This window comes from Cheilinus undulatus, linkage group 8 (genome assembly GCF_018320785.1).
Source record: "Cheilinus undulatus linkage group 8, ASM1832078v1, whole genome shotgun sequence".
NCBI lineage: Eukaryota > Metazoa > Chordata > Actinopteri > Labriformes > Labridae > Cheilinus > Cheilinus undulatus.
This window is the reverse complement of record NC_054872.1, coordinates 32,727,951-33,009,063: the sequence shown is the minus strand read 5'-3', so window position 1 is coordinate 33,009,063 and position 281,113 is coordinate 32,727,951. Positions and strand designations below refer to the sequence as shown.

Genomic DNA, 281,113 nt, shown 5'->3' with positions numbered 1-281,113 from the left:
CACTCTCCTCTAAAATGACAACACTCTCCCCCCAAAGAGCTGGGTTTATCAGAGACTACCTCCAGAATTTGGGAGTGGAGAGGATAGGATGCCCTGCCAGCAGTCCTGACCTCAACCAAACTGAACACTTGTGGGATCAGCTTGGGCGTGCCAGAGTGACCAACACACCTACATTGGCTGACTTGCGGCAAATGCCTGTTGAAGAATGGGATGCCATCCCACAGCAGTGTGTGACTAGGCTGGTGACCAGCATGAGAAGGAGGTGCCGGGCTGTTGTGGCTGTTTATGGTTCATCCACATGCTAATAAGGCTCCTGTTTGTTAAACTGCCAATATGTCCTGTTTCTTCAGACTTCAATAATCCAATCCACCAAACAAGAGTCAATGGCAGAATAAGCTGTTTGGCATTTGGCAAATTTTTCATGGGTGCAACCCACATACTCAGCTCTGCCGCTCATCCCACAAATGCATGTTCCTTACAAATGTGGCACCATTTAAAAGGGAAATAAACAGGCTTTCCAACTGCATAAAGTGTATTGTCAAGAAGCATTGTTACAACAAAGACAACAATCTACCAAACACAAATTTCCTAACTTTTTGAGCTAAGTTTAAATAAAACTCATTCTTGTATTTTAGCACACACAGTCAAGGCCACCCCCTGTGTAAGTCATTGCCACAGCTAGGGCACCACACAATAAACTCTAAGCTACTGCTAAATTAACAACCCAGGCTACTTATTGAAGTCTTATAGTAATTCTCTTTTTTTTTTTTTTTTAAGATTTATTTTTGGCCTTTTTTAGATAGGACAGTGGATAGAGTCGAAAACAGGGAGGAGAGCGGGGAGAGACATGCAGGAAATAGTGCCATGGGCCCGGGTCGCCTGCATATATGGCATGCGCCTTAACCACTCGACTACCGGCGCGCCATAGTAATTCTCTTTTGACCCTCGTGCTCTTGAAATCCCCTTATTGCACCAAATTTTCATCTAAAAGATGCATCTTCAGTTTCAACTGCTGATTTCATAACACTGAGAGAAGTTTCCCTCTCTTTTAAATAAATACAGACATCATTTTACATATTTTTCAGGGAGGTATCTGTATGGATTATTTATCCAGAATCAAACATAAAGGGTTTCTATCAAGTAAAGTGATATTTTATTTACAACCTGCACAATCTAAGATGAAGCACACACAAACACAAAATACTGAAACACCCCAAAAAATCATAGAAAAATTATCGAAACTTGCACAATGGATGCTGAAAAATGTGTATTCAGGATAGAACATTTTAATATGAAGCATAAAAGTAAAAATAAGTACAGACTGTTGCTGATCTCTCCTGCAGTTAAAAGGCTTATTTGCATTCAGCTCACTGGTTATATTTGGCGAAAAAGCTCAAAGTGCCCACATCATTACATCTGATTTTTATTTTCATCAAGAACATTCAAAAGCCCATTTAAATTCCTGCCATATTCACAGAGGTTCTCTTTCACTCACTCTCTATCTCCATCTATTCCCCTCTTCCTCTGCTTCTCACACTCTTTCTCCTCCTTTTTGTCTATCTCTCCTTTCTTCGATCTGCCTTTCATGTCACTCCATTAGCAGGGGTTGCCGAGGGAGGGCCACTGGCTTCTCTCTCCGGCGTCCTTGCTGCGGTTTTGCTGCAGCTGTCGGGCTGTGATAAAGAGAGGAAAGAGAAGAAGTTTTCACACTAATTACGACACAATAATGAAGGACTGGGTAAAAAGGCGCAGTGAAAGATGAAGGTCAAACAGTCATTAATATAATGTGAAAGAGTCTATTAGAAAGCATCTGTAAAGTGAGCGGAGATTACTGGAGAGCGGATGAAGTAATTTTTTGACTAGATAGAAGAAAGTTAAGAACATTTACCGGTTACACTGGCAGTACTGTCGGGGATTCAGTGGATGGTGGCCATTCTGGTTCCTCTGATATTTTCTCTGTAGAAGAAAGCAATTCACGTTATCATTTTATACTTTGATTCAGTAACCCATCCTCCTTCAACCAGTATAGTACTTTTTAAAACTTTTTCCATACCACGTGTGAAAAGAAAATACAATTGCTCTTATTTTCTTGATTTAAAGTACAAAAAAGGCAGACGTAAAAAAAAAAAACAGAGTTTTTAAAAGAGAAATAAATCCATCAAAAATGCAAGTAAACTCCTGCACACTGTCTAAACTACACAGTGCTGAAGTTTGCATGCAATTTAAGTCATTTAAAATGAGAAATGTCCTAATATTTGGTTCCTAAAGACTTTGGCAACTCTTATCTCTTCTTACCTTCCTTCTCCTGATCTTTTTGCACGTAACAATGATAATGATAATCAGGACAATCACAACCAGGCTGCCAACTCCAATTGCAACCCACACCCACCAGCTCAGCTCCAGCAGCACGGGGTTCTTAGGTGGAGGGTCAATAGTACCTGTTTAAGGAATGAAAATAAAGAAAATGTAGAAAATAAGGTTTAATCAATGGTGTGTGGAAATAAAGAATCATTTCAATAATTTTAATCAAAAAACGGTACACACAATTGGTGCAGCCTGGTTTGCCGACTTCCTTTTCTCCTTTTTCAGGAGGTGATGTTGCAGCTGTTTCAGGAGCTGAAAAAAAAGAACATTTCAAACTTCTACCAGTAGCCACATGAGTTACTTTAATATTCTAAAAGCATATGCAAAGACTTTAATAGAAATGTCCTACCTTTAACTCTGACTTCAAGCTTCTCTGTGTAGGTCACTGAGTTGTGTGTGAACAAACATTCCCAGGTCCCCGAATGCGAGTTGGTTACAGGTTTGAGCTGAACCGTCTCTAACGCCGTTGTACTTTTATCTGGTCCTTTCCACTGCACCGTGGAACCAGGGCCCAGACCTTTTACCTGACAGCAGAGGGTAGCCTCGCTGCCCAGCTTGAGATCACCAGAGGGGGTGGACGAGACTGACACAGAGAGGGGAACAGATTGGAGAGATAAATATAGTTTAAGGAAGGAGGTTATACACATATCATGTACTCTGATGGGCACAGGGCAATTCATAAACAGCAGCAGAAAATTAAATAACAAAACAACTTTAGTAAATCACAATGTTTCAACCCAGGTGACTTCTGAGCAAGAAATACTGGTATATAAAGAAATATAGAGGGATATTTTGGACACCTATGGGCTGACAAGCATCATGCATTATCAAGCATCCAAAATAAAAACAAAAAAACAAGACAATTCAACAGAATAAATAAGACAAGCAAAGACAAAGAAGCAACACCCAGCAATCTTACAATAAAAACCAGTATTGATAACACAACATATCATAGAGCAGTCCAAACTACAGCATTAAACTGGCAAAAACAACAGGTTAAAGCAAAAAGGAGAAACAAAATCAGAAGTCTAAGTTCAATTAAGATATTTAAAAAGTTTTGTTTTTATTATAATTTTTTTTTTTTTTTTTTTTTTTTTTTTAGTTCAAGCGGAGGGAGGAAGAACAGCAAAGTGACTCATTTATTACAAGACAGGAAGAGCTAAACGAAAGTGTGATACTACTTAACATTGCAGTTCTGCACTCTAAAAAATCTTATTTTAAAGGCTAGAAACCCAAAAATTAAATAATCGTTTTGCTGACTCCTCAAGTCGAGTTTAGTTGTACAGAAAGAGTATAACTCAGTTCCTGAATATTTTTTTCAAGTGAAGCCACAGAAGACACATGACTTGTTCTGATGAATTGTTACTTCTTTAAGTCCCTCGAGCTTGAAGTGAACTTGTTAAAACTGCTTTAAGTTCTCTTGCAAAGTTTAGGACTTTGATTTTCAGATACTGTGCTTCATGTTGTATCTGTTTCACCTGGTTCCCATAGCGACAGTGTGTTCAGTCTTTGATCGGTTCAAAGGGCTTTGTTTGGCTTTACTGTCATTTTAATGTGCCAGTTATCTCCTCAGTACAGGAAGTGAAGAGAAAAAGGATTAAAATGAAATGAAATGACTTTAGTCTGAGGATTCTAAATGAATATTATGTGAAGATTATTATACATTTATTTTTCATTTAAGAGGAAACCATGCACAATATTAAATATACAAATCTCAATTTTAACCATATCACATATTAAAGTTGGCATTTGATGTATTGTTCCAGAGCTAGTTTAAAGCTTGTTTTCATCAGCAGTTGCTAGGCACATATAACAAGAAGACACATAGGGCATTCAGAAAGTATTCAGGCCCTTTACACTTTTTTCATTTTTGTTAAATTGCAGCCTGATGCTAAAGTGAAAAAATATATATATTCTTATTATTCTACACTCAGTACCCCATCTTGACAAAGTGAAAACAGAATTTTAGAATTTTTTTGCATATTTATGAAAAACTGAAATATAACATTTACATAAGTATTCAGACCCTTTGCTAAAAACACTTGAAATTTGCATCGGGTGTCTCTCATTTCCCGGATCATTGCTCAGATGTTTCTACACCCTGACTGGAGTCCAAGTGTGGTAAATCAAAATAAAGTAATAAGTGTAATGTGAATAAATGCACTGTATCCATCAATAAAACATTAAGTAAACTGCACTAGAACCAAAAGTGGGTCAAAGAGCTGTTGTCAGCAGGTCATGAATTTGGTCCTAAAACAAAAAAGTGGCAAAAACTTTGAGAAGTCTTCAAAGGACATACATTCATATATTATCACAGTTTTTTTCCCATTTTGCTGTGATAAGTATTTTCTTACCTTTTCCTTTTTGTACAGTGCTTAACAAATTCATTAGACCACCACCCAAAGTAAGGTTTATGCCACAGCTGCCCTAAATTAACAGCATTGGTAATTACCAAAATCATTTTTTATGTTTCTGCAATGGTTAATACACCAATATGTAGAAGCTCTTTAACCCAAATGATATTTTTAATGCTAAAATATAATTATTATTGTTATCCATGAATTTTCAAATTTACTGATTTACAAAAAAACTGAATAAATAGTAAAGCACATTATCATTTCTTGATTAATATGTCAAATTACAGTTATTTACTTGCATTCTTGAACAGAAAAATGAGTTTTAGTGTTTGAATGTTGTGCTTAATTCATTTCTGACTTCTTAGAGAAGCCCAGTGAGCCGGCTCAAATTGGGGTGTAAAAAGGTGAATTCAGTTTGAAATCCCTCATTCCTGTTCAAAATGGTAAAACGTGGAGAGATCACCGAAAATGAAAGAGTCGGCATTAAAGCACTTCATGATGCTCAATGGTTTCTGAGACAAATGACAGGTGGTCTAATAAATTTGTTAAGCACTATACTTTCCTCCCTATCTAAAGATTTAGTTTTTCTTCTTTATCTTTCTTGTGTTAATTTCAAGTTTCATTGAAAACATCCAGTGTTTATGCACTATCACAACAGATAAAATATAATAAAATGTATGCATCCTTTCAGGTCATCTGTAATTATAAACCTTTAACACATATTTTTAGTCCTTTTGTTCAGTCATAGGTTTTGTCCCATCAAAGGTTCAAACTTAACATTTTCTGAAATTTGGGTCATGATTCCTTCTTAAGGTGTTGGTTGAGGGTCCTGAGGCTAGACCAAAAGACAACCACTGATCTAGATAACAATACAAGGACAAACATTTCACAGTGTAGCACAGAGCAGAACATCACAAACATGCTCTTTCACATCAACAACAAAAACAGAACAGAAATGTGCTTGGGGACAGCGCATTTTGAACAGAAGGCTTGTGATCCATCTGGGTCGGGGAGGTTATACTATATGAATGTGTACCTGAGAAATAGGAAATACAGAATTCAATATTTTTCATGTTAAGAACAAATATCAGGATGTTTAGACCTCTGCAGTTTTTCTTGCAATCCAAACTAGATCTATCCGTCTATTATCTATAATCCGAATTTGTTATCCTGAGCTTCCCAAAAGTATCAATTAACCCTGGAAGTAACCAGAGAGCAGCAGCAATACTGGAGCTTTTTGATTTCTTCAAGACTTTTTTATTCCTCTTTGCACCTTGAAAGTGGCTGAATCTGTGCCAGAAACCCTACTTTAAAATTATATCTAAATCCCTGGAATATCCTTTAAGACTTCCCATGCAAATGAAGAGTGCAAAGTCAGTGCAACACAATGAATATAGCTGAAGTAGCAAGAACTGCACATGTATTTCCTTTTTCTCTGAACCAAGATCCTACTGTAACGAGGTCAAAACACAAGAACAAAACTTTAAAAACATTGTTTACTTAATTAAAATAAAAGCAAGGCTTTAGTGCAATTGACAACTAGGTGGAACTGGTCTGTGTGTTCACAAAACTGACTGAAATAGATTACAATCACAGAGACCTTGCGCTTGTGCCCACATCTATGACTGTACTGTATACAAGGGGGTAGCTGCGGCTCAGTCGGTGAGACAGTCAGTTTTACGTTCAAATCCCAGCTCCTCCACATAAGTGTGTGCTTAGACAAGATGTTTAGCTCCAACTTGCTGCCACAGCTGTGTCAGATATGTGAATGTGTTTGAGATTAGTTTACTAATGGTCGCTTTACATGGCAGCCTCCACCATTAGAGCTTGAATGGGTGTAAATTGGCACCATGTGGATGCACTTTAAGTAGTCAGACAAGAATATATCTTACTATGCAGGTAATGATTTGTTGGTCAATGTTTTGTGAAAATGGGGCAGATATTATAAGACTATTCTTCATTCTGCTCCTTTTCATTCAAAGTGGAACATTTTTTTATGTTGAATATGAATTGTTTTTTTGTTTTATTGAATAAAATAAACAAATAAATAAATGAATAAAAGAAAAGCATTCAAGCCTCTAACCCATTGTTGACCATTGTTTTAACCTGCTTTGATACAGGCACACTGACCAACTCTATGGTTTGTCTGTTGTGGATTTTGATGGGTGTTTTTTTTCATATTTGAATACATTTTGCAACAAGTATTTAACATTCTGAGTTTTACCTGGACTGTATGTTTCTGGCCCTTTTGGTTTTAAGTGTCCAGTGCATCTAATAACTAAGGGGGTTCAAAAACTAAAACTAAACTATTCTAACAAACCAGCATTACCTTGTCAGTTTAAATCATTTTGTTTTTAATCCAGTAATAGAAATTATTTGAAAATGCTTTTTCTCTGGGTCATCAGCCTACCTGAGGTAAGAAGAAGCAGATATTCTCGGGACTTCCTGTCAACTATACATCTGAACCTCCCGGCATCTTCTTCCTTCAGTGAAGTGACCACCAGACTTGTTCCTCTCACTGTCGACCTTCCTGCAATGTCACTTACAACTAATGCAGAAAATACAAAGTATTGTCATCTGATAATGTGAACTTTTATAAAATATACATATATATATATATATAGTGCTTAACTTGCTTTTTTTAACCTTTGCGTTGACGGCCAGTCCTCCCATCCACACTAACAATCCGGTCATTTTCATGAAGCCATTCCAGTGTGTTGTATGTGTTGGCGTTACACTCCAGCGTGGTGACCTGCCCAAGTTTTGCGAGGATCACGTCCCCTGCAGCAGAGAGTGCACTCAGCACTGTAAGAGGAGAGATCACATTTATCAGGGTGGACAAGAATACAGCCAAGTGTTTAAGACAAGGACAAACTGATGAGATGGAATATATTTTCATTAGTTTGTATTTGAAACTTATGAAGTGAAAATGAAGTACAAGGGCAATCTATCAGCTTGAGTTTAGGAATTTTTAAACTTATCAATAAAGCTGAAGCTTTTTACTGTCAGGTAAATTGCACAAACATTAAATGACATGAATGGATGTAAGTCACCTGTTACTCATTTACTCCAAGGATAATTTACAAGACCATTCTTAAGTATATTTACTCACCCAAACCAAACCACGCCATGATCTTCATTTTGAACTTAGGATCTACGGGGGAGAGTAGGAAACACAAAAGTCCGTATCTATGAAATATAAAGCCATGATCCAAAAACAAATCAAAAGCAATGTTGAGAGTCTGGACATCTCTGGCATGAACATACCACGACCTTCTTCTGTTTGAGATGAGCTACATGTGATCTTTAACCACCAAACTAGTTCTCTACTTCCTTCCTCTCTGCCTCTCGTTAAACATTTAGAAGTTGCTTCGTAGACTTAAAAACTGTATCAACTGTCACTGGGAGAATGAAAGAATTTGATTTGGCCTTTATGTATTGTAGTTCCTCATACTGTTTTTAGATGCTCTCCTGCTTGTATTGTAATTTTTTTCTGACATGTCAGAAGAGCGAATTTGTCAAAAAAAATAAATAAATAAAAAATGCAACCACTTTGCTGCGGAAATAAAATTAATCTGCATTAAATCCCCAGAAACAAATCTGATTCAATCCATTCGCTTTCAGAAAAACATTTAATTATTTTAGAAGTCATGAGGGTTAAATTCAGCAAACTGAGATGCGTTTTTTTTTTTTTGCGCAACTAATTTCTATTTTAATTTTAAATTGCCAGAATAAGTCTGACTACAGCTCATTTTAAAATCAAAAGGGCTAATTTCACATATTTTTGATATTTACAGACTACTATACATTACTGTAACAAACTAAGATCACAGTAAATCATTAACTCACAGAAACACATCGAGTTTTACACATTCACAGCCTTAAGGCATATTCTCGCACATTTTCTTTTTCACATTTGAGTATTTCACACAGGCCTCCAAATTAAATTTACAGTTCTTAAAGTAATTTCTTGCAATCACAAATAAAGCATAGTGACCTATAAAATAATTAAATCGTGCAACACACTAGGTAACGTCTACGCAAGAGAACAAATGGTTTCAGAAAGGTAATAGAGAATCCAAACATTTTACATCACAACATAAAATCAGAATTAATCGACTTGATTTACCTTATTGTACTGCTTTTCTGAGTTTATTGCCGATATCAAAGTTTAAAGTAAGCCCTGGTCCTCTGTGCCTCGCCTTATTAAAAACAACAGCGCAAGGAGCCTAGAACTGCAGAAGGCGGAAGACTTCTAAAAAGAAACCTGCACTTTGGAAAATTCAGGGCCAATGCAAACCTAAATTCATTGTGGGTTTATACGTCACGCCTGCAGCCTTGTGCAAAGTAGGCCTGGGATTTTGAAAGCAGTGCAGGTTTCCCCAAAAGCTCAGGGCTGTTTTTCAAACTGTCTTAAGGTTACATGCTTTGACTGTAGCATAAAACCCCTCAATATGAATGACTGTGTTGGCTCATCAATTTTTATCAATCACATGGTTGAAATCACAAAATCAGAAAGAACCCAGACAAGAGAAAGTGAGCTGGAAACAATAAGTGAGAAAGAAATAAAGGCACAATGACAGAAAGACGATTCTTTATTTGTTACAGCAGAAGTAACAAAGGATTTGTTTGCAAAATAAAAACAAAATAAAGCAAAATATTACCCAGATATCAACCCACCAATCTTTTGAGAAAAAAAACAAGTTCATTTGGTGTTTTTAATTTTTTATTTCCTTTTTCTGTAACACACATTCGAGCTGTTTGTTTCTATTTATTTGTTTGATTTTTCTGACATGTTCTCTCATCGGGGTATTACAGTTTTACTTCCTCAGAAAAACGGGCAGAGGAAGGGGTGGTGTCAAGGTAAACGGCTGACACCAAAGTGCAACCATCCAATAAAAGAAGAGTTGGTAGGAAGCGACGTGTTGTTTGGGATAGGCAGTGACTACTGATGGCAGTGAAATCAATAGTCAGGGCATGGATAAACCGTATTAGTTAAGGAACTTTTTAATAAAGAGTGAGTGGGCTTAGAAGCCAGAGTCACTCAGATGTCTGAGGTCTGTTCTGAATATCTGGACACGTTTACTGATTGAAAGCTGAAACAAGACTTTTAACAGATCTCAGTTTAATTCAGCCTAGCTTTCAAGATCTTTGATTTGTAATTATTTGATCAAAAGAAAAACATCTCCCTGCCCGAACACCTTATCTGTACATCTGCACCCGTTTATCTAACTGTGAACACGGTGAATGCAGTCTGAGAGACTTATTTACATTTTGTCAGTTGTGAAGCGTGCCAGGGCATTTGTAAGAGCTTGGCGGGGTGAGACTATGAATGCTTTTGTGTGTTTGTGTGTTAGCGTCCACATTTCTGCTCCTTCACCCCAGTTGCGACCCTCCTCTGTCTCATTCTATCACTCTCCGGTAGAAGTAGAGGTATCCCAGGTCTTTGGGAGGTTTCTCAGAAGCACAGACCTTCTGATCGTTGAAGATAACCCACCTGTGAATCAAAGAGGTCATTTAGATTACAAAGAGCTGCTTCATAACAAACCTGATGTACAATTTGAAAAAAAATTACCATAAAATTGCTTTTTAAATGATAGATCTGATTTCAAAACGATTTATTATGCCCTATGTTCTTTAACAACCACAGAGGGCCTATATGGATTAACATCAATGCATTCTTCTTGTGATATTGAGTTTATGATATTGTTTTTATAACATCTGCACTTAAGTTAGCTCCTTATCTTGGTATGACAAAGCTGGTTATTTTGTTAGGGCATATACAAATGTAATGCTTTATGAGGCCTTTTTCCAAGACCCTCTCAGTGTTACATTTTTGACACTTACAAGCATGTTTTGTGCAGACTGCAAGAAAAAATGTGACAACATAGTCAAGAAAATGCAAATAGTATTTGTTATTGTAGTAAGCAAATAATACTTTTTTGAGATGTTGACATTGACAGTCTCTATGCTAAGCAAAATCTTCACTGAAAAGCTGCTTTTTATTTTCAAAATCCAGTAAATTCTTTTTTATTAACTTTTAAAAGCCTCAATTTTTGTCAAATTGTTTGATCAGCTTTTAATACTTTTTAGGACCCTGCATATACCCTGTTGTAATAGGTTTACTTTAGCTTTTTTCTCAAGATTTTTTAGAAAGCAACATGCCCTAGCTGGAAAATAAGCATCATAATGCTGAGATAAATATGATGAGACTCAAAATCTCAAAAAGGAAACAAAAAATTGACTTGCTATCCATGGAAAAACACAGTAACATAAACTGTATAGATATATACTGTAGATGCTAGGGGCTTCCAGAGACAAACACTTTTTAAGATATAGGAATATCAAATGTCCATCTTTAAATAATTCTAGCCTTTTTTTAAGACCATCCACTCGTACGAGTGGGATAACATATACAAATACAAATAAAACCTTGAGCAATTCAAAACCTGTTTCTATGACAGGTTTTCATTGCATTTACTTCAGCAGCTTGTATTGTTCAGCCCTGACCTGGAGTGTGGTGCCCCCTGCTGAGGCAACATACAACCAGCTCCATCCTAATATAAAAAAAAAAAGTATCTCATAAATAAATTAACTTCTTATCACAGAGCATAAATTATATAATTTGACAGACTCTTTCTCTCCTTTAGAACGTCAGCATTAAATTAACTCTTCAGGATATCAGGGTGGTAATGATGTATTTTAACAGTTTGTTCTGTTTCTGAAATATGGCACAACGAAACTTTAAACTGTGAAATTTCCATTAAAGTTAAAATGTGTCAAACATGGAAAAAAACACTTACTGCTGATCCTTCTTGATGTGGCAGACATAGTGGCCGCACATTGTGCTCGTCCCCATGTGACTGATGAATGCAAACAGCTCATACTCTGCATAAAGGAGAAAACATAAAAAATGAATGCATGTTAAAATGGAATCATATTAGAGTGAGTGAAGGAAGAGTTTACTACAAAAGGCAGTTATCAATTGCTGCTGTCTTCTACACCCGTCCCTGCCATGTATTTGTAGGGACAAGTTCAGCCTTAACAGCCATTCAGTATGCCTCCTCACGACTTACTGCCTGGTCCATCTCTGACACGTGGCCCAGGAGGAGGATCCCTGCCACCCTCACTCTCTGCAGCTGAGCGACCGCCTTCAGATACATCCATAGACTCCAGGTCGTCAAGGTGGGAGAAGATCCAGTCCACAGCACGATCTAGGATATTACTCTGTGAAAAGCACAAGTTCACACAAGAGTGATCATTACAGTGTATCAGGATGTGGATCTTTCAGTCAAATACAAGCCTATGGAGGGGATCTGTTTTGTTTCTAAATTGAAGTATAACATCTGAGTAAGTTATACAGCTAAAGACAGCTGGTGCCCTTATTTCAAAGGCTGCCCATCAAAATATGGGAACTACACAAAAGCTATAAATCATTAGCTAGATTTTATTTTGATATATGGTTTTGTTTATTTTTTTCATTAGACTGTTTATGAACCTCAATAAAGATTTATATTACTATTAAAATTAACCTCTATAAAGTGAACTTCAAATTGAACTGCCAGCAGCAGCAGGGTCTGTTTCTGCACATAAAAGAGAAAGAGCAGAGTCATGCTGCAGAGTATTTTACTCTACTTCAATGTGAGACTGGTGCTGGAGCTAATGACGGATCACCAGCAAAGAAGAAAAGCCTAGACTACCTTGATCATCTGATGTTCAGGTTTGAGGGTCATCCAGACTGTTACCTGTGAATCTTGATCTAGCTAGTTCACAAATCAAGTGACCCGCTGACAATTAACTTGCAAAAACAAGTCTTAATGTTAATCTCATGCCTAAATCAAGCTTCCACAAATCACTGCACTTTAAGATTTTCTAGTTGCAACTGAGTAAAAAAGTAATTAAAAGAATTTAGGCTACTTATCATTAGTGCTGTGATGGTCTCTTTACACAGCAGTGTGCTGTTCTTTGTCAAACGGTAACTGTTGTGTGAACAATGGCAACAGTTATTTAGAAACTACCGCAAGAATTTTTAAGTCACGCTGATTAAAATTGAAGACATTCCTTTTCAGAACTTCTAAGACAGCTTGGTCAAATAAAAAAATTTGCTTATTTTCTTTGAGACTCTAAGGCCTTGGTAAGACTCCAAGAATCTCAAAAAACTTGGCAACACCCGAGTCTGAAAAAAGGAGCAGCTGTGCCTATTTTGGCACAGTTCTACTTTGAGACAAGTGGCATGTGAAATTAGTCGTATCCTCATCTCGCACTGGACAGAGATTGATTCTAACCGTGGCTCGCAGTGCTTTGGTTGCCTGGTCTCGGCTGAAGCCCATAGAGACTATGGTTGCCAGGTGTTCCTCGGAGAGGCTCTCTGTGGGCGTGGTCCCGGCGCCGGAGCTGCAGCCTGGCAACACCAGAGGGGCTGAGAAGTCTGCAACCAATCAGAAAGAGAGGAGAACGTGAAGTGTGAGTGGAGCTGTCAGACTGATGGATGGTTTTGTTTTCTGGTAAATTCCCACAGCTCCTCACACCTGGGTCATCCATATGGCTCATGATCCAATTCATGGCAGCATCGATCCCAGTGTTCCCAGTGTAGTACACCGCTTTCCTGCAGGCCTCTAGAGGGAATCCCATCTCACATAACTGGGACACTGTGGAGTCATCGAGGACTGGAGCTGAGACAGAATGATGAAAAGTTTAATAACTTTGGGTGCTTTTTTAGAATTTGTATTTCCCTTTTCCTTCTGAAATTGTAACAAAAAGCGCATTCAGAAAGAATTCAGACCCCCTTCACTTTTTCAACTTTGTTAATGTTGCAGCCTGATGCAAAGGTAAAAATAACAACATTTATTCTCATTAATCTACACTAAGTATCAAATAATGAAAAGATAAAGACAGATTAGTTTTTTGCAAATTCATGAAAACAAGACTAGGTTAAAACCTAGTATAATGCTGACCGCAACTATCTGGGATGCCTGTTGAAATGACTGACAGAGTGATTTTGTCATTGTTATTTTTCGAGCCAAATTTATTATGGCTTCTTAAATGTACATAGCTACATGCTGTCCTCTCTCTGCCTCTCCTCTTAATAAAGCTCCTCTCTATGTACATATGAAACACTATAAAGACATGTGTCAGACTTCACTGATAGAGACAGTGTCACTGGAGATTAAATGTTTTTTTGTCAGATATAAGTCTTTAATTGTAGTGATTTTATACCAACAATAAAACACTAACTGTTAATGAACAGTTTATTCTAAAATTAGAAAAAAAAAAAGATTTTTATGATCATTTCTAACTCTTCTCTGACAGGTGTGTAAGAGTCTTTATATGTGTAAAACTAAGCTGAATTTCTAATTTAGTGTTCCAATTCTCTTTTATATCCGTTAATTATCTATAAACAGCACATTTATCATATTCCCTACCAATAAAGAATTGCTAAATGTTTAAGTATAGTTTTCTCTTAAAAATGCAAATGCGGAGATTTTAAAATGTATTTCTTCCCCATAAACATATAGTAATAAAGGAATATTAACCGAATATTTTTTTAACATAGCGCATACCCCTGGCTCACGCTAGCGACAAAGAAACACACAGCTGGAGCGCACACACACAGCGTTGGCACGTTGATCCTCTGTGGTCAGAGAGGAGCTTTAGGTGGAGAAAGTTCTAATGTTTATCATCCAGTATTCTGAAACTCTTACCCTCAACCGATATAAGTCTGAAGTCTACCCTACCAACATGTTGGCGTGCTTTCAGTGTAGGTGTGTGCGTGAGGGTCGCGTTTGTGTGTGTCACACAAGTCTAGTCCTTGAGACAAGTCTAGGTGTGCCTTGAAAATTCGTCTGACTTTACGTAAGTACTACAACCATGCAACAACTAAAAAGACTATAACCAATGTTCTTACTGCATGCAAGCGTTCCACGTTGCACTGCATCATATAGCATTGCATGCTCACTGTCCATCTGTTAAATATGCAAATGTAAATTTACATGTAAAAATATGACATCTCATGCTTTTACTTAGAAAATCAGAGGTATGGTGCCTCTAACAGCTGTGAGCCACATAGTTTTGTCTCCATGTTAGCACAAGTCAGACCATAAAAATTCATAAATGGGTAGGTAGAATATCCATGCAACATACTCCTCTTTGTAAAACAAACTAACAAGTTTCGGGAGTGACAAAAGCGGAACAAAGTTAAGAATATCCTCTGGTGGGACACTCCTGGTGTCTTGTCCTCCTTTGTGCAACCTCTTCCCTTGTTACTTGTCCATCTTAATAGGAGCGACAGAGAGAAAATAGGAACGGGATGACTGGGGATAAACCTGGGGAGCTGCAGTGCATCACTTGCAGAGTTTCAGGATGCTACAAAAGGAAACTCTGTAATCAAACTGATGTAGCTGGCACTTGCTCACATTGCATACAGTTGGGACTGGGACATGTTGCTACTTGCTACTTGCTAAAGGGGCTATTTTGCAAGGACATTAATATGGTGCGCCTTGAGACGTCAGCTTGCATTTTGGTGTGCCTTGGGCAAAAAAAGTTTGAAAACCATTGCTCTAGTTAACACAGTGGAGGCAGCCATTAGTGACAGCATTCAGTCCAAGCAAATGCAGTCAGTCAGTATACCGACAGAGCCATGTGAAGCCAAAAATCACATTGACATAAGTATTCTTCTTACATAAGTACTTGTTACAACATTTTAAATATCAATCAGGTTCTTCCCATTTTTCTTGATGCAGCCCACTTGGTTTTCATTTGTAGTCACCAAAGAAAATCTTAATCTTAATCAACTTAAATTACACCCACTGACCAATCAATTGGCCGTGCAGGTAAAAAATAAAAAAATTTAAAAAAAACCTAGTTAAACCTGACAGGCTCCTCATTGCACCCTCTGGTAGTCTAGATGACCTTAAAAATCAGCATAACAACTACTAAAGCTAGAAAAGCACTCGGAAAGTGCAGACCTGTGCCATTATCCCTATATCCCAATAGTAACGAATCCTTTAAAAAATTCCTGGAACCAGACGGTGATTCAGATTACTCCCAAAATCTAATCAGTTCTTCCTTATGCCATTTCTGACATTTCCTGAAAATTTAATCAAAATCTGTCCATAACTTTTTGAGTTATGTTGCTAACAAACAAACTAACAAACCCTGCCGATCACATAACACCCCTTGCGGAGGTAATAACAGCTGACTCAGAGACAATTAGTATGCACCTACTTTTAATCATATAAATTCTGGGGACATGGCATGATAACCTTTTGGCATCATAGCCTACAAAATATCCTCAGATAATTGTTTGTATTAACTTACAATGATAACTATTAATAGGACCACTCTTCCAGCCGGCGCCATGTCATTTATGAGCAGATATCAGACCACATGCAGTATTTATCTACTGAGGTGAAGAGAGAAAAGTCATCTGGTCAGGATTTAATGACAAAGAGACCTCATCTTTTCTCTCTGTCTGCCTGTAACAGACACCAACGCTGACAATAACATTTTTATCTGATGATAAACGGGCAATATTATACCCCGTATTTACTGACCGGTGAATTGAGCAGGTCATGGGAGTTGGGGCTCTGATGGAGGACAGAGCAGAGACACTCGGTGGTGCCACTTCAGTAGCCTACAAAAAAGCCTGCATCTTTGTGCCGAGTTAAAGGCCTGTTGTTTCAGAGTTATTTACAGCCTAACCACTGTGAAACAATCAGAATAGCTGCACGCTCCACTGTTTCATTCTCACTCGCACCCACGTGAACAACTAAGGACCAAGAATCTTTGTCGGATGAGAGCATACCGACCAATCATCCAACCAGTGGAATGAAAGGTGTCTATTCATTTGTAGTTTTTTTTTTCTTACAAACTTCAAGCATGCCTTCATGTATTTTGCACTGAGGAGAGGCTTTCATCTAGCCACTCTGTCCTAGGCACAGATCAGTGGAGGGCTGCAGTTAGGGTTGTCCTTCTTCCCATCTCGACACAGGATCTCAGTCAGAGTGACCGTCCTGGTTGTGCCAATCTTCTTCTTGTTTTACTAAAGAAATGTCCAGTTCTGACAAAAGTGCCACTGTGGCTAATTCTGAGCTAATCGAGCACTAGCAGCCATTGTACAACACCAGTCACACAACAACTAACCCTATCCCCGTAACTATCACTCAAGCTGAAGCAGGTCAGCAACACAGCGAAAACATCTCTTACATCATGAAAGCTTTTAGGGTCTTTTTTATTCTTTAGTTCATACAGAAACATTGTCCAGTTCTAATAAAACTGGCGCAATGCTGAAGTTTCACCCAAGACCTTCACCGCAGTGGAGGCAGCCATTACCTAGGGCTTTCAGCACAACTAAACCCCGCCCATAGTGCAACTCTGCATGTACGACTCTGAAAGTATCGTCACTCAACCACTCAGTCAGGCAGGCAGGCAGGCAGGCAGGCAGGCACATACAGACCCATGTGTAGGACTGACCTCAGCAGTCAGAAAAAAAGTGAAGGGAGTCTGAATACTTCCTAAATGGACTGTAAGATTTTTAAAAAAGAACATTAAAGGCAAAATAATAACAATAACACAAAAAGGGACCAATAAAACATGAAGGCCCCACCAAATCATACATCGCAAGTCACAAAAAGTTCAAATCACTTCACATGAATCAAGAATAAAAATAAAATAGCAACGGAAGGACGTAGGAAACAGAAAAGGCAGAAAAGCAGAAAAGAAGGAAAAATAAGGGAGAACAAATAAGAGCATCACAGGGGAGGAGGGAAAAGAGCAGAAACACAGACAGACTAACACAGCAGTGGGGAGTAGAGCGAGTCGTCCTCCTCGTTGCCATGGGAACCCAGGATACCTTTAACCTCCACATCTGGTGTCATGAGTGGGGGCGGGGCCACCTCTGGTAGAAGCTCCTCCCCTGGCTGCTGGCCAGTTGCACGCAGCGCGCTCAGGTCCAGAGTGTCGGGAACATCGATGCTCACATCTGCAAAGACAAATATCAGCATTCAGATGGGCATTTCACCATAGACCAAACATCATCCATTATAAACAGAAGCTTTTCAGCCACACCTTTATATGTCAACCTAAAACTAGGAAATGAAGTTATCAAGCTGTCTAGAGATCGAAAATTTATGAGCAAGGCTGGGGAAAGAAGAGTGCTGTTTGCTGTACCAAGGTCAATGATTTTAAATCGAGTGTAGATATTTTACAGTGTTCTATCAAGCTAAACATACACAAGCACCTCATGAACTGGAGATGTGACAGGGTGACTTTTATTATGAGTCGGATCTTGGGAAAAATGCTGGCACCTTCTATAATTGCTTAAAGCGCTAAAAGTCATCCAGCAGCAACTTGTGCAGAACTTCAAGTCTGATGTTATATAACTGTCCTCTGTCACTGGTTAATGTCTTGCCCTTAAACTTTTGTATTATGTGTTCTGTTGTTCCTCAGGCTGCACAGGCCTTAACCCCAAGATGTCTTCCTTCCTCTTGTTACTGACTGGTTGATCTAAGGACCTGCAGCCAATTACAGTCCATCTGGAGCTGTACTTCTTGGCCTCTGTGCTGCTTCTTGCTGTCTGAACGCACCAAGAGTGTATGTTTTTGAGAGCTACTTATGGCTTGTAAGGTTGTTTCTATGTTTACTTCATTCCACTCAAGACCAACCCGGTGTGTCACAAATACACAGGCAAAAATCCGTAAGCAATCACCTGGTTTGATTCCTTGGAAATTTCCCCTTTCCATCACACTATAAAAAAAACTCCACAAAAAAGAAATGAAGGAAAACCAATGGCTGGCACAAAAGAATTCCTAAATCTGAGAGTCAACTTAATGGCACCACTGAAAATAAAACCCTCTTTCTCTCCCTTTCCCCATGTATGCAAGAAAAACAGGAGGAAATTGCAGTTTGGTTGATGAATTATTGTGTCAGCATTTAACTGACACATTTTGGTATGTGTAGTATTTGGGAACACCCTTCCCACTCCCTAATCTTATATTCTGAAGTTAAAGTCACTCTGTGCCTTTAACTGTTAGAAGTCTACAGTAACCTTAAACCTCAGTATTGTTGCTGTTATCACTTATAATAACAATGACTGTTGTATAATGTCATGATGTAGAAACAACTTTTAAAAAAATGACAGCATGCCTCTACAACGTGCATTGCTATATGTAAACCAGGAGTTATTTCTCTGCTCACCCAGTTTCTTGGGTACCCAGTCAAGGCCAAAAGTAAACTTCTTAATCTGGATAACCAGGTGGTCAGGGAAGGAGGCAAAGCGGGTCGTTCTGGCAAGAAATACAAAAGTCAATTTTAATTAATGCATATTAATTTTTTTTTTTTTTTTTTAAGTAAAGAGCTATTGGTGTGTGTGGTTGTCTCTCTTCATACTTGGTAGCAGTAGTCTTAGCCTGCACAGCTGAGCTCCAGAAGTCTGTTAGGATCTCTGGTTCACTGAGGGCCGCCATGCAAGCTGTGAAGGGGATTTGTGCACGCACTGTTGGGGCTGATGAGTCCCCTTCCTCACGCCGGCGCTCTGCCTCCTGGAGCTCCTCTGTTGGAAAGATAAAAATATAATTAAGAAATGAAAACTTGTTCACCACATTACTGAAGACAAAATTAAAATGTAATTAAAATTGTAATGAAGAAGAAAGAAAGAAAGAAAATTCTAATGTATGGGTTGAGGGCACATTTTATGACTGAAAAATACTTAAAGAATCATGTCTGATGTATATAAAGCCATCGTCTAACATCTCCACTAGTTTTTTAAAAAAATGAAGATTGTTTTACTATGCAACCTCAAACATGCTGCACTTGTCTTTTGTGGCTCTGGGGATAGTTCCACAAAGCAACAAAAAAACATCTCCTACATTTAACTAAATAAAGGTACAATACTAATCCTTAAGATTAGTTTTTCAGAAATGAGGTCATGAAAAAGAAATTAAACACTTCCAATATTTACAAAAATGCTTAAACCAGATGATAAACAAAGGCAACTTAGACACTTAGTACCACTTGCCTTGCAGTGCTTTACCACAGTTCTGTGAAAGTCAAGTCTCTTTTGGGTTTGCATTATTTGAAATGGAATTTCAAACCTCACTGACTAGACAAAAATGTTGATGGTGGTTTTCTTACCTATCTTCCTAAAGACTTAACTTAAACCAGACACAAAACTCACTAGGTTTTGTCTCTGGCCTGAGCTGATTTTTAAGATTCCTGAGCACTCTACATTTTGCACAAAAACACTTTGGTGGTGTTTCCATCCACTCGTTTTTATAAGCATTTATCATTTCTGCATTAAAAAAAAACATGTGACTGGAAGCGTTGCAAATTTGAAATAACTTTGAAGTAAATCAAATAGTGAAGGGATGGAAAAGTTGGTGTAGTGATGAAAGGAAAGTGCAAGTTTTTGCAGAGAAAAGAAATAGTAAATAAACTATGATGTCTCTGGATAAATACACTTAAACTTATGCAGTGACTTTTTGTTTTCATGAGTAGTGCCACCTCTCCCTGGACCTGTTGACTCCCTAATGTTCACATAACTTAGTGGAAGGAAAATTGCATTTTCTTTAGTCAAATTTAAAATATAATAATTATAAACTGTACAATACATTTTGACTGAAACCTCACTAAAATTGCACATTATATAGTGTCAACATTTTACCTGTATTTGTAGCTTGGTCCATCGGCACAGGTAGCTGGACGATGTAATCCACTCGCTGTGTGTACTTGGCTTTTTGTGATTGCTGACACACGATCCTCTCCTCCACCAGGAACCTAAAGGCTTCCGATGGGTTTGTCCCAGAGCGACAGTTCCTCTGTGGATTAAAATAAATATTGAGGTAAAGACATAATCTGGGGGCCACAACAGAAGAAGGTTAGGCCACTTTACCTCCACCATGTTAATGAAGTGCAATAAAAACTCCTGTGCATCCTGTTGTCTATTGGTGGAGAACTCTGGGTGGCCCCGCCCAACAAGTGCTTTGAACATTCGTGGTGCAATGCCGACTTGGTCTCCCTGCAAACAAAGCATAATCATGGACTGTGTGATTTGTCAACAGTGAGGCAGTATGAGGTAAACCACACTGTTTATTATCACTGTGTGCCAATTCCACATGTGCCATGGATCTGTGCCTACACTAATGTTTGTAAATCCACTGCGGCAGATTTTTTTGTTCTTACCCTGGGTTCAGATGCACCGTTCTCATCTCCAGGGTCTGGGGCTGGTTTGGAATAGTCTCCTGACAACAGACCGTAGCCCAGTTTGGCTCTGCAAGAAACAAACAAAGCTGACATCAGTGCACATCCAACAATAACCAGAGTATCACACAGGAGGAGGATTTGGATGTTGGCCTGGATATATTTTTGGCTTTCAAATAGGGTGATGGAGAATACTGTCCAATCTCCTGTGGAATTAGTAAAAAAATGCACAACAACAAATGCAGACATCATTTAGATTTTCGGCCAAATACAAATTAAATGTGAAAAATTTGATTTGTGTTAATTTGTTACCATACTAAAAGAGTATCAGCAAAGACTTTGCACATCAATGATGTAGTCCTTTACCTTTCTTCTGATAAAATACAGAATAATATTTTTACCTGCTGTAGTGTTGATCCCAAATGAAAAGTACAATCAGTTATGGAGCATCAATTTATTGGTGAACGTTTGTCTGGCTACTATTCTAAGTTGTGATAGTTGTGTCACAATTGGACCTTCTTCTGTTTGACCTTGCAAACTGTTAGCAACCACCAAGCTGGTTGTGCAGGGCTGTACAGTGCGACATATATGTCGCAAATGCTACAAGAAAATGGGTCTGTGCTAAGAGGTTTTCATTCCTCATCACACAGGTGCTATGACAAAGTGAGAAAGGTGTGTGAATGCCAGATGCGCAGATAAGACTTTCGGTTTTACTTGTTGCTCCAAAAACTTCACACCACTTTCATTTGAGATTTGAAATTCACGCCCAGTCCATTTATTTCTTATTTCTGGTATATTTTAGATTCAAGTGGAATGTTATTTCCTCTGATAATAAGTAATCCTGCGCGTCTGGAGCGCGATCGGCCACGCTCCTTAATGGTGAGAGAGTGACCTCCTGCAGCTTCAGACGGGGCAGGCTCAGGGCAGACGCAGTACAGGTGTCATTATGTTGAAGAGAAGCGCTGCTATAAACCCATTTTTAAGACACGCAGACTAGACGATGTTAAAAACGTATCTGCTAGCTTACTTCTCCATTAGCCTCATCCTTTCCACTGACGGCCGCAGTGAATTGGCTGTCAGTGAGAGGACAGAGCTCTTAGTCTGCGCTGACTTCTCATTAGATTAATGTATAAAAAAAATGCATTTCTTTCTCCACTAGTATCGTAGCTGCTTCTGTTATGTTAACAAGCCAATAGGCGTCTGAATGAAGCATGTCTGATATGACACGGACAGACAGACAGCAGCGTGACGGAGAGAGATGAAGGAGAGAGACAGGAGCATGAAATAGTTTAACAATACAGCCCCACACTGCATAAACTTTGTGTTTATTGTTAGGGTAAAGATGCAGTTTGGAGACAGGTTTTTTTTTTTTTTATTTACCATTGAACTCCTATAGTACTCATGTTATCATTACACTAGAGAGAAAAGAGAGATCTGTTCATTTACCATTAGCTCTATAAACATCAGAACCCAGTGTGATAATTCAATATGGACCACACTCTAACAGTGTTTAATGAATGTCTAATAATGTGTGGAATATTTTCCTATTACTCTGACTATCAGTAAATATATAAGGGGTGTCCAAACTATGGCCCATGGGCTAACTGTGGCCCTTGGTCCTTTTGAATTGGCCTGCAAGAAATCCATTGAAAAGACTCACATAAGAACATAAAACTTTACTATATTTCTTAGTTTGACTAGGAATGCACAATATTGGGGTTTATACAATATGGGGATGCTTACAAATTAAATTTTGCAGATCAATACCAATATATAAATGTACAGACCTAGCACTTCAGTCCTTGAAACACAGTTTAAGGATGAACAAAGAAACATACTTAAGTCTCTAGAACACACTAAAGTTCAAGTCATAAGGATGAACACAGAAAAAGACTTCAGCTGTCAGTTGGTCCTGTCTAAAGTAGAAAAAAAATAATGAATACAAACAAAAGGATTCCACTGGCCAATAGTGGCACAAACTGAGCTCATTTGCTCCTCTGTCTGATCTCAAGGTCCGATTTCCAAAACATACTGCTCTACTCATCTTTATGCACCACACTTCTATAAAGTTAGTCAGCTTCCAGATTGGCTGTTTGCTTTGGTAGACATGAGAGCTGTATTTTAGGCTGTTTTGCGTTTTTCAAGTACCTTCACTTACTAAGCATATATTTTGGTAACATGTTGGTTTTATAGCTGTAACAAACATTTTATATATTGTGCTACAGGTTTTTGTTCTGTGCTACAAGATTGTCAACCTCTGTAGCACCAGCGCTATGGGCAAAAAAACTTAACGTACAGCCCTGTTGTGTGTCAAACAGTAAAAAGTAAAAAACAGTAAAAAAAAAAAAAAAAAAAAAAAAAAAAAAAATTAAAGCTCTATACATTCCGTACAGACTCTATGCTTTAATTACTGGTATAAATATGACACACACTGTCCTTCTATCTTGGGGTGATGTATACTTGGAAGAAAACACTACTTCTGATATGTTTAGTATTTATGCTGTTCTTCTTCCTGGTAAAAGCTTTTACACTGTGGAGAATGTGCAGAACACTCAATCCAGTTTGGGTCTGATTGAGGTGTACACATGCAAGAGTAAATCAGTCTCGGACTGAATTACCCAGGTATCATATTCTGACTTTGAGAAATTTTATTCTTTACTATTTTAGTCAGGCTAACATGATTACATGCATTTCAAAAGTCTAGTCTTGGTAATACTAAGACAACAATTAGACTTTTCCTAAATATGTGTAGACATGCTGACTGACTGTTACAGACTGGCCTATTAAGGGTCAGACCTGAATGTTAGACAGGTAGTATGAGATCAACTGAGCTGAGTAAGAAATAAGAGACAGCCGAAATCTAATGAACTCTAAGGTGTGCTGAAAGAAGCCTGGTATAATTCACTTGATGATTACAGATGTGTAAGAAAACTTTAAGAAGAATTAAAGATGTTCAAAGTGCTAATGGCAGTCACAACAAATACTGACTTTACCCTGTGGAAGTCATCTTGGTCTGAAAATTTGAAGCTTTCTTAATTTATAAGGTCATGTTTCCTTTACTTTCTAGCTGTCCCTTAATAAAGAAGAATAAGTAATATATATATAGACAGTCAATACAATTTTTCTTAAAAAACAAAAAAGGTGTTGAATTAATATTTTGGTCTAGCACTGTACACCGGCTTGTGATTTTTTTTCCGTCCTTCTAATAGTAATACCCTAACCATGCAAAGCAGACGGACACGCCCGTTTCTGTGTTTTTCACTGGCGAATCCATCTTGCAAAGCTCCCATATGAACCATTTGGGTCCGGTTACAAAGTGACGGGATCAATCAGTGACGAAGGGCGTACTTTCGGGCACGGTGGAGCCGTGACATAAGCAAGAGGCCGATGCAGATATAGCGGAAGACATTAGCATGGATGCTTCTAAAGCGCCAGATTTTCAGAACTTGACGACATTTCGTTGTTAAAAGAAGAACAAAGAACAGCATTGAGTTGTTTTCTTTTCAAAAATGACAAAAGTCGTGTACTGACATGTCTACAGTTGCCATGGTTCACGTTATGTAGTTCTGTACAGAGTTTACTCCTTGGCAGCAGCTACGTTGTGTGTTTTGTTGCTCAGAACTCTCATCCAATCACCCTCCGAGTTTTTGCAAAGCCTCTGCCCTTTCCCAAATGCTGTGTATGAGAGGTTTTCCAGACGGATGTGTGAAACAAATTCATCTGGCGTGCCAGGTTAGTGATACTCAAGCTTTTCAGAGAAAATAACCAGATTCATCTGGAGAGGATACTCACACTTGGGTTTTGAAGTCCTGGGTGGGGTCGCTGGGGGCTTCATCAATGATTTTGTCGATGTTTGACACATACCTGAAATGCACAAGTGGAGCTATATGAAACAAGTTCTTTACATTCACTGCTAATGGCCAATGGTTGAAAGTGTAAAACATGCAAGTTTAGGGGGGTTTCAGGGTACTGACTTGCTCTCGAAGTCCGGAATGGTGAAGAGCACTTGCATGACAGAGTTGAGGTAGCAGCTGTTGCCCAGGTTCTTCATGCCAGTCAAGCCAGGGCCAAACAAGGGCCGCAGGGTGGTCCCAGACTCCTGGATCACCTCCCACTCCCCCACACGTTGGTTTACAGCAATCTCCAGCTCTGTCATTGTCCGCTCCGTCTGAGAGCAGAGAAGTCAGACGTCAGAGGGGCATGAGAATAAAGGGTGAGGGGCAAAACAAACAAGATTCCATGTGGCAGCCTTTATATTCGAAACATGTTTTCAGAATGATGGGCAAACTTTAATTCTGAAGCACAAATGACAGCAGGCAGATGAGATAAAACGATGAAAACATATCATAACTCTAAGTGCTGCACTTAGTCTTCTGCTCAACAGGAGCACAATTCCTCTGACCCCTGTCTGCGCAACATCAATATGTGTGCTGCAGTACATTAGCAGTGCAAGAGAAACATGACAGTACGCAGTGAGAGGTACAGAAATCTTAAACTGGGACAACTGTGTAAGCTGCATTCTAGATTAGAGAAAACGCAGGTGGCAAAGAAATTAATGGCAGCAGGGAATCTGAGCATAAACAGGTGTGGAGTAATATCATTTACAACAAGTAAGTAGGCAGATACTTGTTCGCCAAGAAATTAGCAACTTACAAATAGTAAAGTCAAAAGCATGCAGGAAAAATAGAATTAAAAAAAAGGGAAGTAGACAGAAGGGTTTGCCAAATATAAAAATTCTGCAGTATCATCTTTTAAATACTGCAGGCTGTCTGACTCTGCTGCTGAATTTTAGACTCTGAAATACTGTGTAATCAATGCCTCTTCCATAACAGTCTGGATATCTGCCAACAGACAAAAAAAATCTAATATTTCACACTGAATTTGCCACAATTCGATATTAAGTAAAAGATGGAGCAATATATATGTCATGAAGGAAAACTAGCAGCAATTTATTTTTCACCAGAGATTGAAAGAGAAAAAAAAATACAAAGTATATTTACATTAAATACCAAATTTGAACAGAACTTGCCTTCTCCATGGTCATCATGTCGATGCCAAAGTGAGATAAATGCTCTGGTAACTTGGAATCCAGTACCATGTCATCCTCATCATAGGAATACACATCTGGGCATAAAAAGGGTGGAAATTAATGGCCACAAAGCACTGAGCCTTTGAAAAATGCACATAGTGTATGTAGTTCTACTGTATACTGTCACCAACCCTTTGTACTCAACATTTAATGCCCTTAAGTCCAATCCAAATCCCTTATAGCTGTCCCTTTTTAGTAAACTAAAACAATACCAAAACATTGTTTTCAGAAAGTTAGAAACAAGGCTGTTGGGGTTTTAACAGAAATCCTTTCATTTCAGCCAAATGCAGCAGAGTATTTGCATCCAATGTTTGCAGAGTGTTTGCGTCCATGTTTGACTGACAACAGACATCAGAAGAACAAGAGACAAAGTTAACACCATGACTTACACACAGGGACAAACTGTGACTGACGACTGAAGACTACACCAGCATCCAAGAGGACCAAGGTGATATTTGCAGATACTTTTACATTCTGTCTGATGTGATAGAGCTGACCAGCTTATTACATCTATTTTTACCGTTTTACTTGTCAATGCTTCTTTTAATTGCTTAAAATTTCTTAAAACTTTGGTCCTTAAAGTTGAAACTTATGAAGCTGGGCTCCTTTGCTGCCTGGGTCTGTGCCTTAGTTCTTGTGATATTTGGATTAAATATGTTATCATATACCATCTACATACCATCTGACCATAATAGAACAGGTGCAAAACCACTTTAAGAATCTGTAACAAAAATAAAATACATTTTTAAAAACCTATTTAACTGATTTTATGGAAACTAAAAGAGCTCTGTCCACAAAGACAATAAAAACTACAATTTAAAGAAAACCCTTCATGCCATCTGCTTACCTGCTCCATCAGGAGTGATGGTACCGAGTTTGACAGCTAATGGATATCCTGTCTCCTGATAGTGTTGAAGAGCATGGTTGTTGCCTCCTGAGCCATCAAAATACCTGCGACCACACAGGACTTTGCCATCTGTCAGATTCATCCAGATATTCTCTTGGAGGCCGCACACCTCACACCGCCAGCCACTAGGATGAAGAAGAAAAAAAAATCTCTGAACAAGATCTCTTCAAAATTTTTAGATGAATAGCTTTTTTATTGGGCTTTTTGTCCTCATTAGTAGAGGACAGGACAGTGGATGGTGTGGGGAAATCAGGAGGGGGGAGTGGGGAATCACATGTAGGAAAGAGGTCATAGGTCAGATTTCAACTCGCGTTGCCCCCTTGGAAGGCTAGCTTCCATAAATGAGGCTCTTCATAATCACCAGGCCATCTGTAGCACAAAACGTTTTAAATGACTTAAACAATAGAATGAATATGCAATAGTGGAAAAATGGGTGTAATGCGACAGTATTATTTTCAGTTTTGCACATCATTTCATTCATTTAGAGTAAATATGGTACAGGCTGTGTTTGTAAGGTCACAAATCTGTGAGGAACTAGATATGTTTATGTACGTGACACGTTCTCACCTGGGAGGAATCTTGACTCCGTTGTCAAGCTGTTTAAGGTCAGCAGCATGCCTAGACTCCTGTCTCACCTCTCCATCCCATTGTTGAACTTGTAAGGTATGAGACACTGAATCGGCTGTCATGATACCAGCCATTGACAGGGACACCTTGGTGAGCAGCAAATGAATCAATAAAAAAGCAAATTAGACCAGATTTACAGCTTTTGACAACATTTCTTAATTACTAGATCACTGAGGGTAACAACGCACCAGTGTGCACCTACAATGTTGTACATTGTTTATAATATTGTATAAGGAATAATTTGCAAATGATCTGTGAAAACTGACCATATCTTATCAGTTTTCATTCAACCCATCTAGAATAATACCTAAGTTTTTCATCAGAAAATGTTGCCCGACAGAAAAATAAAACACAAACTTCTTACCCGCTCTTTCACAACATCTGGCATGGTATCAAGGTCATCTGATGTCACTTCCAGTCTGTCAGGTAAAATCACCACCTTTACATCCTCCTCATACTGCTCCTGCTCCACATCAAAACCTCCTTCAATTCCTGAAGAGACCAAAACAAAAGGGGAGGTGCACACGTTAGTCTCTAAAGAGAACTACTGCATACTCAGTATTTTTGTTTGCATTTGATTATTACCTATAGCCAGTCTGGTGGGCTTTTTCTTAGGTGGGTGTCCAGATCCAGAGTTGTTGTCATCTTCCTTCTATGAAAATGAAATAGGTCAGCAATTGGTATTATCATTAGTTCACATGGGTGTAATGAGTTGGGGCATACTGGGTTACATATGATTGCTTATGTGTCCAAGATATATTGACCTCTGTCCACACAAAAATAATAACATGGAATGAACAAACACCTTAGCCTTTCGGGTCCTGGTGATGTGGAAGTAAGCCCTCTGGCCAGTCCGAGCATGGTGTCTGTCCACATATTGACTCCCAAAGCCCAGGAAACTGTTCATGCACACATACAGGCCTCCTTCACTTTCCTATACGGAAGACACGGACAGTATTAAATATTACAGCAAGTATTTACTGTTTAAGGTGGAGCAAGGAGGGTGTTTTAGCAATCACCTGTCATGTAGCAGCAAGCTAGCACTTTAATCAGCCGGCTAACGGTTGTATTTCAGCTCAATAATGTTTTAACGTACATAAGTATAAGACACGAAACTTAAATGTTATGATAGTTGCATTATGTTCCACATTATGTTGAACGAGGAAAAGTGGTGGCACAACACTAAACCTGTAAACACAACAAAGTTAGCTTCCTAGTTAGTTTGACAGCAACCCAGCTTCAGTAACATGGCTAGCTAACAAGCTAGTGAAGCTCAGTTTCCATTACAGTGCATTATTAGCCTAGCTTGAAGCTAGCTTCCTTGTTAGTTAAACATGCAGGAAGCTAGAGCATTAAAGTAAGACAGGAACGAGAGAAACGTTAAATTAGGCGCAATAATAACGAGATTGTAAGGTACCAAGACAAGAAAGAAAAATGTGCTTGTTTGACGTTTTATTTGTAAAAAAAGGAGTTTAGCTCACCGGCGAGGAAAATGACAAGGCGCATTCGTCTTTGTGGACACGGTCCCCGGGCTTCGGAACCCGAATTGTGGACAAAACCGACATCAAAACCTCACCAACATCTGCCATGACAAGCTAGCTAGTTCCGCCTTTCAGTGGGTCACTCGCTTTTCTTTTATTGGACCCCCAGCTTATTCTTTCCCCGGCTTCAAGTGTGCCCGTTGTTTGGCCGTCTACTGCTGTCTATGTTTTGCTGAATGAATCATGAGATGCTGCCTTGTGTTGAGGGAAGGCCGAACGAAATCAGTAGCCCGCACGCCGAGGGGCTGCGGCTCGTTACCGTAATCTCTTCTATATGTGCGCAGCAGGCACGATTTTCTATTACATTTATGTTCGAATCAGATTAATTTAAGCAAAGTATGATCTTGAATTGTTAATCAATGTGGTAAACTGAAATACTGAGATCTGGTATATAGTTACTGAGTCTAAAAAGACAATAGATCAATTATCCTTCAGCTACTTTAGTTGAATGTTTACGGTAACGAACGTTGAATCCAAAAACGGCTTCCTCTCGCGGTCCAACGGGTGTATTGCAGTTCATTTTACTGGAGAATATCCCTCTCACATAGTTCAACTTTAATACCCCCAAAAATGTAAATTGGTGATTAATATAATCATTGGTTTCTTGTTTTGAGTCAACGAAATAATCGGTCAATGACGGAGCAGTATTTAATACAAAAATAAGAGGACAGAACCATAGACTGTAGACTCAAACGGGAGGAAACTTTCCGGATGACAATCCTCCGTTCACTGAGTATTTCCCTAGTCCCTCCTCTTCTCCAAACTCCGTCTCCTCCACGGGGTTTGTTTCTCGGACCATGGCGCTGACTTCCAACCATCTCACTGTATACGTGGCGTTTAATGTTGTTTTTGTAGCTTTGCTTAATTTCGCTTTTGCAGCCCCGGGTAGCGGCAGCTCTAACGTGTTGTCACTCCTGCAGCCGTATGATTTTCTGTATTACAGTGGAGTACGTTCATATTTTAATGGGGAGTGGGCGAAAGCTGCAGAGCTGCTGGAGAAATCCCTCGTTACCAAAGAATCACTGTTCAGGGTCCGCAGACAGTGTCAAAAAGACTGTGAGTCAGCAGGGAAAGAGTCTCTCAGTAAACTAGGTAAGTTATGATTTATCAAATATTGGGTTTGTTTTGACTGGATGGTCCTGAATGAGGTCAGAGAAGATTGCTTGTTATGGTCTTGTTCTGTAATTCCCCAACTTTACATGAACAATGAAGGTAAAACTATCCTTTCTCAAAGAGAAACTGTTGCCTTTTATAACCTCACCATAGCCTGTACTTATGGTCCTAAATCTTTTTACAAGATCAATTTGAATATGGTAGAGTCAATGTCATAAAGTGTGCAGCAATTGTCACCACAGCCATTCATCAAAATTGTGTGTTTCCTTCTCTGACTGAGGTAGGAAGAACATTTTCCTCAGGAAATGTGCAACAAAAATTCTTCTTTTTTTTTTTTTGGTGCTTTTTAGTTATCAGGTTGTTTATCCTGTGATGTTTCAGCAGGCAGTAGATTTTTAAATACTTACATGTGAACTATACATTTATTCTAATAGTTGTGGATTCATAAAAGCAAGTTGCACATATTTGCTTTAGGTAATCAGGTTTAACAGTTTAACTTTACTAGTTATGGGGCTAGAGGTAAACCAGAATCCCAGCTTTGTATCGAAGATAATAACAGGTTGGGAAAAACAAAATTATGAAGGCACTTTTAGCACATGTGTTGGACTCACATATGAAAATATCCTCCACATCAGTAGTAGGAAAGCAGACGTGATAAATTACGCTTCTTTAAATCATTGCAAAGTATGTTTGCTTCAATGTTTAAAATATGTAAAAAGTTCAGACTTAAGTTCAAGGATGTATTTCACATCAGGATCTGCTTTATGTTTTCTTTGTTGCCAGACTCTGAAAGGGGAAGTCTGTGGGACCTGTGGGCCTTGGACTGGGTGCAGCAGAGAGCTGAATGTTTGAGGTTCTGTTTGGGACGTTCAGTGACACCAGCAGGACAACTTCCTGTTTCCACAGACATCGAGTATGAATTTGGCAGTCGCAACCCTTACAACTTCCTGCAGGTCACATATTACAAGGTAAGCTGTTACATTAGCAATCATCACAGTTTAAGAGAATATTTAATGATATGAATACTGCTGACAGACTTAAAAACATGGTTCATGTAGATTATTAGAAGGTCTTGAATCAAATTATTATTTTTTCAAAGAAGAGGCCGTAAAAGCAGTCTTTCAACTTGTAAGAGGTCTTACATTTTAGATGATACTTGAGCTGTATCTTAAAATTCTATCAAGTCTACACTGCGCAGTAAGCATTAGAAAACCTTTTTTTTTTCTTTTTGGGAATTCGCAACAACAGCATTTACAACATCTTTCACATGTGTTTTCACAAACTTCAAGGGTTTAGCATTGGTTCAGGTAGGCCACAGAACCAAGAGTTTCCACGTAATGAAATCAGCTGATCTCAAGCAAGCCCTCATCAGCTGACAGCCATCTGATTTTTTTCTTAGCATGCTTATTGGCTAATCGCACTCATGCTGCACTCATCACTTTAAAATGCTCTAGCTTGGCTCACTTTGCTGCTCCCTCTGTAGGCTACTTTTTGCAACCCTCCTCCACCCTAGCTCCTCCTACCCAGCCATATTGCCAAACACAGATAATGGCAATAATTGCTAATAAGTAAGTGCTAATAAAAAGAATATATATATTTATATCTGCAAATTGTGTTTTTCTCGACAAAGTGGTTCTGACTGAAATGAAGAAGCATATTAGTTACACCCTGATGTCATATGCCTCCTGTACCTGATGTAAATAAGCACCAAGAATTCCTGGTCTTTTATTTTATTTATTTTTTCCAGCCATCTCATCAGAGAGCACTATCAGCAACATCTAAGATAGGTCCACATGTGGTCAAACACTGAAGCCCATGTGAGTTATCTCTTGATAAGGTGAAGAGTGGTATAAAACTAATGTGCAAATTTTGGAAGCAACCATCCAAAAAACACGGGTCACAAGTAGGTCTATCTGTAATGCAGTGCCTGCATTATTGATGCAGTCAATCAAGACCAAGTGATCATTTCTGATCAAACAGGAAAAAAACATGAAACAACAAACTTATTTGGAGCAATGGTCCTAGTCCTATACAAAATCCACAAAACATCAACACAACATGGTGCAAAAATGTAAATTATTTTGTTGGTTTGGGTTTTTAAAAGGTCTAAATTTTTATTTAAAAAATATGCATCTACCTCATACATATCATATAATTTCAAAGCAGCAATTAGGGCCAAACAGCTCAAACTTGATCCTGTGATTCTTCAACTCCAACAATGATTCAAGTCACCAGTGTCTGCTCTTTACAAGCTTAATTTACACTCTTCTCTCTTTGCATTTCAGTTGGAAAAGTTGCAGAAGGCGGCATCGGCAGCTTATACCTACTTCATTGCCAACCCCAGTCATCTCGAGATGAGGAACAACATCGAGAAGTACAGGCGGATGGAAGGAGTGACTGAGGAGGCCTTTCAGGACAGAGAGATTGAGAATGAGAAACACTGGGTAAGCAGAGAGGAATGGTGGTACAGTGCAGTATAAACCCAAAAATCATGTGTAGTTTATTTTCTTCATAATTACTCTAGTCTTCCTGGTCATTTACATTTAATTCTAATGGGAAAACTAAAGAAAACATATGCGTGTGGGGAGTTCATTTCTGTTCTTTTAAAGATATGTTTTGGGGTTTTTTATGCCTCTATTCAGAGGCATAAAAAGATAGATTCGTAAACAGGGATTAGAGAGTGGGGGGGACATGCGGGATGGGAGCCGCAGGCCAGACTTGAACCCAGGCTTCCTGAGTACATGGGGTGGGACCTAACCATTTGCCCCAGTCGGTTTCCCACGTATAAACATACTAAAGCATTGCTGTCCCTTAGAAAAGGGTCTACTATTTGAATTTTATGTCTCAATTAATTAACATCTGAAGGCCCTGGGATTTTACAATCTATTTAGATAAACAGTGCATCAAATAGGGTTTTTATGTGACAGCTTAGGAGAAATAGAGTATTTCAGAGTAATTTGTTTGGAGAGACAGCCATGGCCAGAGGGACTGAATTCCTTCTCCTTACTTTCTCCCAACCAACATAATCACACCTCCTTTCCCTAACTACTTATTTTTGATGATTGAGAAACACTCCTTACAACATGATAAGGCTTGTTTAAACTAGTCTGGCATTGCCCATGAAATAACATGTTCTTATGCAGAAGTACTTATCTAAAATCTATATCAAAAGCCAGCTTGTTTTTCTTGAAAGCTTACTTTTTTCCTCTCTTTGCTTGTCTCAAAATCAGGTCCTGTATGATTCTGCACTTCAGTTTGAGGCTTCCTCTGACTGGGTGAAGGCTGCAGAGAAATGGAAAGGGTGTGTGAACGAAACGCTGCGGCAGACGGAGGAGTGCAGGGTGCAGTGTGAGGTGGCCTCTCAGCGGCTGCCAGAAGACCGGGGACTAGACAGTGTTTATGGCGTATTCGAGAAAGCTGCAGGTAAAAACTGAAAAAAATAATGCTCAAGCTCGACCTTGTCTGCATAAATAATTAGAAGTACCTGAAATTTCTATTTTATTACTCCAGCTCTTTCCCTCTCCCTGCTGTCGTGCCGGCAGTCGTGTGTGACTCAGATAGCCACAAGGCCTGGGAGAATTTCTGCACAGGAGGATTTTCTGCCCTCACAGCTGGAGCATCTACATATTGCACAGTTTAAAGGTCCAGATTTGACGTGAAACTGTACATTTTTCAGGAATTTTCATTGAAATTATACAATGTATTTGCATTTTAAGATTATTTTTCTTTAGCTCCATAATAACCAATTTTCATTTTCAATGCTTAAGTACCAGCTTTCCATTTTTGCACGCCCTTATCCCCACAGCTGGTGATATTAGTGGAGCAGTACAGACTCTTCGCTCCCTTCTTCTTTTCTACCCCTCTGACAAGGACTCATTAGACAACCTGCAGCTCTACACCGAAACACTAGGGGGTGACACAGAGTCACAGGGCACACAGCCTGCTCAGGTATTCTATGTTAGACTCAAATCACAAATAAGGTGGTCATAGTCTCAGATTCTCTTTTTGTTTTCACTATAATTCAGACAGAAAATGAGGAATTACTACTTTGTTATAGTTGGCTTTAAGTGTGTCTGTTTATTCAACAGGAGTTTGTCACATATGTCAAGAGCTCCTTGCAGGAGAAAAAGTTGCTGTATTTTGGTATGGAGAACCTTGACTTCACTTTCATTGACCCAGTAAGTACTAAGGCAAAAACAATTTCAATACACATGATTACATTCACAAATTGAATCTTTCCTCTCTGTTTAGGATCTTTGGACTCCAGAGGATATTGTACCTGAATCACTCAGAGATGCCTGGAGGTTAGAACGAGAAAAGGAAACTTTTTGTTGTGCCTTTCAAAGTTTATTTGAAGTGATGGTAGTATTTCTTTTCTCTTTCAGAATTGAAAAGGAGAAAATGAATGAGAAAATGAAAGAAGGAGAGCAGCAAGATGAAGTGGATGACAGTGGATTTTTTGCTGGTGAGATACAGTGCTTAACAAATTTATTAGACCACCCTAACCCTGATCAAAGTAAGGTTTATGCCACAGCTGCCCTGAATTAACAGCATTTGTTATTACCAAAATCATTTTTCATGTTTCTGCAATGGTTAATACACCAATATGTAGAAGCTCTTTAACCCAAATGATATTTTTAATGCTAAAATATAATTATTATTGTTATCCATGAATTTTCTAATTTAATGATTTACAAAAAAAAAAACTGGAAAAATAGTGAAGCACATTATTATTTATTGATTAATATGTCAAATTATAGTTATTTACTTGCATTCCTGAACAGATAAATTAGTTTCAGTGGTTGAATGTTATGCTTGATTCATTTCTGACTTCTCAGAGAAGCCCAGTGAGCCGGCTCAAATTTGGGTGAATTCAGTTTGAAATCCCTCATTCCTGTTCAAAATGTATAATGTGGAGAGCTCAGCGAAAATGAAAGAGTCCACATTAAAGCACTTCATGATGCTGGATGGTCTTTGAGACAAATATGACAGGTGGTCTAAAAAATTTGTTAAGCACTGTAAGTCAATCCTGTTGTTGCAGTTGAAAATGCACCTCCGGTTTTCTGTTAACCATTCTTCTTTGTTCTTCCTCCAGGTGGCCCAGTCCGTCAGGTGGGTGTGACTATCACCATGGATGACATGGTTCTAAATGGGACCAATCGTGTAGTCCTGGATGGAGTCATGACAGAGAAAGAGTGTGACAGGATATTGCAGTTAGCAACAGTAAGTTCAGATTTTTAAAGCCTGCCCTTCTGAGATCAATACCCATCTGATGGGTCATTTAATCTCTTCTCTGGCAGGTTGCAGGATCTCTAGGAGATGGTTACCAGGGACGACGGTCTCCACACACTCCTCATGAGACATTTGAGGGCTTGACTGTTCTCAGAGCAGTAAAGGTGAGTGAAAAGGGTTGAATATGCCATAATATGAGCATTTATCAGCTGCAATAAAAATATTAGTTCATAGATTAAGTTGTAACCCCTGATATACAGTGCATTCAGAAAGGATTCAGACCCCCTTACATTTTTACATGTGTTGCAGCCTGGTATTACAGTATAAAAAAAATGAATAATTAAAAAAAACCTGATTGTCACATTAAAATAGGTACTCAGACCCTTTGGAAAAACACTTTAAATTTAGCGCAGGTTATTCCCATCAAATGATTTAGAAAGGCACACACCTCTCCATAGAAGGCCTCACAGCTGACGATCCATATCAGAGCAAAAATCAAACCATGAGGTCACAGGATCCTGTCTATGAGCTCAGAACATAGCATAACATAGCTCAGCATTACATATCATAACCTAGCCTAGCGTTACATAGCATAGCATAACATAGTCTAGCGTTATATATCATAGCATAACATAGCCTAGCCTAGCATAGCATAACATTACATAGCATAGCATCGCATCCTGTCACATCACATCGCATAACGTAACATAACATAACATAACATAGCCTAGCCTAGCCTAGGATAGCATAACACAGCATAGTATACAGAGGTGTCAAAAGTATTAACATTCACTACTCAGGTAGAGGTATAGATATTAGGGTTTAAAAAGACTTCTGTAGAAGTTGAAGTATCAATTCAAGCTTTTTACTCAAGTAAAAGTGTAAAAGTACTGGTTTCAAACTACTTAAAGTATAAAAGTAAAAGTAATGTAGGGGGGAAAAAATGCCATACGGACAAAAACTTTGGCCGTGCCACAGGGACCTATAGTGCACTACTCCACCTCCCCAAAAAAAACATTTTTCTAAAGGCCATAATGACTATAATGTTATTTTAAAATGTTAATGTTGAAAAATTTGGGATGCACCTGTTTCAGCCACATTTATGCCCATTGAAAAGGAAAGCATTTTAGTACAATGCAAATACATTCAAGAACTATATATGTGTACTACCAACCTCCTCACTGGTGCTTGGTTGGGGCATTTTGCTCGAGTTCTCTTGAGTCTCTGCCACAGACATCTTTGTACTAGGCTACATACGTCTGCTATTTCCTTGCTGGAGTGTGACGTGATGTGTGTCGTGTGCAGGTGCTATGGATCGCTTACAAACCAATAGGGTGTCGGAATGGTATTATGTTTAAACTTCTCATCCAACCAAAATCAAATTCACTCTATCCGGATGGCGTGATTTATCTGGATAGGTTTTTGGGTTTTTAATTTGTGTTTTTTGAACAAAGACAAGCCGGAATGAAAACAAGCTGAAATGAAATAGGAGTAACAAGGCTATTTTTAAAATGTAAGTAGTAGAAAGTACAGATAATTGCTTGAAAATCTAAGGAGTAGAAGTAAAAAGTAGGCTGAAAAATAATTACTCCAGTAAAGTATAGATACCCAAAATTTCTACTTGAGTAAAGTAACGAAGTATTTGTACTTAGTTACTTGACACCTCTGATAGTATAGCATCGCATCACATAGCATAATATAATATAACATGACATGGCACAACATAACACAACATAACACAGTGATTCCATAGGTAGGAACCATTGCCCCATAGGGGAACCCAAGAGCTCTGATGGAGGGTTAAGGCAAGGAAAAATAATGTAAAACATTTTGCACTGCTAGCCAAACATGGTACTTTTTAAGAGGAATTTAAGGTAAATGTTGGACTAACAATGAATTAACAGCAAATACGAGAACTACTTAAAAGAAGACAAGGAAATATGACAATTCAGATCTCATCTTCACCCTCTCTTTTCTCCTCTTCTTTTCCCACATCTTACCTGTGTTTGAGTTTTCTGTCTATTCTGATTATATTTAAGGGGCAGAGGTAAAGGTAACCACTGACAGGACATGACACTTTAACGATCCTCAGTGGGGAGTCTAGACGATGAACAACACTAAGAAGAAAAATAGCAAGTTAGTAAATAGAAGTTAGAATAATGATGATATATATGAGATTCGTGAAACATAATATTTAAATGATAAGATTTAAATCGGGGGTTTATACAGCTGATACACAAGGAGGGAATTATTGAACTCTACAGGATGATTTATGATGTATCAATTTGCAGTCAAGTTTAAGTGACAGTTTAAAGATATAAAGTGACATGGTGTGATTAATAGCGAGTTATGGAAACAGCAGTGTTCAGTTTTGTCAAGGTATACATGTATGATTTGTTTTTTACATCATCTATGTATCGTCATTTGATCTATCTCATCTAATGTTTTTTTGCAGTTGGCTCAGGAAGGCTTGGTGAACCAATCAGATGCCAAGCTGTTATACGAGCTGGGCGAGAGAACAAGAACCCTGCTGCACTCCTACTTCAGGAGCCCCTCAGGACTCTTTGTGTCTTTCACACACCTGGTCTGCCGCAGTGCTGTTGCAGGTAATGCAGCCATTATTCAAATCTGTCTAGAGGGGGATCATGATTACTTTATGTAAGAAATGCAAAAGGGCTAACCACGAGGAGAAACAACCGCAGGTTTTCACAGACTTCTACACTGTGAACATGTCCTTCTGAGAAGTCAAGTTTGTTTTGTCTATGGCCTCAGGTGACCAGGAGGGCAGGCTGGACCTGTCTCACCCTGTCCATGTTGACAACTGTCTCCTAGAACCAGATACCAAGCAGTGCTGGAGGGAACCACCAGCATTCACACACAGAGACCTCAGGTACACAAAACAATCGGGAGAAGCAGAAAAACACAGAAGATAAACAGAGTTTATGGGCAGATTGAGCTTGCTCTATAAATCAGTTAGATCAAATACTTTCTGGTCAAATGTAAATTCTTATTTTGTTTGTTTGTGCAAAAGAAGCACTAAGATCTTTTCGTGATTTTTGTATTTGTTCTTTGTAGTGCCATTCTTTACCTGAATGACAACTTTGATGGTGGCGAGTTATTCTTTACAAACAGGGATGCAAAGACAGTAACAGTAAGTTTAAGCTCGGTTTTATCACTGGTCACTCATTTAAGGTCATATATGCAACCTTTTTGTAAGAATATTTGACCGTTCCCCTTCTGAACATGATTCTAGGCTCAAGTAAAACCCAGCTGTGGTCGACTGGTGGGCTTCTCCTCTGGTCCAGTAAACCCACATGGTGTGACTGCAGTGACGAAAGGCCGGCGGTGTGCTCTGGCACTCTGGTTCACAAAGGAGAAGCTCTACAGGGACATGGTAAGTATGATCATTAGGAAGAGTTCAACCTTCCCCTCAGGTCAGACCTGTCACCTGCAGTCATCTGTGCTGATGTCGTGACACCGGTGTTGAATAACAAGGCCAGCTGGAGTATGATGCAAATATGGTGGTAGTCGTCATGTTTTGGCTCACGGTGGCATTGAATTACATCAGTGTCCTGTGTGTACATTGAATGAATATGTGACCGAAGCCAGATAAAGTTCCTGCAAGTCGGCATTCAGGTGGTTGAGAAAAATGGATACAAAGTTGTTTTCTTCAAAATGATTATTTTTCGTTTTTTCTCATTTTATGCAAGTCCGACATTTAAACTACTCATTCGATGAAAAAAGTAACACAAATGTGATATTTAAAAGCGTTAATTTTGTGTTTAAAAATGCCCTCTTTTCGTTGTTTCTGGGGGGAGATTGAGGGGAGGGGAAGGCAAAACTGCTGGGTGATAATTGGCCACTCAGCCTGCCGTTGTCCCCAGTTTCGCCCATTGAGATGGGCAATAACAAACACCGCATGGCTCAAACTCCAACCCCCGTCGGCATGTAACTACAGCTGTTTCTAATTATCACCTTTATCAGCAAGCCTCAAGATGCACCCTGCAGCGAAGAAAAGTAGAAGAGACGATGAAGAAGCAGCAAGAATTATCAACAGACTTGGGATGACTTCAGGATCACTCGACAGTGAAAGTTTGATGAAGGCAGATTTCCTATGGGAATATTTTGATGAGCGTCACCAGTCCGATTCAGAAGCTTGGTTTGGGTGGACTTTATGTAAATGTGGCTCTTTTGTTCACGCCCATTACCTGGCCTGCCTGAAGGTAGGAAACGTCCTGAAACTTTGAACCTGGTTTTCTCAGAGCAAACTGGAATTAGAAGTTAACATTCAAATGAGCATATCTTTGTAAAATATGCTCAGATTAAGGTGTATGATACATCATTTGAAAGCTTGAAATCTACGCTTTCATAATGTGTAAAAAACTCAAAAATGACCTCGGACGACTTGCAGGAGTTTTTACCAGCTTTGGTCACATATCTGCATGGAATGGGGAGAATTATTCACTAGATATGTGCATTCATTTAAAACTGTATATAAGAATCATAATGTGGTATATTTCAGATATTGCAAATGTTTCATATGAATTACACTTTGAAGCAAAAAGTTTTGTGAAACATTTTGTAAGAAACATATAGTTAAATCCTCTAAACAAGTCGCAAAAAATATATTCTTGAAAAGTTTACAGCAACTTTCCCAGTTTAAAAACAGCCTGTCTAATTCAGTCTGCATCTTGCAAATGACCTTATGCATAAACAATGGAAGGGCAGCACAATTAATTAGAGTTTCGCCATAATTGCAATATCAGTATTGGCAGTATGCACATTGGAAAGTCTGAATTTACTGCATTCTTTAAGAAAGATTATTTTAAGTAACTAAGCAATAGTTGCTGTCTCTTACATGTATACACATACCCATTGGATGGTATAGTAGCCATGCTTTAACACTATTTTGATGAGGTCAGATTAAGCTCAAGTTTGCTATCAGATGCCCTGAAGTTATTGATGCCAATTTAGTTCTTAGAATAACACAGCATATGAGTATTAATTTCTCATTCAGGATGAATATTTTGCAGACAGCAGAAAGATATATGAACAGAAAGATATAGATGATAAACACTCAGAGTTTGGTTTATAAATGGCATTTTATATTGTTATTGAAATATCTTACAGTTATACTGCACATTTTGTATTTTTATTTTATATTCTGATTTTATATTCATTCATTCATTCATTCATTCAAATTTGAATGAATGAATGAATTGAAAAGTGAAGTGTAGTCTGTTTGAATGTGTTTTGTTCAAATTGTTTACTTTTTCTGGCCTTTTTCAGTTTCGCCCCTCACAATTATCTCCTATTGCTGACCATATAGCGTTAGTTAAGGCAGGCCATAGAGTTGATTGCCACAACATTTGAGAACAGCTGCAAGTCCTCATAAGCTAACGGCCAGATGATTTGCTAAAAGTACACCATTGGCTAATTGCACTCATACTTCCATATTTAAACTATGCTATATCTGACTTAATCAAGGTCATTCTGTTTTCAGTGACACTTGCACTGCTCTGGGTTTATTACTGCTTCTCTCACTGCCTCAGGCTTTCCTTGTAGGCACAGGAAAAGTAGGAACATGTGCTGTTCCTGCATGATGCTTTCCATATAGGCTTGTGGAAGGACAGGGGGATCTCAGAGCAGCCACACCTCTAAATATAAATAACAGCAATTAAAGCAAAAAAGAGAAAAAAATATTACCACAATCGTGTGTTTCTAGACAAAGTGGGCCTGACTGAAATGAAAACTCACACTAAAATTACAAAAGTGAAGCATTTTTGTAAAGTAAGAGACAAGCTATTAAACTAATTAAAACTAAAATGAAATTTAAGATCAAAGACTCTGATAACCTTGATTCTTTCTATTATCACCTACTACAAAAAAAAAAAGAATTAAATTAACCAGCTTCCATGGCAATGTCCAGGAAGTTCAAGGATAGAAATTAAATTGACTCTTAACAGGAAAAGATAAAATCAGCTGTCCCTTCCAAACGTGCTGTTCATGACATAAAGGTTAATGAAAATCACTGCTGTTTCTGTCATTACTGTGGTTTTATTTCTCCACCCTCAGGAGCGAGAGGAGGCGGAGGCCCTGTGGGCTGCAGCTGGACAGAGTGTGGTGAAAAAAGACGAGGAGAGGACAGAGGGCAGGAACGCTCGGAGCCAGGCAAAGAAAGAGAGAGGCAAAGGGGGGAGAGGAAGGGTGATTGGGGGCAAAGATGAACTGTGAGAGACAAACATGACCTGACTGACTGAAACATCCAAACTGTAAAACTTTCTTATCCGCGTCAACTCTCACAACAGGGCCATTACACCTTCATACCACAAACACTTCTCTGTTTTTATGACTTATTTTAATTAAGTGGTTCTCAACTGGCCTGGCCCCAGGACTCATCACCAACTCTTTAATCAGAAATTGCAGCCCAAATGTGTAATCATTTCAAATTCCTCAAATGTATTCATTGATAAGAAATGTTGTATTTTCCTTTGATATGGTAGAAAAATATGACCAAACAAACAGACAGGAGAAGAAAACAGGCATGTTTTAAAAGCACATCATAACAGAAGACCTGAGGGGACATACATGCATTCATTTTAGCTTATTTTGTTTCACTTCATAACATTTAAGTTTTCTTTTGTTTTTCTTGAGATCTGGAGAGATGAACACATCATTATGGGAAAACCAGCTATTATTTCAAAATAACAAAATAAACTCTGGTTGCAAGCAACACTGAAGGGCCCTTTCACCCTGATGCATGTAGGGGCGTGTCGCAACCGCGGACATTTAGTTGGGTGTTAGCAACCTGTGCAGTGGGCTGCAATCCAGTAGAGAGACCATGTAGACCTTCTAGGAGGGTCATTAAATTAAAATATGAGCATTTTGCACTTTGTATATGATGTAGTACTGGCTGTGAGCAGTAGGTGGCAGAATGGTAAAACAGGATACAAATGTGTACAAGTGATCATTACAGAACTGATATGTATTAAGTTAAATTCAAAGACCATAGAATGTTTTATGTTAGAGGTATTACCAGCTTCCTCTGCAATAGGTGGCACTATACAGCAAAACCATTCAATTGACATGTAAATATGTAGAGGGTCAGATTTTATCATCCATGTGAAACGTGAAGCCAATCAGATGTTGCATGAGAGTTATGGCCACTTCCTGTGAAATTTGGTGCTAAATGAACGCCATTCAGCACCATCAAAAAGCCTTATTTGAAATTAAAATGACGCTGGTGGAGTTCCTGTTGGGATTTGGGAAATAGTCCAAGAGGGTTTTTTTGTAGGTGTGTTCATGGTTCCATCTAACACGTATGGTGTGTAGGTGCTGAATGTTTAAAATATCTTATCAGGGGAAAAAGTCACAAAGAAATTTTCACTTGCCAAAAGGGGGCGCTGTTTCAGAGTGGTTTAATTTGTGCATGAACGGACAGAGGCTCAATGTTTGAGCATCTTTGTAAAGTTTGGTGATGATTGACAAAAGAAAAGTAATACAGAATTATTGGTCTCAATGGACAGTACAAAAAAAGGAGGAAAAAGTTGTCCAAATGTAGCCACTGGAAAGCCCTGGTATATGAAAAATCAAGCTTTTCACTTTTTAAAAAATCCATTTTAATAGGGTCCTTGCTCTGAGGTGGGTGCTTGGGCTCTAATAAGTCCAGATCTTTCAAAAACAAACAAAACTTATTTATCAGGAGAAAATGAAAAGCATGAACTATAATAGATAGATTTCTGTGCAGGGCTTGCATAAAGCACAGATTCTTTGCCACATATTTTTCCCAAGGCACACATTCACAGCTCACTTTTGGGTCACAAACCACCAGTTGAGAACCACTCCTTTTATTCATATTACTGCCTTTTGTATGTAAAGTTGGCTCCATACACTATTTATATTGTACAAGATGTAAGTAAAGATGAAAGTAAGTCAGGAAAACACTGTCCTTTCCTCTCTCTGAAGTCAAACTGTACTGATATTTTTGGCTTTACTGACAGAAGTCACTTTCTTTTTTTTTTTTTTTTAATGAAGAGATTAAAAGAGGAAATAAACATGGCTGTACATTTTGTATGAGTACTTTATACTATATACAGTACATGCACACATGTGGGATTAAGGGCACATTAGAGACAAAGAGAAGATAGACAAGGACTGAAAAGCAGACAATTAGCAGTAGGGGAAGTTGATGTAGTTATTGTAGTGCAGCACAGAAACTACAGTTTGAGGCAGAAGAGAGAGGAGGAAAGACAGAGGGAGAGAGAGAGAGAGAGAGATGTGCACAGGAGGGAAAAAGGATAGAAATAGAGAGATTACTGTTAATCCCTTATAAATGAGTGCATTTGTTTATGAAGCTTAAAAAATCTCCCATTTAGAATATGGAATTTTAATCCACCTAGGGATCATTTAATCATTCACATCTAGCTGAATGACACTCTTCTATCTTATCCGTCCCATTACAACCAGTTCTTCTTTTCAGTTGCCCTCCTCTGCAGTGCATTAGGACCAAGTCAAGTACTAGTTACAGCCCATATTAACACTCTCACTCCCCACTCTGTGTGATAATCCCCCCACCGCAGCAGAATTGGGTCGGGAGGCTTGTTTTAATGGAGCCTTGGCTTTAACCTTTTCCCTCCCTCACACGCTGAAACCATGCTGCACCCTAAAAGTCTGCATTAATCTGCACTTAAGTAGGTGTTACGTCTATATAATGCATCCAAGATATATTCGTGCTAAGCACCCAGGCAGCCTATCGTTCCAATTATGCTGGAAGTCGTGTAATTTATAGCTATGTGACGTCAACTCACCATATTTTATATCATTAGAACAAATTATGTAAGGCTTAATAGCGTGGTTATTTATAAAACTGAAATCAGTGCATCCTGTTGTCATTATAACAGAGTGCTGTGTGTGGAGAGTAGTTGACATGGTCACTCATCCTTGTTGTTACACTTCCACACATCAATTATCCTGTTATTTGTAGCCCAAACAGCTCATCCAGTGTCTGCTGATAACTCCTCTTTGATGCTTTACGTCAATTTTGGATGCAGTCATAACATGAGATCCAAAAGCTGATGACACTGTCATTATTGCTCTGCTCCTACACAGCATCAGGCTCTCTGTCGCCTACAGGGGGCTTTTGATATTGTACTGGACTCTTTGTGTGAGTTAAAATTGGTTCTGAATCCTGACAAAACCAAACTGATGATGTTCTCAAACTCAAAGAGAAAATCACCTGAACCTGCCTTCTGTTACCACGTCTCAGGGTGATGTGATTGAGATTTTGCCTTCTTAGAAATATCTTGGATTCTTGATTGATGATTCTTTGACTTTTAAGCTTCATATTGAGCAACTTGTGAAGAAGTTAAAGTTGCGTCTTGGATTTTATTTTAGAAATAAGTGTTGTTTTTCATTTACTGCTAAGAAAAGACTTGTTTCTGCCACTTTTATGCCTTTAATTGATTATGGTGATGTTTTATACATGCATGCATCCTCTCAATGCCTTAAATCTTTGGATGCTGTGTATCATGGAGCGCTGAGGTTTATAACAAACTTTAAGTCCTTAACTCATCATTATACCCTGTATGATCAAGTTGGCTGGCCTTCTTTATCAAAGTGTAGGCTAAACCATTGGCATGTCTTTATAAGGCTTTACTAAATCTGCTTCCATCATATTTGTGGGATCTTACTCATGTGAAAAGTTCTGGAAATTACAGTCTTCGCTCTGTGACTCAGTCACAACACTTATTTTTGCTCTCTGTTCCCAAAGTCCGTCTTGAATTGGGTAAAAGGAGTTTCAGGTATGCGGCTCCTGCAGCCTGGAATCTACTGCAAGAGACTTTATGTCTAGGGGAGATGGTCTCTAAATCTTTTTAAAAGTAGATTGAAGGCACTGGAGGATGATGCTTCAAGTTGTAGATGTTTTGACCAATGACTTTGTGCTCTGTGATTTGTGATTTGTTTGATCTGTGTTAATAACTGTTATATTTCATATCTGTAACTCTGTTCATTGTGCTGCTGTGTTTCTTATGTAAAATTAGCGATTGCATAATTATTTACCCCGTTTAAAGTGACTGTCCTAATTCAACAACCTAATTCAGAGGTCCAACCAATTGGTGCTTTTGGTGCCATCCTCACAAACTGAGCGACTGTGCAACAAGGAGGCTGGTGAGAGTGGCCACCAAAACATGTATGACTACTCTGAAGGAGTTACAAGCTTCAGCAGCTGTGAAAGGAGAGAATCTGTATACAACTGTTGCCTGGTTTCTTCACCAATCAGAGCTCTATGGGAGAGTAACAAAGCGAAAGCCACTGTTTAAGAAAACTCATATTAAATCTTGCCCAGAGTTCGCCAAAAGGCATGTGGGAGATGATTAAGTGGAAGAAAGGTCTTTGGTCTGATGAGACCAAAATGTTGCTTTTTTGGCCAGCAGACAAGATGCCATATTTGGCGGACACCAAACACTGCACATCACCACAAACACACCATCCCCACTGTGAAGCATGGTGTTAGCAGCATCATGCTGTGGGGATGCCTCTGAGCAGCCAGCCCTTGAAGGCTTGTAAGGAAGAGGGGAAAATGAATGTAGTAAAATATAGAAAAATCCTGGAGGACATTCTTATCCTAGTCTGCAAGAGAGCTACTTAAGGGAATACTTATTTTCCAGTAAGACAATGGCCTGAAACATACAGAGAAAGCTACACAGAAATGGTTACAGAATCAGAATTGGGTTTTATTGCAGAGTACATTTTCACATACAAGGAATTTGACTTGGTGTTTGGTGCAAAACAAGTGGCATAGAAAAATAAAAGTATTAAACTGTAAAAAAATAAGATAAAAATATGAAAATTAAGGGATTAGACGTATACAGATGTAAGGAGAATATATATACATATATATATACAGAGTGCTTAAAAAATTTATTAGACCACCTGTCATAAAAACCAGAAAACATAAATATTTTAGAAATCTTTCAAAAACTTTTTTAAAACTAAAAATGCTATTGTTATTTATTTGGCAAATAACAAACTGAAACAACTAAATAGTCCTTTTTCACATATAATAACCTAAAAACTTCAACAGTCTCTTTTGTTATTGAGTTACGAATGGTTTCTAGCTGTTCCCACAGACTTGTTTTAGATGTAACTTTTGTATGATCAATCTTTGAATCTACTAAATCCCAAATCCGGACTTTGATTTGGCCAGTCCATCAGTTCCAGTACTCCAGATTCCCTTTTCTTGGTCAAATAGTCTCTGCACAGCTTTGAAGTATGTTTGGGGTCACTGTCTTGTTGGTATATGAACCAACGACCAATCAGATTCAGTCCAGAAGGGATTCCATGATGCACTAAGATGTTGTGGTAGACATTCTTGTTCATGATACCATTGATTTTCACTAATTTGCCCAAGCTGTATCCACAAATGGAACCCCATACCATAATGGAATCTACACTGTGTTTCACTGTGGGTGCAATGCATCTGGCATTAAAAAGTTCTCCAGCTTTTCTGCGGACATAAACATGACCATGCTGACCAAAGAGTTATAACTTGGACTCATCCGCACTTGGTTCTCTCTCCTGGACTCCGCCGACAAATGGTTGAGATTACTGGCCCATTCACATTGTTAATATTGTCAAAGAAACACTCAGGCATGCACTGTTTTAGGGTGAGGGTTTATATTTTAGAGCAGGCTCAGCTTATTGAAGCAACAATGAATAAATGTGGGTTTTTGTTGTATTGTAAGGATGGTGAGAATTTAGGTTAAAACGTGGTTATCACAGCTTAGATTTACAATGGGCCGTGTTTTTGTTGACCTCTCCAGCCCCCTTCATGCTGCTAGGCCCCTCAAAGTACTCTCTTTTCTCTCCCATGTTGCCAGCCTTGCACATAAGTGTTCATTTTCATGGTCTCAAAAACTCAGAGTTTGTTCAAGTAAATGAATGACTTGATGATCTCAAAATTTCTGAGTCTCTTACCCATAATTTATGACTTTATAATCTAAAAGCTCTCAGTGCTATTTCACACGAATTTATGACTAAATCTGAAAACTCTGAGTCTGTTTCTCATATTTTTTCTTACTTAATGGTCTCAAACAGTCTGTTTTATTTCTTGTGAATTAGCCACTTTAAAGTCCCCCAAATTCTGTTTGTTTTTGGAAAATTTACAATTCTTCTTCTTGCTGTAATGACCCCAGTCTGCAGTTGTATTCTTACTAGTATAGATGGCATCATTAAAAAAAACCCTGAAAATTAATATATGTAAACCAAAACTAAACCTCGAATAAAGACACATCATTACACATTTGCAGACACAATAGTTATTATTGACAGGTTTCTATGCCATCTAACCAGGTCATCCTCACCCACTACACCCACTTTGCCCCTTTTACAAACTACAACAAGGCCAGGCTTAAATAACTAAAACAGCTAAGTCTCTGTCCGTGCCAGGAAAGGATAAGCAATTATCTTTAGAACTTAAACAACAAATAGAAAGATTCATAATTTTATAAATGCAAGGTAAATACATCCCTGTTTTCCACTACACATTTATAGCAGCACACCCTCTCTGTGTTTTTATCCTGCTCCTGCAAGCAAATCCTTTTCCTCTCGTTTAGGTTTTCCCCTGAGTTTTACGCTCCATCTCTCACAGCCTGCACAGCCTGCAGTGCCGCAACTCCATTTCTACAAATCCAGGGTCAGCTCAGCCGTCTCTGTCAGACTGTGTCTGTCGTCACTGTGCTTCACTGAGCAAAGGTCAATGCTGTTAAACTACACAACTGGGTTTATCCACACTGAGTCTAAAAATGAACACAGGCAGAAGTACACACTGCATATCCATCATAGTTTTTAATGCCAAGATACCTACAGACCTCAGGTTGAATACTGTGGAAGGGAAAATGAATCATCCAGGTTTCTGATCATTCTTTTTACAGAAAAAAAAAGTGTGAGATGGTGAGAAACCAGGACAAAACTGCACACAAATGATCTGAAACTGGGGTATTCTCATGATCACATAAACAGTTAAAATGAAAAACAAGATTATGAGGTTTTACATATCCTGAATTAGATTCATATTGAGAAAAGATTCAAAACTGGGATAAACAGTACACGATGATACACAAAGCTTTTTTGTTAAAAGTAACACCTTGATACATGAACAGAGCTTTACTCTGCCCCTCCCTTACATGGTAATAATAAGGTCAAACTGGTCAGGATCCTCTACAGAAGCATACCAGAGGCTATGGGAAATCCAGATCTTATTTTTTTTCTTTTAATGTTATTACATCTAGTATTCATAACATGTTTTCCACATTTGAAAATCAGAGAGTAGGAAACACTCCAGCAAAACAAATTATTATTTGTTGGGTATTATTATTATCACGACTGTTTTGCCAATTTCTCACAGAAATATGCAAAAATAATGCATCTAGTATATGTATGACTCTTATTTTGTAATGTTTTTATACTCCAACCTGCACCTGCAACAGGTGTGTCAAATCCTGCCTGCATCCTGCACAGATTCTGACAATCCATGTTAAATATTCAGAATGATAGGCAGTGTGTTTAATTAAAGGAAATCTTGATCTGTTCATCTAAGCATGACCCTGATTAAATTTCTTCTCTGAATTAAAGAAACCCTAAGAAAACAATCACACCCTTCATTAGTAACAGTGCCACACACAGATATAAAAACAGCTGGGAGTCTCAGACTGATTTAACTCCTGGCTATGGCTTAGTAATAGCTATGTAAAAGTAATATTTACACATCATTTATCATCATTTATTTTAAGTCATATGAAGGTGAAATTGTTTCCTGATCTCTGGAAAGTTTGTGTATCATAAAAACTGCAACATACTTCAATCAGCTTTTACAGACAGTAGTCTAATCTTTACTCTATTTATGCCCTGCTACCATCATCATCATTAGATGCTTAATGCAATAAGGTCAGTTTGCATTGAAAGGCCCCTTTTCACCCAAAATAACTGCATAATGGCTCAGCATCTCTGCACACCAGTGCGTATGTGCAGTGACATGCCATAATTAGGGGACTATTAAAGCTGTGCCTTTTGGCTTATTTACAAAGTTGTAGTGCAAGCACTTTTTGTGGAGCTTCAACAAAGCATCACACAGGCCCACCTGCCATGTGATGCTGGCTACGCAGAGACAGATTCATGTTCAAATATGTTTACGATGCACCAGGGACTGCAGCTGACAGAACAGCAATTAAACCGTGATTTCTCAGTGAATGATTCTAGCACATCTCCTGTGTTATCTTGTTTAATATGAGCATGGAGGAGTGCTTTAGAGAGAGCTTACTTTGATCGGGGGATAGTGGAGCAGCTATACCATTTTATCCAAATATGTTTCCTTGTGGGGGTGTTTCAACAGAGTCCAGCTGTTTTCTGGCTCTGTCACTTGTAGAAAATGGAACTCATTCAGCTCAGGTGTGGCGCCATTCCCAGCTCCACCATCGAGCTTCTGAGGTGAATGGTTTAAGGTTCAAGGTTCTCTCTCCAGGTTTATTAGTACCCAAAGGTAAATTTGGTGTGCAGACAGGAATTTAGCATCCAAGAGACAAAAATCACAATTAACAACAATACAGATTCACAATTCAAGACACAGTCTGGCAAAATACATTCAAAACAAACATTAAAATGTTCAAAACAAATACTAATGATTAAAACCAAGTCATGAGAGAAATCCTCGAATGATGACTGCGCGTTATTTGGGGATTTTATTGGAAATATGTACAAATTTACGATTTTGTTAATGGTTCCAGTTTCAAACCAGTACACCCAAGAAGTCTTCTGAGAGGTATCAGGATAACTGGAGCAATGGTGTGGTGTGCAAATCAACACAGACAGACAGCCAATTATAGCAGTAAAATTATTAGCGATAAAATCATTATAGCTTGTTTCACTTTAGCTAACTGTAGCAAGCATGATCATACATTTAAACTGTACCAGACACAGTACACATTGTATAGTGTGTTTGCTGTACATAGTTGCTGACTCATCCTCTTGACTATTAGACAATCTACATTCACTGGTTAGCCTGTTCAGTTGCTTGTTAATGCAAATATCAAATCGGCCAATCACATGGCAGCAACCAGTGCATTTAGGCATGTAGACGCTCTGCTGAAGTTCATCAGAATGGAGAAGAAAGGCGATTTAAGTAGTTTTGAACATGTCATGGTTGTTGGGGGGCTGGTCTGAGTATTTAACAAACTGCTGGCTCACCAGGAAAATCGCACAACAATCTCAGCAAAAAAAAAAAAAAATACAGTGCAAAATAGAGAAAATATCCAATGAGCGACAGTTCACTGGGCCAAAATGTCCTGTTGATGGCAAAGGTCAGAGGTGAATGTCTGGTTCAAGCTGATAGAAAGGCCCAATAAGCCACATAACTACTCAATACAACTGAGGAATGCAGCAGAGCATCTACATCTATGAATAAAATAAAGGGCAGAGACTTCAAGGGCTCAGCCCTATAGGCCCATAGAGGTTTACAAAACCCTGGTTGAAGCCTACAAGATATGACAACCATAATCAACTTTTAACTACAAACTCATTGTACATAGAGCAGCAAAAATGCAGATTTTAGTTATTGTTTCTTTGGTAGAAATCCAGCCTGTTTCAAAATGTGAAAACCATCTCCTTAAAATGGAACAAGTCTTTTTTTAATCTTACAGTAGGATGGCCACTAAAATTAAGGTGGCCTGTAAATTGGATTGTGCATTGCCATAGCAGGACCTTTAAAAAATTAAGATGCCAAAAGAGGAGGGTTTAGTAAAGGTCAAGCTGGTCCACAGATTTGACCACAACAATAATTTGTTGACAGGTTTCTTCCTCAGTCAGTGTCAAAATATAATCAGGGCCTGGTTAAACAATGGCACATTTTGACCAAAGAGGCTACCAGCAGAACTGCTGGCTGGTTCTCCTTGCATTGAAAATAATTCCCATCTTGCAAGGAAACCATTTAATGGACCTTTCTGGGGCCCAGCCACGCCTTTCGGCAGCCCTGCCAAAGCATAGCCTCATTCCCATTGCCTCACAATAATGATTGGAAAATCCTTGCCTTGTCTGGTGAGTCTTGAATGCTGCTGCATCATTTTGACTTGTAGGGTCAGCATTTGGTGTAAACAGACAATGAACAACTATGACCCGTTCAAAGTCACTTAAATCATTTTTCTTTCCCATCCTGACGCTCAATTTTAACTTCAGCAGATCGTCTTGACCATGTCTACATGCCTTACTGTTGTGCTGCCATGTGATTGGCTGATGACACATTTTTTTAATGAGCAGTTGACAGGTATACCTAATAAAAAGCCTGTGAGTGTATTCTAGCATGTTAAGAAGTATCTTCCTCATAGAAAGGACCAATAACCTGAGTGCTATCATGACAGTAATGGGAGCCATGCTGTTTCATAACTCAAACAGGTGATGCACTTTGTTAAATAATACACAGCAGGAGTGAGGTGTACTCTCTATGACAGAGAAGGGGGAAAAGTCAACCTTTTGTTTCTAGTTGTTATAAGTGTAGATCCACGCCTGTTGAAGTGTTTAGGATTGAACCACAAAGATCCTGTTTCTTTATTCTGCTATTATTCTCTGCATCACCACTGTACCCTGTCTGATTCTCTGCCCATAAACCGTCTAATATTAGCTTCACCTCAGGTTTACAAAACACAAACCTTCCTGCCAGCCTGGGATCTTTTTAAGACCACCTCAGCACCATAAAAAGCCATGTTCCCAGGTTCTCTATTTATCTTCCTTCCCCTCCCCTCCATGATTTCCATCTCTTAGGTTTTTGATTCGGATTCACCCTACTTACGTCTTGTGACCCCACATCCACGCTCTGCACCTTGTTTGGTTTCCCCAACTGTCTTCTCTCCCTATTTTGTCTCTTTTTACCCCCACCGCCTGCCACTTCTCCCCCCCTCAGCCCTCTTCTCTCTGTCCATCCCAGGGTTTATCCCCTCATCACTGATCTCCCTTCATCCCTCCAATCCTCATCTGTTCCTCATAGGAGCAGTGGAGAGAGTGAGTGACGGAGGAATAGCCCACTGTGTGTGTGTGATACCAAAAGTGAATGAGCGGGAGAAAGTGTTGTGACGGCCGGGCTGAACTTATGAGAACGAGCAGAGAGGGAACACTGGAGGAAGACTGACCTGAGATCTTAAGAACACACTTTGAGAGGAAAGACTGCTTTTTGGTGAGTGGACTGTTGTGTGTTGACATATGTTGTTGACAGATGATGGGAAGTTGTGTCATACTGCTCGGATCAAGATTTAAAGACAAAGTCACCAAAATGTTTTTAAATGATCCTTTTTTTGAATGAAAAATGCTGGCATCTTTAAACTCAGCCTTCTTGGATGTTACTTATTGGTGGTTTTATTTGATGTGTTCATACAAATAGTTAAATACTAAATAAGAAGACACCATTTAAACTTGAACTGACTCACATTTAGAGCACTTACATGCTTTTTTCTTTCGTTCATGGCACATGCAACAGAGGGATTTAAATGGGATCAGCATACAGTGCTGGTTTTGTCATGTGGATTGATAATCAGACAGAAATTATTCCTTTTGTTGTCTGAATCTAAACCCCATCAGACAATACCTGCATGCTAAAACTAAGCCAATGTGTTTTGGGGAGTAAAAATTTTATTCTGAAAGAGCTTGTTAGTTCAGACTTCGGACACGTGTTTAACATAGAAGAGCTTTAGGAGATTAAATTATGGTCAATAAACAAAGCCATTATGTCTTTCAGGAAGTCAAATACTTGAGCAAAATCACATTGCATATCACTATTTCCATTATTAGTTCTGATGTTTAATTTCCAACATTTAAATAGAGATACCAAAACTTTGCTATGGCAGTGCAGTCAAAGCAGCAAACTCAGCACAGTTTCATGCCTTTGTAGGTGCATTAAGCATCATACTTCCTACTCTTGGAAAGCAAAGCTTTGCAGTTCAGTGCAACCGACATGCTGGAAAGTGCAACAAAAGGCATTAATCTGCAGTCTTTTATTTAATTTAATAAACACAGTATTTCTGGACTGTCTCTTGCAACATGTGAGATCCACCACAAAATCTCAGACTCAACTTTACAGGCCGTGTCCTACCAAAAACCCCTCTATCTTTCCTCTGCCCATTCTCACAACTCTCTCTGCTTCATGTCATCCCACTACCTGCCCCCTCCAACCCCCAGTCCTCCCTCCCTCTCCCATCCCCTTTTCTCCATCTCTTATCCAGATGCAAAGAGCAGTCAATAATCGGATGAGAGCAGATTTGATTCAAAAGGCTTCCCTTAAAATCTCAGCCAGTAGGATTTAAAACTCACTCTCTCTGCCTCGCCTCTTACCCTCCACCCCCGCTACCCCGCCACTCTCTCCTCCCTTCTCTTCCCCTCCCTCCTCTCTCAGGCTGTGTTAATGCACTTCACCATGCAGCAAACCCCCCTCGTGGTCATTTAATCACATGGAACAATAGCAGGGTTGTAGGAACAGAATGGCTAAAGACTTGTTATTTCCCATCTGGGGCACAGGCCTAAAATCCTCCAACTTCAGGTGCACCACATACCTGCACTGTTGGACTACAAATCAACAATTCAATTTCATTTTTACACATTTTAAAGCCTTAAAATGGGCCAGTGGTAAACAATTAAAGCAAATCCTATTCTAGGTAATATGTCACTCCCTCTTCTTCACTCCCTTCCTCTCCTTTTCACTAAATACAAATTAGAGGCAAATCTACCTGGTCATGTGTTTTGACAGGGATGCTCATTCAAATAGTGAAAGAGAGAGAGTGAGAGATTGCTGCAGGGACATAAAGGATAATATCAACGCAGGTACTCCTGTTTTGAACGATTTTAAGGTAAGATAAAAAAAAACAGAAATAGAAGTTTGTTTTAAAATCAGCCAGTGTGCCGTTTAAAAAGAGGACCTTTTTTTTTGCTGCTTTGCTCTGAAGTTAGTCTGATTTGGGGTTCATGACTCTGCCTTGATTCTATTTGTCACACATGTATGAGTTTCCCCATTAGGTGATTGCTTCTGCTGCTAAACATTGCTCATTTAATCACCACATTACCAAATTCAATAGCCATCCACATTAGATGAGGGACCGCCCGTGGTGTTAAATGGCACAAACCCTTTCTGTCTGTCACTGTGGTGGATTTTGACGTGAGATATACACTGATGACATTATTACAGGACATACTGGTTTTTGTGTGTACATTCAGGGTGAGGATGTGTGTGCTGAACAAGTGTCACATCATCTGAAGAGCAAATACTTCCACTCTTAATACCTTGCTTGAATATTCATGCAGTCCTGAGTACGTTTGTGTGAGTGCATGCACACGGACATGGCTGCATGTGTAGGTGTGTTCTGTGGCTTTTCTATGTTTGCTCCTGCCTGTTTATGAAAGTTTGCAAAGTAGACGAGGGCCAGTTTGACTTGCAAAATAGCACTTACTTGGAGACTGGAGCGTAGGGAGGGTTGAAATCACCCAGGTAGGTGCAGGTAAAATTCCACCGGGAAATGATTTTACTGGAAAAAACCCATCATCCTGGTTGACTAATGCTGTTTTTGTTGTCTCCTTTCTTCTTTATTTAAAGATCTCTCTTCCATCTCTTCCTGTCTCCACTGGTGACAGTGCCTAACAACCATCGCCATGGGTGAAATGGAGCAATTGCGAAAGGAGGCGGATAGTCTGAAAGATCAGATCACTGTCAGTAGGCTAATAACTAAGAAAACTGTTTGGCTGTCAACAGTGTTTATCATCAACATCATTATGTGGCTTGTTTTCTCCTTCTTCAAATATCTTGATATATGATTCTTAACCACATCTTAGATCAACACCAGGTGTAATCTGACTATGTGGTTTGTGTTTGCTTTACAGGCGGCTCGTAAGGCAGTGCAGGACACAACCCTGCAAGAAGCAGCAGCCGGGGTCACCGTAATGGGCCGAGTCCAAATGAAGACCAGGAAAACTCTGAGGGGTCATCTTGCCAAGATCTACGCAATGCACTGGGGCACTGACTCCACGTAAATACACAGCATGTTATTGTAAACAAAATGATTTAACATCTGCTGTTTTATTCTGCTGTTAGCTGAGATATGACAAATTAATATCAAATAAAGCTCAAAATTAGAGTGAGGCTGGCCAAAAACTAGATCAGGTTAATATATTTGAGCAGGAAGCCTTACTTTTTACTGCATGGTTTATAATAAACATGGTGTTATTAGTTGTTTAGCTTATAATAACAGCTTTTATTTCTCTTTTCTTCATTGCCAGGCTGTGTGTCAGTGCTTCACAAGATGGAAAGCTCATAGTGTGGGACAGCATTACAACCAACAAGGTAGGAAATCAATAACAAGAGAGGCCAATGAGGGTAAAATATAAATCATATTTACATAAATTGGCTTTTCAAGGGTAAAATTCAGCAGGATGTTACTGTGTTCATTCATTGTCACATCACCCATACAAATGCAACATCCACGTTTCCAAATTGTAATATTAATGATAAATAATATGGACAAAATTCATAGAATACAAAGGAAATTGTGTGTTTATGTGTGACTGTATGACAACCAGCATGTGCTAATTTTATTCTACCATGGCATTTTAACCACATGCCTTTTTTATTTTTTTATCATGAATATGGGTTAACATATTTTCATTTTTTCTTCTCATAACATTTATCATCAAAATTTATGCCATCAATTCTTTAGAATGCTAAAGGTTAAATGTCAAAGACTGAACAAAAACATGTAATAGAGCAAATCCCCTGTGAAAACACTCGAACACAGCTAACGTAGCAACGGCTAAAGCTAACAAAGCTACAAGAGTTGGCTACATGGCTAATATAGCTTTGTAGCCAACATAGCTAAAACTTAAAGAGGGGGTATTATACTTTTCCAATTTTTAAAACATAAATATAAAGTCACAATGTTGGGTGTCCACACTCCACGTATGCAAATTTTCAAACCGCAAGATAAACGTATGTAGCCGTAATCTTGGAATTAGCGTGTAAACTGATGAAAACGGTTCGTTGAAAATCTCTCCAAGATTCTCCCGAGACGAGATTTCGATGGAGCAAACTGATGAGATCATCGCAATAGGATCTCCTGACTGGTTCGTGGATGGTCCGTGCTGCTGGCAAAGTGGAACAGACCGCCCCAACAAGGCCTTTTAGCCTTTTTGCCATTTTAACACAGTAATTAAACACTTACCAAACAGATACGTCCTTCTCTATTCTTCGCTGCTGCTGATTTTCTTCCCCCTCTCTCTCCAAACTATCAGGGTCAGACTCCGGGTCTAAGCCGTATGGACGTATATCAAAATTCACCATATTTTACTCAGTCAGACCGGTTCATTCAAAGTTTACAAGTACTAGCATAGCAATATAGCCACATTGGAGGGGGCAGGCACAAAACATTGAGTCTTGCCGCTGGCCAGCCTCCGGAAAATCGGCCAATTGGAGGAAAGCAGGTCCATGGGGGGGGGGGTTAAAGACACAGCAGCGAGAACAAAGCGTTTCAGACAGAGGTTAAAATAAGGGTTTTTCAGGATGCCAGTGTGAAAAACATGAGGATTTTTTTTAGCTGTAAACCATGTAATGCTACTACACGGGTAACAGAGAGAGATGGTGTAAAGCCTTGAAAAAAGGCATAATACCCCCACTTTAAGCTAAAGAAGCTACTTTAGATCATGCTACATTAGATAAAGTAAACATAGCTACATAGCTGTGTTAGCTGTAGCTATGTAAGCTACATATTTACATTACCTACATTAGCTTTAGCTACATTTAAGCAGCTATACTAGCTTATGTAATGATGTTAAGTAAGTAGCTAGCATAGCTATATTAGCTTTAGCTAAAGTTAACAAAGCTTAAGTGAGCCACCATTTGCGTTTCTACTTCTAAAACAGGTCAACACATAATTCAATCTCGGGTTACACCTCTGACCTTTTTTTCTGAAATGCTGCTTAGTTTATCTTGTTACCAGTGTGGTTATTTCATGACTGTAACTGCCAGACTTTGTTTGGGGATTAAGTTATATTTTGAAGAAAAACCTAAAACTGGAAATATGATATACTCAAAAATTACTACACTTCCATTCTGCAGAGGCAGCATCTCACAGTAGTGGTTTTCAAGTCTATGATCTGCAGCCAGCTACAAAAAAAAGCAGAGCCCTCCCCACAAGATCCACAGGAAAAAAGTGATTAATAGCAGCTGTTTTATAGCCAATACCTGAAGACAACAGGCCCCACATGTTTTACTAACAAAAGGTCTTTTCTGTAAATTATTTGATAAGTGTGTTATCATGATTTTAGTTGATGTGTTCAAATCTAGTTTTGACAACCTCACAGCAGGTGAAGCCTCGTGCCCCCCTAGGGGGGCGGGGTCCCAGACCCCAAATTGGGAACCAATGCATGACTGTAATAGTTATTGTTTGTATGCTTGTACTATGTTGATTGTTTGGTCACATTTCACTTGTTTTCCTTTTGTTATTGAGTCCTTATGTCATTAGTTCTCAACTGGTGGATCATGGCCCAAATGTGGGTCGCAGATTCATATTCAGTTGATTGTGAACAAATATCTAGGATAAAAGCTGAAAAGTCTATGAAGCACTTCTTAAATTTTTTTCTTATTTTTCTTTGTTTTGTCCTGAATAGAGGTCCAGATTTGTTTTTTCAATTAAATAAGCCTGACTGGTTAAATAAAATATCTGAAGTGTCTCTAGCAGGAGTTTGTGGAGGGCCCTGAGGCTAGACTAGATGTGAACAACCGCCCTATATTATTCTCTTTCCCATCATTTTTATCTCACAATTAAAGGCAAAAAAATACAAAATTAGTCCTAATCAAAGTTAAACAAACATTTAGAATTTATTTTCTACTTTAATTTGGTCAGTTTTCACACTCATAGAACAAAACACGTAGTATGGATGAACAAAAACAGTGGCAAAGAGAATAACTAGAGTGGACAACTTGAGTTGAAATTATGAAATTGCAACCAGGAAGAAGCCCATAAATGTTCAGTGTGGGTCAGTTTCTTCCTCTTCTAAGCATAGGCTATTGTCTTTAGTGTTAGTGAAAAAGTCAACATCACTATTCTGAATATGCTGGCAATTATTTCCATCCATTTCTTGAAATTTGAGGGCTCAGGTTTACACCATCTCCTTGTGGTTGATTTTTGCAAACCATGAGGCGTAAGTATCCAAAACAAATATCAGTCTTTGTGTACTGTACTCTCATATTGTTTGGTATTTCATAGCAGAAAATCTTTTCCTGAGCTATGCAAATATTTACCCAGAATGCCTGAATATTTGGACATGTCCAAGAGATATGAGAGTGATTAGCATCAATATGTCCACACCTATTCCAGCATTGTTGATGCGATTTAGATTGTTGGTTTTTAATGTGTGCTCTTATGAAAGAACAAACCAATTTCTACCAGCCATATTCTCTCCACTCTCTGAGCTTGTGGGTGAAACGTCTATGATTGTATTTGAATGATAGTTTTACACTGTTAAATTAAAGAAATGTTCTTTTGGGGACTGTGGAGGCTGATTAGATTTGATTGGCCACACAGCTCACAAACTGTTCTTATAACTTGAACTGGTTCAAGAAGTTGCAGGAGAGAAAACAAATAACATGAATCTCTTATGTTATACCAATGCTTTCCAACTTTTAAAACAAAAATAGCTTTGTCACTTGATTGTTTATGACCATTATTGATATCTGCTCTCTTTTCTTTGTCTTCAGGTGAATGCCATCCCTCTCAAGTCATCGTGGGTGATGACATGTGCTTATGCGCCCTCGGGAAACCTTGTGGCATGTGGTGGTTTGGACAACATGTGCTCCATCTACAACCTCAAGGGCAAGGATGGGAATGTCAAGGTCATGCGTGAGCTGGCGGCACACACAGGTAATGACTACTCGGCATCGACTCTTCTGGAGCTGATGGCACTCTCATTATTGTGATCTTTTTAGTTACACTGGACCTTGAGGTTCATGATGTTATTTCTTTGTTTGCCTAGGTTACCTGTCCTGCTGTCGTTTTCTAAGTGATAGTGAGATCATCACCAGCTCTGGAGACTGCACCTGGTGAGAATAAAGGAAATAATGTTATGTTTAACCCTGCTATAGTTCAAAGTGATATTATTAGTTCTGTCCATCTCCTTCCAGTGTACTATGGGACATTGAGACAGGAACCCAAAAAACTGTCTTCGCTGGACACCAGGGAGACTGCATGTCCCTTGCCGTGGCCCCAGACTTCAAGTTTTTCATCTCAGGGGCGTGTGACTTCACAGCCAAGCTGTGGGACATCAGGGAGGGGACATGTAGACAGACCTTTGGAGGCCATGAGAGCGACATAAATGCAATCGGGGTGAGGGCCGGGCAAACTTCTACATCACAAGCATGACAGGGATTTGATCTGTACGGCTCCTTTTTTGTAACCACTTCTCTTCCTTCCAGTTCTTCCCCAATGGTAACGCCGTGCTCACAGGGTCAGATGACGCCACCTGCAAGCTGTATGACCTGAGAGCCGACCAGGAGCTCATCACGTACCAGGACTCCAGTATCATGTGCGGAGTGACCTCTCTGGCCCCGTCTCTGTCTGGGCGCCTGCTTCTGGCTGGCTACGACGACTTCAACGTCAACATCTGGGACGCACTTAAAGCTGAGAGAGTTGGTAAGAAAATAGAGTCATTACTTACATGATGAAAGCATCTAAAACCTCATTAAGGCCCAGAAGCTGTTGAAGTTTGATCCTGTGAGTAATTTAAGAGGCACTTCTCTACACTCGTGATGTTGTTTTCCATTTCTCACGGTCCAGGTGTACTTGCTGGTCATGACAACAGAGTGAGCTGTATTGGAGTCTCTTCAGATGGTATGGCGTGCTGCACAGGATCCTGGGACAGCTTCCTCAAGATATGGAACTGAGGCTGTTTCCCACCAGCAAGAGCAGTAAACATCCACCTTTGAGAGAAAACGAAGAAGAAATTGGAGTTTTAGGGAGGGCTGAGAGGGGAGAGTTGCATAAAGGGTGTTTATAATTGTGCCAAGTCCATTTTAAAGTTGGAGAGGGGGTTGTAATGTGAAGATTTTCCCCTCTCTATCACACGGCTCTCTCACAATAAGGGGGGATTTGAGGGTAGGGGTTTTTGGAAACGATCATTCCTCATAATAGTTTAATATATTGCGGTTCAATATGCACATTTATCGCAGCAATTCAGAGATCACCCAATGAGAACAGTTGCCAAATGGATATGGTAGCACACTGGAAGAGATAGAATTGAACATGTGTCGAGTTACATCCTGTGTAGGTTCACAGTAGCGATGCTAACATGCTGTGTTTTATATCAAAGCATAAGTTATGTAATATGATACAATACGAGCATTTTTTTGTTTCAGACTGTTGTTTGTTGGTAGTTTTTGGTAGATTCCCTAGATGCTTACATTTACTTTATTTTGTATTCTTAATTAAAATGGAGTTCTAGTTTGCAGATGTCTACATTAGTGTTTGAGTTGTTTTGTATGTGATTGATGGACGATGTTTAACAGGATTTGGGGGTCTTATTGTTTTGCCCCCATCAGCCGGTGGCCAGACCTGAAACGCGCTTTGGTTAAACTGTTGAACAGACAGATGGGATGATAAGATGGTTTTAATGGTTCACTGAGCACTTACAAAAAAATGATGACCCATTTGTCTCAGGACAGGAGGAGCTTTGGTATGAGTGTTATACGGATGATAATGTCTTTTGTGTGCATATGAGCAATACATTTTAAACTGCTTAACTTTTCCTCTGCGTGGTACAAGAAACACTTGAAGGACTGTTAATGTACATACAAAAACATTTCTAATTCTGACTAGAATTTGGACTGCCTCTTTTCCGTCACTGGACACACACTGTGCGTAGTATAACAATACTACTTTTCTTAAAGACTGTCTAATAAACATGGGATTCTGCATAACAAGCCTCAAGTGTTCATTTCTGGCAGTCTGACCTCAGCTATAATTTTGTTTATAACATATCAGGATTTCATCAAAAAATAAGCTAAAGATGCAGTGTGTAGTATTTAACCTTTATCATTTAGCAAAGCAAACTTGGCAAAAATTGAACACATTTATAAGAGGCCTATCTAAATATATGTTAAATCAACAGAATATTTAAATTATTTTGTTTTTGATAACTTAGAATAAGCCTAACCTTCAAACATGGGGAGAGTCGCCTCTACAGGCTTCACCATCTTGGATTTTTACATCTACATCAAAGTGTGCAAAATATTAAAAAATTAATATATATAGGTGTTTAAACACTATTTAAAATGGCCCTACTTATAAATATTATGTTTCATTTTTGCCAAGTTTGTTCCACTTAATGCTACAAGGTGAAATACTACACGCTGTACCTTTAAGCAATATTGCCTTAGAGGAAATTATGTTGTAGTGACTGCCAGCTTTGCTGTGATTCTGGCATAGGCATAAGGCCAGAGCAGTGATGACATTCACTACGACATCACAAACCCAAGTGTGATATTGCTTTTATTCAAGCTATACAAAAAGCCAATAAACTTAGCACAAAAGTAAGGAAATTTGTTTGTTGGATTATTCTTTTGTTGTAACAATGCTTCTTGGCAATAAATCATCTACTGTTGGAAAGCCTGTTTATATTCTATTTGTAAGGAACATGCATTTATGAGATGAGCAGCAGAGGTGAGTATGTGGGTTGCACCCATGAAAAATGTGTCAGATGTTTTCTGCCAGTGTCAAACAGCTTATTGTGACATTTTCTCTTGTTTGGTGGCTTGGATGACTGAAGTCTGAAGAAAGAACATATACTGGTTGTGACCAGACTGGTGTCCAGCATGAGGAGGCGGTGCCAGGCTGTGTATGGTTCTTTCACACGCAACTGAGGCTCCTGCTTGTTAAATTAATGAATCTTAATTGTGAGCCCTGAAAGGTGGAGATCGATGGCACTTGACAGGAGCGTGATTTTTTCCCCATTTAAATCAAGTTTCAGGTTATAAAAATTTGTTGGACAGTATTAAAAGCAGGTTGTAACTGTGAGGGAGCTTGGTCCAGGCTGGGGGGTTGAGCAGAATATTAGTGTTGCCAGTATAAATGTGAAAATTAGCATGAGACACATTTTGATTGATTTAATTTCTACAAAGAATGAACAGGATTGGTCCCAGGATTGACTCCAGATGCACACCTTTGGTTACAGTGAGAGAGCTTAAAGTGCAGCCTAATGCCTGCACACACTGAGTTCTGTCAGTGAAGTAGTTCTTAAACTAACTGTTTGCTCAGATAGAGCAAACTGCTTGCATTGAACAGTCTGTTTCCGACGAGCACTGCATGTGTCAACTGTTTTAGAGGTTGATAAAGAGCTGAACAATAAATCTTGAAAAAAAAAAAAACAACAGAAACAGTGCACGCCCATTGAAAGCAACCAATTTACCTAGTCACAAATGTTCACTTGACTTGTCTTTAAACAACCACTCCACAGGGTTTACTAATCAGAATACCAGATTTCTTTGGATGAACATTGCACAGGAAAAGTTGTTATAAGGGTTGCCACCACTTCTGTTTGCATTGTCCCAGCATGCTATGAGCAGCAAATGTTGCCATATACAATGAAATGAAGCCAACACCAGACCCCATCTGATTCATGTCATGTCAATTAAGTGGACTCAGAACATCTAGTTGAGATGGAGGAGTGGTAGAAATGTGAAACATCCCAGGTTCTCACCATCAGCACTAATGGATGGCCTTTTGACCAACATAAATCTATCTGTCAGCACTGTTCTCTAATGAGGTGTAACTTAAGAAAGCATGTTGAGTTTTTCAGAGGTGGTGGCTTACTATCCCAGAATAACAGGGCAGAAATTTGTTTCCATAGATGAATTGCATAATTCCATGATAATGACACCACTAACTAAAAAGAAAACTCTCATGTGCATGCATTATGCTTCTGTATCAACAAATTATTTTGTTTGGCTCAAAGCTTCCAAATGCGGGCCATCTTTTAATGGATTAACATTGATAGTCACATGGTTTATTCACAGGCTCCCTCTAGTGTTCATTACTGAAGCTCACAAAACAGTTGGATGAGAGGGTATTTCAAAAACATTAGCAAATGTTAAGTGCTATGCTTTTTGTTTGTGCAGAAATAAAATCGAGCATTTACAAATTGTTGAAGAAATTTCAGTCATAGAAGGGAGACCTCTGAAGAAAAACTAAGAGGTTAGGAGAAACAACAGTACACTGGTTACAACCAATAGAAGACAATTTAAACTGGAGATTGATGGAAATAATTTTATTTTTATTTACAAGAGACAAACAGGATAGACAACTGTCCAAAGTGGAAGTTAAAGTAATATATACAGAGCACACCGTTTCAGATGCTGTACACATAAAAGCCTGTGTAATTAAAAGATAAAAAACAAAAGTGGCAGAATGCTGAACAGTGAATCATCGGTTCTCCTTATCCAAACACACCGCCAGCACTCTGTGGTCCACCTGTCCGAGCCTCTGCTTATCTGGGGTGGACACCTTCAGCTTCATCTAGAAAAAGGAGAACAAATTACCTCATCAGTTCATTAATATTCACCTTTTGGACAACCACATTAATCAGCACTGTGTACTAAAGAAGATCTGTACAGGTTCAAATGAGTAATTGAAGCTATGTATCACTGGCAGGGTATGAAAGGTTATCTGCATTACCTGTGGATGTTGATCCCTGGGTGAGTTGGTCTTTTTAAGGGTCTGAAGTGGGGAACGGCCTTCGATACCTTCAAAAATAAAAAAAGAAAAGGAATGTCAAACAACGACGTCTTACAGGTTATCAGGAGCAACAAATTTTCTACACACCGTTCTGCTTCAGTTTTCCAGACTGCCTCTTGTTTTCATTGGTTGCATTTTTCATGGCAACACGGACAGCAAGAGGTGAAGAGACACTTTTTCCACCCTGTGCTCCTCTAGATCTCAGCCCAGGGGCTCCGAAACCTTTTCCCAACCACTGCGGCTTGAACACAGCCTGACTTGGGCTCTTTGAGTCAAAGGTGGGGCAGCGGATGCCGGTACAGAGCTGTGGCTGTTCTGGGTTGGTAACAGTTGGTGGTTCTGACGAAGTTGATTCTTTAAGAATTTCTTTTGTCTCCACTGAAGATGGTGGTTGCTCTGCTTGTTGCTCTGACAGTACAGGGGCTGGGGAATCTTGTGCACCAGTGGGAAGGGAAGGCTCAACAGGAGAATCAACAGCAATAGTAGGGAGAGCATATGAATGATCCACGCCATCCCTGAATGGCTCAACTTCCTCACTTTGCACCGGAGGTGAGGCCCCATCGCGGTGCACCTCAGCAAAGATCTGGGATGAGGTTGCTCCCTCATGGCATGTTATCAGGCTCATGCTCAATCTCTTGTTAAGAGGAGACTCTCTTGCTTCTTCAGCCTCCTCCAGGCTAAAGTCTGCCTCAGTTTCAACCTCTACCTCCACCTGTGGATCATCAAGATGCACAAAGGGGCTGGACACATCAGTACTTTGGAGAGTGGGCCTTTCAGGGGTGGCGAGAAGATTAGCATGTTCAGCCAGGGAGCTGAAGATGAAAGAGGGCTTTAGGGTCAAGAGAGGCTCAGTGGAAGCAAGCTCTTCACTCTCAACCTCCTCCTCCTCCACAGAGTCACTGAAGCATTTCTGAGGGGCCTCAGGAGCTATACCTTCAGTCTCATTATGGAAAAGCATGCCCAGACGGCGAGCAAAGGATCCAACTGTCACTGTAGGGACACAAGAAACAATGTCATGTCACCAGTAGGTTCGAAAGGTGAGAAACGCAAAGCTGGAAATGGTTCTTTATCAGTAAGCGAGTAAAATGTGTTTCTATAGCACTTTTCACAGATAGCAGTCACAAAGTGCTTTGCACAGACATGAAACAATAAAGAAATCACCACTTGACCACAATAGTAATATCAACAATGGAACAGCAACATATTAAAGCATACATAATAAAAATTACATTTCACACAGCTTAAACGGTTTATTGTTCATGAAGAGAATGATGATTAACCCAAAGCAGGTGAGCCTTTGACTGACCTTTTAAGTCACTCACAGATTTTTGCAGAGTGCAAAGACAGAGGCAGCTCATTCCAGAGTTTCTGGGCTATGGGGAGATACTATAGTACAGGGGTTTTCAAAGTGTGGGCGAGTGAGCCTCCCCTAGGCGAAGATCATTTATTCCGCGGACCCCAACCCCGTAAAAAATAGGATTTAAAAATTTAAAACTATACTTTCAAACATTTGTCTCATCAGTTAACATTTTTATTTTTAACATTTTAATATTGTTGATACTTTGGTTTGCATATTTCTTTAAACGTCCATCTTATCCTGACAATCAGTTATTTGGTTTCAGTAATTAATTATTGCCAATTCCACCTGATTTGTATGCTCTGCACTCTAATTTAGTAGGAACCATGAGTTTACATAAGAGCAGATCATCACCTTCAGCCCTGCAGAGGCTGTTTTAGTGTTTAAGGTGCTAAATGTCTCACTTACCTTCAGTGACCAAAATTCCTTTTATTTCCTATCAAAAAATTCCCCTGACTTAGTGCTTTGACTCAGTATGACCCCAGGGTCTACACAGCCTTATGCTGTCTTTAGCACACACATCTTTGCAAGTTAAACAGCATCAATGTTGAGCATCATCAGGACCACTTCAAGAAATCCTAACTTTAATAGTTGACTCTAGTGTAGTCTCTGTAACTTTCAATTCGTCCATTCTGCCCCCCACACAACAAAGTTAGCAAAGCAATTACTTTTTGTTATGGTGTATGGGTTCGTGCCTCCCCTGAAGTCCTGTGGCGCCCCCCAAGGGAGGCCCACCTCACAGTTTAAAAACCACTGCTCTAGTGTGTTTCATTTAAAGGGGAGCGATGTCCACTAAATAAGTAAGTAAACTGTATTTATAGAGAATGTTAAAACAGCTTTCAGCTTACCAAAGTGCCTCCCACTTAAAGCATGATAAGAAACAAGCAAACATTACAGAATTCACAGAGAGGAAGACGTAGCTCAGAATGGAGAAGTTTTTAAGCAGTATCAAAAGCCAAAGAAAACAGGTGGATTTTGAGCTGGGTCTTGAATGAATGTAGAGTGTTTGCACCTCTAACTTGAGGAGGCAGATTGTTCCACAGACAAGGGGTGGTAGGGGTGACTGATTTTTGACAAGCAATCTGGAGCTTGACCATACAGAGATCTGTAAGGGACTGTGAGGATTTAAGTCTTGATTCTGAATGTACTGGGGAGCCAGTGAAGGGAAGTAAAGGGGTGAAGTGAGAAAATTAGTTTGACCTGTTTGACATGTTGAGGGAGGTGAAGAGTGAATAATTGATATGTGATGTTATGAAAGCATGCCAGAGCATTTCAAGTTCAACTGGGAAATGAAAGATCTAAGTTTATTAATATTTCCAAGCCACAAAAAACAAATGATTTTGTTAGCCATTTGATATGGTTGTCAAATGTAAAAGATTGATCAAAAATAACACCTAGGCTATGAAGACCTGGGCGAACAGTATTAAAGAGGCATCCCAAGTTCTGCCGGATTATGGGAACACACTTCCAACTAACTAAACTAAACTCCAACAAATAAAACTTCAGTTTTGTCAGCATTGAGTTGTAAATAGTTGTCAGCTATCCAGAGATTTATAACATTTACACACTAAAAGAGGATGGACAGCTTATAGGCTTCACTAGGCTTGAATGAGAATAGGAGCTGTATATCATCTGCATAAAGATATGTTTTAGCTCTGTATAGTTTTTCCAAGGGGCAGCAAACAAAGGTAGAAGCAAGGTACCCAGGACAGAGCTCTTTGGTACCCCATATGACAGTGGAGAGGGCTCAGAGACACAGTCACATGGAGTTACTGTAAATGTTCTGTCAGCCAGATAGGAAAAGAGCCGCTCTGATGCTTAGCCTGAAATGCCAAGCCAATCATAAGCCTTTTTAATGTTATACAATGATCAACAGTAGCAAAGGCGGGGCTAATGTCAAGGAGAACTAGCATTGATCAATCCCCTGCCTAGCAGTACTGCCCCTCATCACTGATTGGTCCTGTCACTTTCTAACCGGGCCCAAATGGTTCAGACAGGAGCTTTGCGAGATGGATTCACCAGTGAGAAACAAGGAAAAGGGCATATCCATCTGCTTTGCAAGGTTAGTTGTCCCCAGGACTTAAGATAAAAAAGGAAGTTTGGATATTGGCCAATAATTCATGGGTAGAGATGGCTCTAAACTGGGTTTCTTTAAAATGGATTAGATTGTGGCATTTTTGAAGTATGATGGGACAAGTCCTGTGAATAGTTAGGCATTTACAATGGCTATCACAGCAGGAGTGTTAACATGCAATACTTTTTAAAAACAGATAAGCTGGTATGAAATCTAAATAGTTACCTCTCATGACATCTCTCACAGGGGTCCGCGAAATGCCAACAGAAGGTGAACGGGGATCCGTGAATGAAAGCGGACATTCATTTTTAACTTCAGCAACAGCTTTAGGCACAGGGCCAAAAACCTGAGAAAGATACAAGGCATGGTTAGAATATATTTGCTGTTGGGGTTTGGCTTTTTAGTTTCAGTTTTCTTTTAATGTTACAAAAAAAATTATTATTTTAAGGTTTTCCTTTCACCCCACCATGTGTAGCTTTTTAAGGGAAGTGACCAACCTGAATGGGTGTACGATCAATTCCTGTTGAAGGGGAGCGTGGGTCCAGATGTAAAATCTTGTTTTTGAGGGGTGGTTCTGGTTTCACTGATGCAGATGCAGCAATCTTGCTCTCGCTGGATCCCATGATGCTTACTAAAGGTTAACTGCATCAAAGGAACAGAATAACACAATTAACTACGTTTTCAAACTAAAAACCTAATAATTAAAGCAGCAATATAAACAAACAGTATCTAAGTTTATAATCACAAAATTTGGGTTACAAGTATTTTTTCTTTTCTTTAAACATTACACAGCTAATAACTCATTTCACTGCAATAAAGTTGTTTCCACATGTCACCACTGAGCAATGTACAATTACATAGCTTTATAAAGCTGCAATAACCATTGCCTACCACTTTGGATTAAAATGTAAAGCATTGTAACACTTTAAAACAACTAAAGTAGCTCATATTTGCATGCCTTACTTTTACTTCTTGTACTTTAATTCTATTCTCTTTCAGTTTCGTAAAATATTCCTACATAAAATGACTTCAAACTTCTTTTTCGGTTTTATGTTTTCATTTAAATGTTTTAATTATTTGTTAACGTGCGTTTAAACTCCTTCAATCGTTTATGAGACTGCTAAAAAAAAAAAAAGTAGTACGTGGTTAGCAAGTTAACAACAGGCTAGCTCAACTAATGTCAGTTAGCATCTTTCATCTCTTCATTCATAAATAAAATCACATTTTACAGTTGTGATTCTAACCGTTGACCGTAAAGCGTATAAATGAGCGCAGACTACTTAAACTAACAACGACTATTCTGTCATTTATGAATATAGTCACTAGCTTACCTTACAAAAGACGAAGACACACGAACAGGCGTGCTGCTACTTCTCTTTTCACTTATTCCACAGTTGTGATAAACACGGGAAACACACGACTTTTAAAACATTTAAATGGCGCCGTCGCGTACGTGTTATTTTTGAATGAACCAATCAGCTTGCGCGTCCTTTCAGTTTCCGCTCGGCTGATTGGCTGAAGAGCGACGTTCTAAGACAAAGGGGTGTTGTCCTGCTGATAACACATTTGAAACGTAACATGAAATACGTGCCTTGTCATGTTAGGATTACGTTTGGGTTTAAATATAAGGAAAGGTTAACGTTATCTCCCTGAAACACGCCACTCCCAAAACTAACGGAGAGAAGTGAAAAATACTTCAAAGGGCAGCATCTTGAGGAAATGCGAACCAAGAATGCACGATTAGAGAAATATTGGGTTTAACCTAATGAGACTGAGTTTTTGTTTGGAATGCTTTTTCAGTTTCCTCCACTTATTTGGGATAATTGGGACCTGATACGTTTGAAAGATCAGCATTTCTTTGAACAGTTAGAACAAATCTCCTGAAGGTCCTGTCTCTGGAGAAAAATACTGCGCTGCACACAGGCGAGCAGCTGTGTTGGCTGTGTGTTGACCTGTGGGTCAGTTGTTTCAGGGTAGAAATGGTGTCAGTCACTGAGAGAGGTGTAGCGTGGACTCTTCTTATTTTTAAGATGGATCATAAGAACTTGATCAGGCCAAACATGAACAAAATTCCCATTTAAAGTTCTGAAATAATTGGAAATGTTCTTTTTTTTTTTTTTTTTTTTTTGGTGTGAAAACTCCTAAACATACTTTTAAACTTCCCCAAAGTTCATGCAAATGTTTCACTGAAATTTCATCGTAAAGCATAAACAATTCAACCTCAATGTCTGACAAATTCCTTGGATATTCCTCCAAATTAAAAAAAAAATCAAAGTATCCCCCAAACATGTTTAATCAAATTCCCAAAGAATGGCTAATACATTACCCAAAATTTCAATTACCCCCCAAAGCCCATACAAAATTTCTGAAATGTAAATGAAAATTCAAGAATTCTCGAAAATTTGAAGGCCACCCCTGCCCCATTCCTTATCAAATTCCTAAAAATTTACGAGACACTTTCTCAGATTTCCATAAAAATACCCAGAAATGTTAAATCCTATTCCCCTTGAAAATTTCAGTCTCCCAAACTTCCAAATAAATTTTCCTCATTCTCCTGAAAAATACTGAAATTTCAATTCAAACTGCCCCCCCAAAAAACGTCCAATGAAATCAACCAAAATTATATAAATTTCCATGAAAATACCTTAAATTCTGAAAGCAAATTCTCCAAAATATCAAAAAAAAATCACCAATAAAATTTCAATGACAATTCCTGGAAATTTTCCTGGCAAATTATCAATCATCTCAAAAATTCTAATAGCAGATGCCAGAATGTGTTACTGTGTTGTAGGAATACCAGCATGTAATGCCCTCATAGGTACAATCAGGGTCTTAGGAGGTTAATTTAGCGACAGTAGCTTGTCAATTATAAACAGCAATGCTTTGAATTTTCAATGTGACATGCTTTATAAGTAACTGAAAACTATTGTGAGTTAATGCATATTTTAGCCACATTAAGCTTTGTCTTTTAAACATATTAACTAAATCTAATTTGTTTAGGCAGGTATTTTATCTGTATTAGAAAGAGGCAAAGCTATTAATTATAGTCATTTTTATTTTTACTCCAAGTGCATCTTTTGAAACTTCATTTCACCTACTGCATTTGTGTTTCTTTTCAAATCCTTAAATTAAAATTGCTCAATATAAGTAATTTAAAAAAAGCACAAAACAGATGTTTGGAATCAAAGCTTTATTGCTGAATGTTATATTAAACATTGCAGTCAGGATTTAACTAGCCTGAAAACAATAATAGTGCAACAATTATGTTACAATACACAATATGGCATATAGCATTATTTTACAATTAAGCAATCGTTTTACAAGGGCAATATGAAAAGGAGCAGGAGAGGGGGGAGCCCAGAGAAACCATTCTCAATGATATTACAATTATGTGATTTTCCAATTAATATCACCCATCCAAACAAAAAAAAAAAAAGCACATTCACACATATAAAGACCGTACACTAATAACATAATAGTAACAGTCCCGCTGGTTGTCATTTCATTATTTTGTTGATAAATGATTGCTACAAAATTAAATAAAGTATATAAAAAAAGAAAAAACAAGCCGCTGTAGCAAGTATGATTAGCATTTGTACTCTGGACCTGAATGATCCTTCTCGGGGCACTTTTGATACAAAGCAGTACTCTTTTCATGTCAAAGCAATATTGTACCTTGTGTCTACACAACTGTAGTGAATTTACAGTACAGTTCAACATACAACCTGCTGCTGATCAGAGGTTGTGAGGGCATTGAATGACATAGTAATCATAACTATCCACTGAATAAAGAGTGGATTCAATCATGCTCCATCATTTACCTTCTTTATTAAGAATGCATATAAAATCAAAGTGACATTTCATAAACTCAGTTTTACAGATCAACAGAGCTGTAGGAAAGGCGAGGACGGTCAAACATGTGGAACACAGTAACATGACTGTATTACTGTCAGTTGCATCTCCCAGGTAGAAACTAATACTGCAATAGTGTACTGAAGTCTTTAGAGGGAAAATAACCACAAGATGACATCTCAAGGTTGGTTGATTATTCACAGTGTCTTCTTCCTCCATTTCTCTGCATAACTCTGATTTCTCTCCTCTTCATTCAGTTTCCCAAACATTTTCCTCCCCGGGAAATGCACTCACATATGATTAGCTCCCCCCTGGCTGGTTCTCATTCAGCCGCACCATCCACCTCTCTCTGGCAAAAGTGAGCCAACAACGTGTCCAAGTCCCGGCGGTCAGCAGCAGCATACAGAGAGCTCTCTCCCATCATGCTGAGAGCCATGCGCAGAGTGGACCAGATGTTGTCAGACATCATGGTGGCTGCTGCGCCTCCTGGCCCCCTTGCAACTCTCGCACCATCGCTGGCCGCCTGACGCTGTAGAGACAGAGCCTCAAGAAAGTGCTCCACCGCCTCTCTAGAAGATGAGGAAGAGACACGGACAAAAAAGGATGAACAATAGCTCACTTTAGCCACAGAGTCTGGATCTGAATAATTAATACAACTTGAACTAAATGCTTTGACCAGAGTAAAATGCAAACATGAATAATAATGTATATTAGCAAGATTCAAACAATAATATCAAATTTACGCTTCCTGACAGATCCTTTGGCATTTCAATGGGGTTGACAAAACAGAAGAAAAACAGTTTTTGTTTTAATGAGATACATGCAAAAAAGGCAAAAACAGAAGCCTCCAGCACTGACATAAAGTATAATAGTGTAATTATTATAACAGTGGTTCATGCTAGAGCAGGGTCTTATACATATAAACCAAAAAATGGCAACAAAGATCTTTAAAACACTGCTGTTGCCATCTAGTGGAGCTAAAAGCAACTGCGTTGCACCAGGCTGATCCTGATACTGCATACAAGTAAAAAGCACATGATAAATCCTTAAAGAACAAAAAGAAAGCAATAAACCTTCTTAGCATTTAAGACAGGGACTTACCATAGCTGTAGTTAGGCTGGATTTACTAACCCTCAAAGCATTGTTATATTTCCTTCATGTCAGTATAAACCTTAAGCAAAATAGTGTCATGCCTTTATTTGATACTTTTGTGGAGGTCAAAAAGGTTAGAAATGGTCCATGGAAACAGTCACTCATTTAACATTAAGAAGGTACTAGACTGTAATGGTAAATTTATCTGCACCCAAAATTATTCCTTTAAAAACAAAAAAATGACAGAATTAAAGTCATAAAATTATCCCAATTTTCAAAAGTTAATCCACAAGCCAAAGGAGTTGTCAGACAATGTGTTATCAGGGACTAACAATCTGTTTTTGGTGTTTGGATACCAAATGACTGCACTTTAGCATGTCGGTCCACACTATGCATTTACACTGTCTTTAGTGACGACCTGATATCAGGACATCTGCCTGACTCTTACTAAGAAAACAGCCCATACATTACATCTATAGCTCTCTTACTGCCACTTGATATCCCAGCATGTTGTGTGCTGTGAGGCCACATGCAATACAAATTAATTGGGGGCAAGAAGTTACGAGGTTAGTGTTGCATCTTTAACAGCTTCTCTCCCTAATTTTGTCATAAGCATGCCTTTAAAAGGCACACTGGTTTACTATTTAGCAAATAAATCCTGTGGGGCACTAGTTAGATTGAAATGAAAACTCAATTCAAGATGACGAGTAACAAGAAACTCATGTATTGTCATTCATGGATAAGCCTGTTTTGAGTGCTGGAAATTTTCATGATCTTAAAGAGCCAGCTCCTGTTCGAGAGACTGTTTCCTTTTTAACTATTTTTTCATTTTAAAGATGTATAAAAGGTAAAATGGTACCAGCCTTTGTGCAATGGTACCAATAACTACAATTCCAATCACACAGAGAAAGGCTTGATAGACATACGTAAAATAATGACTTTTGTTTACTGGAAAAATACAACAGATCATGCCAGTTAACTGGTTTTTAAAGTGTGCCAGTACTTAAATAAATCTTCTCCCTAGCCGTTGTTCTCTTGCAACCTGAAAAAGATTGTCCTTGAGATTTTCCTCTATTTTGCTGCATTCATTTTACCCTCTACCTTTACAAGCCTTCCAGGACCAGCTACTGAGATGCATCCCCACAGCATGATGTTGCGGCCGCTGTGCTTCATAGTGAGGATTGTGTGTTTATGGTTTATGTTTGGTGTCCACAAAACATAGCATCTAAGGGACAGAACTTTTTCCAGACCGCCTCTTTGTGTTATCAGATATAAAAACTGTTTTCAGTTCGTATTGAGGTACACACAAAGTATCAGGGATTACCACTTGGTATCTGAATGCTCAAACTGGATATGAATCTCTTTTAATACATTTTTTACTAAATGAAAGATTCCTCTCTTACCTGTGTGCTCCCAGGTTCACACAGCTAATTCCCAAATTGTAGCGGCTTCGGACAAAACCTGGCTGCAGTTCCAGCGCTCTCCTGTAGGCGGCCACAGCTTCTTCTGAGCGGCTGCCATTAGCAAGTGTGGCACCTAATTTATTCCAGAGCAGATAGTCCTAATACAGATAGGAGAGAGAAAAAAGGAGAAATTACAAAAAGAGCATGTAAACGGCAAAGTCTGATCGCTGGTTTCTTCTCTAACCTGTGGTGTGACAGAGAGCGCAGCACTGAAACAGTCCACTGCCTTGTCATACTCCCCACTGAGGTTAAAGAGAACCCCAAGACCACACTGCAGCTGGGGGTCCACCTGGGCAGGGTCCGAGTTGGCTGCTTGCAGGAACAGGGACTGAACATCAGTAAACAATGATCTGTGAGGAACAGAAAGACAAAAATAAATTAAACAAATTAGAGTTATCAAAAAGTTGAGAGACAAAGACCCACATTTCCAACTAGTGATCTGGTTTAGTTCGGCACATTTTAGTTCAGTAAACTCTGATGTTGCTTGCGTTTCCCCACCCGTACCCTTGCTTGGTCAGTGGAGGTGTAAGCCTGCAGTGAATCTCGCTCTGCCGTTTAGGGTCAAATAGGTAGGCTTGGTATCACAACAGAAGGAGCTAGAAAGTAGGATGGTACGGCTCAGTTGTTTTTATACTTTTGCCAACTTTTGACAGTGCACACATTACTACACTAAATTGAACTGCAAAACTGGACTACTTGGTGGAAATGCACCATAAGATCTGGGTTTACCATACCAAACTCTAACGAACCAAACCAGAGCTCCTGGTGGAAACACATCATAACAGATTAACAATACTGGATATGTGAATCTGATTCCAACAAGTATGTTAAACTCACTCTGGCAGCAGTGACCCGAACCTATCCCTCTCCTTGTCCTTCTCTGTGGCACCTTCCTTTTGGCGTTCCCGCTCATTCTGCTCCCAAACAGAGCGATATTTTGGGTTGTGCTTCAGCCAATCACGGAGAGTCTCACAGGCCTGCCTGTGCAGTGATTCGTTAGTGAAACTGACAGCCAACGCCATCAGAGCTGTCAGGTTGTCATTCTTCAGCTCTATACATCTGATGAGAGAAGACAGGCAAGGGGAAAAAAAAAAAAAGTCAGCAAGCTTGTCATTTAACAAGGACATGCTTACAGCTGAGAATACAAATAAGTGACTTCTTGATTAATACTTGATTTACAGATTTTACATTAACGATTAGATAGAAGATTTTAAACTGAGCCCTTCAGAAGAGGGGCAAATAAATAGTGTAGCAGGGGAATGCAAAAACATCTGAGCAGCAGTATTGTGTAAACTGAATAAAGACTGATTAAAAGTACCATGATTATCATAAAAACTATCAGAATACTCAGGGTTATAGAACACTGATATTTTTCCCCTACTTGTTTTGAACTCGAAGTCATATTTTATTAAGTATTTTGTTCTGATTTCTCACCTGCGGAGGGCGCTGATAGCAGCAAATTCTTGCTCGTTCTCTGCCTGACAGGTTCCAAGATATTGCCAAGCCTGCAGTTCAATGAGAAGATATTACAAACTTCACTGCTTACGGGAAATTTTTAAAAAATGCAGAGGAAACCACATGCGAGTCTCACCAGCTGGTTGTCTGGTTCTCTTTGTACAGCACTCTCAAAGAAGCGTACAGCGCCCGGGATGTCCCCTGCCTCCATCCTCTTCACCCCTTCAGACAGAGGGTCAGGGTGGGACATGTAAGGGTTGTCCTCTTCAAACTGATAACCCTGTGAGCACACGAAGGCAGAGGATTACTTACAGATGATCATGCAGAATCAGTAACAGAGGCCCAAACATATTGACTCTCATGCACTTTTAGACCACAAGTAAAGTTGCATGTGAAAAACTGCTGAAATCCTCATATATATAAACAGGTCAGGGTTCTCAGCATAAATCTATGCAGAGCAGGTAGACCGTTACCTTGTCATAAGAGCTATTGAGTAGCTGATCGAAGTCAGACAGCCAGGGGTGGCTTTCTGCATCCCTCTTTGCCATCTCCTCCCACTCCTGCTGCAGCTTCTCCCAGAAATCCACATCACTCTGACAAATGGTAGAAACACGTAATTAGGTGAGTCTGCTCACCAAATATCATACTTTGTTTCAGACATATTTTATAAATAAATTAAAGTGTGTTCATTGCGTTTTGTTTATACAATTAAAGATGCTCGATTAACTTCTATAAGACAAGTAGAACTACAACAGGCAAGATTATTAAACCAGAATTTTGGATTACATGTTTTTTGTTCATTTAGGCCTATAAATAAATTCATGGCTGATCTTTGTCAGTGAGTGCCTGACATTCCCAGGGTAAGATTCCACATTGCAGACAATCAAGCAACTCTGTACTAATTTGCATTATCCGGCTTCTACGTGACTCGTGTTCACAGCTCACTCTTGGGACTTTCCACTATGACAAACAAAGCTGTGCTGATTTACTTTCCCATCACCAGTTTGGCCACATTTCAGTGTAGCTACTCTGGCATCAGGCTTAACACATCCCTACAGTGCAGATAGGGGTTGAATTACTCCTGCATGTACTTATCAATACACCCCAAACTGGCCTTGCCTAGTCTGGTGTTTTGCGCATAATCCACAGTTCCTGCATCACTTTTCATTTAAACTTTCAGAGTGCCAGTGTGATTTAACCTCTATTATGCAGCTGGTCCAAACAAATATTTACTGCATAAGCTTTGGCTTTGGCTCACTGATTCTCCTCTCACCTCCACTGCAGCTTTAGCTTCTTGGAAATCCGGCCCCGCTGTGGCAAACTCATCTACCCAGGCTTCAGCCGATTCTTCAGACACCTGAATTACACAAAGAAGTGGTTTACTCGAGTCAACATGTGTTGGTTATTAAAAAAGTTTATATAAGCTGATGATGGTGACATTAAAAAAGGAAAAGTATAGAGGGAAAGCGAATGAAAAGGAGAAATAAATGAAACACAAAAACAACATCAAAAGGTTATTTTCTCCTACTCATTTCTTACATCTTCCCAAATAAATCCCACATTTTCAATCTGAAAAAAAGCACTCAACAGCAGCAAAATAATTACATTCTGAGTGTTATTTTGCTGCTTATGTGTTTGAGAAAGTTGAACACATGTGGCAAACTTAAATTCTACACCTTAAAGAAAACAGACACCTAAAGCTGCAGAGACCACAGAGGGCCTACCTGCCTGATGACCTTGGCCCACTGCTCTGCTTGTTTAGCTTTAACTTTTTCAATCTTCTCATCCCTCTCTGGGGGTTCCAAGGGAAGACTCCCTCCCCCCGTCTCCGTCAGGAACTATGGCAGGAGGCGAGGAGGAGGTGGCAGTGGGGAATGGGGCAATGTTTTGAGGAGGAGGGAGCGGTTGGCGAGGAGGGTTTTTTTTTTTTTTTTTTTTTTTTTGGGAGGGGTGGGCAGAGTAATTTTGAGTATTAGAAGAAGTAGATGGATGGTGGTTGTTAAAGGGGATGGGAAGCCGAGAGTTGAAAGGCGGGTCAAAAATGGGAAGTATACATGTCATAGTTAGAGGGCATAAAAGTACAATGGAGCCATGGTGAAAAGGTAGTCAATATAGACAGGATTTAAGGCTACACACTGATAGTACAGTAAGGAAGCCCATTTCCACCAAAACAATACAACAGAAATACGGGTGCATCTCAGAAAATTAGAATATCATGAAAAAGTTCAATATTTTTTGTCACTCTTTTCTGAAAGTGAAACCCATATATTATATAGACCTGTTACACATAGAGTGAAATATTTCAGGCTTTATTTCTTGAAATGTTGATGATTATGACTTACAGATAAGAAAACCCAAAATTCGGTGTCTCAAAAGAATTAGAATATTACATAGGATTAAAAAAAAGGATATTTTACACAGAAATGTCAGGCCTCTGAAAAGTACGTTGATTTCTATGCACTCAATACTCGGTCGGGCCTCCTTTTGCATGAATTACTGCATCAATGCGGTGTGGCATGGAGGCGATCAGCCTGTGGCACTGCTCAGGTGTAAAGGAACCCCAGGTTGCTTTGATAGCGGCCTTCAGGTCATCTTCCTTCTTCATCTCCACTCTTCCTCCAGACTCTGGGTCCTAGAAGAGCGGAAAGGCACAGAATCCACGTTGCACATCCACATCACAGTCAGTGATGATTTGGGCTGCCATGGCATCTGCTGGTGTTTGTCCGAGTGTTGTCTTCCGAAATCCACAGTCAACGCAGCCATCTACCAGGACATTTTAGAGCACTTCATGCTTCCTTCTGCTGACAAGCTTCATGGAGATGCTGATTTCATTTTCCAACAGGACTTGGCACCTGCTCACACTGCCAAAGGTACCAAAAGCTGGTTCAATGACCATGGTGTTACTGTGCTTGATTGGCCAGCAAACTGGCCTGACCTGAACCCCATAGAGAATCTATGGGGTATTGACAAGAGGAAGATGAGAGACACCAGACCCAACAATGCAGATGACCTGAAGGCCGCTATAAAAGCAACCTGGGATTCCATTACACCTGAGCAGTGCCACAGGCTGATCGCCTCCATGCCACACCGCACTGATGCAGTAATTCATGCAAAAGGAGGCCCAACCGAGTGAGTGCATAAAAATCAACATACTTTTCATAAGCCTGACATTTCTGTTTAAAATATCCTTTTTTTAAATTGATCTTATGTATTATTCTAATTCTTTTGAGACACTGAATTTTGGGTTTTCTTATCTGTAAGTCATAATCATCAACATTTCAAGAAATAAAGGCTTGAAATATTTCACTCTATGTGTAACAAGTTTATACAATATATCGGTTTCACTTTCAGAAAAGAGTGGCAAAAAATATTAAACTTTTTCATGATATTCTAAGATTTTTTGAGATGTACCTGTAAAGGCATGAGGAAATTAGAAAAAAAATATGTTATGTCAAGGTAAAATTTGAGATACTCAGTTGTTTTCTTTTTTAAGACTCAGGGGAGGATAAAGGAGTCTCAGACAGGATTTGACCAAAGGTGAGTGACAATACTTTTCAGAGTTGCACCAAGTTGCACTATGGGTAGAGTTTAGTTATACTGAAAGCTGATTGTAATGGCTGCCTCTGCCGCTGGGATTACCTCAGATGTAGCTTTAGCACTGTGTCAATTTTACTAGAACTCGACCACGTTTCTGTATGAAATAAAGAACAAAAACAACACTAAAAGCTTTTCATGATGTGAAAGAAGTTTTCACTCTTCTGCCAACCTGTTTTAACATTAGTGTGTAGAAGTTGCAGGGGAGAAAGCTAAAAAAAAAAAAAAAGCCAAACTGGTAATGAATAAAGACTTGTTTGGAAGTGGCTGAACTGCCTCCTAATGCTAGGGTGAGTCAAATTATCCAGATCTCTAAAAAGAGAAGGATTTTCAATTGGAGTGACCAAGTCTGAACAGATAAAGATCATGGTTTACTGTGCCAAACTGAACTGAACAACATGGGGTTGCTTAGTTGAAACACACCAAACACAAGCATTTGTCTGCTCAGCCTGTAGAAGGAGGTTTTGAATCCATGTCTGTCCCTGTTTCTCTGTGAGCTTTTGAAACTTCTTGCCTGTACATATAACTACTTTCAGGGATTAAAAAGTAGCTAAAACTGTTTTTTACCCCACAGTTTTTTCAGTTGGCAGAGCCATAAACCATCCAAACTCCGGCATTTTGATAGTGCTTCTCTATACAGAAACCCCTCCTGCCCCACAACTAGAGTACTTCACTGTGACATGACGTCATCTTCAAACAATCAATACAATAAAAATTATTAGGAAACAAAAAGGTGAGAGTAAAACTGAAGCTATAATTAAATATGAACGGATATATTAAAATATTATCAAATAAATTCAACTTTTTTTCCAATTTTTTCCAACTTTTTTCCAGTTTCCTCAACTGTTTGAATTTTTCCAAATGTTATTTTGATAAACCTTCGTGTTTTTGGTGAAAATAGGCCTCCAAAGAATTGACTTTTGGGATAAGTTAGTTAAATGTAAATTCTTGCATCAGCCCCTTTCTGCTTTCATTAAAGTTGAAGAAAGCATTTGGTGTATTACCCCAGTTAAATCATAAAGCACTGAAAAACTGAGTAAGGATGGGAATTACCACTGCTTGACAGTTAAGTACACATGTAAGATTAAATATAAAAGAAAGAAGCAGATACTTTAAAGAATCTTCTCTCTGCTGAATAAATCCCCTCAGTAAAGCTATGCAGCCTCAAGCTTCATATTACAGAGAGAGGGAGGCTGCTTTGGTTACGCTTTTGGAAAATATTACTCCTCATCAGATGCTGGGCTGATGAGACACACATTACTGTGAAAAACTTAAAACACTATGCCCCCCAGTGTAATCCTGGTTTTGAACCATGCCCCCCCCTCTTCAGTGGGCAGAGACTCGTACCTGGTTGAGGTTGGAGGCCCAGTTCTGAGCCTCCTGGGCCTGAGCTTTATCTGTGAGCTGTTTGTCTGTTCTGCTCTCCACTGTCACACTGCCCTCGCCAATCTGCCTAATGAATCGAAGGAACTACACAACAAAAAAAACAAATAACAGCATAAAAGCATTTACCATTATCACTGCCAGTTGGTCATACTTTTATATTTTTATTCTATGGTCATATTTTCATTTTAAGATTCTTTCCACACCCACAGCTTTCTTTAAACGCAAAGATGCACCTTTAAAAGCCAGAATAAAGCAAAGGACTACTTTACAAAAATGTTAAAGAAAAACAGAAACAGAAAGATATGATGATAGATATGTCAAAAGAAATGACACATGGTTTCAGCTGCCATCAGGTACACATGAAGTTGTTGCTCACCTCTGTGTTTTGTAACTTGGGGTCATCAACCTTTGAGACAAGTTCATTGGCTGTCTGCCTCAACTCCTCTCCTGGTTGATACTCCTTTGTCCTGTTGGATTAAAGACCAAGAATTAGTGACACAACATTTTAAGATTTATTGGTCATAATTATCATGTGTATGCTGGGCTTTCACTCTTTGTGTTTGAGGACTGTATGTTATGTTAGGGGACATCTGGTAGCCTATTATTCTATATAACCGGATTTTACTCTCTGGTCAGGTCCTTTTTACCATGTAACAGATATTTTCTTTGCTGACCTCATCATTGGACCAGGCTAGAAAAGACTGTTACAGGTAATAACATATCCTCTCAACAACAGTATAGTCAAGGTTCATGAATGCAATAAAAGCATTCTTCTTCTGTGCTCCTTTACCCTCCATGAGTGGCCCCCGTTGTACATTTATTGCCTTGTTACTTAAGTAACCACATTTATCGGCATATTTTCACTGCCTAAGTGATATGATTTTTCATAACTTCATTATAAAGACTGATTTGCTTGTAGAAAGTCAAACATCACAGGATTTCAAAAAATGTAAGGGCAGTTTATAAAATCTGCCCTACAAACACACATGGTTTTCTTCCCGATGAATCTATGCTAAAAAAACAAATAATAACTATGTTTCTATCTTTTATCTCTAGTTGTCATTTATGGCCACACTATTGCAGTCCTTCTCTTTGAGTCTGTTTCACAACTGTTTAGCCACAAACACAGTCTTGTCTCAAGGAACCCAGCCCATAGACTTGACCCCAAAGTCTAGTTCATTGGATCAGAATGAAGACAAGAATTCCTGACACAGGCCCCATGCCCAAGTCTGCTTGAAAAAGTGGTCTCGGGCGTGACTGACGTGCACTTCCATGGAAGATGTCAACACAGCCATGCACAAGTACAGGATACTAACAGTTGCAAAAGCAATTCTAAACATCTTAAGTCTTGAAGAGCCGTTGGATTGGTAAGATTGCGTGTCTATCATCAGGTGATCCCTCTTGCAAAGAGTCAAGCTGAAACACTTGAACAGACCAATCAATGTCAACGTTGAAGAGAACAAGGTATGGTTTAGTTGAACTGCAAGCTGGTGACCAATTTGCAAGTGGTGAAGAGATTAACATTTCTATCTTAAAAAGAACAACTCTGAAAGCTTTTCTTGTTGAAAGTATGTTTATGTTCTCCTCCTGACTGGCTTCAGCATGAGTTTGATTCACCAACTGGCTCCACTGATGGTGAAAAACGATAACAGTCGCCCGTCAAACTTGTGTTATGTACTCTATTCCTGGGTCATTCCCATACATCTCCAGTTGTTCCCATACACTGTATGCTTTATTGATTGGCCTGTAATGAATGTGAGGTTCAGTCCTCACCAAACACCATGCGCCCATGTGAAATATGTCCCATTATTACATGTGGCCTGGGTTACTGCATGTCTCCTATCTTCCCTTGCTCTCTAGCGTCCCTCCTCCCTCTGCCTGTAAGCACCACCATCTAATGAAGTTTTTATAAAAAGGGCTCAGAAAAAGTAAAATTCAAAAACGGACCAGAGGAAAAAACTTAACTGGGTTTTGAAAAACTTTCAAACAGATTCAGAACCTCAACGTCCCCCGTCTCCTGTTCCTACCATTCATTCTCCTTGTCTCCCAAATCTCCCAGCCACAGCTTCTCCTCTGACTGCTCCAGATACTCCTCTGCCCAGCGTCCAGGATCTGCAGCAGAGAAAAACAAGGGCACAGCTGGTGGGCGCATAGCGCAAAGTCTTTCATCAAAGAGAATTTTCTTGGGTGTAAAAAAAAAAAAAAAAAAAAAAAAAATGATGATACACAGCTGATGACTCCAGACAGATTAAGTACATACTCACTGAAGTCTGAATTACAGGAGTCAAACAACAAGAAAGAGAAAATATGAAGACTTTACACTTACCTGCAGCCTCAGCGATAAATTCTCTTGTCCAATCAGCATCTGCCGCATCACCGAGGGCAGTGAGACCCGGAGCAGAGGCAGAGTCTGAACCTGAGAGGAACTCAGCTGCCCAGTCACCGGAGAGAGCCAATGCTGCCACATCTGGGGCTGTGACATGGAAACATGTGGGGCTTTAAATGTTGTAAATATACCCTAGAGACCATGCAGATAAAACCTAGACCCACTGAATAAAATACAAGACAAAAAGAGTAACACTGATGTACCTCTCTGAGGAGCTTGTCTGTAGGTCTGCTGGTCGATCTGCTGCATTTCCTCCAGCAGCTGACCCATGTCAAAGGTGTGTGGGGGTCGTGGGGGGGCCTGAAGGAACTCATTTACAAGCTGAAGCAAAAATAAAACATCTTACTGCAGCTATCAAGGTCTGTCTACTTTTAAGAGACAATTTGAGAAGGTGTAGCACAGTTTGGGGGACTTATGCTACTTATTGTCAAACAAAAAGGCAAAAATTTTGCTCAAGCAAAAGGACTTACCTCTTCTTCAGTTGCAATTTCTATCGCAGCAGGGGGAATCTGAGGGGAAAGAGGGTATGTATAAGGTACGAGCAGTTTCACTTGAAAGTCTAAAATACTGTTTGTACTCTGTGGGAAACTGTTCGGCTATTTCAGCCACTAATGGATATCCACAAGGTGCTCACTGTAGGTGTTGAGCGGTGCCGCCATGCCCCCCCTTCCTTTGTCATGTGACCGGTCAGCTTCATGAGGGGATTGGCTCCACCACATTCTGCTTCCACCAGCTCCCGCATCGCCATGGCAACACAATGATGAGGCAAACCCAATCAGAACACCTGTGAACTGAGGAGCAAATGGAGAGATATATCACTGCACTTTTACTTTAGACAGATGCACAAAAATCTGTCTTCAAGAAACAAATCAGATTAGTCAAAGTTAAAAATTAAAATGATGAATTGCACAAGTTTAACTTGCAAACAAAGGTGACAGCTGATCAGGGTGACTTCTAAAATTATGTAAAACAAAACAAAGCATTTCTCCCCAAGGCCACCTATAAGGGGAAAGGGGAGAGCTTTCTGGGGCCCAGCAAAACATGGGTCCCATGGAGTAAGCAACACTCTTGTCCATTGTAAAGTTAAGCTGTAAAATCCGTACTAAATTTTTTACATGAAAAATAACCATTTCTATCAAAGCAACAAATATCTTTTTTATTTATTTCTTAAAAATGTAAACCCCTAAAAAACTGAATTAAACTGGGTTATAATGGCTAAAATGGGTTAAAATAGCAACAACTGCCAGGATAGGTGGTGAAATGGGATTTTAATAGTAGCAGAAATTGATTAAAAGAGGCAAAAGTTATATAAATGAGGCAAAAAAATAGGCAGCAAGTGGCAAAGCCAGGCAGAAATGGGTAGAAAAGGTGATGAAATTGGAGCAAAAAGTGGCAGAAATGGGTTTAAAGAGGCAAACATGGGCTAACAGAGAGAAAAAAAGGCAGAAAGTGGCAAAAATTGGTTTGAGTGGCAAAATTGGGCATTACAGTTGTAACAGGAGTCAACCAAGCCAATAATTGCTTGTCAGAAATGGTTTGAAATTAGCAAGAATTGGCACAACCAAAAGTAAAATTCAGTCAAACTTGGCAAAAACGGGCATAAAAAGTGGTGTAAAGTGTTTAATAGTGGCAATAATGGATCAACAGAGGCAACAACACGCAGAAGATAACAGAATTGGTTTAGAAGTGGCAACAACAGGCAGAAAAAAATGTTAGAATGGGTTTAAGAGTGACAAAAATGGCTTTTAAGTGTAAGAAATGAACAGAAATGTGTTTAAGTGGTAAAACTGTGTTATACAAGGTAAAATTTGGTGGGAGAAAAGTGTTGAAAATGGGTTAATTATGACAAAATTAGTGTGAAGTGGCAAAAATAGGCACAAATTGTGCAAAGCTGGGCATTAAAAGTGGTAAAAAAAAAAAGTGGTACAAATAAATCATTCCAAATCAGAACCAAATAATAGTTTGACACACTTCTCAGCTCAATAATCAGGTAGCCGTCAGTCAGGCTCTAGCACCAATGCTACTGATAAAAAACACATGTACTGCTAGTATCAATTAATCAGAATTAGGGAGGGCCCATTCTCTGGGTTTTTCAGGGGCCCTGTCAATTCTGTGGGCAGACCTGTTCCTCACAGAGAAGTTCAATTATCCCAAGAACACCCAACAACGTTTTTTTTTCTTCATAAAAAAATATAACACCAAATATGAAATACTGGGCTAAATTGACAGTTTGAAAAAGCACAAAATAGTATTAAAATCAGTCAGTGTATATCATCCAGCAGTAATGTTTCAACACCTCTTATCTAGACCATTTCCTACTGTCTCTGGTCTCTTTTGGGCTGACAAGCCAAACAAGGTAAAATCTTACGGGTGCCCAAAAACTGCACGGATAGTCTCATGTCACGTAACCCAAATCAAGCTCCATCTGCTGTTTTCTATGTCATTTCCTGGCTTAGGGTAAACTGTTAATAATGCGAATGTGACAGCCCGTTGGGCAGAGAGAAGCACAGCAATGTTTCACTCAGTCAGAAGATTTCAGCTTTAAACGGCACTGAAACCTTCACAGCGGAAAAAAGACAATTAAACATTTAATGCTGGGTGTCCAGTGATAAAATCCTTTTGGTTAGAGTTTCATAAAGCATTATAAATATTCTTAAAATAGACTTACCTCTACAATTTTAAACAGTATTTTATGGAGTAAAGATTTTCACACAAGAAGCAGTAATAAATACATGTTTAACCTCTGCCTAAAAAAGTCATCATTAGATGCTGGTTATTTCCTGAACCCTCAGAATATAGGGTGGATTGATATTGTGAAGATATTTGTTATGGAAAGAATGACTTTTTGTTAAACTCTGAACCAAGTGGGTTTGGCTAAATACGTAAGACCTCTGCAGACAGATTTTTAAATCTAAAAATACAGTATTATATGTTTTTATTGTGCTTTTCCTCCTCTCAAGTCTGTTTTTGACTGATCTTGTATGCACACTTCACTTCCCCCTCATGGTGTACATAGTTCTAAATATTCAAGAATAAAAACGTAGTAAATTCAGCTATTTTCCCATGTATACACTGTGTATGATGCCTGCTGTTCAGACTTTAATAGAAAGAATTTCAAAAAAATAAACATCTGTATCATTTACAAAAATCATCAAATATAATTACTATCATTGAGAAGTGGGAGAGCCGCCCTGTCTCAGTATCCTCAAACCCTCAAAAACATGCAGCACTGAGTCTTGTATTTGTGTCTTCTGATTTGACTGTACCTTTAGCATGTAATTTCCTAAATAAAAAAAAAACTTTTTTCTGTCTTGAAGGGATTTTTGTGCAGTTTGTCAACACACACTTTTGCATTCAAGGAAATAACATGGTGGTTTCAGGCTAAAATAGGGACAAAAACCAATATAATCCCCAGACTTGGTAGCACGTCACCAGCATTACATGTCGTGTTACATCCAATTTGACCCTTTTCACTCTGGTGATGACAGACCTCATCCTACAAAACAGAGCAATAACAAAATAACTTTTCTTTCAATGGTTTAGACTGCAAATAGAAATAGCGACAGTGATTTTAAGTCGTCTGTGGGGGCACCCTGCTGCTCCGCTCACTGACCTACATCCATGCTTAGGGATGAACAGATGACAAACCACTGTACATGCTGGCCTTCTTAACATCTCTAACCCCCCTACAGGGATACGCACTATTAAAATTTCCATTATGAACTGACAGGAATAGAAATTCAATTCCTTGATTAATTCACTCTATTTCAGCATTGGTAACATTCAAACACAGCACAAAATATTATACATTGAGGTGTTTATTATTCTTGAATGTAATCTTTTATATCATTTTAGAAAAAATGAATCAAAATTAATATCTGCTTTAGTACCATGGCAAAAAGTTCTAGGCAACCAAGATTGGCTAATTTTTAGAGAAATTATAAATAAAAGATATCGGCATGATATTGGTATTGGCAGATATGGGCAATTCTACTGATATTTAAAACCATTATTTTGTCAATAAAAACAGCCCTATATCAGCTGTACTTTGTGGCTATATGAACAAATAAGCTTGTGGAGTTTGCCTGAACTACCAGACCTTTTTCTTTTTTCCTCATCATTCCTTAGACTTTCAAGTGTGTTGAATGAACTTTAAAATTATGTGTTTTAAAAAATGCAAGCAAAATCCTGCACAATGGCTAAATTGCACACAAGCCAATGTTGCTTGTTCAGGAGTTTTCCTGCAGTTTTTGATAAACTCATTTCTCTCATAACACACCCGTCTAATGAGATGGAGTGATTTGGTTTCTCTGTACTTGTTGACACTTTCATTAATACTGAGACGTTTAAAAAACACGCTGTATGTAGAAGTGTAGCAGTATATGACATTTTGACGACCTTATTATTACACATAGAAGTCTCCAAGCCACAGGTGGACCTCCCATCACTGTTTTGGCAATGCCTGGGCTGCAGATTCAACATTTTATTCAACTTATTCAAGCAGCTTCTGTGCGATGATGAGGCTTAATGTAAGAGGATTACACAGAGATATTCATACAAACACTATTACAGGTAGGGCACTGTGTCACCTCGCTCACTTCACATACCATAATCCTAAATAGAAACATTACCTGAGGAGAAAGGTTGTTTTTCTGCACATTTTCATAAACTCAGTTTTATTTGTTTAACATATATTAATTATAAAATGTCATAAACATTATACCTACCACACCTGAATGCAGCCCAGTGCTTTAAATGCTAGCAGGCAGGTCTAACTCCTGTCATGTGTCAAATCAGTAACTGATAGCTCTGTTTTGTACATTAGCCAGCTATGGCTTTATGCACAAACAGCTGCATTAGCTCGGTAAACATTTCTCAAAATATTTCTTCTCAGGAGGCCAACGCGCTCATTTAAAGGCGAGTCAAACCCAGCATGTATACTGAGTAAACGACCCCTCTGGCTTGCAACAATAGCGGGTGTAGCTAGCGTTAGCTCACTATGCTAACATGCTAGCTCCAGTAGGGCCAGTGCAGAGATCATTCCTGTAGTATGAGGGGAGACATGGCATGAATAGACGGGGAGCGTGATGTTCATCTTACCGCCGACAGCAGCTGCTGTTAGCCGAAACCGACAGTCGATCCTCTCCGGTGGCTCCTCTGAGATAACAGCCGTATGAGGAAAAAAAAAGAAACCGCCTCGGTGTCAAACCTCCCCGGTAGCTTTCCGAAACCAGCAGCTGCGTGTTTTAGTGCCTGGTTATTTTATTTACCTTCCTCCTCCATGACCCACAAAACGCCTCACCGATCGCTTGGAGTCTCGTAACGTCACGATGGTTTCGTATGCTAGAAGGGATTTACGTCAATAACATGGCAGAGCCGAGGAAGCAAATATAAGAAAGCCTACGGAGAGCGTATCCAGCCTACGTAAAAAGTAAACCTTAACGTACAAAGATAGAGCACAGGAGGCCGAAGTCCAGCAAATAAGTGAAGTTCTTGGTTGTAAAAAACTGCAATCGAAGAAAATGCAGAAGGACTTAAACGTATACTGTGTTCATGTTTGTCGCACATGAGAACGATTAGGATATATATGGCCTACCGAAGATTTGAACTAAAACAATAAAATAAAATAAAATAAAGTCCTTGTCCGGGATGCTTATCACCCTTTTGCAACCTTTATTTTTGATATAAAGGTTACTTTAATCTGGCTATCAAGCATCCGAAGATCTTGTACAAACGCGCATTTTTCAGAATTCAAGAACTGCAAATTTGTGATTTTATTTCATTGAAGAGGTTTTTTGTGCTTCATTATATTTCTATTTTATTTGACTTATTTCAATGCTATAACAAGCATGCATGCTTTCCCTCACAGCAAACAGCAACACCAAAATTAAGTGCTTTTTAATAGAATAGAATAGAATAAAATAGCAGTTGTTGACCCAGCAAACCTCATATATACCATTCTAAAGATTGTAGCCTTTTGCCTTTAATACATTGTAGGGAAGCCCTAAATGGCCATGCTTTCATAGATTTTATTTTAACCAGGGATAACAAATAAATATTTTAATTATCTTGGGATAACAATACTGATTTTCCTATGATATATCAATTCCAGCCATTCTTTTTGGGTATTTAGAAATAAAGTCATTATCATGGAAAAACAGAGTAAAATAAAACTATTAGATGGCTGTCTACTTGGGACTTATATATATTTTATGGACAAAAGTATTTGGCCAAATGACTATTACACCAACAGGGATTTTCATGACATTGTAAATAATACACATATTTTGATATGGCGTTGGCCCACGTTTTGCAGCTATAGCAGCTTCTACTGTACTTGGAAAGCTTTCCACAAGATTTTGAAGTGTTTCTGTGTGAATTTGTACCTGCTCATTCTGTAGAGCATTTATGAAGTCAGACACTGATATTGGATGAAAAGCCCTAGCTCTCATCTCTGTTCTAGTTCATCCCAAAGGTGTCCAGTTAGGGCAGTCAAGTTCTTTTACACTATGCTCATCAAATTATGTCTTTATAGTCCTTGCTTTTTGCACAGAGGCACAGTCAAGTTGGAATAGAAAAGGCCCTTCCCCAAACTGTTGCCACAAAGTTGGAAACAGTATTGTCCAAAATGTCTTGGTATTCTGAAGCATTAAGATTGCCCATCCCTGCCCCTCTGACTGCTAAACAGAGAGAAGCATGATGTGTCACTCCACTGAACACTGCTCCACAGTCCAGTGTCGGTGTCAGCAATGTTGGTGACTTTAACACGCCATGTACCTTAGTTTTGTTGACCTCGCTCTGGATTTTATGTGGTCTTCTGCTTTGTGGCAGAGTTGCTGTTGTTCCTAAATGCTTCAACTTTTTAATATCACTTTCAGTTGACTGTGGAATACCCAGCAAGGAAACTGTCTTATTATAAAGGTGGCATACTATTACAGTGCCATGCTTGAAATCTCTTCAGAATAACCTATTTTGTTTCAGAAATGTTTGCAAATGGAGACTGCATGACCAGGTGCTTGATTTTTGTCTTTACATATGGTACTTTCTCATAAGATATAGTCTATTATAGTCTTTGCTGGTATAGGCTATGACTGTGTTTTTATAGGTCTAATCACAGGAAAATATCAACATCATGTACACTTCAACATAAAAGTGACTATTACAATAATAAATGAATACTCAAGTGAGGACTGTAAAAAGAAATCTGTCATAGACGTCATATAGTGTTTTTATTATGAATTTTGTAATGTTTTCTGACAGTTCTCAATAACAATTAGTCAGCATAATCCATGTCATCATCGTATCAATAATTACAGGTAATATTCCGATAGTAACATAGTAATAATATAAGTTATTAATCAATGCAATGTTTTATTCCTTCTTAACATCACAGTCAAAAACGACAGGCTTTATTTACTGACAGGTTTAGCACTGCACATTGATAGGCTACACAGACAGACAGCAAGAGACACAGAGGGAGAGGTGGAGGGAAAGGCGGGGGGTGGAGTGGGTGGGTTAGGTGAGGAGAAGCACACAGTTGTACATTCATTGAACCAAACAAACTGTATGAAGTGAAAAAAGACAAAAAAAAATGTGATTTCGGAAAAGTGAAAAACCGAGAAATGTGAAATGAGTGAGACATGTCTTAAGTATAACAACAATGGGCCCTCCATTTTTCTGTGAGTCAGATATTGACAAGTTCTTAAATTACAACAATATTACACACAAATTAAGAGACACTCATCAAGCCAGGGATTATCATCCTTATCACTACTACTATTATTATCTTTAATTATATGTATACTGTTTTCTGATGCTGTAAAGGTGATGGAGCGGGGGGAAAGTAAATCATAATCTGCTCCCTCTCAAAGTGTGGCTGCAATAATAATAGTAATAACAATAATATCATAATATTCATCACTGTATGTACAGAAAAATTCATTACAATCAATACAATCAAAACTGCCCAAGCTGAGCGGACATTCTGGAAACAGCAGGGGTAGTAGCATCATGAAGTAAGTGTGTTGTGTGTCTGTGTTTTTTTTGCATGTGACGTCTTGCAGTTATTGTAAGAGCGAGGAGTGCAGTGAGTGAGAGAGTGCAGTGAGAGTCATTTGGAGACATTCCTGTGGTCACTGTGAGGGGTGGGTTGAAGGTGAGGTTGCACCGGGTTTATCAATGGTTTTTTTGTTGTTGTTGTTGTTGTTTAGCGGCACAAGCTGAAACTTTTCAGAGATTCCAACCCGAACCCCTAAAAGCATGGACTCAGTACTTACAGGCCTTTTGTTTTGTATTGATGCAGTATTGCAGAGTGTGTGCGAAGGATGAGGTGTGTGGTTGATAGTCCTTGAATTTTGTCAGCTTATCACCAGCCCTGCATAAAACATAGTCAGGAGCTGAAGCACTAAATAAGTCACAATAAATTAAAAATACCTGCAAGCATAGTGTTTTTTAAAAGGTTTTTATGAGATATTTTCTGACCTTGCTGTTTTTGCTCTGCGGTTTTAGAGGAATGTGTAGAGAGGGGATGCTAGGAGCTTGTGCACAGACTTCTCGAGTCTTATAGAGGAGTGCAGAGTAACGTCAGAATCAAGGCTTTGTATCTTGTTTGCATGTTTTCCAGCTTTCTTTTTGTATAGATTTCATTCTGTGTTCCATAACAAAAGATAAAATACAATCTTTTTTTCTTTTTTAAACAAAAGCAGTCTCATTCAACCAGTAATACACTATACAGACACATTACCATCTCGTGATTCAGAACTGGTGCACCACATATAAATTTGGTGGGGTTTGCTCAGGCAGTTAAATTACATTAACTGTTTACATTGTGCCATAGAACATTTAGGTGGAGAACGACTGGCCCTTTGTTGGCTATAGGTCACATATGGCGCTGAGTGTTGAGAGTATTACAGTGACTGTGTTGTGCGTAGTGTTTGTAAGCATACATTCCTTATACTAGTGGTGTCAGCAGTCGTAGATAATAAACGTGTTGGGAGTGTGTGACTGGTGAGCCCGTTAGTGGTTTCCATGAGAACTGGTGGCTCAATAGCGGCGGGCATTTCCGTCCCTCCCCTCCTTCTTGATGATGATTCGCTGGTCGTCACTGGCATCATCGGGTGACTCTGCTACCTCCTCGTCCTCCTCCCCTTCCCCCTCTGTGTCGGCAGAGATGCCCATGCGAGATTCATAAGACTGTAAGTGGGAGGAAACAGGAGATTAAGAGGCAAGGTCATGTTAAGTCTTCATCATCTGACAAAAACAACCTGACTTTTTTTCTCTTTACCTCCATGGGGTTGACAATGATAGTGAGGGCAGAGTCGTCCCACTGGTTGCTACCCTCCTTAGCCCCTCCCCTGGAACCTTCTCCACGGCGGTGGATGGAACGGATTCGAAACACTCCGAGGATTACCATGACAACCAGGAAACCCACACACACCATTATGATGACTGTGGCTGCTCCGGGGACCACTGTGAGGAAAATAAAACACTGATTACAGCATGTTGGAAAATGATACAGATGCCAAGGAAGAAAACCTGATAGTAATCTTCCTTATTTTTTTTATTGATTCCCATCTCTGTAACACCAAGAACAAGAATGAACTGATACTAGTAATAAGGCTTATTTATCAGTGCCATAAAGCTCCATTTGTGTCCTACAGCTGCATAATCCAGCTGCACTAACATGTTCTTTCATCACAAATACCACGGTCTATAAAAAGTATTCACCCTCTTGGATATTCACCCTTTTTACTGATTTTATAAATTGGTTAAGGTCAATATATTTTGGCTTTTTATTACAAAAAAACTCTTTAATGTCAAAGGGAAACAGATTTCTACAAATTAGTGTCAATTAAATAAACTTATGCAAGGTAAAATAAGTGACTGCATAAATATTCACCCCCTTTAAAATGACTGACTTAATTTAACAGAAGTCCAGCCAAGTGGTGCTAGTAGTAGTGAAATGGGGATTACCTGGGTGCAGCGAATGTGTCTCAAGTGACTGTAGTATAAATACACCTGTGTTTGGAATGTCCTATCACTGCTTTAATCAGTATCCCTGGCTACCATTACACCATGAAGACAAAAGAACACTCCAAATAACTCAGAGAAAAGATTATGGAAAAGTAGAAGTTAGGAGATGGATACAAAAAAAAATCCAAGGCACTGAACATCCCTTCACTTTAGTTTAATCCATCAACAAGAAGTTGAAGGAATACAGGACGTGTAAATCTGCCTAGATTAGGCCATCCTCACAAACTGAGTTGCCGTGCAAGAAGCAGACTAGGGAGAGAAGCCACCAAGACACCTATGACTACTCTGAAGGAGGTACATGCTTCAGCACCTGAGATTGGAGAGACTCTGTATACAACATCTGTTGCCTGGGTTCTTAAAAGAGTCACTGTTGGAGAAAACTCAAAGTAAATCTTGACTAAATATGGGAGACTCCATGATCAAGTGGAAGAAAGTTCTTTGGTCTGATGAGACCAAAATGACGATTTTTGGCCATCAGACAAGATGCTATGTCTGGCAGACACCAAATACTGCATATCACCACAAACACACCATCCCCACTGTAAAGCACAGAGGTAGCAGCATCATGCTTTGGCGATGCTTGTGCATCCCCAGTTGACTTGAGGCAAACTGTTGCCAGGTAACCAGAGCAGTTGGCAGCAAGAAAGATGCACTCTTGAGTTATATCCTGGACCTGTAGTGTTTTTCACAATTAAGTTGACAACATATGTTGAAACTTATGGAAGCAAAGAAGATGGATGGTCCAGGACATCTTTGAGACTACCAGTAACTACCATGGAACACTGCCTGATAAACAGGAGACTACCTGTCTGAATGCTACCTATTGAGATATCATGGGGCGGCGCGTACAAACACAGCAGCCCGGCGCTCCATCACTAGCAGCAAAACAAAGCCCTACACTTACACCAGAACTGACAGCATGCCCACGGAGTTTACATCTTTCCCGACGAAGACTTGGAGACTGAAAGGAGAAGGACGCGGAGCAGCACACACTTACAGCCAGTGGGCAGGGGCAAACAAGCCGGGTTGCAGGCTAGGCTAAGAGCGGCCCCACACAAACCTGTCATACCGAGCTTCTTTCTTGCAGGTGCCTGCTCCCTCGCCAGCAGGATGGACGACATGAGGCTGCGGATTTCTAACCACCATTTGGATGACTGTGTTTGCTGCTACAGAGGAGACTGCCAAATGTAATTTCATTGTGTTTTTACAATGCAATGACAATAAACTACTCTCTATCTAGCTATCTATCTATGCTTCTTGGCAGCCAGTGCTGGAAGGCTTGAAAAGGTTAAGGGGGAAATGAATGCAGCAAAATGTAGGAAAATCCTGGAGGACAATCTTATCCAGTCTGCAAGAGAAATGCAGTTTGGGAGAAGATTTATTTTCCAGCAACAAAATGACCTCCTGGCAGCAGAATTTACTTAATATATATTTTAACATCGAGTTCATTTAAAATAATTAACTTTCTACAATGAAGTTCTCCGCTGTTTCATAAAGAAAACTCAAAGAGTCTCTTTTTTTTCTATATGTGAAGTTTAAACATATGCTGACCCAAATACCGAATGCCTATGAGTTGAGGAACATCTGCTCATAAATCTGTTCCACTCTGGGAATCCAAGTCTAAAAAAAATTGCACACTTTACCAAGAAAACCATGTGCTTAAAGAAAAATGTCTCATAGAGCATATGTAATATTTGACTGTATGGGCAACACAGTTCATACTTTATATTTCATGTCCCACAAACGAACAGCAGACCATTTCATTAATATTGTTTACATTCTCTGCCACGTACATTGTTGCCTACACTGTTTTTGTGTTAATTTTGGAGCTCTGTGTGTTCAGACACCTTCCTGCATTTAAGTTTTGCTGCTCTCTAGTTAACGTTGGCTGTTGGGATGTTAGAAACTTCTCTCTATCTGGCCTCAAATGACTCTCCAAAATCTTCCTGAATATACATTTTTACATCTTTTCATGAAATTTAAATGTGTTTTTGCATATTAGCAATCAAGGCAAAAATATGGAGTGTGTTCCTTCGTCTAGGCTGCCACTATTGCCTCATACATTAGGGTGTTAAAAGGGTGACACTACCAACTCAGACTCTGTTACATCAGCCATGTGAACACACTAATCTTCTCTCACTCACTCAAAAGAAGATCTCATGGAAAATCAGCACCATCAAGGCCTCACACTGATGTCAACATTTCATAAACAGCTGTAGACATATTGTCGTACTTGATTGCTTTCTTTATTTATTGTTTGATCCAAATCCCCTTTTTACTTTAAATTTGTGTTGACATTGCCCTTGTTTAGAGAGAGACAGCAAACAAAAGGAAAAGACAATGTGATCATACGCTGTAGTTGAGACCAGTAGGTTACACGGACTCCTCTCCCCTGATACTCCCCTGATACTGCATTTTGTTTGCTTTGTCTTTCAACAAGAGGTATCTGGAGACATTTGTTCTGGAAAGGTGATGATTAATCATACAGTTTGAACTTAACATAGCAGGAAATTAAGCAGACAGGAAAAGCTCTCAAAAGGGATATGCTGTTACCTGAGTTGCGGTGTGGGTTGGGTAGTGTATGTCCACTCAGCTCTCCAGCGTGGTGGGACGGATGGAGGAACTGCTGCTGGGAGGCCAGCAGGTGGGAGGGGTGGTACAGGCTGTCCAGAGAGTGGAGGAAGTTCACCTGAAGGAATGATAGAAGAGCAAAAATGTAGGAAGGATACAAATTTATAACAATCTAAGGCAGTGGTTCTCAACTGGTGGGTTGGTCTCGAACTTTGCATGGGTGAGGTCATGGTGGCAAAGGACTAAGCAGGTCCTCCCTCACACTTCATTTTCCAGCTCCTCCTGGGGGATTCCCAGGCCAGATGACACATATAATCCCTCCAGCATTCCTAGGTCTGCCCCGGGGTCTGCTTACAGTCTGACACGCCCGGAGGACCTTCACAGGGTGGCGACCAGCAAGTATCCTGATCAGATGCTCAAATCACTTCAACTGGCTCCTTTTGAGACAAAGGAGCCGTTGCTCTACCTTGAGCTCCCACCAGATGTCGAGCTCATCTATCTCTAAGACTGAGCCCAGATACCCTCCTGAGGAATCTCACTTCAGCTGCTTGAACCAGCAATATCATTCTCTCGGTCATTACCCAGAGCTCATGACCACAGGTGAGGGCTGGAACGAACAGGACTGTGAGCTTTTCAGGTACAACGTCTGCAGTACTGCACCAATCCACCTGTGGATCTTGCAGCCCATTCTACCCTTTCTCATGAACAAGATCCCAAGATACTTGAACTCGTTCATTTGAGGCAAAGACACCCCTCTAACCTGGAGGGAGCAATCCACCGTTTTCTCGCAGGAACTATGGCCTTAGATGCCTAGGAGGTGTTGACCCTCATCCTGACTGTTTTGCATTAAGCTACAAACCAACTCAGCGAAATCTGGAGCTCCCTGGCTGAGGAAGCCAACAGAACCACATCTTCTGAGAAAAGCAGCAGATACAGAATCGGAGATAAGGGGCAGCCCCTTCAGAGGCCAACACACATCAGAAATGTGTCTGACTTTTTGCCTTGGATGCAACCACAGCTCTCACTTTGATTATACAGGGATCTGATAGCTTGACACGGTGGCCTCAGGACCCTTTGTTCCTGCAGTACCCTCCACATTAACCCTCATGGGACATGGTCATAAGCCTTCTCCAAGTCCACAAAACAAATGCAGACTGGATGAGCAAACTACATGCTCCCTCAAGAAGTCCTGCAACAGAAAAGAGCTGGTCCACTGTCCCATGACCAGGACAGAATCTGTGTTGTTACCTCCGCCAAGGAGGTCATGTGATCGGGAGGGTTTGTTTGTTAGTTTGTTAGCAATATAACTCAAAACATTATCGATGGATTTTGATGATATTTTCAGGAAATGTCAGGAATGGCATAAGGAAGAACTGATTAGATTTTGGGAGTGATCCGGATCACCGTCTGGATCCAGGAATTTTTTTAAAGGATTCTTTACAATTGGGAGATAGGGCTAATGGCGGAGGTCTGCGCTCTCCGAGTCACAATCTTCCAAGATCTTGACTTATTTGTAAGCATTTTTGGGAAAAATAAAACTGTTTTTTTCCTATTATAATAGGGTAACTTCCCAAGATCTCTCCGAATAGCCAAACAGAGTAAAATAAAATGTATGCATGCATGTCCTAGTGTGCTATTCGAACATAACTCTTCTGTCCTTTCACTTTGACATACTGTACTGTATATTCCATCCAAAGCAGGCTACACACCATAAGATAAATGGGTGGATTTTCAGCCCAATTCCCCTCCCAACCAAAGTCTTTAAAGGTCTGATTATATGATGGCTCTACAGATTATCTGGCCGGATTTTCCTGTGGTGTGAAGTGTGTTAAGAGGGATTTTCCTGGGTGCTGTTTTAGCTCAGCTGGGAGAGCAAGGGCCCATGTACTGAGGCTATAGTTCTCAACACGCTGGTCATAAGTTTGATCAATTCCCGGTCTTGCTGCATGTTTGTTACATGACTTTCCTCATTCTCTCTCCCCACGTTTCCTGTCTCACTTTGGCTATCCTATCAAATAAAGACAAAATGCCCCAAAAGACTTTAAAATATATTAGTTTGTGCCAGGCTTAAGGTCCAAACTTCAGCATTTTATTTTTAAACGAATTTAAGTGGTTGAAACTTTTCAGAAATCTAGGTTGTGATTTCTCATTCAGGTGATGGTGCAGTGTACGGAGGATAGACCAGTTATGAACCACTAATCCAAGGGATATTACCATCTTTATGTCAGTTTGAAAGGTCTTCTGTGAATTATGTTCATGCTCACCTCCAGAGTCAGCTCATTGCTGGTGTATCTGCCATTCATCTCAGAGCAAGACAGACGGAAACGCCTTTCAAAGCGGGCTGAGCCTTTGGCCAATCGGTACCGGACAGAGCGAAGGACATCTTCGTACACAGAGATGGACTCAGCTCCTGGAAAACGAGAGGAAAGAAAAAACAATAAAAGGGAGTCAATTACAGAGAGAAAAACTGTGAAGAGGAAATGGAGGAGAGAAAAAGTCTGCAGCCTCGTACTGACAGCTGGGCATGGCTGTAAGGGATTAATGACATTATTTTTTAACAAGATTTTAAGCCACAGCAAACGTTTCTTTTGCAGTAGGAAACAGAGACTAACATGGCTACAACACCTTCTAGACTTTGAAAAAGCTTGTTTTTTCCAATATTGATAGAATTTTCCTGCTGATATAAGAATATGTCAGGTGCTTTCATTTTTCCTATAATCTGAATGAGCCCTGGTAAATCCCAACATTCCTGATGCAACCCTAAAAATACTCCTTTCCAAAATGTAAGTCCCATTCCTTTTCATTAAGTCACACAAATTTAACCATGTAGAAAGATACAATAGGTCTTAAAAACAGATACAATAATGAAACAGATTATAAATAAAAGGGTAAAACATCCAAGGGGGTGAATACTTTTAAGTAGTCTGTAATTGCATCCTGTATGCCAATTCATAGTGGGAATGTCAGAATGATTACAAATAAAAGGAAAAAAGTGTACGATCAATCTTGAATTATGTTGGGCCGTGGAGGTTTGACTGGTTGGCTGGATGAAGTATGAAGGCAGCATTTGGAGCATTGAAAATGGTGTCGTCTTCCACAATCTGCTGTGGCATAATCAACATTCAAATTCACACTCCATCAACCACAGCCTCTTATATGGGGCATATAGTTTTTTTTGTGGCAGCTTTAAGTCTAAACAGAGTGTCTTAATGCACATTACCTGTGATGGCAATGTAAGCAGTAGTATTGATGATTTCCAGTCCCCTCTCGCGTACAACATCCATGTCCACCAGTAGCTCCTCTCTCTCTGGATTTAGCTCCTCTCCCAGCGGCTGGACCTCACAGCCATCCAAAGTGTGAGCCACAGCATCAGACATCAGAGCTAACAGCAAGGAAATATGTCAACCATTATATCAACTTTAACTCTCTTTAATTTCAATACAGATACAGAAAGGGAAAAAATAAATCTCAAAGATCAAACTGAATGACTGCACAGAAATGAGGTGCTGGCGTTCCTTTTTGTGTGACCCACCTCCTCCCTCCATCCCCTGTGCAGCTGTGTTGACAGCATGTGACAGAGAGCAGACGATCCTGAGCTCAGGGAAAAGAGGGACACCACGGGGACCTTCAAACTCGGGAGCAGGACGAGCCAGATGAGGACCGACGCCAGACAGTGAGATCTGAGGGGCATCAGGCTGGAGAACCACCAGGTACCCCTCCAGCTGCTTCAGGGAAAGGCAGCTCTCCTCGTTAAAACATCTGGTAGAGGGGAAAGATGTGTGTTACGAAAGAGATTTTTTTTTTTTTTTTTGCAACACTAGTTATGTGACTTTCCTCTAGGGTAGGCAATGTCAGTCTGTAGGTAAACCCATACTAAAACATCTCAATAACTAATAGACATATTACAATGATGATACAGGAAATAGAAGATACCATTTTTCTTGTGAAATCTTTCTTGTGAGCACTTTATGAATTTACTTTTAAACACCTATGACTTTACTGGATGGTTGAATAATAGAAAAAGAAATTTGTCATCCATTGAAATGTATGGCTGTGGCTGTATTCTTCTAATACCAGAAACACCAGACATGATTGGTATATGTTTAATTTATGAAAACATTGTGTGAGCTTTTAAAGTGGAAAACTGAGCTGAAATAACTAGTTTTAGATCAGTTACTTGTTGTTTCCTCTGATGAAGCCTCGAAGAGTACGTATCCAGTAGCCAAAGTTTATATGGCAAAATAGTCCCAAACACTGAGGATTTTTAGGTGACAAATAAAATGCTTACAAAATTTTCAGTACACAATTTAGCCAGTATTGTTTTTGGCCCATTTTGACATTAAACCCATCTCTACCCATCTGCTATGCTGTATAACCTAGCTTCTCCAAGTGCATCCTGTTTGAAAGGGCAGTGCTTACTAAAATCTCTGGAGGCTAATGGCACTTCTACCACCAATAACCTAATACAAACCAGCTTCAAAGATACCAAAATATCCCTTAATTCAGTAGTTCTAAACTGGTCTAGCCTCGGGACCCACCAGTTTCTTCATTGACAAATCGGGACCCAAAATCAAAAACAATCAAACAAAAAAAACCACTTGATTATTTAATTAATAATTGAGCAGTTTGAATATTGAATAGAACAAAATATAGGACTGCAAAAAGAGACATAAAAGCATGTTTTACAACCCATTTCTCTATGAATTCATGTTTTTGCTTAATTTAAAAAGAATTGAAAAATTGTCTCATTATCATCGGAGAAGCAAAGTTGTTTTTTGCAAGAACAGGAGACAAATTACTTATAATATTGAGAAAACATTCACATTTACCCATTATCATGATGAAATACAGTAAAATAGCATGTATGGATGCATATCCACTAAGGACTGCAGTACTTCTCAGATACTTCGTCACCATTTCTTTTCTCTGACACTGGTCGCGACCCACTGGAAACAGCTTTGTGACCCACTTTTGGGTCCTGACCCACCATTTGAGAACCACTGCCTTAAATGATCACATACAGGAGTTGGACCCTCTTGTCTTAAAGCTGGGCAATGGTGTACTTGAATTGTTCCCTACATTTTTAAACTATTCCTTTTTAGACTATTTGTTTTACTATATGTTAAATGCTGATAGTTTTAAATGATAGTCTGCTCCGCGTTATGTGTAAGCAATTTAAAAAGAACATATGCCGAACATCATCATTATTGGTAGCATGTTAGCTTCATGTTGACAACTTCAACTAAAATCCCCATCAGCATGTTTGTAGACTCTAAAAATCCCATTTTGATAGAGTATTGGTGAGAGTCTGCAAGATCATAATGAACGGAAAAGTCAAAAACAACATTTACAACATGTTCACTGTTGAGTTCCCCAAATTTTCCATGATTGGGTTAGCATTAGACGTTGTGTCACTGTAAAATGCAAATGTCATACAAACAGACGCTGCTGAAACAGGTTTCATTTTACTGCCAGAAAATCAGATTTTTGACAGGCTGCTTACATGTATTTAATCCTCTGCACTATAATTTAGCATCATATTTGAGGGGGGATTAAGCAGAGAGAGAGTGTGTGTTACTTTTTCAACTATCAGAGTGAGCAGCTGCTTGTATCGGCCTCTCCAGAAGGGCCTGCTGTTCAGCCATCTGGGAAACTCCTGGCCTCAAATCAGTCTAATCTTCACACACGCAATAAAATACGCCTGAGGAAGGAAAAAACTCTGGTACACTTGAGCAGAAACCAAGTAAGAGAAAAATCTCTCAATGACCTTGAATCATCGCAGTCTTAGAAACGGCAAAAAAAAAAAAAAAAAACTCCAGCACTGATTTTTTTTATGGCCTAGAAATCAGTTTAATCTCATAAACATGGAGGGGAAAAAACAACAGTCCCAAAAGACAGTAATAAGAAGATTTGCACAGCCTGACAGTTTGATGAGATCTGATTTGTCGGCAGGCGGCTAGTTTTAGAATAAATACACATTATAGCACATGGTGTATGTGCTGAACTGCAAGGTGAATTAATAATTGATCAGCTTAAAGTGACTGCTAAAACTAGAGCCAGCTCGCACTTGTTAAGTATGGCTGAGCACTGACCCGCAAACAGAGCTGGTGTGCTTTTTATTTTCACAGCCAGGTGGTTCAGCAGGATGCATTCAGGATTTACGGATCATTTAGAAGCAAAACATGTTAAAAGGCTGCAAAATCAAACATCTTTGTCACATGAATATTTTGGGAAGTAGAAACAAGAGCACATTAACAGATAGGAGAGGGTTTCACTAAATAAAAGAGGAAAATGCAACAAACAGAAGATATTCTTACAAAACATCAGGAGTAGACAGAATTCAGCTCCTGCAGTTCACACCATCAAAGCAAGTTACTTTCAGGTGAGGTGAACAAAGAGATAAGATATTCCTTCTTATCTCTCTGTGACATACTCTATATTATCGTTCCTTTCATGCTTGCTAGTTCTTATCAGAGCAAAGGCAAGGTCCATGTTTGATGAGTTCAATGTCAAAGCAGCTGCAGAGTCCACAGATCGACACTTCCTTTTATTCTTAAAATCTCAGATACTCACTAAGCTGTTAGAGACTGTAGCGTTCAGAGGTGTCCTGTGAGTTTATTTTCTCACTTTACTTAAACTTTCCTCATCTTTCACTGCTTTTCTGCATCTTTCTGATTTCATGATTTGGGTTGTACTTGCTTTAAATTCTGTCAGTGGCATAAAGTAACAAACTACCTTTGCTCTAGAACAATAGACAAATACATCCCAGATATGGGTAACACGATCATTTGTTTTCTTTCAATATTTCACTTTTACTCCACTGTCTCTCTAATGACAATTTTTTTATTATTAAATTTACACTGGAAGGACCAAAGTATGCTTAAAAATCCTTTACAGTTGACTGTGGAATATCCAGCAAGGATAAAGCTTCACAAACTGTCTCAATGCAAAAGTTTAATCCATTACAGTACCACGCTTGAACCCGCTTGTTTATTAGATATAAAGTTTGAACAATGTGTTTGTTCAAGGCTTCACTTCACTCTACATAACAAACATCACCAATCTTCAGTCAGCAGGTGAGCTACACAACCAGAGGGGAGACATACAGAGGAGGCATAGAGCTCTTCACCCCTCTCCCTTCCGGTAAAGTTGGACCATAGCCTGATTCCTTATGCTCTGCTAGATTTCTAATAGCAACACTTTCTTTAAGACCAACTATCATAACCAAATTTTTCCTGAGATTAATAAAGTATTTTTAATTCTGATAATTGTGATTTTTTTAAGTAAGCAGTGATCAAACAAGGGAATAATGTCTAGATTTTTCCATAAGAAAAATATTTTTTAATTCATTTTTTGCCTCTTTATACTTTGGATACAGCGGCCCCTAACCTTATTTGCGCAACGGACAGGTTTCATGAGACAAAATTTTCATGGATCAACTGTCAGTGTGTTGGGATAAATACGAATAGATATAAAATGTTATGAACAGTATCTAAACAAAGTGCAGAAAAAATACAACTCACAATAATGCTTAATCAGTGAGTGCGTGAGAATTTCCTGTCACAATAAACCTGCATCTTAAGGAGGTCTCCTGGTACTGTCTTTTAAATGCAGCTCTCTTTTTTCCTGGCAGTCATAGGCTCTACTTCTGTCTCCTCATTGAGCCTTTTTCTCTTTGCAAAGAAGCTCTCCAATGACTTTTCATTTAACTCATTTTAGCTGGCTTGTGGGCTTAATTTTGGGTAGCATATGACTGAGACAAGCACCTTAACATGTGCTAAAGGTCAGATGGATGACATACCAGAAAAGAATCCATTCATTTTTCAAAATAAAACATCCTTCAGATTCTGATAGTCAATTAAATGAGATTAAATAAATAAGTTTTTATCCTTTCTGTGTGGGCCGATTCAAAATGACCTACAGACGGGAACAGAGTAGGGAACACAATGCAGGAAAGGAGCCGCAGACCAGATCCAAATGCGAACACCTGCTTCAAGGACTACAACCTCTGTAAATAAGGTGCTCGGAGATGACAACTACTTCCAGCGCCCCTGGAAAATAATGTTTGGATGCATCAGTAATTATTTAAATGAAAAAGCACAAAGGATATATTGTCCAATGAGTTCATTAATTTTAAAAGCTTAAAATCTCTTGTAAGAAATTTTGGGGATAAATCAACTTTAGTGCCACCTGTTGAATAAGGCAGTACCTCTTATCTTTTAAGATTATTTTTGGGGGTTTTGCCATAGCTGTAGTATAGGCAGTTTAATTTCTTTATCAAAACAAGAGCAAAGAGCAACACTAAAGGTTTTCTTGGCAGAGAAGATGGTTATGCACACCTCCTGATAAGCTTTGCCATGAATTTTAATCACCAAGAAATTATGTGGTTTACACGGCAGCGTTAGCCTGAGTGTAGTACCAGAGCCTCGATGTCTACTACATCATTTTGTCTTCTCACTGTGATTGGCCCGTAATTAATGTGACAGACAGAACGTTCATCCAATCTCCTTTTGGGATTTTTTCTTTTAAGACCTGCCCTTCTCAAAAGCTTTGCATGGGAAGTTTCCTAGACAAATGTTCAAAGACAAAGACAAAATTTTCAACCTTATACGTTAACCCAGGAAAGGGATATTTGCAGAGTTGTATTTCTTTACTACTTTTTATTTAGTGGGAAGCATTTTAATGCCTCCTACAACAGTGTACTCTGGTCTCTTTAGTCTGCAGGTGTTGGACTAAATCAGTCTCTCCGTCTCCTCCGTGACTGATTTTCATCGGCATCACCACTGACATTTACCAGAAATGGAGGTGAGGTTGTACTATGTATTATGAGTATGTTATTACCTGAGTGAGGTGGTCAGTTTGAGAGGTCTTACTCCAGGGGTCGCAAAGCGTAGAGAGTTCCTGTAGGTGACCTGCTGCACGGCTCGGTTAAAACTCTCAATGTCGTCTCCTTCCAGCACCAACACTGACTGACTGGGGTTAACATGAACCTGCAAGACCATAGGCAGTTTTATCATTAGAACAAGGTAGGGAAATGATTAGTGCCTCGTCTTTGGTGCATATGCAAAGGTATGCATCAATTTAATCATTTTAATGATTAAGATGTGCATCAAGAACATAAATAAGGTGTCCAGTGTGCATAAAGTAGCATTAAAATAGTTTGATGGTCCAAAAAAGAAACCTTTACTGAGATCAAGTCCCTATAAATTCCCACTATGCCTTAATATGAGGGAAATTATAACATGGCAGAACCATAAAGACACATCAGCTGATAAAACAGTGGATTACTTTAGTAAAACAGCATAAAATTGTGACAGAATAACTGATTTTACACTTGTTTGCTTCAACGTTACTCCTTGTCTGGACACATAGACTACCGAGATGTGAAGACTTTGAGTCGTTTTGCTACATATTTTAAAGGTAAGAGGCTGTTTGCTCACATTTGGGTATGTCCTGTAGTTATGTAGTCCTCTTGCTGTATTAATTAAGAGGAAATCTTTTTCTTCACTCACTCACTATGATTGCTTAAAGCAAAATGGAAAAGGGTCCTACATTGCTTTTTGCCTGGGGCCTTCAAATAGCTAAAACTACTCAGTGCAAGATCAAAGAAGCAGCTTGAAAATCTGTTTTAATCTATTTATTTAAGAAAGCATCATGTAACAGATACACAAGACAAAATCTGGTACTTCAGAAGTTTTCTGAGGATAAACTTGAAATAAAACAAGAACTTTGGAGCAGATTTATTTCATTGAATTTTGCAGAAACTCAGGAAAATCATAGGCATTATTAGCACTACCTTCATTCCTGAGTGAACACAATTACATCCATTTCAATCTGAGTCCAAAACACAAAAATGTATTAATGTGCCAAACACACCAAACGACCACTAGAGGAGGTAAGAAACACACCTACAACATGTCAACAAGTCAGGGTTGCATTTAAAGGATTTAAATGCTCACACTCAATGAAAAGCAGGGTTTCTTTGTCATGTTTCCTTCTTTTTGGCCTTGACAACAATGTTGACATAGTATTCTCTCTAATCCATAATCTAGCAGTATGAAAACACTGAAAGCAAATATGACCACAGGTTAAACCAATGTATGAATGAACTTCCCCCTATTCATCCCAAGATACAAAAAGTTTCTTCATTAAAAACACAACACATCATTTGCCTATTACACAGACTAGGTATGGGTATATGTCTTAGGAGTAAGTACCAAGTGTTGATGTGTTTACTGTTAAACTGAAATTTAAACTGATTGAAACTGGGAACTTCAAGCCCAAGTGGGTTAAATGAATAATGAAGCGTTAGATCTGAACTCATAGATGGAGAGCTCAGAGGATTACACCAAAAATAGAGTGTTTTTTCTCTGAGGAGATAATGAATAATAGATTAATGAGGGGTACTTTATCTATAAGTCAACAAAAGATCAACTTTGAAAGTGGCTTTAGTTTTCTGTCAGTATTAAGAAATGAAAGAGATTTAAATAAACAGAGTTTTGAAAAACCAAAGTTGATAAACTAGGTTAGAGGAGTACAGAAAATGTTGCTTGCATTCCAGATAATTTAACTGGAGATCCTTGAACAGAAAGCTCCATTCAGAAATTATTCAGACCCCCTTCACTGAAGTTTACAAAAAAAACCCACATGAAAGCCAAGCAGGCTTTTATGTGCTTTGCACTGAGGAGAGGCTTCCAGGAGTCACTCTGCCATAAAGCCCAGATCAGTGGAGGACTACAGTGATGTTTGTCCGTCTAGAACTTTGTCCCACCTGCACACAGAATCTCTGGAGCCAGGGGCGTAGTTAGGGGTTTTGGGCCCCCAGAAAGAATATTACACAGGGCCCCCTTAACTGGCTAGCCAAGCAACAAATGTTGCATCATAAAGGCAATATTTTTACCATAGTTAAATCAAATTTACTTGCATTATTTTGCAGCACCAGATCAGAGTGAGCAGCTGCTTGTATTGGCCTCTCCAGCACCAGATCTCTGACTCAGTCAGTGACCATCAGGGTCTTGGTCACCTTGCCCTTCTCCCCCAGTTGCTCAGTTTGGCCAGGCAACCAGCTCTTGGAAGAGTCTTACTTGTGCCAAATTTCTTCTATTTGGGAACTATGGAGGCCACTGTGGTCTTGGTAATCTTGTATTTTTTTGTAGCCTTCTCCAGATCTGAGCCATGCAACAATCTGGTCTCAGCTCTTTTAAACGAATGCAGCATCAGGCTGCACATAAGAAAATTTGAAAAAGTGAAGGGGGTCTGAATACTTTCTGAAAGCATTTTTTTATGTAAGGTAGACAGATTTTTATTAAGGAGATGGAGGACGACCCTTTTATGGAAACAGGTTTATAAAAGAGTAGCTTCACATGAACAACTTTTCTAAGGACAGATCTAGATGGGAAGATTACTGATTGAAATAGGAAAAATACCATAATTTAACGATTCCTGATGATTTTCCATGTACATTTGATGAAACCACAAGTGCCATCAGTGTTTATTTCCCTCCAGGTTCATTTAAAAACATATTAATAGTGACACTGTAATTGCTCCATGTGTTGTATATTGTCAGTATGGTTAGAGCATGAATCATATGTTGTCAGGGTAAATCCACCATATGGATTTGTTGTTGTGATGGGATTATATAAATTCCTTTTCCCTTGCTAGATGCCAGTGCCTGAAATTGACTAGATGAAAACACACATTTTCCTGCAAAGTAAGTAAAAGTCTCAACAGCGATTAAAAATATTAATTAGTAAATCACCTCACAGCACATGGGAAAAAAGGGTGTAAAAATATTGGTACTATGTATTTTGATTTTCAAACTTTGCTTTAATGCACTAATCAAATAATGGTTATCTACATTTATCTGACCTTTATTTTATGTTATGTCATAATCATTTAATTTTTTTGCTCTTTGCCATGAGACAAGTCTCACGACTTAACATTGGGAAAAAAAATTAAACATGTTTGAATGTAAAAAAAATTGAAAAAGGTGATTAAATTGTGAATCACACAAAAATCAATATGACTCAACCTTACTTTTCATGTTTATGCAAAATACATTATCAGTCAAAGATCTGAAAAAAAAAACACTTGTTCTGAGATTATAAATAAAACTGACCTTAATTTTATTGTAATTTTGAATATACCTAGAGAGGAAATGTACTTATTATGTATACATAATTGTTAGTTGCAATGTCTGCCATACTCTGCCTACTGTCTAATTATTTGAATACAGGAACCCAGGGAAACCCAACCTATTTTGTTGTAGTTAGAGCTGAAAAACAGTCAGCAGCAGCTGATTATACTATAAATACTGCAAAGAAGAAAGAGGGGTGACATTGGAAGAGATGGTATCAGCTGAGGCAGAGAACAACACAAATTTTTGAGTATGTTTGGCCTCTAGGCTACAGGGATGAAGAAATGTACTAGTGCAGCATGATTATGTAATAATGTATGCTTGAGATTGTACTGGACAATACTGCAATTTTTAATTGCGATTACGATATTACATGTAAATGAGCGCTCTTGCTTGGTTATCAAAGAAAATGCAGAGGATAATGAAAGCTTTGAAGCATGAATTTCTTAACTCACAACATACAAATAGTACGTACAAAACCTGAAGTTTTCACAGTACTGCTTTCAAAATAACAACACATTTCGACAAAGTACAATAGAGGCACTATTGAAACTTAGAGGCCTTTCTGCAGGCATTTTTGTGAACCTTTTAATTATTACTAAATGCAGAAATAGTCCCTAGCGACAGTGGCTATGTAATTGTACAACCTGATTTTGCAATTTCAATTAGATTAAATGTGTACTTCTGATGTTTTCAGATGCCTGCAAGTTTGACTTATTTTTTTCTTCAGTCATTTATCTCAGAGTAAACACAATATATACCACTAGAAATTACTCAGTGACTATCAGTCAGCCAATGCTACTTAGTGGACCAATCATAGGTCTTGCAGTCAAGCTGCTTTGACTTTTTGAGGCTCCTGTGTAGGTACAGAGCTACGCAAACCTCCTGCACTGTTAGTTTTGTAGATTAAAACTATGACTTAAAATATTGGTCGACAGCCATTTTTTTCCATGACACAAACTAGACTAAGACTAGCCAAAAATAGACCTTTGTTGACTAAAACAGACACAAAGTAAGTTTAGTTTTTGTCAAGATGACTAAAACTAGACTAAAATATAACATAGTTTTTACATAGTTCAAACTCCATGATATCTTTACACTGTGGGTAAATCTGTCAAAAAACAGTGCATCTGTGTCTCTTTTGCCTCTCAGCTGTAGAAAGCAGGGACCCCAGGTTTGGTGAAATGCATAGAACACACTACCATGCCTTGGTACCGACTTAAGGCAAGGAAATAAATGCTTGGACAAAAAGTAAAACTAAAATATGAGGACTTTTTATGGACTAAAACTAGACTAAAATGTTTTTGCGTTTTCGTCAACTAAAACCAGACTAAAACTAAAAAGTCTAGAAATTATTAAAATGTGACTAAAACTTAAAGACATGTAATCAAAAGACTAAGACTTAAATTGAAAATAGCTGTCAAAATTAACACTGATCTCCAGGCTTTATTTTAATTGTCAGATCACTCATTCAGAATCTTTGCAGTGGAAAATGTAGCACAGTTGCTATTAATCACTCTGTCTGACACCTGCCCTGTAGCAACACTCACAGACTTTAAAAAATAGTTAATAGCAGGGATGATGATATCATCAGCATGATACTGGTATTGGTGAGAGGAGTCTGGCTACAGACCATACATCTCTGATGGCCCTCTCACAGACCGTTCTTCTAAGACATCATTTATCTCTAAAAGGAAGTGCTGTAATTTGCCAGTACATTTTATTAACAGTTTAGTTTATTTAAATTCAATTCTATTTATGAAAAAAAGCCTGGCAGTTAATTTCATGTAATAACCACATTGCAAACATTACAGACTAAGAAAGATCAGAGATCTAATCTGGGATTAAATTCTGTATAGATCTGTTTTAGAAGTAGTTTCACATACAGTGGCTTACTTTAGCTTTGTTAGCTAACATAGCTAGGCAAGCTACCTAATGAATGTTACTAGATAAGCCAATGTAGCTAATTAGCAATGTGAGCTTTCGCAGCTTAAGATAATGTAGTTATGTACATAACAAATCTACTTAGTTTACATAGCTGCTTTGTGAGCTTAACTTTTGCTACATTAGCTACTTAGCTCAGCTTCATAGCTCTGTTATCTATTGCTAGGTTAGCTTTTGCAGCATGACCTTTAGCAAATGTAGCTGAAGCTAACTTATCTATGAAGATAATGTAGATGCGTAGCTGCTTTGAAAGCTTAGCTCTAGCTATGAAGCTACATTAGCTACATAGCTTCATTATCTAAATAGCTTACGTAGCTAACAGGGCTAAGCTTGCTGCATCTGAATGTTTTCTTGGAGAAAGAGCTTTTTTCCTGTAAGCAAACTAAAACTTCTTCAAAAGTTTTACCCTGTATTTCTGTTTTGAGATTTAAGGTGTCCCAGAGGTGAACAGTCTGCAGGCAGACTGTTTCAGTATCAGCAGATATTAAATATTGGTATAAGCAGGTATGTACATTTCTCCAGTTATTTAGAGCCAATATACTGGCTGTATAAATCATATCTTAAATATTTCTTAAATACCAGGAAAATATACATAAGGCACACATTAAATGAAGCCCTAAACCTAAAACAATTTTCAGACTGTCTACTTCCCCGCTCCTCTCTTCGCTCTGCTTGACTCAGTCTTTCTTTGCACAGTAAACACTTTGTGTTTTTTACAATAAAAGGGTGTTGTGTATATACCGGTATCAGTATCAACTAAAATGTGTTTGAAAATATGGGAATATTAGATGTAAGCAAAAATCCAATAGTATGCCTCTCTACTGAATAGAAACAATCCAGTCTCCTCCTCCTGACTGTCTCATTTGCTTATGTGGGTCATAAAGGATCTTCTTGTCTTACTTTCATAACCAGATTAAAAAATCTCATTTGAGCTTTAATTGTTAAAGACGAACACAAAAGGGGTTGTTATTATTTAATGTCTCTCAGACCAGTGTTTGTTTCCCATTAAATGGGGCTTTTTGAGCCTTGTGTTTCTCTATTGTTCCTCAGTCTACACTTCTAGGTCTACGTCTTCGTATTTTTACCTTCATGCCAGAGCCCAGGGTCTCCAGATCTCCAAAGTCTAGCCCCTCCCTGCAGGCGTACAGACACTCGACCACACTGTGAGGTTCTACGCTGCCGGGACGCACTGTTACCCCCGACAACAGGCCGTGGTACCCTCCCACATACTTCACTAAAGAGCAGCAGAGACAGAGCATTATGAAACAGCACATTTATATTATAATAGGCTCATAAATAATAGAGAACAGACTGTGGAGCCTCATGCTGACAACAAACAGTGTGAAAACAAGGAGGTCACCTGAGTCTTTACCCTCTGGGATGGTGTTGTTTAGTATCTCCTTCTGCTTCTCTTCTGGCTCTGCAGGGAAAAACCAGGAAGCAGAGACACAAAAACACAACAACTGAGAAAAATACTACAAAAGAAAGCGCGAGAAAGCGTGAAGGTGCCAGAGACTGACAGGAAGAATGAAAAAAAAAAAACAAAGAACACGAGCAGTTAGAGTGAGAAAACGTAGGCAAAAAGAAAAGCCGTTGATGATATTCAAAAATGCACCATCTCCTCATTATCTGGCGGCAGCTGTTGCCAAGCAGGCAGCGGAGAAGCTTTCTGTGTGGAACGTGAGGCCGTGAAGATGTGTGGAAGTGTGTTTCACAGCTAATTGGCAGCCAGAGTTTCCCATTTTAAGCAGCAGTTCGGGTGTAAGTGGCTGATAGCTGTCTGGCCCTCATGTTGTTCTGCTGCCCTGAATAATTGATAAAGTCAGTTATATTATTAGCCCTCCAGGATAAAATGCATCAACCAAATTATAAGTGAGTGAGATGACAGAGTGAACGGCACAAGTGAGGAAAATGTCTCGGCAGAGTGTAATGTCTTGTGAGGGTTTGTGTGTTGCCAGCGCTTACGCCAGAGTTGGCAGCCTGCTCTTGTATGTGATGTGCGATTTAATTTAAATGACAGTTTAGCAACGGAGGGATTCAAACTGCACAATTTCTGCTCATAGAATTTATGCAAAATTGGAAAAAAAAGAAAACAGCATTTGTCGCTCTCTGCCTGCATTCATTTCTGTCACAATCCATCATGAAGCAGGAATGAAAAGTGTGTCAGTTGTGGATTCTCAGAGAATATATCAGTGTCATACCCCAGCAGGCGCCGATGAACATCCTCTGCCGGGGGACGGGGTTAGGGATGGCTCCATTGTCATGGATGAGGGCCGGGTCGAAGGTTACGCCGTCCACGTAGAGGGTCACAGAGGGGAACTGGACGCTGAGTGAAAGGTGATGCCACTCGCTGTCACACACCTGTTAAACAGAGGTAACAATGAGTCAACACAGGTGTTCACAAAACACAGTTTAAAGTTGGCACGCCGGTAGTCAAGTGGTTATGGCGCGCGCCATTGACACAGGCGACCTGGGTTCAAATCCAGCCTGTGGTACTATTTCCTGCATGTCTCTTCCCTGTTTCCAACTATCCACTGTCCTATAAAATAAAGGCACAAAGGCCAAAAATAAATCTCAAAAAAAAAAAAAAAAACAGTTTAAAGATCTTGAAGAAGAAAAAGTCTGAGCTGAAGCTGTCAAAATACTTTCATATATTATCGTACCAGCTGTCGTTACCACCTGGCAGCATTCATGCAATTCAGACAGTATGTTGAAGTTTTCTTGCAATTATTGCTAATTAAAGGACAGAAATTACTCAATATTTAGTGCTTAGGACATCTGTTTTTGTTGCTGTAGTCTCAAGAAAAGCAATAATATCATTTGTGTTTTACTGGTATCACATTTATGTTGTGATGTTGTGACAACACTCGCCAAAATATTGACTTAGAGTTGTCAGCATTTTTCTATTATTCAGGCGATGAAATAACTCAGTCCTAGTGATGATTCAGTATAAAGGATTATCTTGTTTACTCCTGCTGACTGAAGATGGCTTTAATGAGGGTTTCACATCCTCTTTGTGTTCTATTGTCATTTAAAGAATCTCTGTATTTTATAATGTTTTTGATCCTTAGTCTGTGTGCTTGTTTTTCAACTATTTTTTCTTGGTGTCACTTGGCTGCAAAACAAACATTGAGCAAATAGTGTTGGTTCAGGCAGACCAAAGAGTCAAGTGCTGCCACATAATTAGGATCAGCTGATTTGCTTCTAAGCACACTGTTGGCTTATCACATTCATGCTGCCATTTTTAAGCTGCTCCAACCTGGCTATGCTTTGCTGCTCTCTCTGCAAGCCACTTTTTGCAACCCTCCTCCTCCCCAGCTCCTCCTTTATGCTACATCTGACTTATGCTGGCCCTACATTAGAGGATTTGGCAAAAAAAAAAGGACTAAAATCTGAGACCCTCTCACATCTAAAGACAATTTGTAAGCAAGTTGCTGAGTTTTAAGTCACATATAGCTATATAGCATATAGGACACTGAGGATTTATCACTGTGTCCGATGTGCCCCAACTTGGGGCTGGGTGAGGGTGGGGGTGGGTCGGGTCAAGCTTGTCACATGTTGACACACATGTACTGTATGTTGCTTGGCAGCCTATGATATCTTTTCACCCCATGCGAAGACTGCCAGCAGTTTTCTAGATTTCGGGACATCCACAGCCCAACCTTGGGCTTGTGGTAACCCTACTGCCCACTCCGACGGTTCAGTGCTTACTCGCCTCATCCACCTCTTATTCCATCCTAAAGGTGTGGACTTTGTTTGTTTGTTTTTCAACAGATTATTTTCCCATGCCTCTGGTAATATGCAAGGACATCCAGGCTTGTGGCTGACCTATGCGAATTCCCCAAATGTGGGAATCTCCACTGCATAATTTATGATAGGGGTTGGACTGCATCAGCACTCTCCCCTGTCAGTCCTCTGTCCTACCCAAAGGTGCCCTCAGGCCACTTACTTACAAATCTCTGCCGTACTTCAGCTTCAATTTTTGACCCAAACATGCCTAAAAGTTCTGCACAGTACTGTACATATAAAAGATTTATGTCAATCCATTAAGGTCAGTATGTCTTTATATGCAAGGCTCCTTTTTGAAGCCTGTTAGTAACTTCCAGTTTGTGTTGATTTTTGCACCCCCTGTGGACAGAAATGTACTTCTTCTCTCTCTGCAGGTCTTATTTGGACATGTGCAAGCCATGTTTTCTAACACAATAGGTCTCACTTCACATTCTTTTAATTCTCAGATGTATTACTCATTTGAAATCTTTGCCATGAAAATGTAAAACAGACTGTTTCAGTGGCATCCTCTAATGCCCTCCCATGCCAGGAATCTCAGACATTTTGAATGCCTTGAAAGATTTCATCAGTCTTCTTGCTAATGATCTACTTTGCTTTTGAAGGTCATAACGAGGCATCAATATTCATTTTTGTCTGTTTTGTAACCAGATAAAATCTCCTCCCGGGAACTCAGAAGAAAAAATATTTTGTTACAAATAACAGTCTTGTATTTGTAATCCCTCCAGAGGAAGAAGAGAAACATGACCTTCAAGCTTCAAAGTTATACTACTCATTCATCAGAGACATGACATCTTAAACTGATATTTCATTATATTGCAATACTGTTATGGATTCAAAATGGATGTTTAAATCAAATCACAGTAACACAATAGTCTGTAGGTACTCCTAACGCTACTGTAGAGTTTGTGATAGCCTGGAACACAACATTATACAGTTAAACTTTGTTTTTTTAAAGGAAACATGAGCATAAACAGAACCAAAAAGCACTCTGAAAGTTATCATTGATGCTATTTCATGAGCTACTTTGAACCTCATTTTGTACTTTTAAAAAGTTTAGGCCTGTGGTTCATAGCCAAAGAATCAGGGCCGTCTCAGGGATTACAAGATAAATCTGAGGGGTCATGAAATGATTTCAGGGATGGCAAAATAAGGAAAAATAAAACTGTACTACACAGTTCTGCTTTGCTTTTATGGGTGTTTCTTATCTTCAGTTTTGACAGATGGCTGTTCAATGTGAGCTTGGTCCTGCTTGAGGATTCAGGAGGTTTCTTCTTGCAACTGTAACTTCTCTTTAATGTTGCTTAGTGCTGTGCTCATGATGTATTAATGTTGGGTCTTTGTAAATAATATAACAAAGACTACGGTCTGGACCTGCTCCTTTTGTAAAGTGTCTACAGATAGCATTTCTGATGAACTGGGGCAGTTGGATAAAAATTGAGGGATTGATTGTTTATTTTGTCCACAGGACAACTATTTCACTATTTCTTGGGAAATCAGTTAAAATAAAAAATCCTGTAGTTTGAGAGGGGAAACTGCTTACAACTCAGAAAGTCTCATAAAGGAGCTTAACTTTAATTGTGGGATTTTCTTGTAATTGAAGAAGGTTTTAATCTGCATGTCAGGACTTTTACAATGCAATTTGTTCTAGAAACTCATGCATCATATGCAAAGTCTAAAAAGCAGCAGGTAGTTTTCGATGCCACATAAATGTAGGATACAAAAAGCACAATATATTCTTTTAAAATGTGATGTAAGTCATAGCAAATGTTATCTCAAGACACTTTGCAAAGAGGGCAGGTCTTGACTGTACTCTGTTATGAAGCTAAGCATAAGTTCAAGCAGGAAGACTATTTACTTTCCATTCATCCTTTCATCCATTAATAATCACTCACATGTCTCCTTTTTCCTACTCTGGTTCCTTCTCTGGTAATCAGCTGATATGGGTGTCCACACAATTAAATGCTCAGCCAATCTCTGCCACAACCTCTCTAGATCCAATCATCCTACTGCTCTCATATTTTAAAATCTGTTCTCCTCTCCTCCACATTCAGTCTGTTGTTTCAGTGCCACAGCTGCAACCATCTTACCAGTGTCTTGGTCAAGGTCCTCAAAAGTCTTTTCCTCATATTATCCTACTCCTTCCATCACCATCACCAGTGTCTAGAGTCCATAGGGGAGGGGTATCCTATCCTGCTGTCAGCCTCACTTTCCCCTCAAGTTCACAAAGGCATCACAATGGAGTATTTGCCAAAGACAGTTCTTGTCAAACATTACCAAACTTGTACCATATAACATTATTCAATTCGTATTAAGTCTCTCCTGATTGAAATACTATTTACAGAGATCCATCATTAATTTACCATGACAGTAGCAATTAGCAGCATTTTGCAAAGTTACAAGGTCGGGCGTTTTTTTTACCAGACAGAAACTTCGAGCAGAACCACGTTCATGCTGAAGCTGTGCTGTGGGTGTGAGGGGACAGAAGGAGACACATAAAGAGAGAAACCAGCAGAGGCAAACAGAGAAACAATGTGAATAAGGTGAATTTATGGCTGTCCTAGCCATAATTCCATCCTAATCTTATCCTTTTCCATATGGCTACAATGCCAGTAATAATGGCGATAATGTATAGAATTAGCATTAATCGTCCTGTATGATAAATTCCTATAAATTCCTCCATTTTTTTTAATCTTTCTTAAATAACGAGGAACGGTAAAGATGAGGATCATGTAGATGAAGGGTCAGAGAAGACAGACTCTGGTAATAAGATCGGTGGTTCAGACAGAAGGATTTGAAAAATCTGCTCTGTATCAGCTCAGCATCCTTTAATCCATGCCGCTACAATCTGTCTGAGACTGGGGGCTTCAGTCAAAACAAACCAGCCTTTTAGCCCCAAAAACACTGAAACGAACAAACACACATTTATCCAGGGATGTAACTTTGTTGTTTTTGTATATTAATGGATAATTTATACAGGAAATAAAGAAGTATATGTATTTTCAACATTTGATGTTGAACTTAGAAGAAGAAATGTTCTATCTGAATAATAATGAAGTTTGTTTTCTTCTGTCCTTCAAACTTGCAGCTGCACAGCGTTTGACTTAATGAGATTAAAACATAATTTGATTTTTTTGACTAGAAGACTGAGGCACAAAATCTGAGCTGGCTTTTCCCAATAAAACATTTTGAGTGATTTTACTTTTTTCCAGAAAGCCTTGAAAGGAAAATAAAGTTCAGGTGAAGTTTTTTAGTATAAATATGTCACTTAAAAGTTAGTTTGTCTGAAAATGGATGCTATGTAAAATATTTGTGTCTTTTAATCCCCCGAGGGAATTAGCTAGATCTTTAACATGCACAAATATAAAAACTTAACTGAAGTTTTTTTTTCTATTTCAGCTGAATTCAAAGGTACAAAATACAAAAGAAACAGTGTAAATGAGAACATCAAAGCAAAGTGCTGCAGCTCCCAGAGTACCTGCTCCAGTTTCCACAGGAACTTGACGGGCCGTGCTGCTGAGACGTCGGGCCAGTAAAAGAGGGAGAGACGGCAGCCGTGGACGGAGAGTGAGTAGTGGGAGAAGGAGTCATCTGTGTGGAGGCAAAGTTATTAGGTCAGTGTGGTGTTATGAAAGCATCTCAACGTAGAGACAAAACAAAGGAAGAAATCAAAATATGCAATACCACAAAGTCCATATGAGGCTAAGTAAGAAATTTGCCTTCAAAAGTGCTGAATATATGTCAGAAAAAATGGCTGTAATAATGCGAAAAGACTTGACCATTTGAATGTGCTTCATCACTCTCGGGTTCAGGGTGCAAATGGGAAGCAAGATTACGGTATATACAAGAGGTCTAAAGCAAAATCCTGCATCCCTTAGCAATGCAATCACTGATCAAATATCTTCAACTCTATCACTACAAGTCTCAACATTAAAGCCTGCAGTTTTTCCAGCTATGTCCTCATATTGTGTGAGCCTCCTCTATGGAAGCCAGAATTTCACAAATTTAAAAAACAGTTTTTGACAGCGTAGAGACACATGTTTCCTGTGAGTGGGTGAAGTTTTGGCCTATTCAACTGGCACACTAACAGCACCCTAGTGCAGAGATTACAGCTTAATTTTTCATGATGTGATCCTTAATTTTATATACTTGGTGATTTCTGTCATTATTGAAATTCGATCCAGTGGTTAATAACGGGATCAAAATGTGTTAAATGTTTGACAACACAAGGTGCAGATGACTGCAGATGAAATTTCCACTGAGCTGTTAGTTTTTAAAGTGAAAATGAGCAGTGGTGGACTTATTTTACATCACTGTGGCTGCAGTTGCAGTTGCTTGGTGTGGTGAAAGAAACAATAAAGCATGTGATTAATGTGGTTTAACTAATAAATGCACTAATTATGGACCTTTATTAATCGCAATTACTGCAGTGGTGCTGACAGCCCTTCTAACACCACAGTTTTGAAGAGGGGTCTGGCTGTAGACCATAGCTCTTAGGTGCACCCTCTTGCAACCTGTTACTGTAATAAATTGGTGCAGCAACTTAATGTGAAATGAGTTTTGTGTAATTTACCTGACAGCAGTAATGTAGAAATGTAACTGTTAATTGCACTACAATCCTATATCTTTTTGTTGCTCTTTTATTTTGTTACTTTGTTATAGTTTTACACTATCGCTTTCTTCCAGATATCCTATTTTTGTATATTCATTCCTCTTCTATCCCTGTGGTGGACATGCACAACAAATTTTGTTGCACCCCCTGTGTAATGACAATAAAGGTGACTCTGATTCTGAGATGCTGTTAGCCAGGATGGAAATATATGCTAAAACTTTAAAAATAAAATCAGATTAAACTTTTGGTTTTTGGTCTATTTATTGTTGTTTTTGTGAATATGTATTCATTGTCTCTTTATTTGGTAAACTACTTAAGCATTTTATGTGTTAAAGAGTTGGAAATTAGCAATCGAGAAAATTATTTCTCTCTCACATCAGCTTCCCGCTCTGTAATGAATCTGTGTTAAACTGCATTGTCCCTATTTCATAAAACAAAACTTATTCCTTCATTCGTGTTAGGGTAAGGGTTAAGAAAAGGGTTAGGATAACAAAAGTTAAAAGCTAAAAATCTGACCTGCAAAATCTAAATGTGGAACGTTTAATAAAGCCGGGTAAAGTCTGACTACATCAAAAAGCTTCTTCTTCATGAAAACACTGTAAAGTAGCTCTATTATCTACGTAGCTGCATTAGCTGCATCAGCTATGTAGATAATAGAGTTACATACATAACGTAGCTTAAACTAAAGTTCACAAACTCATGGACATCTGTATCAACGACACTATGAAGATAATGATAGCTACGCAAGTTACATAGCTACACTGTCTATGCAGCTTACAAAGCTACTTTAGCTTTTGCTACATTTGCTAAAGCTCAAATTGCTAAAGCTTATTTAACTACATTGGCTTAGGATATGGCAGCTACGTAGTAACATTTACAACAGAATAAGACACCATTCAAGTAGCTAATACCAAAGGGAGGACATACATAATTCTCCCCACAGATTAGACCTCCAACTTTTCTCTGTTTTTTCTCAAATGTTTCTTAGTCTTTATGTTTGCAGCGTAGTTATTTCATGAATGTAACTGCCAGACTTTGTCTTTGAATAACGTTTTTTTAAATGTAAAACTGTAAATGTGTTGTACTGGCAAATTACAGCACTTGCTTTCTGAAAGACAGAGTTAGTGTCTCACATTAATGGCATCTGAGATCTACAGTCTGCAGCCAGACTGTCCTAGAGACTTTTGTTGTATAAAAGTATTTTTGAAACAGAAATGTGTATCTTTACTGGCAAAGATTTTGAGGCTGATTATAAAATGGACTGAATTTAATATTGACACCTCTTTGTAAGCTACCACATTAATTGAGAGCATCAGCATAAATATTCACAATTTCTATAAACTGGAGTTATTTCTCATGCTTAAACTGCGGCAACAGGCTGGGTGTCAGTGATTAACAGCATGCTGCAGTATCAGCCTTTTTCAACTTATTCTATGGCACAAAAAAAATAAGGGGAGATACGTCTGACTGTTAAATAAAAGCAAGATTAAATGGTTTTGTAGAAAAAAGCCCTACTTAAAACACTTTCTGGACTAAATTGGCAAAAGTACCACTGTGTCCAGGGGAATTAACAGACAGCAAACAAAAGTGCCTCACAGGACTTTTAATGAAGCTTTAATTAAAGGTTTTTATTTGACAGTTTTAAAGAGTGAAACTTTGCCAAATCTGCAGCATTTTAACTGCAAAATAACCTTAAAAGTCACATCGAAAGCACTCCAAAGATACAAACAGGATTTTGTGGAGCACATTCACAGTGTTTTCAGTCCACTTGGCTGCTGAAGTGGATCAACAGAGTCTCAGTGAAGAACACCTTGATAGCAGCTGTTGAACTTAAGTGTTTTCTCTTTCCCCAGCTGTGATCTTCCCCACAGGTCTGGGTCACCCTCTTGGGTTAGATGTCTGAATTTTAAGCTCTCCTCACCATAAAACGAAAAGTATAATCTAAGTTATTAAGAAACTTTTGTAAACTTCCTCAGAATATAATAAATGTAAGAAAAAAGCTCACCATTCTTGACTGTACTGCACACAATCGTCTCCTCCTCCTTGCGGTTTCCTCTGGTCTGAGTGGTTGCAGGCTGGATATTAGCTCCGCCCCTTCTCATCCACAGCTGCAGGGTGAAGTGATCGCCTGATAAAGCAGAGACAACGGAATCTGGTACCACAGCAACATGGTTTGACCCATTGAAGGAAAACACCAGAGATGAGTCAGAGGAGGGGAGAGTGGGCAGAGCGGCGGTCCAGTTGGCGGTGGGGGAGGGAGGTGGGAGGAGATCGACCTCACCCCTCACAGCACCTGAGCAACAGAGAGAGAGACTGTCAATAAAGAAGGTTTTGTCACCCAATAAATCAAGAGTTACAAGGTGAAAGTAAGATCTCACCACAAAGCCGTCGCACTGATCTGTCAGAGTAGCTGTCCCTATCACAGCCCTTTCCAATGTGGCCAGTTTGCAGCTCTACGGTGGCCTGGATGTTCCAAACGGTCTCCTCACAGGTCTCCAGATGCAGACTGGGGAAGAGGGGGATGCTTCCAGACCCAGGTGTGTACTCAACACGCTTGGTCCATCCTTAAAAAAAAGACAAGACTATGTAACATGCAGAACACAGCCTGATAAAGTCATCATGCAAGAGTGGAATTCATAAAGAAAACTTTAAGACATAAAGCAAAAATAAATGCCCAATACCCAAATTTATAAAGAGGCTGTTCTTGTTCCTGATATCCAGGTATACAATAAATTCAGTGTGCTATCAAACACTTCCACACACTCCTGCAGGCTGAGGAAATTGCTTTGCTTTGCCCTTCTGAATGCTGCTCACACAGACTTTCTAAAATCAATGTTGCCTGATTTTGATGCTGTAGCTGCTATCATCCCACATGGACAATTTAGCCCACTTGTGTTGGTATTTCCCCCTCACTCATCCTCATACCTCTCATATTTATCAATATCTATTTTGACAAGATAAATGGTGTGTTTATTTTAAACCAGAAGTGCATTTTTTTATTAAGAGGGGTTTGGTTATATCAATTACCAGCACAATTATTTTTACTAAAGGTTTTATGGTTTAATAGTCTAATTTGCCTCTGTTTTTACCATTTTAGTATTATCAATTATTGCTCAGTTTCAAAGCTCCCATGAAGAAGTTTTAAAGGAACAATATATAGATTTTTCTCACTTAAATGTATACACTAGTGATAAAATGACTTCTGCTTTCCAACAGCTTTCAAAGGCAGAGGAATTCTCAATTTTCATAGTTTTATCGATGCATTTCTTGTCATAGAAGATGCCAAGACAGAGCCATCATAATATACACGATATGTTTATCACTGCAATAAAAAGGCTGGATGATAAATCGAAGCCTGCAACATAAAAAGGCATGGACCGCAACTGCATGTGGCTGTTTCACTGCTGTATCTCATTCATATTTGTGGAGCTTACTTTTGATGGCTTTAAGTTCTATTGTCTAAGCGCCCCCCTCCCCCGTAAGAAGGAACTCAATCCCCTCACCTCTGACCCCCCGGCTGCCCTGACGAAGATAGAGATTGGATGGCTGTACAGCTCCACCCACTTCTGTTGCTTAATTTTGGATGAGAATTGAGCACTCTATTTAGCAGAAATTGCCATAAGATGTTTTTACTTAAATAGTAAATGCTGTTTTTTTTCATGGATGAATTTCAAATAATGAGGGAGAAAAGCTGTTAAAGGGCCCATCCTGGTTAAGCGGGCCAAACAGGCTGTATCCCTCCTCCTGACCAAAGTCATAAAAGGGCCGATTATCAGATAGTTTTAGAAATATCTTTCCGGATTATCCTGTGGTGTGTTACAAGTGCATTTTTCCCTCTTGGACCTGAACGTAGGCACTCTGACCCAAGATTGTAAATATTAAACACGTTCAATATTGTTAACCAGACATCCTGTTGTGTGTGTTTAGCACTGGTGGCAGTCAAGCAGACATGAGCAGAATAGTGATAAAGAACGAAGGAATAGCCAATTAGGAGACAAGCTGACTGAAAGAGGAAGCAAAACACAAACACAGCCACGACAATGATAGTAAACACAAAGCATAAAGCTAGATGGATATCAGAAATGGAGGAGTATATTGTTGATTTGTTGCCAAAAAAAGTTTTTGGGACTGTTTGTGTTTATTTTATGATTATTTTTTCTAGCGATTGTTTTGGGTTTTGTTATGCATTGTGTTTGGTTGAAGTTTAGGAGGTTGGGTGTGCTTTTGTGTTCCTGTTTTTTTCTCTTTAGTGCAGGCTGCTGGGAGTTAAAAGCACTGAGCCTCCTCAGCTACTCAGCTGCATCTCATTAGAAGTATCAGCACCTCCTTATTTGCACCTGGCTGAACCTCAGAAGGCTGACCAGAGTATGCCAGCAACCAGAGTGGTAAACAGCTCAAGCTCTAGCTCTGTCTTGGAAAATTTTTGTTATTTTGGTAAAGTTTTCCTGTTGAGATAGTTTCTTTAGTTTATACACCAGCCTGTAATCTACCTATTGTGTTGACAATATACCATCTCCTAACTAACACTTTTGTCGTGTCTCGCTCTGCAGTTCAGGTCAAGTAAACGTCATGTTTAACGAAGTGTCCTGTAAAACACATTACAGATGAACAGTCAAGGGAGAGAAGTGGACTGAAATTACAACTGCAATGGACTTCACATGTAGCTAATGGCTAACCACTGTAGCTTTTTTACTCCAAAGTCACATCTGACCACACAAGATTTGACATTTTGAGAGACAAGACTAGGCCAAGACTCTGGTAGTCAGTGAAGAGAATCAGTGTGTGATGAGTTGAGTTGATCCTCTCATTCTACACTAAACACTATCCAAACAAAACTGTAAAATCTGCAATTATTTGTCGACATGTGTGGGGTCTTTCATATTGAAAAAAAATCAGGGTAAGATTTTAAAAAATGTTATTGTTGTGTGGCAGGCTTTAATGGAGATAGCTGGGCATCAATTTAGCTCAGTGGTTAGAGCGGGCAATATACAAAGGCTACAGTCCTTCATGCACCAGTCAAGATGATTCCCAGTTTTGTCGCTGTTTGGTGCAAGCCATCCCCCACTCTCTCTCCCCATGTTTCCTGCCTGTCTTCAGCTGTCCTATCTAAATAAAGGCAAAAAAGCCCCAAAATAATCTTGCTAAAAAAAAAAAAAAAAAAAAATGTTGTGAGCTACTTGCAAAGTTTCTGAGATCTTTCACAGCATCTACCAGGAAGGCCACTTTTAACAGCTTTTCTCCCTCAATATGTGAAATTCATCAATGTAACAAAAACAGTAGTTTAATGTTAATAAATGCACCTTATGCAGAGCTTTTTTACTCAACAAAGCCTTCAATCCTAAATGAGCATAGAGATGGAAAGAGCTGAGTACCAGGTTTCTTTTGTTACTATTTTGATAGAGAACCCCCCCCGGCGGCTGCATTTACAAATGTGCATTGAACTAGTTTTGTATCAGACTTAAATTAATGCTGAAGCTTCTTTAAAAACAACAAAAGTGAATGAGAGTATAAAGAGCAAAGCGTTTGACTATTGCTATAAATTATTTTTAATGCCTGCAGGCTATGCGTGAGGGTATTTATAACACTGAGAAACTTTCTTCTTCCATGTTTTCCACAGCAACAATTCTCAACGAGTGATAATTTGACTGTCAACAGAAAGCAGGATGAATAGCCTGCATTAAACCAGATTCTGAATTTAAGATAAATTCCTGTTAAAATGATGCTCCATATCAGCTCCATGAACTTGTCAGTCCGTCAGTAAACAGTGCCTGCTCATCATGTAGTCAGATCTAATGTCGGGGAAAGTGCAGTAGTAATATGTATGATTTTCAAACATATTTTCACAGTTTATTAAATTGCTTTCCCTTGATATAACTTGGCTGCAGCTCTTCTTTAAAACTCTGCACTTGAGATAAACATTCAAAGGTGAATCATCTGAGCAGCAGCCCACACACATTCCAGATAAAAGTGATAGTTTCAATCAAACAGGAACAGATTAAACACTAAAACCACATCTATACAGCCACACAGGTTATACAAATGTAATTATGTGGACATAAAGAAGTAATTTACCCATCCAGCCAGGTTTGCAGGACGGTTTGACTGTTACGACGACCTGAGCGTCAGCCTGAGCTCGGTTCTTCCCACAGTCGAAGGCGGTCACCCAGAAGGTGTGAACACGCTGGCGCTTTGAATCCAACGGCTCTGTGTTTTTAATGTTACCTAGGAGACAGAGAGACAAAGAGTGAAAAGAATGAATCAAAGAATAAAAGGGAAACAGAAATAGATGGGTTAGTCATCAACAACAAGCTTGCGTAATTGAAAACCCAGCACAGATGAATACCCATTGATAAGGCTTCTTGTGCACATTAGCAGAGACACCATCCTATTCTGCACATTATAAATTTGGGAATAGAAGGAGAAAAACATGGAGCAAGACAAAATGCAGAGGAGAGAGTAAAAAATGAAGCCTTTTCGTGTTTTTTAGAGATAAAGGCTGATTGGCTGACGGCACTCAGCATGCCAGCTGACAAACAATAGGTACGGCAGACGATGCTGGGAGATAGCGAGAGGAAAAACAGAGGAATGAAAGAGATAGTAAAAGACAAAGTTAGGAAAAAAGAAAACAGACAATGACAAGCCCAAAGCTTCGGAACAAGGTCGAAACAAAAGGTCTCTGTTCTGCTGCTGCTGCTGTACCAGTCTGACCCAAAAACAGAAAGAAAGGAGCTGTTTGATCCTCTTAAAGAGAGTCCTGGACCATTCTGCCGAGTCATCCTTAAACATGTACCTCCTCAGCTGCTGTGTCACAGTACTATTGATCCTCCAGCAGCCGGTCAATGGATGTAATAAGAAGAATTTAAGGAAGCTACAAGAAAGGATGCCATGTAGAACAGAACAGCTGCTGCAGTGTTTTTATGCAGAGACAGAACAATAGTCCGCCCACACAGAGTCTATTTTAACATCTTTTGGTTCCTACCTGTGAGGGAAATAAGTAGCTGCTCATGCTCTGTCACCTTAGCAGCATCTGCAGTCTGTGTGTGTGTCTGTGTGTGCATTTTTCACATAAATAGGACAAACAGGGTTGAACACTGAACAGAGCATTGTATTTAGTGACTTATTTTAACCAGGAGCAGCATAAAAGAGACGATGTGGTTACTGATGGGACTGCTGTGTATCTGCAGTAGAGCCAGACAAACATTAATAAGTCAAAATGTCTCACCGTCGTTGTCAATAGCAAAGGGCACATTGGGAGTGATGATGTCATAGAAGCAGATCTGGCTGTACTGTGGGGAGCAGTCAGCATCCAGAGCCTCCACACGCACGATCCGGTCAAACAGGCGCCCCTCTGGGACTGACGCCTCGTAGCGGCGCTCGACAAACACAGGGGAGAACTCGTTGACGTCATTAACACGAACGTGTACGGTGGCCCTGAGGGATGGAGGAGCGGGAGGCGAAAACACCAGCAGAGAGAAGGGGATTATTATCATCAGATTAGGAAGCAGAAACAGGCAGGATGGTACAGCGTAGAGCCAGAGGAGCAGCAGATAGAAGCTGTACAGGCAATAATTTAGACAAAAAAAAAGACTTTCAGGTGCTCAGTGGCAAGAGCAGGCATCCATCAGCAGAAACTTTTTTCCTCAAGGCATTGGTCACGGGATTGATTCCCGTCCTGGCGAATGTTTGGTGCATGTCTTCTCCTGTTCTCTATGGCTGTCCCATCAAACTAGAGGCAAAAAGCCCCCCCCCAATAAATAATCTTAAAGAATACAGACTTTCCTCACAATTTTGTCTTTCTTGATCTCATAGCAAGGCATTTTCTCTGTCAAATGTCAATTATACATTTTTAAATCTCATGAATAATGATTTATGTTACCTATACCTTAGCTGAATGACATGTATTGCATGATTAGAAAATTCTCATGACATTTCAGTTTTTCAAATGTCAGTAATTTTTTTCTAAATCCGAAAATCTATTTCCCTATTTTGGCTTCTAACTCTATGAATGAGACATGTACATTGCACAGTTTCAACCTCAGTTTAAAAACTTTTAGCACTTAATTGTGCCTCTTCAACTTGTAGTTTGAGTTTTTTTGTCCCAAACTTAACTATAATTTTGACTTTTTTCCTCATATGTATGCCTTTTTTCTGTTACGTCATATTTTTCTTTTACTGGCAGTGATGGGCCTCCATAGAAAAAGGGAAAATGGCCATACTTGTGTGATTTCTTGCTGTTGACTCCGTCAGGTCCCTCTCCGCAATCGTAGGCCTGGATGGTAAAGCTGTGCTCCCGCTGGCTCTCACAGTCCAGAGGCTCCTTAGACCGGACCAGACCCTCACCAGTGGAGCGGTCCAGAACAACAGCTTCAAACTGGACTGAACCTGAGCCTGAGGGGCCATTATGAACCCGGAAGCCACAGATCTCGCCTAGGAGAGGAGAGTAAGACAGTGTTAAGGAGGAAAGTAAGAAAAGCATTTCAAATTATGACTTCCTGAAAGTAACGATTTTTTATTTCAAAAATGTGCCTAAAATGTTTTTCTTAAATGAGTTCTTCATGCTTTGATTTTCCTTTGGATTATTTTAGCTCTTTCTTTTATGTGTCTGAGTGGCAGCTTACACAAAAGGCAGCAGCCTCAACAAAGAACTAAGAGGTTTTACAACCACGCATTTGCCCTATTTGTATGAGCTTCCTGTTAACTTTACAATAGATTTAGGAAAGATTTTTCTATATCACTCTTAAAGCACCATCTCTACCTCCAGCATGCATTTGTTGGGTTTGCACTTAACCTTAAATACTGATGGAAATGCTTCAGTCTAGACTCAAAACTAAATAAAATGTGATTTTGCATTTTCCACCAGCTGTCCCAGTTTATGATACTCCTCCTAAAATGTTTCTAAAAACTCAGACATTTTGCTGAAAAGTCTTGTAATAAAAGCATGCTTGTTTTTCTTCATTGTCTTTCACTGTTTTTTGTCTCAGTCTTTTGTGTTAGTTTACGTTTTTTTTTCAGTGCTGCAGTCTGAATCTTTTTCATCATCATAAAAGAAACAACAGCCAGTAATATACACCCAGAAATGTAGTCAGTGAATCAGAACATATTCCAATCCAACTGTCCACAATGATCTAAATGATCATATACTATTAAAAAATCAGAAGCCAAAATTGTATTGTATACAGTGCCTATTAAAGTTTTCACCCTCTTGGATGTTTTACCCTTTTATTGATTTCATAAACCAGATATGGTCAATATAATTTGGCTTTTTTGACAAAAGAAAATTACAAAAAAAACTTTTTAATATCAAAGTGAAAACAGGTTTTTAAAAAGTAATGTCAATCAAACATAATTATGTAATGTAAAATGAGTGGCTACATTAACTTGCCCCCTCAAAAGTGACTGACGTAATCCAGCAGAGGTCCAGCCAACTGGTGCTAGTAGCCTCACAATTAGTGAAATTGGGATCACCTGAGTGCAGTGAATGTGTCTTAAATGATTGCAGTATAAAGACACATCTGTGTGGAAGGTCCAGTCTCTGATTAATCAGTTTTCCTTGCTACTATTACAGAACACCCCAAGCAACTCTGATAAAAGGTGAAGGAAAAGTATACATCGTACAAAAAAACCATCCCAAAACACTGAACACCCCTTAGAGTTCAGTTAAATCCATCATCAAGAAAAGGAAGGAATATGGTACAAGTGTAAATCTGCCTACATCAGGCAGTTGTTAACCTATTGAAGGATAACAAGACACCTATGACTACTCTGAAGAAGTTACAAGCTTCACCAGCTGAGATGGGAGAGAGTCTGCATGCAACAACTGTTGCCTGGGTTCTTCACCAGTCAAAGCTTTATGGGTGTGACTGAGAGAAAGCCACTGTTGAAGAAAATTAATATTAAATCTTGACTAGAGTTCACTAAAAGGCATGTGGAAGACTCCATGGTCAAATGGCAGAAAGTTCTTTGGTCAGATGAGACCGTTCCTTTTGGCCATCAGAAAAAATGCTATGTTTGGTGGACACCATACACTCCATCCCTACTGTAAAGCAAGGTTGTGGCAGCATCATGCTGAGGGGATGCTTCTCAGCTGACAGCCCTGAAAGGCTTTGTAAAGGAATGAATGCTGAAAAATAGAGCAAAATCCTAGGACAATCTTTTTCTGTCTGCAAGAGAACTGCAGCTTTGGGTGAAGATTGATCTTTCAGCAAGACAATGACCTGAAGCACACAGGGAAAGCTCCACAGAAACTGTTTAAAGACAACAAGGTGAATGTTCTGGAGTGGCCGAGCCAAAGCCTGGACCTCAATTCAATGCAGAATTTGTGGCTGGACTTGAACAGGGATGTCCCTTCTAATCCCTGTACAGCTTGACAGAGCTGGAGCAGTTTTGCAAAGAATATTGGAGAAAAATTGCAGTGTCCAGATGTGCAAGCCTGACTGAGACCTATCCACACAGACTCAGTGATATTATTGCAGACAAAGGTGCATCTACTAAATACTGAGTGAAGGGGGTGAAAATTTATGCAGTTACTTATTTTACATTACATTTTCTTATTTAATTTACATTAGTTTGAAAAAATCACTTTTCACTTTGACATTAAAGAAGGTTTTTTGGATTTTTTTGTTAAAAAAGAAAAATGACATTGCCCATTATTGAATTATATGATCAACACAAGAGTAAAACATTCAAGGGATGGGTCCTACGTACCCAGTACTGTGTAATTTTAAAAAAAATAATTTCCAAAATATTACAGACAAACTACAGCAAACTTTTTAAATTGCACAAAAATGTAAGTAATATATTGCTTTTGGTTAAAAAAGACAAAAGTATTCATTACTCTACAATACAATCAATCAATAAAAATGCCTAGACTGTGTTGTCTTAAAGTATGTGGCTTAAAAAAAGTATTGACAGTGTTGACAATCTTATTACATATTGAAGTAGCAGTGTCAGTTGATTATAACAGTTAGCAGTTTTGAAGTCATTTCACTTGTCAAATAATGAGAGGAGCGCACACAGACTTCCTGCTCTCTTCCTTTAAGTGCCACTTCATTTAATACAATCATTTTAGGCTCTGACTAAAATCGACTGCAGCTGAGCACCAAATCAAATCCTGTATCTGATCTTCCCCTGCCTGAGACCGAGTCGAAGGTGGGGAAGGTTTCTTGCTCAAACAGCTAATTTTCTCCTCCTCCTTGACACGAACTCGAGTAATTCTAGCTGAACTCTTATAATTTGACTGAACATGGTTATTTCCAGGAGTGCAAACATGACAACCTTATTTCATCAAGGCTGCAGAGGCAGGGCTAGCACTGCAGATTGCCCCTGAGATGAAGGGTTGAATTACACTATGATGGGCTAAAAATAGTGGGCCTGTGACTTAATACATTGCCATTAATTTTCAGACTGTCTTATGGGAAACGTGGAAGCAATCTTTTAGCCCCTAACTCCTCTCTGTGAGAAGATATGTTTACTAATAAGGCCTGGTGAGATAATTTTCACTCCGGCTGGCCGAGCACTAAATTTGACCTATTTTTCACAGTCCTGAGCAAATTCGTGGAGTATTTTTTAAGCCAGCTCTCTTATCCTATATTCCTTGGTGGTGTTACCAGCGTAGTGTAGTGGAGCGTCTTTGTCCAGGGCAAAGAGAGGGGGATTGAGCAGCACGGTGTTGTCGTTCTCCATGACAATCCCCTGGTACTCTGTCTCGATCCATGGCTTGTGCTTATTGGCTGAACAGCACAGAGGAAGAGAAGAGAGACCAGAGAGGCTTTGGGTTAAACAGAGCAATTAGAAAAGGACCAACGTGTCTATTTTTAACCCTCCATTATGGGTGAGGATGTGGAGGGAGTGTGCATAAGTGGAGAAATACACAATGTAGAGTACAATGTACAGAGAGAGACACAGTTAATCACAGTCACGTATATTCTCTTCTTTCTTCCTTTCTCTCCATGTAGACCTCCTCTTGTTCTTTCTGCTCTCCTCCCTGCTTGGCAGAATAATTAAAGCCAGTCTGATCTCACCTTATCACACACAGGGAGCTATATTGCTCATATCAATCAGCCAAACTGGCCGGCCACAGGCAGGCGCTGCACAATAATGCACTGAAAAACAGCCAAATCAAATGCCCGAGGTTTACTGTGAGTTTAACCTTTAATTGCAAATTAATTATTCAACGTTGTGCTGAATGTTCTGTGCCGGATGATCAAAGGCCAAGTTAATGAGCCAGAAGGATGACGATTTTACACTCCAGCAAAGAGCAAAAAAGAAAACACATGCACACACACACACAAAAGCCAGAGTGCTTCTCCTCTGTTGTCCTCAATCTGTGAAACTGGAGCTGCAGAGTTTGAATCAGACGGAGGAACAGGACTTGTGTTTAGCTGCCGCTTTGTTGTCTACGCTGAACATTTTCCACAAAATCTGACTGGAACTAATTCTGCTGTCTGACTGTGAGAGGAGAGTCAACGGCAGAAAAATGCTGCCGGTTCTGAATCTGATAAAACTTCCCTCTTCAAAGGCAGAGACGGGTATTACTAGAAAATTCGACTACAAAGCCAGTACCAAACTGGTTTGATATCTGAACTTGAAACCAGTAGAGTAACTCAAACTTGGTATTTAAGTACAATCTGAAGCTTTCCTTTAATCCTGCTTGAAAGACATTTACTATGATCTAATCCACTCATAGTTTTTTTAAATTACTGATCTTTAAAACAGCTGATAAAGTGTTCATTTCGCAGGATGCAAATGTGACACATCTAATAGCTTGTTGTGTTTAAAAATATTCAGTACATTAATTCAGACTGTAAAAGTGGGTTACATTACACTAGAGAAGATGGAAGCATTAAATATTTTTAGTTTTACATTGTATTTTTAATATATACATCTTTATCTTACTGTATTCAAGTCCATTACAGTATAGTGTTTATGTTTGACTATGACCTTTCCTTAGAAATGAACATGTTCAATATAATTGATCAGTAATCAAAAAGAGTTGCAATTTGCGTTCAGGGTAAGCTTTAGTATTAAACTTGCTTTTGGTATCAAAAAATTCTGCCAACTTCACGACAGGTTTGTAGGGAATATATCTACTTCTTTTGTCTCTAGATTTATTTTGGCCTTTATTATGGAGGAGGGCATTGGGCAGAGAGGAGTGAGCAGGGATGAAAGAGTGGGAAATGACATGCTGCTGGAAAAGAACCACAGGTCAGACTAGAACCCAGCCCACCTACGTAGTAAGGTGCAACCTCACCGCTATAGGCCATCTGGGCCCCTGAAATAAATTTACATAGATCTACATTTATTTCACAGATGCAGAGATTGAAATGGGATAAACCTCGATAAGCTGCAACATTTAAATACAGCTTACACAGTAATGCATCAATAACATTGATCATATGCTTTCATACACCACTCTGAAAAGACCTTTCTGATACCACCAGGATTATCATGCAGCATTTTCTTTTTAAATTGCATATTTCAGCAGTTATCTACATAGGGAAATGTATTATCTATGGAAGCCCTAAGTGGGCATGCTGTCATTCCTTTAATTCACTCTATTTTTCATTAATGAATTAATTTCTGTAGTTTTCTTGAGATATTGGCTTTTTCTTTCTTGTGATCTTGCAATAGCAAAACTGCTTTTGCCTCTGTGAAAGTGAGAAAATGTGCTTTGTAATTGCTCGCCAACCATCATCACATTATCTCCTGACAATGAGTTTAGGTTTTTCATGGTAAATTAATAATTTTCTGGCAATCTAGAGGGTAAAACGCCAGGCTGGTCACTGTACTAGACATAGTCCATTAATAAGATAATTGGTAATTATTTGCGTTGAGTTTTTTTTTTTTTTTTAGGGATTTTTAACGTGGAAAATGAGTATTGAAGCTTTACTTAAGTTAGATTGACTTTTCATCAATGTCAGTTTTCAAGCAAAGGCTTAATCCAGCATATTAGTTCAGGCAGGCAATGGAGTAATTTCACACAAGCCCTCATCAGCTGACGGCCAGCTGATCCACTCTAGGCACACTATTGGCAAATCGCACTCATGCTGACATTTTTTAACTGCTCTAGCCTGGCTACACTTTGCTGCTTCCTCTTCATGCTGTTTTTGCAACCCTCCTCCACCCCAGCTCCTCCTTTATTTTGACTCTAACTTAATCAGTGTCATTCTGTTGTCAGAAGTTTTGAGTTTTGAGTTTTTTCTGCTTCTCCTTCTGCCTCAGGCTTTCCTTGCAGGTAGAGAGAAGGCAGGAACGTGCACTGTTCCTGCTTGATGCTATCCACATAGGCTTGTAGAGTAGTAGTAGGGAGATCCCAGAACAGCCATAGGAATAAGTCCAAATTAATGACTGCCAATAAAGAAAGATGTTTAGAACTGCAAATCACATTTTTTTTGACAAAGTGGTCCTGAATGAACTGGGTTTACCCACAGTCCATTTGTTTGTTTTACTTTTCTTCATTTGCCTGAGAAAAGAGATGGATCCAAACCCTGCTCTTACGTGGTACGATGGATAGCTGACAACATGAGCAGGAAACTCTTGTTCTTTAGAGAGCATATTCAAGGAGCTGAGTGTTTTCATCGTTAAATGCTGTTTCACTGATACTTTCGCAGCAATGCTGAAGTAAAGACTGATGATGTATAAAAGTCTCAACTTAACTATTTGAATCAACCTGTTGATCTTTATGGATGCAATCTTTTTGGAATAAATCTTTAGATGGATTTTGATAATGGGGACCCCTTCTGATGCTGCATGATTGTTTCAGTTGGAATATCATGATCAGGAGAGTACAGATGAGCTTCAAACAATAGTTACATTACTAGAAATCATCATTTGATTTTGCTGGGTGGTCTGAGGATGGTGGCTGCTGAGTTGGCTGGCTCTTGAAATAGTTTATGGCTCGAATTAAAAGAAGTGTTGCTTTCTAGCAATGTATGGCATACACTTTGACTTCTCTTTCACAGCAATAACTCAGCAGCATCCAATTGCACATTCATAAAGGAAGTTAAAGCTAACCCTTTGCACAGAATCAAGCAAACTGTTATCATTAACGTCTTTGTTTCAGATTAACAAAGCTCTTTTTTTTTTAATTAAACGTGCCCACTTCTTGTGATTGACCAGACCTCAACATGCCATGCTGACATTGCCCAAAATAATGAGCCAAATTCAGCTTATTTCTATCTTTGTTTTGCAGCTCTAGGGAGATAAAAATTCAAGACACATGGATACTACTTGTCATAAAAAGGGGAAAATGAGTTTATAAACAGTAAATTCCAGTTGGATAGGACCTTTCTGTGTAGAGTGTCGACCTCTCTGGTTTCCTCCCACAGACCAAAACAAGTGCTTTAGGTTAATTGGTAAAGCTAAATTGCCCGTAGATGTGAGTGTGAGCATGCCTGGTTGTTTGTCTATGCCAGGGTGTGCACTACCTCTCACCCAGTGACAGCTGCGATAGGCTCCAGCCCCTGAATGGAATGGATGGATGTTGCTATGTTTATTATAAAAGCATTATTGGATGCTGCATAGTTAGTTGTCAAAAAAAGGCAAACCTTTGCTCCTTAAAGCGTAATTTTTATTTTTGAATGTTGTCTGATGTTTTATAGACATAAAATAAGAAAATGATCAACAGATCAAAATAATAATGACAGTTATTATACCCTTTCAGTATGACATCTCAGTTCCTTTTCCATTATTTGTTTTCTATATAACTCATTTTTAATTCAATTCTAATTGTCTTTTAATCTCAATGCCCTTAGTAAGAACCTTTCCTGACTAAAGTGGTATGAAACTGGAAAAGTACAGCTCCTAATGAAGAAACATCTCACAAATACAACCAGTATTTCCATATCAGTTGTTCCTCTGAAATTCTATCTTTACCTTACAGAGTCGAGGTTCAATACCCAGAGCTCATCATCAAAGGTATTTATCCTCTCCTCTACACGTCCAGACAGACACCGTCTCCTCCTCCTCTACTTCCACGCTCTTCTCTCATCTCTCTTTTTTGGTCATTTATCTTGTGCCCTCTCTCCCCTTAACTGATCTCCACCTCCCCTCCCCTCCTACCTCCTCCCTCCCCTGCTATATAGCATTAATCTGAGCATCAGGCCCGTGGATTACACTCGGGATTACAGATTGAGAGGCATCCCATCCCATCTCTCTCTCCGTCTCTGCTGGCACTTTTTCCCTCTCTGTCACTCTATCTCTCCACAACTCTCCCCCTCCTCGTCTGTCTCCCTAAACCACACGTCCACATATATACGCACACAAATGCTCTGGTATCTTTTCCTTTTCCCCCTCGTGTCACCTGATCTCACGTACAAACCTCTCCCTCCTCCTCTTCTCCTCCCTGCGTCTTTTTCGGCCTCTCCTCCTCTCCTGTCACAGCTCTTTCTCCTCTGTCTCCCCCCTCCTCGTTCCTCCTGACACTTCATCTCTCCTTCAATCTCCTCGTCCTTCCCTCCTCCCTTTCCCTGTCGTTCTCCCCTCCACGCTGTCTGTGCCGTTCTCCTTCCCCTGGCGTGATAATCATTGGAACAATGATGTTGAATCACAGTCGAGGATGATAAATCTGCTACTTAGGAGGAAACAGATTTATCATCTTTTCTCAGAGTCACAGCACGCACGACAGACAGGGACATGCACACAGGGTCACGAGACAAAAATGTACAAGCACATATGTGTGTCACATGAAAACACAGGATCCTGAGTCTGGTCATAGGAATAAAGTTAATAGGTGAAACAACAGCCATGACAGAGTGACAGCTCCCATGGTGATTGAACAAATACATCATCTCAACACTTCACAATTAACAGTCAAAAGGATGAGGAACTGACCTTTGTTGCCAGTGGCAACCGAAGTCAAGCAAAGGAGGAAGAAGGAGAGAAAATTCATTCTGTCCATCTGAGGGAGGAAAGGAGAGGTAGAGGGGGCAACAGGGTGGGGTGAGGGAGTAACAGTACATGCATTAACAAACTGATCAGCACTGGAAGAGACAGGTACAGTAGCAAGATAGACAGAGAGAGACAAGTCGGGCCTATCAGATGGTGCACGGTTTAGGTTTTATTCCCTTTACCTTGTTGTGTTTATGCAGCAGTACATGTGTTATGTGTCTAAGGTGAGATAAAACCCTGCTTATGTAGAGCTGCATGAATAATTGTTGCCCCATAATGCTGATTTACTCAAAAATCACAGCTTGCAGCTGCAGATCCCAAACCAGCCTAAAGGAGCATGCTCACACCTGGACCTGAGTGTGTAATCTCTTATTGCTTATCCTTGCATGTGTGGGTGTTCCTCATATTTTAATTGTGGTTTTTAAGGTTAAAATGGTTGTTTTCTGTTTTCCTGTAACCACAACTGAAAAATTAGTCCTTGGGGAGTTTTTTTTCCTTCTCTCATTGACATGAACAGCATCTAACAGTGCTGCAGTCCTTGACAGGCAACAGGAAAGACATATTCATTTAAAATAAGAGGAAATGTAAAACAGGAGGCTCAGTCTAGTGCACAGGTTGCTCAGGCTACACACAGAAACATGCTATGCGACAATAATGAGGCTGCTGCTGACACACATTTAACCAGCTTGGGCTCCAATGGCCGCCTATGTTCGTGTTTATAAAGCTTCTTTTACGGCAAAGACACAGAAAGGACAAGAATGAAGGTTAGCCGGAGCCGGTTTGACATTACCGTGGTGAGTGCGGTGATGCTCCTGGTTGGTACCCAGCCTCTACGCTCGCAGCATCCGCCTCTCTCGGCTCGGTGATCCCCCCCTGCGAAAAAACGAACCTTCCAGGTAGGGAGGAAGACACACTCACACTAACAAACACGGAAGCTCTTTTCACACACCCAGAGAGGGAAAATGGCTAGGTTCAGGTTCGTGGGGAAGATGGAAAGAGCGATGGATGCCCTTGTTTATTCGACTCTACACGAAGAGAGGAGAAAAAACGGTGGGAATATTACGCTGGCGTCTCCTCCCTCTCGGCGTTTCTTAACCCGCCCACACTGCGTCCTTCTCCGCTCTCTCTCTCTCCTCCTGCCTGCTGCTCTGGCTGTTTTTTGCTGTTGAACGCACATTCAGAGTGACTCAGACTCCAGCACAGCAATCCATCTCATTATCACGTTTCTTTCCAGCCCTCTACTCCGCTTTAAAGTGGCCCATTTAGTCCTTTTCCGCCTGTATTTTTTAAAATGTCGTTTTTTAATTTCCCACTGCCTGTAAACGAGACTGCAAAATGACGTCATATCGCCCCCTTCATGCCCTACAGAGCTCGTGCCAGACTCCCGGGACATCCAGTGGCGGTTTTAGTCATATGGAGGCCCCTAGAAAATGACTAGTACTAGGTCTTCTCAAATTACTCAAAGATAATCACAGAACGTGAACAAAATGTCTCATATATTATATTATATATCTCAATATATCTAGGGCTGGGCAATAGGGCTCAAAAGTGTGCTTCCAGAAGCAAAAATCCCATTCATTTACACCTTAGAGGATTTGATTATTAGTCAGGTAACTGGAGGTATAGATTACCATGAGCTATGCTCCTGTAGAAGACTAAAGTTTGCAAAAAGTCACTCTTGTTGTCAGAAAAACACAGGCTGTGTCCAAAATCACTCCCTATTCACTTTATAGTGCACTCTATAGTGAACCCACCAATTTGTAGTGGTGTCTGAATTCTGAGTGAGCATAGTTATACACTTTCTAGTGCACTCATTCTATCCCACAATGCATTGAGAAAAGTAGTGAACCACTGATGGTCACTGGCCCAGCAACATTTACTATCATGCTGCTCTCAAACATGACAGATAAACGAAAGGAGCACAGAAACACAGATCAGTACAATTTTTTTTAAAGCGTTTTGTTTGCTTGGTTTTAACCAAAGTATATAATCTGTAAAGAAGTAGTAAGGATTCAAAACCAAGTACATTTTTTCCCCTATGATTACAAGACATAAGAACATCATCCATATGCAAAAATAAGTGAAAATACTCAAGAATATTGAAACCTATTATGCCACAAAACTTTTTTATCATTAGTATTTTTTATTTTTGGTGAAAATATGTTACATTTAGTATCAGTTTTCAGTGAAATTCTACTGTTAATTTCAATTCTGAGCCGTTGTCATGGATATCTACGAGACATTATTACCTCCGCCAGATGGATTCTGTACTATTTGGAGATAGGGCTAATGGCAGAGGTCTGCAATCTCTGAGAGCTTTTCTAGTTAATAAGAGTTTTAATTGTGAGACAGGGATGATGTCATTGTCAGCTTCCATAGTACATTTTTTTGTGTGTGTTTTGCAGTTGAGTCCACTATATACTGCTCCCTATGAAGTGGATAGGGAGTGGAGAATTAGCGTGTGGTTTTGGTCAAGCCATACTTTATTCACAACATAAGAAATGCTACAAAACCCACAATCCTTGCATGTCACAGTGACGCCTCTGATTGGTAGGGTTGCCAGTTACAATGGGAATGCCTACAAGCCTGTGAACGGCTGTTGACTGTTGATGACCACTATACATGCTGAGAATATGGTGCATGTGTAAATCTACCTAGATCAGATCATCCTCACAAACTGACTGTGCAAGAAGGAGACTAGTAAAAGAGGCCACCAAGACACGACTACTCTGAAGGAGCTAAAACCCTGAGAAGCTGAGATGGGAGAGGCCCTGCATACATTGGCTGCTGCCTGGGTTCTTTGCCAGTCAAAGCTTTACAGGAGAGCGGCAAAGAGATAACCACTGCTGAAGAAAGCCCAATTAGAATTCCCTAAAAGAAGGAAGTTCTTTGGTCTGATGAGACCAAAATGGTACTTTTTGGCCATCAGACAAGACGCTATGTTTGGTGGACACCTCACACTGTACATCACCACAAACACACCATCCCCACTGTGAAGCACGGTGGTGGCAGCATCATGCTGTGGGGATGCCTCTTGGCAGCTGGCCCTGAAAGATCCGCGAATGAACGCAAAATAAAGGAAAATCCTGGAGGGCTATCTTTTTTAGTTTGAAAGAGAACTGTGGCTTGGGAGAAGATTTTTTTTCCAGCATGACATTGACCTTAGATATGCAGCCAAAGCTCCACAGAAAGAGTTCAAAGATAACAATGTGAATGTTCTGGAATGGCCGAGTCAAAGCTCACACCTCAATCCAATAGAGAATTTGTGGCTGGACTTGAAATGGGCTGTTCGCTCCCGATCCCCATGCAACCTGACAGAGCTTGAGCAGTTTTGCAAAGAAGAACGGAGTAAAATTGCAGTGTCAAGATGCACAAGCTTGATTGAGATCTATCCACAGAGACTCAGGGCTGTGATTGCAGCCAAAGGGGTGAATATTTACGCAGTCAATTAATTTAAATTACATATCTTTATTCAATTAACATTCATTTGAAGAAAAAATTATATTGACGATGATTGAGGTTTAAAATCAATAAAGGGGTAAAACACCCAAGGGGGTGAATACTTTCTATTGGAACTGTATGTATTCTACAGAAGCATAAGCCATCGTTTAACACTCAGGTAGCTTGTGGTGAATCTACCTTTGATGGGGATGATGTTAGGGTTAATACTAAAGTCTGCAATGGACAAAATGAATTTGTGCTTCCAGATCCACACTGTTCAGCTTTAGACCTTGAGGCCCCTTGGAGCATGAGGCCCTTAGCAATGGCTTTCCTTTGCCAAAAGGTAAAACCATTTATAAGGACATTCACACTTACACAGAGACTGCACACAGCTCTCTTAGCTTGAAATCAAATGCAGCATTTAATGAACATTATAAAACTGTATTTTTGAAAATCAGCCCCTCCCCCCTCCCCCCATGCACATTTACACCCAAGTGTTTTTTCCTTTGTACATTTGGTAAGAATAAGGCAGAAGTAGTCTTTTGAAATAACAATTTACATCAATTACTGATCACCATGTCATGTATGAATATGACAAAAATAAAAATAAATTACAAAAATCTGGGCTGCTGCTACAGTGAGGTTTGTCCTCTCCGTGTGCTGGACAGGACCTCCTTCAGTATCACACGGCTCAGACAATCCAGCCTCCCGCCCCAGAAATAATTCAATTACACAAAGTAAAAGAGACATTCCCACGGTGGGATGGGATGCTTCTGCTCTTCACACTCTTTTTAAATCACCGCCTGCTGTTAGAAACAGAGGAGCAGGCCGGAGGTGAAACACAAAAATGGATTTTCTCTCATATGGTTGTTTTGTTTTTGTTACTTCCAGTTTTAAATGAGGCAATTCAAAAACAGGCCAGTATTTACTGAGATTAAAGTGAATATAAGATGATCTAGAATTACTGTATTGATAGGCATAGAACATGTTTTCTTATAAAATTACCCACTTTCACATCAGTGTATCTCAAAGGTGGACAGAGGAGGAAAAAGAGAGTAGAAAAAACGGAAACATCAAAGGAGGAAAAAGGCAGGAGTACAATGCAAATCCATTCATGAAATCTTATCCAAAGCTACAAAATGTTCATTGTCTCATAAAAGCTGTCAAAACTCTATAAAATCAAGTCTTTTTTTTCATCAAAAATCAAATTGAACCAAAGCAAAAGTAATATAAAAACATTCATTAATACAAGGCCATTTGGACTGGGGGGTTAGTGTTCAGTGTGTGATTAACAGTGCTTGTATAACCACTGGCAGCCTTTTAAGAGACCCTTTGATTACCATTATTATTATCATTACCGTCCGTGGTTTGCAGAAAGCTGTTGCCCTTTGTGTCACTATTACATCAGGGAGTTGCACATAGGCTGGCACTGTGCTTTAACCTTCTGTGAATGCTTGCTGTTGCTGCTTCAACGTGGGTGTTTGATCTGAGACAGAGAAATGATTCCAACAAAAAATAACAACACATCAGAGCCCATGCTAGACTCTGAACCCGTGACTGGTGAGTGCAAATCTGTGTCGACAGCATGTAAAGTCTCTCAAGTCCTCCACAGTTCATTAAAGAGAGAAAAAAACACGACAAACAAACAGGAAATCACCCCTGATTGGCTCACAATTACCCCATGTGGCACGATGGTCGTTTCCTGTAAACATTTCTCAAAATGTTTATAAAAACACCCTCCCATTTTAAAACACAAAAATATATAGAAATTTATTTTTACATGGACATTTATATATATATATTTATATATATATTTATTACTAAAGGCCTTAAAATATTTTCCATTCTGCTCCTTGAAAGTCACAGTTCCCTTCAGTGGATATTCAGCCTTTAACAGACCTGCAAGCAAACGCAAAGATATTTTAAAATTTCATGTACATCTTATTTTTTAACATAATTGAGACAAAAAGCTAAGCATAAAAACCACCTTACCATTACAGGTCTTAGTACCGATTTTTAATCCTGCTTCTGGCTCCGTTCTTTCTTCGGCACCAGCACCTTCCGGAGGTATGGCATGATTAAAAAGGCTACGAGGAAGAATACATGGCCGCAGAAATACACGGACCAATACACCTGAAAAACAGAGGTGACAAAACGGTGAATTATTTTTGGTGCAGTGAATCATTAGAATGTGTAATGGTTAAAGATTCATCACTGAATCACTTTAATGCTCAGCACTGTGTCTGACCAGAGCTCCCACACATTTGACGCTCTGGTCAGATTTGGTGCTGGATGTTCAGTTTGCCTCACTGGTAAATTGAGAACAGCCATTTTTGAAGGATAAGACACTTGTGAGCTGATCTTTTTTTTTTTTTTAATAATGTAACTTTTATCAAACCAGTCTCGACATGTTTGCTCATAACTGAAAGAAATCTTAACTAATATGAGAATTAAACACAGCTTAACACTCACACTAATTAGGCCTCTCTGTAAGCAGTTTCAGTTTCTCACTCTTACAGATTCAATCATTTATTATGTACTTTAAGGTTTTTTGTATGTTGTACTTATATTTATTCTCTTCTGGGGTTTCATTTTTTCTACTGTAAGCAGCCTTGAGAAACTTGGCACAAGAATTTCTTTTGGGATCAATAAAGTTTTATTTTATGTCTTGTCTTATCAAATCTAAAGAAATTATTTTGTCCTTTACTGAGTTGCTGGTTTAGCTCTCAAGTGAAATTGTTCGTACAGAAGCTGTAGCCCTTAAATCAGCTGCCACAGCCACCCTCGGGTGTTTACCATGTGTCTTCCTCTCTCATGACTAGGTATGTTTACATACACACAGAAAATGTCAAATCATTGTTAGTCTGACAAAATGTGAACTTCTAAATGTATGCAATGAAATGGTCCGACTGAAATTGTACCAAATAATTTGCAGCACCTGCAGGCTTTTATGAAAAGGAAAAAAAGGTGACAGTAGCACAATATGAAACAACCAAACACATTGAGGAGAAATGGAAAATAAGACATTAGTGCAGCTTTGGTGCTGATTCAACCAGTATTTGTTATCCGTCTTAAAGTGGTCAAGTTTGTAGTAAATCCAACGCCTTCCACAGAAAAAGATGTCTGAGAAAACAATGATTAGCAAAATGATATGATAGACTTGAAGCTACTCTGATGGATCTACAACTTTGTAGTCTCTTTATGTGCAGAAAGGCAGAGGAGCATTCCCATTTAAACATTTAAACACAAAGTTTACAAAATGGAAAAAATAAAACTGTTCAAATGAAAATCATGTATTTACTTCAAATGTGGCAGTGATGATGTCTTTTTCTTTTAAATCCAGGATTTTCAAAGGCTGATTGAAGTGGCTCTCTAAGGATTTGAGTATATGCACTACAATCAGGCCAGACTGGACTAGGTGTTCTGTGTATGCTCCACAATTTTCACATGGCAGTAATAAAATTATAACTCTTTCTGGTAAGCCAAATCATTTGGTTTCACTCATACAGAGACCACATTTGCGAACAATACATCATCTAGACATGGTCTATCTTCAGATGAAATGGAGCCATAGAAATCAACCCTTTTGTACCAAAAATAAAGCAGAAATTTTGCAGGGTTGGAAATAAACAGCTCTTTTGTCAATAAGCGTGCATGTCTGCTCAGTTTTGATCATGAAGTTGATATAAACAAGCAGAAATCTGTGACTCCTTTTATGCCATTTACTGTCACTACCTGTATATCCCTCTGTGAATTATTTGCCTGCCTCCTCAGTGGCTGGTAGGTTGAGCAAATTCACCTGACACTGCTCTAAAATACCAGCATTTGGTTGGTGACAGGTGTTAATTTCCCACCCTAAAAGTCTGTAACAAATGTTGTATGGAGCAGGAAACTTTGTCCATGTTTGCACCTTTTGACACACAACCAGTTAGCTCACTGCCATCATGTTAGCAAGATCAGTAGAAGGAAAGCCCATAGTAAAAAACTGAAAGGGGAAATATCTTCAGCTATGGCTGCACAAATAATTTAATCTTCATGATGATTGTTCATCTGATGTCAATGGGGGAAGATGATGGGCAAAAATGCCTGGTCAGGCATTTTGGGACTGGGCCAAGTTTGTCCCAGCCCAATTTGGCAACAGACAAGTAGCAGGATATACATGTTTTTAAAATAAACCTTCAGAAAAATACAAAAACAAATCCCTAAAATTAATAACTAATCATGATCAACAATCAGGATCTCATTGTTGATCAATATTATTTTGATAATCACCAAATTGTTACTAGTGTAGCAGAGTTACACATGCTCCCATCTATTAATTATGGAAGCCAATTTCCGCCAAATAAAAAAGAAAAATGTGAAATTAAGGCAATTCTTGAAAAATAAAATCTGAGGTCATAATTATGAAATAAAAAAATCGAAATTATGAGATAAAAAAGTCGAAAATGCAAGTTAAAAAGTCATAATTCTCAGATAAAAAGTCAAAATTATGAGAAAATTATAAGATACAAAGTCAGAATTTAGATTTTTATCTCATAATTATGACTTTTTATGTCATAGTTGTGACTTTTATCCAATAGTTATGACTTTTTATGTCATTATTATGACCTTGTATGTCAGAATTGTGACTTTTATCTGATAATTATGAGTTTTAATGTCATAATTGTGACTTTAATCTCATAATTAAACCCAGTTAAAGGCCTTATCATTCTGAGTTGGACAAAACTGGTTTACATCACAGGTTTTGGTACAGTAGATCAAGGGTTCAAATCTAAGAAAAGGAACAATCAGTAGGAATGTTGGCCTTTGGGCAAGGTCCTTAAGACCATGACTATCTCTCAGATGTATGTCACTTTGGACAAAAGTGTCTGCGAAATGGCACTGTAGCTTTGAAGCAACTGTAGCTTTACTTAAAAATGAATGTAAATGTATTCAAAAACCCACCTGCACCCTATACCCCAAAAACACTCCTCAAGATGAGTGCATCTCCTGGCCCTGTTACTCACAGCAAGCCTGTCACAAAATCCTGAACCAGGAGTACACATACCATCCACTCTCTGACTCCATGTTACCAGACGAGTAAAGCAGCTCATCTGAGACATTGTTAGATAAAAATCTGCCCATTTCCTGTTTCTCTCTTGTATTTCCTTGGCGTTATTGGCTGTTTCAGATAAATTTAAACAATGACATATAAAATTCTCACTCCATGTTTAAAAGTTTTTTTAGTTGTATTCACACAGTTTTCAATAGTTATGCTGCATGGATACTAAATTTGAATGTTTTAAAGCTCTATCATTTTCTGCCCTTTTATGTACCAACATGTTCAGGCTATTTGGTGTCCACGAATCCAGGAAATTTAAATTAGGGCTGTGTTGGAAAATAAAACACATCTGCAAGATATCCCTCTCACTTTAAGGGCCAATATCATGTTGGCAAAGCACTGCTTGATCCAACCAGATGTATGCAAACATTAACACCGTGTTTCTTTTGAACATTGCAATTTGCAATAGCTATAATAGTAGTTATTTTGTGTTCCTAGTTCTGCATGTTCAGAACACATTACTGCAGTGCTGAAGAGCTATCTATCTTTCCTTCTTCTAAAGCAGAGGATTTAGAATTTTCCTCCCTCTAAAGAGTTTTTGGGGAGTTTTGTCCCTAATGTGTAACAAGGTTGTCGTATGCTAAACAGATAGGCAACCTGCAGAGGCAAATTTGTAATTCATGCTGTATAAATATAGACTTGATTTAACTTGATCCGTCACAACGGAATGAGAAATGATTGCCAAACCGATAACTCTCCAGAGAAGTGAAACCCTGTCTCAGTGTGATAAACAGCTGTGCAGTGTTTTTGGTATCTGATAAGCCTTCTATAACTGAAACCAGTTCTCCTGGGGCATGTTTATACTGAAGTGACATGCTCTTACAATAACTCAGAACACAGATTGTACACGGAGGCTACACTCCTGTTGTACAGTTGAGTGTAGTTGGCAAACTTTGGATACATTTGTGATTCTCTTGCAAGCTCTTTTGTGTTTGTTGATTAGATTTAAAAATGAAAGATTATGTTATGATCATACATTGCAAAGTGATAATATCACAATGAGAAATTTGGTGAAACAGGCCCTTAAATTGCATTTATACACTCCTTGGTTTATCCTGTAAGGTATGCTGTTTGAGTCTAAAACCCTGCTTATTCAAACTGTCTCATCTGTGTGCATGTTTTCTTTCTTTATGCATTAAACTGGCCTCTGATAAATGGACTCAAATAACCAGAAAAGTGCTATACAAGCTCCATTTACTGACCATTTAAAACTGCAGGTCACACTAATCTGTTCACACACTGATGGCAGAGACTGCTGTGTAAAGTGGCCATCAGTATAAACTAACCCCATTCATATGTATTCAAACAGCGCTAACACAGCAATGTAAGCAGTTCAGAGTTAATGTTCTTGCCCAAAGACACTTCAGCTTTGGATCAAATCTCTGACCCTCTAGTTGAGAGATGACCAACTCTAACACTGAGTCATCAGTCCTGTGTAGTGTTGGAGTTACCTTGAGCCATCTGTCATAGGTGAGGAGGCAGAATGGCACTAACGGATAGCCCATGAAGAGCCAGTGGATAAACTGCTGGACCACATAGATGAGAGGGTAGAGCGGGCTGTTGGCCACCTTCGTCAGCAAGGGACTGTCCCTCACCAGTGCCGAGGCCTATCACACACAAACACAACACACAGTTAGACACATTTTCCATAACGGTTATATATCAATAATACAATATGAATGGTGACTCTGATCAATATTTAATTATAGGCTCATTCAGCAGTGAGGTGCATTTGATCAATAGTAATAAGAAGAGACTGTCTCTTGATAACAGGTAAGTAACGGGTTTATATGATGAAATCAAAGAGCTACTTTTATTTAGGAAAATAAGTTTAATACAAAGAGGTAAAAAACCAACTTTCACTCTGATGAAAATAACTACTCAATGTTTGAGCTTCTATGACTATGACAAAGCCAAATTTATGGGCATTAAAACAGCAGTGGCAACCAAAACAGAGGTCACAGACACCTTGTATTGGATATGGTCTTTTTTTGACTTTAACTTTTTGAAAAGCACGCTAATGACTTAGTCCAATTATCTGAGTTAATATATACAGCTCTAGACAACAAGGAAGTTACATTTGGAGAATTTATTGATTTCTATAAAGTTTTTGACACTGTAGAACATGGCATATTATATGCTAAGCTTTAAGCTTGTGTGGTGATAGGTCCTAAGTTCAAATGCTAGAATAGTTAACAGGAATTGATGTCTTGTTTAGACTTGAGCTTATTCTTCTAATGTGCCTCTCTATATAGCATGGTGCTCCACAAAGCTCCATACTAGGCCCCTTTTAATCAACTGTACATCAATAACTTGCATTTAAAGTCCCTATAAAGTGATTTTAAAAAGTAATTTAGATTTGTTGTATGACAGGCCACTATTTTATGAACCACCAGGCCAATTTAAGTCATGAAAAACATCTTAGTATTTAAAATAAAGCTTCAAAATCCTCAAAAATAAGGCAGCAATATCTGCTCTTATCTATTGGATGGGGTGGGCGTGTCGGTTTATACATCTGAGCCCAAACCAACCCACAGGAAACACAATCCTAGGAAATATCTGTCTGCTTAACTGCCATGTTTCAACTCTGCTTTTTCAGCTATCAGAAAAACTATAACATTTGTGTTATGACAGGCAGTTTAGAGCTAATAAATCTAAGTTTTATTTTCTCATCCTGTATATAACTCTTCAGGTATTCATAATACCTCTTTTCCTGAGTTATGTGAAGTTATGTTTCTCTCCCATTTATAAGATGTCTTTGGTATTAAGTTGCTACTGGAATCACTCCATTTCCTGTTGTTCTTCAAAATAAAAGTCTTCAATGATGATTAGCTGGCTATTAATGTGACAGATTTGGCAGGAATAGAGCATGGGTCCGTTCGAATAGTCCAATAGTTGCTTAGGAAGCTTACTAACTGAGTGAAAGAACCCGAAAATATTTTAGTGTCGGCCATGATAAAGGCCGTTCAAATTCTCCAACTGAATAGAAAAGGAGCTTCATTACTTTCCTTTATTATCTCCTTAAGCCTAGGAAACACTAGACCATCCTTTACCAAAGGAGAGATGAAAAGACGACCCACAATTCTTTGCATAAACTTCATTTAAAGTGACACACCTGTTGGCCACTCATCAAAACAAGCAATCAATTTGACTTTAACTTTACAGGGCCGATTTAAATAGTAAAATTCATTGTCTAACTTATAATGCATGTGATAAACAGAAGGAGACAGGGATGAACAGAGGAATATTACAGACATGAAAACTTTATCATTCCACTTATAATCACCTTTTCATTTCTCCTCATTTCCATTTTTATCCAACCATTCAGTCAGCATTTCAAACTGCAGTTGTTTCACTATTATGAAATATTAAAGTAAATGTGATAAAAGTTTGTAAATTAAAAATCAATTCAAGCAATAAAGTTGGGATGTTGCTATATTGTGATTATTTTATTTATTATCGTCTTATTTACGCGAGTAAGATGAGGTTTATAGAGCTTTTCATGTGACGAGCTGAAAGAAAGACAGAACCAGAGTAGACTAATAAAATAAACTTAAATTGAGATGACAGAATAAAAGAAAAAAATGATACGTAGGGAATAAAACAAAACAATTTAATATCATTGCGAAATAAAAGGACTTAAATATTATTCCTATTGGTGTATTGACTTTGCAGACAGTTCAGATAAAGAGAAATATTTCTATTGTTCTAGCTGTTCACAGTCACAGTTCCTCATCCTGAAGAGACTTTAGGATATAAAAATCTTAATGGACTCATATTCATCACTCAGGTTTTTATGTTTCATAACAACACAGAGAACGCACCAAGTGGTAGGTGCGTATTTTGTAGTCCATCAACGTTAAATTATAGTTTTTACACAAATAACACACGTCACATCCATAACATCCGCCTAGGGAAAGTGCGGTCAGATTCCCTAATCACCGCAGCTCTCCTCTCCTTTCATTTTACTCCCACCTTTCCTTGACCCTGTGACGTGTTTCACCGGAGTTAAGGAAAAGTGGATAGGAAAGGACTTAGGGAATCTTTTGAACTTTTCGAACGAACCCCATGTCTATTGTCACATACTTTACTCAACTTTAGCATCGTGACACTGAAAGACATGAGGTATTGAACTGTGGCTGCTTTGAGAGAGACAAAGCCACAGTCTGCTTCTTTTAATCATCCAAGACTAAAGACAAGTGAAATATGGAGCAAAGCATATCTTCGGCAGGTAATGTGTTTGTTCCTGCTGAGCCTTGTTTAAGTGAAAAATAGTCAAGCACTCCAGCAATTAGCCTGCCAACTGACCTTATGGTGAACTTTGGCCTGGTTTACAGGGATTGTAATATTAAATGGAGGCTATTTTAATAATGAATCTGACACCAGTTAGCATTACTCTCAGTGTGCAGGAATTAAACATTAAATATAAAGAATAAATAAAACTGAAAAAAGTCTAAAATTTAAGCTATAAATATCTACAAGGTCTTGTTAGATATTTTTTCTATCATATAAAAGTCCGTGTGCATTAATAGTATGATTTAAAAATGTGCGAAGGGTGCAAGAATGCTGACTAGACTACTTCCTGAATCTAGAAAGTCTTTTAGAAACCGTTTTCTTGTACTGGGTTTTAGCTGCTCAGTCATATAAGTGTTTGGAACAGTTCATCTGCTTCATTTCAAAGACACTCTTCTTATTTGGGTTTTATCTTTCACAAGTGTCCTTGAAAGCATGCAGCAGCATTTGAATTTAGAAGGTATTAAAAAAAATGATTGTTTAGAACAGTGATCGTTAATCGTCTTCTCTTCCTGCTTCCAGGCTTTTAACCCTCTAAATATCTATTTCCATGTATTGCATGGTATCAGCAGTGTACCTGTCTCTCTACGATGATAATGAAGAACTCCATGGAGAAGCACAAGATGTAACCTGAGTGAAGGCCATGCCATATCGCCAAAAAGAGCAGCGTGGCCACATGAGACAGCGTTTTGTTTCCCAGGAACTTCAGTCGCTTGAAAACATGTCTGTGAAAACAGATGAGTAGAAAGGTTAAAAATTATAATATAATCTCTGTTTTCCAGTCAAAGGTGCTTTATGCATCATCTATCACTGCCTACATTGCAAGCACTCACATACCTGGAAGTTGTTGTTGCATAGCAACTGAGGTTATATTAAAATGTTGCAACAACTTTAAACAAGGGTCCTCATGAATTCAATGCAGAGCCAGCCTTTGTTTTTTAATATCTTAAACAACTGCTCACACAAATTGTGTTTTTAATCCCCATACCGCTGTTTGTTTGTTTGTTTTTCCCTTCACAGCTCAATCATGACATGCTGCTACGTTATTAGCTGTAGAGAGCCGGGTCAGATAAATAAGAACAGGATATGCTGCTGTAGGAAAAAACCTTGCCTACAGCCTTCAAAACAAAGTGTTTGTGAGATCATTAAAAGCACCTACCACGCACACACATGTGCACACAGTCCTGGTGTTGTATTCAGGGTTCAGTCATTCCTTTAACTTTGTGACATGCACACCCTTTCAACAACTGGCCTGGTGCTAAGGTGAGTGTGAGCAGTATTTGAACTCCTCTATCATGCTCTCTTCTTTCATGCTTCAACAGCAGCGCTGTGGATGCCTTCGAGGATAGACTGTAAATTGTACAACCTTTTGCTGACGGCTGACTTTTCATGCTGCCTTTGAATGTGGCCATTTGGAACAGCTATAAACAGTACTTCATACTTCATGTGACACTTTACATAAAGTCGTTTGTTTGAAGAATACTGACCCCCTTAAGGAGTTTTTCCATATATCAAACACTGTCCTCCTCATACTAATTAGTCAAGCCTTTGGGTTTAAACTGGAGCTGTATACTGTATGAATTTAAAAGTCTCACATAAAAGCTTGCATGTTTATTATTCTATAAAGCTGCCAGATGAAGAATGCTTTGTAAATTCAATATCAAACTCAACCCATTTAACATTAAATTGCTTAAATGTGTGCCAGGAGAATCAGAAGTGCTGCAGATATGATTATAAATAGACTTTTCTTTATAGGTCAAACAATGAGAGCATTTCAAGTGTCATGTCTGTATTGTGACTATCAAGGACATGAAAATACTCCTTTAGCCAGCCATTCACTCTAATTTTACCATAAACACAGCTCTGATAGTAAGTCTTTAAATGAGGAGGTGCATTTACCACCTATGATGTTATCTTTTCTCTGTTCCTTATTAGCTCTCATTGTAAACTGGATTAAGGAAAAAATAAGAGAATGACTTTTATAAAAACGGGGTAGGAAAGTACTTTTTGTTGCAGATCTGAAGTGCATAATGTAAATTCAGCTTTAGGACTAATATATTTTCATACAGTATTTGCATGATTACACACAGTAATGTATTTTTAAAATAGCATAACCCTAATTTTTTAAATAATCTGATACATTAAGTGTGAGTATTATTTCCAATTTAGAAATGCTTGGCAAAACCATATTCGGTCAAAAGTCCTAAAAATCTGGGGAAAAAATTAACATCTGTTTACATATATTCTAGATCGTTATTTGATTCTAGCTTAGAGGCAGAGAAGAGTTTCAAGGAATATGATAAGCAAAGTACAAAGAAATCATGCATAAAACAATTCCAACAACAGTATTAGACGGTTGAATAAGACGTCACACATTAATATCTGCATCTAAAGAAGAACTTCACACCAGACCTCTTACTCGCTCTGAATGCCTGTAGAGCATGTGGTAGCGGACTCAGTGAAGATAGTCTGCTAGTTTATCACTCTTTGACAGTGATCTTATAAAGACATTTTCATGCTAACAGCAAATAGGCTACCTATCCTTTCTTACCATATCCTATCCTTTTGTCTGCAAGCCTATCCTATATCTTTCCTAACTATTTTTTATCATTTTTACTGTTTTTATTGTTTATAAATTGTTGACTGTTGCTGCTAAGTTGGTGAGTGCTATCAAACTACATTTTATTGTACAGAAATATGCGATGACAATTAAGAACCAACCTACCTACTTATCAAATCATAACCAATCCAATCCAATCCTATCATTACCAATCCAGTCCTATCCAATAGTATCCTATCCAACAGTAACCAGTCCTATCCTATCCAATAGTATCCAATCCAATCCTATCCAACAGTAACCAGTCCTATCCCATCCTATACTATCCTTTCATATCCAATAGTAACAGTCCTATCCTATCCTATCCAATAGTAGCCTTTCCTATCCTTTCCTATAATATCCAATAGTTACCAGTCCAATCCTATCCTAGCTTGTCCTATCCTATCCAGTCCTATCCAATAATAACCAGTCCTATCCTACCTAATAGTGTCCTATCCTATCCTATCTAATAGTAACCCATTCTTTCCTATTGAATACTTTACAAATGTATCCTACCCGTTGTAACCCATCCTACCCTTTGTATATTATAGTATTCAATTCTATCTTTTCCAGTTGTATCATATCCTATTGTTATCCATCCTTTGCTTTTGTTTATCATACTTTCTGATCCTATCCTATCCTATACTATCCCTCGTACCTTATCCTTTCCAACTGTGTCCTGTCCTACCCAACTGTATCCTATCCATCCTATTGCACCCAAACCTATTCTATCTTATCTAGTGGTTGAACTTGCAGATTCTAACAAAAATAAGATTGAAAAATCCTTGAAAGTTCATCTACCTATCTCTTGACAGCTTACCATTGCATAAGAAATCTTTACTTTGTGGACAAAAATTCACATTCTTTTGAAATAATTCATGTTACTACTTTTAAGTTTTTTTAATAAGTTAAAACAACAGAGGAGGCAGATGTGTGCAGCACTTTAATTCCAACATAAATTACCCCAAGGGGACAATAAAGTCTATCACATTATATCACTCTTTAAGGTAAGCACCAGAGTGCTTGTTTCTTTCAGCTCTTTTCTGTCAGTCCTACTTTATTTACTTTCGATTTGAACTGTTTTTGTTTCTCAGTGTTGTTTAACTGATTATTATTATTGTGAGCTATTTATTTGTTTGTCATTATTTCTCAACATAATGGGGAAAACACTTTTGGAATACAAATTTGTAAAGTGTTTAACCGTTTCCAATAAAAATATCATAAACACAACTTTCAGATTCTATTGTCCTTGTGGGGGCTGCATTTTCAAATTATTTTCTGTTTTGGAAAGTGGTCACTCACTCTCCTCCACCCTCTCTGTCTCATGCAGTTTTGGATAATAGAAAGTGAAAATAAGCTCAGGAAGCTAATGCATTCAGCTGAAATGGACCATGTAATAAACTCTATGTTCAATAAATTGCTTTGCGCAGTTTGGTCATAATAAAATGATGTGGCATGGAAAACCTCAAACTTTTAAACCCTTCTCAGGTTGACCCCCCTTCCCTGTGAAGATTCGTCTGATGTTGAAATAAACCGTGAGGAGAGGCACTGGCATTAAAACCAGACTGCTCCTTCTTTGTGAAGCAATGCTACATACACACATTGGATTAAACTGTAATCCCCACTGCTTCACTGTTATCATTTGAGTAAATATTTAACTTTTACGACACCACAGAGAGGGCCGCCACAGATTTGAGGTGGCATACCCACCTGGCAGCCCAGGCATTTGTGTTGATGTTGAAGGAAGCGATGGTTCCTTGGAAAAGTGGCGTGGTTTCAAAGAGCCACACTTTCATGTTGGCACAGGCGTCCCACTGGTGCTCTCCATTCACCATACCATTATAGCCCAGTCCAGATAATATACACACACCCTCCTGCAACACACAAACACACTTTTTGTTATGCAAGATCACACCATGTAACACAAACCTGATAAACTGGGACTGAACATGTGCACTTCAACTGATCAGGGTGTGGCTTCATGCATGGGTCTAAGTGAAGGTATGTTAAGGGCACAGCTACTCATCTCCAACAGTGAGCTAGTGTGTAAAGGCAGCGCCACATGAAAGAGGTTTATTTGGAAAAAACAAATAAGTGGGCTGTTATCGCCACAATTCATGCACATGTTTGCAAATCAAGAGGTTACTCACCGCTATAACCCAACAGCTGACGTATCTGTACAAAATTATTTTAGCCCAGAGGAGTATGAACACACAGCGATACCAGAAAGGTTGAGCCTGTAGGAAGGAACATAGACTTACATTTTAGGTGAGCAAAACTATCTAGAAATATTTAAAAAGCATACAAGGCAATGAGTTTTGAACAACTTGTCATACTCACCTCAAACTCATCTGTTAAGTAGTAGCTGTCTGAGTAATAGGGACTAAATATTGCATATATCACCAGGCAGAGAAAGCCTAATGCAAATCTCTTCATTGCAGGTATAACACTGGAGGAGAGAGACACAAATTGAAGCAGATAAGGAGGGGATGATAATATTACCTACAGGGTGCTGAAACTTCTTACAAAGATATAATAAAGATAGTATTCAGCTCATTATATTTTATTACTTGTCAATTTCTCATTCCTTCACCTGTTGGGAGGTTTTCTGGGGCAGTCAGTGAGTTCCCCGGCCACTAACTGCTGGTAGCTGCGAAGTGTAAACTGGGGACCCACCAAGAAGCCTCCGTAGAAGTAAGAAAAGCCGTACACCTCGATGAGAGAGGGCACAGACAGCAGGGCGGATTTTTTCTGCTCTGCGCTCAGCTGACTCTGGTGTTCATCATACAAGGAAAGAAGATGAAAGGAAACATGTTAAAAAACAGTTAAAGGAAGTGGTGGAGGAAAACAAAAAAAGGCAGATATGCTATTTTAGAAGCATGCTGATGAGCTTTTTTTAACATGACAATATATTTACAGTGCCTATAAAAAGTTTTTATCCCCATAGATGTTTGACCCTTTTCTTGATGTTATAAATCAATCATGGGTAATGTAATTTTTGCTTTTTGACTAAAAACAGCTTGCAACAATGTAATGCCATTTAAAGAAAATTTAGGTAAAATAATTAACTGTATGAATTTTCACCCCCTTTGAAGTGGCTTAGCTAATTCAACAGAGGCTCAGCCAAGTGGTGCCAATAGTCTCACAATTTGTGAAATGGGGATCATCAGATTGCAGTGTATATGTCGCAGTCATTATAGTATAAAGACACCTGTGTCTGGAAGGTCCAGTCACTGGTCAATCAGTTTTCCTGGCTACCATTACACCATGAAGACAAAAGAATGCTCAGGGCAACACAGAGAAAAGGTTATTGAAAAGTACAATACAGGGGATGGATACAAAAAAATTCCACGGCACTGAGCATCTCTCAGAGTTCAGTTCAATCCATCATCAAGAAATGGAAGGAATATGGCACACCTGTGAGTCTGCCTAGATCAGGCCGTCCTCACAAACTAACTGACCATACTAGAAGGAGACTAGTGACATAGGCCACAACAAAACCTATGACTACTCTGAACAAGTTACAAGCTTCAGCAGTTGAAATGGGAGAGACTCTGCAAACAACAACTGTTGCCCAGGTGTTTCACAAGTCAAAACTTTATTAGAAAATGGCAAAAACAAATCCTCTGTTGAGTCTTGACTAGAGTTGCCAAAAGGCATGTGGGAGACTCCACAGTCAAGTGGAAGAAAGGTCTTTGGTCTGATGAGACCAAAGTCGTGCTTTTTGGTCATCAGACAAGACACTATTTTTGGCAGACACCAAGCACTGCACATCACCACAAACACACCATCCCCACTGTGAAGCACGGTGGGTTCAGCTTTATGTTGTGGCGATGTTTCTCAGCAGCTGGACCTGGCAGGCTTGTAAAGGTAGAGGTTAAAATGACCATAGCAATATCGGAAAATCTTTGGAGGACAATCTTATTCAGTCTGCAGCTTGGGAGAAAATTTATTTTCCAGCAAGACAATGACCAGCAAAAGCTACACAGAAATGATTTAAGGAAAACAAGGTCAAAGCCCAGATCTCAATGCAATAGTATTTGTGGCTGGACGTAAAAAGGGCTGTTTATACCTCATCCCTGGCAAACTTGTTTCTACACTGATAAACAGATAACTAAAAAAACAGTATAAATGCCTCATATACAAAAATGAACCAAAGCAACAGAAGGGAGAACAGCAACTGTGCAAGACATGCTAGCTGTGGTAGAAAGAAACCAGGCAGAGTGTGGATGGGATGAGTGAAAGGTTAGGAAAGAAAAAAGTTGCTCAACAGACAGCTATAAAGAAAAAATAGCTCCAAGAGAAAATAGAAGTCAGGGTCTAAACACATTCTGGCATTCACATTAACAGAGAAATCTGAAAAATTCAAGTTCTAACCCAAAGAGAATTGGTTGGTGGGGATTTCTGAAGAAGAGGAAAGAGACATTCATTGTTTTTAAGACTATTTTTTGGACTTGCATGCTTTTTGGAGGAGGACAGTGGATAGAGATGGAAACAGGGGTGAGTGAGTGGGAATGCCACGGAGTACAGGAGCCAAGGGTTGGATTCAAACTCCAACTGTCTACTTGAGAACTACAGCCTCATAACTGCTGGGCTATCTGGCACCTTTATTGTGAATCCCCCAGGGGTAAAATATTTTCACTCAGTTATTGATGAGGCTACACACACATGGGCCAGAAACACACATGAACAAACAGGATCCTATGGATATGTACTAATGGAGATGGCAGAGTGAGGAGGCTGCTGAGTGAGAGGGCTTGAGCAGTTGGGGGCTCATTTAAGTCAAAGTCAAGTGTCAGTCAACTGAGCCAACGCCTCCCAAGTAATCAGGCACAAATTCCAAAAGAAAGTTCAGGTATTGATCCCCACATTCCCAGTCCAAGTTCCTACAGAATGAGCTACCGCTGTCCAAAATTACTGTGGATATTTCACTGTTTTAGCATAAATCTAATAAAGTCACTACCAATGAACTTAGTAACACTTTCTCAGTATTTCTACAAAATTTGATATCTACTTGTCCAGTGTTGTGTGTTGTTTCCCTTTCCTGGGTTTTCCCATCTCTTCCTCTAGTCCACGGAGCTTATAATAGCCCTATGAAACACAAGTGAACTGGCTGACACTCATATATCTTTTTGATGAAGAAGGCACAGAGAAGGGTCAGACCAGAAAAAAAGAACATTTCAATTATTTTTCTTCTGTTTACTTTTGCCTTGTTCTGGTTCAATTTCACAAAGTTTAAGTTGTTACAAATGAAGCTTTGCATCCAACTTGCCTGAAGTGTCAGCTGTATTTCATTTAAGTTACAGTTGTTTGCTTTGCAATAAAAGTCTTGTTGACACTTTGTTTTGGTGTCTGATATGTTACTGTCTGTGAGTTAAAGTGACAACAGTCTATCCCCACACACAGTGGGTTTATGGTCAAATTGTGTTTCCACATAAACATAGCTTCACTTTTAATCTCTGAGGAGATGTATACACTGTCCAGTCACTTTATTAGGTATACTTGATTAACTGCTTTGTCACACAAATATTTAATCAGCCAATCACATGGCAGCAAACAGTGCATTCAGGTATGTAGACACGGTCAAGACAATGTGTTAAAGTTTAAAATGAGCATCAGAATGACTGAAGGAATGTGATTTATGTCTTGTTGATAGCAGAGGTCAGAGGTGAAAGGCTAGATTTGTTCAAGCTCATGGAAAAGCAACAGTGAATCAAAATACCACTTATTTCAACCACGTAATGCAGAGGAGCATTTGGAGCAGATGGGGTGAAGTAGCAGGAGACCACAGAGGATGTCAGTTAAGAACAGGAAACTGAAACCACAGATCACACCAGCTCACAAAAATTGATCAATAGAAGATTATAAAAACATTGCCTGGTTTGACGAGCCTCAATCTCTGCTGCACCAGTCAAAATGGTAGAGTTAAAGTTTGGCATAAACAACATAAGTCTGCCAACCACATCACCAACTACCATGGTAAATTTAAAGTCACTTAAAGCACCTTCCTTCCTAAACGAATTTAACAGAGGTCCAGACAGGTGGTGCTGGTAGTCTCCCAATAAGTGAGTGTCTCAAGTTATCAAAGCATTTAAACCAGTCCAGTCACTGGTTAATCAGTTACCCTGCCAACCACTGCACCATGAAGACAAAAGAACACTCCAAGCAACTCAAAGACAATATTACTGAAAAGTATAAGTCAGGGGATGAATACAAAAAACATGTAAGGCACTGAACATCCCCCAGAGTTCAGTTAAATCCATCATCAAGAAATGGAAGGAATATGACGTGTAAATCTGCCTCGATCGGGCCGTCCTCACAAACTGAGTGACTGTGCAAGAAGGAGACTAGTGAGAGATTGTGGGAAACCACTAAGACACCTAGAACTCTGAAGGAATTACAAGCTGCAGCAGCTGAGATGGGAGAGACTCTGCTTACAACAACTGTTGCCCAGGTTCTTCACCAGTCAAAGCTTTATGGGGGAGTGGCAAAAAGAAAGCCTCTGTTGAAGAAAACTCATATTAAAGGCAGAGTTCTTTAGTCTGATGAGACCAAAATGGTGCTTTTTTGGTCGTCAGACAAGACACTATGCTGAACATCCCAAACACACCATCCTCACCAGCACCACGCTGTGGGGATGCTTGTCAGCAGCTGGACCTGGAGAGCTTGTCAAGGTACAGGGAAAATTAATGCGGCAATATCTAGGAAAATCCTGGAGGACAACCGTATTCAGTCTGCAAGAGAACTACAGCTTGGGATAAGATGTTTTTCCAGCAAGACCATGACCCGAAGCCTACCACAAAAAGTACACAGAAATGGTTTGAATACAAGGTAAATGTTCTTGCGTGGGCGAGTCAAAGCCCAGACCTCAATCCAATAGAACTTGAGCTGGACATAAAAGGGGCTGTTTGCAACTGATCCCTGTGCAACCTAACAGAGCTTGAGCAGTTTTACAAAGAAGAACTGAGTAAAATCGTAGTGTCCAGATGTACAAACTTGATTGAGACCTAACCATACCGAGTCAGTGCTGTGATCGCAGCCAAAGGTGCATCTACTAAATACTGACTTGAAGGGGGTAAAAATTCATATAGTCACCTATTAACACAACATGGTTTTATTTAATTGGCATTAACAAGTTTATTATTGAGAGTAATCTGTTTTCACTTTGACATTTAAGAGTTGTTGTAATTTCTTTGTTTAAAAAAGCGAAGTTATATTAACCATAATTGATTTGTGAAATCAATAAAAAGGGTAAAACATTCAAGAGGTGAGTACTTTTTGTAGGCACTGTACAACAGAATGAAGAACAGGGCAGAGAAAAGACACAGACAGGAGCTAAGGAAGAGTAAAAGTAACTACAACTTCAACAAAAGAAACTAATAATCAAGCAGGCAAGGGAAAGAGAGATCAACAAACTCACAGGTTCCTTCCCGCCGTCATAGAAATCTAATGCTAAACCTGCAATCAGAAAAAACAATCAGTTTCAGAAATCTATGTTAATACAATCATGACCATTGTAGTGAACACTTTAAAACATGCAGAGAAAGTGTCAGCAGTTTATCAGAGAGATAATTGTTCACTAGAGAACTGTGGGCTCAATGCATCGGCAGAAACAGGAAGATATCAAACCAACCACACACACAGAGAAAACTTCAAACAGAGGAGAGAGTACACAGCAGAAAACGACTAACCAATAAGTTTGAGTGTGAGGACACAATGAGGCATGGTCCATGTGATGTCATACTCCCCCGTGGCTGTATAGTAATAACCTGCCAGCAGGTATACCTGCAGGAAGAGAGGGGAATGAGGAAAATAAGCAAAAAAAGAAGTTACAGTAAGTGAGTGGGCATATTTCTGTTGTAAAACTTGGTACTGTTTTTTCCATAAATATGAGTAACAAATGTCAAGCATGTAAAAGTAGTGGTCTGCCTTCAAGAATGGTGTGACAACATAATAACATTATTAGCTCTTCCATAGGACAATAACATAACACAAACAGAACAGAGGCATAACAAGGCAGAATGCAGGTGTAGGATTATGATATTAAACTGCAGACACACTAGTATGAAGAACCCAGACCACTGCAGTGAGAGTCCAAAGGGAGCTAATGCAACAAATTAAGTCTGGAGATGTAGGAGGAATGTAATGAGACAGTGAGACATCTCACCATTTGAAAGGTAAAGCTGCTCAGGACAGTTGTTACTGTCCTTCCCATGAGCCTCAGCATCAGGAATTGGACGAGGATGCATACTGCAGAGTGATAGAGCTGGGAGCCTAGGAGAGAGAGAGACGGGGGAGGAGCAGGAGATGGTGAGTGCAGTCGAGTGTGACCCGAAGGACTGGACATGACAACAGCATTTTCCCCTCCACACCTCAGTATAGGCAGAGATGGAGGAAGAAAAGACAACAGAGGGGCGCTGGAAAAAAGGATGCCATAAAGAGAAAGAGGAAGCAACAGACCTGCTGTAAAATCCAAGTGCAGCCACAACAGAATAAAGAAAGAGAGAGAGAAAGATCATGTTAACAGTTTGTTTTTACTCCAGAGGGCAGCATTTAACCCTGAGGAAGCTTCATATTTCACTCTTTTACACCATTTAGAGCATAACTATAACGAATAAAGCCCATTTACAGATATCTTGATACTGAAGTCCATTAAGGGTTATTGATCCAACCTGTAATCTTTGGGAGTTATGAAACAGGCTGAATGATCTACAAAAATAAACAAGATCATCAGCAACAAGATTAACTAACTCCATATAGTAATTTTATAAGGATTTTACCCCTGCTGCAGGGTAGGTGTCAAATGAAGCATTGACCACCTCTTTACAAAGAGGTACTGATACTGACACCGATATCTATGCAGAAATTTAACTGTAGTTCAGACCCAATTTTTTTTTAATTCAGTCCTTAAAACACTTTCAGATTTTGCAAGTAAAGATTTTTTTAAAGAAAAAAAACATGTCAACGTATATACTTAAACAAATCCATCACAGGAGAGAGAGAGAGAAACAGTGTGCAGCGATGGCTGATCAATTTGGAGTGAGTGTGTCCTATTCCTAAAACAGAGCGGTGATAAAAAGAGAGAAGGTCCTGTTTCCAGGTTGTTTCACAGCAGTTACACTCTAAAGAAGTCAGAAACATGTCATCAATGCTGCAATGTTTTTTTTCAGTCAATGTTGTTTGACTGATGCTGAGGACACGCCTCTTTCTGTGCGCTGCAAGCCTATCTGCTATGCCCTCCGTCACAGCCTCTGTCACAGCCTTATAACGGACAGATAGAGAGCAGAGAAGAGCGACTGCAATGCCTCCTGGTCCCTTTAAGTTTCCTTTACAGCCAAACTTATGCACTGATGACAGCTTCACAGCCCTGCACAAACACTGACACCCATGAAATGACCTAAATATGGAAAATGTACATAGAGAGAATCACTGCAGACACTCCTTTTGGTTTAGTAATTGGTTTCAGGTAGGCTCTGTACATTTTTTAAAAACCTTGTTGATACTGCCTTTTATAACGACAAAAACTTTATCTAATTTTGTCACGTCTTTACCCTTTCTTATGTCAGTGTTGGAAACTTAAAATCAAAATTTAAAAAACTAAAATTAAGCAGGTTTGGGTGCCCAGGAGATATTTTGTTGTATTGTTTGATTTTAACCAGTATTGTTTTTTCTCTTTCTAAAACCATCTTCTAGATTTCTATAATGATGCTACATAACGTTAATTTTCTATGCTTTCTGTGCTATACTCAAACTGGATACATTTCTGTCTTCAGCCTGCTGTGGTTGAAAGTAGTCCATCTTCACTTTCTGCTTGTTAATGTTTTTCCCTTGAATGCATGATGGGTATGTATTGCTTGGTTAGTGACCATAGTTTGCACCCTGCTACTCATATTGAATTGTGGAACACAATCAGCTCACTATGAGAGCTACAACAATTCTCACTCAGAATTAGGATAGCACTACAAAATGCCATATTCCCCACACAGAGCTCTACATAATGAGTGTAAGATCTCAGACAGTCATTGTCATTTTAGGAGCCTAATGGCAAAAAACTCAGTGTTTTGAGTATCAAAGAAGTTTTTTTTTCTGCTTGCAACTTTATGATAGCAACAGAAATTGTGCTGAAGAAACTGATTAGATTTAGCAGTCATTAGCAGAACAACTCATGAAAACCAGAACTAAAATAAAAAATTATGCCTGATATTATTAAACAAAACAGAGCAAACTCTTGTTTTTCTTTTCTCAAATTATTAAAGAAGTAGTGAACCATTTTTTTTTAGCTGTACACTGAGGTATCTGACTGAACTACAATTTAAAAAAGGAAATAACTGGTGTTATTTCTGAAATTTGACCCAAAACTGATAAAAATCAGCATTTTATAGCTTTTAGTTAGCTTAAACTGATATCTGCTTTCAATCTTTTCTGAAAAGGTGTGGCTTATGTGGCATTTCTGTCACAAACTTTATATAAAAGGTAGAATTTTACCACCTCTAACCAACTTTCCCATTCAGACACACTCCCATCCTCTCCTGCACCTTCACTGCCTTTGCTCTGAATGCTCCGGCTTTAGTAATGCCGGTGCTCGAGTCAACGGCCCAAACAGGTAGTGCTCAGGACCACCCCGGTCCACCACCACATTACAGCCTGCTTCAGAGGACTCTGGAGGGGAAAAATCCTCCACCTTCAAAGATCGCTCTTAGGCAGTATTGCTGCAGGACTCTGTGTCACTTTGTGGCAAGGGGACATCACTGTCACTCCCGCCTCATCTGGAAAACCCTGTCCTTTTCCCCTCCCTTCTCTCAGTACCAAACTGCCCAATTTTTGTGCATTTATCAAAAGTCTGACATAGGTGGAGTTAGCTCTGAGCTGGGCGTTTACTTTCACTTTAATGTACAGTTATATGAGAAAGCTGAAGAAAGCATGTATCTTGCATAATTTAAAAAAATTGACTTAAAGAGAAATCGGTTATTCAGATATGAATGTTTTAAACATCACTCATTGATATTTCAGTTTCTTTGATTTTGGTGTGTTGTTTAGGCAAAACCAGCAATCCTAAATTATCATTTAAGACTCTTGGAACATCAAAAGTTTTTCTTTATCTTTTCCAACAATTTATAGAACAAACAACCAGTCTTAAAAATAGAAAGGAAAAATCCTGCAGTCATAGTCAGTCAAAGAGGCAACTTTTACTTCCTCCTCAAAAGCAGAAATGACTCAACAATAGTTGATGATTCATGCACATGAAAAGGCCTGGTCTTCCTCTTGACTGATCTCAGACATTGTGTTCTTAAAGTGTTAAGGAGCTCTCTGTTTAAACCAAGCAGTATTTCTATACGTTAAGTGATCAAAAACACTATTTTACTATATGATTTGTGTATGGATAACTGTTTTTAACCAGTGATTCAAAAAGATATACTCAGGAATGAGAAACATGTTATTAAACAGTGAAAGGGATGTGAGCACTGAGTGTCAATGAAGCTGAAGACCACATGACTTGGAATGACGTGATATTCCTTTAAGCCTACAACTTCAGTATTATTCCAAAACAAGAAGAGAGATGTGTTTATTTTCCTAAACTGTTTGATCACACTGATACTGGAACCAAATTTAGTGACATTTTTGGACATGTTAAACACAAAGTTTGGGTCTTGAACACTGAACTCATTCCAACACCGCAAGTCAAAGTTGTGTGACTTTGCCCAAAATGATTCAGAGTTGTTGGTTGCTGCTCACATACACAGTAAACACTGTTGGTGTGTGAAAAATGTAAATTTAAGGTGCAACTAAACTGCAGTGAAACCGATTTTTATACACCAGGTCCCCACTCTGTTTGTTGCACAAACTCAACAAGAGTAAACAGAGCAATTCAAAACCCCTCCATGTTAAAAAAAAAATCGACTTTACAAAAGCTACGGAAGGAAAATAAGGCATTCAAGTTGTTTGTTTGACCTCAAGGCAACCCAAAATGAATGTTGTTTAAGAGGCAGTAAATTCAAATACAATTTTTGTGCAAGACAACACAATAGTGGGAGTAAGAAGGGACAGAAAAAAACTGTGAGATGATTCAAACCAGAGCTTCTGTAATGAAAAACAGCTTTACACAAATAATATCATTATGTCTATGCAGTCCCTGTATTCATCTCTTCATCTCACCAAAGTTGAATGCTGCTAGACCCAGTCCGGAGACCGTGTGGAACAAGTGTATAACTCTGGCAGGTTTGTAGAACAAGAACTGCCGGTACACCAGAGCACAGGGATACCCTGCAGGAGAGACAGAAACACAGAGAGAATGAAAGTTAAAGGAGCTCAGTACAAAGCTTCATATCAGTTGAGCCAGTAGCCATTGTTGACACCTCCTGGTATCAGCTCCGACCTTGTGGTATGAGACATTGGCACACAACAACAGCACATTGTTACCATCAGTGTTGCTGCAAATCTGGCATCTCAAAGAGAAGGATAAGTGCTTCAAGGAGGATCATGTAATGTACAAACACTAACCCATGACTGGGGAAGTTTTTCCACAGAAGGTCAGCCAGTTCTATTTTTCACATTCAGACTCATCATGCTGTAAATATTTACTGATATGTGAGTAATAGTTGAATATCTGAACTATGATTTGGCTGTTGAGTTTCTCGATTTAAGAAAGGTTTTTCTGAGGTAAAAATCTGACCAAGAGGCAAAAGGCTTTGCGTCTTATGACCATATTTGAAGAAAAAGTGCAGCGGAACACAGATTGCTTATTTATTTTTTTGCCCCTTATACAGTAATTATGAAATGACCTGCTAAATCATGTTTGTCTATTTACATCCACAAAAAGCAAACAGCTACACACAAATTTGGTGTATTTCCCATAAAGTATCCTAAATCCTAAATCCATATTTTGAAAGTGGAAAACCACAAAAGTTTTACAATTGCTATTTTCAGTGATTACTATTGTTCCTTTAAACTGACATAAACCATAGATCCAATAGCCAATCAGAAAAGGAAGGACCATTGCCTCTATCTGAGTAAGATGGCATGACTTGGTCCATGCACCTTTGTCCTTAATGACACAGCATAGTATCATTATTACTGGATCATGAAAAGAACAGTCTAGATCCATTTTAAGAACACAGCTAGGGAGTTTCTACAGAGTTATTGTCAACAAATCCCATGAAAAGACCAAGAAAAACCATGAAATAATCTATGCACAAAGTCTTCTGGTGTAGTTAAAGCTCTTTGCTATGGATGGCCACTGCTTTTCAAACACACATCAATGGGCCATGCTATTACAAAGCGTGACATGTTCCTTCATAATGATGAAAGCGGCCTCTGCAGTTTATCTTAAATCAATGTGCTCTTGCCTGCTGCTGCCTTTATTTAGGGCCCAGGCATTGACATTTAAGAGCCCTACTGGAATTCAAAGCATTATTATTTTGTAGGGGTTTACTGATTATTGGCTTGATTGATTATTGAAGCCGATATTTGGCATTTTGCCAAAGATCAGAAGTGGCATTTTATTTAACAGATTCTACAGTTAATTAACGTGCACTACTCTGGCTGTATTTTTACCCTCAAGTCTCAAAAAATTGGATTGGCTTTATTTGTACAAACTAATCAACACTTCAGCCTAGGTACCAGTGACACAGACAGCACATGGCATCACTTCCTGTTTTTGTGCCTCTACTGTTTTTCTCTGATAGAGGTAGGGGAAAAGGATTCATTATCCTTCATTTTTTGACCATGCAATTTTATTTTTGCCACATAAAGCACAAGTTTTGTTTCATAATAAAGGCATATCAGTTCCAAATATTGGTTATCTGTCTCACAAATTACTAACAATCTGTATCTGTATCAGCCCTTAAAAACCAATATCGGTAGACCTATATAATTTCAGCAAATTAACTACTAATTTGGGTGCTTTAATATGCTCAAAAATTGCACTAAATTCAAAATTTGTGGAAGTTTACGTGAAATATTGCTTTCATGCATGTGCCTTGCTAAATGGCTCCACGGCACTTCCTAAAACCTCTCAGCTAGGTTTGAGCAACACACATGAAAACAGGATATTTATTCCTGCAGTATCGTTACCACAGAAAAAAAGTATATTCCATGCACAGGAAGTAGGTTATATTCCATTGTATGTCAAAATTTGGCCATTTTTAAGTCATAGGCTGTTCAAGATCAAAACTAAAGTTTTAATCAAAAGTAGGGGCTATCACTGGGGTCGAAGTCGGATCATTTTTTGGCAGTGTGTCAGATTTTCATTTCATCAGCGTCACCTTCTGCCCACAGGAATTCACTTTCTACCCTTCCTACAAGGTTAACCATTTAAAAAAATGGTTTAAGACCTGTACCATCCCACCTTTTAAAGCTCAAAAGCATGAGTCAGCTACTATTAGCAAAGTGATGTACTGACCGCCATGAAACAGGAAGTTATCTGAAAGGCTTAAAGCTGTAGTAAGCGATTTATTTTTGGTGTCATATGCCAACAAAAACAACACCACCTGAGAGGGTCTTGTTGTTGAAGCCATCTAAGAGAATGACACACTTCTGCAACGCCTGCTTGCACTGCACTCTCACTTGAGGTAAACCAGTAAGGGACGATACTCCAGCCAATGAGGAGGCTAGTACTCGCAGCCAATCACGGCTCAGGACAGAGAGAGCGTTCCTATTGTCCGCTGTAGTAGGTGTAATTTTAATTTGGCCATTGATTTCATTGGAAAAGCAGAGCAAAATCACTTCATGAGAGCTTTGCCACTGTCAGTGTTCAATTCAATGGACATGCACATTCGCGAGGAGGTATGTGAGAAGAGGGGTGGAGCTACGGAGCCCAAACACGGAGAAGAACAGGAAGGGAGGGGGAGTAGAGTTGATTTTACACAGTTCTCAGTTGAATGTTACACACACGAGCTTTGACATGATTTTGGAAATAAAGCCCCTGCAGCACATTCAACCCCAACTTATAGATTTAGGATATGTGGTATGACTAGACCTACAAAAAGCCTCTGGATCATTACTGAAATCCCAACAGGAAGTCAGACATTTTTGTTCAATCTAATGAAAATATAATTAACTCCTACTCTTCTGATGCCTCCCATGTTTGGTCAGTATATTGGAGATACAATAAACATTCAGAGTTATTAATAGGTCGAGTCTTCATCAAAAGGTGTGACTACACCTTGGGTTTGGTGGGGTTACTTTTTTCCATTTTGGCTAACTGACAAAAAATTGATGCCTCATATACAAATTCTATGTTCTTTTAATTTTTCATGTGAGATAACAGTCTTCGATTCATATCATGTACATGAACTAACCCATCATAGCACCCCTTATAGGCCGCCTTATGGAGGAAGGTAGTAGGAACTCTACAGTGCACTCACATCTTCCATTGTTAACCAAGAATGGACACCAAAACTTAATAGATAATGTATCCACCTTTGATTGTCATTTGACATTTGATTGTGTGTGAAAATCAAAGTGGCTTCTCTGTCATAGCTGAGCATGTCCCACAGTTACCCTGGGCTGTTGCACGTCCTGTGGTTGTGACTCACCCAATTTGCCCTAAATTACAAGATAGGGCACGCACATTGTCACTTGCAGCTTTAATCTTTTGTGCATCTGTTTAGAAGCATGGTAAGAGTTTAAATTTAAGTTGCCAGTCCAGTTGTATTTGCTTATGGGGCTTGGTTTTTAGGAGATGCAGTGTTAGGAAATTTGCTGAGAAATGTTAGCTTTTTCCTTAGCACAAAATCTATGGGACACATTATAAAGGGGCTGCTTTTGTTTTGTTTGTTTTTTTTTTATTTGAGGACATTGAAAACTAAAAACTGGTATCAAACTTCTGCAATCAAATAAATCAGGTAAATCAGGGTTATCTCTAAGAGTTGTGTCAGCTTCTTATGAGAAATATGTGAGAGTTGCAGCAGTGTATCATAAGCACACTCCATACGTTTAGAGTCCTACACAGACAGGGCATTAATGTGTAGCGACTGTGGTAAATCAGTAGGCTGACAAACATATATCATGGTAGTGGAACACTGAAAACCACCTGTTATTTCAGGAGTCACTGTTGCTATAGAAGGCAGTTACTATACAATATTATGCAACTCATTAAGCAACACTGTGGCTAGCAGCGACCAACTGGCTGACTGAATGAATGGTTTCAGGCATTAGCCAACCAAAGTCTGATCTGAGCAGCCACGTTATGACCATTGTATTGTTAATGAGAGGCGATACAGAAGAAAACTGACGTGTCAGAGCAAAGTTCAGAGAGGACAGCGTAAAGGGCGTCCTCCCCCACCCCCATACACACACTAACACCCCCCCACAAACCGACCAACTTGTCTTAACGTAATGCTACGAAGACTTCACCAGCATTTGAGATAACGTAAACATTAAAATCAACCCATTAAATAAGCCAGGGTCTTGTCCTTACATTCAACCCCGTTATAGCCCTTCTGCCCCCTCTCTACTCATCAGAGTGGGACATGGAGGGCTGGGGGACATGTTTTGGCAGTCTGTGCCCAGTCTCCTTGTCAAAGCCCATCCCTCCCCCAACAACATTGAGGCTGTTATTTTCACAAAACACCAGTCTCATACAATTATGCTAATCCTACAGCTCACAAACAACGAAAGGAGGGCGTTTTAAAATGCATTTTACAAACCTGTCTCGGTTGACCCATGTGAATAGTTTTGTAATTGGTCCACAGTTATAATAATAATAATATATACATTTTAAAAAAGGTGGCCCCATTAAAAATTCTCCCTAACGTAAGTTACAGCCACGCGTTAGCCGATGATGTTGTTTTCTAATAAAGAAAGCAGTGACAGCTTGAATGAATAACAGTGTGTCCCTTTGAATATCAAGGTTTTTGGAGACAAAACTGTTGATTCAGAAGACCCAGTGGTTGATTTATTAGGGCTATTATTCAGCTTTGCTAGCTTCACAGTACTAGACCAAAACAACCGGTTTGCAGCCTGTAGCTGTGTAACAGTTTGTACCTGACTGAGCGTTATGTTAGCAGTGAGGGGAACTTGACAGTTACACAGAGCTATAAAAACAGCCCAGCGTGTCAGTGGGACGGCTGTCATTTCAGCTAACTTACAGGACAATGCGAGACTTATAGTTGAGGAGGAACTCACCGATTAAAATAGATAAAATTAGTCGAACCGCTGGCTCCGGGGAACCTAAGGACTCCGACAGACTCTCCAGCAAGGGAGCCGCCATCTTTCTTATGGGCGGAAACGTTCCTCGCGACGGTTCAGTGAACTCCACTGACTCACGGCAGACATCCGCACATGTACACCCTGCTTTGCTTTTTAAAGGCCCTTTGCGGTTCAACCTCCTTCAAAGTCAGACGGTATGGTTCCCCTCCCACCTGCCCTCCCCTTGTGCGTACACATCGTGCCTTTCTAACTTGATTTACAGTTACTTTAAAGTATGGCGCTGAAGGTTGGTGTTGTGGGCAGACAGGTATGACTTCTGTTGCAGAATGATACAAGTGCAGCAAACTTGGTAACTACTACAAGATTATTTTGTAGAGCTTAACCCTTCAAAACCAAAGCAGACGAGACTGTGGTATAAGAGTGCCCCCATGTGGTCACATTTTGGAATATCACCAATCCCAATGGTCACTCACTGGATGTACAGGTGCATCCCAAAAGTTCTCTTTCCTCCTTCATAAAGTTAAACTTTCACAAAGTCTAGATCCATCCTATACAAAGTTAAATATTTCAGTACTTTTTCGTTTAAATCTGGATGCTTATGGCTTACATCTCACAAAAATCCACTATCTCAAAATATTAGAATATTGTGGAAAGTTCCAGCTTGCAAAGGTTTCCTGAGCCTTTATTCTCTCACTCTGGTTCAGTGCACACAACCACAACCACGGGGAAGACTGCTGACTTGACAAATGTCCAGAGGACAATTTTTGACACCCTTTACAAGGAGGGTAAGCCACAGATGGTCACTGCTGAAAGGGGAGGCTGTCCTTAGAGGCCCTACCAAAGCGTATTCATAGAAAGGTGACTGTAAGGGAAGACAGTGGTAACAGAAGGTGCACAGGCAACAGAAATGTGTTCAACCCTCAGAGGATTGTACAATCAAGAATCACCACACTCAGACAGGTCAGACAGAGCTGGGCCACTGCTCAGTGGTCCAAAGTCTTGTTTTCAGATAAAAGTTAATTTCAGATTTACTTTGGAAATAAGGGCCCCAGAGTCTGGAGGAAGATCTGAGAAGCACAGAATCCAAGTTGCTTGAGGTCCAGTGTTTCCCATTTACACTGTTATGGTTTGAGGTGCTGCTGCTTGTTGGTTCACTGGTCTTTATTAAGTCTAGAGTCAACGCTGTCAGCCATCTACCAGGAGGTTTTAAAGCACTTCATGCGTCCATCTGCTGAGAAGCTTGATGGAGATACTGATTTCATTTTCCAGCCTCTGCCCACAGTGAAGCCAAAACAACAAGAAACTGGTTTTCTGACCTTGGCATTACTGTGCTTGATTGGCCAGCCAACTGGTCTGGCCTGAACCCCATAGAGAATCTCTGGAGAAATGTCAAGAAGTAGATGAGAGAGACCAGACTCATTAATACAGACGAGCTGAAGGCTGCTATTAGAATCACCTGGGCTTTGCAACACCCCGGCAGTGCCACAGAGTGATTGGCTCCATGCCCATAGATGCAGTTATTTGTGCAAAAGAAGCTACAACCAATAACCAAGGGCTTAAATGAACATAATTGTCCAGAAGGTCAACATGTCTGTATAATAAATCCTTTCTTGGGACTGATGTTTGGTGATATTCTAATATTTTTTGCATAGCAGATTTTGTATTTTTGTGAGCTGTAAGCTATTATAATCAACATTAAACAACTCGTGAAAATTTTAATTCTTTAATGATGATTCTTGAATATATGGCAGTCTAACCTTTTGAATTAGAACTTTTCATGATATTCTAGCTTTTCTATAGTCACTTCTCTCGTCCAGAACTAAAAACGTCTTTTCTCCCAGTAAAGATGTCATGTTTCAGGTAAATCTGGTGAAAATGCCTGGCTCAATTAACTGTCCTGGTTTAAAAATCTTGTCTACTTGCGAGTAAATTGAATATCTCTGCTGTTGATTTTTAAGTGTTCAAAACTTAAAACATATGCTAACAAGACAACAGCTTTTACTTTTCACATCATAGAGGGGCTTCTCATTAAGAGAAGCCTACTAGACAAATAATAAAGAGCGTTTATATTCCTGACGACACTCCGCTAGAGGAGCAGTACTGATAGCGTACACAGGTATACTTCACTTATGGTTTTGTTTCTACCAACCGTTCAGCGTAGCTGAAGTGTCAACTCTATTGTTGTTCTTATATGAAAAATTATGTGAATAACTTGTCATTTTTCCACTCTAGCCGTAAATAGGCGATTTTGATGATACTGCAAAGCATGCTGGGTAAAAAAAATATAAGCCAAAAATCCTCCAATCATAGAGCTGGTCTCAGAGGCTTACACCTAAAGGGTGGTGCTTGGTGTATATCAGCCAATCAAACGCTGAATCGTCATAGCTTTTCTCCTCTCTGCAAATCAAATTCGTTGTTAGAAATAATCAAACGTGTAGTTTACTCCATTAGACGTCGAATTTAGTCGTGCTTTAATTTTGGAGAGCTGCTGAAGACAATGAGTTAAATTTTGTTTTTTAACAGATAGATTACGTTTTAAGACTCAGTAATGATCGTGTAGTCTACTGGATTCATCATTAAAGTTGTACTAAGGTGAAACAGAGGCGGTGCCTCTGTCATGCCAATTAAAATAAGAATGACAACAAAACTCTATATAAAAACCGAGTCCTAATTACAGCCCCCACTGGCATCGTCTTGCTACATATCTTGTCAGTGGAAGCTGGATCAATTTTAAACCTCAATTCATATGGTGTTTACAAAGTCTGACATAAAGAGGAGGCAACAGCATAAAATCGCACGTTTTTGCTGATTTAAGAGATAAACATTAATGCTCGCATATGAAAACAGACGTTCTTTCCGTCTGTCATGGAAGGTTTTTATGCTATGACATGCTTTAATTAACTGAGAGACAGTCAAATGTGTTTGCACAGCTCCATAGGCCAAAACAGCACCAGCTGTTCGCGATTTTGACAGCAATCTTTCTCCATCGGTGCACCAACTCGGCAGAGATGGGCCGTCGTATAATTAAAGATACAATTAGATATTCTCTCTGATATCATTCAACAATTTGACAGTCTTTCCCATCTTTGTTGTACAAAAGTTTTGTTTGAAGATAATTAAAGGCCTGTCACAAAATGTCTCCAAGGTGCAAAACAAAATTACAAAAGTCTGAAACACTCTGAAATCTTGAAACAAATGTACATTAACCAGAACATTTTTGCATCTCATAGAACACATTTACATAAGCAAAACACGTTAACAGATTTATAAAATAAAATAAAATAAAATAAAGAACACAACAAATCACAAAATGTAAAAAGTTTTTAAAACTTGAAACATTTTTACAAAGTCAGACATAGAACTACAAATTCCGAAATATATTTAACCAAAATTTTTACATTTTCTGAAATAAATTTAAAATTAAAAAATGTATTTAAAATCTGAAATTTACATTTTTCAAATTAAATTCAAAAAACACGTTACACTTTCACGTGAACTTAACCCACATTTTCAAGTTGTAGAACGCTTTTACAACTTCTGAAACAGATTTACAAACAGCTGTTTTACAGAAAGTGAATGTACCAAAACCAGGAAGTGACAAGTTTCAAGTTTTATAAGTGTTTCAGACTTTGAAATTTTGTATCTGACTTTTTCTGTTTTTATTTATTTTTTTGTTTTATTTTTTTAAAAGTTAAATTTGTTTGTCATTTGTTAAAAAGTATGTTGCTAAGTAAGTTTGATTTAATGAAATCTAAAACTGTTTTGATTTATGTCCATTTTTTTCATGTTTTGTAAAAGTATTTCAGACGTTGTAATTTTGTATTGCACTTCCAGGCCACTGTGAAGTCTGTCCCAGTTAAAGGAAGGTTTTTATAGACTCAGCTAGATAAAAGCCTGGGTTATTATCTTAAGTTTTACGATAGTAAATAAAAGGAAGAGAATTATTAGACTACAGCAATATATGAATAATCAAAACTAGCATCAGCTACACCAACTTCAAATGTAATGTTAATCTAAATCAAGTAGATAAATAATTAATTTTTGTGACATAACCTAAGTTTTAGGAGGGTAGCTTAACTTTAATTAGCATTAAAATGACACACAGTATTTCTACACCGTGCTTTTATTACTTGTTTTTTTATTGAAGGGTGTTCCCTTGGGGCCCAGCTCCAACAGGCAATAGCTGTGTTTCACGCAGTGAGCTTGAACGCATCATGACATTTGGCTCAGCCCCTTCCTCAGTCAGAAATGGGAGATGCGTTTGCGGGCGTGCCGCCACAAACCAATGGATCCGAGAGAGAGGAGGGGTTAAATATCCATGTTAATAAATACTCTGAGCTGCTGTCTCACGTCCGCTCTCTTACCCCAGTCAAGCACCCTGGTGGGCAGCTGGTACGGTTTTAATTCTTAAGAAGCACCCAGAAAATACTAAAACCCGCAACCATGAGCAGGAAATTCTTTGTCGGTGGAAATTGGAAGATGAACGGCGACAAGAAGAGCCTGGGGGAGCTCATTAAGACCATGAATGGAGCCACTGTCGACCCCAATGTCGGTATGTAGATTTAGACAAGGAGTACACAAAACCTTAATTTGAAATTGTTTCATTTAAACCGCTTATTTTCCTTAACGTCGCGAGTTTCTGTAACTTCGTGTTCCTGTTTCCTCTTTAAGCTCTCTCTTTCCAGTTACATTTCTCGTTCGTTCAATAAATCAATGATTCTGAACATCATCCCAGTCTTACTTCCTCTTTATTTTATGTTGTAATAGCCTTATATCCACTGTGAGCTCTAGGTTTAATAAAAATTTGAATACTCCTAGGACCCTGGTGCAGACGAACACTAGTAAATTAACACGGGTGGCAGGTTTTCAGTAATGTCGGTAATGGTGGTGGTGGGTGTGCGTTTTCAGCGGCACGTAGCCCAGAAGCCAGCTCTGCCTCTGCTGTCTGCACGAGCACACGCTGCGTTCACTACTGCTCGTTCATTAGTCTTTCATTTGCAAGTTAATGAGAGAAAGGTGTTCTTTTGAGAGCATCGGTCGTACGTTTTTATTCAAGTGTTCCAGCGAAGTCAGCTAGGCCAAAACAAAACCCGTATACATGTAAATGCGTGTTGATTCACGCATTATTCTCCCGTATACTATTTTACAGTATGACCTAAATGCAGCACGAGTAGACGTTTGCCCTGTTGCTGTCTGCTTCTGAATACATACAGGCTGCGATTCGCTGCCTCTTCTCATTCAGGGTATTATGCAGTGCTGGAAATTAAAACAAGGAGGGAAGAGTTGAATCTGCCCAGGCCTGTTCCTGATGGCACCAAGCCTGTTTGTTCGTCCTGCTGCAAGGAGGTTGTTATGCAACTGTGATATGTGTTGGTATATCCGTCTAAGGTCTGAACTGTCACTGTGCAGGCTGGCCTTGGACATTGCTCTGTTAATGTATGAATCCACCCCCTTACGGAAAGATACTGAAATGTACCACTTGCCTGTCTCTCTGGACTTTTAAATGTGAAGTTCAGCTGTTTCTTCCGCAGGCTGATTTCCTTCACATGTAACTTTTTTTAAACTTCTTTATTCAACCCACTGAACTCCCTAGTCTCATGACTTTACTCTGACCTCTGCAGAATGCAGCCATGTGTGCGCCCTTTTGGAGGCTGAACTCAGACCTTTAATGCAGAGAAGTTTGACTGTGGCCAGGAAGAAATGACCTTTCCCAAACCAATAATAACAGGAGGTGTTTAATATAGACTCCGGTAACCCCAAGATATAGTTACATTTTGAATGTCAGTGTCTACTGTACTCTGCTGGACCCAGGCAGTCTGTTCTGTGCTCTGAGGATTTTGTGTTGTATACAACACTTGACATATGCACTTTAAAGAAGTATGGCATGATAAAACCACAAAAACACTACAGAACTGAGTGCAATTTTTGTACACTGAGGTCAACTGAAGACTGTAAGAATGTTTGTTTTGCCAATTTCTGGTACTTTTGTTTACATTAAGCCTTTCAACATTATTAAAGGAGGGTGAGCTGGTTGTGAGCCTGTTTGTTCAACCCGTGGTGCTGTTATTCTGTGGGAGAAATCTGTTTGTGTAGTCCAGTAGCTGTCTAGTCTGGTTGTCCTGTACTCTGGGACAGGCTAAAGCCCCCATTTTTGGCTCAGCTGTCATTGCCACTGTCTTTTTCTTGCTATAAAGTAAACTCCATGTTAAACACTAAAATACTTTAGAATGATCTACAATAAAACATGACTAACTCTAACATACAAGTCATCACAACTACATTACTCATTATTTTTCCCCTGCCAGTCGTCTTAACATCAAAACTATGTTTTAAACTCTGCCAGCACTCTTGATATAAAGGAAGTTGGTCAAAAATATTTGTAATTGTATATATCTTTTAGCTTAATACTTGATGGGTGATACAGAGTGCTTCAAATTGCTGTTTTCCTCCTTTCCGCTCACAGAGGTTGTGTGTGGCGCTCCATCCATCTACCTGGACTTTGCAAGGTCCAACCTTGATGCTAAGTTCGGTGTTGCTGCTCAGAACTGCTACAAAGTTCCCAAGGGTGCCTTTACTGGGGAGATCAGGTATGACACATGATTCTGAAGTACTGTATATTAGTGGAAAAGTAGCACACTTAAACCTAATGGTTTAAGGCACAATATGTGGCTCTTTTCCCACATGTCTCTCTTCTCCACTCTCTTATCCCTGTTCCAGGCTGTATCCACTGCCCTCCTCTATGAACAAAGGCATAAAAAGCCTCAAAATATATCTTCAAAAGTAGCACAAGATACTGACATTTTTGAGTTGAAGGCATGATTTCCTCACTCGTGTTTGAATATTATCTTCCTTCAGCCCTGCGATGATCAAGGACTGTGGTGTGAAATGGGTTATCCTGGGACACTCTGAGAGGCGCCATGTCTTCGGAGAGAGTGATGAGGTATTTTAGAAGGATTTTATCAATGTTGTCACATTTGTTCTGATTAGTGCAAAACCCCCAGATCTGTGTTCTTTTATATCAGCAGAAGAGAGAGTTTTTTTCCCTCCTGTGTACACTCAGTGATCAGGTATCTATGTCATGTTAGCTCATCGGCCAGAAGACAGCCCACGCCCTTGAGAGCGGTCTAGGTGTCATTGCCTGCATCGGTGAGAAGCTGGATGAAAGAGAGGGTGGCACCACCGAGGAGGTCGTTTTTGCTCAGACCAAGTTCATCGCAGGTACGTGACTCCTGCGAACAAGAGAATAAGGCCAAATGTTGTAACACACCTTTTAGAGAGAGTTTGTACAAACTGAAGGACTAAGAAAAGTTGTGAAACTGAAATCTTATCGCACATTTCTTTCCACAGACAATGTAAAGGACTGGAGCAAGGTCGTGCTTGCTTATGAGCCTGTGTGGGCCATCGGCACTGGCAAGACTGCTTCTCCACAGCAGGTAAATATAAAAAAACCACAGGTAACTACTACATTCATATGTTGTAACCAATTATAATGTAAATGTTTCCTGTCTGATATCCTAGGCTCAGGAAGTTCACGAGAAGCTGAGGGGGTGGCTGAAAACCAATGTGTCTGAGGCTGTGGCCAACTCTGTCAGGATCATCTACGGAGGTCAGTCTGCTCAAAAAGGTGAAGTTTGTGTTTAAAATTCTCATTTGAGTTTCTCTAATAAATTCTCTCTTCTCAGGTTCTGTGACCGGTGGTACCTGCAAAGAACTCGCTTCTCAGAAGGATGTCGACGGTTTCCTTGTTGGTGGAGCATCCCTCAAGCCAGAGTTCATCGAAATCATCAACGCCAAGGCATAAAAAAAATAATCTGGAAAGCTGCAGCAAGACTAAGTACAGAATAGAGGCCAGCTCCATTCAGACGATCCAGCTCCATCACCCCTCACTTTCAGCACTTAGTCCTCTTCCCCTCCTTATTCAAAGTATTTGTGTAATGACGTCATTCCCTACTCTTTTTATTTTTTGTGGTATATTTGACATAAAAGGAAAGGGACAGGTTGACACATGCACTGTACTGCACTGAAAAGAGTTGAGTCCACTGAGAATAGCCCATGTGCGTACTAACTTCCACGCTGAGTGCTCAAGCTGTAAAGACGGACAATAATTACACCTTGAGGTGGACGGCCAGTCCGCACCTTTACTTGAAAAGTTTACGAAACTTTTTTCTGTAAACATTGTCACAGCTCTTGTCAATCAGATTTATTTGTCTTTTTAATACCAATGTCTCTTTTGTGTAATTATGATGTTCTGTGGCTTTTTCCTCCCTGTAGACGTGCATGAGCCATGCCCTCATTGGCTGTAGTGCCGAGAGGGGCGTGTCCATTACATGTTAATCATACTGTGTCGTGGCCAATGGGTAGGAGGTTGGGAAGGCTGTAAGGTAACATTATAATAAATGGTTAGAGACTGCATGTGTTGTCATTTTTGCCTTGAATCTGTTCTTATATATTCTTCAAAGTACCAGTTTGGATACATACTAGCAGTCTTCTGTTGGCTGGGTAATCCCAGCGATATTCTTAGGATGGCAGGGAGAGAGTGTCTTATTACAGAAGCGCCCTCCTGTTAAGACAATGCCATGCAGAGAAGCATCCAAGTGCTATTTTCATCCCAAACTCGCAGCAGAGAGATGTGTAGCTTTGCCTTTACAGACTAACAGACACTTATTAGACCAAGAAATAAAATCCAACACACAGGACTCATTTAAGACACCATGACTTGTCCTTGTCATGAAAATGTAAATTCATGTAGGAACAACTTTAGCCTGATTGGTTCCTAATCTCCTTCTTAAAACATGGCATTTTCAACACACTGGAAGAAGCAAGAGAGTGAAAGTTTCTCTCAGGAGCAGACCAGCTCATGTATTTTCCCCAGTTTGACACCAGCCTGACATGGAGCAATATCATTACACTCATTTGTAGTGGTGTGCCAGTCTTCTATACTGTAGTATTCATAATGTATTTTGAATTAGCTGTGAGACTTTAAAAATGGTCTTTAGTCAATACTTTTTCAACTGAGGTTTGTCTCTTTTTGTAAGTGCGTCACTGTGAGTGGCTTGGATGCAACACAGTAGTTTTTTTTTCCTTCCAATCTGCATGTCTGGCCTCTGCCAATACCTGCAGTTAACCAAATATTGGCCTTGCACCCTGTCTTTTTCTTTCTTATCTTGCTGTTGTGTTGAAACAGCCACAGGACTGAAGAACTTGACTACGGTGACTACAATGCTTTAGGTATGCTGAAGTTAAATGACAGAATATTTAAGAAATGTAGTGTGTTTGAATTATTCCTTTAGAGAGGTATCTTTTATAGAAAAGGAAGCATTAATATGACAAAGGCATCATTGTATCTGCGTCTGTGAAATTAAACCCAATACAAATACATTCATGCATGGACTTGGGAAGGCACTGAAGCATTAGTATCTTTCAGAATATACATCACTGCTTATGACTGGGTCTCACTTTTGGATGAAAATTCCAGAGCTACCCCTAAGACTTATTTGTAGTTTTTAATTGTGCCCAATTAATTCTTTTTTATTGTTGGACATTTTGTTTGGAATACTCTCCAAGTAGCTTTGGGGCTTCTGGATCCTTAAACTATGACAAATCATGATTTAAACTATTTGTAAACAAGGAAAACTAGAGGGTTTCAAGGTGACACAGAGGTTAGTGCTGTTGTCTCAAAACAAGACCATCAGACAGGGCTTCCTGTATGGAGTTTGCATGTTCTCCCTGTGAATCCATGGGCTCTCTGCAGGTACTTCAGCTTTCTCCAGCAGTCCAAAGATATGCTCATTAAGTAAAGGGGCGATGCTTAATTGCCCGTAGGTGTGTGTGACTACTTGTTTGTCTCTTAAGTCAGCCCTGTGATTGGCTCTTCACTCTTTTGACTCTTTGGGTTAAAAAAAGGGCAAAGAAAAGAAAGTCATTAAGATTCCTTTCCATATCTATCAGTGTTGATTTTGGCCACTATTTTTAATTTTAATCTTAGTTTTGGTCTTTATATGAAATGCATTTTAGTTTTGGTCACATTTTAGTCATTTCTATCCTTTTTAGTTTTAGTCTGTGAAAACTCAAAACATTTTAGTCTAGTTTTAGTCCATAAAAAGTCCTCACATTTTAGTCTGTACTTTTAGTCCAAGCATTTATTCTCTTGCCTAAATCTGGTACCAAATCATGTTAGTGTGTTCTATGCACTCTGCCAAACGTTGATTTCTACAGCTGAGAGACAGAATAGCTACAGCTAAGTTGTTTTTTGACAGATTTACCCACTGTGGAGAAATATCACGGATTTTGAATGTCTGGCGAAAACTACATTATGTTTATAGTCTAGTTTTAGTCATATTTATGCAAACTAAATTTAGTTTTAGTCATCACAGATCTATTTTTGTCAGCTTTAGTCTAATTTTTGTCATTGAAAAAAAGGGTGTCGACAAACATTTTCAGATATAATTTTATTAGACAAAATTAACACTATCTATATATTAATCCAAAACAGTTTTATCTTGGTATTCCCATTGTATATTTTTTGTCTTAATGGCCATGTTTCTTAAAATTGCCTTTATCTTTTTCTGCAACATACTTATGAATTTGCTTCACTCTTCAGCGTTCGATACAATGACATTGAAGACCTTTGTTTCTGTATTCATTCTGGACATTAATTTCCTGATAAGTTGCCTCCCTGTGCACAGATGGAGACTGTGCATTGATAAATATGACTTAGTTTCACTGAATTATTTTGCCTTATAGAATAAAGACTCCTAACTTTTAAGCCAAGACTTAAGCAGTGTTTCCCAATGTATGGGCCAGGGCCCACTTATGGACCCTGGGGGTCACAAGAGGCCTCTTAAACATATATTCTTGAAATTTAAAATCAAGTTCTAGATTATCATAAATCACTGAATTACATGTTAAAATGTTGTTTGGAAGTCCAGGACGCGACAAAGCACAGCCAGAAGCTTTAACTTACATGCCATTTTTTTATCATTTAATTTGTATAATGAATGTATAAATGCTTTATTTTTGCCTTTACTGATCATGACACTAAGCAGGAAGAAAATACTTTTCAACCTAGCCCCGCCTAAAAGAGTTGGGGCTTTTGAGAAAGCATCTGGGACTTAAGCCTGGTGAGCAACCCCCTTGCTCCGCCTGTGGTCCAGCATCAGTGCCTGACCTTGTGAAGAATGAATGGGCACAAACTCCCACCAAAAACATTTTAAAACCTTGTGGAAAGCCTTCTTAAAAGAGTGGAGGCTGTTACAGCTGCAAAAGGTGGACTAATTTCATATCCAAGAACGTGTATTTGAAAACAATTTTCATCATAGTCCCTGTTGTTATAGTGCATAATGTTACTATTGTCCTTTAATGCCATGCAGCTCAGGAGAATGGTTTTTAATACTCCGCTCCAGCAGGGGGCGATAGCTCCCCACATCGATCCCGCTTCGTGCCTCTTGCTCATGTCTGTGTTTACAGTCGAAGCGTGACGTGCAGGGAGCCGTAAGAATACGTTGTATAGCATAACGTTAACGGAGAAATATCAAGTTTTCATCGTAAAACGTTCAAAATGCTTTCACTGCGAGCTTTCCTTACCGACAGGCTGATGGTGGCGGCGGAGGAGATATTCGAAGTTGTCGAGAGGACAATAGCCGAGTACAAAGAGGAGATTTTCCGCTCCAAAGATCTGGAAATCAGTCATCTGAGGATGCAGCTGAAGCTTCTCAAGTCAGGTTGGTTTTATTGGAATTTGCCTTCAACCAAAGCTTGATTTTTTTTGTCCTTATTATCTGTCAAAGTGCACAGTATTGATGTCTTTATTCGTGTTATTTGTACAGAGCCCATAGACCGAAGCATTGAAGCTGATCTCGAACAGCACACCCATCACCACCACCACCATCCTCCCCCTCCTCCACCCCAGGACCATCAGTCAATTCCTGCAGTGGAGGCTCATCCTGAGTCTCAGCACCCTGGGGAGCAAGAAGAGGGCAGCAGCATGGACCAGGGGCACCCAGAGCCTTCACAGGTGAAGACAGAGCAGCAGCAGCAAAACCACGGGGATTTTTGGATGGGACAAGAAGCAGCAGAGCAGCTGGACAGCCTTGAATCAGACATCAAAGACTTCATCCCTGCATCCCCCTCTAGCTTGAGAAACAGTCTGCACGAGCCCATATTAACCTTCCATCTAAACCACCACCACAACAACAACAGCAACAGCAGTGGAGAGGAGGGCAGAGAGAAGCCATACTGCTGCACTGTTTGTGAGAAACGCTTCAGTAGCTGCTCCCACCTGGCTGCTCACATCAGGACGCACACAGGAGAGAGGCCGTACATATGTGAAATATGCAAAAAGACTTTTATCACAACAAGCGCCCTAAACAGACACCAGACAATTCACAGTGAGGGCAAACGCTTTATCTGTAATGGTTGTGGGAAGTCATTTAAATGGATGGAGTCTCTGGGCAGGCACGTTAGGAGTGTTCACAAGAGAGAAAGTGTGCCTGAAGAATCTCATTAGAATCAAATAGATTGGTGTTTTTTCCCCCTTTCTCATTTATTTTAGTGTAAATGTGTGCAAACAAAGAATGTATTGTCTGTTTCTTGTGTTAGGTTGTTGTTAAATGTGCATGGACCTTGTTAAGCCTTCTGTATATCAACAGTAGATAAAGGAAAGACGTGTAAGAATACATTCACAGGGGTTGAATTTTCTCAAATTGCATTGAATAAATGTTGGAAGCAATACTTGTTTGAGTTTGGGTCGTTTTTTTTTTATCTCAACTGCAAAAAAATTAAGATGTTCAATAAAATTCCAGTAGGTGGCAGTACCAGCCTCCCTTTCAAGAACCCATCAATATTTGGCAGTGTTCAGACCAGTTTAGACTCCTGTGATTTACTCAGCATTTTTTTTCTTATCTTCTTGGAAGTTATAGAAAATTTCAGTAAAGATCCTTCTTACAATCAATATATTAAAACACAAGGGTGATAAGTTAAATTAAGTGAATATGTCTCAAGTGATTGTAGTATGAAGACATCTGTGTCAGAAAGGTGTAGTCACTGTTTAATTGGTTTTCCTGGCTATCATTACACCTTGAGGACAAAAGAACACTTCAAGCTACTCATCGGAAAAGTTATTGAGTCAGGAGATGGATACGAAAACATCTCCAAGGCACTGAACATCCCCCCTTAAATCCATCATCGAGAAATGGAAAGAACATGGCCTTTGACTACTCTGAAGGAGTTACAAGCTTCAGCTGCTGAGATGGGAGAGACTGTACAGACAACTGTCACCCAGTTTCTTCACCAGTCAAAGCTTTATGGGAGAGTGACAAAGAAAGTCAAAACCTGTATCAAATCTTGACTAGAGTTTGGAGTAAAATTGTCCAGATGCACAAGCCTTATTGAGGCCTATCCATACAGATTCAGTGCTGTGATTACAGCCAAAGGCGCATCTACTAAAAACTGACAATGGACAGGACAATGATCTGGAACATCAACAAGTCTACCTCTGAATGGTTAAAAAAAAAAAAAAAAAAGACAGTTTTGGAGTTGCCACAGACAAAGTCCTGACTTAAATCTGATTGAGATGCTGTGGCATGACATTAAATGGGTCATTCATGCTTAAAAACCCTCCAGTGTAGCTGAATTAAAACAGTTCTGCAACGGAGAGTGTGTCAAAGTTCCTCCACAGCAATGTGAAAGACTTTTTGCCAGTTATCACAAATGCTTACTTGCAGTCTTGCCTCCAAGGGTGGCACAACCAGTTATTAGATTTAAGGGGCAATGTTTTTCACATAGGTGAGGGGAGGTTTGGATTGCTTTTTCCCCTTAATAAATGGAATCATTAAAAAACTGCATTTTGTATTTACTTATATTATCTTTGTCTAATATTAACACTTTTTCATGATTCGCAACATTTAAATTAGACATATGCAACAAAAAGAGAGAAATTAGGAAGGGGACAAATGCTTTTCCACAGCACTGTGTATGTCTGTACCTTCTAGCATAACTTATCAGGGTTGGGGTCTGAGGTTTTTGGGGTTAAGTTAACATTTTCCATAAAGGGGAAGGGGCAAGGGTTCAGAGTCAGATGTTAGAGCAGTGGTTCTCAACTGGTGGTTTGGTACCCAAAAGTGGGTCACGAAGCCCTTTTCAGTGGGTCATGGATGTGTGCCTGGAGAAAAAATATGCGCTAAACTGTCTATGAGACTGTAAAACATGCATGTTTTGTCCTGTTTCATTGCTTTGTTAAACCTTGTACTGTCTTAGGCCCACGTGTTACTATTTTTTTATTGAATATATTTGATTGACCAAACAATCTCCAAAATTTGAGTTGCAAGTCTCCTTGAGGAGTTGATGGTGAGTCCCGTGACTCAACCAGTTGAGAACCACAGTTAGAGGGTTTATAGGTGGGACAAAGAGCAGAATTCACAGCTCGGTATGAGTTATCTGAAATATGTTGTTTGTATTTTCATTTGTATATGATTCTGTGGGTTATTGTTTGCTTTGATTGCTTTTTTTAATGCTTCTGTGGAAGCAGTACTGAAGACCAAGGCAGATGTCACAATGGGGATGTAACGTATCGTATTGTATTGTATCATGTCATGTCATATACATACCATAGATATTGTATCCTATCGATCCGATCATGTCATATCATATCACATCAGTTCATATCACATCATATCACATCATATTGTATTACTTCATATTGCATTGGATCAAATCCTACCCTATCATACTTTATCATATCATATCATATTGTAATGTATGATGCCATATTGTCATTATTCTATTCTTCATATTGTGTCTTATTGTATCATATCGCATTACTTCATAGTGCACTGGATCCTTTCATATCGTATTGTATCGCATCGCAATGCATCGCAACACATTGCAACACTTTGCATCATATCGTATCGTACGGTATCGTACCTTATCGTATTGTGTCATATCGTATCGTTTTGTATCGTACCTTATCATCGGATCATATCGTATTGTATCAAACCTTATGGTGTTGTATCATATCGTATCGTACCCTATCATAACATATCGTATTGTACCCTATAGTATCCTATCCTATCCTATATACCTTATTGTATTGTATCATATCATATCAAATTGTACCCTATCATATCATATCTTACGGTATCATATCATATCGTATCGTACCCTATCGTAAATTATCATATCGTATGGTACCCTATCGTACTCTATCGTGCTCTGTCGTGCCTTGTCGTATCGTATCTTACCCTATCGTACTCTATCGTTCTTTGTTGTATCGTACCCTATCGTACCCTATCGTACCCTATCGTGCTCCATCGTACCTTATTGTATCGTACTCTATCATACTCTGTGGTGCCTTGTCATATCATATCTTATCGTACCCTATTGTACTCTATCGTGCCTTGTCGTATCATATCATATCGTACCCAATCGTACTCTATCGTGCCTTGTCGTATCATATCGTATTGTACCCTATTGTACCTTATGGTACCATATCGTACCCTATCTTACTCTATCGTTCCTTATCATATCATATTGTATCATACCCTGTTGTATCGTATGGTATCGTATCATATTGTATTCTACACTGTGCTCCACCTTGCCGCCCTTTTTGGGGTCATTATGAAGCCATTCCTTAGATCCAGAGTTGTACCTGGGTTTTTGTCATTGTAGGGGCTGTGTGTTACCATGTTGACCTGAGTGTGCTTGTGCAGGAGCAGAAATGGTAGAAAGTAATGTTTTGTGTAATTAAAATCTATAGCTTGAATATAAAACCTTGTGTTAGATTAGCAGAGGTGAGTGTTAAAGCTTAGTTTAAATAGTAACTCTCTTTGATCTATAAAAACATGGAGGTTAAAGGTTCAAGGAGTCAAAAACACATTTCTATAGTCTTTTTCAGTTCATACATTTATGTGCTTCATGTGTTTGCTTGATTGAAAAGGATCTTGAGATGCTGAAAACGACTGAAGTGCATCTTGCTCTTCATTCACATCTCATAAAGCAGAACATCTCAGTGAAATGGATTATTATTTCAGGGTGCACTCATTTATTGAGATTCCTGAGAGCTCTCATGTGCGTGCAGGCTCTCTGTGCAGTAAACCACTTAAAACAAGTGTGCAGAAAGGACAGTTAAATGAAACAATTTCTCTTTAGAGTTTAAAATCTGGATTAAAAATAGATAAATCATTTGGGTCCAAATCATATTGTCAGACCTGAGGGCTGGGGGGCTGCTCTGAGCAGAGATTTTAGGAAGCAGGGCCAGTATCAACTCCAGGAGTGGCTTCATTGTAAAATTTTACAAAATAAAATTGATTGTGCCAGCAATTTGATGCCTTGATATGATATCCATGGATCGTTTTCTACAGGCTGGAATAAAAAGTGAGGAGGTCAGAGAGACCGGTTACACAAATAAAAAGCAAAACAGCTGTTACTGGATGGCACTTGGTCGATGCTGCAGTTTTTCAGTTGATTCAAGCTAAGGTACAACTCTTGCAGGAGAACGATATTTTTATGCAAGTCAGTGATCCTTCCGTGACCAGGAGAAAAAAAAAATTATCCAAATAAGTGAAACAAGAATTTTGGCTATAATGTGAAATTGGAAATCGAGGCAGGCTTGCCCACAGAAATGACTGGGCCCATGAAAGACTCAGAAAATGGCCATGGGATCTGATGACCTTGACCTTTGACCTCTAAATTTGAATCTGATCTTTCATGAGTCAGACTGGACATATGTGAGATCCTGAGTTCACCAGAAAGATGTAACACAAGGTCATATGACCCTGACCTTTAACCCACATGTGTAGAAATCTAGCAGGATCATTTTTGAGTCTAAGTGGAGATTTGTGCTAACCTGGCACACTCATAGACAGCGTTTGGAAAAGCGCAGAGCCTTTGAAAAAAAAACCCAGAGGGTCATTGGATAAACGTTCTGTCTGTCACATTTTTACGGGCCAATCAGAGCAACAAAACATGTATCATACCTGCTACCGAGCTGCGCCCCTACAGAAGGAGTAAACTCCATATAGAACTGCCTTACCCCAACCATGGCGACTGTAGACATGTCGTGAATTGTCGTAAGTCCTGATAAAACTGGTAATTTAACAGCACAATGGCTAATGGCTAATGAACAATGGCTAACGTGACCAAGTTTACTAAAGATTTTACAACTTCAGTGACAAGAGAAGTAGGATTACACTCACTCAATGCAGTTCAAAGGTTCACACTAGGACAGCCAAGAATAATCATATTATTGACTACTAATACAGGTCTACAATCAGTGCACAATTTTTTTCAAAATCATGATTGCCCTCATACTTTTATTGTCCCTTTCAGCACACTGTGGTTAATCCTCTGCAGATTCTTGTAAAATGTAAAATGAGTACTCCACCACTGCTCCTTTGGCGTATCATCTCACTTTAAAAACTCACAGACAGCTCAATGGACAAGTCAAAAGTCATATTCCCCTTGTGTTATCAGATATTTACCTTTTTGCTGTCCCCTTATTTCCTTTTAAATCCCCAACAAGGTTCTTTTTCCATGGTTCAAGTTCATGTTAAAATCTTGGCTGTAAATATAAAGCAGGTCTGTATCCAAACAGGAAGTCAGTTACCCTTAGTTTAATTTAGAAAAATACAAAATGACACAATAAAAAGTTTTAAATGCAAAAAAGTGGAATTTAAAAAATGTGATTAAAAGGATTAATTGTGATTAACTTAAGTAATTCTGAGATTAATCGCTATCCTTTCAGTCCTTTGACAGCCCAGTTAAACCCTATAGTTAGGCTGATCTCAAACATTTTTTCCTTGTTACAAGCATTCTTTAGAAAGTTATGATTATAACCTTTTTTTGTTTCTTTTTGGTTTGTTAGTTTTAAATACTGGAATGGTGAGCCATTCTGATTGGCCCAAACATAGTTTGATGGCCATTCTGGCATTTGCCCAAACTCCAGATGGCCAGTCCGCATCTAAATAACATCCCTTAGTCAGAGAGGGCATTTATGCAAAAGTTGAAGGAAATCTCTCAAAGGGCTCTTGAGATATTGAGTGTATCATAACTGACCCTTGACCTCAAAAATCTCACCAGATCCTCCTTGAGTCAGAGTGGACCGTTTTTGCAAGGAAAGAAGAAAAACCCTGAAAGCTTCCTTTGGACATTGTATTCGCCAGGAAGGGATAAACATAAGTCCTAATGACCCTGACCTTTGACCTACCACCTTCATCCTTGTGTCAGAGTGGATATTTGTGCAAACTTTGAAGCTTGTAAATTAGCTTTGGGAATTGATAGTTAACATTATTAGTAACACAAAACTATGCTGTCAAACTGAAAAATAACATCAATGTGGAGAATAATCTGACATAGTTGACCTTTCTGTGCGCCTAAATGCCTGTTTTCTTTAGATGAAATTTCAAGGATACGTCCTCGTATTAACGTAACTTCTGTGACACTCTTTTCAATCCATAGTTATTTTCAACAGCTTTTAAAAAGCTTATTCAAGGAAATGCATTAGCATGCTAAGTATGTGCACACATTTATTTAGGACCTTAAAGAGTGTGCCATATTTGGGCAACATTTTTTGGATTTTATGTGGCTGGCATGACTTTAGCTTCACCTCTAACATTAAATCTTTACAACACAGTTAAAACAGAGCTGAGTCGATGTGAGAGAGTGCCAGTTTATTAATCATATAATAAAAACAGAGTGTTGATCTGTGGCCTTGTTTAGTTAATTTACACTTACTGCTTTCATATGAAAAACCACAAGTGCTAACAAATCATGATCGCTCTTGCACATACTGTCAGATCCTCATCTGTCTTCAATTATGATAAAATTAATTACAGATAATTTCATAAACCACAGGGATGCACTTATGTAAGTCCTGTGATTTAAGACAAGCCTGACACTGTGTTATCATGATGCATTAGCAGCTCAAATGTGCTGCTGAAAGTAGGTCAGAATGAAAGGAAAATTATTGTTTGGATTTTTTTGTCCTACATTTGAAATCAGCTGCTGCTAAAAATATTTGTTATGCATCACAAATGACCAAAAGAGGCTGTAGTGAAAATGCCAGGCTTGTATGAATGCAGTGTTAAATTTCTTTTGTCTTCCATTCACCCTGAGACACGTGTGATGAAGAGGACTGATGTAGCGCTAAGAATATCCTCCAGATGTGACGCCACCAGAGAGGAAAAAAAAGTCACATTTGTGCCACCAGAAGATACTTTACATTATTTTGACACACTTATTCAAGGTGACTTTAAATGACACACAGTGAAAACCATACTCCATACAGTACTCACTCACTGATCATTTTATTAGGTACAACTGCCTACTACTCATCACAGCAAATGTGCAGTAAGCCAATCATGTGGCTGCAACCAAAATGATTTCTTTGGATTACATGCACACTATAAGTAAAATATAACTTCAACAGGAACAGTAAAACTAATCCTTATGTGCCCTTTTAGAGCTAAAAACAAAGCTGCAACAACCTGCTGACAAACAATAAGCTCTGTAGTACTTCAAATAAAAAATAGCCCCCATTTCATTCAGCTTATACTGCACTATTACAATCAGCTCTCCTAATTATACAAGAGGTTTAACAGCAGGGGGGCTCTTTGAGAAAATCCTGACAATAACACATTATTCTAAAGTGCAGAAAATTAAACTAGATGTTGTGGTACAGTAAAGTTTTGGGGCTGAAGATGAAAAAAGAAATCAAAATACTGAGCAAAGACTTTTGGTTCTTCTTAAACTTGCGCTGATATAATGGCTATAAAACTAGCAGAAATGGTCACATCTGCTAATAAGAGCTTTATACATTTAAAGCCAATATCAAATATCATGTTGGAAATTCATGTTCATCTGGAGCTTAGCCTAAGTTAAAGAGGATCCAGGGTAATTAAATGTAAATATTATTCTCATAAAGCAGTTCAATGCACCAATGTCAAACCCTTTTAAATAAAAATACATTTTTGATACCAAAAATTTGTACATCACTTGGGGAAAAATGATTGCTCCACCTGACTCAACATTATTTTAAATATCTAAATCAGGGGTATCAAACTCAATCACAGCAGGGGCCGGATTCAGGATTCAGGACTAACCTGAGGGCCTAACAGGGTCACCTTTTTAACCAGAAACTGTCAACCCTGTTTATCCGGTGATAAAATATGGGGGAAAAAAACAGCACTGATAATAAAAATTTTGATATTTAAAAAGTTTAAAAGATAAGTCTAAAGGCTCAAATCTGAGAAAAGTAAATTTATTAGTTCAAAAAGGTCAAAACATGAAATTTAAAAATAATGGTTTGGCAAGTATATTAAAAAAGAAGTCAAAATAATGAGTTTAAAGGTGAAAATATGAAATAAAATTTGTAATAATGAAATTAAAAGTCAAAATATGATTCAAAATTTTAAATTGTGTGCCAAAAAGGTCACTATGGGATTATGAAGTCAAAGTTTGGAGTTGAAAATATGAGGTAAAATAAAAAAAAATAACTGGTTCAAAAGGTCAAACTATCACTTAAAATTTTAAATTATGAATCTTAAAGCTCAAAATATGACATGAGAAGATTAAATTATGAGTTGAAGTGCTCAAAGTTTGAAATTAAAAGTCAAAATCCTAAGTTTGAGTCTTAAATGTGAGATGCTAAATTGAAAATGTGAAATTAAAACAAATAATTTCTCTTCCTGACTTCTTATCTAAATATTTTCACTCCCTACTTTTTCTGATTTTGTGGCTTAACAAGGATATCTTAAATCATCAAGGATAAGTTCACATTTTTATACTCGAGGAAATCTGCAGACCTCATACTGATGGGCCAGTTAGAACAGAAATATGAGATCATCTTGTAGGCCAGATTTAACTGTTTGACACCTGTGATCTAAATGTATAAAAACAATTATCATTCTAAAACTAAACTTGGTACAAAAAGTAAGGAAATTGTTTGGCAGATTATGTCTTTGTTGTAACAGTGGTTCTTGGCAATAAATCTTATACAGCTGAAAAGTCTGTTTATTACCCTTTTAAATGGTGCCACATTTGTAAGGAACATGCATTTGTGGGATGAGCAGCAGAGCTGAGTATTTCGATTGTGCCAATGAAAAATTTGCCAGATCTTCTCTGCCAATGCCATAAAGCTTATCTGCCACTGACTCTTGTTTGGTGTTGTTTGGTGGAGTGGTTGATTGAAGTCTGAAGAAACCAGATATATTGAACAGCCCTGCACCAGTGCACATGTTGCCAGTGCTAAAGCAAACAGTCCTGGCAATAACGGCAGGCCTCCTGACATCCCTATGAGACTGGAGGTTGGATGCATGCAGTCGGTTCTGGATTGTCTGGGCAGAGAGCCGTCAGCAATGTCGTTCTGCAAACATTGACTGCAAATCTGTAGAAGAAAGCCTACGGTTCCTAAGTGCTGACAGGGCGAAGAAACAGTCTTCTTGGGGTTTCATCTTCTTGGTATACCCACATTGCAACCTGCCTCTGACATCCCCGTTATATAGAACTTGACCTTTGTGCGAAGTTATAATACAACATGTTGAATATCAATGAATATCAACGATGATGAATGAGTAAAAACACCAGTTTATTTTCCTTTAGTGCTTTTAAATGTAGGCTGATGGGGGTTTAGTGCAGAAGTTGTAATTTTCACAAATGTTTTTTAAAGAACAATTAATGTAAAGGGGGGTGGGGTCTTGTGCCATTTTGGCAACAAAAAAAAAAAGTCGTGTTATGACACATCAGCAAAGTTCATTGAAGTGACACGATTTATTTTGTAGCTTTCTCATTGCCGGAAAGATTTTGGGCTGTAGCCTGGAAGGCAGTCTCGATCACTGTTGCTTTGTTTGAATGGTTATGTCAGAATTTGCCGTAAACAACATGCAAGCCTGCTAGACTCCCTGAAGAATAATGGCATCGTCAATATCATTTAAACCACCTTTCTGATGCTCGGTTAACTTGATTGTCTTGACCACATCTACATGTCTAAATGCATTAGTTTTTTTCATGTGATTGCTTGGTTAGATACTGGTGTTAATGAGCAGTTGAACAGGTGTACCTAATTAAGTGATCGATGAGTGTACATCATACATAATGTAGTCTATTACACATCACTGTCCTGATTGAGATGCAGCGTGTTGACAGGGGTATTGGTAAAGTATGCAGACCTTATTTTTCTATATAGTCATATAGCATTTGTTGTAACAAGAACTGAGGGTGTAATATTGTAAAATTTGTTTGGACAGATCTCTACACCCCCAAATCTGCATCCCAGCAGTGATTTTGTCCACAACCTGAAGGCTGTAGTCACTGATCCATGTCCATTTGAAGGAGATTCCTTCAGCCAGACAGTGAAAACACACACGCAAACGTAGAAACAGCCCTTGGCCTTCAGCAGCATCCGTAAATCACAGTCTCACAGCTCCTCCTATTCATTTCTCTCTCCCTTTATATATATTTTTTTCTCCCCTTTTCATTTTTACAGTGGAGTAAGGAATGCTCGCTCTACAGGGTGGCTGCTGTTCACTGGAGCGACTCAACTCCCATGTCTCACACTCATCCCATGTGTCTCCTATTAGCTACACTCACCAAGAGGAGGAGGAGGAGGAGGAGGAGGGACAGACTGACGAGGAGGAAAAAGAGGGGGAGTCAGGGAGAGAGAGTGAGAAAGAGAAAAGGGGGAGGGGGAGGAGAGTGAGGAATTTGATATGCTTTGTGCATGACTGACTTGTATAAAACAAAGACAGGGCAAATACTCTGAATGTATGTGAGAGAGGGGAGGGAAAAATAGTGCACGCATGAATACGCAAGGGACTAGCAAAAAAAAGATTATAATTTATTTCCAGATTTTTTTTCCTTCATTTGCATCTTGTTTCACAAGGTAAATTGAAAATAAAAATAAAAACTGACCGCCATACCATGAAAATGTAAAAAAATAATACAAATAATATGTACTGTATATATAATTATATCATTATCAACAAACAGACAACATTAATCATAATAACAATACTATTGATCATGAACGTAACACTAAATTGCTGGTCTCATGCATATTGAACGCCCCTCAGATACAAAAGAGGGGGTAGTTACTAAAAATAGAACAAAAAAGTTCCACCAGTTCAGAGTAAGCGCCTAGCTACATGCAATGACAGAAAAGAGACTCATGTACACATTCCTTCTGGCATCAAGTATTTTACACATACTGTACTTCACTATCGCCGCCTCCATCTAATATACTGTACAGAGCACGATACAAAACAGGACTGCAGTTTTAGAACATTATGCAGGGAAGCGCTGAGGTCTGGACCCTCGACGTGGTGCAATTATCAGGGACTGTGTGCAACATTTTCACGCCCTCCTCCCTCTTTTGTAAATCCTTCAAAGTCGTGTTTTCTTCACTGAAGTCCATTAGCGTTTCTTTTTGAGTCTTTGTTCCTTTATTGTTTTCAGTGCCAAAGTTTTGCATTTAATTTTGCACACATACTCCTTTAGTTTCCTCCATGCTGCCCTTTGTTGTGCCCCTCCCTCACAGGGTCTTGTCACTTTCCTTCTTCAAGTGACTAAAAGAATTAAGGGGGGAAAAACATGTTAGAGAGCAATGCAAAGACAGGGGTTAAAACTAAAACATTTATATTTTTGGACCACATTTTACAGGCTTCAGTTACAACCAAACATTTCATTTTTAGCAGGATTCATCTTCTTAAAGATCAATCCTTTGAGAAAGAAGCCAAGGAGGATAACTTTAACAACAGGAAAGATTGCATGTATGCAGCAGCTCTGCTCTTCTTAGTACTTATTCCTGCTTCTTTTCTATTTATAACTGTTTCTGTGTGAATTTTTTCTTTTTGACCGTGTTCTGTTGTTTATTTTAATCCTTTACCTATACCCGAGAGATGGCACACTGAAATTCCTTTGCACTTCTGTGAAATGAAAAATATTCAGTTATTTCAATCCTGCTGCTTTCCAACTACTTTTTTATTAATATGCTGACAAATTCCTAATATTTATTTTTATGAAGGGAGGAAAGTCAGATGGGTTTCAATGTTTGAATGTTGGTTTGTAATAATAAAAATATCAAGACATTCTCTCTGAAGACTGTAGCTCTAAGACCTTCACTGTGCAACGCCACATCTGTCAGAACAGAAATACACGCTAAAAATTTGAAAAATATTACAGGATTACACTTTGGATAAGGTTATGGTACTGGTTAATTAAAGGGTTAGGACACCAAAATTTCAAAGTTAAAAACCTAATTACAAAATGTAATCAGCAGAATAAAGTCTGCTTACTGCAAAAGAGAGTACCTCCATGAACACATTATAACAGCAAACGTAGCTTATGTAGCTCTGTTTGTGTTATCTACAGTGTAAGCTACGTAGATAACAGAGCTCCATAGCTAAAGCTGATTTAGCCACATGGGCTTAGGTGAAAAACTGTTTGAAATAGTCCTTCAGTCTGTGGTCTCCTACATTTTAAAAATCTTTCAAGAATTTGAAAATTGTCTAGTGTGTGGACAGCCTAAATAAAACTGATTGTTTGGCCCTTGCTACAAGATGAGAAAGGCACCTGGATGAGGAAATCAGACATCAAGAAAGACAGGCACCTTTGGACAACCATAAATCACATCTGCACTGGCATCTGTAATCTTTTTTGTTTTTTTAAACTGTGATCTATGCCCTGCTGAACAAGCCCGTACGACAATATGTTTGTTTATTTCATTTATACAACAAAATATATGCACTGCAGTTATTCAGACTATACAATTACATGCCAGGGATATATTCAGCAATGAACAAGTGGTGATCCTACAGGGCGCTGTGCATGAGGAGAACCTGATGCAGCCCTAGGCTGGAATAATAAGCTTTTAAACAAATTTTCTCTCTCAAATTGTGAAATTCACCCATGAAAATGTAATAATGTTTTACTGTTTAGTACATACACCTTATGGAGTTCAGTTTTTATGAAAAGACACCTCAATTTAAAAAAACATGGTAAGCAATACGCATGCGTTTATGAATGTCTGATGTCTGCAGCCAGGCTTTCTTGCAATATGATTAGTAGTGCAACTGAGAAAATGATTTAATATTTGAACACAGAAATATCATGCTTTACTTTTCAGTCCTTCCCCTGGGTAAATAAAATTAACTACTTAATACTCAACACTTTGGGTTTATTTATAGTAGTATGGTAGTTTTAATTTCATATGCTGAATTTCAATCAAAGTAATTGTGCGTATCCACTTGTTAGCTAACACCATAAACTAGAACTCTATTCCTAATTTTGTTGTGTAAAATTGACAGAACTCTTTGTGTACTAATGTTAGTATTCAGTTACTTTCTATTCGTTGTTTTCATATTAGATTAGAGGTTGCTAAATGCTAGGATTAACTATGCTCCAATGGTAGCAAATGAGTTTTTAAACTCTTTAATCTAACCTTGAAATGTGGCCTGGTGTTGCACAAACTTCTACTGTTCATGTCCTTGATCATCCATGAATGCAGTGAAATGATAATGTTGGAAACCTCACATTCACATATTTTAAATCCAGATGCAGCAGTATGATGTTACATTATCTAAGCCTCCCACCCTGAGCTTGATGTTAGAGGAAAATGGTTGCCATGTTAAAATGTTGAAATATAACTCACTACTTGACAGTTTGTAGCAACTCCAAGGCTGCAAAATGGAGGCTGTGATGGTCTTTTATGTACCTGTAGTACTCATCCTGGGTGAGGGAGTGGTGGTGATGGTGATGAATCCACTGTTGTTCCAGGGCCAGTCTCTGGATCTGCAGCTCTGCACTCTGGGCCTGCTGCATGGCCTGGAGCTGATGGGCTGCTGACATCGGACCAGTGAGGGAGGATGGCTGGGGCAGGTCACGGAAAGGAGCACCTGATGGAAAAAGAAACAAAACAAAGAGGCAAAGAGCAGCGTGGTCAGTCATCATCATCATCTTTAAAAAGCCTCGTCGTAAACTTTAAGCACAGTTGAGTTTTTAGAGAAAAAAAACTGAACAAGTACATGGACGAGGAGCCTTCTCCTCACCGAACAGCTGTTGGCGGAGCACCTCGCTGTCAGTGAGGGGGTGAGCCAGGATGGGGGTGCCTAGTGTGGCTCCTGGGTAGGGGAGGCGTGCCAAAGGAGACCCCGACGCCAACGGGTCCATCAGGGGGTGAACCCCGCCCGTCGCTGGATGCCAGTGATGTAATAAGAAATACAGGAAATATTCAATAAGAGTCAAAGCATAGAATTCAAAACAAAGATCATTCACACTGCAAGTGAAGACATTTTCCCTAAACACTGAAGTATAAGAAATCTAAGTTTTGTGTTTTTTAACAAAAGAGGTTTGACTTAGAGGTCTTGAAAGGATTTTTTGCTTTGTGTTGATAATGGCACCTCCTGTGGATAATGCAGTAAATTGTTATACATTTTTTAGCAGTCAATTGTTTCTGCAGTCTACAATCTCTGCCATGGAAAACTCTTTCACTGTGTGCTGTTAGTTCCCTGGTCTGACACCTTGCTTGTTTTAATCATTAACAGGAACTCACTAAATAATGAAAACAGACTTTTTTATGAACTGAAACTGAAGTAAATATGAGGCTCTATGAAAAACAGTGACTAACTAAAACATTAACATGAGTTTAAAAGTTAATTCATAAACAGAGCACCAATTGCTCAGTGGTTTTGTCCATGTAAAGAGACTGTTATCCTTAACTCAGGTCACCTGAGTTTGAATCCAGTCTAAGGTTTATTTCCTCAGTTTTAGGTTCTAATTTCTTACTCTATCCACTGTCCTCTCTGAATAAAGGCACTAAACGTCCTTAGTTTTCATCTTTGACACAAGCACATTCAGTGACAAATAGCTTTTCATCACAATTTGCTTCCCAATTGCAGAAACTAAAACTTTGTCCCTTTATAATACAAAGTCTTAGAGGGAATTTCAAAATAACATTTTGTTGAGTGTTTTTAATTAGGGCTGTCAGAATTAATGCACTAATACACTAATGACAATTGGGTTAGGGTCCATACTTAGTGCATTTTTTGATCTCATTATCACATACTTTTTCCTGTTTAGCACACTTTATTTAGGCCACTGCATCATCTCCCTGCAGCCATAGTGACTAACACAGATTCACATCGCGACTCAAAACTCACAACCAGCGCGATGGACAAGTCAAAGGTCCTCTGCATCTTTTATTATCACTTTTAATTCTTATTTTATTTTCAATCCATAACAGGATAGGAAATTAGCACCTGCCACCAGCCAAATGTTGGTATTGTTGAGCAATATCTGGTGAATTTGTTCAACCTACCAGCCACTGGTAGAAAATTAAAAAAAAAAAAAAAAAAAAAAAAAAAAAAAAGATTTTGTGACAGTCAGAAACATAAACGGAGTCCCAGTTTTTGCTTGTCTCACCATCTTTATTACCAGAACCAAGCAGACCGAATTACCAATTGACCAAAGAACTCTGCCTCCTCCTACCTTGACAGTTGGCTGTGTGCTGGGATGGTTATGTGTCATATGAGTAATGCTGCAACTGCTCTGTTAAAGGAGCTTTAGAACTCACTCATTTTAAGTCCAAGATAGTTAATTAAGCCCCAGATTCTGGCATGAGATTGCAGGGAAAAAAAAAATTTAATTCTCTTAAGTCTGACACTCATAATGCAGGAAAAATGCTGAACATATTTCCAATGCCCATGTATGTCACGAAGCAAACATTTACATGGGCAGGTATAGTACAAACTGGTTAAAAGCAGTTTGGATCACTGGTGCATAAATTCCCACTCTATTTACTGATCTTGATTAAGAAACAAGATCTTAAATGCTTTACTATAATAGTTAATACTAATACTAAATACTATATTTCTTGATACTCTTTGTGCTGCTTGTTAAAAAAATAAACTGGCTGGTAAAAATTTGATTGACTGGTAGGTTTTAAAAATCCACCTGCCCAGGTGTCAGGTAGGTGAAAAGTTCATTTCCAACCCTGATCCGCTCCCTTTTTCCATAACAGGTTCCTTTCTCTTTGATCAAGTTCAAGTCATAAATGCCAGTCACATACGTCATCACAAATGCGCCCTAAACTCAGAATTCCAACTTAATAACTTAGAGAAACTTCAGTACCTGAAGTCACAAAAACACAAGGATGAATATCCACATGGATGTGTGAACTACTTTCCAGGTTCCCTACATAGTCTGCAGTTAACAACCCTGTGGTCTAATCCTTCATGCTGGTTCCTGTAGGTTTTACCAATTTGTGACATCATAACACCAAGTCCACCTCAGAGGGCCTTTCAGCATAATTTTTTGAGGATAATGGAGGTTTTTGTTCCCACAATATTTCTGACCTTTTTAAGCACACACATCCTAAATACTTTATGGTTCTAAATTACATTTTGGCAACAAATGTTTTGCACTTCTGGACATTTGTGTTAGTAGCAGTGGGTACCTGTGTCTTGCTGGTGCAGGTGAAGGTGGGAGTGGATGTGTGAATGCTGGTGATGATGGGGTGTCACATTTAGCATTTGAAGACGCCCCAGATTCTCTCCTCCACCTCCCCCTCCTCCACTCCCCCCTCCTCCTCCACCTCCACCACTTCCTCCCCTTTCTCTCTCCCTCTCTCTTTCCCGCTCTCGTTCCCCAAAAGCGGGTAAAGGTGCTCTGTCTCTCTCCCTCTCCCGTTCTCTTTCCCCACTCCTCTCTCGCTCAAAGGAGGCAGGAGAGCGGGTTGGAGTGGGGTAAGCCTCAGGGGGAGCGGCTGGGGCAGGGGCTGGCGGCAGATGAGAAGACAGAGAGCTAGGAAAAGAAGAATGAGGGACTGGGTGATGAAGTGAGGTGGCGCTGGAGGTTGGTGGAGCAGGCTGAGGAGGAGGAGGTGCTGGTTGTGGAGCAGCAGGGCCTGGAGGGGCTGTGGGAGCAGTTGGTGGGGCGGATGACGGGTGAGAGGGGAGAGAGGGTGGGAGGAGAGAAGAGGGAGGTGGATTAGACAGGGACTGAGGGGCTGGAGGGTTGGGAGGTCGAGTTACCTGGGCCAGAGTTGGATTCTGGAGGTGTGGGGGGCCAGGTGGTGCTGGGGGAGGAGTACCATAAAGTGCCACCTCATTTGCTCCTGCTGCTCCTCCTCCAAGGAGCAGGGAGTGCGCATTTGCATGGGCATTGGCATGAGCATGAGCATGAGCATGAGAATGAGAATGAGCGAGGGCAAGAGCTGCAGGATCAGGGATGGATCCTGGTGGGTAAACCCGGTCATCGCTCTTAAATTCAAATCCTGGCTTTATTCGATCTCGATGTGCAGCCATTGTGTGAGGAAATCCAACTCCTCCTAACCCAGCGCCTCCAATCCCTCCAGGTATTGGGCCTCCTGCCACTCCAGGGTGGCCTCCGACACCTGGACCCCCCTCAAGGCTGCCACCATATAAAAAGCCCAAAATGGCTGCTGCTGTGGCTGCATCAGCCGGCAGGTGATGTGGGTGGCCTAAAGCATGATTCTGGAACTGAGGGAGAAAGAATGAAGGATGGACGTGGGGATGGCCATGATGGACTTGAGGGTGATGTGCCTGAGCACGACTTGCAGCTCCAAGTGGAGACATAGCATGAGGGCGGGCGTATTCACTCAGGGTTCTAAGTGCTGGAGTATCAGGGCCCAAATATGGACCTCCTAAACCTATTCCCAAGGCTCCCTGAGGGCCTCCAACTACCGCTGAGGCCCCTGCCATTGACGGCAGGAGAAGGGAGTGCGGGATAGAGTGAGCAAGGCCGGGGTGAAGGTGGTGTGCCGGTGGAAGGTGAGCGTGTGGGTGTGAGGGATGATGCTGAGGGTGAGGGGCAGGGTGAGAGACTGAATTCCCAGCGGAAGAGGAGGAAGAAGACGAAGGGTCGAGGATGATGGAAGTCGAGGAGGGGAAGAAGAGAGAGGAGCCCTGGCGACCTCCGCCTGTGGCATTAATGTCCTTCTGCTGCTACAGAGAGAAACAGTAAAAGACAGTAAATCACATCCTTCCTGATCTGCTTTATTCTGCTTCCATTAAATTGATTAATACAATATCCATTAAGTCCATTAAATCAAACACTAATAATGTGCACACCTGTAGATGTCGGTCCAGTTCCCTCTCACGCTCACGCTCCCTTTCTCTTTCTCGCTCTTTCTCTCTCAGGTCTCTAGCCCGCTGTTCCACCTCCCTACGCGCCCTTTCAATAACCTCATTCCTTTTCTTCCACAGTTTGGAGCCATCCAATGGGACAAAAAGAACATCACTACGAGCACAGGAATTCCCACTTCCACGGTCAAGGACCTTGTGAAACCTGGATATGAGTGACAGGGCACTTTAGTACATCATTACTACAACCATCAGGCAAGAATCATTATCACAGCTATTTCCCTTACAGATAATTAGGTCTGATCAGTCTCGTATAAGATTATGCCATTTCAGTGTTACCTTGCTGATTGGCTGGCGTGGATTGGAATGTCAACAGGTTTTGGTTCAGGGGATGGGCTTCTCAGCACTGGTGGTGGACTTTCACTCTCTTCCCTGTCTTCTATTGGTTCCTCTTTGATCAAAGGTGTTGGAGGTTGGGCTGAATCTGCATGTCCTTCTCCACCAGGAATCGAAGAGTTGGACGCTGGGAGGGAAATGTTGTTGTTGGCAGAGTTGCTAAGAGGGGGGGGTCCTTTGGAAACACTTTGAGGCGAAAGAGATTGCGAGTTGGTATTGCTGTTGCTGGATGCACTACTGTTGCTATTGCTATTGGCCATGTTACTGCCGCTGTTCCCATTAGAGTGGTACGTTCCACTGAATGGAGGGTGGCTGTTCAAAGTGCCGTGGAAAGGGGAGGGCCGACATCCAGGTGAACAGCTGGATGATACACCTGGACCAGGAAGGGGCATGTTGCCTCCAGAGGAAGAGCCGGGGGGGAAAGATGAGAAGCTTCCCATCTGATTGGTGGATGGGCTGGGTAATGGGGATAGGGGTGTTGGAGGGGTCTGGGAGGAGGATTGGTAGTGTGGGGGACGTGCATTGGGGGCCATACTTGATGGAGGTGGTTGAGTATGGGAAGTTTGACTTGGTGGTAGAGGAGGTGGTGGAGGGGGGTAAGAAGCAGTTGGTGGGTGTCCATGATGGCTGGAAGAAGAGGAAGGAGAGAGTGCAGGAGGTTGATTTGGGCCCCCACGGTTTTGGTACAGAGCAGAATCTCGCAAGTTTGGGTCTCTTTCTCTGTCTCTAGACCCAGACTGGTAGTGTGGGTGAGCTGGATGGGGGTGATGGGTTCCTCCAGGTCCTGAATACTCTCGTCCTAGGTTTGGCGCCACACCAGGCGGGCTAAGGTACTCTCGATTTGTGCCGGTAGAAGGTGGTGCACTAGGAGGAAAGTCTTTCCCTCCCGTGGGTGGATACTCTCTGTGAAAGTGGTCTGTTCCAGAGGAGGGAGTTTGTGCCTGGTCCAAGGACGGAGGGAAGTCTCTGTTGGATGAGTTTGGGGGATGTGGGTGTGGATGTGGAGGCTGAGAGGGATGGGAGGTGTGATTAGGATTGTTCTGAGGTGATGTTGGAGGATCTCGGTTCAGCACTTGGGCACCAGGTAACCCACTGGTGGAACTTGGAGGAATGGGGTTGTTGTTTGGGTTACTGGCATTTACTACATCTCTAGACTGGCTCCCAAACTCAGCCCATCTGCCTCCATCTTTGTCTCTAGAATGCCCCCCGCTAGTTCCATTGGGGCCAAAGTCTCTACTCTGGTTTTGGTTTGGCAGAGGAAAGTCCCTCCCTGTATCCCGTTCCCTTTCTCGTTCTCTGTCTCTAAAAGCTGGGCCAAAGTCTCTTCTGTCAGGGCCCAAGTTAGGTCCATCTCTACCAGAACCTTGGAAGTCTCGGTTCTGGCTCACTGGGAGACCACCAAAATCTCTGCCTTGGATGTTGTTTGATCCACCTATCCCACTACAGGCACTATTACTATTACCCCCACCACTATTGTTGCTGCTGCTGCTGATGGGAGCGGAGAACTCCCTGTTTATCTCCCTCCCCCCACACTCCCCCCTCGCTCCCCTCTCCCTCTCTCCTGCAGCCCCCCTCTCTCTGTCCCCTCCCCCTCCAGCGTACCTGGGAAGGTACTCCCTGTGGGGGTGGGGATGAGGGAGGTAAGAGGGGTGGGAGGAGGAGTGGCGAGATGATGGAGGGTTGTACACTGAAGGAAGTTGTTGCTGCTGCACGGGTGGCTGGTGCTGGGGTTGGTGCGGGTGGTGGTTGCCAGGGTAACGGGTGTAACCCCAGCTCCCTTGGCAACCAGTTGCTGTGCCACCCTGCCAGCTAGAGGAGCTATAGTGGTGAGGGTGGGCAGAGGGTTGGGTTTGAGACTGGGATTGTGGGAGGGGGCTGGTCTGAGGCAATAGAGATGGCGGATTGGATTTGTCCAGAAGTTTGTCTGTTTTTTCTATTTTGTCTCTTTCAGTCTTAACCTCGGCAGGCAGGTTTTGTCCCCCGAGCTCCAGGGGCTTCAGCGCAGGTGGAGGAGGAAGGGGAGGGGGCAAAGGGTGGGGAATATTGGGGCTGTTGTGGGGAAATTCTCCTCCTGAGATAGTCTTGGTCCCACACTGTGAACTGGCTTTGGAATTCATTCTGTTGCCACTTAATGCACCGTCAACGCTCGGTGGTCCTCCATACTCAACTTTACACATCAGTTTAGAGTCCATGGAAAAATAGGACTTTCTCCCGCTATTGCTGTCATTTGATGAATCCCCCGCTCCCCGCATGGAGGGAGTCAGACCCGCGGAGGAGCAAGGAGTGGAGGGGGGCTTTAGAGATGGACAGTCTTCAATACGTGCATCCACCTCCCGCTTTTCTCCATCTCCGCAGGGCTCCTCCCCTCCTCTCCCCTCTCTTAGCGCCCTCCTATCCTCTCCTGCCACCTTACCCACTCCTCCCTCCTTGCCTTTCTCCCGTTCCCTCTCTCCTTGCTTTGGTGAGTCGGGGCCATCGGAATCAGAGTCCAGGCTACCCAGAGGGGAAGCAGAGAGACTTGGGGATGAGGAACGATTGTCCTGGTCTATATCCCGCCCACTACTCAGGCTACTGCTGCTATTGGCCAGGCTCCCTACAACTGAGCTCCTACTGCCCTGGGATTGGCCGTCTTCATTGTCACTCTCACGGGATTGGTTGGCAACCGAAGTTGGAGGCGGGACATTGGAAGGAGCTGAGCTGTCAGTCGAGTGTGTTGATGTTGGAGGGTTTGGGGTAGAGGCTGGATCCTGACGAAAAACAAGATCAATTTGTGGATAAGGATGAATGAATATTTTATAACTGTGGTAACATTAGCTGTCTTATAGCAAAGGATATAACTCTGAAAAGCTTAGACGGTGCCTTTTGGATGATTTCGCTGAATCGAAGATTTATAATTAGTCTTTATATAACAGGTTGATGAAATGTAACACAAACCTGAACTTTCTGCCTCTTTGGAGGAGACACAAGTTCCTCCCCCTCACTCTCTGATGAATCATGCCCTTGTGATCTGCGACTGAAGCGATTTCCAGCCAATTCCTCACCAGCACCTCTTTGCTAAAACAACACAAGACTTTTAATTCTGTAGTGATGGCTTTGAATCCCTAACAGGCCCAAGACTGTTTTTAGAACAAAGCTAGGTTCACATTCACACGCACAGCAGCCATGTCAAACATGAAACATCAAAGATTTCAATGTGCTAGGCAGTAAAACACACTATTGAACAATACTGACACGGAGAGGGTATGTCTGTAGCAATCATACTGATGACTCATACAAACCAGCACACACATTCACACGTATAATCTCATACTCAGAGACAGCTCTTTATTCTTTTGGACTTTTACCTCCATGCAGACATATAACTAAGACAACAACAGGAAGACCAAAGAGGTAAGCGCTAACCGTTTGTCTGTCATTGCGCTCAGGGCGAGTAGGGCTGGCGTGCGGGCGCCTTCCCCTTCTCTCCTCGCTTGCCCCCCGCCGTCGCCCACTACGCATGGGCATCTGCAAAATCCAGCAGAACAGGGCAATAAGGAAGGGAACGACAGGATAAAATGTTAGAAAAAGATAGTGGGGGATTGTTAATGCAAGCCAAAAGAATGTCAATTTCATTTAATTCAAGGTGGGATGTAATGAGGACAATAAAGAAAAAGAAGAGAAGTGTAAACAACAGGCTGTAACAGAGAGAAGGAGAATAAATTTTAAGCTGTGGAAAGACTCAAATATAAACATGGAATCTTACAACTAAACAAGTAAAGTAAATCTTAGTCATCTTGCTTATTTTCAAATACTATCACATACTGAACTAATTATGATCCAGCCAAAGTGCTAAATGTACAACAAGAAATACAGGTAAACTATTCCTGGCATCACAGTGAAAAACTGACAGGGGCCTGGCTCATACCGATTCTTTGTGAGTCCGTGTTTTCATTGTGTCTTCTTTAAAACGTCCATTTTACAACACAAGCCATTGCAGGTGCTGAACTGGTTTCTGCTGCTTAAATACGAGGCTGTCTGTTACACCATGAGAGCTGCCAAAACCTGTAAAGAAGCATAAACAAAGACAGCATTATTCAGTCTTTATCTGCATGGAAAACATACAGAGAATTCAATGTGTAACAAAAAGGTGCAGCGTGCAAATAGTGGAACAAGCTTGGTTAAAAAATTAAACATGCATATTTATAACTAGGCCTATCTAAACTAGTGTTTAATCATCTGAATATACACAAATATTTTATTTTCACTAACTTAGAATAAGCCTTTGATTCATACATTGGGAGGATCCCTTCCACTGACTCTGCCATCTTGGATTTTTACATCAAGCATGTTTCTACAGTACACCACAGGAGGGACAAAATAACAGATCTCCATTTGTTAAAACTCCACTGGTTACAATGGTGACCACTGGAGAAGTGAGCATGGCAATCTAGAAACTGACTGTTCGATGGCACTTATATTCTCAATTTTACACATTGCACCTTTAAAAGCAAGGCTGCAGGAATACTCATTTATTTATTTTATGTTTAGGTACAGTGCAATTTAACAGAGTTTGGCATTGGTACCAGTCAATCACAGGGCTAAGAGAAAGAGACTGACAAGCAGCTACATTCACACCTATGGGAAATTTAGAGCTACCAGTTAACCTAAAAAGCATAATTTTGGACTGTGGGAGGAAGCTGGAACACCTGAGGAGAACCTCGAACATGCAAACAGCAGTAAGGCTCTGTCTGACATAGTTTGAACCAGGAACCCTCTCTGATGAGGCACCACTTCACCACTGAGTGGCCCAGTGGCCTTTAGCTGCACCAGTCCCCCTTACCTTTAAAAACCACAGATCTTGTGACGTAATTTTAACCAGAAGCTGCCAGGAATAAAAGAGAGAGCACATGGCTGGACAGGGATGGCTTTAGACAGTGATACTAACTTTGCCTACAGTTTTGGCAATTCAAAACAAGAAATTACCAAAAATTGATGCACACAACCTATGTGCTATTTGCAGGTAGGGATTTTAAAGATGAGGGCAAATACTGATATTGATGTTTAACATCACAGCTTAGCAGAGTGCTGATACCAATATCAATATGTTTCATTACTTCTTTTGCTGTAACACTCCCACTATGCCAGAATTTTCTCTTGTATTTAACAATGAAAACAGATCAGATCTTGTCAAACAGGTGACTATTTCTATCCAGTAAAAATTTTCTTATTTGAGTAGGCTGTTTGGTAAACTAGGTGCGAGTGTTAAATTAATCAGGCACAATAAAACAGTAAGTAAACATCTGCTACTGATATCTGCAGACATCGTCTGTTATGTTATATCAATGCAGTCATATGAGTAGGCATAGATATCATGGGAATTTTAGAAGAATCATAGCAAAGTTTTCAAATCTGTTATTGTGACAACCTTAACTTTAAAATAAAGCATGCTGTACGTGAAAATAAATCAATTTAGAGTTGAAATACTATATATATATATATATATATATATATATATATATATATATAAATAACCTTAAGGTTTATGCCACAGCTGCCCTAAATTAACAGCACTGTTAATAACGAAAATATTTTTTGATGTTTCTGCAATGGTTAATACACCAATATGTAGAAGCTTTTTAACCCAAATGATATTTTAATGCTAAAATATAATTATTATTGTTATCCATGAATTTTAAAATTTACTGATTTAGCAAAAAAAACCTGAAAAAAAGTAAAGCACATTAATATTTCCTGATTAATATATCAAATTATAGTTATTTACTTGCATTCCTAACTGAAAAAATAGTTTTAGTTGAATTTTATGCTTGATTCATTTCTGACTTCTCAGAGAAGCCCAGTGAGCCGGCTCAAATTTGGGTGAATTCAGTTTGAAATCCCTCATTCCTGTTCAAAATGGTAAAATGTGGAGAGCTCACTGAAAATGAAAGAGTCCACATTAAAGCACTTCATGGTGCTGGATGGTCTAATTGACAGGTGGTCTAATAAATTTGTTAAGCACTGTGTGTATTTATATATATATATATATATATATATGATAGACATTTTTAAATACAAATATGAGTTAAATTAGAAAAGCTTCATTTTGGTCCTCCTTTTGATTTTAGCCAGCATTTCCCCCTTTTAACCCTTTATTGGGCAAGTAATCTTTGGTCACTTGGGTGAATGATTTTTCTCAGCCAATCAGTGTAGATCAGTTAACAACACATATAGTGACATCATGCAATCCAACCAATCAGCAGTGGCCCAGAGCGTCTCGCATTTCCTGTTTCCTGCAGAACTTGAAAATGCAGTTCTACATTTTTTTGGGTCCTAAACAAATGGCCCTAAAATCATAACTAACCATAAGTTTATGAGACTTGCACACTAACTAGTGAACTGTAGTGCCAAATGTCATTAAAGGTTTTGTCAGTGTAGGATTTCTGCAATTACTGCAGTTTTAACATGCAATATTGAGTCACGATATTTGGACATAAGCCCATGTAGCAGAGTAAAATTCTATCTCTATTAAGACATATGGCCAACCTATCTAGCAAGCCATACTAAGAGTATTTTCTTGACAAATAATGGTCAGTTTTATAACCTCATAACAGTTATATTATACGATTATGTGCTTCATATCAGTTTTTTTTTTTTTACTGTGAGCCTTATTGAGCTTAAAATAATTTAGACAAGTAATATATGTTACATTTTCTGGTGGAATTTTTAAGAAAATAAAGTGGTGGTCAGTTTTACAATAGTACATCAATTTTATTTTACTTAAATGGCATAAATCCGTTTTTGTGAGCCTCACCACTGATAGAATGCACTTAGTAATTCAATATCGGTGATTATTATAGGCATACTGTAGGATTTATATTATAAAACTAGTTGTATCACTATTATTTATACTGTGGCCAGTCATGTCTTGCCTCTAAGAGGTCAGAATCAAAATGCTACCTCTGCTGCCTTGTAACATAAATACAATGTATATAAATGACTTTTTTATATGCGAGTAAAATACTAATTTGACTCTAAATGTGTTTGCTTTCCATTATTAGCATACTAATATGCATACACTTAAAGGATTTTTTCCATAAATGGGCAATAACCAATATATAACGTCATTCATTATTGCACTTTTTAATCACAATAATGAAAATATTTTTTAATATACATGACAAAAGTAAAAAGTATTGGGATGTCCATCGATAATATTCTCGGGCTTCAATTTTGAATTTCCAAGTATTTTAATGAGTGCCCTAAAAAGGGTTACAAAAGATGGAGAAGCAGCATTTGTAAAATCATCTAACTTTAAAAAGGCAACAAATGCACTGTTATAATATTATAAGCCCAAATGCTTCACAATATATTGCCACTGCTGTTTCACTGCAGTCGGAACTGCTTTCTCTGCCTTCTGTCTAAAAACTTCAAGAAACAGTAGAACCAACAAACTGGTTAGTTTGGGAATCTTATATGCTGTAACACTGGAACAACAGTTAATTATAGCAAAGCAGAAAAGTTGCTGATTCGTTCTCTGTGTTTTGGGAGTGAGTCTGCAGATGACTCCAGCAAACATCTTAGCAACACAGGGCGACACCCCCTCCTCCCTCCACCTTCACCACAACAACCCAAACCCACAGCCACTTGTGGTTAACCCGGATGACCTGGTTATGGCCAGGAGAATCACATGCTTATTTATCCATCCAACCAGCCATTAGGGAAATGTACAACGTCAAGATCCTTTATGCATGTCGGCATGCATGACAACACACGTGCACTACTTTGTGTAATCCGTTCATTCATGTACCTCTATGATGAAAAAATAGCTCATGTATATTGAATGAGGATATAAATAGTACACACCACTGGCTGTAAAAAGGATATATTTGGAAGAGAGGCTACACTCCTGGATACAGCCAATAAATGTAGTTACTACACATTTTTCCATGTGTGCGTGTTTGAGTGAAAGCAGACAAGCTCCTGTAAATCCTGAAGCAGCTCCACTACACATGGCTATGCATTAATTATTAGTGCATGCTGCAGTGACTGCCTCAATTAGTCTGAAGAGTAAAATCATCAGAGCTCACACTTCCTATGCATAATAGAAAAATAGCACATGTATTTGTAGGTGATGCATGTGGGTATAATTAATGTGTTAATAACACATGAATAGAAAACATGAGGTACCCAGTGGGTTCCTGTATACATAATGCATCTCAGTTACAGGTGGCAGCCACTGGCCTGTCTGTGGTCCATTGGCAAGTCCTCAGACATGGCCAATCAACAAATAGGACACAAACACAGCAGCATTAACATCAACAGACCTTTCTGCATGCACAAACACGCATACAGGCACATGCATTATCAACAAATTGCCCCCTGCATGTGATGCAGTTGCTCTGCTTACATCACCAGCGAGCGAGCACTGCATAGACTCCTTCTTTTCTTCATCTCTGCGAATGTTATTGATACACATGCAGAGGAGACCGGCCAAAGCTGCTCTAAGACTAACCCCGGCGGCACACAGCCTGGGAGTCGTGTTCAGCAGCACATACATGTTTCACAATCAGAATGGATGCCTGTGCAGCAGCAGCAGCAGTGCTGTTTGTAGACGCTGCACATCTTAAAAAGAAAGATGATATGGAATGGCGAATCATGGCATTTCGCACCGGCTCTCCCTTCTTCCCCTTTTCCTTGCTGGAATGTGGTTGCGCGTCGTGCACACTCCTAACATGAATTCACCGGACAGAATCAGCCATAACGCAGGAGTATCATGATAATTCACGCACAAAGGAAAAAAATGGGAGGGAGAGCACAAACGTGGCCAGCAGTAATACCTCCAAACACAGAGAATAAGCATCCATTTTTTCCTTCTCCTTACCTATGATATCCAGCGATGCGTGCTCTCACTCTCACTCTCCCTTTCCTTTCCTTTCTGTCCCTCTGTTTTGTCGTTTTATGTTGCACGCTGACACGCACACCTCACAGCACAGGCGTCTGTCAACACAAGCTCGTGCAGGCTCATATTGCAACGGGCTCCGATCATAACAATAATGCAGAAGAAAATCTCTTTCTATTCGTTGCAGGAAAAGAAAAAACAGGGTGCCAACTGAAGACTACAAATTGATGCGTACCCTCGCCTCTTCCCCACCCCCTTTCGCCCCCCCTTTTTTGCCCCCCTCTCCCACCCTACCTACTCCCCCTCTTCCTCTAAGGCGACTTGCACTTTTTTTTATAAACCCCCTCTCCGATCTTACAGTCACAATTTTTTTAGCGGAGGGGTGAGCCGGAGAGAGGGATGCACGTCGGGTACGAGAAAGGGAGAGAGAGGAGAGGGCGTGATTTGCATGAGGAGAGAGGGGGAGGCTAGAGAAGGAGGAGGAGGAGAAGGAGGAAGAGAGGCGCAGAGAGAGGGCCAAAACTCTGAAGAGGGAGGGGATCAAGAGGGAGGGTCTCTCTCCGTCTCTGTTGCTTAGTCCCTCCAGAGTCACCTTTACTGTATGGAGGGTCTCTGCTTCACTCTGAATGACTAGCTCTTTGGTTTTTTTTAATCTCGCGATAATGAGCTGGAGATGTCTTTGTTTTTAAGGCCCCTCTTGATTCAATGCAAAGTAAATTGTAAGGTGGAAAAAAGAAAACATAGCTGTTCAAGAATTTTAATGACAATGTCAACCTCTTAACAAAGAAAGCTCCAACTCATGTGGAATAATCAATCAATGAACAAATGAACGATTAAACCGTACCCTATAGGTTGGGTTGTGTATCTGTCTGTCTGTCTGTCTGTGAAAAGCATGCAGCGGTGTGTCCAGTCAAGCGGGTCTGCAGACCTCCTCCCCTTTCCTCTTCTCTCCGTCCCCTCCGCTCCGCTGCTCTCTCTCTCTCTCTCCCCTTCACGCAGCCCCCTGTCCCGTCTCCTATTGTGTTGTAACCATGGAAACCGGGCCGGAGACTGTATCCGATGCGCCTGCGCGGCTCCAGCCTTCCTTCATCATCATCACCGGCAGCCCGACACGACAGGAACAGAGAGCGGTCGACGCGCTCGCGCTCCCTCTGCTGCTCAGCCTGTGCAACGGCAAACAGACCGGCGCGTGCAGCTGGGAACTGATGAGCAGCTGCGCGACGCTGCAATGTAGACGACCGACGTGTTTTTAATTAAAGACAGGTGTGAGCTGGAGTTGACCTTGCAGCCGTAGTGTATCAAATGCTCAACAAATTGGCATGTTATGAACAGTTATTAGTAATTTATAACTATATTAGCATATTTATGTGGCTATTTTTAGATAGTTACGTGTTTTTATTCTTATTTATTATTAGATGTTCGTGAGAACCTTCAATAAATAAAGAAAAATCATGTGCCCGCAAACCTTAACCCTCTGGTATCCCTACAAATTGCTGCCTCATTTTCCTCCTAGTGTGCAAAAAATGCACAGGGATTATCATTGTAAATAATTATAGTTATATTAGTTTATTTTTAATTGTTTAATTTTTTCCTTGTTTCATCAACTTGTGCCATTAACAAAAATACCAAATACTCAATAATTGTCATATATTTTAACCCTTTAATTCCCACTTGTAATGTAAACAAACAAAACTTTCTGATAAAACAAACACAAATCGATTTTTTCAAGATACTACACTGAAAGTGAAAAACTTATTTATGGATGATTGCAGCCTAGCATATGCAACATTGGTTAAAATGCATTATTAGTTTTTTTGTGAGGTCAATTATTATAAAATACTCACGTTTTTCACCCTGCTGCGCAAAAATGCACACCTTTTAATCATGTTATAAATATCATACATTTCAAAATTGTTTTACTGTTATTGAATTATATTTTTCCCATTTAAGGTCACCCCTAACCATAAATGTCAAATACTCATTCATTTTAATTTTTTTTAACCCTTTAAATGCCATGTTTCATTGATGATGTTACTGCATTGTTAGATACAAAATACACAAAAAATAACTTTTTGCAGGTTACTACACGAAAATTAGATAACTTATTTTTTTGTTATTGAAGAGACACACTCACAGACTCACACAATGATCTGCACTTAAACAAAACCTCAGGGAGTTAGTGAGAAGGGGAGCAGAGGGCAGTATAACGCTAAAATCTAGTGGAAAAACATGTATTTCCTGCCCTCGTCCATATATGGTAAAAGTGACGTCACAGGGTTAAAAAAAATGGTCCAGGTGCAAATGTAAAGCCCCGACTCTCAAATGAAGCCCAGAAACCAGAAAATGCATGATCCATGCCTTAATGGCATATGGATCAAAAGAAGTGGTTTGAATGGGTTTCAATGCGCATTTTTTGCATACCAGGGATATAAATGCTATAAAAAAGGTTTACTTTATTTATGTGAAACTGAAAATTTCGCAAAAATGAACAAAAAATACAATACATGATAATATAAATTGTGAAAGAGGACAAAGTTTTTAAAAAAATATATCAACTAAGTGTGCATTTTTGGCATAGAGGGTACCAGAGGGTTAATGTAATTAAATGATAACTAAAAGACCATTGTTTTATCTGTTTATTACGTGTTTTATTTAAGAATTTCAACATCAATGCTAAAACTTGGCCAATATGAATCTGATTCACATTGTCGTAACGTTACTCCACACAGGCTGTTTATAACTTGTTTTTAATTCTGTTGTCTTTTATGTTACAAAAGAAAATTTAAAAAATGTTTGTAATCACATATTTTCTGCTATGTAAAAAGCAGCCCTGTGAATAGTGAAGTTACTCTATTCAAAAAAAGGGGGGGTTATATCCTTAAATGCTTCCTAGACATTTGTGAAACATTAGATTAATCCTTATCAGTTAAAAGCTTAGTGCTCATGGGATATTTGTCTTTAATGTAGACTAGTTGCATATTTTCTGCTCTAATTATCTTGTGGATGCAAAGAAAAGATTGCCATTTATAACAGATTTGATCCTTTGCTGGAATCATGCGAAGTTAAAGAAAAGTCAAAAGGAATCATTTATGATTCATTTAAAGATATATATATATATATAAATTTTTTATTATATATATATATATTTTTTTTTTTTTTTAAAGGAGTCATAAAACTTATATTCCTGCAGAAATGTACTAGCTAAAATAATCTTTTCTCTTCTTCTGCAGGATGTTTTAATGACCCTTATCAAACCACCGGCCGTTACATCAGATTTTAATATTACCACCAGTAAAGCCTGTGTGATTTGGGATTCTGGTTTAAAGCCATACATGACTCAGTGATTATTCATCTTTTCAGCAGGAGAGACAATGACACAGCAGGGCTTTCCATTTTAGTAAGAACATAGAAATCTCTGGTTCAACTTAATATATATCCATTTGTTTATTGAGCGTAACCACAGACAGGCAGAGTAACACACACACAATGTTGATTCATCCTGCTGAATGTTCACATCATTAACATCATGAGGAAGAGGAAACTAGAGGGCAAAATAGATCAGAAAACACTAGTGCAGTGAGACAGTCAGAGGGATTTGGAAAGAGAAGGAAACCAACAAGATCATCAGGAAAGTGTTTGTCTGCTTCAAGGTGAAACACTGCTTTTCTTCCAAGTTATATTCACGATTTACTGCACTTGTCTTGCATAAACATCAGACCAGTATATTGCACTTAAAGTCATTTTAGTTATGTGAAAGTTAATTAGTCTTAATGCTTTAAGTGTGCATTAGTTTGTTAAGAGCTCTGAAACAGGTGTTATTACTATAATACCATGTATCTGTCAGGGAAATATAGCATGATTTGTATATAGATATTTCTTATGTGCCATTACTCATGGCACTCAAAGGGCACTGGGGTTGCGAAAGTTGTGTCCAGCAAAGCGGGCCTGGTCACCCAACTCTTCCTCAATCCTGAGAGGAAGAGGAGGTGAGGGAGAAAAATGGCAGAGATGTAAGGTAGACAGATGAACGTGGAAGAGGAGAACAGCAGATGAAACACAGAATAAAGGAAGAAAAGGAGTGTAAAAGTGGCAGAAAAACATGTCTGTATCTATTTTTATACACACATACCAAAAACAAATAAGCTAAAAATACCCACCTCATGAGTTGATTGTATTTTGCCAGGCGTTCTGATCGACAGGGAGCTCCAGTCTTAATCTGAAAGGAGACAAAAATACCAATCACATTTTAAGATTTAAACACAATTAGAATCAAGCTGATTGTCAAGTAGGTTTCAACAAGGAATTTGTCTTGGTGTTTAGGGGAAAAACAGAACAGAGAGGTTTACTAGTAGTAATAAAATAAGCTCAGCAATCAACATAAAGGTTGTATAGATAAAAGAGCCCTTGGTTACTATCTTTCTTTCCTTTACATGAATTACTTAGTCTGTAAAATTTAAATCATAATGGTACCCATTCATAAAGCACAGTTGGAATTCATTTCCTGCTCAGCCGCCAAATGAGAATGAATTAGAGAAGCAAGCTTCTTCAAGCTTTTATAAGACAGTTGTTCTTAACTGGTCTATCCTGGGACCCATCAGCTCCACCTAATGATAAATTGCCACCCAGATATCTGAAGATTTTCAACCATTGCAGTTTATCTTGTGGAAAATGCTACTGTTTGGATGAAACAACTCATATCTAAAAGGTGAATCATTACAGAAGCACTGGTATAAAATAAATTCTGGTTGTTTTTAGAGATCTTGGTAAATTTTTACATTATCATTGTAAAACCAGCTTTGTTATCCCAAGATATTGCGAAAATCGAGATGGCTGTGCTAAACTTCTTCCATCTGAGAATTGTGGAGGCCACTCATTGTGCTCTTGGTAACCTTCAGGGGAACAGATTTTTTTGTAGCCTTCCCCAGATTTGTGCCTTGCAACAATCCTGTCCTTGGGCTCAGAGACAGGATCCTCTGACCTCATGGTTTGGTTTTTGCTCTGATATGCATTGTCAGTTTTGAGGCCTTTTATAGAGAGGTGTGTGCCTTTCCAAATCATGTCCAATCTATTTACCACAGGTGGAGTCCAACCAGGGGTGTAGAAACATCTCAGCAACGACCAAGAGAAAAAGGGGGCACCTGAGCTAAATTTCCAGTGTTTTTGCAAAGGGTCAGAATACTTAAGTCAGTTTGATGTTTCAGTTTTTCTTTTTCATAAATTTCCCAAAATGTCTAGAATTCTGTTTTCTCTTTGTCATGATGGGGCACTGAATGTAGATCAATGAGAATAAAAATGCTTTTTCATGTAAGTTTAATTACACCAATATATACTACCTGTCCAGTGCAGAGACCAACCACCAGGTCAGCTATAAAAGTGTCCTCTGTTTCTCCTGAGCGGTGGCTCACCATCACACCCCAGCCGTTCTCCTGGGCCAGTTTACACCTGAGAGGCAGAGGGTGGAATCAGATACCATGTAAGCATTTACACAACCACACATCTGCCCATTGCTGTCCATCAAATTAACAAAAACTCAACTCACGCCTTGATGGCCTCAGTTACAGAGCCAATCTGGTTTACTTTAAGCAGAAGGCAGTTGCAGGCCTTGTCCTCTACAGCTCGTTGTATCCTACGCGGGTTAGTGACCGTCAGATCATCACCGACCACCTGCACAATTTATACAACAAAGTCACGGACACACTGAGGTGCAAGTGTTTTACGATAAACTGTGTCAAGGACTGCAGCCCCGGTACATGGGTGGCTGCTCCATCAGCTGAGCCAAACTTGCCATCTACAAGATATTTTAACCACCCCAGAATAACTTTTCCCCCTTCTAATAAATGAAAATGTAATACTAAAATAGCCCTTAACAGTTGAAGTCAACTTACCTGAATGCCCACTGAGGCTGTGAACTGTGACCAAGCAGGCCAGTCATCCTGGTCAAAAGGATCTTCAATAGACACAACTGCAAGAAAGAGAAACAGGTTTAATTTCCTGCATTGGTCTGATAATATGACCTGCTTAGGGATGGTAATTTTCCCAATTACTCACCTTCCAGTGAATAGGACTGAAGCACCACTGACATTGGCAATAAAGGTTCTAATGGGAGTAATGTCTTAAAAGGCACTCACATTACACAGACACATGCACGCACTTGCCCACACAAGCAGGAAGCACATCATTGACAGGGTAAAGAGCCACATCAGAGTAGGTCCCTGCTTGCCAAATGTGCACTGTAGCGCATAATTAAAACCTCTTTAACAGGCACAAGTGTCAGGAGGAGAGAGCAGGCGGTGGAGACATCAGGCTCTCTTGTTCCCTCAGTTTCACTGCTGCACTGATGGGGGAGATATGGTGGTTGTAACAATGTAAAATCAGCTGATGTATATATTTAATGGTAAAGTTCAATCAGTTATCAACATTGAAGATGTCTCTAAGTGAGTCTATGCTTGGAGAACAGTATTCAACATATTATTTGATTTAATTTAGTAATTTTACACGAGAATGAGTGCTGTTATAAAGAATATAAGCACACCTGTTATTCAATCTCAGTGCAGATTATCAGAGCTGTGCTATGATATTCAGTATGACGGCTAAGAAGTGTGACTTCACCTTCAAACCACAGATCTAAACTGCAGTACTGGCAAAAGGGGGCAGGAAGCAGCTGTCCCCTGGTGTCCTGATGTTTGAAAACAAAAAACAAAAATGCCTTCTTGGATGCTCCTAGGGCACACTGAACATCGATGAAGTGCCCTTCCATTAAACACAATATGGAAAAGTGGAAAGGGTCCCCTTTCAAGTTGACAGAAAGTGATTAAGTGCCCTCTAGGATCTTTCCAGTAGACAGGATTAATGCGGGCCACACACCACATGATAACTGTGCTTATTGTTGGGCTGCAGTCACCCTTCTGACCACAGTCAGAGAAAGCCCAATTATTGGCTCCATTCACTACTAATTGAACATGTTTAATTTTTACAGCCTCGAGACAGCGCACCTCCTATCAGGTTGGAGAGGGAAAAAGACTCTTAAGACACCACATACCACAGGATAATCTGCAGAGATAATCTTAAGAACCATCTAAAAATCAGGCTTTTGATGACTTTGATTGGAGGGGAGGATTCATCCCGGTAATCTGCATGGTTATCATGTAGTGTGTTGCTCACTTAAAGTGCTCTGTAGGGTGTCCTCCCATCGGATAAAACATGGGAAAGTGCCCTCTGGGTTGTATTTCCTGTGGACAAAATATGATTAAGTACTGTTTAATGATTAAATGATATAGTGACCCCATGGGTGCCCTTTTGTCAGACAAAACTTGATAAAGTGCCCTTCTCTACCCTCATCAAGCTTCTCAAAATACTGTATATTGCCTATTGCCAGTGGCAACTGCTTTGGTACAGCTGTTATTCTGTAAATTGAAGCTGAAATTGACATCTGCCTTTCATATTTTTGTGAAATAAATGACTTAATAGCTCAGCATTTCTCATTTATTATATTACATGGTAGGTATCATCCCATGATAAAAACCACTGAATCTTAAGCAGGATTTCTCACTATTTCACCAACAACTTTTTGGCTATGTTCACACTGCATGCCTTAGTACTGAACTCTGATCTTTTACTCAGTTCTGATTTTTTTTTTTTGTTTTGCTGTTCACACTGTGATCAAATTCCAAAAGCTCAGATATGGATCTGATTTAATACCACATATGAATCTGATGTGACTTGGGATGTTTACATGCCAGAAAAAAATCAGATATGAGTCACATACAAACAAAATAATCAAATTTAGGTAATTTTTAACTTTGTCCCTCAAACCTCCTGACGCTACTACAGCTTCAGCATATAGTAGTAAAGGTTATAAATCTGTTTTTGTTAATACATAAAAAAACTGTAAAACAATCTCACTATTTTGTTTATTGTTAAACTTTACTACTTATGAGCTACTCTGTATAACATACTTTTTTGTGTATACCTCCATTGATTGTGCATCATTACAATCAGAATCTAGTATTCAGAACACCTGAGGCATAATGATGCATGTTGTTAACAGCACTCATGGAAAGCCCCATGTCCAATCAAATCCCTCTTTAGAGCACTCTAATATAAATGCCCATTATGAATGGAAACTGTCTGCATGTTGTACTTTGTGAAACCAACCAACTAGTAGGAGAAAAAGTGTGACTGATTCGTATTTAAGGGTAGAAATCTGTCACACTAACACATCAGAATACACACCTGGGTAGTTGTTAATGAAGCCTTGGTAGATGCTTGCCAGCTCATCAGCACTGATGTTGCGGGCTACGTTGGGCGGAGACTTAAAATCCAGGTCGTACTTTCCCTCAATGAAAAACTCTGAAGCAGCAACATCCATCCCTATCACCACTTTGTCTGTGAAACCGGCTTTCTCTATGGCAGTCTTGATCAGCTCCAGGGCTGAAGGACAGAGGCAGATGGTTGAAAGGTAACACTGAAGAAAATAAAGACAAGAATGGGGTGTTCTACCTGTGGCAGTGCTTACCTTCACTGTTCTCTTGAATATTTGGGGCAAATCCTCCCTCATCGCCCACATTTGTAGCATCCTGACCATACTTCTCCTTGATGACACCTCTCAGGGTCTGGTAGAGCTCCGCCCCCACACGCAGAGCATCACGGAAAGACTCCGCCCCCACAGGAAGGACCATGAACTCCTGCATAGCCAGCCTATTGCCGGCGTGCGAGCCCCCATTGATCACGTTAAAAGCCTTAAAACGGAACATAAAAATTCAATAATATCGTATGAGCATTTTGTGCTTAAAAGAGAGATATTTTACAAGGACTCACAGGAACTGGGAGCACCAACTCATTGTTTCCTGCCAGATCAGCAATGTGACGGTACAAGGGGACACCTTTCTCCTTTGCTCCAGCTTTGCATATAGCGAGAGACACTCCAAGAATGGCATTTGCCCCGAATTTAGCTGGAAGGAACACAGACACAGCAGCAATAAAAACACATGGGAGCAGTCAGTGGTGCAGAAACATGTCATTGCACATGTATGTCATCAGCATAGATGAAACGTGAATGAGGCTCACATTTGTTTTCAGTGCCGTCCATTTCGATCATAATGTTGTCCAGTTTTGCCTGCTCCAACACACTGATCCCCTGAAGACAAAGCAATTTCATTCTTCACTATATCCTTCCGCTGTTTTTTTTCTAACATTAACAAAGTTTAGCATTGTTACTCACTGACTGGATGAGAGCAGGTCCAAGGGTGTCATTAATGTGATTCACAGCTTTGGTTACACCTAATACAGCAGGAGAGAAGGAGACATGCTGGAGAATAAGGAACTAGACTTTCACTCTAACTTAAAGCTCCTGTGTGAGGCTTTAATGGGTTATGAAACAGACCGAAATTTAGTCTAAAGCTTCTTTATCTCACAGGAGCAAACAAGACCAACAGTGAAAAGCATGATCCTCTCTGTACTGTTATTTTTCTTGTCAGTGGCCACTGCTGGGGGAAGGTGTCAGATATAGTTGCAGCTCACTGCAGAAAAATGGACCTAAAGAACATTTTCTAACTGAAATAGTTAATGGTGCATTTAAAGTTATAATGAACATCATTTTTACAACTTATTTTTGAGCATTTTTATGTCTTTAGTGTAGAGACAGTACCAGTGGATACTGGATAGAGTCAGAAACTGGGGGAAGAAAGGAAAAGACATTGGGACTGACCAAATTATAACCCAGGCTGTCTGTTTGAGATCTACATATGTACATGGGGTTAGCGGGGGGTAGTTAGTTTTCATCTGAGAGACTGGTACTAAAGTCAGATATCATACCTTAAACCCATCCAGGGCAGATGTAACTTTCCCGTGTACATACATTTAAGACCTGGAGTGACCTCATTGTCTTATAAACTGTCTTATTATTTTTAAGACAAATAACCAAACAGACACATTTATTTGCTAATTTACACATGAAGAAGGCAGATATGATATTTCGCCTCTCTAACCACTACATGGGAATGTTGATGGATTGAAAGGTTTTTTTTAAACTAGAGCAGTGACAACTTAGCAACATTGATGCAGACTGCAGCTGTATTTTAGACATTCAGAACAAAGAATTCTGAGTAAACCCAGATCATGATGACAGCGAGGACCCACTCACCAAGGCTCAGTGGATGAGGGACATGTTTTGGAGAGGAGGAAGACGTTGATGATTGTGATTTGATCAATGATTTTTGAAAATGTTAACAAAGATGGGACAGATTTCTGTTTTAGACTTGTTTTTTTAGGGCAGCCTAAGGTCAAATTGTATTTAAGAAAACTAGACAGGTATTTTTCATCAGAATACACAACTTTTGCAGGACCATGACAAATGAGCAAAGAGGTCAGAGCTTCTGCTTTGCCCTAAATTCTATGCAAATGAATTGTTCCACACAGGAGTTTTAATATCATATGAGAAAAATACATAGGAAAAGAAAGACACATGAGTTAGTCCATGTTTTGTAGTAGATGTTCACCTTTGCCCTTATAGCGAGTCTTGTCTCCATCACGGAGCTCCAGCGCCTCGTAGATGCCCGTAGATGCTCCGCTGGGGACAGCAGCCCTGAACAAACCTGGAAGGGATGGGAAAAAAAAGTGAAGTTGGGCTTTTGTGGACGTGATAGAGGTATGGATTAATTATAGTACACTTATTAATAGACTAAAAAACATAAATATTTAACTAATAAATGCACTATTTTGGTGTAAGGTGTAAATAGCGTTCTATTTTTCCTGTCAGTAAAAATCCTATTGTTAACAAATAAATAGTTTTTTAAAAACAAAGGAAATTGCCCATTGTTATGATCTATTTGCACTAGTTTATGAACATACTTCTTGTATAGGTTGGTATTAATATGTTGGCGTGATAATTAACAATCAATAACTTTTTTTGAGAAAGGACAGGTGAAATAATATGAAGGTGAAAGCAACAAAATAAATTACAAAAGTAAAGGTGATAAAATCTTGTGAAATGAAAAATGAAGAGATAAATTATGAATTGATTTGACTGACCTGAGACTGATTAGATGAAAATTTGGTGGCAAATTTGATCAGTTTGATTGTTTTTCATCCATCATCTATCATTACCGTATGAACATTTTCATTTATCAGTTAAGAAAAGGAGCCTCAGGGGTGAAAGCCACAAAAAGTGATCATAACAATTAAGGTAATGAAAGTGTAAGTAATTTGGCTTATTAATTATTTTTGAAATTTTACTCTTATTTGAAAAGGAAGTTTCACAAAATGTACCTTATCCTGGAATTTTCCACTGCAGTACTTTTTCTAGTTTTTTGAGTCAATGCACTGAAACAGTTTAAAGCCACTTGGCCAGGGTGGAGCCTCTCATGCTAGCTTCAGTTCATCAAATCTCCAAAACTATCCATCACACAGTCAGTTTACATGATATAAATCTGCCAAAAACAAAAAACACTCTACTTGCATTCCAGTGCATCCTTCAATTTCTGCCGTTAACCTTATAAATCTAAACCTTACTTGCTTATTCTAGTCACAAAAATTGACGTTTTAAGTTTTTACATGAGAACAATGGGAGCTTATAATGATGTTACCCATTCAAGGGGGGAGAGAGAGTGTGAGTAGTCTGGCAGAGTCATACAAAATCTGCATGTATTTGTGCAATAAATTTAATCCATGTATTCCAAGTTTGGTAGCATTTTTATTTTTGTATCCTAAAAGAATAAGTCAATATCTCAATCTCACGTTTCCAAAATTATTCCATACCAGTCTTCTAATGTGGGTACCGCTGTATTCAACCATTTTCATGTATACACAGGTTGTGCAGCAGTTTTGTATCATCCCTCTTTTTCAGACAAAAAATGTAATCCAAATAGACTCTCAAAATTCAGAGGTATTTGAGTTTTGAATATCAAATTTAATGTTGAATGAACACCATTTCAATGTAAGCTCAGTTTGGGAAAATCCCAGAATATATGGAAGTGATTTGCCTCAGTCGCACCAACATTTTCTACTTTTATCTCTGTATTCATATCGGTATGGTAACTTAAGATACCTAATATTGTTTTTCTAGCAGTGTTCACTCCAATCCCTCAAGTTTGTTGATGACCACTGAAAACAACAAATTTCTTCTCAGGCCTCTACTGAGATGATTCGGCTAATTAGGAATCAAAAATATGTGTGAATTAAAATATTAAGAGATAAAAATGTTTGTGAAGTGAAATAGAAGTGATAATCCAGTAATTATATAATCACATTTTATCATTTACAACATGCATTTTTTGTGACTTGGACATTTATTATAACTTGATATTTGAGTAAACATTATAATCTCTATACATTTTTATGCTGAATCTTTCTAATCGCATAATGAAATGAAAAAATAATACATTTGCCACTATTTTCATCAGACTCCAACAATTTCCATCAAATTAACCTCAAATTAATCAATCACTTCATAATTTATGACCCCATTACTTCATCTAAATGCATTTTATAAAGTCATTATTCAATTTACATGAGTTTTTATCCCCTGCACTTTTATAATTCAATTTCTGTTACTGTCACCCTTCCTCAAATAAGGGTTTACTTCTCCCTACTCCTTTTTTGATTGCCTCTATATTCTAGATAATCAAGTTTTTGACTATTGGTTATTTATATATATATATATATATATATATATTTTTTTTTTTTTTTTTTTTTTTTTTTTTTTTTTTTTTTTTCCCTGTCTGCTGTTTGTGTGATCATTTTGCTTTTTATACCTGTCATGATGCAAAATACAAATGCAGAATAGTGCTCTGTAACGAATTTCTTTTTTTAACCTTTGCTAGTATGAAGATCCACTTCCACAGTTGGGTTTCCCCTGGAGTCCAAGATCTCCCTCGCAACAATATTCACTATTGACATCCTGTAAAAACAAGAAAACATACGTGTCATTTGACAATATCCATTTCATGTTTCAACTCAAGGCTGACTGACAATTTAGCAATCAGTTTCATGGAGAAAAAAAAAACAAGGATAATGGTTAAAAGAATGGGCTCAAGACACAAAATGGTGTTAAAGTGGCTTATTTTCTTATTAGATGAGCTCTTCTCGCTCTCCCTCACATGCACACATGCTGTGATGATAGTGACGCAGCCCAAAGGATGGATGTCGTGCAATAAATGCTCCAAGGAAGATGCTAGCACACACACACAGACACAGAAACACACATAAAAACCACATTCATACAGCAAAGAGAACATAAATCAAAAGCTGATAGCGCATACCTATTACTACAGTCAAACCTGTTCCAGACCACAACCCAGCTCAATTTTCTATGCTGTTTCAGTCAGTGACAGAGAACACGGACCAATGGAGAGGTGAGACAGTGAGAAAACACACAAGCAAGAGGAGGGAGGAAGATGGAGGGAGCTCAGAAGGATGGAGAGGGGGGGTGGGTGGGTTGAAGAAAGAGATCATTCTTTTTGGATGTTACCTGCAGTGTGTTTGAAGCCCGGTGGAGAAAGTGAGCGATTGTGGGCGAATGGGAGGCAAGAGAAGGAGAGATGGAGGAGGTGGGAGGAGAAGGGGTGAAACCATATGACTCGCAGGAGGGGGAGGGGGAGCGTGTGAGTCATTGGAAGATGCTTAGAGGAGGGGAGGGAGCGTCACAGGGAGAGGAGAAAAGGAAGGTAGAGGGGAGAATAGCAGGGGTTACATTTATTTGTTTTATGAAGGTGCAGAAAAATTAAAGGTCAGAGAAGAAGCTGCATAAGATGAGCTGTGATTTACATTTTTTTAGATTATTCCTCTAACCTTTGCCTCATCATCCTCACTTCCTGCAAATCCTGTCATTTGCTTGCCACTTGCTGTGTGTGCATCTGCTAATTTGCAAAGCAACCACCAAATCATTCATGACATGTGTGCAAATATTGTGCTTGCAAACTGCTAACATGAAAAGCTAATTTCTGGTAGCTGACAAATCTGAGCTGTGCTGTTCTGCTGCAAAAGAATGACATAACTGGTTAAAGGTAAAAGGGAGAAAATGGAGATGAACACATGTATACTTCAAATAAGGTTGACAGGCAGAAAATATCCAAACAAAGGGATGAGGAGGAGGATATTTCTAAGCAGAGACGGCTACACTAAGTAAGCTGCCTTGGTGGAGAACAAGAGAGATCTTGTGATGGGGATTAAAGCAGACAAGAAGACAGGTAGACAGGTGACAAGAGCGCAGCATGTTGGAGGGAGGACATGCATTTAAAAATAGTCCTGGATGTAATTAAAGATACAGCTAGATAGCACAGGAGGCAGAAATGAGCCTGCAATGGGAGGGACTTGTCAAAGACTCTGGTTTTCATAGGCTGCTACATTTGTGTGCTCCATCTGGATTCATGACCTGCAGACTTGGTGGCACAGGGTGGAGGGAGCACACAAATACATGCAAAAATTCAACTAGGATATAAATCAGATTTGCATAATCACAGGGGTCAAATAACTGTTAAGCAATCGTGTAAGTGCAAACACGCACCAGATTTTTACATATCATAATGGCTTCAAAACTGTACCTTATAAAGGATTAATTCAGCGTTTAAAACACATTAAGCCATGCAGGCAAAAACACAACCACAAAGACACATTTTGTAATTATCTAACAATGTTTAATGAACTTTATTTAGTTAGATTAATTAGTTAACAGTATACAATTCAATTCACTGACACACTAGTGTCTTCACAAACAAAAAATGGACTGTACAGCAGATGTACTGTATGCTGGAGCACTTTAGTGCAGCGGGCAGAAACACGTCAAGTTTTCAGAATGAGTAGATATAAAGTGAGTGTAGTTAGGCCCATGTTTGCACAAGGATGCCACTCTGTGAGTGAGTGTGTGTGTGGGTGTGTGTGTGTGTGAATGTTATCTTGTTGGGTGAGTAACAGAGCTGTAAATGTAACTATATGGTGTGTTTGTGTTGTTCATGTAAAGACAGTCCGGTCATATCAAACATTTACGACGGGCAGTCGTGACGATCGTCAACTTCCGTCTCGAGCGTTGTTCACAGCATCGGGGAGATCTTCCATCAACTCCTTCCATCTGGTTGCCTCAGTTCGACACCTGCAAGGAGAGTCAACCAGCACCCAATGGGTTTAATAAGACGGAGAAGAAAAGCAGCAGGGTTCCTCTTTCCACCAAGGGACACCAAACAAAAAAGTCAGAAAGCTAATATTTACAACCCGACGTTATCAAAACGTAAGGTTCAAATTCTAATCAAATTCTGTTATGACCCCAAATTACGACTATTCTGGGCATTATGGTGGTACAGAGGATTAATGAAGATCTATGTTTCTGCCTCATCCATATGTATCACAGCACTAGTCTTTATACAGAAAATCTGATATTTGATGAAATACTTTTAAAGACCTTTTTAATACCTTCTTCATACATTTTCAGACCTATCACAACTGCATATATATATTTTGTGCTGATATCAAGATTAGACTAACAAAAAAGAAAATGCCAGTAGCTTTTTTTTTGCAGTATGAGATAGATGAGAAAGAAAATAACCAAATGTCATAAGGTAGCTGAACAAAAGGTTTTATTTTTCTAATTAAGTGGCTTAAAAGTAGCCACCCTAAAATCTAGAAGTATCAGTTGACAAGCACTGCTATGAAAACTCAAAAACTCAACAATCTGTAATGGGTTTTAAGAGGGAAAAACAGCGAATGCTTGCCATTATCAGTATACTTCTAATCATTGATTCTGATTTTTAATAATTGATAATCGTCAAGTCATCACTTTACTGTTGTAGCCAATCAGCCATATCTCTATCTCTAACTCAGTAACTGAGTTGTATTTTTTTAAACTTTTTTATATCCATAAATCTGGGAAGAATTCAGGTCAGATCTTGCAAATTTTAAAAGGATCTCATGTGTAATTAAATCTAAATTAAAACCAAAGGCAGAAAAACTAGCCTACAATCCCTTTCAATGAACAGGCTATAAAAAAATTAAATAAAAACTCTAATGTGTAAGACCTTATAGTCTTGCATTTAAGACTTTAAGACTGCAGACGCCCTGTTTTAAAACACATATTTAAAACACCATCATTACAACACGCTTCAAAATCATTACTGATAAGTGAGATAAACTTTATGCAAACAATGACGGATACAACAAACCTGTAAGATGGCAGTAAATGTAAAGAATACTTGAGCCCTAAGTGCACATTTTAGTGAAGAACCAGCACTGTGATGTCATAAATGTGTTCCCTATCCTGTTTTTAAGGCTTGTTGACGATATTGATCGATAGTTTCATATCGAACATGTAAATGAAAACTTAAAATACAGTTTAAAAAGAAAAAAAGGAAGTGAAAAGCAAGAAAGAAAACAGCAACTTCCATCTGCAAATACTGAAGCATCTCAGTTTATATGAGCACAAAGGAGTAGGAAGAAGTAAAAACTTGTTTAATCCGACCACTTTAATTTCTATTTATATTTCATTGATACCTCCTCACTGAAATTAAAGGATTGTCGAATTTTATCGTCAACAGTTCAAACTAGTGAATCTACAGTATATTACTTATACAGGAAGTGCTTTTACATTCAAACATTCATGCCTACTGTACATACATATTTACCGTAAACATTTTATTCCACAAACAGATAAACACCATGTGAAAATTATTCATCCTCATCTTTTCTAGGCAGCTGTTTCAAGTTTATTTCATATCAGCACTCGGTCTGTTCCACAGTTTAACTGTTTCACACTAAGAGCCTTTAAATTTGAAGTCCCCCTTAAATCATAACCACCCTCTCTTTCACAGAACATTTTCTGAGTATTTCCCTGCATCAGATTATTCTCAGCTTTGTATAATACTTGAGTGGTATTGTATGCCAAAATAAAACATCCTGCTCTGTTTCTCACTGCTTTACATAAATGCTGTGAGAATGGCTGTGCTAAAATGCCTCATCTCACATTAGCACTAATTACGTTAAATGATCCTACCTACCAAATATCTATGGCATATTATTGCTTTTTTTTTATGGTGTCTATTCATCATTCTGACACCCTTTGCACACCTTACAACCATACCATCATTGCACACGGACCTGTATTTACTGGTTAAAATATGTAGCATGTATGTATACTGTATGTATAATTCTTTATTTAATATTTAATGTCTGATTCTTGTACATCGGGAGCAAAGCTAACCAGAGACATATTCCTTGTTGTGTAAGCATCCTTGGCCAATAAAGCTGATTCTGATTCTGAATTCCACCAAGTCATAAAATGTTAACGTTTCAGACTCAGACAATTAAACCAGAATAAATGTCTGTCACAGTTTTGTAAAACCAATCAACAAATTTAAGAAAATCCAAATCCAACATCTATCTCTTGTTTAGGTAAAAATAATCAAACACATTAATAAATCAATAAAAACAGCAAATCAAACACATTAGAAGTTCCAAGTAAAAGAAAATCTAACACCCTGAGAGCCAGCTGATATTAAGTCCTCTCTCAATAGCCCTTACTTCACCATTACTTTTCCATGCATTCTTTCTTGTAATATTTTGTCTTTTAATCTGAAATATCTTGTGCTCTTATGGAAGGCAAAACAAAAAAATACTTAAGTTGCACATTATTTGTTTTCGATATTCAGTTAAAAATTCTCCTTGGTGCCAGTTTAGCTTAGTTGGTGGAGCGGGCGCCCACATACAGAAGCTACAGTCCTCGGACGCACTGGTTGCAGGATTGATTCTCAGTCTCAGCGCTGTTGGTGCATGTCTTCTCCCACTCTCTCCCCATAGTTTCTGTCTTTCTACAGCTGTCCAATCAGAATAAAGGCAAAAAGCCCATTGAAATTTTTAAAAAATACATGCAGCTCCCTTTTAAACCACAGAAAAATGAACTGTCCTTGCAGACTATTCCTTTTATCTGCCAATTATGGATGTGGCATCCAAATATTTAATGCATTAAAAACTATTGTAAAAAGTAATGAGGAGTTAAAGACTGAAATCAATACCGTTGCCTCTTTTTGACCTCAAAAAGCACACAAGACTGACTGCATAGTGTGAAAACTGCATAGTTTGAATGTTTTTCCTGTTTAGCGTACATTTCAGGAAACTCTTTGGTGAAAACTGTGCTGTATAGCCTTGCTTCCTCACCGGTTTCCTCAGTGAGCTCTCCTTCAGGGGAAACACAGACTATAATCTCTTGTGGCTAATAAAACTACTATTACAAGTACAACTTCAAAAATACTGAAATATCCCTTTAATGTCATGCCAATGATTTGTTGTATTCAGACAGAGAGCCAGGCTCTCTATTACATAGCCTGTATTTTCCAATTTCCTGCCGAGAAGCTGAAAATCAAAGTCAAGAGCCTACTCTCTTACTCTCTTACCTTCTCACCAGTCGTAACGTGGGCGGGGCTGGGGCTGGCGGTGTCTAGGGGACTCATGCCGTCCTGGAGGTGGTGTTGAGCTGGGAGGGGCGGTCAGTGCAAGCTGCTGGCCTCCTGCACGTCGGTCTCGGCTGTAGTCCAGCGACCGGTGATTTGGGGGGACGTACCTTCCTGCCTGACACCTCCACTCCTCATCAAACGCTGCAGCTTCACCTAGCAAAAAGAAATGAGCTTTTAGAATAATTTATAAAAATATATAACATAAATGTCATGTGTTGTTCAGCCATACAAACTTTCAAAAACCCTTTGATACTCAACACTGAAAATTCTTTCTGGCATTATGACTCACTCTCATCGAGGTTAATGAAGTCTTGACGTTCCTCACGGTCACCAGTGCGGCGATTTCGTGAACGCTCCATTATGTGTGCGCGATCTCCGATGTGGTGGCCGATAGCCATGCGCTCAAAGCCGCTCTCGCTGTCCCTCATTGACTGCCGCGTCTCTCGGATCTGAGGCAAAACGAAACTCCAGTTAAAAAAAACGAGCAGGAAGTTGTGCACTCTGAATGAACTCTCAAGTGTTTGTATGAACACAATAATATTTATACTGTACTGATCTATTTATTGTCACTACAGTTACATGAGATCTTGAGTGTTAATGAGGCCAGAATGACATGGTCTTGCCTGAATGAACAAAGCATGAAGGCAGCATGTCCACTGAGACTTACTCTTCAGGTCTACTTATGCAAAAGTAACTTAAACATTTCCAGCATGCAACAGCTGACTGATAAACTCACCCCTCCAGGGCCCGTTCTTGTCTCACTAGTCTGCTGATAAACCTTAGGAGCTCCTGTGTCTGAGGAGGAGTAGGAGATCACTGTTGAAGAGGAAAACGTCTGACAGTTTGGGGTACCGGTGATTCTTTCCTTTAAGAAGAAAAGAACGAAAAGTTAGAAAGAGATGGTGTTCAATAATGAGAGTAGTAAATTTCTGCTTATTTTACATTGTTGATAAAACTTCTCACCATGTTTCCCATCATTTCTTCCATCATGCCAAACATATCCATGAACCCTCCACCCTGCAAGAGTACATAAAAGGAAAGGAAAGGTTTTAAGTTTTCATATGATGAAACATTGAACTTCAAATTCAGTCAGTTTGAGGCCACTGGGGTCCCCCTCAAAACCCCAGAAATCCCTCTCAGAGCCAGCATACTCCTAAAGTAGAGCCTCCTGTGCCAAATTCATAGCTTGTTTGATCATAATCCTGAATGCCAGATTTGAGCTTTCTTGTCCATTGATTAGGATGAAGTTTTTATGTGGTGGGAAAAAAGGCCAAAACTTCAAGTATACTAAACCACAGAACAGGGCTTTGTTAAGTCTTAGAACCCCAACCTTATCTAAGAACTCAAATAAGCCAAGTTGAGGTGAAATCAAATTCACTTAAACAATGACTTTGTTACACTGACTCTGAAATGAGCTGACTGCTAAACAAATTTAAGAGGTTATGGAGGCAGATACTCACCATTCCCATCATGCCAAAAGGGGCAAGTGGACCAGCCTAGAAGAAAAAAAAACACAGTATAAACTTTAAATTACAGATAAGCTATGTGGATACAGAATAAATCAACTCGTAAAAAGACATGAATTCAGTCCGTAAACATAACATAATGTTACCGGTCTACGCGGTACACGATGTGGCTGCATCTGGGGGGCAAGCGCAAACGAGTCCATGCCAAATGGCCCAAACAGAGCCCTCATCTGCTGCCTGTGAGCTGCAAAGGGATCCCTGGAAGAAATTACAGAGTGTAAATTTAGATATATTTTATGGCCAATTTGCTAATAAACCAAGCAATTTGAGGTTTCATTTTAAATTAAGGATGCCAGACTGTAATTTCCTGTTTCAGGAGCACAAAGGTGAAAAAATACGACATCAGGACTGCAACTATAAGTAAAATATTCCATCTACAGAAATTAATCAACAGCTATTTGACAAATAATGGATAACCTTAAGAAAAAAAGGACAACTATTTAATTTTTCCAACATTCTATTCAGGGGAATTTGATTCTGTTCTTTATTCTTTCAAAAATGTAGAACAGTTACCACAGAAGGTATTTCACCATTTTCTGAGGCTTTAGAGTTAACCTAATTGATCCATGAAATACAAAGTACTTTAGGTGAATTTACAACTCCATGTACAGTGGCTCAAAAAAGTGTAGACAAACATCCTGTTAAAATGCCAACATTTTCTATGTAAAAATGAGAGATGAGATGTCGTCTTGTTACTTTTCCTCCCTTAATGTTAACTTTAAGACAATTCAACTGGAAAAACAACCTTAATATGTATATTTTTTTTAAAACCTGGCTGAATAAAACCCTAGAGTACTACTCCATTGAAACACCTGTGTCTGAGTAATAATATCCTCTGTTTATTTTGATTGGTCTGTTTTTTCTCAGTTCTTCATAATCATAATCCCCTCATCAAACTCTTTTATTAAGCTTATACTGCTCCACTGTGGTTGTTTGTAATATACTGTTCACAAATATGTGTTTACTTATGAGCGTTTCTGTCATTCTACACCTTCAGTATTTCAACACAAGTGTTTCTGCCTTTTTCTATTGCCTTTTTATGTTGATACTCAGATGTCCCTTCAATAATGTTACACATTATTTGCACAAGGGTATATGCCTGCTTTATTTTCCATATTTTGTTTAGCTTTTCCTTTTTTCTAATTTTGTATTTCTGCATTTTTTTAACTAAAGTACTCCTGTCATCCAAATTTTTAATATTTGAGCTGTTTTATGTGTCCTATAGTTTTCCGTCTACTACTATGGGTGTAATGGAACAACTGTAACTTGAATTTTCTCCAGGATCAATTAAGTATCTAATCTTAAATAATCTTTTCATTTTATTACAGCATAAATTCATTTTGGGCAGGAGTCTATCAGCATAACTTATCTAAAAATGGAAAAATCTGCCAACTCTTCTTGCAAAAGTGCTCAAAATCTGTCAGATTACAGCTGCTCTGTTGTATATCTGGATGTATGCTTTGAGCCATTATTATGCTGAAAGGTAATGTCCTCTTTTTCTTTTGCTTTTTAGCAGATGCCAGAATGTTTTGTGCCATAATTGAATGTTTTCTGGAACTGTTTATAATTCTCTCCACCTTAACTAAAACAGTTCCAGCTGAACAGAGAACATCCCAGGGTTGGGCAATTATTTGAAATTTAAATAAAATCGCAATGTGTCCTGCTGTAATGTTCAAACCCAAGCAGGTGCAATATTTCTTTGACCTGAAAAGTGTATAAAAATACTACTTTAAAAGTTTTTTTGCAGCAGAGATGTTATGCCCTACACATCATGTAATCATTCAAGTCTAATTTTTTGTAATAATTTACAAAAATCCTACTTTACTCATTTTTTTTATATTGGTTTTCTTAATCAAAATGAGAATGACAAAAAAAGGACCACTACCATCAATACAAAAACAAAACAAAGCAAAACAAAAAAAAAAACATACTGAATTTGCAATATGAGACAAAATACCCACAATTTGATATTTTTTCCATTTTTTTCAGCCCTCATTTAATCTACCTAGTATTGTGTTGGTTATGACATAGAATCATCTATTGCTTGTGTTTGTTAAAAATACATAAAACAAGGGGCTTAAAATATAATTGCAAATCAAATTGCAATTGCAATTGTGGGAAAAAAAAGCAGTAAAGATTATTTTTCCATATCGTTCAGCCTTAGTCCAAAGGCATAATGTCACCTCCACCATGCTTCTGCATTTATGTGCAACCAAACTTTTGTTAATTTTTGTTGTTTCAAATTAATTCCCCCCAAAATGTTGGTTGTTTACAATTGAATTGTACACGTTGTAGGTTACATTAAAGGTGGGAAAAGTTTTAAAATTTCATTTTTTAACCTCCTTATTTAACATCATAAAAATCGGATTTTTAACGAGGGTGTGTTGACTCTTACAGTCATTGTATGCTGATGCAGCAAGTTTCAATAATGCAATCCTGACCTCCACATCTGATCAGCCCCCTCTCTGTAGTTTTTGTGATTGCTATCTGTGGCACATTAATTCAGCAAACTGTCTAATGTCAGCAGTTTTCAGTGCATGCATTGGTCGCATGTGAGAACTACTCTGCAGCTAATGTTACGTAAAGCTGTCCCGGTGGCAGTACTATAAAATGACTATCCACCTGTACTAAATCAGCTTAATCATAATCTGATAGTCAACCAGTAAACAATGGGAAGCTTTAAGAGTGGTGACATGTGGCGACTCTAACTCCTCTTTAAGTAACTAAGTCCTGTTGACAGCTTTTTGTTATTGTCTATCCAATATGGTGGACCCTGTAGGCCCCCACAGCTGGCTACAGTAATGCTAGGTATCTGTTTAAGGCACATAGGGAATGTGACTTAAAATTACACCAATGCATTTTCAATCTTCTTAAACACACAAAGATAACGTCCTCCAAACAAAACAGAATAAATATTGATACTTACATCATATAGGGGTCGTCATCAACGTCATTCAAGAACCGAAACATGCTAGGTGATTTAACTCAGCTGGCTGATGCTAGCCAGCTAGCTAGGTAAACAGTCGTGTTTTTCAAGGATAAAACAGGATGACGGATTCAAACTCTAAAAAGGCCGAAATTGAGGAGCTTTTTCTGGCTCCCTCTCCCAATTCTAAATATCTACAGTTGCTTTACAAAGCAATATGCAAGAGAAAGTCTCACTAAAGAGAAACCTGGACCAAACATGAAAACGGAAGTCGGTCCTCTGACAAAGAGAAGCAACACCAGAGTAAGATTAGCATCAGACCTAGCAGACGCGACTTCCTACGTGGGTGCACTTCAAAATAAGGCATTTCCGGTAGGCTTTCAAAGCAAAATCCAAATGTGGCATTATTGAGAGTGGGAGGTATCGAAAAGCAAATCAAGTATAAAAACTTAACTGACCAATAATGTATGTTGGAAAAAGGTCATGCAGAAATATTAGAAATTTTACATGCAATTTGGAAATGTAAACATCCTCTCCAATTTTGGAAAAGTGAAATAAATAGTTGCATACTGTAGGTTTTAGCTTTATTGTCCCGGGGGGGGGGGGGGGTGTATGGCGATCGACCTTTAGCAAATTCTACAAATAACTCCTCATGTCCTGACAAAAATGATTATGCATGCATGAGTCAGATCTTACATGAACACAGAAATCTGGCCAGTAAAGTTGAATCTGACTTCACTTTTTGCCGATTAGTTTATAGATTTTTAAAGGTTGAGTTTATTACAAGAGCAGTGTGGTTCCGTCCAGCAGGCGGCGGTATTTCCTCTCCGAGGATGGGACGGCGGTTCGTCTTTTGTGCGACTGCGTGAAAAGTAATTCGACCCTCAAACCCGGATGTAACCAACGCCTAACCTGTGTGAGGAAAAACGGTAAGCTGAGTTAGAAAAACAGTGTAAAATGACCTTTTTATGATTTATTACACCATGGGACACATTAAGTAAAGTTCGGTTTACAATATAAAGTTTGTACTGAAAGATAAAGCTTGTATATTGACTTAAAAAAAAGTTTCCTGGCCACCAAGCCTAATCCAGTGTTGGCTAACATCAATCTGGGCAATGAAGTTGTCGAAATAGTAAATAATCTTTACTCGCTGCGCTTCCATTCTGTGGTTGTCGTGATATCCTTCGCTGTCGCCGGGGTAATTTGTTTAGAAACCGAGGCAAAAATTCAACTTTAGACAAGGATATCCTAAAGTTCATTTTCTCATTTCATCAATCTGAGCGAAAGCAATCACTCAGTCCACATTAAACAGTATCGGCGTTAACAGCTTGTTTAATCAACGCTTTATCCTTAACGCTCCATGTGGTTTGTTGAAGTCTCAAATGTTTTTAATCTCTAGAGTTATCAAATGAATAGATATTTAAGCGGAAGTGTTAGCTAGTACCGCTTCTAAATCACATTCTGCTAAAAGGCCGTCGATCTGTGGTATGTCGTCTATGCGGAAGTGACTCGCCGTCATCAATAATGTTTAGTATGCACGCGAATACAGCTACTGGAATTAAAGATATAACTTCTGCCACTCTTCTCATAACTTCCTCAGTTATATCTGATAACAGCGCCTACTGTCTACTGTATTATGGAATAATAATACATTTAAATCATTTCCATTTATGCTTAACTTGTTCTTGTGACACTTATGTAGCAAACACAGTTTTATTCTCTGTTTGTTATGGATATTTATAAAAGTGGTGGATTACATTGCACATGCATGTAATGGAGCAGACACTGAATCTCTGAGACCTGTCATAATAAGTTTAATTTTTGCCCAGTTTATCTGAAAGAAGCATAACTTGTTAACAAGAAATGCTTCTTGAGGGTAACGCATTACAACACTAATACCACATCCTGAAAAAAGAACATTAATGCTTATTTCAACATAAAACAGACATTACTATGCCTTTGTTATTTAATGTTTCAACTGGCTGTTGTGTGAGGTGCCCTCAGATTAAGCTCAGACAGGGTGCCTGCAGGATCTTAAAAAGTATTAAAAATTGATAAATCAATTTAGCAAAAACTAAGATTTTTAATAGGTATTTACATGTCTTAAATGCTAGACCATAATGTCTTGAAATTTGTAGCTTTTAAAAAAATCTTATTTACAAAAAAATGTTGTTGCTAGTTTTATTTCCTTTGATTTACTTTTGATCACACCTGATGTTCCTTTGGATCCCTGCCACATCCGACATTTCTCAACACTTTTTTTATCAGCTCCTACAATACAGTGATCATGGACACATCAATGCTTTAAAATCTGAATATAAGAATATTATAAGTGTGCTGAAAAGGGCAATAATCCCATGTCACTTTTCTCAAAACCAATGCTGTTCTACTTTTATTTTCTACAACTGAAGTGCAAAACTTGTAAAGAGGTAATTAGAGACTATGGTATTGCTACTCTTGGTCATTTAACATCAGACCTCCCATTGTCAGCTACGTCATGGTTTCAGAACAAGGTCTTTTTCCTTAGATTCTAATCTCAAAATGCTTCAAGAAAGCTTTATTGGCATGCTCCAATAAGAAATACCTCCAGCATTTTATTTTCATTGTCACATTTTTCCAGTATTTAGCACAAAACTTTCACCTAAAAATGTCGGTAATGTAACGGATTGGAAATTTAAGATGTGATAAGAGTCTTATAATGAATGAAGAGAGTCTTGAAAAAGGTCTTTAAAAGTGTAACATTTAATGTCAGATTTTCTGTATATGCCCTGTCAGAGTGAATGAGAAACTAAATGTAAGATAATAATTCATTAATTTTGCATACTTATAAATCTAGATAGCACAAAAATCATTGTATTAAAAGGACATAGTTACATGATTTTTTTTTTATTTGAGCTCCATTTTGTCAAAGAGACACTGTTTCAGTAATTGTAAATATTGGTGTGGTTGATAGCAGATCATAAATTTATATTCAGATGTAAAGCATGTCAAAATGGCCACTGTGAGTGTTAAAATGTATATCTTGTAATGATGTGATCTCCACTACTATTGCAGAAACATTTGCATATTAATTTGAGCTACTTTAAATACTACATTGTGGTGTTTAATTTGTACTAAAGAACTAGATTTTATAAAGTATAGTTTTCAAATGTTGTTGGTAACTCTTAAACTTTTCTGGCCTCTGCTCTGGTTTCTTTAGTGAAATGAAAATGTTGCTACTCTTGCTTTCTCTGTCAGTTTCTGAAAAGTTAGTCCTATCTTTTAAACACTCTTTTGATGTTTCTCTATCTTCTCTTTATCTCTGTAGATGCAGACTATAAAATGTGTGGTGGTCGGGGATGGTGCAGTAGGAAAGACCTGCTTGCTGATCTCCTACACAACCAACAAGTTCCCCTCAGAATATGTACCAACGGTATGAAGATTTCATTTAAAATGAGTCGTTTTTCAGAGTTTTGTTTGTCCATGAGTGAGCTTAACTGAAGAATGCATCCTTTACTTATTGTCTTTATACATATGCTTCTTTTTGTGTTTGTGCTCAAAGGTTTTTGACAATTATGCAGTAACAGTGATGATTGGAGGAGAGCCCTACACACTGGGACTATTTGACACAGCCGGTAACTTTAATATTTTAAGATACTCAGTTTTCTCTCTTATTGCCAAAGAATAATCAAATTATAAATCTAACTTCTCATTTCAATTGGTGTACTTGTTCCTAGGTCAGGAGGATTACGACAGGCTGCGTCCTCTCAGTTATCCACAGACAGATGTGTTCCTCGTATGTTTCTCTGTCGTGTCTCCCTCATCATTTGAAAATGTCAAAGAGAAGGTACGCTTTTGGATAAATATATTTATTTATTTATTTTCATTATCTTTTGTTGGTGCCATATTTTCTCAGTCAAGGAATTACTTTTAGGTGCATAAATTTCAGATTTAATGCCTGGCAAAATATCCTTTTTCCTTACATGATTTCAAATGTTTTTGTTTTCCTCAGAACAACTTTGCAAAGCTTAAAATAATGAACAGGTTTTACACAAAACCTTAAAAATGTGATGTTTCAGAAGCCTTGACATGGGAACGTTTAGCATTTTAGCTCAGAAAATACTTTAACTATTAGTCTTTTATCATTATAACTGCATAGAAATGCATTCAGTTGATTTATTGTTTAAAGTATTGATAAAAACCTGACTTAAGAGTCTTTTTAATTAATTTAATACTAAATCCAATGGAATGCTAAGAAAGATGACTTTTATTCATGGTTAAATTGAGAACATACAAAGAAGCTGTCAATATTAAACGCTGTCAAATCATTGATAACTGAATAAAAACATTTGCAATTTGAAAGTCTCTTTGTGTTGACTTAAATCACAAAGTGTTAGATAAACATTACGTTTCCAAAACAATGATGCTGACTTTCCTATCCATCTTTCAGTCATTATTTAATAACAGTTCAACACCTTTTGTTTTGTTCCAAAAGATACTGAGTTATGACAGAAAAGTAGAGAAAATCAGATTTTTAAAAATTTTGTTTCCCTTCCAGTGGGTTCCTGAGATAACTCACCACTGCCCACGCGTACCTTACCTCTTGGTGGGCACTCAGGTGGATCTGAGGGAAGACTCCAACACAATTGACAAGCTGGCAAAGAACAAACAGCGTCCCCTAATGCATGAGAGCGGAGAGAAGCTGGCCCGTGAGCTCAGGGCTGTCAAATACGTGGAGTGCTCTGCTTTGACACAGGTCAGTCAAAACTCCCACCATAACGACCAGCTGAAACAAAATCATACACAAAATGAGACAAACAAAAATACTGATTTTGACCTCCATGTTGTTTCCTGTTCTTTGTACACAGCGAGGGCTGAAGAACGTGTTTGATGAGGCCATCCTGGCTGCCTTGGAACCTCCCGAGACTAAAACCAAGAGAAAGTGTGTGCTGCTATAGATGAACAACAACAGAGTGAGATGTAACAGTGTGAGAAATGAGGCTGGGTGAATCAAAACATCAGAAAGATCAATGGCCATGGTGGAAAAAAAGGACAAAACAGAAGGGGAAGGGAGGAACAGTGGCTTTGAGACTTATTCTTGTACATTTGTACACTGATTGTGCCTTGAAAATAAACTTTTAAAGAGGCTGAGGGAGGAAAACTGTAGCGTGCAGTAATTGCACAAAGGGTCACCTATCCTCCTTTAACTGAAAACATTTAAACATTGCAGTGTTCTCTTTAGAATTACTCCAGTGGGGCGGGCCCCCCTCTGCCTGTCACTGTCGCTTGATTTAAAAATGAAAGATAGTTTTATCCAGCTGCCTTTGGCCTTTTTGTCTATTCTTGCCTATTGGGCCTGTGTAAGGAAATAAAAACAAGTAACACTTAAATATAAAGTTCTTTAGTGTGGGAAATTTGGCGAGTGAGTTTAAAGGAGAAACTTAATATTCAGTGTTATTCTTTTTACTTTCCTCATGGGTTGAATAATGAGAGCACATGAGATTCATCATCACTCCAAACTAATGGTAGATGTCTTTAATGGCTACTTCCTTTGATTCCCAGAGACTTCTGAGGAGGCCAAGTGCTTTTTGCCAAATTCCCCTCTTCAGTTGACTCATAAATATGTATTTTCTTCTGCTTTTGTGTATATTATAATAATTCTGTGACTGTTCGGGGATATTTTAAGCAGTTCTTCATTTTGAAACTTGAGTTTTTATTTTATCAAGATAGTTTTTTTTATTGCTAGACTACCAACTTTGGATAATATAACAAATTGAGTTGTAATATTTTGAATATCTTTGAATCTGAATAGAGATTGAGGTGACATCCTTTGCTAGTTAATTTCTGGGTGTTTGTAATCACAGGATATTTTTAATAAAATGGTTTAATGACATGGAAAGTGTTTTTTTTTTTTGCATTTGCATTTGCATTTGCAATGTGTCATGCAGAGATTTTAAACCAAAATGTCAATACCAGAATTATGATACCTATAAGTTAAACAAAGTGAATGGCGGCATACAAAAGGAAACATTCTGACTTCACACATGCAAAAACTCCCAGTAACTTCCAGAAAATTACTGATATGAGCTGCATGTGTGATCACAAAATTATTGTAATTGTCACCCCAACTTTATCTCCAACATTCTTTAGAGTTTTCTGCAAACTCCAAGTGGGCTTTCATGTGTCTTGCACTGAGAGACTTCCATCAAGCAATTCTGCCACAAGCCCAGATCAGTGGAGGGCTGCAGTGATGTTCATCCTCCTGGAGCTCAGTTTGGCTGGAGGACCAACTCTTGGAAGAGCCCTGATTATGCCAAGCTTCTTCCATTTGAGAAATATGGAGGCCACGGTGCTCTTTGGAACTTTCAGTGCAGCAGAATTATTTTGTAGGCTTCCCCAGATCGGTGCCTTGCAACAATCCTGTCTCTGAGCTCTGCAGGCAGTCCCTTTGACCTCATGGCTTGGTTTTTGCTCTGATATGTATTATCGGCTGTGAGGCATTCTACAGAGAGATACGTGTGCCTTTCCAAATCATTTCTAATAAATTTAATTTACCACAGGTGGACTCTGATCAAGATGTAGAAACATCTCAGCAAAGACTGAGAGAAATGGGAGAAACCTGAGCTCATTTTTAAGGGTCTTTACAAAGGGTTGGAATACTTAGGTCAATGTGATATTTCCATTTTTATTAATTTTCATAAACTTGCAATTGTTTTAAAACTGTTTTCTCACTTAGTCATTATGGGGTACTGAGTGCAGATTGATGTGAATAAAAATGATTTTTTGTGGGGTCTAGCATTGGACTGCAACATAAAACTAAAAAAGTGAAGGGGATCTGAATACTTTCTGTATGCACTGTAGGTAATAGTATGATGTCATAGTAGCACAAAGTAGGTGTATGCGCCTATGAGTCTCTCGCTTTAGTCCTCTTCTTGCGTCTTTGTCCTTCCTACCACAGATGCAAGGAAAAACACTGAGGAGAGAGGACAGAGGAACTATGTTTTAAGAGACATGGCACATCTTGGTGAAGCCTGCCAAATAAATTCAGTAAAGAAGAGCGTGACACAATAAACAAAGGACAACAATGCAGGACATCCAGCGTTTTGTGTTCTCTCTTCTTGGCATGTGGCTGTTTAAGATGGGAAGACAAGCTTTGTTTAAGAGAAGGCTGCAGGCCACCAGGAAATATACAACCAAAAAGAAACAGACAAAAAGAAATGGATCATTTGTGCTAGAAGGAACCTCAAACAAGCCAAAGAATTGGCAAATTACATTCTCAAACTCCATGGGATATGCTAACATGGTTTGTTTTGTGTTTATCCACTAGAACCACTGTTGCACAGGAAGTGACGGTTCTGTCAACCAATCAGCAGACTGCACTCTGTCCAGCCCCACCTCTTAGGACTGGTTTGGTAAACTTATCCTATCAGAAGGGTGCCACAAAAGTACAATATTATGGATCAGTTATTTTGGTTAGTTTTCCTACTTTTCATAGTGGAAACACAAATAATTGTTCTCTTTACTGAACCAGACCACCTGATGAAAACAGCTTTAGACCATAAGAAACGTATTCAAACACATTGTGATATTTTGGATCAAACTACTGTATTTATTAGATGTCTTGGAAAGTAATAAAGCACCGCTTAGGCAGCAACATACAGACACATTTCACATGAAAATGAGTGATAAAACACAAGACAGACACCGATGTAAGTAAAAGTTATTTTTGCTATTTTAAAGGTTGCTGGAGGCTGAAGTGAAGCAAAACTCAAATAAATAAACAAAAATAGAGAAGGAAATATAAATACAGTAAATGTTCAGGGGCCAGCTAGTCTAGGACACAACAGGAAGAGTTTGCGTAAATCAGAAATAGTGCTGTAATGTTTTCCTGTTAGTTGTGGTTAAGTTCAGCCTTAAAAAGCTTTGTCAGTTCAATTTGAGATTAACTGTTGATTCTCGACCTCCTTAGTTATACATTTATGTTTTTCTGATGTTTTGTGATCATCAAACTCTAGCCTCACTTCCCCCCTGGGATTTTATTCTAGAAACGGCTGTGTTTGGAGCAGTACCTAAGGTGAATGAGCTAAAGCTGCAGGTTAAGAACTGTTCTGTCTTGTGTTCACAAGTGTCCATCTAATAGTGTGTTCAGGTTGTTTTGGATCGTCTTTTGGCTCCTTTTACACTCTGCAGGTGTGGATGGTGACTGTGTTCTTGCACTGCTGGCAGCGGACCGAGCAGCACCAGGAAAACTTGCAGGAGCACCGCTGCACCACTTCAGCTCGGCCTGCTCTGTACCCGGGCCCACAGCACACCAGCTCACAGCCGTCTGGTGCCAGCCGAGAGGTTCCTGGTTGTTTTAGAGGAAAGAAACATCTTTTTTGGAGCTGTTTTGGTTGATGGATTATCTGGACTAGTTGTGCTGGTTATTTTCTTACCATTACATCTCCTTCCAGCAGTTCCAGGGATACCATTGTCAGGGTCAATATGGCAGAAATCAGGAGAGGGCGCAAGGTACAAAAGGTCTCTGGCAGCAGGGGGTTTGACCTGGGGGTCACGGGGGAGCAGGGCTGGTCTGGATCCTATACGAGTCAGGCGAACCTTAAAGGAAGATAATGCGTTAACCTTTGGGGGCCCTTAACATTTTAGACCCTTAAGTGCCCCTAAGGACCAAAATGGCTCATTTCAAACATTAGGCTATAAAGATATTATACAATCATATTTCTTGAAACTTTTTTCTGCTAATTTCTGTTAACACCCCCCCCAACACACACACACACCCATTCACACTCATAACAATTAAATAATCATAACTTTGAAGGAATTTAACCCTTTAAATGCCAGGTTCTGTCACAGTGCCCCCCTGTGTTTTAGAGTGTGGGAAAAGGTGGAAAAAATTAGTTATTTTCAATGTAACACATGAAAAGCCGATTTTTTTCCTCTTCCCGGTCATCAGACCCTGCCATATCCCAATAATTTTTTGACAACATTGACTTCTATGCATTATTTTTTGAGCAACGTTAAATATAAAAAATGCAACACTTAAGCCTTTAAGGACCAAAATGGCTCATTCATACACTGGGCTATAAAAATATTATACATTCATATTTTTTTAAACTTCCCCTCTGCTCATAAAAATTAAGAAAGCTGAACAGACTGAGATATTTCAAGGAGTGTTTTAGTGTAGTCTGATACCTCTGTGGCTCCATCAAAGCGTTCCTTGAGCACAGCGCCAACACGCCTGAATGGAGGCATCACTTTCCAGCAGGTCCGGAGCTCACAGGAGCCAGAGACGCCATGACACTTACACTCCACCTGCATGTTGTGAAGGATGGCCTGAGGACAAGAGGAGAGAGACAAGGACTGTCACAAAGTCTTACAGATGGCAAATTAACTAAGGTATTTTTAATCTTAGACCACACCTTTCGACCAGCCTCATTATTGTGAAGGTTCATGAGTGGTCGCCCAGCTGATAGCCCCTTTGCTCGCTCTGGTTCATCCACAAATGTTTGGGAGAAAGCCACACCATAGGACAGGTTGTCGCTGCACCCTGACCACTGGAAACCTGTGGTTGATAAAAAAAGGACTATGTGTCATCAAACTACAAAAACAGATTCACATGACAGTTGTTTGGGTGGTAGATCAACACTGGATTTTACAAGGGAGAAGATTTATGCATAGGTAACATATACTTGGCCATAATTTTAGCAGTTATGTCACATAACAGGTATTAAACCATGGACTGTATACACCATGGATGTATTTTAAGTGAGATCACCCATTGGATTCTAAAGAGGTGCTATGAAGCTGAATGAGGGTGGTTTCCATTTTGGAAGGACACTGGCTATACTGGCTGTCTTCTACCTAATTTCCACTCACTGGTCAAAATGCCAGATGAATTAGCCACACCTCCAATTATGCAAACTAATACAGAAACTTTTAGTCTTAAAGGTGCAATGTGTAAAATTGGAAATATTAGCCACATCCAACAGTCAGAGTTAGACTTTATTGCTCACTTTTTGTAGTAATTTTAGCAATCAGTGGTATTAAGAAAATTTTTTGCTGTTTTCTGGTCCCCAAAAAATGATTAAACTATAATTTAGAAATGCCAACTTATGATTAACATGTTTCATTTTCACCAAGTTTGCTCTGCTAAATTCTACCAGGCTAAATACTGATTATTTAATATAATCAAAACAGGTGCATTACAAAAAGAAACATACAGTTTTTATGCATGAACAAATTAACTATGAACCCCAAAACCTGATTTTAACATAGCTTGTAAACATGTTTATTTGTGCCATATAAAATGGGCATTTTATCATGGAGCCTAAAGAAGATTTCCTGCTTTTTGTTGCCACCCTCAAGTAGTCATTTGAGGAACTGCAATTCTGCACTTCTACATTGCCCTAATCTATTAAACACTGCAAAATGCTTCCTAAAAACACCCTGCTGTGAGATCTCACCACTGCTAAGGATTTGGACTTGGATTCCTCATAATATAAATTCTCAGCTCAGACAACAAAGCTGCATTTGTTTCAACTTTCAATACTCTGCGGGGTTTAATTTTTTTGCATTTTTATGCAATAGAATCAGGGCTCACCTTCGGGGCTGACCCCCCTGACCTTCCTGTCACAGCCACACCTCTCCAGCTCCCCACGGGTGCAGGCTCGGGTCACTGCCACCGCCACGGCTGCTGAGGACAAAGCATGCACAAAGGCTGCCTCACGAGTACCTAAATCCAGAACATGAAACAATGAATTTCATTAAATAGTTGCTGGATATATGCTGATTTGTCTAGGATTTTCAGTGAAAGGATACCTTGGTTCATGACTCTGCCAAATACATTGATCCCACGTGGGGTGATGGAACAGTTCCAGCGGCGGTTCCTGAACTGGTGCTGGCACTGATTAGATGGTGACATGCAATGTAGTTAGCATGTACAACTACAAAGTGAAACACACTAAAAACAAAAGTATAATAAAAGCTGTTGCAGTGGTTCTAATGACAAACCTAAAACTTTTTCCCTATACAGTACCTCTTCTATGACCATCTCTGCTGCCTTTCGCACAGACTCCATGACCTCCCCTCGTGCCCTGCACACCCCCACCTGCCCTGGGGTCAGCCCCCTGAGGCGTGCACATGGTGCAGCACCAGACACGGGCCTGGAGCGAGGCAGCCTCGCCAGGGAGCTAGGACACAAGGTTAGAAGGAGGATAGTAAGTCATGGCATCTTTTGGAAAGGGAAATTACTGAGAAAGTGGGTGAAAGAGAGGATGCATAATGAAAAAAAGGAGGGAGAAAAAGAGGAAGAGCACATGAAGAAGAGAAAAGAGAGTGGGGAAAAAGGATGAAGCCGTAATGAGCAGGCAGAGTTTTAGAGAGGATGGAAACAAGGGGAAGACTGGGAGAAGAAGACACATTGAAGGCAGAGAAAGAAAAGAGAAAAGGTCACCAGGAGTGAGACAAAGAAAGTGAGGGGAGTGACTGAAAGAGATTTAGAGACATGTCACCATCATTTAAAAGTTATAGCATGACAAACAAACTCCCTCTTTCTCTTCCTCCCCTCGCACGCTAGACTTACAGCCAGTTGGTTGCCATGGTGGGGTTGGTTGCCCATAGCAACAAGAGGAGGAGTGGTGCCGTGAGATTGACAGTGGAGACAGTTGGCATCAGACTGTCCGTCTGTCTGTCCGTCTCCGTTTGTCAGGCTGGGTCTTTGGACAACACGCGGCCCACCTCCACAGTTGAAGTACTCCGTGTGTTTGTTTGTTTATGTTTGATGAGCAGAGTCTGGGGATGATCCCCACATATCTGTCAAGAGGTCAAGTTAACAAGTCAGGCACAACAACGATGCAAAGTTACCACAATCCATTGATCCTACTGTCAATCACTGCAGATTTGTAAGCTGTAAATAGGAGACAGAAACACATTTCTAAGGTTACTTCTCTGTACATATCCTTACCAGAGCATAGTCCTGGGATTGCCTGTTTTCCTTCTGTCTTGATAAGAAGTTGAAAATATTGAATTAAATCCCAAATTCAACCATCAAATCTGTTCGTTGAATTCTTCACTTGTGATTCCACTGATACCAAAAGCATGCTCACAGGAATTTCTTTAACAAACTGCAAGAAAATCTCATCCTTAACCGATGAAAATAAATCCACGTGTCCAATTTATCTCAACATATATCTACCAAAACTCAAAATCCACAAGTGCTTGTAAAATTCGGATTTGCAAAAAAGCAGAATAGCATCGTGTCAGCAAGTGCCCAGTTTGGTTCCCATGAAAACAAATGACCATTCCAGTTTGAAAGAGCGAGAATGAGTGAGAGTGGTGAGATGGGAGTGATGGGTTATAAAGGAGGTAGAGAATGAGGGAGAGAGAGAGAGAGAGAGTGGAGAGACGTGATGCTGAAGGAAGGGAGGAGGAGGCTTTGAGACATGATAGTTGTAAAGTGTAAGTATACTTTTTTATTGTGTTTGTTTGGCATGAGGCCTCAAACCTGAACCTGGACTGAAGATGCTGCCCTTGCCACAGTTATGATTGTTTTATTAATCCAAGCTTTTTCTTTTTTAAAATGAATGTGTGCAGCTAAGAAACACAATGACAACCCAAACTGAGAGTCTCCTCTAAGGAGAGTATTGATCCATTAAGTCATCCCATCAAAAACTATGACACAGCATTTCTGTTTCCACGTAAATATACATGCACGCATGTGAAAAAGTGTCTTACCTAATGTTTAATTTTCCCAAACTTTGCTGCTCATTTTACGAGCCCCCCACCCTCCACCCCCACCCTTCCTCTATCTCCCCTGCATTTGCCCTCTCGTTCTCCCTCTCTCCCACTCCCCATATTGTCTTAGAAGAAGGGGTGACATTTAGACAAGGGGAAGAAAACACAGTGCCGACAAATATTGGAACTGAGGCAAATAAATCACCAGTTAGGAGGGAAAGGAGGGCATAAGGAGAGAGCGGATGGGTGTTACACTTGGGTTAGGAGAAGGCAGTAAAGAAAGCAGGTTTGTGACACATGAGGAAAAAAATTCAATGACTTTCTCTTTGTACATTTGATGGAGGAGAAATGTATACATAGAGCCTTAATGCTTTTTAAGATGCATCAACAGGGAGCACAAAATATATCACCTGTATTTGGGGACAACACAGAAACTTAACACAACTTCTCTCAGTAGCCTGTGTGTTTCTTGTGTTTCTTTGAAAATCCATGTACATACAGTATGTTGCCAAAAGTATTCGCTCACCTGCCTTGACTGGCATATGAACTTGAGTGACATCCCATTCTTAATCCATAGGGTTTAATATGATGTTGGTTCACCCTTTGCAGCTATACCAGCTTCAACTCTTCTGGGAAAGCTTTCCACAAGGTTTAGGGGTGTGTTTCTGGGAATTTTTGAGCATTCTTCCAGAAGCATATTTGTGAGGTCACACACTAATGTTGGACGAGAAGGCCTGGCTCTCAGTCTCCACTCTAATTCATCCCAAAGGTGTTCTATCGGAGTTGAGGTCAGGACTCTGTGCAGGCCAGTCAAGTTCATCCACATCAAACTCTCTCATCCCTGTCTTTATGGACCTTGCTTTGTGCACTGGTGCACAGTCATGTTGGAACAGGAAGGGACCATCCCCAAACTGTTCCCACAAAGTCGGGAGCATGGAATTGTCCAAAATCTCTTGGTATGCTGAAGCATTTAGAGTTCCTTTCACTGGAACTAAGTGGCCAAGCCCAGCTCCTGAAAAACAACCCCACCAAACTTTACACTTGGCACGATGCAGTCAGATAAGTACAGTTCTCCTTACAACCGCCAAACCCAGTCCATCAGATTGCTGATGGAGAAGTGCGATTCGTCACTCCAGAGAAGGCATCTCCACTGCTCTAGAGTCCAGTGGCGGCATGCTTTACACCACTGCATCTGACGCTTTGCATTGCACTTGGTGATGTATGACTTGGATGCAGCTGCTCGGCCATGGAAACCCATTCCATGAAGCTCTACGCACTGCTCTTGAGCTAATCTGAAGGCCACATGAAGTTTGGAGGTCTGTAGCGACTGACTCCGCAGAAAGTTGGAGACCTCTGCGCTCTATGCGCCTCAGCATCCACTGACCCCGCTCTGTCATTTTACATGGCCTACCATTTCATGGCTGAGTTGCTGTCATTCTCAGTCGCTTCCACTTTGTTATAATACCACTGACAGTTGACTGTGGAATATTTAGGAGCCAGGAAATTTCACCACTGGACTTGTTGCACAGGTGACATCCTATCACAGTACCACGCTGGAATTCACTGAGCTCCTGAGAGCGACCCATTCTTTCACAAATGTTTGTAGAAACAGTCTGCATGCCTAGGTGCTTGATTTTATACACCTGTGGCCATGGAAGTGATTGGAACACCTGATTTCAATCATTTGGATGGGTGAGTGAATACTTTTGGCAGTATAGTGTATTTTCAAAGCATCCTTTCCCAAATTTCAGTATGCTGTGGCCCAATTTGAGACCTGAAAACGTTCTGAGGTGCACCGAAAAAATCCTGGTACAATCATTTCATGAGACTCAAATATTTTCCTCTTATTTGTATTTTTCTTTTTTCATAAACAGGGAGTTTTCATGCAAATGCTTTGCTTTCAGATACATTAACATCACTGAGAAAATTTTTGTGGGGTCACAGTACCATTAATGGGCCACTGCCATCAACTTTGTTTGTAAATGGCAGCGGCTCTTAACAAAAATTTTGCTTTCTAATATTCATCCCAATAAACATAATTTGTGTTCCAGCAAACTCTTTCAACGTAGCATTAATGTCTTGAAAGACACTGAATGCTTCCCAGTGTCACTAGTTAACCCAACACCAGTTAAATCATGACACTATAAAGAAAAAATAAATGATAAAAAGGTGGTATAAGTTATAACCTCTGTGTGTATTTGTTATTTCTGAGTTTTGAAATATTAACATGTGATCAAGTTTTTAATTATCAGTTAAAACATGATCAAATCACACACTTTTTTAAGCACTGTTTTAAAATATTCCATGAAAAGGATCTCCAATTTTTCAGAAATTCTACAAATGTTTCAGTGAAAATTATGTGTAAATATTCCAATATAATTTTCCCCAAAATTCAATGTAAATTCCAAAAAAAAAAAAAAAAAAAGAATTTAAAGCAAATCCTGCCAAATTTTCTTATCAAATTCCCAGTAATCTACAAATATGTCTCTCAAAATTCCATAAAAAGATTAAGGAAAATTTCCACAAAATATCATAACAAGTTCCCTGAAATTTCCTTCAAGAGTTAGCCCCTCCTAAAATTCCCAAGCAAATTTCCAGAAGTTTACAATTCATTTTCCCAAATTTCAACAGAAATATCCTGTGAAAATGCCAAAAGATTTTAAAGCAACTTTCCCCCAGAACTTTCAGTGAAACTCTCCAAAATATACAAACATATCCCCAAGATTTCCATAGAAATATTTGAAAAGTTTAATGCAAATACTCTTAAATATCCAAACAAACTCCCTAAAAATTCTGTGAAAATTCCACAGCAAATTCTCCCATTTCAACCCAATTACTCAAACTTCAACTGACATCACAGACAATTATCTTGATCTAATAACAGAACTTACTGGAGGGGAAAAATGGTTGTAGGAAAGTTAGAATGTTATGTCCTCATATGTACATGCAGGTCCTTCGGAAGTTCAAATATATCATGTGATTCAAATTAAGCATAATCCTGCTAAGTCATGGCAAGTGGTCAACATAATAAGTTGGCTGCTCAGCTTCTTTACTAAACAAGGCTTAGCCTATTTGCAGGGAGCTAGCTTATTTGTTTTTGCTTTTTGCTACTGTGATTAAATTTGCATACTGTCTTATCAGTTTTCTTAGTGTGGCAGCAATACAGTTATTTATATTAGTGAATGCAATTTTGTTTTTACACGGAACAGGAAGCCAGTGGAAGCTTTAAAGCAGGTAGTTTAGCTGTGGCTTTTTTAGCTAGCATCGATTTTGCTAACTTGAAAAAACATTTTTAGCTAGCTAGAGAGCAGTTGCGTAAACACCTGAGAGAAATTTGTTGGATTTTTTTATTTTTTACCAATACTAGACTCTTTTCTGGCCACAGTTAATATATATTTAATTACATATTGCTATGGAAGAAGAAATTTTAAGTTTATAACTAGATTTGAAAATGCTAGCCATAAAAATTAGCAAGCTAAAAGGGAGTTTGTTAACAACATTTTACCTGTTTTAGTTAAAAAATAAAATATATATACAGTGCTTAACAAATTTATTAGACCACCTGTCATATTTGTCTCAGAGACCATCCAGCAACATGAAGTGCTTTAATGCGGACTCTTTCATTTTCAGTGAGCTCTCCACGTTTTACCATTTTGAACAGGAATGAGGAATTTCAAACTGAATTCACCCAAATTTGAGGTGGCTCACTGGGCTTCTCTGAGAAGTCAGAAATGAATCGAGCATAACATTCAACCACTAAAACTCATTTTTCCTGTTCAGGAATGCAAGTAAATAACAATAATTTGACATACTAATCAAGAAATAATAATGTGCTTTACTATTTTTTCAGTTTTTTTTATTAAATCAGTAAATTTGAAAATTCATGGATAACAATAATAATTGTATTTTAGCATTAAAAATATCATTTGGGTTAAAAAGCTTCTTCATATTGGTGTATTAACCATTGCAGAAACATAAAAAATGATTTTGGTAATTACCAATGCTGTTAATTTAGGGCAGCTGTGGCATAAACCTTACTTTGGGTGGTCTAATAAATTTGTTAAGCACTGCCTATATATTGCATAATAATTTCTTACACAATAAGAAACTTGCCCCAGCTTAAATTTGACTAAATCTGGGTTTTGTTTTTAGTTAAATGTTTATATATATATATATTATGTTATTGGTATTTATTTTGTAACCGATTGAACCTTTAATTTCCCCTAGAGCTTGTCACACCTGATGAAAGTGATTTTACTAATCTTAAGGACTCAGTCTTGGATGAGTCAGGACTTGGACCAAGACTCCTTTGTCGCACTCCCTGTCTGGCATACGGTGGCCAATTTACCTGAACCCTCTGACACCCCGTTACTGGGTAAATAGTTATATCATCCACACACCATCTCTCTCTTTCTTTATCTTGCACACCCACACAATGTTTCTCTGTCTATGTCTGCAAAGACAGGTTTCTTGAAGGCCCCTTTCCCTCTTTTTTGTCCTCCTTATGTCGTATTCCTCCTTTGTGTCCCCTGTTTCTCCAAGTGACGTCTTCTTCTGTCTCCCACAGCAACGCCATGGTGATGAGCTGGCCACTGTCATGTCCGGCGCCTCTGTTGTGCACATCCCTTCACCCCTCTCTCGTAAATAACTTTCCCTCCTTTTTTAATCTTTATCTTTCCCCCATTTTGTGAACATTTTATCATGCTGAAACTGTCCGGTACTGATTAACTGTAGCTGGGCTGCAGAGCCCAAAGAGATGCTTGTTAAAGCTTCAGCATGACATATATGTTGAGATGACTTGCAGTCCCTCTGTTATAGTGGGAGACATCAGCAGACTTTAAGAAACTCTGCTGTGAGGTAAGGCAATCTTAAGTGAGCTCACTTAGTTCCATGGGGCTCATAGATAAATAGGCCTCATTCAGGGATGATGTCTGTGGGAGAATCTGGACTTCTTCCCAGCCAAGGTCATCAAGAGACAAAGGTGTGACCCATCACCTTTTGCTCTCTTCTTTGCACTACTAGTAAACATGAGTCATGAGTGCTACCTGCCTCCGTAACCTGGGTGTGGATTGAGTAAAATCATTGCATGCAGAAACATGACCGCTGAGCATGTGCACGCTCACATTGCTCAGGCATCTCTGCCAACAAAGAACTGAATGCACTGCTGTGTATGAATGTGTGTGGAGTGTGTGCATGAATATTATGGGATGGCGAGCAGCAGTGTTGTCAGGCAGGGAAGTGGGGGTGGCAGAGTGGGTGGTGAGCTGCGTGTACATGGGGGAGGGGGCAGAGGGAATGGACGACCCGTGAATATTATGGAACGATGGCAATGTTGGTGTTGGGGGGTGGGTGGGGGGTGCAGTTTGTGTGAGGTGGAAAGATAGCTATGCGTATGGGATAGAGGCAGTAGGAGGAGGTGTTGGTGACGGGGCTGCACGTGAGTGCGTGTGCACGAGCATACATGCATGTGTGAGGGGCATTCAAGCGATAGGAACAGACAACAGCCAGACATAGGCCTTTGTTGCTATGCGATCTGCATGTACTGCAGGATGAGAAAATTGCAGAGCAGCCACACAAGTATAAGAAGTGATTGAAGGCCTTTGGGCTCAAATTATGGCAGTTCCTTCCCTATGCTCTTGCCATATTGACTTCATCAAATGTACAGAACACTTGATCTCCCGTACAAATTAAGTCTTTGTTACTTCGAAACAGAGATGACCGACTGCAGTTCAGCTTATGTATGAAATTTTCAATTTTTATGGTCAATAAAAATGTTGTAATCTTCAGGAGGCAGAGAAAAAATAAGTCAGGGGGTGTCAGTTAGGACTCCATTCCCATCTGACAATTAAGCAATTAAAAGTATTGCTGTTAGTGATGTCAGTATATTATACCTATAAGCAACCAACCAGACTCAACAGATTGTATTAATAACTGTGTGAATGACTGACACTCATATCAGAGTATCACATGCAACACAGTTACACCGTGACACCTCTTGGTGCTCTTCCATCCTTCTGTTTGAGTTTAAACATTTCAAATAGGACTTGCTGAACCTTCAGGTTCTTTTCATTTATAATGTCTAAATGAACTTCAATAAACAACAACCCAAAGCATTGTTTGGTGGCTATCTTTCAAATTACACTACTTTAGAAAAAAACCTGTTTCATCATAGTCAGATAACTGTTATTATGATGATGGGTCTCTTTGTGAGGCACTCAAGTCTTATTTGCTATACTCCTAACAGAAGCATCAGTCTTTTTATGGACTAGTATCAAGCTGCCAGATCACTTATGATGCATACATTTATTTACATGCACATTATGCATTAATTTTGCCATTAGTTTTTTGTTTTACTTTGACATCGTAGTACCTTTTAAAGCTCCTCTTTTATGCAACCGAATTTAATAACTTGATTTGTCTCATAACTTCAGAAAATACAGTCTTATATACTGCTCTACAAGCTGCATTTCAAGGCAAAATGTTGTGTAATTTAGCTCTGGCCTGAATCAAACACCATAGATTCTGTAACTGAGTGTGTCCATACATGGATTGTATACCGTGATTTCCATTGTATGTGATACTGATGTGTTGCAGTCTGGCTGTAGAAACAACTCACAAACCCCAGCCTACTACAGGAGGAATAGCATCACTATTTTACTTCAAATGTGATGATGGTAAAGAATAAAATAAAAGTTTCTTTTAGTCATCTTATTCACTTTGTGCACATTAAGATATTTTTACTTCGAAATAAGGGTTGAAGGGACTGTTTACCTACTATTTATATTATTTTTTAAAGAATTTGGACAGAGGGCAGCATAGAGAGTGCTGCAGCAAAACTCAGCAGGAGGATTTGCAGCTGGAGCAGGCCTGTAATGCATGTTGTATTAAATGTTTCTTTTGTTGCATAATTGCCCCATGTAGTTGAGTTGGTGACTTTGAATTGAAATCATTGAGTGGAAATCCTTCAAATATCAGACTCTGGTAGTCATAGTTTTTATATGTTTCATGAATTGGCAGCTGCTCGTCGTTTTATTTATGCATGACAAACAGGATTTCAAGGCAACATCATGTGTTTATATGAATTGGTGTGCAGCTGAATTCTACATGAGACCAACACTCGGTGCAATCAGACTGCTCAGTCTTTGCACACCTGTTGACCTTTGTTGCTGTTAAAGGACCAGACCAAACCCTACATTACTTCTTTAGGGGAAGAAAAAGACTGAGGTGAGTGTTGTTGTTTCTGCACTGACTGGAGGCCTCAGCCTACTTCTGTGATGCTGATCAGCATTTTTGGCATCATCATGTCATGCACATCCAGTTTTGCAAAACCATGTGCATACCTGCACTCCGTGCTGGAAGTTCACCTGTACGAGGAGGTTCACAGAGAATAAAATGGAAGGCTTTTGACTTCTTGCCATACTCATGCTCACTCCCAGGTGGACGATGAGAGTATTATGGTCTGTCACCAGTGGACCTGAGCTCCCATGGAGAACATGTGCTTTTTTTCTTTTTGTCTTTTTAGGAGTTATATATTACGGGATGTATGCTGCTACTGATGGAGTATTATGGTCTGTCGAGGAGAGAGGGAGGGGGTGTCACTATGACAACGGGGTTGCTAAGGGGGCTGAGACTACTAGTGGAAAGGGGAAGGAGTGTGCATGCTATGAGCCTGGTGCATGCATGTCTAGTGGTGGTAGTGTACGTGCGTACGCGCGCGTGGTGGAGGGGGTGGGGGCAGGCTGAGTATTATGGTCTGTCCGTTGCGAGGTAACTATGCAGAGTCCTGTGTGAGTGTGGGAGGGGGGATTATTATGGGATGTCTGCCCCCTTTGTGTGTTTGTGAGGATGTTAGCTAAGCTCTGCCTGTAAGGTTGGGGGAGAAAGAAGAGGGGCACGGAGCAACGTGTTTTGGGTCGCTGACGGCTCATTTCTGTAATTTCGCCGATCATTGGCTCAGCCGGCTAAATGAATGAACACTAAACGACAACAACAACCGCACGAACACTTTGGCCTGTGTTAATTCTTGCGCCGAAGCAGAGCAAACCTCGACCCGGGACCACACTGTACAGTAAGTTTCAAATGTGTCAAGGTAAGGTTTTTATGCTTGAACTTTTCTCTGATGTTTTGTTTTTCTGGTCGACAGTGCGAACTTGTCGCTCATACTTGCAGTGATGTTGGACGTCACTTGTTCCTTTAGTCAGTTTAGAAACATACCTGTCAAAAAATAAAATGTCAAAGCATAGATAACTTAGTTATTTAACTTGTTTGAGCATGCAGGTGGCCAATTTTATTTATATCAAATAATAAAAGACAAGCAATGATTAGTTACCAACCGGTATCCATTATTTATTTATTTATTTTCCAGCACCTACCACCCCTCCCTTTCTGGACACCCCCGGTCCATTCTCCAACAGTCCCACGTCATTTTCCCTCCCTCGCCGACCGAGGAGCAGCAAGGTTTAGGGGGGGATTAATTCGACCAGCAAGAAATAAAATTAAAACGCCGTGGAAATGTCGGGCAGTGAGGATGAGAGGGAGGACTTTGGACCTGCGGACGAGCCTTCACTTCTCCACGGTAAGCTCGCTTTTTTACCTCCTCCGAAGAAGGTCCATCTCCTGCTGTCACTTGAGCTCGTCGAGGCTAGCGTTAGCTGCTAAGCTAGCCAGCACTAGTCAGCTCGGGCCGCCCGTCACTCGCCATACTAGATTAGTTAGCTAACTTGTCAGGCAAGTGTTTACAGTTTTATTTTTTCATTTTTTAACCCTTCATGTGCCCTACACCTCACACGTGCTTTTTTGAGTACAAGTGTGAACTGTCAAAGTTTCAAAGACTGCAAAAAAAGACAAGTTTCAACCTGTGCTGTTGTGGCATTCACGGTGGACTCGGTGTGCTCGTGTGTGCGCGTGCGCGCGTGCATGCACGGACATGTGCCAAGTCGTGCCAGTGCGCGCGCTCTGCTTCTTTTTTCTCCCCCTGGCCTGCAGCAGAGCTCCTCCTGTCCCTGTGTACAATTCTGTATGCTCTCGCTAATTAAAGCCTGTCATCCCGCAGGTGAGGAGGAGCAGGAGGATGCTGTGTCTGACGTAGACGAGGTACCCAAGTCCAAGAAGAAGAAGAAGGCTAAGAAGAGTAGCCGAGAGAGCAGGAGCAGCAAGAGGCAGAGACCAATTAGAGAGGTAAACTGGCTTGTTTGTTCAACTTTTTGCATGATAGTAACACTTAATTGTTAGGGCTGAAACTGGTAATTTAACGATTTAACTGTAGAAATAATATGGATATGGACAACTTTTTAATGGGCCACATTTAGGAGGGCAGGGTGGCAGGTATTGATTAATTGCATGTCTAGCTTTATGTGCTTGTAGATATTTATGAAAAATCCCTGTCAATCTTTGGGCTCAGATTTAATACCTATAGATATGTGTGGGTAATCTAATTGTTTCTCATATTTTGGAGCTGATATAATTGATTTTATTGATGACTTGATTGGATGATTACCAGTAAAGTAGTGATTATTAAGGAGCTACATTTGTAAGGCTGTTTCAGCCATAAGTTTTGAGGAAAAGACACATTTTTTAAGCGAAGCTTTCCACTGAATAATAGTTGAACACATACTGTGTACTCAGTAAGTTGTATAAATTTAATTTGTTGAAATATTAGGACACTGACTTTAGTTTGATTTCCCCAATGCAACTAAATAAGCTTCAGAGATTAATTGTTCATTAAAATAGTTGTACATTGGCGTCCTGCCTGATAATAGACAGTTTTATAATCTTTAAAGTTGTTGTTAAGTCTGTAGAGAAGAGGGAATATCGGGTCCAGACAAAGAAAACAAAGCCTTATCTGATTATTTAATAACAATGCACACATAATAAATGTGCTGTGTTGTGCCTCTGACTTTTGTTTAAAACAATGACAGAAGAAGTTTAAAGAACTGAGGACTTCCACTGTACTTGAAAGTTGTTGAAGCATATTTGCACACAGCTGTGCACATTCAAGAACAGACATGTGCAATCTTACATTTAAAGATTTTTTAAACATTACCTTGATTTCAGCTTAAATCTCAACAAATGACCATGTTGTTATTTTGCAAAAAAATGATAACATATCATAATGGTTCATTTTATGCATATATTTTTATAAAATGGGTAAAATTTATCATTTGAAATCACTTAAAGGTGTAGTAAGCGATTTATTTTTAGTGTTGTATGCCCACAAAAACAACACAACCCGTCAGGGTCTTGTTTTTGAAGCCGTCTAACAGAATAACACACTTCTGCAACACCTCCTTGTGCTGCACTCTCAGTTGAGGAAAACCAGCAAGGGACGATGCTCCAGCTCCAGGTCAGAGGGAGCGTTCCTACTGGCAGCTGTAGTAGGTGCACTTCCACCTCTCAGCTCAGTGAGAAGTTGATACACTTGTGGAGTTACCAGCTGTGTTCGGTCTTATGTAGAATTTGTTCATGCTGAGACAAATTGTTTTCTTACCTGTAATTCAGCCATCGATTTCAGTGGAAAAGCAGAGCAAAATCACTCCAATAGAGTGTTGGCACCGTCAGTATTTGATTCAGCGGGCATGCATTTCCAAGAGGACGTATATAAGAAGAGGGGCGGAGCTACGGTGCCCAAACATGGAGAAGAACAGGAAGGGAGGGGGAATAGAGTTGATTCTACATGGCTCTCATCAAACGTTACATACTCAAGCTTTAAAGATGTTCTAGGAAGACATCTGGGGATAGTCCCAACCCCCACTGATTTAGAAGATTTGTTTTAAATTCTAAAGTTGTTTTCTGTCTGTTAGCTAATATTTTCACTAACCTAAAATGCTATACTGACCACAGTGGATATTTGTGTAACACTTCATTTAGACTTTCCCTTCCAGTTAAGAACTATAATCATTATCAGAAAACAAATTAAATTGACACATTACTACATAATTTGTAAGATATATAAAAAATTACATTAGCCTCCATGTCGTTGTGCTAGTTGCTAAATTGCTTTTTGTATTGCAGGAGTTACCAGCTAGCTCCCCAGAGCACCTGATTGGAGTGGAGGCAGCGGAGAGGGATGCAGACGAGGGAGGTGTGCGCTCAGAGAGTGAAGGAAGTGATTATGCCCCAGGGAAGAAAAAGAAGAAACGCTCTAGCTCTGCCAAAGAAAAGAAGAAAGGAGGTGCAGCAGCAGAGAAAGGAGGCTCGTCCACCTCTAAGAACAAACGCAAAGATCCTGAACCAGAGGATGATGATGATGATGATGATGATTGCCAGGTAAATGACCATCATACTTGTAGGAAGAATGTTTAGTTGTTCAAGACTAATGACATACACTTACTTCCAATCTTGTTCTCCTTATCTGCACTCCTCAGCCTAAAAGCTCTGCACAGCTGCTGGAGGCCTGGGGCATGAAAGACATTGACCACGTCTTTACTCAGGAAGACTACAGTTCCCTCACGAACTACAAGGCCTTCAGCCAGTTCGTTAGGTAAGGATCAACTTTAATATCCCCATGTTTCCCTCAGGAAATTGACCAGTTCAGGTGGTAGCTGGCTTGGTGCCAGTTAAAGCTATACGAAGAGTCTTGCAGGAGTCTAATGATAATAAACAAATGTATTACTTAATAATAGTTTATCTGTAAATTAAGTCCATGAAGTGACTTTGACATCAATATTAATAACACAACCAGGGGTTACATAGGCCCAGTGCTACCAGTGATTACACACTTCATCCACATGTGTGGTCTGGAGCTGTCATGCATAACAACATGAGAATATTCCATTGAATTTGAGTTTTCCTTACTTGCTACATTCAGGGAAACACTTTAATTTATTAACTAAAAAGTTAATTACCATTTGTGGTATCTAAGTGAACACATAATATTTATTTCTTTTATGGAATGCACTGTTTGTTTTTCTGAACATTTTACATAAATGATCAGAATTTAGACAAGAGTGGATGACACACTGTTGGAGTGGGATTGAGAAACTCTTTGTTTTGAATCAATTTGTTTTGAGTTTTTGATTACGCGGCTGCCTTAGCTATATGGTCCTGTGGGAAACATTGTTTTAAATATGTAAAGTATTATTTACCCCAAGTTTCTATGATGTAGAAATGTGTTTCTGAAATACATTTGATCATTATATTTATTTAAAAAATTCTGTCTTTAGGCCCTTAATTGCAGCTAAGAACCCCAAAATTGCCGTTTCCAAGATGATGACTTTAATGATGGCCAAGTGGCGAGAATTCAGCACCAACAACCCTCTGAAGGTATTTCAGTTCTTAGCAATATTGAAAGTCTAACTTCTTATGAATGAGAATAGTAATTAATATATTAGGTCGTTTTGTGAGTTGGACATTAGAGAGACAAGTTTCTCACTCTGTGCTCCGTCCTCCTGCAGGGTTGTGCCTCTGCCAATGCAGCCTTGGCAGCTGCTAATGTGGCTGCAGCTGTTGAGAACATGGTGGCGACAGGGACAGACGGAGGGGCCGAAACCAGTACTGCTGCTTCACCCACACCTGCTTCTGCCCCTGCTGCTCCTTCAGCAACTGCTACACCCGCGGCAGCCCCAGCACCTCCACTCCGCAAAGCCAAGACCAAAGAGGGCAAAGGTAAGTAGGATAACTGTTGAAGGGGATTATCAGCTTTAGGTTTAGTATTTGTTTAACTTCTTAAGTTGCTTCCTTGATTAAAGTTTAATCTTTGTGTTCTTTCAGGTCCAAATGCTCGGAGGAGGTCAAAGCCCACACCTAAACCTCAGCCAAAACCCAAACCTAAGAAAGTGGCTCCACTCAAGATCAAACTAGGGGGACTCAATAGCAAGAGGAAGCGCTCCTCTGTAAGATACTTCTATGCCAATCTGCTATCCTTAAACAAGTAATGGCAATGATGTAGTATAATCCTGTTAAAATATGTTCTTTCTGGGTGTTTCTTTGTCAGAGCGATGAAGATGAGCCCGATGTGGACAGTGACTTTGACGATGGGAGTTTCTCTGTGTCAGACGGCTCAAACCGTAGCAGCCGTCCTAAGAAGAAACCCAAAAGTGCAAAGAAAAAGAAGAAAGGTTGGCATTCAAATGATTAAAAAGTCTGCGTGCCCCTCTTTGCATGAGTGCTAGACAAAGATTTAGCAACAAACAGCTCAAAACAGGAGGTTTTACTTCATCAGGTTAGATGAAAGTCAAGGCTGAAATTAAGGCCGTTGCTCATCCTGTGCCCTGGTTTCTCTTTCTCATCTCCGATTTTCTGCGGATTTCTTTTCTCAGTGGAGACAGAGGATGGTGATGGCTATGAGACAGACCACCAGGACTACTGTGAGGTGTGCCAGCAGGGCGGAGAGATCATTTTGTGCGACACCTGTCCTAGAGCTTATCACATGGTCTGTCTGGATCCTGACATGGAGAAAGCACCTGAGGGCAAATGGAGCTGTCCACACTGTGTGAGTACCTTTGCTTTACTTCTCACTGCTGTGCAGATAAGGCTGCTTATGTAGCATGTGATGGAAAATTTGGTCTGAGTCCTAAAAAAGCACACCTGTCTGCAAAATAAGGTTTGCAGAAATGTAAAGCTTTTCGTTTTCTCAGATTTTTTGTAAATGCTCTTTTATTTCATGGAGACCCCCCCCACACACACACACACCCTTAATCTTTGCTCATATTCCTGTATATCCTCTCCTTTCCACCACATGTGTCACTGCCCCCCATCCCCCATTTCCTCTCCTTGTCCCTCTCCTCCCACACAAACACACACACACACATACCCTCTCTCTCAACTGTGGCTCAACACGCAAACATGCACACACGCAACGCACCCCAACCCCACCCCCTTTGCTCTTGAAAATCACCCCAACCCCTCCCCTTTTTTTCTTTTCCCTCTGTTCCGCATATCTCCCCTGTCTGCCCACACCATCTCCCTCTGCCACCAGGAAAAGGAGGGGATCCAGTGGGAGGCCAGGGATGATCTCTCTGAGGCTGATGGCGAGGACGAGGAGGACAGGAGAGATGATGGGGTGGAGGAGGAAGATGACCACCACATTGAGTTCTGCCGGGTGTGTAAGGATGGAGGGGAGCTGCTTTGCTGTGACACCTGCCCCTCCTCCTATCACATCCACTGCCTCAACCCTCCTCTGCCAGAAATCCCCAATGGAGAATGGATCTGCCCCCGCTGCAAGGTGAGCGCGGTGCACTGCTGTGTGCGAGTCTGCGTGTGCATGTGCTCACATGGGCGAGCACTTGAATGCAGATTCCATCTTGTGTACTCCTACAGTCTTTTGGATAAACGTGGCAGTCTTTGATGTAGTTGATATTCTGCTGCTTTCTCATGTCCTTAAAAGTCCCCAATCAATAAAAAAACTAATACATGATGCTGCTCACTGACAGTCACTCTTTACTGAATTAATCCTCTCTAACAGTGTCCACCGATGAAGGGCAAAGTCCAGAAGGTGTTAACATGGAAATGGGGGGATCCACCAGCTCCCACACCTGTCCCTAGGCCTGATGATCTTCCTGCTGATGCTCCTGATCCCCCGCCGCTTGCAGGCCGCAGGGAGAGGGAGTTCTTTGTCAAATGGTGTAATATGTCCTACTGGCATTGCTCCTGGGTGCAGGAGCTCCAGGTACCACACACTGAGTGAAGCTGATTCTTGCTGTGAATCAGAATCTGAGTTCTCCTGTGCGTTTGCTGCACGCACACAAAAAAACTGAGTGTTAAGACTGTTTTTTTGTCATGTTTCTTATCCACAGTTGGAGCTCAACTGCCAGGTGATGTTCCGTAACTACCAGAGAAAGACTGACATGGACGAACCACCACCTGTGGATTTTGGAGGTGAGGGTGATGATGACAAGAGCACCAAGAGGAAGAACAAGGATCCTCTTTTTGTCCACATGGAGGAGGAGTTTTATCGTTATGGAGTTAAGATGGAGTGGCTGATGATCCACCGAGTTCTTAACCACAGGTAGGCCAAATATAATATCTGCTAATGAACTGTTTTATTGTTTATATATATATATATATATATATATATAAATATATATATATATATATATATATATATATATATAGTCTCAAATTGGACATTTGAAATATAAGGCCTTAAAAGCTACTATAAGTTTTATAAAAGAAATCATGTTTTTTTAACAAATAATCAACAATTTTGTATTTCTAACTGATTTCCTCTACACATTGTTGTATAAATATTTTCCACAATGCAGGGAATTCAGTGTTGAATGCTCAAAATTTCCCCCATAAATATTGTATTGCTGTGAAACACTTGTCCAGTTCTGTAGCATCTGGTCTTCCAAGTTGCTCACTTAGAATTTTGTGCAGCTTTGCCTTAATTTGACAGATCTTGACAAAAAGCATTCTTCTACTTTTTAATAGCCAGAGTTAAGATGAATATTACCATTTTGTGTATTGATAAAGTAGAGACATGAAATGTGCCAAAAAATTGTCACATTTGGGCATTTATGGCCATTTTTGCTCTATACAATTTGATATTTCATAAACAGTAAATTGAATTAGAAATTTAGTCCTGGACTGGTGTACCAAGAAATATCACATCTTTCATTTTTGACCGTTTGCCAGGTCAAAAGTTGAATTCATTTTTCTCAGTTCAGGTCTTAAATAGGTCTTAAAAAGTCTCAAATTTGACGTCCAAAGGTTTGTAGGAGACCTGACAGGAGGGATGCTGAATTGCAGTATAATTTGTCTTGCTGTAAGGGATCATAGTAAGAATATTGGGTTGACAAACATTTATTTTTACAACAAAGGCTTGCATGATTACACGTTTCCTTTTATCCATGCACCCCAACTGTAAATCCCTGGAGAACCTATACCAGGAGTCATCACTTGTAGATTGTAATCTACTGGAAGATCTTTCTCATTAGATGTGCATTAGGTATATAACTCTGATCTGGTTTTTACGTTGTTCCCTTCTTAACTTGGTGTTTTTTTAAGTTTGAAATTGTTGTGTTTTTGATTTGTATTAGGCTAGAAACACAACTTTTATCACTTTCGAGTTTGTAATAGCATATAAATTTGAACTTTTAGCCATAAGTAATAATAAAAATGAAATTTGAAATGAAATCCTATATTTGTTTCATTTCTTCTTTTTTAGACTGCATCTACTACCCTTAATGTGCTTTAAATGATATTACATCAATAAGAAAGGAAGTTTTAGTTGATTTTTCTCAATGAATGTGGGCAGGTATATCTAGTTTTCTCTGTTAACGTAGTATAGGATCCTCAGTTTTAAAAGGTAAATGACAACAAGCCTGTACAGAAATAGTTCATCTTAATTCTTCTCTGTTCTTTTTTTATATCAGTGTTGATAAAAAGAACAATGTCCATTACTTGATCAAGTGGAGGGATCTGCCCTACGACCAGTCAACCTGGGAGAGTGAGGACATGGACATCCCAGAGTATGACACCTACAAACAGACATATTGGAATCACAGGTATGCAGGAACATGTGGGGAAAAACTAAAAACAGACCTTTTTTCTTGCACTTGAAGGCATGTTTAATCTCACTAAATGCTATTTTCTTAAAGAGAGTTGATGATGGGTGAAGAGGGCAGACCTGGTAAAAAGTTGAAGAAGACAGTTAAAGTGAAGAAAGCTGAGCGGCCACCAGCTAATCCGGTTGTGGATGTAAGTATTCCAGGACTTATTTCTTAAATACAATCACAGCCTTTGTTACTGTGAAACTTATTATTACCAATTTGATTATAAATGATAAATGGCAGCAAGGCTGCTCTGTGTATTCCCTTAGCAGAGTTAAAAAAAACAACTTTTATTGTAGACTAATGTGGAATTGAGATCTTTTGTTTTCTTCCTTCCAGCCCACCATCAAGTTTGATCGGCAGCCGGACTACCTGGACAGCACGGGAGGAACTCTGCATCCGTACCAGCTGGAGGGATTGAACTGGCTGAGGTTTTCATGGGCTCAGGCTACAGACACAATACTGGCCGATGAGATGGGTTTGGGCAAGACTGTGCAGACTGCTGTCTTCCTTTACTCGCTGTACAAGGAGGTAAGACCAGTCTGCTTCTTGCAAGAGAATAGATGGTTGTTTTTTGGATTCTTCAAAGAATGAGGCTTGTGTTGTGTTGTTGAAATAAAGCATGTTTAGTTTGATATGAACTAATACACACATATGGCATGCATATCTGAAGTTACGAAATATTTGATATTTTATCCTTGAGTCGTTTTTGTCCAGTCTTACCTCCCCTTACCATCAGTGTTATTGGTTGGGGGTTCTGACATGTGGCATAAATAAACTTTGTTCATTAAAGGGGATGAGCTCCAAGTGAGGAACCTTGTCCTAAAGGCAGGACAAAACAAATTTAGTTGTATAATTATCTTGTATGTTTTATGATGAACTGTTACTGTGTTTGTACAGGACATGACAAATGGTCTGGTTAAAGGTGCTATATAAATGCAGCCTTTCTGTAATATACAGTGCTTAACAAATTTATTAGACCACCCTAACCCTAACCAAAGTAAGGTTTATGCCACAGCTGCCCTAAATTAACAGCACTGGTAATTACCAACATCATTTTTTATGTTTCTGCAATGGTTAATACACCAATATGTAGAAGCTTTTTAACCCAAATGATATTTTTAATGCTAAAATATGATTATAATTGTTATCCATGAATTTTCAATTTTACTGATTTACAAAAAGACTAAAAAAAATAGTAAAGCACATTAATATTTCTTGATTAATATGTCAAATTATAGTTATTTACTTGCATTCCAGAAGAGGAAAATGAGTTTTAGTGTTTGAATGTTATGCTTGATTCATTTCTGACTTCTCAGAGAAGCCCAGTGAGCCACCTCAAATTTGGGTGAATTCAGTTTGAAATTCCTCATTCCTGTTCAAAATGGTAATACGTGGAGAGCTGACTGAAAATGAAAGAGTCCGCATTAAAGCACTTTATGATGCTGGATGGTCTTTGAGACAAATATGACAGGTGGTCTTATAAATTTGTTAAGCACTGTATATACAACACATTTCTATGTTAATGATGTTTTTCTCCCCCACTGTTACAGGGTCACTCCAAAGGTCCGTTCCTGGTCAGTGCCCCTCTGTCCACCATTATAAACTGGGAGAGAGAGTTTGAGATGTGGGCCCCTGACATGTATGTAGTGACCTACGTTGGGGATAAAGACAGCAGGGCTGTCATCAGAGAAAATGAGTTCTCCTTTGAGGGGAATGCCATTAGAGGTGGGAAGAAGGCATCCAAGATGAAGGTAAAGAAAGAATATTATAAGAAAAGATTACACTAAGAATACATGGGTTAGGAAGTTAAATTTAGTCTCACATTAGACACTGATGCAAAATTCAAATGACCAGGTAGCAGTAAAAAAAAATTTGCAATTTCCTTTTATTCTTTTGTCACCAAAGATTTCATGTGACCTCCTGTGTTGTAACCATTTTGAAATCAACATGTTTACTAGACAGAAACTGAAATTCAAAAGCAAAAGGTAAATAAAAACAGATCAAACTATCATTTTCAACTAGCCTCTGACTGTTGAAAAAGGTAGCTAGGTGGATTTTTTATGCATTTACTTAAAAGCTGTTACTGAGTTTATATGCCATGAAGAGTCTAATTTCAGGCTATATTTTTTATGTTTTTGTCTTGGCTTTAAGTCAAACCAGTGATAATGTAGGGTAGATGATTTTGTATTTGTTTACTCTGGTAATGTAATTTATATATTAGTATTAAGTTACATATAAGTTAAATATTGATGTATAATATGAAAAGAGTTTGCTCCATCAGTTAATTGTAACATTATAAGAAATTAAAGATGGAAAGGAGAGATGAAAGAGAAAAGATGCAGTGCTTTACGTAAAAGGATAAGTAAAAGACTAAAAATGTAAATGAGATAAAAATTACTCCGTGGCTTCAGCTTTAAACTGTTTAGATATGACAAAAATATATTTGTAGAAGAGACATCTTACGTGCCTATCTTCTAATGTACGCACTACCATTAAGCTCCAACAATAAACAAGGTTCACTTTACAAAACCTACATGCTATAGGAGAGCACAGTTCAGTTTGTGAGCAGGTGAAGGCGCACACCTTCATAAACACACACACTGATGCTTCGCTGTGGGAGAGAGTAAAATAAACAATTGATAACTGAAAGGATGAGCAGGGTGAGTAACAATAAACATCCTAACTCCTCAGGACTGAAGCCGGGCTTCTGTGTCTGCTTGTTGCTCGCTGCTAACCAGTCAAAATTGCTCGGTTTACCTCGAAGTTAGCATCGGTGCTGCAATAGACAGACAAGTCTCCCTTGTGCTTCCTGGCTATTGTCAGGACTCTGCAGCAGAAGTTTGATATTTTTATTAGAAGTGGCATAAATGCTCATTTGTTAATACATTCTGGGACATAGTAATGTTGCATCAGCCTTGACCATCATGCTACATTTTGTTTCCGTTTGGTGTCACGGTTGCTGATTTGCATGCAACTCAGAGCCGAAATTGTAAGGAGGAGAGATGGTTCACTCCTAATCCATCTCAGTGCTAGAAAACAATGTATGCACGCTTGCAATGTATACATTCAGCATGAAAACACACATCTGATCATCAACAATTAAACCCTTTGACGACAAATGTTGTCAGCAAATTTTGTCAACAAAGTTGACGATTCATTCCATCTCTATTCAAATATTTGATAGAAAAAAATCAGACTCAGTGTTGCTGGGTTTTTTTGCATTTGTGCCCTACACTTTAAGACCTTGTGTAGGATCGTTTTATTAATGTAAATCCTGGCAGTTTATACAAAAACAAATTCTAAGCTAAACCTTTCAAATACATTTCAACTTGTTTGCCTGTACTGAATCTTAACCAATGTACTCTTCTTTATGTGCTAAACAGAAAGACTCGACAGTCAAGTTTCATGTCCTGCTGACATCCTATGAGTTGATCACCATTGACCAGGCTGTGCTGGGATCCATTGAGTGGGCCTGTCTGGTTGTCGATGAGGCTCACAGGCTCAAAAACAACCAATCCAAGGTAATAACACACATGGTACTTAGTTGAAATGTTCCTTTATTATGTGTTTGAAATATATATCTCTGCCTTCTTTCTTCAATTTTTCTAGTTCTTTAGGGTGCTGAACAACTATCCATTACAACACAAGTTGCTTCTGACCGGTACTCCTCTCCAGAACAACCTGGAGGAGCTCTTCCACTTGCTGAACTTCCTGACACCAGAAAGATTCAAGTAGGTGGCCCCAAACGTAGCCACATAATACATGGCTGTACAGTATTGCAGAAGTGATAAGTGACACCCTGATTGAGCTTTTTGTTTGTTTTTTTGCAGCAACCTGGAAGGATTTCTGGAAGAATTTGCAGACATTGCCAAAGAGGACCAGATCAAGAAGCTCCATGATATGCTGGGACCACACATGCTCAGGAGGCTGAAGGCCGATGTTTTCAAACACATGCCTTCAAAGACCGAGCTCATTGTCAGAGTGGAGCTAAGCCCCATGCAGAAGTGAGAGTGGAGAAGAGAAATATCACACAGTCTAAATGTTTTTATTGTTCTTTTTGTCATATCTTGAGTCTCTTTTCTATTTAATTTCTTTTCTTTTTTTTGTTTTTATAATCCAGGAAATACTACAAGTTCATCCTAACACGTAACTTTGAGGCCCTGAACACTCGTGGAGGAGGAAACCAAGTCTCTCTGCTCAACGTGGTGATGGACCTGAAAAAGTGTTGTAATCACCCCTACCTCTTTCCTGCAGCTGCCACGGTACGATCCTATATGTTTCTCCCAAATATATGAGAAGAACTATCTTTTGTGAATGCATCTTGAACTTAGTTGATGTGCTGATGTGTTAAATTTATTTACATGTCTTTTCTGATTGTAGGAGGCACCAAAACTTCCAAATGGCATGTATGAAGGCAACGCTCTGACAAAGTCTTCAGGAAAGCTGATGCTGCTGCAGAAGATGATGAGGAGGCTGAAGGAGGGAGGACACAGAGTTCTTGTCTTCTCCCAGATGACAAAGATGCTGGACCTGCTGGAGGACTTCCTGGAGAATGAGGGATATAAATATGAGAGGATTGATGGAGGAGTCACTGGGAACATGAGACAGGAAGCCATCGACCGCTTCAATGGTGAGTCATGTTAATGTGCTAGATTCACACCTAAAAACATATGCTGTGGCTTAATATTTGTGTTCTTATTTATGTAAGTCTTGTTTTTGTCTTTCCAATAGCTCCTGGTGCTCAGCAGTTTGCTTTCCTCCTCTCCACCAGAGCTGGTGGTTTGGGCATTAATCTTGCCTCTGCTGACACCGTCATCATCTATGACTCTGACTGGAACCCCCACAATGACATCCAGGTATGCAAACCCTCTGCCTTCAATCTTACTGTGTTAGTATCCCATTTAATCTGAGCTATTTGTGATTCATGTTTCTGCTCTGCAGGCATTCAGCAGAGCTCACCGTATTGGGCAGAACAGGAAAGTGATGATTTATCGCTTCGTTACCAAAGCCTCTGTGGAGGAGAGGATCACGCAGGTGTGTGAAATTACACATACGTCCTTAAATTGTATCAAGCATGCCATGATTGTGTCACGGCTATATCACTCGTTTTCCTCTCCCTTTGCTCACTGCCAGGTGGCTAAGAAGAAGATGATGCTCACCCATCTGGTGGTGCGTCCTGGTTTGGGCTCAAAGACGGGCTCCATGTCCAAGCAAGAGCTCGATGACATCCTCAAGTTTGGAACTGAGGAGTTGTTCAAGGATGAAGTTGGAGAAGGTGAGTCGACTTAAACCCCAACATGTCAGGAGTCAGTCTGTATGAAGTTAAGCTCACAGCTCATGGAGATGTTTAATGCCCTCAGTGTCTTGCTTTGTTTCACACTCTTCATGTTCAGCTCAGATTATTTTCAATCAGCAAATAGCTCAACCTTAATAATTTCACTTAGTATTGGCAATTTTGAGCTCAGTTAGATTCAGTGATATTCTCCATCCTTTCAGTTTGCCTTCAGCAAATTTCCTATCTGGAAATTTGCATCGGAGATGCACAAGTCCATATTTTAAATTATGGAATAACCCAGACTGCCTCACAAAGCTGTGATTTGTAGTGCTCTTATTTTGCATATTCAACTGACTGGCATATGAACTTTAGTGACATCCCATTGTGTGTTTGGGACACGATGGGATGTCGATGGGATATCAGCACCCATTGGGTGTTGCTGGGCAACCAGAGCAGTTGGCAGCAAGAAAGATGCACTCTTGAGTTATATCTTGAACTTGCGTTTTTCACAGTTAAGTTGACAACAAATGTTGAAACTTATGAAAGCAAAGAAGATGGATGGTCCAGGATGCCTTTCAGAGAAAGAATGGGACACTTTCATCAAGAAAAACCCAAAAAGGTGAAAAAGAAGACCTCAGTCTCAACCACAACTCCTGGCTAGCTTAAAAGCTAACAGCAACAACTGCCAGTAACTGCAACGGAACACTGCCTGATCAACAGGAGACTACTGAGCGCTACCCATTGAGGTGGCATGGGGCAGCATACGAATGCAGCAGCCCCTCCATCACTAGCAGCAAAACAAAACAAAATTCTTGATCCATAGGGTTAAATATGACATTGGTCTACCCTTTACAGCAATAACATCTTCATCTTTTCTGAGAAGGCTTTCCACAAGGTTTAGGGGTGTGTTTATGGGGATTTTTGACCATTCTTCCAGAAGTGCATTTGTGAGGTCACACACTAATGTTGGACGAGAAGTCCTGGCTCTCAGTCTCTGCTCTAATTCATCCCAAAGGTGTTCTGTTGGGTTAAGGTCAGGACTCTGTGTGGGCCAGTCAAGTTCATCCACACCAAACTCTCTCAGAGTCCAGTGGCAGCGTGCTTTACACCACTGCATCCAGCGCTTTTCATTGCACTTGGTGATGTATGGCTTGGATGCAGCTGCTGCGCCATGGAAACCCATTCCATGAAGCTCTCTACGCACTGTTTTTGAGCTAATCTGAAGGCCACATGAAGTGTGGAGGTCTGTAGTGATTGACTCCGCAGAAAGTTGGCGACCTCTGCGCACTATGCACCTCAGCATCCGCTGACCCCGCTCCGTCGTTTTACGTGGTCTACCACTTCATGGCTGAGTTGCTGTCGTTCCCAATTGCTTCCACTTTGTTATAATACCACTGACAGTTGACTGTGGAATATTTAGGAGCCAGGAAATTTCACCACTGGACTTGGTGCACAGGTGACATCCTATCACAGTACCACGTTGGAATTCACTGAGCTCCTGAGAGCGACCCATTCTTTCACAAATGTTTGTAGAAACAGTCTGCATGCCTAGGTGCTTGAGTTTATGCACCTGTGGCCATGGAAGTGATTGAAACACCTGATTTCAATCATTTGGATGGGTGAGTGAATACTTTTGGCAATAGAGTGTAAGTACACAGAGAACAATATGGCATTCTTTGCATTCAGAGACTGAGGGATTCTCAAGCAGTACAAATTAAACATAAAAAGAAGTTTAAGTGAGCCAAAGTTTTTCATTTTTACCCGTCCCACTGTACAATGTTTTGTGGAACAATAATTAAATTACATGGATAACATATTTACAGAATGAGGGATTGGCAGTTAGTAGAAATTTTAAAAAATTCTTTAAAAAAGCCATAAAATGCCAAAGTTATGAAAAAATACCAGCACCACTCCTGTAAAGTACTGAACACTGTACCCCTAAAGAGAGCCTAAAAATTGCTCTTTCCATAGAAAGTGATCGCGATGCAAAATGTCACTTTGTTTTTATGCTATCACATGACAAAAATAGCACATGATGACATCAAGCCGGTGTGATCATGCACTCGTAAGGGTTTAATGATGAGTTAAAGCATTGCACGAAATTAAAATGGAGAAATCTGCTATATTTATTAAAAAATCTTTTGGACTAAGTAGTCTCTGTTTTTTAAATGTAAATTGTATTTTTTTATTTGATTTATCATGCAATTAGGGGACAACAAGGAGGATGACAGCAGTGTGATCCACTATGATGATCAGGCAATTGACCGCCTGTTGGACAGGAACCAGGACGCCACTGATGATACTGAGCTCCAGAGCATGAACGAATACCTCAGCTCTTTTAAAGTGGCCCAATATGTGGTCAAAGATGAAGACGATGAGGTAAGAGAGTCTTTGAAATGTACATGTCTTTATGAATATATATACATCCCAAATGTCCTATAATAGGCTTTTTCGTCTAAAATGTCTAGAATTATCATGAAATTGTAGCGTTTTAGTCATTGTAGCAAAATCATTCTTCTTCCACTTTCACCTACACCAAGTTTTATTGCTCAACATATAGAGACAAGTTTTTAAAAATTCTTTTAAATTGTTTAGTTTTAAAACACTAAATTGCTTATGTACCGTATTATATTATCATTTGCTTACTCTGAGGAGGAGGAGGTGGAAAGGGAAGTGATAAAGCAGGAGGAAAGTGTTGATCCTGACTACTGGGAGAAGTTGCTCCGTCACCACTATGAGCAGCAGCAGGAAGACCTCGCCCGAAATCTGGGCAAAGGCAAAAGAACTCGAAAGCCAGTCAACTATAATGATGGCTCCCAGGAGGACCGAGGTATAAGACAGGGTACAGAACAATATATAATGCAACCTTTTTTCTGTGAGTGCTTGTTGTGCAGTGCTGTTTGTGCATTTGTGTTTGTGTTGAAAATCCTGAGTGCATGGCATCAAGTGTTGTCTTTGGATGTGGTGGCTTGATTTAGACATATAGTATTAGCTTTGTGTTTGAGTGTTATTTAAAATTGATGTTTTAGTTTTTTTGTTCGACAAATTATGTCTAAAAATGTCTTGAGTATGGGGGAGAGTTTGTGATATTAGAAAATCAAGGTAAATTTTGTTGAATAAACCCAGAACCCTCCATTTGTTGAGCAAAGTTAGTAGCTGGCTGCAAACTAAATAACCTGACAAAGACTCATTAAAATTGTAGATATAGTTCTTATTTATTTGTTTATTTAGTTGTTTACTTGTTTATCTAAATCCCAGTTAGCCACTACCAAGGTAGCAGATACTCTTCCTGGTCCATGTATGTAAATATGAGAGTAATATCCAGAAAAATACACTACTAATAATCCAAAATAGAAATTAAAGATTATTTTAGCTTTTCTAATGAATAAAAAAATCTAAACCAACTAGTGACGGCAGCAGTAGATTTGTAAATATTTTTGTGAACTACTAAATTCAACAAGTTAATCATCAATAGAGCAAACTGTAATCATCCTTAATTGTTTGAATATTATTTAACCTAAAAACAAATATTTATTTTGTTAAATGGTTTAACTTCAAATGTTTTAATTCTATAGTTTATTATGACTTTGTGAGATTTAAAACAAAAAATAATTTTAGTTAAAATAAAGGAGTGTTTTATCTTTCTAGATTATGTTTGATGGTGATGGTAGTCCAGGCACCTCGGTTGCTGCATGTATGTTTCACTCATGTTTATTTATGGTTAGAGAGTACAGATGTGGTTCTTAAGCAGCAGCTTCCCCTGTTGGGAATAAAACAGTGTTGTTAATAATATAAGGGTATTACAGCTCCACCAAAGTTTCGATGTCCTGTATGTCATTTATTCTTAGTTAACATTTCTCTATGTGTGCCTTTAGACTGGCAGGAGGATCAGTCTGATAACCAGTCTGATTATTCAGTGGCTTCAGAGGAGGGAGACGAGGACTTTGATGAACGCAGTGAAGGTAAGGCTTTCACTTTTTATCACTGTCATGACAGAAAAGATGTGTGTAGATAGAATAAATAATCTTAATATCTATAAAGATATTTGGCATATATTCCTCCTAGTCATGGGTGTGGGCTTTCCTGTTGAGAAGTAATCTCTACTGAATAAGGCCTTGTTTATTAATCCACTAATATCATTTAAATAACCTCTGCAGATGTTTATTCAGATTCAGACGACAGCTACAGTATCCTCTTTGACAACTTCAGCATCTACTCAGGACACAGCAGCTGTCGCTGCATCATCTGCATTCAGCGTAGAGAGAAAAGAAATGAGAGAAAGAAAAGGAGAAAGGAAAAGAAGAGAACAAGAAAAGCAAAGAAGCAGGGAGAGAAAATTAAAATTAATGGCCTAAGGGCCAACTGAACTGTCTAATTGCACTTTATAGAGGATGTTAATGTTTACATGAAAAGTTGTTTTGATGTGCACTTCAGTTTTCTCAAAAAGCAATTTGATTTTTTCCATAACTTTTCATATTTATAAGTTTCCTTAAGTTATTAATTGTTATTTATTTGACTTTCTATTTCTAAGTCCAAAACTATGCCCCTGTTTTGTATTGGCTGTGTTTTTGTTGTGTTAGCTATGGCTCTGCAAGTTCAAATTCATTAAATGATGTATACCACAGCATGCTTTCAGGTGTAAATGTCCTGAAAGCTTTACTTTTGAAGAAGTGTATTGTAGAAGTGCTGAGAGATTGTAAGGGAGGAGAGTTTCAGCAGTGAACTGTAAGTGGAACACAATCACAGATCAACTAAAGGACGCTAAGAGCACAAATGATGATACAGCAACACTCAGTCCCATTCTTAACTCATCATTCTCATAGCTTTCAGTAAATGTTGTTTTCTGCTTCAGATAATTGAATTATGTTCATTTTGTTTTAGCAAACACCCGCAGGCTAAACCGTAAAGGGCTGAGGAACGATCGGGACAAACCGCTGCCTCCACTGTTGGCCAGAGTGGGCGGGAACATCGAGGTGAGTACCTGTAGAAAATATGGAAAAACTACTAATGTTACCCTTGTTTCCTCTCACTTAAGAAGTCTCCTGCGTGTCTTTACTTTCATTCAGGTTTTGGGGTTCAACTCACGGCAGAGGAAAGCTTTCCTGAATGCAGTGATGCGTTATGGGATGCCTCCTCAGGATGCTTTCACCAACCAGTGGCTGGTTAGAGACCTCCGAGGGAAGTCTGAGAAAGAATTCAAGTGAGTCTCAAAAAGACATTTTTCTGCTTGTGCTGGTAGATGTGAAGTATTTTTGGACTTGAGAAAATTAGTTATTACCACAGGGTCTCAATGCACAGAAGTTAGCATGAAATATCGGTTTCTTCTCAGTCTTTGATCAGACCCTCCTGATTTCAACCACTGCATTCAGACAGATTTTGTTTGTGCTTTACGATTTAAACAGCTTGTAGTTTACATGGTGATACATATTTTAATATCGTTAGAAAGTATAACTTAAGTAAAGAGACCAAAACTCGGGCATTGTATGTCAAATAATAATCATCTCTATGCAGGGTCACGTCCCTTGTGGACAACCTCTAAACTTTTATCATGAATCCGGGACATTTATTGTCACTGTGTTTAACTTACACATATATTTGCTTTGTCTCCCTCTGTTGAATGTATGCACAGCCCCAAAGTCTTAACAGTTTATTGATCCTAAAGTCTGAACTCAGTTGGGAAAGACAGCCCTTGAAACTTAAATTATCATCAGTTTATTTGAGTATGCAGTTAAACATCTGGAATTCAGTTGTATGATTTGCAAATGTTTTAGTTTATCATTTTAATATTCTTTATATTCACTTTATGGGTTTTGATTGTTTATAATGGTTTAATAAAAAAATATATTACTGATAAGAATATGGTGCTGTCCTTTAACTGCTGCATATGATTACAGGGCTTATGTGTCTCTGTTCATGCGACATCTTTGTGAGCCTGGGGCTGATGGAGCTGAGACCTTTGCTGATGGTGTCCCACGTGAGGGTCTGTCCAGGCAGCATGTGCTTACCCGGATTGGTGTGATGTCCCTTATAAGGAAAAAGGTAAAACAGATGAGGGATAAAATGTACAATATGAGTTTGTGAGTCTCTTACTATTTTAACATGCATAAAGTATTCCTTGCCAGTTGTTTGAATGGTAAATGCAGAGTGTCTGCAGGGTCTTACAAGTAAAAAAAGTTGACAAATCAATTTAGCAAAAATTAAAGCTTTTAAAAAGTGTTGAAAAGTCATAAATACAAGGCCACAAGGTCTTAAAATTTGTAGCTGTTTTCAGTTTTTGTATTAGTCAAAAGATGCTGCAGGCTATGTTTTTTTTAAATTTGTTTTCACATCTAGTTTCAAGCACAAATAAGATTCTGATTGAACCAACATCAGGCTGCACGGTTGTTAATGTTCTGGCCTTTTCAGCCTTCAGTGCATCCTTAAAGTGCTAGCTAGCAAGGTAATTGTATGGTCAACTAATGTGTGCAGGTAAATGCAAGTTTTGTAAGGAACGGTTGGAGTAGAAGGTACTGAACTGAGGCTGGGGCTGGTTTTTGTTTACATTTTACAGGATTTTGCAAATAAAAAGCAGCTGTGCAGAGAAGCTTTTGCCTGGTGTAATCCTAGCACGGAGTCTGTTAGTGTCAGCACTGCTAACATCTCAAAGTACAGTAGTAAACACTTCATTTGCACACCTCAATAGCATATTCTGTCTGCATTTTCTTGAATATGTTGTCACATTTTAATTTTACAATCTGCAGAAAACATGCATATAGCTGTCACCAACGTAATTGGTTAGAAATTGTAGATGCAGTATTGTCTTAAAATGTATTGAGAGGGTGTTGAAAAAGATCTTTAAAGTATTAAATTTAATGCCAGATTTTCTGCATATACTCTGAAATGAAAGGAATATTCCACCAATTATATTGTTGTTTTAGTGAAAAAATTACCACATAGTACATTAGTAGAGTAGAGTTCAGCATTATTCAGAGTATTCAAATGGAATATGCTATGTTTGGATAGTGTAGCTGTTTTGTTGCTGTGCTTGCAAATATAGTAACAGAGTGATGATCTGATTGCACAGGTGCAGGAGTTTGAACACGTGAATGGTCAGTGGTCGATGCCCTGGATGGCTGAGCTGGAGGAAAACAAAAGAGCTGCAGCTTTGGCTGCAGGTGAAGACCCAAAGACGCCCTCTACTGGGACTCCTGCAGACACACAGCCCAACACTCCTGTCCCAGGTACACACACTCTTTTATACCGATATATATCTCAACAAATTGATGATAATCAAAACCATATTAAAAGTATCATAAAATTAACATGTAATTCGTATTCAGTTGTGATGTTATCTGTAGGGTCCTTTGATCAGCACCATGTGCTTCCATTTCCTTTGAGCTCTAACCTCAACACCAGATGCTTTACTTCAACTTTTACCTGAAACAAAAGATCCATGTTGTAATCCTGAAATAACCTCTAAAGTAATGAGAAAACTTTTACATAGCTGGATTTGTGAGTAGCATTAAACAGCTACCATCATTCATTCACTCAGTATGTCTTTAATTTAATATGTGATCAGAAAAAAATGTAGTTAATAATCGTCCCCAAGGAACATTTTTATATCCCTTCATGCTTAAAAAGTGTTGATTTTATTTGCCATCCCCCAAAGATGATTTTTGAAAAAGCTTTCTGCATTTCTGCTGCTGACATGTATTTTGTTTTGTCAGAGGATTTATCAAAATCAGAGGACAAAGACGACCTAAAGAAGGAGGCTGAGGAAGTCAAAGGGGCCAAAAAGGCGGATGATCCAGAGGTAAACCCTGTTTTATGTCCATATCACAAACATTTGTTTTTGGTCTACTAAGTTCCAAATAGCAGAAACTTTTATTGGAAATATAGATTTTTTTCCTATTGAAACTGACCTCTCTCTCTCTCCCAAATAGATCATTGAAATCCCAGATGAGTCTGATAAATCTCCTGTTGTTGAAAAGAAAGAAGGAGAGGGAGACTCAGCTACAGGAACGGAGGATAAAGAAAAGGAGGCAGGAACTGGAGATGACGGAAAGACGAAGGAGGCTGAAGAAAAGGAGAAGGAAGACAAGGAAAGAGCTTCAGAGACAGAGAAAGACAGTCCTGCTGATGTGAAAAAGGAAGGTCTGGAGGGCAAAGACTCAGACGAGGACAAGACCAAAGGTGAGGCTGATGTTTAGAGTATTTCCCACTGTCTTGTTTCCTTATCTCCCCTTTCTTTCTCATCCCAAATGTGTTCCTCTCATTTCAGCTGAGGAGGGAAAAGAGGACAAGATGGACACGAGTTCACCATCAGAGGAGAAAAAAGGTGCGTGGCACAGAAACAAACAAGACATGCATCAGCGTGTAGAAAGATTTTACCCGGCATAAAGTCATTATCAATACAATAATAAAAAAAAGATAAAATGTCAAATGGAAATATACAAATAATTGGATTTCGTGAACTGACATATGCTGTCTTTCTTGATTAAACTATCTATTTTTTAATTTATCAGTTAGCCATTTTGAAAATTTAATGGCAGAAAATATTTCCAAAAGTCCAAGAGGAAGTCTTCACAGGTTTCGTTTTGTTCTTAAGATAGTGTTAACTGGCCAAAAACAGTATAGACACTCTAAAATATTCTCATTTTTGCAGCCAAATCAGATCATTCTCTATTTTTTTCTTGAAATAGGAGTCAAACCAATCAATTGTAAAAATAGTAGTAGCTTTTAAAGGGATACTTCAGCATTTTGGCAAATTCGCCCATTGCCATAATCCCTATAGTCTTAGTAATAGGTTCGTTACATTTAGTTGTCAGTGAAAACTGTTTTTAGATCGGCGGGCCTGAGATACCAGCTGCTCTGCCAACTCTATAGAGTCTTACGGTATTCCGGCTTTCCCTCATCAAACCCATCAAATACACAATCCAACAACTCCAAAACGCTCTCGTGGACAAGTTGTGACCTGCACATTCACCACGCTATAAAATAATAATGGAACATTACGAGACAGAGATGTTTTAAAGCTAAATGCAACGCCTGAACTACCAAATAACTACAACACTGCCACAGGTGCACACTGTGTCCCTTCGCCCAGTGGTTTACTTGGAATGTAGTTCCAAGTATTTGCTTCATGTGCCGTAATGTTACATAATTATACCTTATAATTTCATACCGTAGTGAATGTGCAGGTCACAGCTTGTCCATGAGAGCGTTTTGGAGTTGTTGGATTGTGTGTTTGATGAGTTTGATGAGGGAAAGCGAATTTGCCAAAATGTTGAAGTATCCCTTTAAAGTTTAATTTTGTTGCTAATATGTTTAATTTTTCTTACAGAGCAAAAAGAGGAAAAGGACGGTCTGAAAACAGATGAGTCTGGAAAACTGCAGAACGGAGAAAACACCAAAGAAGGAGGAACAGCTGCGCCCGTGGTCAACGTCAGTGAGGAGAAGAAAAAAGCGACCAAGCAGCGTTTCATGTTCAACATCGCTGATGGAGGATTCACAGGTACGCACTCAAACACTAGTTCACTTTTTCCTCTTTTTCTCTTTTCTTTATTTTGACCTCTGTTGTCTTTTTCAGAGCTTCACTCCCTGTGGCAGAATGAAGAGCGGGCAGCCACCGTCACCAAGAAAACATTTGAAATTTGGCACCGTCGCCATGACTACTGGCTGCTGGCTGGAATCATACAGTATCCTTTCTCTGTTGAAGTCTCAGGACTTTTTTGCTTTGCACCTCATTGTTACTTTTTTTCATTAAGTATAAAAAGTTGAACTCTTCAGCTGCAGGCTGGACTACATACACTGTTTGAAGGGGTTCAGGTAGTGAGGATTCTGGCTTTTTTTTTTGTTTTTTTTCTAATATTTTGAAGGCCAGTCATTTACTGAGAAAGTATATATGCCTCATTTTCATTTTACACCAGTGAGTTTTACATGATAAAAAAAGATCAATCTGCCTCCATGGTGACCAACCACTCCATACTTTATTCTCAGTTCAGTGTTTCTTAACCTTCAGAGTAATGGGAGTGTGACTCATGAGTGTTGGACTTGCACAGCCTTATGGAGTACACAGCCTTCTTGCTCCTTGATCCCTCAAGTATCAGCAAAATTGCCCTCAAAATAAACAGAAATATAAAGTAGCACTTGATGACATGACTCCCACTAGACGTAAGCGTTGTTGCACTTGACCACAAACCCCCCAGACACGGCTACGCTCGCTGGCAGGATGTGCAGAACGATGTGAGGTTTGCCATCCTCAATGAGCCCTTCAAAGGAGAGATGAGCAGAGGAAACTTCCTGGAGATCAAGAACAAGTTTCTGGCTCGTAGATTCAAGGTAGAATGGGCACTTAGATGATGTTTTTTTTTTTTTTTTCCTGTATGCGTGCTTGTGTTTCTGTCATATCTGATAGGACACGTCTGTTTTTCTTGTTTAGTTATTAGAGCAGGCGTTGGTGATCGAGGAGCAGCTACGCAGGGCAGCCTACCTGAACATGACAGAGGACCCAGCTCACCCATCCATGGCTCTCAACACTCGCTTCAGTGAGGTGGAGTGTCTTGCTGAGTCACACCAGCACCTCAGCAAGGAATCCATGTCTGGAAACAAGCCAGCCAACGCAGTTCTGCACAAAGGTGAGACAAGGGGACAGTGATTATTTTGTCGGCTAAGGCCCTGTTTACATGACAACGTTTTCAGGTGAAAACGCAAAACTTTGTAGCATTTTGGCTGTCCGCTTACATGAGAACGGCGTTTTGGTGCCTGAAAACGGAACAATTTGGAAACAGGCTCCAGAGTGGAAGTTTTTCAAAATGCCCCCGTCTCCGTGTCCATGTAAACAGGGAAAACGACACTTTCTGAAAACGCACATGTGCACTACGGCTGCAGTCAGCTGTCAAGCGCAAGTGACGCAGCACTCTGAACCAAGCCATGGCTGCTCGATCCGAGCCGTCAGATGTAGTTACCTGTGATTCAGCTTGTCAAGTTACAAACAGCTGGATTTAGAAAAGGGGACACATTATTTATGTTTGGAGGGCTGTTGGTGCCAGCTTCTTTAGATAAAGTCATACTATTAATTTTGGAAATGATTACTTCTACCTTTTCATTCATCATCATGATAATCACCGTGATCACCATCGTAGCACAGCAGAGAAATTTCATGGCTCATATTAACACAAAAACTGCTTTGCTAGATCAGTCTTGTTATAATGTAGATATCCACTAAGAATAATTGATTTCCCATGGACAAATTCAGCTCCTACTGCCTTTAATTTCTCGTGGATTTTCTCATAAAGCGCTGCGCTGCTCATGAGCGCAGCTGGAGCCTTTTTTCAGGTTCTTTTTTTCTTTAAGTTTTAATAACTAACTTCAGCCCGTAGTCTCCCCCGTCTCCTCCTCCACCAGGTTAAAAAAGATAATTAATCACTTCCAAGAAGCAGATAAAATTGAAAAAGAGGAAGGGGATTTTTGTGTTCATATGTGCTGTAAAATTCTGCTGCTGTGCCACGATGGTGATGAGGAGGAGGATTTAATGATGAATTACGCTCAGGCACCTGTGTATGATAAAAATGTTACATATTATCCCCCTGACCTCCGCAACACTGACTCCCTACCCCTCTTTAAAACCAGACTCAAAACCCATCTTTTCAAACTCTCCTACTCCCTCTGATCTTTTGCATTGTCTATTGTATTACTGTTTGTTATTCCTGTTTTTATGCCTGTTTTAATGCACTTTTTTGTACTTTTTGTAAGGTGACCTTGAGTGTCATGAAAGGCGCCCTTAAATAAAATGTATTATTATTATTATCAAAACACACGAAAAAAAGTGCATTAGCCCCACCGTCCTTGTTGTAGAGACAGCTTTATTGAGCAGTAAATCACCTTACTAGAGCGTTTTTGTGTGTCCTGTGTTCTTGTGTAGAAGGAAATTGTTTACAAAAGTTGCCGTGTAAATGTAGAACTTTTCGGAAACAAAAACAACGCCTAAAAGTTTAACTAAAAGTGATGATCAATGACCTTTTTTTATGAGGAAGGCCAAAGTAAGGCTATCTAAAATTAGATCTTTGATAATAAAAACTGGCCAAGGAGACTAAAATGTCAGAAAATTTATATTTCTCCACTGTGCTTATGGGGTATGTCATTATTTTCATTGGTGTATTATCAATTTAAGGCTTTGTCGTGCATTAACACTTTCACAATATGGCTTATCACTTTAATTCAGAGAAACTAATTACTTTGTCTAAAAGCGAAGATTAAAGTGTGATAACCTTTTATAGAATAAAACTGGACTAAATGAGTTTTCATTGACTAAAACTTTGAAGAATGAAACTGATAAAAATGTGACTTGAACTTTTAATCTAAAGACTAAGGCTTGATTTTAAAAAACTGCCAAAATTAACACTGCAAGGCTAGATTTTTAAATATTTATTACAATGGTGTTGTGAGCCTTATAAATATTTTACAGTTTGTGAATTTGGTGAAAATGAAAATAAATTTCAAGTACTTGGTTTTAATAAAACCTTTAACGTTTTAAAAATCAGATGAGTTGAGAGTCATCTTTGCATTTATATACATTTTTCTATTTGTCATTATTATTTTTACCTTGTGTACATTAGCCAGCACTACCAAACTACCACCCATACTCCTACCCACATGCCTACCCAGCCTCCTTCTAAATAGATGAACAAAACCATTTAACAACAGACCCAAATAAATACAAGAAAAACAAACAATAATGATAATAGAACAAATTTTTAAAATGTACAAAAATTTACAGGAGAGAAAAAAAAGAAAAGAAACATTAAATTCAGGTGCACAGAAATACATTTTTGCATACTAATACCTGCTCAAAAACAATTTTATTTAAACAAAAAACTGTAGATACAAAAAAAGAGACATTTATAGAAGGAAAGAGAAGAACTAACATTTTTTGATTTATTGTGAACCTCACTTTCTCTAGAAGGATTTTACTACATCAGTTTTAAAATACCAAAGTTTTCCTAGCATGTTACTAAAGGGAGCCAGAGGCCTTGAAAAATGTGGTTGTGTTTTTCTGAAGTCAGTCCCTGAAACAGTTGGTTTAAATCAAAATCTGTTTTTAAAACTGATGTAGTGAAATTATTATTGGACACACAATGCCAAAAACATGTATAAATGTTCATTCTTTTGTTGACAGGTGAGATATATTTGGATAAATGCTTTGCATTTATACTTAATGGCATTAGTTGTATCTTATCTGAAACTAAACCTGATTTAACAGAATGATTATGTTGATAGAATTAACCTGCATTGTTGTACTGCACGTTGTACAAAAGGAGCAGCCTTAATTCATGTCTTGCTTGGATTCTTACCATCTGCTATCTGTAGTTCTATTAGATTTTTGCCTCATGATTAAAAAGTTTTGTTGGGACCCTTTTGAACTAAAGACAAAAATTCCTGCATTTTTGTAACCAGATTTTTTGTGTCCAGTTCTCAAACAGCTTGAGGAACTGCTGAGTGACATGAAAGCGGACGTCACACGTCTCCCTGCAACCATTGCCAGGATACCACCCGTGGCCGTGCGGCTGCAAATGTCAGAGAGGAACATCCTCAGCCGATTGGCCAGCCGGGGCCCTGAAGTCCCCCCTCAGAACCAATCACAGACCACACAGCAGATGCAGGTGCCACGCTGAGCAGTCACCATGTATTGTTTTGCTCTCAGAGGCCAGCTTCCCTCACCTCATCGCCATGTAGCAGACGCCCTCACCCTTACCCACCATGTACAGCACAGTCAGGTTAGTCCTACTCGTTGTGCTCCCACATTCCATCTCCAGACTCAGAAGAACATCAGCTGTGCTGCTGGACTCTGACTTCACTCAATGGGACTTTTGGTGGGAGTGAAGGGGAAAGCATTTCTTCTGTGGCAGACTAGAGACCAGTCCTTTCTCCTCACTGGGATTTAACGCCTGTAACCTGAGCACTGTCAAACCAAGGGACACTTCTCTGACCTGTCCTGTTCTTTCTTCACAGCAGGGTCAAACTTGTATTTATAACTTTATGTAACATGAGAAGAAGGTAGGCAGGCAAAAGCAGCATGTTTGGAGTTTACTGGTGCTTTGTAGTAATTTTCAGATGAATTCAAGGGATTTAATTACGCTCAATTTCACTTTTAGAAACTTGTGAAGCTTTTTTTAAAGATAGTTCAACTCTAATGTCCTCACCTGTTAGTGCGTGCTCGTGTGTGTGTGGGTGGGTGTGTGTGTGTGGGTGTGTGTGTGTGTGTGTTAGAGAGAGAGAGAGAGTGTGCGTTGTCCCCATATGTAAAATAAGGCGTATTAATGTGCACCTCTACTGCAGAAAGACTCTTTACACTGAGACTGTTAGTCACTGTTCTATCAGTCTGTCAGATCTGTTACCTCCTCTTGCGACATTATGCTCCATCCCACATTTACTCGTCTCTCGTCAGGTGACTTGATCCAGGATCAGCTCCACAAACAAAACCTTGACATTCCTAACAGACTGAACCACGGATTTGCTCTCTGGAAACTCTCCTGCAGACATGTGATAGCTTCACAGCTCTTAGCTACATGGGATGGTTGTGTGACTGATGGCAAGTTTAAGTTAATTTAATTTCTTACTGTATTTTATTATGTTGTTTTACATGATTGAGTATAAATATTATGGTTACCACCTTTTATCATTGCTGTTTGTTTTTATGGACAACAATAAAAAGTCAACAGTTTTTAAGTTTTGACAATTTAAAGTTTCTTGTGTGTATGTGAGATTGTATTCCTTTTAGGATGAATGGAAGAACTTTGGGGACTTTTCATCCTCAGATCCAATCACAGTCTCAGTCTTCTCACTCTAAGATTTTTAGCCAACTCCCGCCTCTGCTGCACTTTATGTTTACTGCATCAGATATTTATTAGAGAAGAGTCAGGCTGCACCTGGACTGGCATTATGAAGCCTCAAGTTTGGCACTTTTGCGATGGCCATCTTTAAGCCATAAGTGACCTTATTTGGACAAGAAGGTGAAACTGGAGAGGAGCGAGCCGTTCGCTAACAAGTGGCACTTAAGTGGCAAAATAGCAATACATGTGTCTTAATGCAACTAAACACAGCGAACTTTACTTTGAAATAAACATCTCGCTGTGTTAGAGAAGCTTTGAAATAAATGACTTCCAAAATCTTTTTGCAACTAGTAGATTGCCCCCTGCTGGCTATTAGAAAGAATGCAGCCCCTCTCAGCAGATCAACTTCACTTTGTAGATCCTAAAGCTAATCTTGCATCTTGTATATAACAATTTTAACATGCTTAAAACAAAGATTGTGAACTATACTATTTAAGCAGTACTATGGTATCATTACCTCCGCCAAGGCGGATATGTGATCGGATGGGTTTGTTCGTTCGTTCATTTGTTTGTTCATTTGTTTGTTAGTTTGTTAGCAACATAACTCAAAAGTCATGGACGGATTTTCAGGAAATTTCAGAAATGGCATAAGGAAGAACTGATTAGATTTTGGGAGTGATCTGGAATACCGTCTGGATCCAGGAATTTTTTAAAGGATTCTGTACTATTGGGAGATAGGGCTAATGGTGGAGGTCTGCGCTGTTACCACTTAACACGAGGAGATGGCGGACATGAGCAACTTCAATCCCAGCAGCATTTTTTGGTGTGTTTCTATTCGAAGTTTTGAAGACAAGGCGGAGCGTAACAGAGAGAAAGACAGCGAATTGTAGCGGGAATACTCACAATGCTGGGAGGAATAGAGGAATATTCACCCTCTGCCATGACTTCCACACGTAGCAAAGTCAATGCTTTGCCTCACCATGTCTCCACCCCACCGGGGAGGGAATAATCAGCGAATTAGATTTTGGGAGTGATCCGGATCACCGTCTGGATCCAGGAATGTTTTTTGGCTAATGGTGGAGGTCTGTGCTCTCTGAGTGCTTTTCTAGTTGTAACTGTACCCCTGTTAAGGGGACATATTATGCAAAAATCACTTTTAAAGCTTTTCTAACAAAATTATGTTCCCCTGGCCTGTCGACGGTCCCCTCAAGTACCAGAAAAATCCATTCCCTCTCCTTCTCTTTCTCAACCTTTCAGAAAGTGTGTGCTAAAACAATCAGTTTTCAGATTTTTCCCTCATGATGTCATGTGGGGAGGTAGCACCTCCCCTGGAGTTCGGTTGGCCCTCCTCGCTTGGAAGAAAGTTCCACTTTCTTCTCCTGATTGTCCTCTCAGATGCCAGTTCAGAGGAGGATCAGGTGAGCCATATCCATTTCCTGAGAAGGGCGGAGTCAGACAGTTCCGTAACCTTTAAAGCCACAGACACAGAAACACAGAAACAGCTCGCTCTGAGCAAAAATCCAATACTGGAGTGTTTTTTCAGCAACAGACTAAACAGGCATGCTTTTTGGGACCTCTAAGACCAGTATACCCTTGTCTTAAAAGAGTAAAATACGTCCCCTTTAACTCTAGGCTTACTCTGCTGAAGCACTGCAGGAGAGAGCTGCAGGCAAGCACTGGTGCAACAGTCTTTATAGGTAAAATATATGCAGTTAAGGGACCTCAGTGCAAAGTTTTCCATACTCTTTGATCCCAGAACAGCCTCAGGGCTTTTTTGCATTGAAATGTCATTTTCCTTAGATTTGTATTTTTGGACTTGTATGCCTTTATTCAGATAGGAAAGTGGTTAGAGTGTAAAACAGCCAAGTGAGAGAGGGGAATGACTTATGGGAAAGGAGCCACATGAACACAAGCCTGGGCTGCCTGCCCATGTGACTCGGCACATGGGGTTTACAGACATGACCACAAGGATACTGGTTCGTAATACTTCAAATTTGAAATGGATTTGTGTAAGTGCAAAATTTGTGGGAAAAATAATGACTCATTTTATGTGCAAATGATTCAACAGATAAAGGGCACTGTTTAAAACTTTCATGCTAATTTCTATTTGTTAACATGATATAGAATGATTGGCTGTGAGAGTCATATAAATATTTGA

At 39.3% G+C, this 281,113-nt stretch overlaps 16 protein-coding genes and 1 non-coding gene across 36 annotated transcripts; 6 read left to right on the top strand and 11 right to left on the bottom strand.

Annotated features, from left to right (window-relative positions):
- Positions 1 to 1,175: 1,175 nt before the first annotated feature.
- On the bottom strand, positions 1,176 to 9,172 carry cd4-2.2 (CD4-2 molecule, tandem duplicate 2). Of its 2 annotated transcripts, none has more exons than XM_041793483.1 (9): positions 8,851 to 9,172; positions 7,834 to 7,875; positions 7,368 to 7,526; positions 7,132 to 7,269; positions 2,714 to 2,947; positions 2,545 to 2,616; positions 2,296 to 2,438; positions 1,889 to 1,956; positions 1,176 to 1,673 (listed from the first exon to the last, which is right to left on the bottom strand). In XM_041793483.1, the coding sequence occupies exons 2-9, from the start codon at positions 7,859 to 7,861 to the stop codon at positions 1,589 to 1,591; spliced, it is 927 nt and encodes a 308-aa protein (XP_041649417.1). In that variant the 5' UTR covers positions 7,862 to 7,875; positions 8,851 to 9,172; the 3' UTR covers positions 1,176 to 1,588. The 2 variants fall into 2 exon arrangements, with proteins under 2 accessions (XP_041649417.1, XP_041649418.1); XM_041793484.1 differs by lacking the exon at positions 8,851 to 9,172 and adding an exon at positions 7,989 to 8,025.
- Positions 9,173 to 9,298: 126 nt separating this feature from the next.
- usp5 (ubiquitin specific peptidase 5 (isopeptidase T)) lies at positions 9,299 to 29,302 on the bottom strand. 4 transcript variants are annotated; one of them, XM_041793480.1, is made up of 20 exons: positions 29,020 to 29,302; positions 28,344 to 28,472; positions 28,124 to 28,187; positions 27,903 to 28,030; positions 27,479 to 27,624; positions 26,852 to 27,036; positions 25,945 to 26,039; positions 24,890 to 25,083; positions 24,708 to 24,779; positions 20,898 to 20,985; positions 20,608 to 20,733; positions 20,380 to 20,533; positions 19,107 to 19,269; positions 18,915 to 19,003; positions 17,515 to 17,700; positions 13,250 to 13,393; positions 13,007 to 13,149; positions 11,798 to 11,948; positions 11,525 to 11,609; positions 9,299 to 10,218 (listed from the first exon to the last, which is right to left on the bottom strand). In XM_041793480.1, exons 1-20 carry the CDS (start codon positions 29,125 to 29,127, stop codon positions 10,125 to 10,127), a joined length of 2,544 nt encoding a protein of 847 aa, XP_041649414.1. In that variant the 5' UTR covers positions 29,128 to 29,302; the 3' UTR covers positions 9,299 to 10,124. The 4 variants fall into 4 exon arrangements, with proteins under 4 accessions (XP_041649414.1, XP_041649413.1, XP_041649416.1 ...); XM_041793479.1 differs by having other exon boundaries at positions 28,124 to 28,190; positions 29,020 to 29,301; XM_041793482.1 differs by having other exon boundaries at positions 17,572 to 17,700; positions 29,020 to 29,301.
- Positions 29,303 to 29,852: 550 nt separating this feature from the next.
- Positions 29,853 to 43,478, top strand: p3h3 (prolyl 3-hydroxylase 3). Its single transcript, XM_041792468.1, has 16 exons — positions 29,853 to 30,171; positions 30,976 to 31,160; positions 32,478 to 32,636; positions 33,423 to 33,615; positions 33,703 to 33,834; positions 33,998 to 34,140; positions 34,281 to 34,370; positions 34,444 to 34,496; positions 34,578 to 34,657; positions 35,288 to 35,415; positions 35,493 to 35,588; positions 37,880 to 38,030; positions 38,197 to 38,314; positions 38,500 to 38,575; positions 38,678 to 38,818; positions 41,500 to 43,478. The coding sequence occupies exons 1-16, from the start codon at positions 29,877 to 29,879 to the stop codon at positions 41,656 to 41,658; spliced, it is 2,199 nt and encodes a 732-aa protein (XP_041648402.1). The 5' UTR covers positions 29,853 to 29,876; the 3' UTR covers positions 41,659 to 43,478.
- An 11,620-nt stretch (positions 43,479 to 55,098) lies between these two features.
- On the top strand, positions 55,099 to 60,376 carry gnb3a (guanine nucleotide binding protein (G protein), beta polypeptide 3a). The gene is made up of 8 exons (XM_041793953.1): positions 55,099 to 55,155; positions 55,327 to 55,472; positions 55,723 to 55,786; positions 59,195 to 59,357; positions 59,470 to 59,536; positions 59,618 to 59,819; positions 59,909 to 60,125; positions 60,270 to 60,376. Exons 1-8 carry the CDS (start codon positions 55,099 to 55,101, stop codon positions 60,374 to 60,376), a joined length of 1,023 nt encoding a protein of 340 aa, XP_041649887.1.
- A 3,368-nt stretch (positions 60,377 to 63,744) lies between these two features.
- Positions 63,745 to 69,092, bottom strand: cdca3 (cell division cycle associated 3). 2 transcript variants are annotated; one of them, XM_041793840.1, is made up of 6 exons: positions 68,983 to 69,092; positions 68,149 to 68,293; positions 67,877 to 67,997; positions 64,308 to 65,210; positions 64,161 to 64,228; positions 63,745 to 64,001 (listed from the first exon to the last, which is right to left on the bottom strand). In XM_041793840.1, exons 2-6 carry the CDS (start codon positions 68,272 to 68,274, stop codon positions 63,909 to 63,911), a joined length of 1,311 nt encoding a protein of 436 aa, XP_041649774.1. In that variant the 5' UTR covers positions 68,275 to 68,293; positions 68,983 to 69,092; the 3' UTR covers positions 63,745 to 63,908. The 2 variants fall into 2 exon arrangements, with proteins under 2 accessions (XP_041649774.1, XP_041649771.1); XM_041793837.1 differs by having other exon boundaries at positions 68,988 to 69,038.
- Positions 69,093 to 70,824: 1,732 nt separating this feature from the next.
- pex5 (peroxisomal biogenesis factor 5) lies at positions 70,825 to 88,229 on the bottom strand. Of its 3 annotated transcripts, XM_041794119.1 has the most exons (17): positions 88,150 to 88,229; positions 87,980 to 88,036; positions 83,514 to 83,670; positions 83,350 to 83,388; positions 83,083 to 83,200; positions 82,820 to 82,966; positions 82,521 to 82,605; positions 80,870 to 80,960; positions 80,455 to 80,577; positions 76,787 to 76,870; positions 75,987 to 76,106; positions 75,650 to 75,793; positions 75,493 to 75,563; positions 74,896 to 75,117; positions 74,243 to 74,408; positions 73,999 to 74,156; positions 70,825 to 72,072 (listed from the first exon to the last, which is right to left on the bottom strand). In XM_041794119.1, the coding sequence occupies exons 3-17, from the start codon at positions 83,625 to 83,627 to the stop codon at positions 71,826 to 71,828; spliced, it is 1,929 nt and encodes a 642-aa protein (XP_041650053.1). In that variant the 5' UTR covers positions 83,628 to 83,670; positions 87,980 to 88,036; positions 88,150 to 88,229; the 3' UTR covers positions 70,825 to 71,825. The 3 variants fall into 3 exon arrangements, with proteins under 3 accessions (XP_041650053.1, XP_041650052.1, XP_041650054.1); XM_041794118.1 differs by having other exon boundaries at positions 87,980 to 88,203; XM_041794120.1 differs by lacking the exon at positions 80,455 to 80,577 and having other exon boundaries at positions 87,980 to 88,203.
- Positions 88,230 to 90,089: 1,860 nt separating this feature from the next.
- Positions 90,090 to 135,926, bottom strand: clstn3 (calsyntenin 3). 2 transcript variants are annotated; one of them, XM_041793452.1, is made up of 19 exons: positions 135,638 to 135,926; positions 134,791 to 134,857; positions 129,567 to 129,689; positions 126,177 to 126,387; positions 125,183 to 125,391; positions 124,033 to 124,182; positions 120,339 to 120,524; positions 119,966 to 120,253; positions 116,827 to 116,939; positions 111,764 to 111,923; positions 110,923 to 110,982; positions 110,648 to 110,796; positions 104,324 to 104,472; positions 99,015 to 99,241; positions 98,703 to 98,864; positions 97,747 to 97,892; positions 95,465 to 95,600; positions 92,163 to 92,347; positions 90,090 to 92,071 (listed from the first exon to the last, which is right to left on the bottom strand). In XM_041793452.1, the coding sequence occupies exons 2-19, from the start codon at positions 134,855 to 134,857 to the stop codon at positions 91,922 to 91,924; spliced, it is 2,871 nt and encodes a 956-aa protein (XP_041649386.1). In that variant the 5' UTR covers positions 135,638 to 135,926; the 3' UTR covers positions 90,090 to 91,921. The 2 variants fall into 2 exon arrangements, with proteins under 2 accessions (XP_041649386.1, XP_041649387.1); XM_041793453.1 differs by having other exon boundaries at positions 110,935 to 110,982.
- Positions 135,927 to 139,571: 3,645 nt separating this feature from the next.
- On the bottom strand, positions 139,572 to 167,563 carry lpcat3 (lysophosphatidylcholine acyltransferase 3). The gene is made up of 13 exons (XM_041793454.1): positions 167,403 to 167,563; positions 162,432 to 162,539; positions 158,446 to 158,552; positions 157,970 to 158,063; positions 157,699 to 157,736; positions 152,872 to 153,050; positions 152,619 to 152,727; positions 152,429 to 152,515; positions 151,989 to 152,152; positions 148,260 to 148,407; positions 144,841 to 144,996; positions 140,281 to 140,421; positions 139,572 to 140,187 (listed from the first exon to the last, which is right to left on the bottom strand). Exons 1-12 carry the CDS (start codon positions 167,485 to 167,487, stop codon positions 140,305 to 140,307), a joined length of 1,392 nt encoding a protein of 463 aa, XP_041649388.1. The 5' UTR covers positions 167,488 to 167,563; the 3' UTR covers positions 139,572 to 140,187; positions 140,281 to 140,304.
- A 1,879-nt stretch (positions 167,564 to 169,442) lies between these two features.
- On the bottom strand, positions 169,443 to 169,498 carry LOC121514347. The gene has a single exon (XR_005992290.1). It is a non-coding gene; the product is annotated as a U7 small nuclear RNA (small nuclear RNA).
- Positions 169,499 to 171,769: 2,271 nt separating this feature from the next.
- Positions 171,770 to 175,836, top strand: tpi1b (triosephosphate isomerase 1b). Its single transcript, XM_041794467.1, has 7 exons — positions 171,770 to 171,978; positions 173,890 to 174,013; positions 174,282 to 174,366; positions 174,512 to 174,644; positions 174,774 to 174,859; positions 174,945 to 175,032; positions 175,109 to 175,836. The coding sequence occupies exons 1-7, from the start codon at positions 171,870 to 171,872 to the stop codon at positions 175,225 to 175,227; spliced, it is 744 nt and encodes a 247-aa protein (XP_041650401.1). The 5' UTR covers positions 171,770 to 171,869; the 3' UTR covers positions 175,228 to 175,836.
- A 3,051-nt stretch (positions 175,837 to 178,887) lies between these two features.
- Positions 178,888 to 180,153, top strand: LOC121513903 (zinc finger protein 3 homolog). Its single transcript, XM_041793924.1, has 2 exons — positions 178,888 to 179,146; positions 179,252 to 180,153. Exons 1-2 carry the CDS (start codon positions 178,984 to 178,986, stop codon positions 179,929 to 179,931), a joined length of 843 nt encoding a protein of 280 aa, XP_041649858.1. The 5' UTR covers positions 178,888 to 178,983; the 3' UTR covers positions 179,932 to 180,153.
- Positions 180,154 to 190,276: 10,123 nt separating this feature from the next.
- atn1 (atrophin 1) lies at positions 190,277 to 207,027 on the bottom strand. 6 transcript variants are annotated; one of them, XM_041793986.1, is made up of 10 exons: positions 206,769 to 207,027; positions 201,813 to 201,949; positions 201,311 to 201,412; positions 200,843 to 200,962; positions 197,852 to 200,655; positions 197,501 to 197,717; positions 195,865 to 197,374; positions 193,436 to 193,603; positions 193,126 to 193,306; positions 190,277 to 190,978 (listed from the first exon to the last, which is right to left on the bottom strand). In XM_041793986.1, the coding sequence occupies exons 2-10, from the start codon at positions 201,837 to 201,839 to the stop codon at positions 190,945 to 190,947; spliced, it is 5,163 nt and encodes a 1,720-aa protein (XP_041649920.1). In that variant the 5' UTR covers positions 201,840 to 201,949; positions 206,769 to 207,027; the 3' UTR covers positions 190,277 to 190,944. The 6 variants fall into 6 exon arrangements, 5 of the variants coding, with proteins under 5 accessions (XP_041649920.1, XP_041649922.1, XP_041649921.1 ...); XM_041793988.1 differs by having other exon boundaries at positions 193,460 to 193,603; XM_041793987.1 differs by having other exon boundaries at positions 195,865 to 197,371.
- Positions 207,028 to 210,244: 3,217 nt separating this feature from the next.
- Positions 210,245 to 221,251, bottom strand: LOC121513954 (gamma-enolase-like). Of its 3 annotated transcripts, XM_041793993.1 has the most exons (13): positions 220,252 to 221,251; positions 219,596 to 219,681; positions 217,283 to 217,378; positions 216,007 to 216,065; positions 215,853 to 215,922; positions 215,604 to 215,737; positions 215,302 to 215,524; positions 215,019 to 215,216; positions 212,672 to 212,748; positions 212,326 to 212,450; positions 212,120 to 212,228; positions 210,944 to 211,002; positions 210,245 to 210,756 (listed from the first exon to the last, which is right to left on the bottom strand). In XM_041793993.1, exons 1-13 carry the CDS (start codon positions 220,353 to 220,355, stop codon positions 210,687 to 210,689), a joined length of 1,410 nt encoding a protein of 469 aa, XP_041649927.1. In that variant the 5' UTR covers positions 220,356 to 221,251; the 3' UTR covers positions 210,245 to 210,686. The 3 variants fall into 3 exon arrangements, with proteins under 3 accessions (XP_041649927.1, XP_041649925.1, XP_041649926.1); XM_041793991.1 differs by having other exon boundaries at positions 210,245 to 211,002; XM_041793992.1 differs by lacking the exon at positions 220,252 to 221,251 and adding an exon at positions 220,043 to 220,149 and having other exon boundaries at positions 210,245 to 211,002.
- Positions 221,252 to 221,394: 143 nt separating this feature from the next.
- mlf2 (myeloid leukemia factor 2) lies at positions 221,395 to 229,986 on the bottom strand. 2 transcript variants are annotated; one of them, XM_041793994.1, is made up of 8 exons: positions 229,667 to 229,984; positions 226,827 to 226,938; positions 226,675 to 226,710; positions 226,178 to 226,231; positions 225,951 to 226,079; positions 225,504 to 225,663; positions 225,155 to 225,367; positions 221,395 to 221,868 (listed from the first exon to the last, which is right to left on the bottom strand). In XM_041793994.1, exons 1-7 carry the CDS (start codon positions 229,708 to 229,710, stop codon positions 225,159 to 225,161), a joined length of 744 nt encoding a protein of 247 aa, XP_041649928.1. In that variant the 5' UTR covers positions 229,711 to 229,984; the 3' UTR covers positions 221,395 to 221,868; positions 225,155 to 225,158. The 2 variants fall into 2 exon arrangements, with proteins under 2 accessions (XP_041649928.1, XP_041649929.1); XM_041793995.1 differs by lacking the exon at positions 221,395 to 221,868 and adding an exon at positions 222,718 to 224,578 and having other exon boundaries at positions 229,667 to 229,986.
- Positions 229,987 to 230,471: 485 nt separating this feature from the next.
- Positions 230,472 to 235,538, top strand: cdc42l (cell division cycle 42, like). Its single transcript, XM_041793780.1, has 6 exons — positions 230,472 to 230,595; positions 232,974 to 233,078; positions 233,208 to 233,280; positions 233,383 to 233,492; positions 234,204 to 234,401; positions 234,514 to 235,538. Exons 2-6 carry the CDS (start codon positions 232,974 to 232,976, stop codon positions 234,601 to 234,603), a joined length of 576 nt encoding a protein of 191 aa, XP_041649714.1. The 5' UTR covers positions 230,472 to 230,595; the 3' UTR covers positions 234,604 to 235,538.
- A 2,284-nt stretch (positions 235,539 to 237,822) lies between these two features.
- wnt4b (wingless-type MMTV integration site family, member 4b) lies at positions 237,823 to 242,065 on the bottom strand. Its single transcript, XM_041793914.1, has 9 exons — positions 241,608 to 242,065; positions 241,227 to 241,456; positions 240,681 to 240,834; positions 240,464 to 240,548; positions 240,246 to 240,377; positions 239,065 to 239,207; positions 238,838 to 238,978; positions 238,081 to 238,243; positions 237,823 to 237,992 (listed from the first exon to the last, which is right to left on the bottom strand). The coding sequence occupies exons 2-9, from the start codon at positions 241,313 to 241,315 to the stop codon at positions 237,823 to 237,825; spliced, it is 1,077 nt and encodes a 358-aa protein (XP_041649848.1). The 5' UTR covers positions 241,316 to 241,456; positions 241,608 to 242,065.
- Positions 242,066 to 250,222: 8,157 nt separating this feature from the next.
- chd4b (chromodomain helicase DNA binding protein 4b) lies at positions 250,223 to 278,834 on the top strand. 4 transcript variants are annotated; one of them, XM_041793202.1, is made up of 40 exons: positions 250,223 to 250,445; positions 250,743 to 250,952; positions 251,430 to 251,554; positions 253,388 to 253,642; positions 253,741 to 253,856; positions 254,539 to 254,638; positions 254,770 to 254,980; positions 255,086 to 255,207; positions 255,309 to 255,432; positions 255,634 to 255,806; positions 256,293 to 256,538; positions 256,779 to 256,982; positions 257,110 to 257,321; positions 258,691 to 258,822; positions 258,916 to 259,015; positions 259,207 to 259,398; positions 260,421 to 260,621; positions 262,254 to 262,391; positions 262,480 to 262,601; positions 262,701 to 262,874; positions 262,991 to 263,132; positions 263,251 to 263,500; positions 263,602 to 263,726; positions 263,812 to 263,904; positions 264,004 to 264,145; positions 266,355 to 266,524; positions 266,801 to 266,975; positions 268,021 to 268,107; positions 269,027 to 269,118; positions 269,212 to 269,345; positions 270,040 to 270,184; positions 271,209 to 271,365; positions 271,852 to 271,937; positions 272,068 to 272,317; positions 272,406 to 272,462; positions 273,468 to 273,638; positions 273,714 to 273,822; positions 274,333 to 274,465; positions 274,566 to 274,761; positions 277,595 to 278,834. In XM_041793202.1, exons 2-40 carry the CDS (start codon positions 250,889 to 250,891, stop codon positions 277,795 to 277,797), a joined length of 5,928 nt encoding a protein of 1,975 aa, XP_041649136.1. In that variant the 5' UTR covers positions 250,223 to 250,445; positions 250,743 to 250,888; the 3' UTR covers positions 277,798 to 278,834. The 4 variants fall into 4 exon arrangements, with proteins under 4 accessions (XP_041649136.1, XP_041649134.1, XP_041649135.1 ...); XM_041793200.1 differs by having other exon boundaries at positions 266,801 to 266,987; XM_041793201.1 differs by having other exon boundaries at positions 266,798 to 266,975.
- Positions 278,835 to 281,113: the final 2,279 nt, after the last annotated feature.

Excerpts from the sequence above, each read along its gene's own strand:
- cd4-2.2 (XM_041793483.1), bottom strand. The coding sequence starts at position 7,861 with ATGAAGATCATGGCGTGGTTTGGTTTGG. Across the intron at positions 7,270-7,367 it reads GACTGGCCGTCAACGCAAAG|TTGTAAGTGACATTGCAGGA; the intron begins GTTAAAAAAAGC and ends TTTCTGCATTAG. Across the intron at positions 2,948-7,131 it reads TCTGCTTCTTCTTACCTCAG|TCTCGTCCACCCCCTCTGGT; the intron begins GTAGGCTGATGA and ends TCTCTGTGTCAG.
- usp5 (XM_041793479.1), bottom strand. The coding sequence starts at position 29,127 with ATGGCAGATGTTGGTGAGGTTTTGATGTCGGTTTTGTCCACAATTCGG. Across the intron at positions 28,031-28,123 it reads GCCCACCAGACTGGCTATAG|GAATTGAAGGAGGTTTTGAT; the intron begins GTAATAATCAAA and ends TGGTCTCTTCAG. Across the intron at positions 27,625-27,902 it reads CAGATGTTGTGAAAGAGCGG|GTGTCCCTGTCAATGGCTGG; the intron begins GTAAGAAGTTTG and ends CTGCTCACCAAG.
- p3h3 (XM_041792468.1), top strand. The coding sequence starts at position 29,877 with ATGGCGCTGACTTCCAACCATCTCACTGTATACGTGGCGTTTAATGTT. Across the intron at positions 33,616-33,702 it reads CGTATTCGAGAAAGCTGCAG|CTCTTTCCCTCTCCCTGCTG; the intron begins GTAAAAACTGAA and ends TTATTACTCCAG. Across the intron at positions 34,371-34,443 it reads ACTTCACTTTCATTGACCCA|GATCTTTGGACTCCAGAGGA; the intron begins GTAAGTACTAAG and ends CTCTCTGTTTAG.
- gnb3a (XM_041793953.1), top strand. The coding sequence starts at position 55,099 with ATGGGTGAAATGGAGCAATTGCGAAAGGAGGCGGATAGTCTGAAAGAT. Across the intron at positions 59,358-59,469 it reads TGAGCTGGCGGCACACACAG|GTTACCTGTCCTGCTGTCGT; the intron begins GTAATGACTACT and ends TTGTTTGCCTAG. Across the intron at positions 59,537-59,617 it reads AGCTCTGGAGACTGCACCTG|TGTACTATGGGACATTGAGA; the intron begins GTGAGAATAAAG and ends ATCTCCTTCCAG.
- cdca3 (XM_041793840.1), bottom strand. The coding sequence starts at position 68,274 with ATGGGATCCAGCGAGAGCAAGATTGCTGCATCTGCATCAGTGAAACCA. Across the intron at positions 67,998-68,148 it reads TTGATCGTACACCCATTCAG|GTTTTTGGCCCTGTGCCTAA; the intron begins GTTGGTCACTTC and ends TATCTTTCTCAG. Across the intron at positions 65,211-67,876 it reads TGTGAGAGATGTCATGAGAG|TGACAGTTGGATCCTTTGCT; the intron begins GTAACTATTTAG and ends GTGTCCCTACAG.
- pex5 (XM_041794119.1), bottom strand. The coding sequence starts at position 83,627 with ATGGCGATGCGGGAGCTGGTGGAAGCAGAATGTGGTGGAGCCAATCCC. Across the intron at positions 83,389-83,513 it reads GGCACCGCTCAACACCTACA|ATTCCCCCTGCTGCGATAGA; the intron begins GTGAGCACCTTG and ends CTTTCCCCTCAG. Across the intron at positions 83,201-83,349 it reads AAATTGCAACTGAAGAAGAG|CTTGTAAATGAGTTCCTTCA; the intron begins GTAAGTCCTTTT and ends TTTTTGCTTCAG.
- clstn3 (XM_041793452.1), bottom strand. The coding sequence starts at position 134,857 with ATGGACAGAATGAATTTTCTCTCCTTCTTCCTCCTTTGCTTGACTTCG. Across the intron at positions 120,254-120,338 it reads ATCAGTGCGACGGCTTTGTG|GTGCTGTGAGGGGTGAGGTC; the intron begins GTGAGATCTTAC and ends TCTGTTGCTCAG. Across the intron at positions 92,072-92,162 it reads TCATTGTCAACCCCATGGAG|TCTTATGAATCTCGCATGGG; the intron begins GTAAAGAGAAAA and ends TCCCACTTACAG.
- lpcat3 (XM_041793454.1), bottom strand. The coding sequence starts at position 167,487 with ATGGCGGCTCCCTTGCTGGAGAGTCTGTCGGAGTCCTTAGGTTCCCCG. Across the intron at positions 157,737-157,969 it reads CCTCACACTCAAACTTATTG|GTTTAGCATTAGATTTCTAT; the intron begins GTTAGTCGTTTT and ends TTCTGATTGCAG. Across the intron at positions 152,153-152,428 it reads TCAGCTGTTGGGTTATAGCG|GAGGGTGTGTGTATATTATC; the intron begins GTGAGTAACCTC and ends TGTGTGTTGCAG.
- tpi1b (XM_041794467.1), top strand. The coding sequence starts at position 171,870 with ATGAGCAGGAAATTCTTTGTCGGTGGAAATTGGAAGATGAACGGCGAC. Across the intron at positions 174,367-174,511 it reads TCTTCGGAGAGAGTGATGAG|CTCATCGGCCAGAAGACAGC; the intron begins GTATTTTAGAAG and ends ATGTCATGTTAG. Across the intron at positions 174,860-174,944 it reads AGACTGCTTCTCCACAGCAG|GCTCAGGAAGTTCACGAGAA; the intron begins GTAAATATAAAA and ends CTGATATCCTAG.
- LOC121513903 (XM_041793924.1), top strand. The coding sequence starts at position 178,984 with ATGCTTTCACTGCGAGCTTTCCTTACCGACAGGCTGATGGTGGCGGCG. Across the intron at positions 179,147-179,251 it reads GCTGAAGCTTCTCAAGTCAG|AGCCCATAGACCGAAGCATT; the intron begins GTTGGTTTTATT and ends TTATTTGTACAG.
- atn1 (XM_041793986.1), bottom strand. The coding sequence starts at position 201,839 with ATGAAAACACGGACTCACAAAGAATCG. Across the intron at positions 201,413-201,812 it reads CACGGACTCACAAAGAATCG|ATGCCCATGCGTAGTGGGCG; the intron begins GTATGAGCCAGG and ends TGGATTTTGCAG. Across the intron at positions 197,375-197,500 it reads AACTGGACCGACATCTACAG|CAGCAGAAGGACATTAATGC; the intron begins GTGTGCACATTA and ends TTCTCTCTGTAG.
- LOC121513954 (XM_041793991.1), bottom strand. The coding sequence starts at position 220,355 with ATGGTTTCACCCCTTCTCCTCCCACCTCCTCCATCTCTCCTTCTCTTG. Across the intron at positions 215,738-215,852 it reads GGACGGCACTGAAAACAAAT|CTAAATTCGGGGCAAATGCC; the intron begins GTGAGCCTCATT and ends TGTTCCTTCCAG. Across the intron at positions 212,749-215,018 it reads CTTCATTAACAACTACCCAG|TTGTGTCTATTGAAGATCCT; the intron begins GTGTGTATTCTG and ends TCTTTCTTGCAG.
- mlf2 (XM_041793995.1), bottom strand. The coding sequence starts at position 229,710 with ATGTTTCGGTTCTTGAATGACGTTGATGACGACCCCTATATGAT. Across the intron at positions 226,939-229,666 it reads GATGACGACCCCTATATGAT|GGATCCCTTTGCAGCTCACA; the intron begins GTAAGTATCAAT and ends AATTTCTTCCAG. Across the intron at positions 226,711-226,826 it reads ATCGTGTACCGCGTAGACCG|GCTGGTCCACTTGCCCCTTT; the intron begins GTAACATTATGT and ends TTTTTCTTCTAG.
- cdc42l (XM_041793780.1), top strand. The coding sequence starts at position 232,974 with ATGCAGACTATAAAATGTGTGGTGGTCGGGGATGGTGCAGTAGGAAAG. Across the intron at positions 233,281-233,382 it reads GGGACTATTTGACACAGCCG|GTCAGGAGGATTACGACAGG; the intron begins GTAACTTTAATA and ends ACTTGTTCCTAG. Across the intron at positions 233,493-234,203 it reads TTGAAAATGTCAAAGAGAAG|TGGGTTCCTGAGATAACTCA; the intron begins GTACGCTTTTGG and ends TTTCCCTTCCAG.
- wnt4b (XM_041793914.1), bottom strand. The coding sequence starts at position 241,315 with ATGCCAACTGTCTCCACTGTCAATCTCACGGCACCACTCCTCCTCTTG. Across the intron at positions 238,979-239,064 it reads ATAATGAGGCTGGTCGAAAG|GCCATCCTTCACAACATGCA; the intron begins GTGTGGTCTAAG and ends TCTTGTCCTCAG. Across the intron at positions 238,244-238,837 it reads GCTTTGATGGAGCCACAGAG|GTTCGCCTGACTCGTATAGG; the intron begins GTATCAGACTAC and ends TCTTCCTTTAAG.
- chd4b (XM_041793199.1), top strand. The coding sequence starts at position 250,889 with ATGTCGGGCAGTGAGGATGAGAGGGAGGACTTTGGACCTGCGGACGAG. Across the intron at positions 259,399-260,420 it reads TTTACTCGCTGTACAAGGAG|GGTCACTCCAAAGGTCCGTT; the intron begins GTAAGACCAGTC and ends CCACTGTTACAG. Across the intron at positions 262,875-262,990 it reads GAGCTAAGCCCCATGCAGAA|GAAATACTACAAGTTCATCC; the intron begins GTGAGAGTGGAG and ends TTTATAATCCAG.